Below are 264,970 nucleotides of genomic sequence, written 5' to 3' on the forward strand. Positions count from 1 at the left end.
TCTAAGGAGTGCTAGAAATGTTGAAAAGGCACCCATGCTTTTAGCACTGTCCGCTCCCAGTGCTATAAGACACTCATTTTGATGTTTTTATAGTACTTTTATGGGTGGGCCAAAGCATATGTATTATTCATATTTCAATGGCCAGCTTGCAGCAGTGATGTCACAAGAGTAACTTTGCCAACCTTTGAATTCAACGGCAACACAATCCTTAAAACAAAAACAAAGTACATGTGGCATGAACAGAAAACACAATACTAGAGTGTTTATGCCTCCTCTCATTCATTGGTTAGTTTATGCCATTGGGTATCTTGTATTTACAACACTGCTGGTACCCACTTTGAGTAACAGCAGCTTTACGAGCATGAAAGCACGACTATAAAAAAACTAATAAAGGCTCCTCTGCACACTACTACTAGAGCAATGTTTTTATCCTCTCTGTTTTTTTTCATATCTTTTTCCTTATTTGGTTCTCTGTTAGCATGCATGGCATGGCCACATGATAATCTCCAGGAGAGGGTAACACTAATGCATCTTAAGCAATCCATTGTAACTAAAATAAATTTGTACTTACAGGAACACAGCAGTTTCACTTCCATTTGGTAATCATAACACTATGGCCCAGTTGATGAACTAGCACCCTTAAACACAGATTATAAACCTTATCATGTCTTTATACACAGTTCATTGTTTTCCACGTTTATAGCAGCAGTCATGACCGGTATTTTTTTTTTTACTTTGTTAACAGTATTACTGGTTCCCTGTTTATTTTACTGATTATCTTTGTTTTTTTTTAGCTGTAACATTTAATTATCTGTCGATTCCAAATGGAAGTACAAAAGAAAACAGTGTGGGCAGTGGTAATATTGCTTAGAGAAATGGATTTTAAAACCTTGCTTTAACTGGATAGCCAAAGCAGTAAGGAAACAACAGAAACAATTTAGAGCAGGTTTGCTTGATATTAAAAAGTTATTCTTACTTTTAAAGAAAGAAAATTGCCTACATTTTTCACATTTCAAACACATTTTTGGTTTTAATTTTGCACAATCATATCAGCTCTGTTCCTCTCTCTCTCTCTCTTCTCTCTCTCTCTCTCTCTCTCTCTCTCTCTCTCTCTCTCTCTCTCTCTCTCTCTCTCTCTCTCTCTCTCTCTCTCTCCTGGTTGTCAGCCTCCTCTTTTACAGCCTGACAATTGACGCATGTTGCAGGTATTAACCCTATATTTGACAAAGCAAAAAAAAAGCAATATCAAATATAAAATTTAAACATATATAGACCTGTTGTAAGGGACCCTTTCCTCCGTGTGGGGCAACCCTCTTATTTCTGACACTACATGAAACATTTGCTTTTTGTTTTAATAAGTAAACCACACAAATACAAGTGGAATATCTGTATACCTACTGAAGCTCAGATCAGCTTATTGAACTGAGATGCTTACTGTACAGTGCACAATACAAGCCAGGTTTGCGTGTCCCCTCATAGAAAGGTGTCCTTGTCTCTCTGTTAATGTTCTGATAAGGTTCTGTGTTTGATGCTCAGCACTTCCTCTTCTTCTACTTCTTGAGCCATGCTTTTTTAATAGTTTATTTTAGATTTTGTATTCATTCAAATACAATTATCATTGTACAGCAATCTTCCTTTGTTATTTTATTATGTGCATATGTTTACCACCCGTGCTTTTATTTATCAATATGACCTTTTTTTGCATTTTACATAATTAAAACATATATTGGTAGATATTTTAAGTAGTGTTGGGACAAATATAATATCCAAATATTTGAACGAATATTTTTTGACATGTATTCAGATACAAAAATCAGATGTTCGTATTCACTTTAAAGCATGGCAAATGAAAAAGAGCTCTGTGTGATAAGTGATATATATATATATATATATATATATATATATATATATATATATATATATATATATATATACATATAAACACAGAATGAACACAGCAGCTCCAAATGATCTCTAGGGAAGGCCATCTGGGTCAAAAAAGTGTTGTGCTGCTTTAGAGCGAGTCAGAATCTCATGGGACAGAAAAAAGGCAAGTGCCCAACTTGCTGGAAATGCTGTGTAGTGATTTTTATATAGATTGTATATATTATATATTTTTTGTTGTCACTTTCTGTTATGTTGAATGTAATAAACGAGTAACAACATGAAAATCTTGTGTTTGTCCCAGCACTAATTGTAAGTATTGCTGTTCTACAGACATAAGGCTGTGACAGAGAGCGAATGAGTCTTGGTGTCAGATCTCCCTCTCGACCTGTGAGGGCACGGTGCACGAGGAACAGAGTACCCTTAATGAAATGGCACGACAATTTATTCCGTAGGGTAGATGGAAGTCGGTCATTTCGGAAGGGGGCGGAGCCACGGCACCCGAGCTCAGTGACCCGGACGGTAAGCTGCGTGGCATCCGAGGACTGGAGGAGCGGATGCGCTTGTTAACCTCGGGGTCATGGGCGAGGGTATAAATAGGGGGCATGGCTTGAGTGATCTGTTCCTTTGCATATGGTTAAATTACATAACCGAGAAGGAGCCCGTAATAAAGAAATAAACCGTGAGTGTTTCGTGTCTGTGTCTTAACACTGTGTGTCTTGTGTGTTGTTTTCTCACTAAAGATTACTGAGCACAATCCGGAGCTGCAGCCGCAGGCCAGCGAAAAACCCGGACTTCACCACTCACCTTTTCCACTACAGGAACTGTCTTTTGTTTGCACCATTAGCACTTGAATCACGCACTGTCTTTGTGTTTGTGTTTTGTGTGGGTGTCTGAACGGGACTTTTGGGGTTACGGGTCAAACCCGTGGATTACAAATAGAAGTGATACACGCCGCTGTATCACTGCCAACACTATTATTATTTGCAGGTTTGCCTTAAGGCTCTGGACATTTATTAAATTAAATAAACACCCTTGCACCTGTACCAGCGTTGTCTGTGTGATTATTCTAAAATGCACTCACCTGCACGTCGTTACCACTTTGCCACAAAGGCTAATTGACATTCAAAGCTAGATTGTGTCAATCCAGCTACATATATTCAAGTTCATTTTGAGTCCCGTTTTTCTTGTGAAATGTATTCTTTGCACTGTACATGGAATACAGACAGAACTGGCATGAATACATGGACAATTCTTCTGATATGCAAAAGTAAACCGTAATACCTGTTTCTTTAAATTTCCACTTACACCTGAAGAAGAAATTTTTGAGGTCTTCAAAGCTAGTGATGTTATATCTAGTTAATCTAATAAACAGTATCAAATCAATTCACTATTACCTTGAGTAACATGGCAAAAAAATACATGTGTTTTACTAGGGTTCAAGAATGATCACAGAGTAACAATTTCTGACCTCACGTTGAATGTATGATAATGTTTTCATAGTTTGACTTTCATCATTATTAATTGATACGTAACTACTGCAGCCTGCTGTTTGTTCTGGAGGGACTTGTAAATGGAGCTTCAGTCCTAATGTGTTTTCCTGGTAAAATAAATATTAACATACGTTAATACTAAATAAATATTAGCATACTTTAATGACACCAGAAGAACCACGGGCTGTCAACATCATTACCGACAATGTCAACAAATGAATTTGGAATAAATATTTCACTGTGGTCTTGATACAATAGCACGGTGGTAGTTATACAGTATTTTACCAGTGAGTTCACACAATTCAAATACTCTAGGCATATCAAGCCAATGTTACCACTGTGGTAACCTTTGAGCAATGGCTCATTTCATTGTAACGTCATTATGTTACATCTGTATTGACAATTTGAATCAATTGTTGTTCTTCTTTTTTTAGATCTGCATGTAGAATTCCAGTAAAACAGGAAGCTAGCTATAATAAACGGCTGCCACGCCCTTAGCACCCTAGCCACGAACAAAACTATTTTTCTCACTGTTGTGGTTACATACAGCTTGCTTACTTCCTGCATGCAGTGCTTGGGTTATTGCCTTTCAGACGGCACAATCCTCTGCAGCTGTCAACTTCCCCCACTTCCGACCACAGAGAGAGATTAGTCAGTGTCTTCTTGGAACTTGATTGCAATTAAAGCAGCAGTTCCTGAGCAGTGCTTTGTGTAATCGTAATGGGTCAAATGATAAACTAGGTAAGGGGTCGCCAGTGCCTCACCATTCAGTAGCTTTGCAACAGTTGCTGCTCAGGTTCTGTGAGTGAAAAGAGGCAATCTGAAGTCCTGTTCGGTAAGTGGGTTACAATAGTGAGACAAATAGGGTATTTCAAATTGAGTGGAAAAACAATTCAAATAATTTCAATGCATTTATTAATATTTCATACTCAAGAAAGTGCAGGGACATTAATCGGCAAATGATTGTGTTCAAACATGTTTTATATGCATACAAGAAATATTGTTAATACAATCATATAATCATTGGATACAACCAAAGAAAGACACACAGGTCTAACAGTTATGGCCCAGTGTTAATGCTTGTATTATCACACAGATGTCCGTGGAGTCAGATCAAAGAATTGACTGACGATTCAAACCAAAACATTACATTAAATCCTATGAATAATTTTTATTGCTGTTAGAAACTGATTCAAATTAGTTTGTTGTTTGCGGTGATCTCTTTTCATACTGTGATACATATAACTCCTCTTTGCATCTTTGCACAGAAACCTGCTAACTTTGGCTCTCTGCCCAGACACCAAGATACGAGAAGCTGCAGATACAGAAAAGTCTTGCTTAGCTAGTTACATGTGCTTTAAGCTGTATCAAAATATGAAAATATAAAAACTAACATAGAAGTAAAGAAACTTATTATAATCAAATACAAAATTAATACTTTATGCAGAATGTCATCTCCTACAAAAGTAAGAAGTTTTACTTCTTAACCACAAACTGTGGTTTAATTATTTAATGTAAAAACAACACAGATCTGTGATCATTTTGACTCCTGAACAACTCATTTGGTTACACTTTAATCACATTTTAAACAGCATTCAAAGTGTTGCACCACACCAAGTCATACTCACAGTGCAACGCCTCATTTAACAACATCAGAATAAAACAGATGATAAACAAAATATATTAAATGTCTACCTTCTCTCACCCTTTCCTTTCTCCATTTTTATACACTGCGCCTTGCATTTATTCCTTCTGTTCATCAGTCTGGCTGTCCTTCACGCTTAGAATCTCACTGAGAGAGTGATGGAGGTCATTGTCCACTTGACAACACATGTTAATCCGTATTAGGTCATGCCTGCCATCTTTCACAATGGACAGTGCAGATGCTGTGATGATGTTGTCATGGTAATGGCTACAGTAATGGGACTACATTACTGTAGTTGTAATTTATAGTAAAAGTGTTAAACAGAATTAAACAATGAATGAAAATGACACCAAGGAAGGAGTCCACATCAACAGCACCACCAAGTTTCTTTGCATAGTTGTTTCATAGTGTTAAGTCTGTCAATCTCCAACATTATAAAATGGATACACCCTTTACAGAAAACTACAACCTAACTCCATGGTTTTAATTGAAGTGTAATTAAGGTGTTTTACAGTTCAATGTTTGGCAATGGGACAAGGTTTTCTACTGTGGTTAGATTTTCATGTAAGACAGTCAAGCATTGTCTCTCACCTGAGTAACGGCATGAATGAGTCAACCTCTTCCTCCTTTGTTCTTTTTTCATTTGGCGTGTCAAACTAGTTTACACACCTACATCTGTGTCATGAAACTGAACATCATTTTCAAATGAGGTAGAAGAGTTAGACCTCATCTTTGCTTGTTTTACTTCAGTTAAGAGTTTAATCGCTTTCAAAACCGAAAGGGCATGTACAGGGGCATGTGGCAGGCAGAAACCCAGCATGTGTAGATTGTGTGTTTTTGTTTGGCTTGTATGAATAAAGTCTATATTTTGAGGCCACGTGCTTTACAAGAAGAGCCAGTCCTTTTATTCAAGAGAGATTAGTTTAAGGAGGAGACTGGGAGCAGCTAGGGTTGCCACCCTTCCCCATAATTCCGGAACACTGAGAGACAGAACAGGATTTTTAAGTTGCCTTTAAACTGAAGGAAATCAACACATGAGTGAAGCACTAAACATTTGCAAAAATGATTCTGTTGATTAATTATCTTGAGGCAGCATGACAATACAATAATAGCTTTGAACAAATTAAATAAATAAGTACCATCATCAATATGTATTTATTTTATTAATAGTTTTAAAAATATATATTTTAAAGTTTCTTTATAGTTTCTAATAGTATATCACCTTCTCCCACTCAAATTATTAATACTGACCAGCTGTTCACTATTTCTGACACCAGACAGCGTGAACACCTGATCAGTGTTATTATTTAATTGGGAGAGTCAGTGTAAATTAGGTGTAATAACTGAAATACTCATTTTACAAAATAAAAAAGTATCTTGAATAAACCTACACACATGTTTATTCAAGATGCTTTTTTATTTAGTAAGATTTGTATTATCACAATAATTCGGATAATTAAGAAGCACTATAAATTAGTGTTTAGTGCTCAATTCACGTGTTTATTTCTTTCAGTTTAAGAGCAACTTAAAAACCCTGTCCTGTCCCAAAGTGTTCCGGAATTCTGGGGTCAGGTGGCAGTCCTAGGAGCAGCAGTTTTTAATGTGTTTTTGTTTGGCTGTTTAAACCTTTTATTTGTTTTGACAGTTAATAAACTGCAGTGTTCTGCTTCTGCATCCGCTATCTCTGCCGCTGGCCATTCTTTTTTGAGACACTTTTGAGACAGCATGTTCAAAAAATGAATCTCATTTATTTAAAGTGTGCGATTATGAATTCGAGGATACCACGATAATTAGTAAGAAATAGGATGAGTAGGGTAAACAAAAGCAGGTCTTGGAAGCAAAGATTAATTTACAAGTTTAAAAAGAATGTATTTAGAATTAAAAACAAAACCAAAAAAAACATCAATTTAAAAATAACCTGTCATTGGTAAACTGAGGAATTTTACATTCTTGAAATATAGTTTCTATTATAATTTATGTTATGTCAATGGGTTCTCAAAAAATAGCATATAACAAAATGATGTTATTTGGTTGTGCTCAATATTATTAATTTAAACATACTGTAACATATAAATATATACATAACAATTATGTAATAAGTGTGGAGTAGTGGTTAGGGCATGGACTCTTGACCAGAGGGTTGTGGGTTCAATCCCCAGTGGGGGACACTGCTGTTGTACCCTTGAGCAAGGTACTTTACCTAGATTGCTCCAGTAAAAACCCAACTGTATAAATGGGCAATTGTACGTAAAAATAATGTGATAACTGTATAATGTGAAATAATGTATAATGTGATATCTTGTAACAATTGTAAATTGCCCTGGATAAGGGCATCTGCTAAGAAATGAAAGAAATGAAAAAAAAAAAGCTCAATGGCATCACTTTGCTGTGCTAGTCATTGAGCTCAAATCACCTGTGTTGTCATATTTCATTACTGCTTCTCCACCCCCTTGTTTCCTAGCCCTCTGGACCTTGTAACAGACAAGCCCAGCAATAGAAGATATTACAATTAAGATGCCAACACATATCAGGCTGAGAACCAAGGCTGTGTGACATACAAAGAACGAGAGATTAAGATCTTTCACATGGGTTCCTTGCCGCAAGGAAGGGGAGTCACACACATAGTCGTCTGGCCAGTCTTTGAGAATGCTGGACATCTTCACTAGGCTATCAGTTGTGTCTTTGGAGCTGCAGTCGCAGTGGAAGCTGTTTCTCCCAGCTGTTACGGCCTGTAGCTGTTTCAAGTCTTCAATGTCTCTTTCACTGAAGGTTGTGAGGTCATTTCCATCTATTTGTAAGATCTGTAAATTAGGCATATCATGCAAAGCAGGCAGGACGAGGAGTCCGTTGTTCGACAGGTACAGCTCTCTCAGACCCTGCGGACTGGCACTGAACAACAGAAGGTTGTTATTGCTGAGGTCCAACACTTCAACCTTACTCGGAAGGTAGTTCTGGATTTGCTGTAGCTTTGTGTCAGAAAGGTTGAAAACCCCAAACATCTGATGCCAAGAACAAGCCGACGGAGGAACTGAGAAGTTGTTGTGGCTCAAGTCAAGGTCCACAAGACTGGTCAGGTTTTCAAGACTGTGGCATACATCTTTGTAGGTCTGAAATCGATTGTGGCTAAGCTTGAGGATGGACAGCTTTTTGAAGGCATCAGGGCACTCTGTAAGGTCTATAAAGCCATCGTTCAGTTCATTTTCTGATAGGTCCAGCTCTTCAAGGCTCTTCAGATGGCGGATAAATCGACACTCAAGTTGGGAGACTTGTGACTGGACAAGCACTGCCTTTTTTATTGATGACATTACCCAGCTGTGGAGGTATGAGGAGTTGGGCAGCAAGTAAGAGGAAGGCAGAGACCCATTAACAACTGTCACAGAAGTTAAAAGGGAGGATGGAAGTAGTAGAACTATAGGCTTCTGATTGTCTTCCACAGTGGAGTTAATCAGGACTATCTCTCGGATGTTGGTGTTTGGAAGAACTGAGAGTAAAGGTGATAAAAATACATTGGAAACGGTAACATGTTTGAAAATGATCTTGTTGACAGGCAGCATATTTAGCATGCCAATCATTTGTCTAAAATCATCTTGTCTGCCAAAAGTAGAGAGAAAATCAGAGTTAGGCGAGATTCCCAAGTACCCATTCTGGATTTCAAACACCTCAGCTTGAGCACAAATTAAGAGGCCCATCAGGTCACGTATGTCTTCAGTTTGGCAAGTGCAATGGCTTCCCTCTTCATCGAACATACAGACTCCCTTAACAAAGAGAGTTCTGGAGGCATACAGGAGGAAGAGGACCAGGGTCAGATGTATGATTGGCATACTCGATATCCTGGGGATAGCAAGAGAAAAGAACATTTCTGAATCTTTAGCGTATTTATAAAGTATTTCTAAAAGAACGTTCTTATTTGCAAAGGTGTTTGGCAACAGCACATTCAGTAAGTACATCAGCTTCAGAAAATAATGCAGAAACCATGACAAAAACAAATAAAATCATACATTGTTTCATGTTTTTGGATATAGCTGTGAACACTGTGGCCTGTTGGTTAGAAACATTTTACTTTGTTGTTTGTTTGTTTGTTTTTTTATCCACTGTTGTGTTCGTACATTCATATACAATATAAAATGAATTCCCTTTGTCCAAGGTGACATTTTAAGCAATCACTTCAGAGGCACAATGCCTTATAGTCTTCAATTTCTACTTTTTTGACATGCTTGCTAATGCAGTCGTGTGTTTCAGGAGGCTGTTCTGACTGGAAGTTTTATTGAATAGTGCCAGCAAAAAGGAACCAATTCAGGTCATAAAGCACACTGTATTTATTTATTTATTTATTTATTTATTTATTTATTTACTCATTCATTCAAATTAGTCCACAGTAAATTATGAATATACCAGCTTTTATGACATAGGTAATACTTATTATACAATGGCAGTACATTATGGGCAGAATTCTCAGAAAGTCGTTATGCTGGAAGTAGCTGTAATATTTACCAATGGTTAATTTACCCCTGGTTTGGTATTCTTAGTTGGTTGTTATAGGTATTAGTAAGGTAATATCACGTCCTGTCAGATTTCACTTCCAGCTTTGAACATGGACAAACACTTTGATATGCCAATCAACATATTAAAATAACATACACGTTTTGTTTTGCAGGTTGTACAATGTCTGTCGTGGGTCTGCAGGTTTTAATGTCCATTTGCGGGTCTGACCCACGAAATGCAGGTCACTTGGGTGCTCTGAATTTATGTTTACTTCAGTTCAGCAGGAATTAAATTGAAATCATGTGGTCAATGACTATACTCAGTGGTTCCCAACTGTGGTCCTGGGGACCCCCTGTGTCTGCTGGTTTTCATTCCAACTGAGCTCTCAATTACTTAACTAGACCCTTCATTGAATTTGCTTAATTTTACCCTTTTTTATTGTTTTCAGCTCTTAAACAGTTGCAGAGTTCAAGTTACTTATAAAATGTTATAGCTAACTTAAAATATGCAACTCTTAAGAGCTGAAAACAATTAAAAAGCTAATTACACCGTGTAACAATTTTTTTTTTTTTGGTTCCTGGGTAGTAAGTGTTATTTCCTAATTGCTTATGCCTCAAAAGTATAGAAAATGGCTGTTATTCCCCACAAACTTTGCTTTTGTGACCAGGACAGTGATATTTTGAAATTTACCTATTTTCCAGAACATTCCAGATAGATTCAGTGCTGAGTAAACTTGGAGTAACTTCTAGAACTTTCTAGAACTTTCCAGTAATATAAATAGTAGTATAAATACAGGGGCCTTAAGCCCACCAGTTCAGTTTAGTTCCAGCTGCCTAAGTGGATACATATCTGCATTTTTCTGAGATGGCATCAAGAGGCTGCAAGCATCCGGCAGACGCATTTTGAGACTTCAAAATGGTAGCATTCCTGATGGGTCTCCAAGGCAGTTTTACCAAGTTTCCCTGCTATCTTTGCCTTTGGGACAGCAGGGACACTACCACAGGCGGGACTGGCCACAGCGGACCGAGTTCTCTGTGGGGAGGAACGTCAAGTGGGAGCCACTGGTGGACCCCCAGAAGGTGCTGATGCCACCACTGCACATCAAATTGGGCCTTATGAAACAATTTGTCAGAGCTCTAGATAAGGTGTCGGCAGCCTTCAAGTACCTTCAAGACTTCTTCCCTAAGCTGTCTGAGGCAAAGGTCAAAGCCGGTGTCTTCGTCGGACCACAGATAAAGAAGATCCTGGAGTGCAATGAATTCTCCAAGAAGCTCACTAGTAAGGAGAAAGCGGCTTGGAACAGCTTTGTCGCAGTGGTTCGGGGCTTCCTGGGCAATCACAAGGCCGAAAACTATGTGGAGCTGGTTGAGACTCTGGTGAAGAACTAAGGCACAATGGGCAGTAGGATGTCCCTCAAAGTCCATATCCTTGATGCTCATCTTGATAAATTCAAGGAGAACATGGGAGCGTACTCGGAGGAGCAAGGCGAGCGCTTCCACCAGGATATACTGGACTTTGAACGCCGCTACCAAGGACAGTATAACGAGAACATGATGGGAGACTACATTTGGGGGCTGATTCGTGAAAGTGATTTATAGTATAATCGTAAATCTCGAAAAACTACTCACTTCTAAATCTTTTGTGGTAATTTTTGTATTACTTTAGTATAAATACATGTTAATTTGGATTTATATGTTGTTTTTTTCTGACTTTATGTGAACAAAAAGACACAAATTCGCCCGTTTTCTCATTGGAAATAGGTACATTTCAAAATATCACTGTCCTGGTCACAAAAGCAAAGTTTGTGGGGAATAATAGCCATTTTCTATACTTTTGAGGCATAAGCAATTAGGAAATAACACTTACTACCCAGGAACAAAAATTGTGTTACATAGTGTTATTAACCATGTATTAACCATGATTTTCATAATGCTTGCACATATATTACTAATTATTTCCTACTCTTGCCTGTGTTACCACTACACTGCTTTACTACAGTGAATAAAGGTGGCAGTCCCTGATACCACCATATTTAAATAAAACAAATGAGAAGCACTGGACTTAAACAGCACCGAACCTTATGCATTCAATTGACAATGATCAACTAAGGAATTATTCACATTAAATTGATTCTAATAATCATCTGTTAGTTACAGAAGGAAATATTCTTGGTTATCTTAAATAATAATAATAATAATAATAATAATAATAATAATAATAATAATAATAATAATAATTGTGCACTTAAAAAAAGAATAAACTGAACTACATTCTGTTTCAGAAATAATAACATAATTAAACGCAATGCTCTCACTGGCACGCATCATGTACAGAGCTGTAAAACAGTCTGTCTGTTGAATACTGAAAAGGTCGCTTTGTGTATAATAGGGTTGCGTGTTGCTATTCTTGCTGCGAGGACGAAGCTCTAAAGTTTACTTACAGAGAGGAGGCGTCTCGTCACCAGCTGTTGTAGGAGTGAAGTTGAACGGAAATCACTTGTTTAATGCTTAGCCAAACACTCGGTTCTGCCTCTGCTTCCTGTACAGTTTTGTTTGGGCCGTTTACCAGTATTTCGAAATCTTGTACAATGTCATTTCAATCATTATGTCAGCAAATATGACGTAAATATGCATTCCATGTTCATGGAACATTTTAAAACTATGCAAAATACTGTTCAATAAAGGAGTTACATTTGGTATTTTAAAAATATATATAATTTAGATTTGAGTGTCTTTTGGTACAAACATAGACATTCATTATTCTGATTTGATGGTTAAAGTGTTACATATACAATGCAAGAGTGTAGCATTATACATGTTATCTTAGATCTAAAGAGTGATGCTGTTATCATAGTTAAAAAGGTATACTATCAGTATGTTATTCCCGTCATTGTAACTTAAGCGTCCCTTGAACTGTTCCTCATTATTATTTTGTTTTTCTCAGCAGACGCCCTTATCCAGTGCGATTTATAACTGTTACAGGATATCACATTATTTTTACATACAATTATTTTTTTTATTTTTTTTACACATTATCTTTACATACAATTACCCATTTATATATATTTCCCCCTGGAGCAATCTAGGTAAAGTACCTTGCTCAAGGGTACAGCAGCAGTGTCCCCCACATGGGATTGAACCCACGATCCTCCGGTCAAGAGTCCAGAACCCTAACCACTATTCCACACTGCTGCCCTAATTGAAGGATGAGCGCCCCCCACGGAACTTTACATCCGTTACAGGGGGTCCCGAACAGTTATTTGCGGTTAGAGGTTTGGGTGTCTTGGGATCCTAACTTTCTCAACACCTTTAAACAAACCATTAAAAAAACAACCAAACAAGACGTCAATTCTGTGTTAAATTTACACTATAGTTGCATAATACAAAGAACCCGTTTTTTTGTTTTTTGTTGTTTTAAACTTGGTTTATTGACTTTAATTTTGTTTTAATACACAAGTGGCCTGACCAAATATGTCAGTTAAATCTCCTTTTATTCAATCCGGCAGACAAAATGACCCCCAACAACAGAATCTCTGAGACGAAAGACCTGTATGAGCAAATTCAGCAGAGTTTGTGTTAAACATGTTAAGACCTGAATCATGTTTGTCTATATGCCATCTGGTGGTTATCTGATATTATTGCACATACAGAAAGCTAAACTATAGATCACCTCGTTATAGGTCTTGGAGGCGTGTTACAATCATCCAGGTGTATGCTAAATTCAAATCCTATGGGGGCGCGGACTGTGTCCTGGGCGGGGCGTTAGGTTCAGGGTTTTTTGTTTTAATTTTTTTTTATGTAATTTTATTTTAATTTTTTATTTTTTTTTAATTACAGTACACATCTTAACCTAGCATATACCGTATAACGGCGGATACTTTATCTGGGTTTTATTGGCTATTTTGATTGGATCGGCAATAATGCTTCCACCAATCAGAGGGTTGCATTCAGTAGTCGTATCGATCCCGCTCTCTGTCACACATCATTTTGCAGCATCTTCGTGATGTCAGTTGTTAATCAGCACAATAAAAAGTTACTGCACCTGCTCTGAAACAGTTTGTCATTTTTCGATCACATCTAGTGAATTTTATCCAAATATAAGTGATAAGTTTCTTTTGATGCTCAGTAACGATTTACTGTAAATGAGACTTGTTTAGTAGACATCATTAAGTAAACATTTATCTAAACTCAGACTGATTTTCTTATTAAACGAATCTTTTAATTCTGAAAGAAATCTGGAAACAAGAGGAACTTGTTGATGAAGCTGTGTTTGAGGGCTGCTGTAGAACTCCTACGAGTAACTAAGCTGTACCTTTGGTTAACGGACAGGTTGCTTTTTCTTACTAAACCCACTTTGCATACTTTAGGAGCAAAAGCCTAGTACAGCTGACGTGGCCATAATTAAATATTAAAAACCATTAAAGGAACAGCAGGGAGTGTTATCTAACCGCTGAAAGAGAAAGGCATGCTTTTTTAAAAATGCATTCTGTTTCTGTTTCAGGCTTTTCAGTGGCAGGGTTTCCACGAGGTTTAGAAACTCCAAATTCTCTCTCCGTTGTCGTGAGAATTGGAAGCAGAATTTATCTCCTACAAGAAAACTACACGGAAACCCAAATTACCCTAAAGGTCTACCAACATAGCGTGAGAAAAATGTGATACTTTTAATGGAAACCACGCGAGTGATAACACTATTACATTCTGTTCTCAAAATGACTAGAATATTAAAAAGCCATCCAATAGAAAAAATATTGTTAACAGCAATGACATGTAAACCATGTATACAATTGCTCGATGACACTCGAGAGGCGAGGTCGCAAATTAAAAAGTCTCTTCTTTTAGACTTGACCGCAAAATATTATGTATCAGATTATTCTTACATTTTGTTTTAAAAACGTTTCATTATTTATTAAAACAAGAAACAAACACAACGCGTTTCGAAACATAGGCCTACTCATCAAAGCGTTTCCCGCAAATTCGCAGTTCCCGGCACTTTTTTCTAAATGGAATAGAAACGAAAGTTGAAATGCAATAAGTGACATCGCATATGGTTTATTTTATAGATGCTGTGTATGAGCAAATCGTTCTTGATACATTTTACGTCTTAATGTGGACGTTTGCAGCCTTCAGAAAAATGCTAACACCGGATGTGCGAAACACGCTTGATGAATATAGGCCATAGTGTGTCTTCACTGGTATTTATGTAATTGTGATTTAAATTCTGAGCTTACAAGGAAATTGTATACTGAAAAAAACTACTGTTTTTCTGTAAACACAGCACATTATCAAATACAGGCAATCTGTCTGCAGTTTCAGACTAGCTGTATTTTTAATGAGATTGTCAGGCTGTTGTAAATATTACAAACATGCACTAGGGGGAGCCATATCTTCGTTGGTAAACTATAATTCAAACAAATCCTTTATTGTTTTAACCCCATATGGATTTATAGTTTTACTTAAAATCTTTTAAACTATTGAATTAATATTATGTCGCTGATGTCATAATAGTAATTCAATAGTTTAAAAGGTTTTAAGTTAAAAAAAAAAAAGTTTAAAAAAAACAGAATCCCTGATCTGATTTGAGTTTGTTGTCGTATTCTGTTTTCTTCAGTGTATTACCTTACATGTGGAACCTTTCTGATAGTGTGTGCTCCGGTAATAGCACACCGGCTCACTTAAAACTGCTGGAACTAAATTGGGCTCAACCGACCCCCCAGCCACACATTATAAGACTGCCGTATCATTGAAACAGGGTAAAGAAACTGATCGGAATCATTCATGTGTTCTGCACGTACAGTAGATGCGGCTAGACCAGGTTACATATTTACCTTCTCACCTCATAAACCGGATTTGCTGCTGACTGACACCTGTTGTTGTTAAGTCGGCATTGAGCCGACTGGATGGTATTGTTTATGATGGAAGCTAAGCTCAGGTCACCATTGGAAAGCAGAACTTATTCACAATTATTATTTATTACCTGGTTAAATAAGGGAGTTGATTGATTGATTGGTACTATTTAAACAATGAATAAAGTGTTTTCACTAAAAACAACTTGGAGAAATACTTCAGTTGTAAAGCCATGACATAGGAAAGGTGGAAGACCTTTTGAGTATCATTTGTCAAGACTGTTTTAAGATAACTTCTTTGAATATTTGGAACATCTTTATATACTGTACCTGGTCTTTATAAATTGCTACTGTTGCAACCGGCCAACAAGATGAAACACAGCTTTTGAATTAAGAGCAAACAACACAAAGAAACTGAAATTAAACAAAGCAAACAGGTCAAGTTTGTTTTTCAGATTATCTTATAAATTAGGCCACATTTGACCTCAGTTGACTGTTGTCAGACTGGATATGTAAAGGGTTACAGTAACACTGTATTTCAGAGCTCCAGCCTCCCATCGCTGGCCTGTTCATGTCCTCTGTTACTGTGTGCGGGAGGAAGCTTTCCTTGTTTGCCTACCAGGTGCGGCCTGGACTCTTTGGGACTTTCCAATAGGGCTGCTTCCACATGCCAAAAACAATGAAGTAGAGAGAGCCAGAGCTCTATAGTGCAGTGCCTGTGAGGGAGACATGGAAAATACCAGAAGTGACAAAAAAAAAGTGAATTCACAGAACCCTTCTATACGAGTGAGCACTGCCTACCTGGAATCATGCTATTCTCATACAGAAAATGCAAGAGGAACTCTCAACATGAATAGATGTAGGGAGCACGTATATAAGAGCATTAGACGAAAAAGTCAAGAACAGAAACAGAAAATTCATGTTCATATTTTTAACTGTTGACATGCTTAAGAACTCCTAGTGAGGAAGTGTGAAATTCTGTTTCTTTACATTCTCAGCAAATTATAACATCCCTCAGAACCGCATTGAGGCAAACTACTTCCTTGTTCCATGGTGCTATTCAATAAAACATATGTTCTGAACAAACCACTATGTTAACAAAAACAGCAAACGCTAGCACTAACATTAATTAACCCTTAATTTAAAAATGTTTTTAGAGGGAAATAATGTGGGTGATGTTTGCATTACTAAATAATACACTTTGAAAGACTGCCAGTTATGGGAAGATTTGTTTTTGTTTATTTACTCAGTTTCTAATTTACTTGTGTCTCTTTTTAATTTGGGTGTAGTATTTTTTTAGTCTCAGTTAATAAAACCTAGCAGCTGCCTATTGTAGAAATCTAGTGCAAGCTGCTCCTGAGCTGAGGCACCCTGCTCTGTTTCCAACACGTCAAGCAAGTTCAGGTTTCAAACCTCACACCATTTTGTGTTCTGCTTGTCACCGAGCCTGGTCATTTCCATTGACCTCAGATGCATCAGAAAATTATTTTCGCTGTGAATCAAATATGTAAAGCCGCTAAGAAAATACTGCTAAAAACATCAGATTTGCAGGATCAAGACCTCCTCGGAAGGAAGTGAGAGTAGTGGGTTTAAAAGAGCACAACAGAACACAGTGTTTTTTGTTTTTCTCAGAAAACAAGAACAACACACCTGTACTCTGCTTGAACTACATTCTGAGTTTTAAAAGTCCGGTTGGTAGAAAATGATAATGAAGTTCCGTTCCGTCTCTCCTACCTAGTTGCCCAGCACAACTACATACAGTAGCTGTTACAGAAAACTCACAGATGTTGAACATAAATAATGCCTTGGTGTGTCCTTTGCAATCAAAGACAGCAGCCAGACAACCGTCTTATTAATCCCCTTGTCTGCCAGATCCCTCCATGAGAATGTGGACGTTTATGCAGTAATAGAACCACCTGTATAAAACAGGGTTCAGCTTATAAAGCTGAGCAGTGCAGGAAGCAAGCAGTTCAAATCTATCTTCTACTGGTGTGTTCCATGATATCGTTTTGTCAGCTTTTAATGTGTACTAGTCTTGTTTGTTTACAAACTTTTATTTTTTTCTTTCTGAATGAAAGTGCACAGACCCCTGCTTGAACTGTAAACCTATGTTTGTTTTCCATGTATTCCAGTTTTCCATGTATGAAGGAGTCAGCTGCCCAGGTCTGGGCATTAGTTGGCCAGTTTGAACTTAGACAGATGCGATGATGTTTTTCAATTGTGTTGACATGTTTTGTGAGAAGTAATGGATTCCCCACACACTGTCGAAATTCCAAAGCTGAGTCATAAAAGGTTGAGTCGTAGGGCTGAAATAAATGATGTGCATTAAGTGGGCCGAGCATTAAAATGCGATGTAAACCAAAATCTCCCAAGAGACTATAGGGTTAGTGTTGATGAGGAGAGGGAAAGAGAAGAACGTGAGAGAACAGGCGAGCTGTGGTGTGAAAGGAGGCCCACATGTAACCACTCAATTAGTAAAACCCATTAGTAAAAGTGGAAATTAGGTAGAGCCATAGCTCAGCTGGTTTTGGTCTCTGAAGAAGGTTGTACAGATATGAAGAACCCTCTTATTCCAAGTAAATAAAGAAATAGGTCTTATCAAAACTTCACGGGGTTCAGTGGTTGATTTATAATGTATTTATTGATTTCAAATTGAGAAACCTTATCCACACTAATAAAAAAATGTGTGATCAACACGATTTTCATAATATGATTATCACAGAATATTTGTGTGAAGGACCACAGGCCAATAGCATCATCAATGTGTTAGAACAACCTCCTTTTATTTCAGCCCAGAGCAAATACAATCATTTCAAACAATTCCAGTGCTACATTTCTCATTGCACCATTCTTAATCCATCTAGCTTCTTCCAGGAAAAGTATATTAGATACATAGAAAAAAAACAAACATACAATATATAATTAAAAACGATAGAAAACTTAACTTATTTATTAGGAGGAAGCATAACAGTAATACTTGAACTTCAAGCATGGCTTAATCCATTTGAACTGTTTTAAAAAAGCTAACTGCAGTGAACATTTGTAAATGTTGTACATTTTGTAAAATGTTTAAACTTGCCACACTTTTATTTCAGGGGAACAGGATTCAGATATAAAGCATTCATTGTAGGACACACTATGCACATTTATGTACACACTTGCTAATGCTTTCTGATCAAGCTCCTCAATCGCACACCATATTTCCACTGAAATTTATCTCAGTACATAGCAGAAAGAGTTTACTGGAATTATGTATTTATAAAGATAGCGGAAGTACCAGAGAGTTTTTGGTCATGCAAACCGCATGTATGGCAAGATTCTATATTGCCTAATATGTAAAATGAACAATCCATCACTGCCGTAAAGTAAAGTGTAACATTAAAAACAGAAAATATTTCAAAATAAAAGTATTACTTATCATCTAAATATGCATAAGGTGACCCAACAGGAATGACTTTCCAATTTTGTGGACTGAAGTTCTAGTTCAAATTCCTCAGTTTTCACATCTTTAAAGAACTACATGGTCCTTGTTAAAACAGCTCCTCTCAACAGGGGCCAGATTGCACTGATACTTACAATTTGTAAATATTTAAAGCTTCACATTTGTATCACCTGGGTTATGGTGTATGGTAAATGAGTCAAACACTTTTTCATCAGAACTTTAATTCAATCTTTATTGAGCTGTTACATGGATTTCTAATTTTGAAAAGTCCATCTTGGGTCAGCCACTCCAATAGGGGTCCCTATAATAGCAACTACTACGACTACTGATTGCAATAAAAGAGTTAATTTCTTAAAAACTTAAACTTAATAAAAAGTTAACGGTTAACTTAAAAGAGTTTCCTTTTTTGGTCAGCAATCAACTTCAAAAGCTGTTTATCAAGCTGTGGTTAGCGGGTTTTAATGATTACATCAGCTTGGGAGCGGCTGCTCCCGGCCTCCTGCAGGCTCCGTCTAGTTATCTAGGAAAGAAAAGTACAGTTCATTAAATTATGTAAAAACATACGGAAAATGCATCCTGATTTGAATGTGTACTATTCACATTACAATCCTACTGTCACCAACACCCTTCTGCTTCCACCTACAGATTGTTGTCTGCTCTTAACGAAAGCTAATTGAAAGTAGGAAGCTAACAAGGCACGTACAAGTAGTATCAGCATCCCTGTCAGGAGTCCGCTATCACAATACACAAGTTGTCATCTATGGTTCTCTCTATTTTCACACAAGGGAGATTGTAAAGCAAGCAGTCCAGTTCAGAGAGCTGGAAAGACTGAAAGACTCATGGCAGGATGGTCTTATTAGGTGTGCTGCAGTTCACATGCTTGGGTATAGGAGGCGCAACCAGTGGCCTTTTCCTGACTCTTAATTCTTTATCACTCTTTCCCTCAATCTACTCATTCGTTTCACATTATTAGCTGTCTGTCTGTCTAGATTCTTGTTATCCTTACCCTTATCGATCATCTTCATTGCAGGAAAGCTGGGCATCGCCAACCTGCGCAGGCCTTCAAATTACAAATACACGTGTTACGAAAAGCCAGCAGACTGCAAGCAGTGACTGTTTTAATCCATTAAGTAAGACAGGATAACATTTTAGCTCACATCATGGCATCAGAAGAAATACCTGAATTCTAGGCTGCTTCTGAAGACCATGTATTAAAAATGTAAAGGCTGCACAATGAAACATGAAAAGGTAGGGAAATGTACTTTTAAGACACAAGGACTGCACCTTCTCTGATAGGGAAGAGGGGCCTTATTCTGTGTAAGCATTAGTCATGCACTTAATATAGGGGATTTACTTTCCGTATACCCAGTTCCTCATCTGCTTAGGTGTCATTTGCAGCTGAGTGATTCCCCCAGTCATTCTGTCATTGGATTTGAATAATTGCAAGACAGATTCATTCTGTTTTACACTTTAAACACTCACTGGTATGCACACGCTAGTATTTCGACATGTCTCTGTAAGTTTATTTCCAGGAACTAACCAAAGTTGCAGTCCAGACCACTGCGGGTTCTGGTTCCGGCCAGCTCGTCTCCATTCTTGTCCACACACCAGCAGTATCCGGTGCTGGACCAGCACTGCTTGGGCAGGTAGTTGCCCTCCTCATCACACTGCGGACGGTAAACACCGGGATGAACAGAGGGGGATGAGGCTTCCAGCTGACACTTGGACTGCACGCCAGACTCTGAAACACACATGAAGAACTAGCAATTACTGCCCTGCCTGGAAGGCTGTTTTCTGAACCCTTTGGAGGTACTCACTTATGGTATATTGAACATAATACAATCTGGATCTGTTTTATTTTCTCTGTACAAGATTGTGTTAAGGCATTAACACGTTCCTACATAAAAAATAATATTGTAATTTAAGATATTTGTTCTTGCGATATTTTTTGTTTCTGAGAAAAAGTGACTGCTGTAAATATAAAATTAGAGCTATCACTGTCATATTATCTTGTAAAATAGATCACTGACCTATATGCATTCAAATTAGAGTGTGCCGTCTCATTTTCATTTGTAACGCTCTAATGTGTACTGCATGTATGAGCATCTATACTATCTGAAAAGATACTAACTAATATGCAATTCAAGATTTGTACCTTCCATAGGGGTGGTGGTCTGCACTGGAGCTATGGTGGGCTGAGCTGGTTTCTTTTGGGCCATCTGAAAGATCAGCCAATGACGGAGCCAGGACTCAAAACCCTGCAGGAAGAGAAAGAGTTCAGATAGTTCTTACAACACCACACCTCCCCGAAACAAACAACTGCTCTTCCACTGGTTACCTGCATTAATGTTCATATCTCAACCATGCTGTCTGTTGGAATCAGCGTCATTCACTACTGCTGGGACTGCCTGGTTGGGGGTGAGTGGTAAGGTACTGTGGGCTATGAAAGACATAACTGGCCTTTCATGTCCCAATCACAAGGAGACTCCCCATGTGAGTATAATATAGGCAAAGCATACCTTACACAGGAACCCAATGGAACTTAGGAATGAAGTGTTACGTGATGTGTAAAAAAAAAAAAAACTACCCAGAAATGAATTCCAAAGTATCGGGCTTTGCTTCCTTCCTGAGTACTGATCCGGTGTCAATAAAAGGCACGTGTCTCACCTTCCAATCGGAGCTATTCATCTGTTCCTTCAGGCTTTTCAGGTTGTCCAGCAGAGTCTCGTTGAACTGGGGCAGGGTCTGGTCAGGGTCCTCCTGCTGCAGAGAACAATGAAACAGAGGACCAAGCCAACGATCACACAACTGTAGGAAACTGGAAGCTCACCGTTTTCACTGCAAGACTATTTTGGACAAAGCGACACGTGCTGTTTCATGTTTTATGATGTGGTTTCATTTTCTCAAGAGTAGAAGAAACACATTAGTCAAGGGTGCTCCCATAGTAACAAGAGTTAGCTATCATTTAGTTGACAAATGTCATGTTCCCATGGTTACTAGATTCTTTGAAACACATTTATTTGGTTCCGGATCCATATCTTGTACTTTTTGGATGTTAAACCCAAATGGTTTTGGATAAGTAGACGAAAGAGGATAGATTAGAAAGGGGAAGGCCAAATTGAAGACAAGAAACTGAAAAGAAAGATAACGAATCCCTGAGTGGCGTGGGGTATCGTGTGAAATGTCTGTTTTCTTTACCTGCAGCAGGCCCTTGACTTGCTTCTCCAGGCTCACTGTGGCTGTGTCCTCAAGGGGCTGGGAACAGAGGAAAGGAGGGATGTTAAAAGTCACAAAGTTAAAGCTGTTTTGCTAACATTTTAGGTAGCATTTAACAATGATATGATATGATATGAATAAACTTTTAATTTAATTAAGTGTGGAATATATTATCAGTTGAGGATTTTCCCATTGCAAATACTATAAATGAAAACAATATGCAATTAAATAAAATTAAAAAAAATCAATTCCTGTCACTTAATCAAGAGAAAATCCAATTCACAGCACTAATTCATATTGGCTTTCAAAGGCCACAAGGCTATTGCCATGGAAATGTGCTCATGCTGAAAATGGGGCTGTGTTCTCACCGTCATGGGGATCTTCTTGGGCTTCTCATCAGCAGAGTCGCTGACCAGCATGGGCATGTTGAACATGGGCATACGCAGCTTCTTGGGAGGAGACAGGGCTGAGCAGCAAAGAGAACAATAGTGCTTGGTTGGTGGTGTTTTGGACATTTTGAACAAACCCCGTGGTGATGTATTTTTGCTGCAGTTTCGTCTATGGGATTCCCCTTATCACACAACAACATTTTTTTTATAGTAATAATATTAAACTAGCCATCCCTGAAAGTACATTCTATCTAAGGCTATTTTGTCTTGTATATATATATTTCTATTACACATACAGAATGTCAGTTTTTCCTAGTTTTCAAATAAAGTGTGACTTATCAAGTACCTTACTGTACTGCACTGCTGGCATTAAATACTGTAATGGCTGTAAAAAGGAAACCACCTAAGTCTTGTTATTACAATATTGCTTCCTTTTTATCCTAAAAGTAGGTGTATAACACAGCTGTTTAATGCAGAAATATTGGTGCCATGAATATGTGTCAAGCTCTCAGAAGTGTGTGTGTGCGTGCATGTGCGTGCGTGTGTGTGTGTGTGTGTGTGTGTGTGTGTGTGTGTGTGTGCTATAGAGCTATAAAAATGTAAACACTGAGGAACAGTGAGCACAGAAATGATGGTTTGTACTTTTGCATTTTGCTTTTACCTAAAAAATAATTAATTTAAAGAATAACTAAAAGTTTGCCCTCTACTCTTCCCCAATGTGGAGTTTGTGGGGGTGGAGTTAGGAATCATAAGTTCTAATATAATGGGAGTCAATTCAGTAGCCTCCCTGAGATGGTAAAGTGCCCATGTGTGTGGGATTGTGTGGGACTGGGCACTGAGATGGTAAAGTGCCCGTGTGTGTGGGACTGGGCACTGAGATGGTAAAGTGCCCATGTGTGTGGGACTGGGCACTGAGATGGTAAAGTGCCCGTGTGTGTGGGACTGTGTGGGACTGGGCACTGAGATGGTAAAGTGCCCGTGTGTGTGGGACTGGGCACTGAGATGGTAAAGTGCCCATGTGTGTGTGACTGGGCACTGAGATGGTAAAGTGCCCATGTGTGTGGGACTGTGTGGGACTGGGCACTGAGATGGTAAATTGCCTATGTGTGTGTGACTGGGCACTGAGATGGTAAAGTGCCCATGTGTGTGTGACTGGGCACTGAGATGGTAAAGTGTCCATGTGTGTGGGACTGGGCACTGAGATGGTAAAGTGTCCATGTGTGTGGGACTGGGCACTGAGATGGTAAAGTGCCCATGTGTGTGGGACTGGGCACTGAGATGGTAAAGTGCCCGTGTGTGTGGGACTGTGTGGGACTGGGCACTGAGATGGTAAAGTGCCCATGTGTGTGTGACTGGGCACTGAGATGGTAAAGTGCCCGTGTGTGTGTGACTGGGCACTGAGATGGTAAAGTGCCTGTGTGTGTGGGACTGGGCACAGAGATGGTAAAGTGCCCATGTGTGTGTGACTGGGCACTGAGATGGTAAAGTGCCCATGTGTGTGTGACTGTGTGGGACTGGGCACTGAGATGGTAAAGTGTCCATGTATGTGGGACTGGGCACTGAGATGGTAAAGTGCCCATGTGTGTGTGACTGGGCACTGAGATGGTAAAGTGCCCATGTGTGTGTGACTGGGCACTGAGATGGTAAAGTGCCCATGTGTGTGTGACTGTGTGGGACTGGGCACTGAGATGGTAAAGTGTCCATGTATGTGGGACTGGGCACTGAGATGGTAAAGTGCCTGTGTGTGTGGGACTGGGCACAGAGATGGTAAAGTGCCCATGTGTGTGTGACTGGGCACTGAGATGGTAAAGTGCCCATGTGTGTGTGACTGGGCACTGAGATGGTAAAGTGCCCATGTGTGTGTGACTGTGTGGGACTGGGCACTGAGATGGTAAAGTGTCCATGTATGTGGGACTGGGCACTGAGATGGTAAAGTGCCTGTGTGTGTGGGACTGGGCACAGAGATGGTAAAGTGCCCATGTGTGTGTGACTGGGCACTGAGATGGTAAAGTGCCCATGTGTGTGTGACTGGGCACTGAGATGGTAAAGTGCCCATGTGTGTGTGACTGTGTGGGACTGGGCACTGAGATGGTAAAGTGTCCATGTATGTGGGACTGGGCACTGAGATGGTAAAGTGCCTGTGTGTGTGGGACTGGGCACAGAGATGGTAAAGTGCCCATGTGTGTGTGACTGGGCACTGAGATGGTAAAGTGCCCATGTGTGTGTGACTGTGTGGGACTGGGCACTGAGATGGTAAAGTGTCCATGTATGTGGGACTGGGCACTGAGATGGTAAAGTGCCTGTGTGTGTGGGACTGGGCACAGAGATGGTAAAGTGCCCATGTGTGTGCGTCTGTGTGGGACTGGGCACTCACGAGCATGCTGCTGGTTGTTGAGCTGTTTCTTCAGTATGTCTGTGTGTTCCTGCAGGGAGGAGATCTGTCCCTTCTGCGCCATCACAAAGTAAACAGTGATCGCCTGGCCAGCAATCAGAAGCAGCCCCAGTAAGGTGAATCCACCGATCTTCCAGCCACGATTGGAGGAGTCTCTGCCAGCGACAGACAGGAAGAAACAACCGTTCAGCAGAAGCTTATATAAAAAAACCTAACTATGTAGAAGTATCATCTGTCTACTATGACCATTCTCACAAATTCTCACGTACTGCTACATATATAAAGATAGTATATATCTTAATTAACTATGAATTATAAAAAAAAAACATATATGCGTATGTCACCTGTTGCCAGGCAGATGTTTTTCTGAAGCGTTATGAATCCTTCAGATTGTTATTAATGACAGAAGTGAAAGTAGACAAGAAGGAACTAAAACAAGGAACAGAATACCCCCCCAAACCAGACTTTGGGTCAGGCTAAGATAAATAGGAGGGGGGGGGGGTTGTTTTTTTGTTTGTTTGTTTTTTTAACGAGATTAATTCTCTTCTTCTGCCAATCTCACACCATGTGGTAACCCAACTAACTTTAGTTTAAATTAATTGACACAGTATTTTAATAATGCTATTGTTTGAAGCTGAATTTTTATTCCAAATCAACCTGACATGAATCGTTTCAAAGTGCACCAAATATTAATCCAACATGCAAGAACCCCAAACTGAGCTTTTATTCCAAATCAACCCGACATGAAAGGTTAGACATGAAAAGTTCATGAGATCAAGTTTTTGTTGTTGTTGTTGTTTTTGGTTTTTTGAGTGCTTTTTGACAACGTATGTTCACGACAGAGATATGCCTGTCAATAACGATATCTCTAAAAAAAAATTAATAAATAAATAAATAAAATGTAAATATGCGCTACATTATTATGCAGAAACATTTATGCACTCCGGAAATTTCGCTATTACTGTTGTTTAATTGTACCCCACAATCCTTGTATAGTAAACAAAAAAATGTTTCTAAAAAATCAAACTTGCCAGAAAGAAAAAGCTGCATTTTCATCATAAAAACGTGTCCCTGATACAGTTATATTAGAATTGTTCCTTTAAATAAATGCAGTAACTTAAATATATTGCGCTTTCATAACATACTTATTGTTAAGTTAAAAACAAAAACAGAATAACATTAAAACCAGCAGTCACCTTAGAACCTGTATCAAGAGCGTCAATATATTATGGAAAGTCCACAATCATTCCTACCTAGCAACAACTGCCGTCACACACGTACGGTCATTCCATTTGTCGACACAAACACATAAATTAATTGTAAGAAAGAACAAACATTTTCATAAATAAATAAATAAATAAATAAATAAATAAATAAATAAATAAACAAATAAATAAATAAATAAATAGTACTGGATAATAGTATAAGGCTCATATTATTCATATTATTATTCATATTATTATTATTATTATTATTCATATTATTATTATTATTATTATTATTATTATTATTATTATTATTATTATTATTATTAGCAGCAGCAGTAGTATTAGTAAAGACATTTTGCATACTTTTTTTATTTCATATACTTTAACCTGTTTCTGCTACGTATGAGCAAAGATAACATGAAAATATATACAAATGTGCAATGCATCAACTTGCATGAGCGTGGCGTCAACGTATTGTTCTTTTTTTAAATTGGTATTATTGTCGTATTTATTTGTTTTTACCTTTCACTCCTAATCAGAACGGTGTGCTCTCCCGGTGGGGTAGCTTCGTTCTCCATTAGCTGTTCTTGCGACATTGTCGACTTTGCTATTGATGCTCTTCACTTCTTAAAAAGCTGTCGGTACCAAGGCTGTCTGGAGTATAATGAACTAGACAACCAGCCTGTGCCTTCACTTAAAAGTCACCAGAAAAAGGAAGAACACGCCTTTCTACTCTGCGATAAGAAGTGAAAGCATAATCTAATTTGGAAACCCCCAAATACATAGCTGTGAAGGAGGGGTACCAATCTTTTATTTCACTGTTATTTATATATTGCTATTGGCTGCTACAGAGAAGCATCATCTGTTACCAGAGGGAGACTGTACCTGAAGGCTATCCTGTAGGAGATCGAATTGAATTGGGATGCAATAAACTGACTTTTGAATTAGGTAGGTTCTGTACAGCGCACATAGATACAGGAGTGAGACAACAAATTGCTAACAACTACAATATGCAGCTCAAACTTTTATGTTCGTGCATTGAAATGTATTCTGTATTATAAGAAAGCTGCATCTCTCAACTGTTGTCAGCTTCAGTCATGATGGGCAAGACAGGAGATTAGACAAACTTTGCCAGAGGACTGACAGTTGGCTCTTGGATGGCAGGTGCTTCCCAAAAAAGCGATGCCATTATCTGAGAGATAATACGGCAGGTATTCTATGAGACATTTAGCGGCAGTTGCCATTGATAAAGTCATGTATCATTCCAGATCATACAGCACTTTCCTGGCTGGTCATGTCAAATAAGTGGAAGTATACCTTTAGAGACAAAGATATGGTGGAGGCATATAGTGGAAGATTGTGGAAACCCTTGGCTGTATGAAGGCATCTGGCTGTCCGTCTGTCTAAATGCTTACATTTTAACATGCTGTATATGAAGAGGACCTCTTATCCAATTGTGATGAAACTTTGTTAAGATGTTCTTTAGTAGTAAGTTATTATAAATATCACAATCTGGGGTAAATGACACAGGCATAAGAAATGTCTGTTTATTAATGACAAGCCTCGATTGACTAGCGAGGTGGAGGAGGGGGAGAGGAGGAACATGAATGTCTTTAAGAAGGAAAATAATCCTGTTTATTGCACCATAGTAAACCGTGGTGATAGTGTAAAGATTTCAGGCAATCGGTGTCTTTGAGAATAAATAGTTTTTGCTAAAACTTCCATTATGATTACGAATGGCTAAATGTAGACGTGGCCAGCATTGCACTTTCCCTGACAACAGCTTTGTGTCTGCTGTAACATTCACTGATTGGTTGATTTGCAGTTTCAGATAAGTGACAGTGAAGCATACCCATGTAAGCACGCCCTGCGAGGAATCCTGGGCTCAAAGAAACAAAAATACTGGATATAAAGTTCTTCATGGAAATTAATTCATGTAATGGGCTATTGTAATACAGCAACAACTACAATCACACAAAGTGAAAGGAAAGCCTGTCCAGATTTCTTACCAGTACTGGTGATTTGACTGCAGACCTGTGTTTAATTTGTTTTTTATATGTCATGTTTTAAGGGTTCTCATTCAAAATGTTATGCACTAACTGTGTCTGTCTGTCCAACACACTCTGCAAGGAATGTTCTAGAATCTTCAAACTTTTATCATAACCTCCTCTAGACATTTCAGATTGCAACATGTTTTCTATAATGTTTATAAGGTGATTTTTAGGTAAACACACACAGTATCTCAATGCATTATTAGTTTCTTCTAGCAGCACTTATAACCTCACATCTCAGGCTGGTGTACCATTTGTGGTTCCTGAACTGAACACAGAATTTGAAAAAATAAATTGGCTGTGCTTGCTTTGTTTGTGGTTAGTGTTGTTTGCTTTGCCTCTGCCTTGACCACGTTTAACTTGGTTATACTCTGCATCGGCTGTTCAATTTTATTGTTACTGATTAACACAGTTAATACAGATCCCTCTGCCTTTACTCCATCAATGAATGTATGAAGTAATATTTCCTCATACTCCTTTTCTCAGCTACAAAATAGAAATGACCCAGGATACACTAAAATATTAGGTTTAGCTGTGGTTATCAGTTCAAAGTTGTCACAGTTTTATAAGGTTTGTTGAATTAATTTATATGTTTATCAAGACGACTTTACCAGTTAAAAATGAAAGATGAAAGGGATCTTAAAGAATTGCTTTTTCAGTAACATAATAAACTCTTTTAATATTTAGTAACTACCTTATTGTATGTTGCATTTGAATAAATAGTTTTTACTGAAACCTTGTAGGCCATGTTCTTTAGTCATAAGTTATTAAAAGGATCACAATCTGGGGTATATGGACGCAGGCATAAGAAATGTCTGTTTATTAATGACGAGCCTCGACTGAAGGAAAATAATCCTGTTTATTGCACCACAGTAAACCGTGGTGATAGTGTAAAGATTTCAGGCAATCATTTTCTTTGAGAATAAATAGTCTTTGCTAAAACTTCCATTATGATTATGAATAGCTAAATGTAGACGTTGCCAGCATTGCACTTTCCCTGACAACAGCTTTGTGTCTGCTGTAACATTCACTGATTGGTTGATTTGCAGTTTCAAATAAGTGCCAGTGAAGCATACCCATGTAAGCACGCCCTGCGAGGAATCCTGGGCTCAAAGAAACAAAACATGTAATAGCCTATTGTAATACAGCAACAACCACAATCACACAAAGTGAAAGGAAAGCCTGTCCAGATTTCTTACCAGTACTGGTGATCTGACTGCAGACCTGTGTTTAATTTGTTTTTTATATGTCATGTGTTTTAATGATTCTCGTTCAAAATGTCATGCACTTACTGTGAATTGCTTTTTCAGTAAAATAATAAAAATTTTAATATTTAGTAACTACCTTATTGCATGTTGCATTACAATAAATAGTTTTTACTGAAACCTGGTAGGTCATTAAAAAAAGGAATTGAGATTTTTTTTTTTAGCCGCAGCAGCAAATTCCCCTTTGAATGACTGTTTCTCCTTCTCAATAACCAGACCTGCACTTCATGGAAATCAGGGACATCTCTCTGACATCTGCAGTCATGTGTCTCCTGGCTGTATTGGCATACGATTGGAGGATCTTCACTTCTACTGTGCTGTTGTGAGGAGCTGCTGCAGTGAGGGAGTGTAATTCTAAATTGTGGAGAGAAACGGGGGTTAAATAATTGCAAACTTAATTAATCAAAATGGGCTTTTGTAAAAAGAGACTGATTCAGTTACAGTGGCATGACAACAGATCTGACAGACTTCAATGGAGAGCTGATGGGTGCTTGGTTGGCAGGTGTTTCCACATCCCCATCACTAAACTTACAAGGGATCAGAAAATGCTGAACTTTCAGTGGATCCAAAACATCATCTTGAATTGCTGTTCTGCTCCTCGTTTGTGGAACTCTATTCCGGTTGACATTCGTATTATTTTAAGACTAAATTGAACACATACTTTTTTGAATGTGCCTTTATATAATTAGTTGTAGCAGGGGTGTTATTTGTTTATTTAACAGATGCCTTTATCCAAGGCGACTTACAGAGACTAGGGTGTGTGAACTATGCATCAGCTGCAGAGTCACTTACAATTACATCTCACCCGAAAGACGGAGCACAAGGAGGTTAAGTGACTTGCTCAGGGTCACACAATGAGTCAGTAGCTGAGGTGGGATTTAAACCGGGGACCTCCTGGTTACCAGCCTTTTTCTTTAACCACTGGACCACACAGCCTCCTATGGTGTATTGTACATATGGGCTCTCTTGTTTTATTTTCAATGTTGAATAGCACTCTGGGATGCCATGACATGCAGGGCACTATGTAAAAATAATATTTTAATAGTTAGAGAGACAGTGTTCAGATTATTACGTGTTGAACAATATCTGAATGATATATTTTATTCATAGACAGGCAAACAGAGAGCACCTCCGAGTTTGACCTGTCTCTTCAAGGATCGGAGCACAACTGGAATTCCACAACACACAAAACTCAGTGTGGTTTAGCATACAGTAAAATAGTAATTCTCCTGAACATTGAGGGATCAACACAGCTTACTCACATCCAAGAAAGAACTCTTTAAATACTGGTTTCAAATACAGAACACATAAGTTTGAGAGTTGATCCAAGTCTTCACAGAAGAATAATGCTCTCCTCGACAGCCTGGTTCCCTTCCCTGGATACCACAGATTATGCGGACTTGAACTTTGACTCTGATTCACACAGCCTGGACCTGCACTGAAGATTAAACAGCATGATCTCAGATTTGATGGGCACGTTGATGCAGTGCAGTCACTGAGATTCTTCTGCTTTCCCATGATAGTTGCTGAATAGTTGCATGCAACTCTCACACAGCTTATACAGTTCTAGCGGGTCACATCGCATGACCACATATATTTGCAACCATCAGAGGGCTTTTTCTTATTTTACATTCTCAATTGTTTTGGTCAGTCAGTGGATATGATGCAATAACACAGTACGTGCAGCAAGACTTGGCATTTATATATATATATATATATATATATATATATATATATATATAATAATGGAACCTGGATTTTGCATTACAAGCATTTTCATCTTAACAGTAATTCAATCATTTTGTTTCCAGTTAGCCACCATCCACATCAAGCTAAACACATGCAAACATACTCTTTAGCAGAAATATTATCAGGTTTTGATGAGCCGTATTTTTAGATTTAATCTTGAACTGACAGCAGTACAGGGACTGTCACAGCAAGAAATAACAGGGATCCTGCTATTTATATTCAGCATTTTACACCTCTGTGTAGATTAATCACACAAAAACCCCCAAGTCAGTACAAGACTACAGATGGCTTAGACAGGAGAGGTGCCCTCCACTGATAAGAAACATAAGCAACCAGATCAAATCTCACTTTTGAAACACAGGCTACAATTTTAATACATTTCCAGGGTGTCAACATTTCTCTCTCCAGCTCAGTGCTGGTTATTTCCTGCACTTTTACACCTACATGGCGTTTGTTCAAGGTTTTTGTGATTTGGGCCACTGCGCCACATCAGTTTCGTGTCGCAATCTAATACATATACAGTATCTGCAGACTTGACCTGTCTGAACAAGATAGCGACAGGAGTGGAGGTTTTCTGTGAAGGGCATGTTGGACGCCTTGGTTAATGCAGCCACTGCGTTGAGGGACAAGTCGGTAGCACAGACCCCCACTGTCATGGCCCTTGTGAAGACTCGGAGATGCCTCTGCTTTCCCATGATTGTTGCTGCACAGTTGCACACAGCTTATATATGTCTAGTGGATCACATGGTACGTCACGTTACCACATACATTTACAAACATTAAAGACTGTATGCAAACTTGTAAATGATCAGTGAGCCTGTCCCTCAATCTTTCAGTGAAACAATTCTGATGCAAATCAACCATGTGAAGCCGCATGGTTAAGTGAAATTCAAGTTTCCTGAAGCAGTATCTCAAGTATATTATCACAGTAAATCACACATAGTAGAACACTGTTTAGTGCAGTAACAGGAAACTCAGTGACAAGCATGTTGCTGCATGTCTATAATTATCCACGGTGATAGATTTGTACTGTACCCTATCCTATATTTATTGTGCCATGCATTTATTCATTAAAATTATTTTCAGGTAAGGAACACTAGTTTAAAAGTTGTTCATCCCCATTCTTATTACAAGGAAGAAAGTATTGACAAAAATTATAATCCACAGGCAATAATGAAAACTGTAAAAAAATAAAATAAAAATGTATATAAAATAATATCACACTAATATGCAATAGTGGCAAATGAAGTAGTAATTTAAAGCCAGCTACCCCAATCAGATGCCTGTGTTTAATATTAAACCATTTGATCTTTACTATTTGCTTTTCACCGGATCTCTTAAAAGCGCAGTCTTAGCACAAACCGGCACACAGGATATCTGCATCACTGAAACACAGAACACATATTTAATACAGTATCATGCAGATACAATGCAGTAGTTTATAGGCTGCAAACTTTACAATGTTGTATCCTTTGTGTTCTATGTTAAGACAATATGGCTGTTTTCTTACAGATAAACATGATCATTAAAATATCAAATAAACTCTACAATACTCAGTGGGGATAATGTCAATATGGTATGATGATTCAAGGGTCTGATTGGTTTTTTGTTACATTTCTTTTAAAACTGGTCAAATAAATAAACAGAGAATGCTACTTTTCTAATATGCAGCCATAAAATGTCACTTTTTTTTATTTCACTTCTGCAGCAAAAGGAGTGCTTTTGTACTTCTCCTCTCCCTAGCAACAAATGACTGTTGCAGCATTAGCATTGTATTTGCAGAGAAAAACCACATGTACTGTAGCCAACCTTGAACAATTACTTTTACAGAATAATAAAGGTAGAATTCACATAAGGAGTTTTCCAGAGAATCAATTGTTTCACAGTAGAAAATATTTCATATACATCTTATATCTTATACTGACCATTAATTTATTGGACAAATTCTCCTTTTATAGAATATGCAAAACAAAGTTGGATTAACAGTTAAAGATAATAACACAAATAGTAAGAGGTTAAACTATACATGGCTGAAGTGCATAAATGAAACATCTGAAATTCCTAAAATACTATGATGTATATTAGCACTCAAGTATATTTTTTGTTGGCAGGTTTTAATACTTACTTAAAAATGGTTTGTTGACAACATTTTTTTTTTAATGCTTGCCACGGAACCAACCCCAATAAACCTCCCAACAAAATGAAACATTTTGAATCTATCAGAATGTGCAAGTCTTAGATTCCTCATGAGACACTCAAGTGAAACAAGAAATCTCCATGAGATAAAATAATTGGATATACCAGTAAATTGAACGATGTACACATCCTAAACGCTATACCTTGTGGTAATGCTATTAAAGGTAAATATATTTAAAACAGACCGTGTTCAGATCACTGCATGTGCTTAATATACTTTAAAAATCAAGACAACACCCTAACCACATCTTTCTTCCAAGCTACGCTGCAGACCCACAAACGATGTTAAGATTTTAGCGCCATCTTGTGGCAAGATACAAGACCTTTTAGTATCACTTCGAAGGGATTCATATCTTTGATTGCACTATTTAACACAATTTTTGTTCCTGGGTAGTAAGTGTTATTTCCTAATTGCTTATGTCTCAAAAGTATAGAAAATGGCTATTATTCCCCACAAACTTTGCTTTTGTGACCAGGACAGTGATATTTTGAAATTTACCTATTTCCAATGAGAAAACGGGCGAATTTGTGTCTTTTCGTTCACATAAAGTCAGAAAAAAACAACATATGAATCCAAATTAACATGTATTTATACTAAAGTAATACAAAAATGACTACAAAAGATTTAGAAGTGAGTAGTTTTTCGAGATTTACGATTATACTGTAAATCACTTTCACGAATCAGCCCCCAAATGTAGTCTCCCATCATGTTCTCGTTATACTGTCCTTGGTAGCGGCGTTTAAAGTCCAATATATCCTGGTGGAAGCGCTCGCCTTGCTCCTCCGAGTACGCTCCCATGTTCTTGAATTTATCAAGATGAGCATCAAGGATATGGACTTTGAGGGACATCCTACAGCCCATTGTGCCGTAGTTCTTCACCAGTCTCAACAAGCTCCACATAGTTTTCGGCCTTGTGATTGCCCAGGAAGCCCCGAACCACTGCGACAAAGCTGTTCCAAGCCGCTTTCTCCTTACTAGTGAGCTTCTTGGGGAATTCATTGCACTCCAGGATCTTCTTTATCTGTGGTCCGACGAAGACACCGGCTTTGACCTTTGCCTCAGACAGCTTAGGGAAGAAGTCTTGAAGGCTGCAGACTCCTTATCTAGAGCTCTGACAAATTGTTTCATAAGGCCCAATTTGATGTGCAGTGGTGGCATCAGCACCTTCCTGGGGTCCACCAGTGGCTCCCACTTGACGTTGTTCCTCCCCACAGAGAACTCGGTCTGCTGTGGCCAGTCCCGCCTGTGGTAGTGTCCCTGCTGTCCCAAAGGCAAAGATAGCAGGGAAACTTGGTAAAACCGCCTTGGAGACCCATCAGGAATGCCACCATTTTGAAGTCTCCTATGACCTTGATGCCATCTCAGAAAAATGCAGATATGTATCCACTTAGGCAGCTGGAACTAAACTGAACTGGTGGGCTTAAGGCCCCTGTATTTATACTACTATTTATATTACTGGAAAGTTCTAGAAGTTATTCCAAGTTTACTCAGCACTGAATCTATCTGGAATGTTCTGGAAAATAGGTACATTTCAAAATATCACTGTCCTGGTCACAAAAGCAAAGTTTGTGGGGAATAATAGCCATTTTCTATACTTTTGAGGCATAAGCAATTAGGAAATAACACTTACTACCCAGGAACCAAAAAAAAAAAAAAAAATAATTGTTACATGGTGTAAAAAAGCACTAGTATTTCATAAAATGACTACCTTAGCTTTACACAGCCCATCTGCTGCTACAGAGCCAGTCAGGATTATAGCACTGTGCATTTTCACCTGTCCATAGGAAGTACATCACTGTTCTAAGACATCTCTAAATCGGCTTTTAACACCAGATCATTGCACCTTACTGCGGCGCTTCCAGGCTACTGCTTTTGGGCCTGGTAACCATTCCTAAGCTCACATGACCGACAAATCAAATTGGAAATGGACTTGAAACAGGTTACTCAAGTCCTTGGATCAGATTATAAGAAATCTGATAATCAGACACAAACCAATTCCAAACTGAGAAATGAACACGTCTAGATTTCTGAATGCCATTATGTAGATTTGAATAGGATTCCATGATATTTATATGTACTGACAAAAAGGGAATCTTTTACCAATTGCACCAATCGCATGTGGAGAGGTAAACCCTGGATTGCCAATCTGCAGATTTTAGTTTCCACTCACAGATTCAGATGGGACTCTTTCTTGCTTTTTCCTTATAGGATGCATTTAACTTGTTTTCTTAGTTTGAACCAGGGAGTGAATGTTGTTAAAATAAACATGGATTAAAACCATCAGTTTGGGGGGTTATTGTTTTAGTTCAAAACCTTTGCTATCCGTCTCAAACAATCATATAGACAGCCTTGAAGCTGCTTTTGGGGATTGGATCTGGGGTGGGAATGCCTTCAGAGCTTTTTTGATATATCCCCAGGCAATCTTTGAGCACTTTGAGCACTGGGGCAGCAGTGTGGAGTAGTGGTTAGGGCTCTGGACTCTTGACCGGAGGGTTGTGGGTTCAATCCCCAGTGGGGGACACTGCTATTGTACCCTTGAGCAAGGTACTTTACCTAGATTGCTCCAGTAAAAACCCAACTGTATAAATGGGAATTGTATGTAAAAATAATGTGATATCTGTATAATGTGAAATAATGTATAATGTGATATCTTGTAACAATTGTAAGTCGCCCTGGATAAGGTCGTCTGCTAAGAAATAAATAATAATAATAATAACTTTAAAAGCTGAAACAATTTTCTGCAGGTGTATTTCCAGGTATGTATTGCCTTGCTGTTGACTTCAATTAGAAATATGCTTTCAAGAGCTACTTCGAATGACCAAGATGTCCAACTTCCAGGGTCATCAGGGTAAAAGGGATTATTTTATGAATATGAATCAAAGTGATTAGCAAAGCTCTCCCAAAGAGATTACAAAATAAATCTGAAGACATTAAAAATCTCCTTACTGGCAGCACTTGTCACAACCCCTAGAGACCATGGTTTTATTTAACAAAGCTACAGTAAGAAGTGAATCCCGCTGACTAAAGAAATTTGGCCACCACTTATTACTTAAGCATTCATTCACATTTAGTTATTTTGATCACCAGAATATTGTTCAAAGATAATACAATAAAAAGCAGGGACCAGATGCCAATTTGATTTTTCTTTTTTATTGACAGTAGCAGGAAACGTTTTACAGACGACGTCCGCGACGGCCACCCTTTCTGCGGGTGCTGTCTGATGGGATCGGGGTCACATCCTCTGGAAAAAGAAACACATGCCACTCATTGGTATCTTTTCATACATTAGCTTTCAGGTGCGTACACAGACTTATGACTACAGAACACGCCCAGCAGAAGGAAATGTATTCCAATATGGACTAGATAAGCCCATGCCATAACCAAATTATACTAAAAGGCATGTAGTCATAAATCTAAGGATTACATTTTCTTCTAATGGAATCCATTTCTTCTAAATGGAACCTCTATTGACTTGTCACCTTGTAGATAATGCTGGAGACCAGGATGCATTTCTTATAATCTGCCTCCTATTATTTCTTAATAGTTTGTTTTTTTTTTTTTTTTTTTTTTTTAAATATAATGCAATCTTCTTCATAAATCCTTACCGATACGTCCAATCTTCATACCAGAACGAGCCAGGGCTCTGAGTGCAGACTGCGCACCAGGTCCGGGGGTCTTAGTTCTGAAATAGATAAAACAGAATTTCATGAAGCCCTTAGAATCAACCCAAGAAAACAGTTAAACTGTGCTGGGAGAAAATAGACTTTATCAAAACACATCACACGGTTTTAAAATGACACGTCTGAATTTTAAGCAATCATCACTTTGCTTCCCAAGCACTGAAGGGAGATGTCAATACGTACCCCCATTAATAGCTTTCAGTTATGAAGGGGCTACCAGATTTGCATTAAGCATACATTTACTTTTATAACCCTGAATGATTGAAAACTAAATTATTTTGCAACGCATGCATTAGGAAGACTGAATTTGAGGATACCAACCCTGTCCTACCATACAACCTTGAATCAATTGAACAGACCTCATTCTACACAAATAGTGCTGCTGATGTTAATTACTCAGTCACCACGTGGTTAGATCCAGAGCACACAATTTTATCTGTCACCTTAGTTACAGGTCACCCAAAATAAACTGGTCCCTGAAGGTTACCACATTTGGTCTCTAGGGTTTTCACATCTTTACACAATAGAAGATTCCCAATAAGTGCCCAGATTTCCCCAATAGGGAGTTAGCCTGAAGCAAGGTTTTGTAGTATAAGTTCAATGTCAAAGGGTAGAACGTCTTCATATAGTATCAGTGACATGCACTTTCATCCCTCACAATATGCAGTCTATATGATAGGACAGCGAGCACCACCTAAATGCAACAGGTTAAAATAAATATACTGCCATGCCACAGTATCATATTACAAGTCACTTTTCAAACCCACATCTGTCAGAAAATCTGGAGCATGCAAATACCTTATTCTAAACTGCAGCTTTAAGAAAAATTCTGTTTGCAAGAGGTCAATGCCCAGGTGCTCTCACCTGTTGCCTCCAGTTGCTCGCAGTTTGATGTGCAGGGCAGTGATGCCCAGCTCCTTGCACCTCTGAGCCACATCCTGAGCTGCCAACATAGCAGCGTAAGGAGAGGACTCATCTCTGTCGGCTTTCACCTTCATACCACCAGTCACGCGGCAGATTGTTTCCCTGGAAACAAAACCAGCACACACTTTAGCCTCACCTTTAAAAACACAGTTTTGTCACTCTTGAATGGTTTTGCAGTTTATTAAGTCTGGTATTGATGGGGCAATTTCTCATACCAAATGTACATGCAGACATCATTCAATTAAATAGTAGCAGCATGTGAATACCTGCCATGTAAGCAGGCTATTCCAAACAGTATTCTGGTTTGCTATGCATTGTAATGGAAACCTGTTCATTTTGTTGTGCACAGCTTAATTTTAAATGCAGCAACCCCATTATTTTCCCATCTTCACTGCAAGCCATTTCTCAGCAATACTAAGGCAGACCTATTAGAACCCAGGTTTACACACATGTATGACCACTTCAAGGAACATGGCCGTGTGGAGGTCGTGACTGAAGGTACCAGTCAGATACTTACTTGCCAGACAGGTCAGTGACATGAACGAAGGTATCATTGAAGGAAGCAAAGATGTGGCAGGTTCCGAAAACATTCTCGCCCTCAGCAACCTGAGGTCCCAGGCTGATCACCTGCTCTTCCTTCTTTTCCTTACCCTTACGAGGAGCCATTGCTGGGGACAAACACAGCAAAAATCAGCACCAATGTTAAGACTGAGAGAACTAGTCCATTTCTAGTTAGTGGCACTACTGCATACCGAAAAGTTGCCATCTCAATCACGGTCTATGTTCTTTTTATTTTAGATTTATCAACATGTATAAAGCACTAAGAAATGTAGGGTTCAGGTAACCAATACAAACACAATATAAGGACATTCACAAAAACTAGGAGGTGCTGAATTTATGAATGGTTACACTATTAGAAACCTGCTTGTTTCTCTTCTATATAGGCCCACACAACCACTTGCCTAGATGTTGGTTTTAATGCACTTTGAAAAAGAATTCTATCAAAACTAATTTACACCAAAGCAAACACTCCTAATCATTTAAAACTTAAGTCTCAATAACTCAGACCCCTAGCAGCGAATCTCAACAATGGATCATGAATTTGGTAGATAACACATTGCCTTCATTCACAGACCAAATTCATGTTAACAAGATTGAGGCCTGGCTCAAAGGTTTTACTGTTTTTACAGTAATAGTAGTTCACTGGAAATAAAAACTAGGTACAACGATACCACCCTGACGTTCTAAACACCGTAAATGCTTTATTTATTAATGTACAAAAATACACGCAATTCTAAACCAGCACAGGGGTTATATGCAAGTTATTGTAAATCGTTGTAATCTCAAGCATGAGCATAAACATAGCACGCTGCAGGGCTCAGTACTAATACTACTGGACTAATCATAACAAAATGAGACCAGATAACATTCAGGTGCTGAAATACGGTAGTACTGACATGCAGACATCCTCTACAATAGAAAACAATTGTACTTTATTTAAAAATAAATTGCAACATAACGCGCTGCTGGCACCAAACTTCAATACACCTAAATCCACTCAACACAGCAATAGGCTCCAACAGAGGCCTGTATCTGATTCAAACCAAGTTTCAGATACTTTGTACTATCACCTTTATATCGACCAATTTAATAAATGCTACTTGATACCAGCAGATATGACTTTTTATTTTCATATTATGATCTTCATTTACACATATCTTTTAAGATTACAAAGGATTTGATCGGATTTAATCTGGGAGCGCACGTACCTATGTGTGTTTCTATGCAGAGCCGAAACAGGAAAGGAAGGAAAAATTGAAACCGGGGGAAAGGTCAACATTCTATTCCGGAAATACGTGACGTAGTAACCAATGAAAATGTTTATTTTTAATTTATAATTACTGATTTCTTAATAAAAATTGCATGTAAACGATTTTATACTTCCACATACACGTTTTATATATAAATTCAATAAATGTAATAATATTCCTTCTTAATCGCCCTCACAATGATGGCGTCTCCGTTGCAGCTAAATGAGTGTTTTTTTTTTTGTTTTTTTTAATGTTAGTTTTTGCAACATGGATTGAACAAGAGCCAGGAAACAATGCATGTTGCTTATTTATACTGTGCTCTTTAATATTTATAACAAAATAAATAAGAAAACATCAAGCATAAAACAGCATAACATTTACAAATAAATGTACAGTAGATTATGCGATTCACACGACGTGTGTCATTCATTGGAGTTACGTGTTATACATTAAGACTGATCGCCTAAGAGTTCAAATGAATGGTTTCCTTTTTTCTTCTCTTTACCTTCTTTCATTGTGGGTCCTATTGCCAACAGTGTTATTTGCAGTGCCCATCACTAAATATAAGATTAAACGTTAGCTACAGTAGAAATCACATGGTTTGTAATTTGTAAACATGAAGTAAAATGGATATGTGAAATGGATGTGATTTCACCGAGTCAAAAACTCCAAAGATGCGTATACAGAAAATGCCTAAAATGTCGCACAGCCTCACTATGGCAACCATATTACCTCAGAATTCAATGTCATGGTAACCAACACATTTGGAATGCAGGATTTATGTAACCCTGCAAACACGTAGTCGATACTTCAAATGAGCTCTGAGATATGAGGCCGTGGCAGTCCTGCGGTGTGGCAGCTTTATAAAATAACTGCCACTGAAGGTTTATTCTTTTTACAGTCAGGCATTTTGTTGTCTGGAAACGAGTCACGTCACAAAATATTGGCCCCCCTCCTAGTGGACAGTCTGATGAATTAGCATCTCAGCCCATTAAACTGACTGGAAAGGCAAGGGCTGGACAAACCTCAAACGTCTTAACATTACAACTAAAGAGCAAGCTTTGCAGCCCAGAGGTAAGTACTGTATGTCTAATGCTAATGTAAGTATCAATAACTCATCAGTCAGAGTCATTACAAGTTTAGCAACTTTTTATAATCACATCCTTTTTTATTGAATTGAGCAGTCCCGGGCACAGTTCCAACCATCTCTTCAATTCTTAAATTGAACTTCAGTGTTTAAGGAAGTGAAGAGACACAAATGATACTAATCTAAACTGAATAGGGTCCTGTACTTACAGTATGGAGGGCCATTCCACAGCAGGTGTAACAGCGATAATGCAATAATTCACTGCTTTGAGGCTTAGCTGGAGGTTTAACTGGTTCAAATAAACAATTGAGAATGTGGCTGGACCTGGTCTAGTCTATATGTAAGACAGCAGCAGTATCATAGGTGCTGTGTGTAAGACAATTGAATGCTTGCAAAGATACAGTTGAGTACTTATCCACAAAGCCTTTTTTTATTATTATTAGGGTAACAAGCACACCTGGCAGCCACAGTCCTCCTAGTAGGTAACAATAGCAGAATAGGAACATTCTAGAAATAGAGATGACATAAAACAGACTGCACAGATTAGGGCTAGTGTTAGGCAGATACACCGTTGAAATATATTGGCATCCTCTGGCTTACATGGATATATAAGGGCACCAGAAAACAGCTGATCTTTTATTGAGGAATTTAAGTGCTAAAGAGGACAAATGGGACATCATAAAGAATGCTTCCTCTGAGGGCTGACTAATCTGAGAGTATGGAGATTAACGTCAAAGCAGCTTGCAGTGTGTCACTGCTGATGATGTACAGTACTTAGTGCCATGCAGGCATTCCCTGAGATTAAAATAAAAGGGAAGGGAGCAAATGCTTACAGTGAAGCATGTCGCTTCTCAGAAGTCTCTCCCATAGTGCAGGAGTGTTTAGCAGTTTCATACATGCAGAGATTCTCAGCTGGCTTTTTTTCTAGATGGCTGTGCAGCTGTCCTCTTAGGCAAGAGATAGGAGTCTGTGCTATTCCACAGCTTCACCTATTACCAACCAAACCAACCCTCAATAGCTGGTAGTAAAATGTTGTGTCACGTCTGGTTGTTTGAATCATTAAACCCAGATGTGTTTTGGACTGTGTATAAAAGTATTTGTTAATTAATACCTAACAAATGTTCCCCGCATAAGTCCAATATATCAAAGAGCAAGTGGCTGAAATGGCCTTGTTCTTGTTCTGATGTTTGCAATCACTCTTAGTGGTTCTTACTGCTTGTGACAGGCTGACCGGGGTAAGGAGACTCAGAGTCAGGATGTGCAGGGAAAATAAAAGACTTTTAATTAAACAAAATACACAAAACAAAAGGCACGATGGCCAACCAAAAAAGACAAACACAAAAACAGGCTTTAAACACAAACTATCCAAAAAGAACCTCACAAACACTCACCAACTAACATACCCAACCACTCCCTTTTATACAGGTGCCTGGGCTAATTGGGCAATTCGCACCTCATTAGCCCAAGCACATTCCACACATTCCTCACACAAACTCACTCATATTCACTCTAAACAATACAAAACCACCACAAAATAGGCTGCACCCCATCACACTGCTGTTAATTAAATATTATTTTTTATTTTATTTTGGCTTTGACTAGAAGTCCATGATCTGCTCATCAGTTCTAGTAGCCTGCTATAGACATTTGTAATATAGACTAGATGAGCCACAGAGTATTTTTATTAGTAAGCGTCAGCACCATCTAGTGCACATAAGTGTATTACCAGCAAAACTAAAGGAAACTTGTTTCCATAGTGGCAGACCACTCGATGGACCTGGCTGATCTTCCCTAGGTTCCACATAAACATGGCATGCAACTAGAACTGAAGATCAGCTCCTGAATTCAGTTAAAATCACCTTGACTAAGTTATCAAGAAAACCAAACAATGTATGTGAGGACTGAGCAATGAAAGAATCAAATCAAGGTAGCTCGTCTGACTTTAATTGGGTACTGATGTTAATAAACAGGTACGTATCACAAGAAAAAAAGAAACAAAAAAAACAAAAACAAAACAGGAGCCTGGGAAGCAGCATAACACATTTCACGTTTGAATGGTGATGACACAGGGTATTAACTTTGTATAAATACATTGTAAAGAAGCTCATATTTATACACAAACAAGCCAACTCTTTACTAAAGCATGAAAATAATGAAATGCTAATGCAATTTGAAATGGCAGACTGTACTATATTAAATACATACCAGACTGGTTTGCATATGCAATGAAGATAAACTCATTTCCTTCCATATTTTATTAATTTAAACTTGGTTGTCAGAAGTCGAAACAGTTCGAAACAGTTTGTTAAGTAAATGACATGGAATGCAAGCAAGGGAATTTCTTGTGCTGCTTTTCCTCTTTCCCCTGGGGTGTGCCAAGTGTTAAATTATGTGTGTTATGTTGTTGGAAAGATGCAGCACATCATAAACACAAATGTAAAAGACCATTTTGATTGGGCTTGGGGAAATTTCATAGCTGTTGACAAAAAATAGCATCTGGAGAGAGGCGCTACAGATCATTGCTTCACTGTCACCTGTGCTCACGAGAAACAGAATGAGAGACAGCTGAGAAAAACACATTTTAGAATATTAAATCATGCAATAACAGAAGAAATGTGGAACAATTTCAATTTGATAAACACGTTAGCAAATATGACTAATAAATAAAAAAAGAAATGGGTTCACATCTGTTTATTGAACAAATGGATATTTTCCAGCTACAGTAACAGCTGATTGAACTGGACCATAGGAGTGCCCACCTCTCTCAATGGTCATGTCAAAAGTTGGGCTGATTTCACAAGATACCGGTGGAGATTTAAAGCCAGAGGACCCCCAAAATGCAAGACAAATGTTATTAATTTTGTGATAATCGGAGAACGTGTTTACAGAGTATTTGATGTCCAGGGTTATTATTGTACCTACATTCTGGGGTCTGTTTTAATGATGTTAAGGATCTAAATGTCTGAACAGAAAACGCATTCAAGCGTAATGTTTTTATTACAGAATAACAAAATAGTGATTTTTAAAAGGCATTTCACTCGTCAAACACCACGACAGATTTAATAATGCGGACAGGTTTCGTTTTGTAGCTTTTAAGTCCTTGCCTGACGAGATTCAATTTGAGACTCACATTCTGGATGCCACTGGTAGGTACCAACATAAAACAAATTCAAATAAAAACAAAAACACAGAAGATATTGTTCCATGGGCTCTTTAGTCAGTTCTCAGATGAGTGTCCACAAAAAAGAAAAAAAAGTGGTGTTTTTATTTGTAATTAAAAGCACAAAAGTATGTTACACAATAAAAAATATTAACAATTACAGTCTTATTGTACAGTCCAGGTTATTATTATCAACATCATTATATATATATATATTTTTTAATACTCAACATTAAAAATACAGGACTTTTAAAATATAGAAAACACAGCTGGCAGTGTGCAGTTCACATGGATTATGACCAAAAAAAAGGTGGAAATCTCCTGCCAGACAGAGAAATAAATAGTAATAGAGTATATGAATGTGCATGATCCCACAGGGTGTACCATAACTTTCCAACTAGCATTTGCTGACCCTGCTTCAGCTTAGAACTATACTGTCTGTATGTAATAACTATGATGCAGCAGGTGGGTTTTCTGCATGAACTATTGTTTAATTCACTACACCTCAAATACTCCATTGTATTAAATCAGAGTTAATCTGAAATGTACACCCTGCTGTCCTTTAACCCCTAGAATGCTGTTGCTGTACAGCCCCCCCCCCCCCCCAATAATAGTGAAAACTCGGTTACATAACAGTATTGAGTTAAAGTAATTTACAAAATAAATACAACTGTCATACGCATTTACAATGTTAATTGTCCTGTTCTAACTTTTAAGATGCATTCAAGGATAGCCTGCCAAGCTGCAGGTAGACCTCCCCAACCCCAGCATATTTCAAAGGGTTAAAGCACATTAAAGCAGCACAGCGCCACCAGTTGATGTGTTTAATAATTGAAATGGTTTCACCATGCAGAATCATGAAAACAGCTTTAAAAAAAAAAAATGTATTTCTTTATTTTTAAACCTGAAATAAGCAGCTGTTATAACAAGTGTTGTTCTGTAGTGGTAATACCGTTTTCTCAGACCGTCTGGTCTTTATTTGTTTCACGTCACTGAATTGAGTATTTTTATACATAGTGGATTTTTTCCTTTAGCAAGAACTCTTAATACAAACGGTTTGCATTAAACCCTTTCCTATTGTCACTGCTACTGCAGAAAGCGACTCCTGGTACAGAGTTGTTTGCCACTGCACACAGTGGTCGGCATATACTGTTGAACGCTAAGAAAGCTGTTTTTGTTGGTTGCTTCATCAGCAGTACAAAGCACAAGATGCTGCTTGGAGAAGTCAAAAAGACACTGATTAACGACGGGGAGGGATAATGAGGTATAAATTAGACACTGGATAACAGGAACTTACATACTGCATATAAGAACATGTATTTACAGTGAAGTCTGATAATACAATAAAGGGGTTTAAACATCTCTACCTGGTACAAGACTGCCTGAACAACATTTCGCTGAGAAAGTGATTCTTCCTCTTTCAGCCCACCAAAAGTACAAAATAGAATGTATTAGTAGTAATAGCAGTAGCAGTACAGTAGTTATGCACCATCTGCCATGGAATGTCATTCATTTTCTTAGCACTCTACACATGCTTAAGGCTCTTTGTGCCAAGATTCACTTTTTTGAACTTTGTGTTGCACTGAATCCAATTAAACACACATATTTGTAGAACATGCAGAATGCTTCACAGTTTAAGTATTTGAACAGAGATGGACCACAATGAATTAATCAGGATTACTTATTACAAACTCAGAGCTAGAAAGGAGGTGAGGGGGTAATGCGACTTTAAAAAGAGACAGGCAAGTACATTAGGAAAGTGCTCTTTCAGGTTCTGAGAGATGCACGGCTTTGTTTTCAAGGGTCAGTTTGATCCCATTTTGTTAGGGTGCAAAACACACAGCAATGCTGGGCTGTTAATAAATACATTCCCAGTAGAATCCAACTCTAGTGTGTGTGTGTGTCTATAAAATGTATATATATATATATATATATATATATATATATATATATATATATATATATATATAGGGCACAATCTGCCTCAAATATATATTTGCGTAAAAGCGTACCTCCAAAATAGAAATGCTTTATTTCCAATAAAGCCAAAAGCGAACACAACTGGTTGAAAGTATCTTTTGTAGTACAGTGGGAGAGTCACAGCATTATCCATCACTTAGAGGTTAACACTACAACTGAAATAGTTTTTCCACATTACAACAGATGACTTCACACAAAATATGCTCGCAACATACAGTTAAGTGGATATTTATATTTAGTTGTTTTTGGCAAAACCTTGTCTAGATCCTTGTCGTGCCCCCCATCCCCTGTAGAAATGTGCTGATGTAATTGCAATAACCATATAAAATATCCAATAAACATGGTTTGATTTTAAAAAATAACGGTTTGATTACAATATCCTTGAAACAATGGTTTGATTTTGTCACTTCAATATTAATATTTCATTTTCTTGAGTTAAGCTAAATAATAATATTAATAATAAAGCCCATATTAATAATATGTGGGCTAAACGAACCTGAACAGGTTTACATTCCCACCATCCTGAATTTTCATAATTAGAATTGAAATGTGGTAAGTTAATATAGCGTGTACCATACCTACATTTAATGGAGTTTTGTCAGTACCTAATTATTTAATACAATCTCTTTGTTTTGGTGGGAAGGAAACAAACCCACCCAATAAAGCAAAACCCGCAGTTCAAAGGATGGTACCTAGACTGTCATTAATCTGCTCGTTGCAAAGTGAAGCACAATTGTTTCTCGGAACAGAGAATTAGACGGAAAGGCACAGCACTCTGCAGAGCAATTTCCTCTTAACTGTGGGGAAGCAATGACCTAAATTAGCAGAGCAGAGCTTACCCTGAGTGTGAGGAGACAGAAACCAAGGAAATTTAGCACAGCTAAACACATTTAAATGGCTTTGCAGAAACATTCGGAGGACATCTTGGCAAGAATTACCAAGGTGCCATTTAAATTCCTGGCTTTGGTGCACCACTGTTCACAGCAGTGCACCAAAAACGACCTTGTCACAGAACATTGCGTTCGATAATAATAAAAACAAATTATAATAAAAACTCATTACTTGCCACTGCAAGCTTCAGAATGTGCACCAATCAGAATATCCATTAGTGGATACAAAATGTACTATTAAATGTATTACCATTCACAACCACTGATATATATCGATACATTTAGCAGAAGCAAATGAACGACACATGTAAAGACTGGGGGGCAGGCAATGACAACAGTTTAACCCTTTGTAATCTTAATTAAAGCCACGATTAAGGTACTAGGTCTGTACAAGCATCTGAACTATACTTTTCTCACAGTCAAGTACCAGGTGGTCTGCTAACCAGTATTTGTTTCAAAATAAATTAACCCCACGTTTGGAGGATGTTGTGTAGGCTGAGGTTGTACAGCAATAGTCAACACAGTTATGGCTTGCACTTTGGGATCGTATTGATGCTTCTTGGTAACTATGCACTACAACATGTGACGTTTAAATGCACTGCTCTTGCACAAGGCACTTTCGATCTTGCATGAAACCAGCTAAAGCTTTTTCTTATGCCTGGTACTTAATAGTATGGGTTTCCTTTTGACCTGTCTGTATAACGTCCTTCGGACTCAATCTGCAGTATAAATATCCACCCAACGCAGTTATTAAAACTCAGATACATGACAAAACAAATTAACAGTTACTGTGATGCTTTAAAACTTTGATTAAATTCAGGTCAAGAACAACATATCTTTCAGACTTGCTGTTACTGCAAAAACAGAACAAAAGATCAATTATTGAAATGAATTGAGGAAACAATATACTGTGTATGTGTGTTTCCAAGTAAATACTACCATGGGGACCCCCTTAATACTACACCATGTGGTGGATTATGGCTTTAGCCCTTAGTAATGAATCCTAACCCTTGTGGCACTCACTAAACTTGAGTTCTGAGATTCGATGAACACTTCTGACCTTAAGAAACTCAAGGTTCCGTAAGAGAATCTGAAAGTAAATCTAGGGCTGCTGCTGGGATCCTCTGGCTCTGAAGCAGCATTCCTCATCTTTTATTTTGACCAGTTCACAAACTATACATCCCCACTGAAGCTGCACAGGATAGTTAACTTCCTCAGTTGAAGACCGATACATCGCTGCTTGTATTGTGTGCCCTTTCTGTGGCCACAGAGGAACGACTTCTATATTTGTGTTTCCCTGATCAGGTCTATCACACTCCTTAGACATGATCTCAGGTCGTGTATACCTGGTCGTTCAGACAAACGAGATTGCCTTCTCAATGGACCAGAAAGACAGAAAGCGTGATTAGGGCTTGGGGGGTAATGCTGCGTGATCACAGTACAGCATGATTAATGAAATGGATGACTTAATAGCAATACTGGAACAACATTGAAATTTGCTTTAAAAAAGGTTTAATAATTATAATTTTTTTTTATTCCTCATTGCAAATCTCACATTTGGTGCTAAACGGCAGCATTATATCCAATTGCCACAAATGGCTAACTCACAGCTGTTTGTATATTTCCTCTTTCTCTCCCACTGCTTTGTAGGAGTAACTTGCCTACATTCTTCTATTAGCATTTGAATGCCTGTCCTGTTATTGTAACAATGCATCATTTCACGGGATGTTACAAACATTTAACACTGCTGGCGCATACATGGTAAACACAGTCAGTCAGTCAGCTGGAACTAAAGACATTAACTGCATTGCAACTGAAGTTGCTTAGACTGCTGAATTAAAATCAACCCAGTTTACATTCTCCTCCAATCTCTTTTAGTGGATCAAGCTGGACAAATACAGGCTTGTGTTTTAATAGCCAAATCACATTTTTTCTTTGCAAAGCAGCATTTTGTGGCAAACAGGAAACTAGTTAATGGTGCTTTTGGCCTAACCTTGCCTACCTGCTCTCTTTTGCAATATCTCTGTTCACAAGCATGTCCACATTGTTATTTAATACTGTAGAATAAAACAAACATTTTAAAAACAAATCCCAACCTCTTCTGATTTCATGTCCCGTTGTGCTGCAGTAATTAACTTTTCTAGGTCTGATAAAATAACATTTTTAAAAGGCCAGTTACAAATCTCCATGATGCAGTTACCCAAATACTGTACATTACCTGTATTCCTACTGGCTATGAGAGTTAAAACACATTGATGATGGCTTTAAAAAAAACTAAACAAAAAAAAGGAAGGAAAAACAACAACTGGCACTGACGACATTAACCGGGAATGCACATCCTGGCACTTGTAGTTCTTACTGGCTAGTCTAATATGGCTGGACGTCACTGGCACTCACCGGTAATATTAGTTATACCACTGACTGCAGTATGCAGCGATCAACCAGACTTCAGCCTCAGCTTTACCCTCCTCCTCTGGTCCATTCCTCTTCTAAGGCAGCTGTCATTAGTTACAGCCAATGCTACTTTAGAGCCAGAGCAATAAGGACAGAGGACTACAGCTCTACAACAGTAGAAATGCAGCCAGGTCCACAGTTTGATAACTGATCGCTCGTTTTCTCCTCAAGGTTCTCAATCCAGTTCCTCTCCAAGCTGCTTGCTTTCTTTGAAAAAAAATAAGTATTATTTTTCCTTCTAGTTTCCTCAGTCCTCTGTGTACGTGTATTTCGCAGCTGGCTGTTACCCGTTTCTCTCGATTCTTGCTCCCGTCTCTACTGTCCTCGCTACCTGGTATTCTGCAGCTCCTCTCGCAGCCAGGTGGGCAGAGACTGTCCTGATTTATGCAGCAGCTTTGACAGCTCAATGTTGTGCTCTCTGTAATAGTCTTGCATGAAGGCTCTGGACTGAAAAATGAAAGAAAGAAAATCTAAATATTAAAAAAGGGGCACGCATCTGAATAAGACAACTTTAGTTTAATTGGCTATCCGTAAAACCATTTTATTACCGCTATCAACATACTGTACATTTAGGCTTGTGTTGAACCCGAAACATCCTTGAAGAGAGCTGAACATTATTCTAGTCCAGGCAAAGCTTCTGTAAATGTTAGTATCTCACTTCCCTACACTGTCACCCAGAGAGCCCCTGTCATCACCCCCTCTACACAAAGCACTTTCTGATATTCCATGTAAGGGTAGCCACACCGCATTGTTCATGCAGTGGAGGGTGTTGGTGGTTTTGCTCTACAGAGGGAATAAAGAGCATGTTTAAAACAAGCCTACGTACATCAGAGTCCATTTCAGGGTACTTCCTTCCTTTACTCTTCCCCAGACATTTTGTCTTCCCTCCTTCCACAAGCTGGCACCAGAATCCTTTCTTTGGATCAAACCTAGAATAAATAAATACAGGAATAATTCTGAGACTGAAATACAATCCACATATCAAGATTTCTCAGTCTTACAGCAAGTTTTAAAAGTTACAAGGTAACACTATTTTGGCAGCAGCAGGTTCTGTGGGTTCAAGTACTGAAATCACCAGAACTTTGTGCCCTGAAGGCAAATATTTCCGCCTTTCTTCAGAGATTCTAGAACAACTGCTACTTACGCCAGGATTTTGTGGTAGTTTGTGATGTTTGTTAGAGCTAGAAACTTCTGTACTTTCTCCATGACGAAAGCTGGTTCAGTTCGAAGAAGCTGCCCATCGAGCACCAAGATCTAGAAAGCCAGAAAAGAATCAGAGCAGCACCGTTATGAAAAGAAAGAGGTCATCCACTTGAAAGGGGAAGGAAACGTCACCATTAGAAATAGACCCACAAAGCATTTTCTCAGTGTTAATGCAACAAAACCTAGCAAGTGATTCCGTAATCACAGTAAATCACAGGGGGCAAACTTTACACTAAAGTAAATCCTTACAGTGGGTCTGCCCCTATGTTTTAATGCAGCGAGTTATCTCATTTATATTTTAAGCACGCATTCACACACATGCAGGAGAGACCCACACACCTGGTTCGAATGGTAATATTTGAGCCAGCGTTCAATGTGGGTAGCGTACCAGCCCGGTACCAAGCAGCGGTTCTGTAGGATACGGAGCTTGACTGGGGCATCGGGCCTGGCCGTGATCACCTCGTGAAAAGTATACTTCAGAGCCACAGGGTCATCGTGAGCACGCTGGTGCTGCAAACAAAGCAAAGGCAAGAGTTAGTTTGGGCTGGGGCAGTGCTTTAGCATCAGCCAGGTTAGAAGCAGTGATAGCTGGAGCACAGCCAGTGTGCAAAGCACTTGTTTCAGATTTTGAAAGCAAAAGCAGAGCAAGCCAAAAAAAAAAAAAAAAAAAAAAAGTTTCTTGCTGTGTGTTTCATCACTGACATGTGGGCTCCTGTATGGGTGTGCAGAAAGTACATGTCTTAACTCTTTGATAACCCCTGTCAAAGCAACTAAAGGTAAAACCTAAAACAAAATACTTTATGTATAAACTGCAACCCCACATTGATGATATCATAAAATTGTGATCTAAATAGAAAACAGTGCATTGAAAATGAAACCACTTGTCTGTACTAACTATGCTAGTTTACCATTTTATTTTCATTTTTCTTTCATTTAGGTATTTGTGTTACAGACAAAACACACACACTGTACATTTCTATGACAAACCATTTAAAGCCACCTGCTTACAAGACAAATTTATTAGCGATGGAATGTACTAACACTGACAGCTTCATTACTAACACATTGGTGCAAAGCCAACACGACTCAAGATGCATTGTAGTTTGCACACTCAGTCAAATAAATCAATGGCTAGTTTAAATTGATAGCTCCTAGGCAGGCGGGCGCTGATTGCTATTAAAAACTTGTACTGCAAGGTTTCCTCTGGACAGCACATTCTCTTACCTGGTACCAGGAGTATGCCCGGTCTGCAGGGTTGATGAGAATCGTGAGGATTTTGGCCTTGGGCAAGAGAGCAGCTGCCCGCTTCCCTGCCAGCTCTGAGTCAAAGTAGTTGGCACTTTTTTCAAAGTAGAAATCCGAGCTGGCATTGGAAGGAGTGGGAAAGTACTCCATGTACCTGTGGCAGAAGGAAAGGAATCGAGGACTACAAAATGCAATTCTGCTTTGTTCTTATTTCTGTATGAACCCCTTCAAAACTGCTGACTTGTTAACAAGCATAGGAAAGAGAACTCCAATCAGACAGCAAACAGTAACGTTGTGCACGCACATACTGTATGTACTGCACTATAGTGCCCATATTTAGATATTCAATGTATTTTTGCTGTCTGAATGTACTATTACTATACCACTGAAAACCTAATGAACTTTTAATGGCAATACATATTTCTTAACATCAAAAGTCTTGATCATTAATAGTGGACACCCATTCAGTGTAGCTTTAAGAAAATGTGGTATTGATTTGTACATGTCTGGGGGATAGCTTTAGTTGCTATAACAAAGAGATCTGGTACCATACCAGGTTAATGAAAGTCGGCATTATACCTGTTATGCCTGTACTTCCTTGATCATTTCACCTGGAGAGTGGCTTCAACAGCTTGTTCCCCAGTCAATAAATACCAGCTGCCTCCCCTGCTTACCAACACGCTTCGAGTGCTTTAACAGAGGCTTCTTTCAGGACTGCACATGTGATACTGCATAATGAATGCAGGTGCATGACAGGCAGTTATTTCAATGCTATAACCCCTTTAAACAGGTTTCAATTAGGGTGACACCCAAAGGAGGGGTCTTGAAGATCCCATTTAGTAAGAGTTCTAGAATGCTAAGAGGAGTCACAAGAAAGAGTTTTGAACAGCCATGCTGGAGTCTGCAAGAGGAATAAATCCAGGCTACAATCATGCTGCATTGGCTGTCAAGATCCCGTTCTGTATAAATCAATACACTTAGCACTAACTCAGCCAGGGTCTGACAGTACTTTAATATTCCAGCTAAGCTTAGTGTGACAACAAGGACTTCATCTGAAACTTGACTTTTGCATTGTGCAGATCGTACCAGTCAATCCCCTTGTGATAGTTGTTCCCATTGAAGAACTGGATCTCTTCAAAGGTTTCCTTGCTTGGGTAATTACTGGTTAGGTCCGGGTGCATTCCCAAGAAGAGATATAGTGCTGTTGTACCTTTAAAAAAATGTCAAATATACAACCTTAATGAGGTCAAATAAGCCATGATGAGCACTTCTTTCCAACAGAAAATATTTTTGTCAATCTCAAAATTTCTAAAGTTTTACAACATGCTATACAGTAGTGATGTGGTGCATAAATCATTCTTCTATATGTTAATTTCTGAAGGGGTAATAGTCACTCTTACACAAATCACGTTTGATTTAAGATACTGTCATCAGAATGCTGATCTTGATAAAGCCTTGTTGTGAAATGCCAGTTCGAACACATCCACCGTGTTTTATTTCACGCTAAGATTTTGCACTGCGGAATTGTGGAATTCTATCGCTGGACGGGAGATTGACACACATCTGCTCAGCCATATAAGAGCTCATGACTTCATTCAGTGATTGAAGACATTGCTTGAATTATCTTCACAGGACCACTTCTGGAGCTCTGAATTAAAAAAAGACTGTGGCAGGAATAGAGAGATACCACAAGGGTATTATACTGAACAAAAAGCTAAATAGCAGTAACCACACTAAGACACAGCTTCAGTAGCTTCCTGCTTATTAAACATGTAGCAGCTTATTTAAAACCCAACATCAATGTGCTGCATTTTGACAGTATTTGCTTCTATAAAAGTCTTTTGAAAACCTTGGATTTGTTGGCAGGTCTTGAAACATCGTACCAGCCCGGCTTTCAGAACTTCCCTTTTTATGGTATTCATTGAAATTGCTAAATCTGCTTTGAACTTAAAATCGCACTCATTACAGAATGAATAAGTCACACCCACATCTGTAGGTTTACTGGGAGTGGTTCATGCAACTATAACGAAAGAACTTTTTTATTATTTTGTATTTATTATTTTTTAACATCACTTTCCAGATTATTTCAATAATACACTTAATTGAGGGTAGCTCTGAAAGCCAGAAATGAGTGCAGGGCCTAGTACGAGTTTTAAGGCCCCTGTTGACTGTCATTTGTATACTCCACCTGCCATACTTTATAGTTCTTGGGAAAATGTATTTTTTCACAACATTATTTGAGTGAGTGCTTGAGCACTTTTAAAAGGTTAGTGTCCAATCCCCCCTCCAGGGGGCCCTAGTGGTCCACGTCCAGTGCCGTACCTGTTTTCTGTGGGCCAATGATGAGCAGCTTGGGAAACCTGTCACAAGTCTTCTCTTTCGACCAGATATCTTTGTGCCTTTTGTCTTCGCATGGATCCTGAAAGGGAAAAGCAGAAAATACAAATTCAAGAGAATGCCACCAAGTCATTCCTTTTTACAACAAAGGACCTCACTCACAACAGCTGGGTGTGTGGACAGCTTTTCAAGCCTGGACAATGTGTACTTGTGCTTAAAAATGCTTAGTCATCTTATTCTATTTTAACCCTTTAAAAGAACCAGACTCTCAATTTTAAGGCTGAAATCAGAATATATATATATATATATATATATAACTAATTTGTATTTTTAGCTGTATATTGATATTGTTGTGAACCTAATGCATTGTTCAATGTGAACTTATTAACAAATACAGCTAACTTAAATTTAGGGTTAGGACGTGTTGAAAGTAAATTGTACATATAGTATACCTTCCTGTACAGTGGACCTTGTTTACTGTTTTAAACATTTCACGACTTTTTGATGCGTCAGATAGTAAAACAACAATGAAGCACTGAAAATAATGTTAATACAGCAGCATCCTCAGTGTTTTTGCCAGAAATTGTTTTTCAGCCATTACCCTAATAGATGCATTCACTTTATCTTGTAACATGGTATAGTTTGCATAGCTGAATAATTGTGTATAAACTGCATTTCAGCTATCCGGAGTAAACACTACTAAAGTGCAAATAAATGGGACTGGTGCACAAGACTTGCAGCCAAGTGTAGTGTACATTAATACACTTGCAAACGCTATTTGTTTCAATCCACAGTTCCTCCGATGGGACAAACTAGAAGCTGGAGTCCTGCCGCGAGGACCAGGTTTACAGTATGTTCTAGTTCCCAGGCTGCTTCCCTGAGGGAGGCAACACGAGAGCAGACTGCACCACTTCCCTTCACCAGACAGAGGGTGGAAAATGACAACAGGCTTTACAACGACAAATACAGCAGGGAAAAGGCTCTGCAGTCGTTTATACTGGAGGGCACAAAGCCTGATCATATGCAGGCTCCACAGAAACCCATGATGTATATTGTATTAGTTCATTAAAAAAGTATTATTACAGAACATAATTTACCAGGGGGTGGGCGAGTACAGGCATGAGGCCACAGTATAAAAGATTGACTAGTTCAAGAGGTTGGAATAGCTGCAGACTTCATAGCACCCCCTGATGAGAGAAGCAGGACAGGAACTGCTGCAGGCTCCAATGCTTTCCGAATGGGAGTGGGTGCTTTGGAATAGCCACTTATTGAACCGTGACAGGAGGAGTCTACAGCAGACAAGAACTTCCCCGTCACTCTTCCCCCTGACACCAACGCCATGCTCAAGCTGTTCCGTTGGCAGAGAAAAAAAAAATTCCAGTTTTTTTTTATTGCTCTCACCCCACTTGAGTGTAACCCGCCGTTTACCAGAAACAACATTAATGACTTCAGCAGATTAGGAAAAAAACTATACCCTGGGCGATGGTGAACCTACATTAGCCTTTAAAATCAGCACTAAAATTTAATTTTTGTTAGATGCTAGAAGTGGTGTCTTGTTGCATTGGCGAGTCGTATGTGCAATTTGTTAGAAAGACCATTTAAATTATGTCTTCACTTACTTACCATAGTTAATTTAGCCACTAAAAATCAAAAGAGAAGTTGTAAGCGTATTACAAGAATAGCTGGTTTGTTTTAGGAGTAAAACACCAGACAACACTGGTGAGAAAAAAACAAAAAACAAACTGGCAATTAAAATATTCTTTATCTAGCAAAACATGCATTTTTCAAAACAATTACCAATCCTGTCAGATAACGGTTAGCACTGTGCTCTCAGCAGAGGGGAGTATGACAAATACAACTCACAGGAAGGTCAGGAGAATAATATAACATATGCTCTGTGTGTGTCGTGAGGGACACAGCAGTGTCACAGAGAAACCACTTAGGCATTTTGCCTGGACAGCCAGGCAAGAGGACAGTAGTTGTGCATTTTGAGGTAACACTTCATACAAGGTCTATTTTAATAAACTGGCATACTGGGATTTGTACAAAGGCAAAACAATGAATGTGCAATGGCCATACTCGAATCAAAAGGACTAATTCCATTTACTAAATTACAGTTCTGAGCCTTTTAAGCAAAGCTAATTGTGTAGTGTCATTCTGTATTGCATTTTCAAAAGTAAATCATTAACTAAACTTGTACTCCTCTCTACTATTCAGACTATATACAAAGCAGGCTCCTGCTCTCAACGCTTTACAATTACAATTTGAATGTTTGTATTCATTACTTACTAGACAGATCATTGTTACTGGAACAGCAGGGAATAGTACCAATTAAACCTAAAATGTATAAAACTATTGTGTATTATGACACATTGATCTGAACTAAAGTAGTACTGAATGAGGTATTGAGCTATGTGGAATGGAAATGTAGTTTACAGTATGGTTGATTCTATCTTAGTTCAAAACTAGATGTTGCTTATAATATAGCTGTGCAGATCTGTATTAAAATTGAGTTACTGAGTTACCCCATTGTAGACTATGCAGCAATTGGAGCGTTTAGCAACCATGTTCTAACACTACTTGATACAGCAGTGTGTATTAAAAGAAGTCCTGCTGGGCTCAAGCATGCATATTAAACAAGACCAGGTGAAAACAGCAGCAGTTGTTTCACATATAAAACAATACCACTGGAGAGAAGGCGGTCTCATACTGTGTTCTGATGAGATGTAACAGACTGCCAGTGGCCAATAATACTTGACTGAACCATGTACAAATGTTACAGGTGATCTTATCTGTTTGGTATTTGTTGTTTGCTGTAAATCGTTTGCCAACATTTACGGATGGATTCATGATCCCAGGACCACCTACTGTAGTGCATCAAATTAGGGGCCATCCTGAAGAGACTACAGCAATGCTCCAGTCTTGACGAAGAGCACGGATGGGCAGATAGATATTTTGCAAGCCAGTCACTGCGGTCTTGGCTCTACCTGTTGGTGACTCTCGTCTCGGAAATGGCAATCCATTCAAATTGCTCTTTATTTACAAGGAGTATTAGTGGTCTGTGTAAACCGACTGATTCAGCTTGTAAACTCAATTAATTGCTTTTGGTTTGCTAAACAAACAAAACCAAGCAGTGACTGGTGTAAGGATCCTTGAACTGAGTTAAACAATTAAAGCTATCCATTGATAAAATAATATTATTATCTGTTTATTTAGCAGATGCCTTTATCCAAGGCAACTTACAGAGGCTAGGGTGCATCAGCTGCAGAGTCACTTACAACAACGTCTCACCCTCCTGGTTACAAGCTCTGTGTGTATACGATCAAATCTTAATTTGTTGCTTTTGAAAATCTTGTTATATGCCTTCTAACTAAAGGAAAATCTGCATAGATAAATAAGTTAGCAGTTTTACTTAAATGCATTTAAATTGCTCTTTATTGCAAGGGGTAATCATGGTTCTTGTTAAAAGCCTGACTGAACCACACTGGATACAAATAACTGAAAGCAATTTAAATGATAATGTCAGGGTGACTCATGCTGGCTGCCTTTACCTGCCAGAGCGGATCCCTCTCCTCTGGAAAGATCTGGAAGTACCTCTGTGCCAGCTGGATGGGTGGCAGGGTCTGCAGCTTCAAGTTGGTCCACGACTGGATGAACTTGATGAGGTTCTTGAAGGTGTACAGCCCAAGCCGGTCATTGCCATAGTTTGACAGGTGGGTCATGAAAATACTGATCTAAAAAAAAAAAAAAAAAAAACACACAATGACCATGCATCTCTTTAATTAACAGAGAGCAGGTATTTATAAAGTACAGCAGATGTGACCTTCACAAATACAACAAATGTCACAGTGTCTATTTAGTTGACAGTTAGAAAGCTAGTTAGCTGTACTGATACAGTGGGGCTATTTTATTTTATTTATTTATTTATTTACTGTCTGCTATGTAGGCTATTAGAAAGCAAATTACAATATCTGTGAAGGGCTAATAGAGAAAACACTGCGCTGCCTGTGCAACTAGCAGTGCAATGTGTCTGTAACAAAGAAAAAAGAACACTGGTGACCCAATTGTTGACAGTGAAATCGCTGGTCTGTGTCTATATACATATGAGAATGAATTGCAAAGCGTTTACATGGTTAATTGTGTCTATACTCCTAACAGAAAAGTAACTAAACTGTACACAGTGTACAAAGGGATCAGTGTGTCTATATAAAGTAACAGTGAAAGAGTGGCAGTGGCTCACATGCACATTTTCAAACAGCATCACTATTGCATTAACACCCCCTTTCGACCAGCCTCTTAGCAAGTACAGGAGCCTTAGTCATAATTCATTCTTACCACCACTGACAAGATCAAATCAAAACAGGTAACAGGCAAAAGTTCTGCAAGGTATTTAGGCAGTCGCTTTAAAAAACAAAAAGTGTTATTTTCCGATTAACACACACAGATAATTTCTGTTAACTATATATTAAATGTTTAATACGAGGTGTGCAGTATACTTGGCTTGTAGTATTCTTAATATATAATACTAAAGAGTTTTTGTTAGAGTAGCATAACAAGATGTACACTATATAAGCATATTCTGCTCAATAATGCTTATTATACATAGCGTGCATGTTATATTCAGAACATTACTGCAGTAATTCCTAATGAATTCCAGTATATTGTCCCAAAATAGCAAAATATTCACAAATAATGCCTCTATATATACTTGCAGTATGACAGCTCTTGTATTCCAGTGCTGGCAGTTATCAGCACACTCCCATGCAGTCCCTGTGCCCCCTCCCAGGACCCCAGTGTTACTCACTGGGTTGAGCAGGACAGTGAGGAAGAGTTCCCCTCCGTTGATGATTTTATCAAGCTCCTTGGGACTCCCCGGGTACTCATTATAGAAGATGGTGTGTGTGAACAAGCCGCAGGTCTGCCGTGGGAGAACCTGGAAGGGGAGAATGCAGAGAGGTTAGAGACAGTATCCAAAAAAAATGTTTGCTTGGAGGAACGCTATAACAACATGTGTCATATGTAACTAGACCCTGTTCCTTGTACCAAGCGCAGAATAAAAAAGATCCGCCCTGCAGCACAATGTATTGCACATGAAAACATTTAATTTTTTTTGTCTAATTGCATAGATCTGGAAGTGATTCATTGTAACTATTGACCTTCAAAAAGCGACAGTAACCTTTGAAGCACTGTACTAAATGAAGCACCATACAGGTGCATACAGGTGCATTCTAAATCATGGTCCTAATGACTTGACTCATTACATTTGTATGCCAACATCGTTGCCTTGGGCAATGGATGCAGTATTAATTCCATAAATGCTGGAGACACAAATTAGAGCAGGTTAATGTAGATCACCAAGTAAGAGTTTACATAGGATATGTGGTTTTCATTTACCATTTTCAGGAAAAGCAACTATGACATTCTATGCTTCTTTTCCATAAAGGTCATTGGGAAACAATAGGCTATTGTACATGTTTTAGCAGCACCTCACACATTAAGCTATCAACATTACAGTCATATAATTCAATGAAAGCAACAATGTTAATGCAATATGAACAAAATCCAGGGAGGGTTGTGACACAGCGAATACCTTATGATACAATGCTACCGAGTATACATTTCACTAGATGAACCGTGGCATTTCTTTTTATTGTGGACGTCAGAAATCAATTATTTTACGAGATCAGGGATGTCAGAAATACGAGGATGTTGGAAAGGTCGCAATAGAATAAGCGTGGAGAAGAAAACTTAAGTAGACAGTTTTTTTTTTGTAAGGTAACACCCGTGTCTTCAGATCTGTCTTTAACTCTCAGGGTCTCCCTCTGTTTGACCACTACTGAAACGCACGCACACACACACTGCACCACGCGTGAAGTCATGGCTTGTGAAATAAATCCAATATTTTCAGTTGGGCCATGGTATATTCCCATGAAGGTAACATTATCTGTTACATTATTGCAAATCAGTTGATCATACTGGTTAGACCATATTTCAAGAGATCCTGTGTGGGATTCCCACCTGTTAAACTAGATAATACTGAGGCTTCTTATAAAAACTAGGTCAACTACTGCTGTGTAACCTTGGTAATATTAGTCAACTGAAATAAAACAGGATCAAGGCTAAATGGGTGTTACTTCAGCAACTAGGTTCAGGTGCCAAATTCTATGATTAGAGATTTTTTTTTTTCTCAAAACAGTTTGCTTGGTTAGTACACTTGTGGAGATCAAATTCATGAAAAAAATCTTTTTAAAACAATTATATTATAAAAAAAAAAAACACACAACATCATAAATTACGATACAAGGGTTGGCGAACTCCATGTGAATATCACATTTCCCCACACAGTAATTTGGGGTGGGCAGCTGGTGCTGTACGTAGGTTCATCCAACATTGGGACTAGAGTTACCAGTCCACATTGCTCCTGCAGCAAAGCTGATGAAAGCTGCCAGCTGCATAAACCAGCTGAGACTCGGCATGCCTAATGTGAAAAAAGAGGAGACAAATACAGAGAGCGGTGCACCCTTACACTGATCCCGGAGTGTATGAAGCCCCTTCGATAGCGGGCAGGCTTCAGATGAGGGTACTCCTCTGTGCTGGTCACCTTGATGCCCCACACATTCTTCCAGGCTTCGTACAGCTGAACATGCACAGGGTACACTCCAGAGTGGTGGGGGGCAACTGCATAGCCCATGTTGGTAGGAATGCCATGTTCCTAAAAAAACACAATGTAGCATCACAATAGATACTCTACTTTTCTTAAAAGCAGGATATCATTATGTCTTACAAATCACATGGTACTGCATAGGTCCGAAAGCAACACCCATATTCCCCGCCAAGCAAACTGCATGTACGATAAAATATAATTGATTCAGAAGACATAGGGGGTCTGTTCAATTGATCTTAACACCAAAGGATCTGAATACTGCCACTGTTTGAACGTATTCTATATACAGACACACATACATATATACACACACATATATACATATATATTTTCATAGTACTGCTGCATACAGAAGGTTATAATAAAGGTGATTAAAGGTACAGAAAACTAACTAAAAATTGAAGCGTTTAACAGCTTAGCACAAGGTTACTACTATATACTATAACCCTTACTTACAGTTGCAAATTTTCTGTTGAGCATCATCTGTTCTGCCAGTACAGTTTGGTTGTGGAAAAGATGTGGCTGCATATGGCTCCACATGTGAGGGAACCACCAGAACTCCTCCACGTATGACAGCAACAGGTCATCCCCCTGATCCTCCTCATCTGTACCTTTAAATACATCAGAGAACAAAAACTGCTCATCCCAGCTTCTCCCATTCCACTTGGCACAATCCAATCACTTCTAATCCTTCCATCAATTCTGCTTCGTTCATTAATCAATAAGGGTGTAACGATGCATTGTGTACTGATAAATCATGATACTTCTTATGGCACGGGGGACACAGCAATATCAGGAAGGAGCGATCAGATTTCCATAATGTGTTTACCTTCTACACAGGAACGAAATGACAGGCAAGATTGACTGGAATAATTCTCAGCTCTATGTACTTCTAACGATCTCTGTATCTTATTATACATCATATCGTATCTTGACCTACATATTGTGATACACACAGTGTTGTGAATTTAGATTATTAAATACAGTTTGCATAGACTTCATTACACATTATCCCTTAGGTAATTTGTTTTATTTTAATTTAAAATTACCTGTGTGAAAGAATTTCCCCGAGAATCCCAGATTGAAAGTGAAATTTGGAACATGGGCTCGAAGATCATTCTGAGTCTCCAGCAGAGCCTAGACACCCCGAAGAGACATGCACACCAGGTGTTAATCACTCGAGACACTGCGGCTGCAGATTCACTGCTCAAGGTGTCAGCGCTACTCCAGCAAGACAGGACATTTCAACATTTACACTCGTTTAACCACATTAAAGGGCCAGAACTTTGTTTAAAACATCTGTACAATCTGCAGTATTTTGTTTTCATTGTTAAGTCAGCTGCACATTTAAATTAAAAAATAATAATAAAAAAAATTAATAAAACCGTAAGTGACACAGAACATTTTGAAATCATATGAAAGTATGAAGTTCTGGAGGTAGCATTTGTATGCGTTTTGCAGTTTTTCTTTCATGTTAAAAATCATATGCAGGGCCGCATTCACAAAACTTTAATTCAAACTCTTTCAACACCAAGTAGAAGCTTTGTAAAAAGTCAACCCTACGATAAATCAAATATTTTCATGTCAGTTTTCACAAAACCTGATTAATACTAATCTTGCAGTACTTTACTCAAGCAGCCTAGAGTTATTTTGTCTAATCCTCTTTAGAGGTATGCAGTGTTGAAAGAGTTGAAGGTAGCAAAAGATGCCAACAGCAGCCTACAACCTTTTCATGAATATCAAACTGTTTTTTATTCAATGTATTTATTAAATAACTCATCAAGTTTTGAGAACAAGGCCCACAGTTACTAAAAATCAGTCTTTCAATAACATGAACTTAATTTTACGAAGAGCAGACAATTTAGCACTGAACTGAAAAGCCCATGACCTTGACGTCTTCGACCTTCATGCGCGTGCCCTCCTTGCCTACGAAGATGTCATCGATGTCGACGAGGATGTAGCGGTCGAGGGACAGAGACAGCCTCTTGCCCGTCAGGAAGGACACAGCATCCACGAAGACCAGCTTGTGCAGCCAGAAGTTGAGGTTGTTCCCGAAGAGGACGCGCTGGATGCCGTCGTGGAGGCCCAGGTCCTGCACCACGGAGGTGTGCAGCGCCGCGCTCACACCCAGCTGGGGGATGCTCTCCGCAGACTTGGTTTTGGCCAGCAGTACTGGCTCGTAGGTGGAGTGGTTGGACTGAAAGACGGTCCAGTCGTCACCCGGAAGGATCCCCCGCTCCACCTCGTTGGCCTTGGTGATGTACAGCAGCGGGGACTTGGGGTTCACGCTGCAGTCCTTCAGCCCCAGGTTCGAGTGCAGAAACAGTGGGAAACCTTTCAGCTGGGCACTCAGCAAACTGTTCTCGTTTGCCTTAAATTAAAAAATAATAAAAATCGTGCAACAGTCTAGAATTAAACTTTTACATGCATTCATTCTTGAACAGTTTCTCTCTCTCTCTCAAGGACTAATGAAAACGGACAGTGCACAAGGAGGACCAAATTAATTTGCATATTCAAATACAAAAAACAGTGCTATAAAACACACAGTACTTATTTTTTATTTTTTATAGCAGATCATCTGTCCAGCAGCCAGATTTCTACCAGATGGGCAAATCACAAAGCTTAACCTAAAACTATATGTACTAAAAAAAAACCATTTTAACTGGGGGAAAGAGGGAAACACACTTCAACTCCACCCTGCAGCTGTGTGGATAGTAGGGATGGGTCAGTGCAGTCGAATAAAGACTTCTATTAGCTACTAGTAGAAGTGTCTTTTTTAAATGCCGACGCTTGACAAGTGTTCAGAATCAGTGTTGAACCCTGTGTGTTCATGTGAATGAGATTGGCACATTAAACGTAAGGACCCTAATTAATCATGCAATGCTTGTAACAGCAAAATAGGCAGTCGTGAAACAGCTTCCAGAAGCACCGCACCAGCTAGCTTTAAATTTGTAAACAAATGGATATAGGAAGTGCTAAAAAGGAAGCCTAACTTTAGTAATTTTGAAATTAGAATGCTAATTTAGCTTTATGTTGAATATAAAGACTAGCCTAAAAGTTAAACAGACCACTGCAATGACTGGGAAAACAGCGTGGAAGTAGTTTTTTTTTTTTTTTTTTTTTTAATCTGTGGACTGCAGTACAAACGTAAAACACTGACTTTCTGTGAATGGATGGAGTAACGTCAACATTTGCACTGACCATTAAAAGTACAACCAGGTATGCTCCTTATTTTTAATTATTTACAGGTTATTGAATAACTTGAACAAATAAATCTTGCATTGGCCATTGTTTGTACACTTCTTGAACCCGGCCAGCTCCTCTGAAGCGTGAACTTTAGCGGCTCACGCTTTTTATGCTGTAGTCTGCTGTAGTACACATACGTATTTGCCTTTTATTCTTTATTTCAGGTATTCGAATACACGAAAATGTTGGCCCCCGTGTATTCGAATAGGAAACTATTTGAAATTCCCATCTCTAGTGGACAGCCATTTGGGAGTGGAATCACATGGCAGTCGTATATACAGTAAAGACACAAACAGCTATGCAAACAGGACACTTTTTGTGGAATGAAATGTAATTGCATTTCTAGCAAACTATTCTTTACTGAGCAACCTTCGACAAACTGAATATGGTATTTGAACTTATCGTATTCTGATGTCGAGTTTCAAGAATCCGTATTTTTTTCATCTCTTTTAAAAATACACAAGGAGATGATATCATTTGAAGTATCAATTTTCTATTTTTAAATGTGTGTAGACAAAAAGGGAGCCAACCTACCCATTATCCTTGCAGCACATAATGTTAATCATTTCAACAAATGCCTTCCACATAATCCCAATGAGTATCTACTTGACTTTAGTCTTGTAGTTTCAACTCCATTATTCAAGATCCACTTCAAAATGAAAAGTGAAGGGGGGCTTTAACTGGGCAGAAAGGGGGGGGCTTACAAGCAGCACAGAAAGTGTGGGAAAGAAGGGAAACGGCTGCGTTTAAAATGTTAAAAACACAGTGGTTCTCAGGCAATCGAAAACATTGAATAAAAAAGCATGGCATTTTCAACAGCCTCACTAGTTATTATGTGAATTACTCATGTAATTGTAATTTCAGTACAGATCCTACTGTAGAAATCAGGTATAGAGATGATATATCATGAATGTCCGTGGAGTTCTGGTGTTATTCACCTCATGTACAATGTATGGACAAAAAGCACCTACAGTCACCTACAGTTCTAACCTAAAGTAAATAACTGAATTCAGAGATCAAGCTCTGCAGCTGCTAAGCAACACTGTGTCATTTGCATTTCAACCCTACCATTCCATCGCTGGATTTCAATAAACTCAAGATTCACTCAACAGAATTGAATACAGACATGCTATTCAGTGCTACCTGTAGATCCCTGAACACTAGTGTAGTACACAATGCTACACCATACCTTAAAGAAGCCAATGATTCCAACACCATACTCCACACAGTACTTGTCCAGTAGTTCTCTGTTCCAGGCATCCAGGTTCACGTACTTGAGGATGTTTTCGTATATGATGAGGGCAAATCTGCCTCTGTCTGTGTCTGTGAGGGTAGGCATGTCGCCCTTTCCAGGCGCAATCTCTGTCTGGTATTTAAACCTGCTGGACTCGAGGATAGCCACAATCTCCTGGCCCAGCTGGGAGTACAGGCTCTCCACAAACACCAACACCACAGGATCTGTCCGAGAGGAGTCCACTTGCTTGAGGGTCTTGAGGGGGAGCAAGCGTGATGGGGTCACCTTGGGGTCATCGCAGTCCGGGGCCGGCACGTCTCCGGCTGGCTCCAACTCCCGCTTCACGCCGTACAGGAAGTAGGCGGAGATGAAGACGCTAACCATGCAGAAGGCGAAGAGCAGCAGCAGGCTCATCTGCAGTGTGGGCTGTCGAAAAGCCCGCCGCGCTCTCCCGCACAAATGCATTTTTTTTTTCCTTCGAGAAAGCCACGTCTTTTAAAAAATGAACTCAATAAAAACAACTGTTAAAAATTCGGAAATTCAGCACACCGGGCCTTTTCATGTCACCATTGCAGACAAGTTGTGGGTTTTGCGTCGGAGCACCCAATCATCCGCTTGAGCGGTTTTCGTTTTGTATTTCCCCCCCTAAGTTCTGGATTTCCTTGCAGATTTTGTAGAAGAGTTTGTTGGGTGGTTATTTGCTTGTAGCTGCTGAAGCAAGGTGCAGACTTCAGGAGGAGACACAAACTTGGTGCTATCACTGCAGATCATTGCCTAGGCATTTCCCTACAAACTTCTCGGTGACCTAAAACAAAAGAAGAAATAAATATTGATGAGATCTTTTGGCAGATTGTTTAATTTTAAATTTACATTTTTATTTTTATTTTTTTACTCTCCTTGCTCTACCTACAGCTTTGGTTTTGAAAGAAAGTCAAGAGTTATTAATAAGATGTACAGTACTGCATTTGCAGAAAGACAAAAGGGCACGCAAGGACCTTTTTATTTTATTGTGTTACATGTTCCCATGTGTTGCTACAACTGTTTACAGAAGGTGTGTGTATTGTTTTAATTATTTTTTTTGTTTTGTTACATTTGGACTACTTTTTTCAACTTTTAAATTGCATTCCCTGCCTCAAGATGGCTTCCCATGTACCCGCATGGACCTCTCAGAACTACATTTCCCATCATCCTCTCAGTTACATATGTGAGCAGGAGGATGATGGGAACTGTAGTTCTGAGCTGTCCAGGCAAAGCCATCTGAGGCAGGGAATGCATTTTAAAAGTTTAAAAAAAGAAGTGGTCAAAATGCAAATAAATAAATAAATAAAATACACACACCTTACGTAAACAGTCATAGCAACACATGGGAACATGTAACAATAAAATAAAAAGGTCCTTATGTGCCCTTTAAGGAAATTTTAGCAGAGGATTTGTTCATCAAATGCAGTAGAGTGGGGAGAATGGAAAGAATTTTCAGCACACACATCGGTGTTGCTTCGTTTGGAGGAACACACCTCTATTTTATGAATTGTTTTAAGTTAGGTTTCATAGCACATAATGTGATGTACTAGGTTTTCACATGAAAAAGTCTGGGATCAAACACAGCTTAAAATCACAAGTTAGATACAGACAGCTTTGACCTTCAGTCCACATCACAAATGCACCACATAAAAACATTACACTCTGACAATGTCTTCTTTGTGGATGGGCCAAGACTGGATGGCAGGCTGGGGTGAACTTCAGCTTAGGACTGAGGTGTTCACGGTGCCCCACTAAATGCTCTATACAGATATAAATCCTTGAAACAGTCTGAAGTACATGTCTGCGTTTAGCTATTCAAACCCAACCTACAGTACTACCTACCCGGACAAACATACTTTTTATTAGCTTAACTCCTTGAGAATGAGAACAAATTTCAAACTCATGGTCTTCGATTATTTCAACTGGAATGGTAAATTAGCCCAAGTAATACCAAATCTCCTCCAGATTCCAGACCTTTAAGAACAGTGTACTGTACTCAAGGCCTCGACACACTTGCCTGCAAACCAAGCATGAGATGCATTAGAATGCATATTGCACCATGACTTTAGTGTTGCGTTACCACTTACCATGAGAACTAAATTATGCAAAACCAACCTTATTGTGTGGGAGTGGCAAGCTGCATCTAGCATCACATAGTGACTTCATTAAGGACTATCACAATATGTACAAAACAGCAACTGTAGGCTGTATTTGTACAAAACAGCAACTGGGTCTGGGTTTGTTAGATTGTACAATGTTAAAGTTAGATGTTGAGAAGACATTTTGTTTGAAATATAATTTAATTACTTCAACAGAAGAGTAAAATAAATGAAACGGTATCCTCCTGAATTCTTGTCAGTGGAGTTTGTTACAGCCAATAAGAGGTATCTAATATCCCAAGGAATTGGTGGGGTATAGGGAAAGCGGAAAAAGAGATCAAGTGAAACAAAGCCAGAAGAAACTCTACAGGAGCTTTCAGGATAGAATCTTGGCCGCAACGAACATCCCTGCCTTCTTGGCCCTTTTGTAAGAATCGCCCGCCAAAAATAAGAAAGACGTTGTCACTCTGTAATCATTACTTTAATAGCCCTTTGGTTTTCATGACAATGCTTTGTGAAGTACAGCAGCCTACAGTGCATTACTGAACATCTTCAGGTTATGTTAGATAAAGATAGAAAATAAAACCCCCTTGTCAGACAGCGTGATAAAAAATCGCTGGTAAACAGTGATGCAGCCGACACACAGACAGGCCCCTGCCTGCTATATGGCTAGCCAGGCAGGGATTTAGGCCTAATACTATGCAGTATGGGGATGGTTACAAGCCAATGAGAGGCAAGCATTCACACCGGCCATTGTCTAACATCAAATCCACCTTCTTTAAAAGCACTAATCTGCCCCACATGGAGAACCTGCATGGCCTCCTTGCCCCATGCTATGTGTAAGTGGATTATCGATGTTTCAGCTGAGGAGGCAACTGTCTGTCTATTGCAGGGGAGGGGTTGGGAACAGTGGGTAAGTGTCTGGTGTGTTTGAGATAAGAGACTGGCAGTGCCTCCTGGGGGCTTGTACCCCCAGGCTCCTCAGAGCTAAACACAAGATGATAATGGGCTGGGGCAGTACCAAGGGCCAAGGCTAACAATAGTACTATTTAAAACACTCTGTATTGGCCTGTTGTGACAGACTGTTTGGATGGCAAAATACAAAACACGTTGTAGGCCTATAACTAGGTAAATATTAACACAAGGTTTACAGGAGCAGCCGTTACGCAACTGAGATGCCACATTTTGTTTACAGTTTGGTCACTGCAATGTCACAGGGATAACAGTCGAGTAAAATATGGTAACGGCATTGAAAAATAATGCTAATTAATAACAGTGAAAGTTGTGAAATACTTGTGAAAATACAGTAGTAAAGTGTGTACTATTACAGCAGTGTAGTAGATGTAATAACTTACGACTTGACACTACAGAAACGCTCACTAAAGTGCTTACATTTGTTAATATTGCTGATATTATTTATTTGTTATTTATTATTATGCAAACTTCACAGCAAATCAGACTCGCATTACTAAATTAAAAATAAAACAATATACAGTGATCTCTTACTGTTTCAGTACTTTGTTTAAAAGAAAAAAAAAAAAAAAAAAAACACTTCATATTTTATAGGATGCAAATTAAGAAGCCGAAGAGAGACTGGCACTCCAAATAGGATGCAAATGAAGCACTACCACAGCCAACTGCTCCTCAATGGACTGTGAATTGCTAATCAGCTATAAAGGTTTCCTCGGATTGCTTAGGAAAGATTTGAAGTAATTTGCTCTATGGGTTACAGTCAATCTGGATTATAAAACAGCAGGGTGCCCAAAGCAGCAGGTTCCAGAAAAGCAATCTTTTCTCCTCTTCCTTTTACTGAAAGTACAAAGCTCTAATATCTTCCAGAAGGCAGTACTCGTTTTTTTGTTTGGCTGCAATGTATGTATTCATTAATTTGAAAACGCCCGAATGTTTATATTCCAATTCTATATGAGATCACTGCTGGGAATCTCTTTTTGGTTTTTTAAGCATTTTAAAAACTGGCACAGCTACAAACTCTTTGCTTTCATTTTCTAATTCTCTTTATTAACGAAAGACAGAAAACAGCTCAACACTCCAGTCTCGTTCTTAGCAGATGACTGCTAAACTCTAAAGCTGCACTTTCACAATTGGGGCATGGGTTATTTTTTTAATTCTTTGCACATTATTTGTTGAACTTTTTTTTTTTTTTTAGTTCAGGCAGTTACTGTACAAAATGGAATTTCACCATTGTGTAGGCACAGGCTGATCCATACAGCGCCCTCAAAGGCCATCATTAAAATGGTTAGGTTCACACAGCTTGAAGGGAATGGTATTCTAGAAATGTAGCATCCCCTGAACATGCTGATGACTTCTATCAAGTCAAATCATAAGACGTGTTGGGTCAGAGCCAAGGCAAATACATACATACATACATACATACATACATATACAGTATATTATATTATTTATTTCTTAGGAGGCACCCTTACCCAGGGCGACTTACAGTTGTATACAAAAAATACATATCAAGAATTACAGTACAATTAAAAGCAAGATACAAAATACAATGACTTCAGAACGATTTGATATCAGGGCAGTTCAAGAGCAGATAACAGTGTTGATAGTTACATCTGGGATGGATGGATGGATGGATGGGCTTCAGTGAGTTAGAGGAAAATAATTCCATCTAGGGTTTATGTGACGTCATAAACTACGAGACCGTTAGGTCGAGTTTATAAACTGTCACAGAAACCAGAGATGGTATTATTTTCCTTTAACTCACTGAAGCACATCTATTATTTTTTATAATACATGGATATTATCTGTGATTAAAATAAATAAATAAATAAATGGGTGTTAAGGTTCAAATTGCAAGTGAATTTAATGAATAATAACAAATTAATATTAAAGAATCTTAAATATAATTTTCTTTTTGATATTTCAGGAACGGTGAATTAAACTGGGTAGATAATGAACTGCAAAAAATAACGTATTTTTATGGAAAAGGTGTTTCAATGGGGTATGCTTTTTATTTTATATTTTAGTCGCTGTCGAAGATTATTTGTCACGTTCGCTTGGTTGGTGCTGCCGTTGGTGGAGGATTATTGTAAATCTTCACAGAGACAGATTTGTTAAAATTGCCAAAAAACCACGAATTGTGGGTGTTGTCGAGTCAAATATGGGTCAAGTATAATCTTCTAGACAAATATACCACTTTGACGTCACCACTGCAGTATTATGCCTTTTTTTTGAATGGCAAATCTAGCCAATTCTCTCATATTACTGAATTACAAATGGTACATTGAAATTTCGTTCTGTTTGATATTTTATTTTAAAACACTGAAACTCAAAATCAATTATTGTAAGGTGACATTGGTTTTATGTTGGGAAATATTTTTAAGAAAAATAAAAAACTGAAATATCTTGCTTGGATAAGTATTCAACCCCTGTGCTGTGGAAGCTCCCAGTTTACACCGATGAAAGAAATTGCCCTAACGAGGACACAATTACCTTATCATTGGCCTCCACCTGTGAACCATTAAAGTTGCTGTCACATTTTTCTGGATAAAAACCCCACTGTTGAAGGATCATTGGTCAGGCTGTGAATCTGAAGGAAAATGAAGACCAAAGAGCATTCTACAGAAGTTAGAGATAAAGTAATACAAATGCATAGATTAGGGAAAGGGTACAAAATAATATCCAAGTGTTTCGATATCCCAGTGAGCACAGTTAGGTCAATAAATCAGGAAGTGGAAGCTGCATCACACCACCCAGGCACTGCCAAGAAAAGGCGTCCCTCAAAACTCAGCGCTCAAACAAGGAGGAGACTTGTGAGAGAAGCCACAGAGAGGCCAACAATAACTTTGAAGGAGCTACAGAGTTCAGTGGCTGGGAGTGGAGTAATGGTGCACCAGTCAACCATATCAAGAGCTCTGCATAACACTGGCCTGTATGGGAGGGTGGCAAGAAAAGAAGCCGTTACTCAAAAAGTACCATCTGAAAGCACGTCTGGAGTTTGCCAGAAAGCATGAGAGTGACCCAGCTGCGATGTGGGAAAAGGTTTTGTGGTCAGATGAGACCAAGATAGAGCTTTTTGGCCAAAACTCAAAGTGCTATGTGTGGCGCAAACCTAACACTGCCCATGCCTCAAGACACACCATCCCTACAGTGAAGTATGGTGGTGGCAGCATCATCCTGTGGGGATGCTTCTCATCAGCAGGGACTGGGCATCTTGTTAAAATTGAAGAATGGATGGAGCAAAATACAGGGAAACACTGCAAGAGAACCTGCTTCAGTCCGCTAAAAAACTGAAGCTTGGAAGGAAATTCACCTTTCAGCAGGACAATGATCCCAAGCACAAGACCAAAGCAACATTGGAGTGGCTCAAGAACAAAAAGGTGAATGTCCTACAGTGGCCCAAAGTCCTGATCTCAATCCCATTGAGAATCTGTGGCACTATTTGAAAATTGCAGTCCACAAGCGTCGTCCAACCAACCCGAACAACCTGGAGCAAATCTGCCAAGAATGGGCCAAAATCACTCCGACACTGTGTGCAAAGCTGGTACATACTTACCCCAAAAGACTTAAAGCTGTTATTGCAGCGAAAGGTGGCTCTACCAAATATTAATGTGTGGGGGTTGAATACTTATGCAAGCAAGATATTTCAGTTTTTTATTTTTCTTAAAAATATTGCCCAACATAAAACCAATGTCACCTTACAATAACTGATTTTGAGTTTCAGTGTTTTAAAATAAAATATCAAACAGACCGAAATGTCAATGTACCATTTGTAATTCAGTAATATGCGAGAATTGGTCAGGGGTCTGAATACTTTTGCAAGGCACTGTATATCCATATACATATACATATACATATACATTATATATATCTATATATATATATATATATATATATAGATATTAGAGAGAGAGGTAGATATCTATCTGTGATTCATACATTATCCCCATCAAAATTCCACCAACTGCTCCTTGAGCATAAAGAACACAAGCATATCCATTATTTATACAGATACAGCACTGTAGCATTTAGTTTTATTAGATCTCATTAGATTAGGCATAATATGACTCAGACAAAACTGATTTATTTGTGCGAGTGTGGGCTTTTTACTGTATTACTGCCAGTGTTACAGGCTAATAATGTTTCTATTTTGAGAGTAAAAAAAAAAAAGACTGTGGGCCGCGCTGTAAAACTAGAGGGACTAAGGAAGTCCACTCCAGTTTTAAAAGGTCAGGTTCTTTTCCTACTTAGAGCCCACTGTTTGTAACATCAGAGTTTTATTTTTGGCCTACAGGGACTCTATAGTGTTCAAAGTATTTCAAAGCTATGACATTTGGTTAAAACTGAGGTTAGCAGTTTTACACGTGGTGCCTCTTATAAATCAACACTTTAACCCTTGTAGAGTGAAAGTGTACAGTACATTACAAGCTGCAATTTAGAGTACTGTAATGCCACGCTCTCCTCCCTCCCCCCCCCCCCTTTATGTACCATGGACTTTACTTTTATTATTATATTGACTACTGGTATAATTTTAAGCTACTAAAACAAAAAGCATGGCTTTTGAGTACCATGGCTTTTGAGTGTTACAGAAAGCCACACAAAGGCCCATATTCCATTACAGAGATGAGCAGTGAGAAATGAGATTGACAGGGGTTTAGTATCACCCTGCCCACCACTTAAGAGTGTTTTTTTATTTTTATTTTTTTTATTACTCTTATGATCGCTGGTAATAAGGAAGTAACGTCATCACCCCCACCACAAATGGAAAAGACAACAGTTTATCTGTTGATTATCTGGAATATAAATGCATTTGTCTGTGTGTGATGTAATGGCCAATCAATGCCTGTTTTCTATCATATTGTCTACTAATACCTATAAAAGGAACTAACAAATGGTCAGATGAAATGAACACATTAACACTGATAAAAAATAGGAACAGCTGATTTACAAAAAAAACCCCCAAAAAAACAAACATTTAAAACACAAGTAGACTTGACAGACACCAAAAAGTCTAATCTGTTGGAAAGCAAATTGGAGGCCATGCATTTGTAGTTATTGTCTTAATGATTAAAAACAAAGCAAAACAACTCCCTTCTATAAAATGATAAAAAGATTTGCACCAGCATAAAGATATAGTTTTCTGTTTAATTACCTCCCACATTTACAGCAGACTCGGGCTCAATTACGATTGTAATTGGGCAATTCCGAATGAATTGCAATTTCAATGCAGGCTAATTGTAATTGTCGTTGAATTTTGGCACACCTGTGTAATTGTAATTACCATATAATTGATCGATTACAGTTCAATTACGCATTTATTTGTCATTCGATCATTATTCTTATATTTTCAACCACTTTTGGTAATCCCATTTGTTTGAAAACTATTATATTAAATATTTGACCACAATATTTGGTGACTCACACCCATAAAACCTATTTCGCTCCAGAAATGTTGGCGACCTTTTGCAATATACGAAGTATGTATTGTTAGTGGAATTTGATTTCGTGCCAAAAATGTTTGCGTTTTTTTTTCCCCTCATATGAAACACGCATAATAAAAAGGCTAGCAAATATTTACGGCTTTACAGACGTATATTTCTGTTTTTGTACCTAAAATTATTGCTTGGTTATTTAGAATAAATAGAGTAAGCATGTTTGTGTATGTGGTTGTTACTTCATTTTCCATTCAGAAGATTTCCATTCCCCTCCTCGTTGATTTCTCTTGGTTCAGCATTCCTCCTTACTTTCACCATGAGCTAGATTCCTGCCACACTGGTTTATTCAACATGACTTATTGATCCACCCTTCAGTTAGAACACATATTTACCACTCCTCTAGAATGGGTTGACTGGATGTTGTCATGGAACAAAATAATGCAGATATTTTTCGGTTTTACACCATTAATAGGAATTTGTATTGTTCTTGCCAATTATATTACAGTCTAAGGTACAAGATAAAAGCTAGGTCAATACTTTTTTTTAAACCATAGCTTCTGCTTATTAATCCAACCACAAAATGACCTGAATTTTACCACCCACCCCCTCTCAATTAAACAATTTTTGGATTCTTTCAGAAGCGGATATCTCTTGCATTCCGTTCAGTTTAGACAGAGGCTGAACTATCTTTTCATTTTCTTTGATTTCTTCAGAGGAAGCTGTGCTACCTCTAGTAGCTGCTTGGGTTGATAAGCGGGATCTACAATAGCTCCTGTTTCACAAAGTCAAGTGTAAAGCCAGGCCTCTTGAAGAGTCTCATTACAGATTACAGAAGCCTCTAGACTTTCATACTCCAGCCAACCACTCATTTAGAAACCTTGGTTCTTATCTCTGTTTTTCAAAACTTCCACATCCAACACCAACGTCTCCGTCTCTCCCCCACACTTTCATCTTCCTTTAGCTTTCAATACACTGAACCTTACCTAAAGCAGCAGAGCCACAACATGTGGCATATTCTGGATCAACTGTCTGCACTACAGAGAGTTAAGACTTGTGTATGAAGTCTGAATTTAATCAGCACAGCAGCACTGCGATTCTAACGGTGCTGAAGCATTGGTTCCCCCAAACAGCATGGAACCATTACATAAATACTTACATGTGAAACTACACAAGAACTGGTATTTCAGATTAGATATCATTATTGTTAGGGATGTGCTTTTGGTACATTTTTATGAAGGTTTAAATGCTATGCAGGTGTCAGCGTTTAAACCATATCTATACACACACACACACACACTCTTTATATTACATTATGATGTATATTGAAGGCCCTGGTTAGTATTTTCCCAAGCTAAGAACTCCTAAATAAACAAATAATGTTTTAACATTGCAAAGACTTAACTACAAAAAAAAACACACACACGTACACACCACAGCATATAATTAAACTCGATTCAAATTTTTGATCAATTAATTTATGGGCATTAGTTGATTAAGTGGTACATTAAGCGGTAGATTCATCTGTGCACATTTTTAATTAAGGTAACGATCTTATAATATAATAATAATATATTTATTTTTATATAGCGCCTTTCATAGTGGACCACCATCACAAAGCGCTTTTCAGAGGTAGGCTGTGAACTGTGCATTATATGCAGAGTCACTTACAACAGGACATTGATTTAACATCTCATCCACAGGTTGGAGCACAAGGAGGTTAAGTGACTTGTTCAAGGTCACACAGTGAGAGTCAGTCAGTGGCAGAGGTGGGATTTGAACCAGTGACCTTCTGGTTACAAGCCCCGGACTTTAACCACTGGATCATAATTTGGTCTTTATAAACGCATTTGTATTATTATTTTATCTTAGTAAATGTCTATCTTTGTATTTGTACTGCACTAGTGGCATGCCCCTTTGCTGGCCCTGTGGGCACAAAGTGAGAAACTAAACTAAAACTTTTATTTTATATCAAATTATATTCAAAAGAACAAAGCCAAACCAATAATAATTAATTTACATGTTACAGAATCTATCAAATGCACAGATTCCAATACATTGTTATATTAACTACTGTTCTGGGATCGGTGCCACAAACAGGAAATCAATTTTTTCTTTTTTTTCTTTTTTTTTTTTTTAAATATCCCCTTCTGCTGACAAATTATAGATATCAAGGATATATATATATATATATATATATATATAGTGTTAAACAAATAATTTCTGTAAAAGTGTACTGGTAAATTAAAGTCTATACATAATTTACCACTTAAGCGTTCTCTGAATTAATATTGAAAAAAAAACTTCCTTTTAAAATCCTGTTATACGCATTCACAGTCGCCATCTAGAGTGTTCTGTTTATTATGGATGTTTGCCTTTTACCCCATCCACAGTAATTCTCAATGTTTTCATTTCAAACGATGATGCATTGAACTTGTGTTTTTGTGGTACGGCAATTCTGTTTGGCACAATTATTTACATACCATGGTTCTTTCGTCCAGTTCCTGAAAATAATTCCAAACGTGGCTTTTCCTCATTCATTTGTTTAGAGATGCAATTTTATTATTATTATATATTTCTTAGCAGATGCCCTTATCCAGGGCCCACTACAGTATGAACCATGCCCACTACAGTATGAACACCACAGCAGTTGGAGATGCGACAGACTGCTGTATATGATGAGAAATTACTAAAACTAATACATTAAAAAGTATGCGTTTAGTGAAATTTGTCACGTGACCGGTTATACGGCTAGCATATTATTCAACGTTTAAACACTTCTTTAGAGTGGATACGTTTAAATGTTTAAAATTCCCATCCCAATTCCTAATTATTACTATTATTATATAATTAAAATTATTATATAATATTATTATTATTATGCTTATAAAAAAACTAACTGTAACTGGAACTATTTAATGCTAAATACTTCTTAAGTATTCATAGTTGTAGACGTTGCAGGTAATGAGCTGTTGTGCTGATTCGTTGGTGTTGCTGTGGTTTGACAGTGTGGGGATAGGTAGAAGTACAGTAGTCTAATTTTGTGATTTTTTCAGGGACCACCTGGAATCATCTCTCAGACCCCAAGAGGGAAACCTCTTGCCTGCAGTATAGCATCGAGAGTTACAGCAAAAGAATCAACCTCGTCTTCAGCAGTGCAGATTACAGCAAGCAACCTTTATTATTATTATTTATTTATTTCTTAGCAGACGCCCTTATCCAGGGCGACTTACAATCGTAAGCAAATACATTTCAAGTGTTACAATACAAGTAATACAATAAGAGCAAGAAATACAATAACTTTTTTTCAAGCAAAGTACAAGTGTGACAAACCACAATTCAATAATACAGCAGATAATAGTGATAGTTACATCAGGATATGATTAAATAGTGATAGTTACATCAGGATATGATTAAATACAAAGTACTACAGGTTAAACGCTTGGCAGATTACAGTATTCTGAAGTACAGGATTAAATGCAGTAAAATAGGGGGCAGAGAAGAGCAAAATAAAGCACATTTACATGAAGGGTGATAGTGGCCCAGGATACAAACAGAGGAGTTCTACAGGTGCTGTTTGAAGAGGTGAGTCTTAAGGAGGCACCGGAATGTGGTCAGGGACTGGGCAGTCCTGACATCTGTAGGAAGGTCATTCCACCACTGCGGAGCAAGGGTGGAGAAGGAGCGGGCTCTGGAGGCAGGGGAGCGTAGCGGAGGTAGAGCTAGTCTTCTAGTGCAGGCGGAGCGGAGAGGTCGAGTGGGGGTGTAGGGAGAGATGAGGGTCTGGAGGTAGCTGGGTGCAGTCTGGTCAAGGCATCTGTAGGCTAGTACAAGAGTCTTGAACTGGATGCGAGCGGTGATCGGGAGCCAGTGGAGCGAGCGGAGTAGTGGAGTAGCGTGGGCGAAGTGAGGCAGAGAGAACACCAGGCGGGCAGCAGAGTTCTGGATGAGCTGGAGCGGACGGGTGGCGGACGCAGGGAGGCCAGTCAGGAGGGAGTTGCAGTAGTCTAGGCAGGAGAGTACCAGGGCCTGGACCAGGAGCTGAGTAGCATAGTTGGTGAGGAAGGGTCGGATTCTTCGGATGTTGCTCAGGAAGAATCGGCAAGTGCGTGCCAGAGTGGAGATGTGCTGGGAATAAGAGAGGCAGGGGTCCAGGGTGACTCCAAGGTTCTTAGCGGAGGAAGAGGGAGAGAGTGTGGTGGATTCCAGAGGAACAGAGATAGAGAGATCAGAGGAGGGGGAGGAGGAGGGAAAGAAAAGGAGGTCAGATTTAGAGAGGTTGAGTTTGAGATGATGCGAGTGCATCCAGGAGGAAATAGCAGACAGACAGGTAGAGATACGGGAGGAGATGGTGGAGTCAGAGGTGGGGAAGGAGAGGAAAATCTGAGCATCATCAGCATAGAAATGGTATGAGAAACCATAGGAGGCGATGAGGGGGCCCAGGGAGCGGGTGTAGAGAGAGAACAGGAGAGAGGACCCAAGACTGACCCTTGGGGGACTCCAGTTAAGAGAGGGTGAGGTGTGGAGGTTGCTCCACGCCAGGTTCTGGTAAGTGCGGTTGGAGAGGTAGGAGGAGAACCAGGCCAGAGCAGTGCCAGAGATCCCCAGGTCAGCAAGAGATGATAGTAGAATAGAGTGACCAACAGTGTCAAAGGCAGCAGAGAGGTCGAGGAGAATTAGGACAGAGGAGAGAGAGGCAGCTCGGGCACACTTAAGTGAGTTGGTGACAGACAGGACGAAAATGCCCCAGGTCTGTAAATCTGAAAAGTGTGGCAAATCTGTGAATAATACTGGTTAAAATTCTTCAACCAATATAGTTTGCTCATAGATCTTTGATCACAGCAAGGAAACAAAGTGAAACAAACGCAAAACCCTATGAAACAGTATGCACAAACTTCAAGGGACAGCACAGAACAAACAATCTGCACCTCTTTTGTTCTAAGGAGACTACCATAGTTTTACTGCTGTAAACCAGTTTAAAAAAAAAAAAAAACAAGACCCTTGAGTATTGTGCCATTAATTTACTGTAGAAGAGTCACATAATGAAGACCTACTGTACAGTACTGCCCTCCCCACACACACAGAATTGTATGCGCAATAAAAATGCAATGTAATTAATGTTCAAATATTTACATGTTGGGTTAAAATATCTTTCATTCTGAACTTCTGCATTTGTTTTGTTTTCACCTATCAATATGTAGTCTAATATAAAGTCTCGATAGGTGTTTTAGGGGGAATAGAAAGCCTGTTCACATACAAAAAGCAGTTTAACAATGAGGGAGACCGCTCTAAGCCATCTCTCTCGCAAGATATAGTACTGAATGTCTCTTGCAAAAGATTTATACATGCTCAGCAATACAGTACACAATCCATATCTTTCACAACACACATTGTGAAAAAGAGCCCCAAACCAATGCGAGGACAGGGTGATAAATATCACATTCCCTCATCCTTCGGTATGTAGTGTAGGCATTGTATTGTCTGTGTATAGAATTGAATTTATCCTTTGGGCACAAGAAACACGAAGCGAGCTGGAACAATATGTCCAGACAGCGTCGAGGGACTTGGGTAAGATTATACTATGTATTAATTCAGGGTAAGCAGTTTCCATCACATACCTCATCTGGAAATGCAATATCTGGGGTCTGGAAATGTGTGAATTACATATTAGTACGACTGACGAGAGGTCATTATAAATCCCAGGGTTTGTCAAGTGGGCACACCTGCAATCCCCCTTCTCACCTCTCCCCTCTTTAAAATAATACACTGCACAGCTGAGCAACAGAGCAGCAACCCCCTTTACTGAATGACTGCAGAAAGAGTAGAATTTCAACAAGAGCCAGGGCCGCTGCTCGGGTAGACAGGCTTCAGATCAAGCTGTGACACATCAGCAGCTCCAAGTCTAATCAGATTTACAGTATCTAATCAGCCCAGTGTGGAGGGGATTTAACCCTCTCAGCCCCAGATATCTGTCATATGCAGCAATGTGATCCAGCAGGCAATTAGTAACTTCTGTATATCACCACATCAATCCAAAACAGAAAACAGAAACTGAAAGATTACTGGAAAATGTATTTTGGGATTCTGTAATTGACAGGGTTTTGCACTGAACTCTCGCAATGAAAAACAGACAGTACCGTTATATAGAGAGCTCATTTGAAGCTCTCTATTACAATAATGTAATTCAGTCAGCTATACTGCGGAAACAGAATTCCACTCTTTTAAATGTCATTATTGCATTATTTTACATTTTACCATTTTTTATTATTATTATTTTCTAAAGCTACAGTAATAAATCTGAAAAGTTTCTGAAAAATGGTTCCCCCCCCCCCCATTAGAAACAGCTGCAAGTGCCTCCTTTGAAAATGGAGTTGAAATTGCCATGGAAGAAACTGAATGGTGAATGAAATGCTGTAGACTGCGAGGGAACTGCAGGATACGGCTGTGGAGACGAAGAACAGGGTTAAATCAGAATAAAGAATGACATCTAACTACTACTAACTAACTAACTACTCTGACACACATTTCGTTGGAATAAATGGGGTGTTTCACATAGCTAATGTTGCAGCGAATATCTTTGTACTGTAAGTGGCAATGGACGATATGAATGGTTCAGATAACTCAGGGTTTCTTGGTTTTTAATTAAAGTCAAATGGCCACCTTCCTACAGCGAATATATGCTGGTTCTTAGGATCATGCTAAATATTCTCACCTCTGCCTAAAAAAAAAAAAAAAAATCTCTTCACAGAACCATTTGACTGACTGAATAAAACTGAACATATCAAATGTACTGATATAAATGCATTTTTGTGGCCAAAGAAAAAAAAGGGGGCAGATGCTTAAAACACAAAATGTGTGAGATGTGTATACTTATAATGCTGGGACTGACTGCCAAGCATTAAGAACCATACTCTTCCAATTTAGAGTTATATTACATTGCCCGAGGTGCTTACATTTTATAATGGTTTCACGGCTGTCAAATGCTAAAAAGCATGCACAGCAACACACAGGCAAGACCCTCTTCTAAACCGCCCACTGGATTCACAATATCTTTAGTATTATTTTAAGTTAGATTTCAAGCCATGTAAAAACAGGGTGTTTACATAGAACGGCATGTGTGCGTCTTCAGCTCTTTCAGTCTGCTGTATATATTATTCACCTACACCAACACTTTGATTTCAAGGTTATCAGTTCACAATTCTGGCTGGCATTTGCTGCAGCTACAGTACTTTACATGATTTATGCAGGATCCTTTATAGAACCGACAGGAGAGCCACCAAACTATACTGTTCTTCTCCGCTTCAATTGAAAATGACTCATTCGTTTGAATGCCACGAGTAGAATGGGACCGTCAGTTACAGACCAGGCTATACAGCAACTCCTGAAAACTTAACTGACCCGAAAGTAAAACTCATTGGGGCTTTTTAAAAGCAAGTTTCCAAGTTTCAGGATACTGCTATTAGGATATTCTAGTGTTTGTAATAGGTCATTATAATAGACCCCACACCATCACAAGAAAAGATCCCCAATTTGAATCTCTGCATGCATAACAACTTTGCCTCAATCCTGGGACCCAATTAGCACTTTGTATGGTACAATTAGATTGACTAATCTTTACAACAGTCCTGAAGGTGATCATTTTATTGGAGAACAGCAGCTGTACTATTAGATTATAGTGACTGTGGCCTTTACAGTAGCTGCTCCCCTATATAAAGTGCACATGTTTAAAGGAGGGTCATTTAATAGCATCATTTCACCCACAGCAGGCTACTACTGTGTCATTTGAAATGGTAAGTGTACTAAAAGCAGTAATGGACAAGATTTGTATTAAACAATTTCAGGAGAGCTACATGGCCATCTGCATATTTCTCCCAGGCCAGGGTTATGTTTTTCTAGTCTCTGCAGACTGGCAGCACAGCAGTATAATTTTCACATCTGGATGTGAAGAGCACACAATCTCAATCTCAAAGTGCTTCTTCAAGATGCTACAGTACGTAGGTCTAATTCACAGGCTCCAGCCCCAACAGGCACTTAAAGATATTGACTCCTGTGCTTATTTCACTCAGGTGTGTCAGTCCGACGTTACACATCGCTAAGATTTGGAGAGTATATTCGAATCCGCAACTGGGAAAGAAAATGTTTTGATTCATTTATAAAAATGAAAAAAATAAGAAAAGAAGAAAAAAGAAAGTGCCAAGCTCTAGCTCAATAATACTTTTTTTTAGCTTCTTGAAACAATATCAATAATAAATGAAAAGTCTTGAATTACAATCCCTCCCACCGCCCCCTACACCAAAAATATATAGGAGGAACAGACCACAGTCTGCTGGTCAATAACTGTCATTAGGCTATAAAATATTAAAACGCACTCTTCACATTGTTTCTTTTGACCTCAGGCTTTGTAGAGTGCCTTGGGAGAAGTACTTCAGATTTCATAGATCTGGCTAAGCCGCTGAGTAGGGCGATGACTAGCCATCTGACCCTTTTGAATCCATATGCAGACCAACTGACCATGTCACAGTGCAACGATTCCAGTGTTAGGAGATTGCTCTACTATAGGGACACTGCAGTACACACAGTAATACCATATTTAAAGCCCAGAGTATCTATTCATGTGCACTGGAAAGCAGCGCAGATTTAAAACTATCTGAGATGTGGAGGTGATTACAGTGTGCTGATTAAGAGGCCCTCAGAGTGTCCTGCCTTTAAATGAATAATGTGGCTTTCACACTGTACTTCAGCTGGTTTGGAGACGAGGAAAGCATTAAACTAGACAAACAGGTGCCTTAAAATATATTAATGATTACTGCACAGTATATTGAAAAAGTTATTTCCATATGAAATAGAATACATTCACATCAGAAGCATGGCTAATAATACAGTAGGAGAAAAACAGACAAGTCTGCATTAAATTAGCTTAATTCAATCATGCATTATTCAATATAAAAAGACAAGAGGTTAAGATGATTATACATGTCTCTGACCAAACCCTACTGTACCATCAGACATGACTAAAGTTTTCATAGGTATAAAAAGCAACAGATGTAACACTGGCCACAAACAATGGTAATATGAGCAAGAAACTCCTTAGGATGATAAAATGTATTCCTCCCTTATCCTTCAAAACCGAATCATGGGGCTCTTTGGAAGAAAAAAAAGTACTGTACCAAAACTGTTCTATCACATTACGTAATGCAAAATGTAATAAACCTTGCCACAAAATGTGCTGCAGCACTTCAATTATAGGCTACTGTTGTAGTTGACCAAATTCCAGCCTAATGCCTTGTGCAGGGTTACTTCATTGTATTCTAGAAGTACTGCATTAGAAGGTTGTGTTCAAGCAGTGAGACGGTCTGTTGTATTTAAACTACAGTATCTGTCATTAAATAGTGTGTGAATGAAAGAATGTGTGTCTTTGCTATATTCGTAAAGCAACGGAAGAAAGATGCATGTGGAATAATTAAAGGTATAGCAGTTATTCATATCTGAATAGCAGATGGTTGATTCCGTGCACAATTTCTCATAACCAGCTGCATTGTTTGCTGAACCATTGAGGGGGTTAATACAGAGCCACGATGAAAGACCGTGGTTTGCTGTAACCCATCATTTTAACTCCTAACCAAATATTTTTCAAAGCACTCTAGCATATATTTCTCTCTCATATTTGTATTACAAAAAAAACAAATTCCTAGACAGCTTCCAATACATAAACATATATCTTATACATATTTTAACTTTGAACAGAAAAAGAATCTCCCTACCTAGAAATCTGGAACAGGCTACAGCAGGCCAACATTTTTTGTTTTTTGTTAAGGGTGGCTCCTACAGTATTACGCTTACTCTAGGCCTAATGACCAGGTTTCTTAATCTTACAATATGCATCAACTTTTCTTTTTTGATATATAACAGCCTTCATGATAACATACTGCTTCATTGACAAAGCTTTAAAAACAATACTGTACTGCATCAAAGAGGGGCCCCTACAGTACTGAACATAACTACTGTATATACATTGCATTGCTTTAAAGTAAACTGGACTCGCATACCCTAAAACTTAGAGACTCAATCGAGGACCAGTAAGGAAGTATAGGAAATAAGAACTCAAGCTGGCTTTATGAGGTGTATAAAGTAAACGCTAGGGATTCAGAAGGGCTGCAATCAATTCCGGAAGTGATCCGACTCCAGATGGTTTGCAAATGCTTCAGTTTGCAAAATAGCATATGAAACGAAATACCATCCCATATTTCTGCATGGCTGACAGTAAAGTTGTGGTCTACAAAACAAAGCCAGGAGAAAAAAGAAATCTCATACCATACTGTGCGTGAAGCAGTTAGTAATCTGAAAGGACATAAAATACTATTGAATTCAAACTGATCTTTAGGAGAGAATTAAACATGGCAGTAATGTGATCGTAGTTGTATTTTTCATGAAGGTTCTCATCTTGTCAGCATTCCATACTTCGACATGCTTACTTACTTAATGTGATTTACCACCTCCATCATTTCTCCTACTGGAAATTCTGCCGCTCCCATCCAGACATGCAAAAACAACTTCTCATTATTCTCTGGAAATGTCTGCTGGGTCTGACCAATTTTAAGGGCAACAAAATGACCACCTGTCCTCTTATCTGATCTTAACAGATGGTATTCTCAATGTCATAAACCATAAATAGAAAAATAACACTATGTAACACAATTTTTGTTCCTGGGTAGTAAGTGTTATTTCCTAATTGCTTATGCCTCAAAAGTATAGAAAATGGCTATTATTCCCCACAAACTTTGTTTTTGTGACCAGGACAGTGATATTTTGAAATTTACCTATTTCCAATAAGAAAACAGGCGAATTTGTGTCTTTTCGTTCACATAAAGTCCGAAAAAAACAACATATGAATCCAAATTAACATGTATTTATACTAAAGTAATACAAAAATGACTACAAAAGATTTAGAAGTGAGTAGTTTTTTGAGATTTACGATTATACTGTAAATCACTTTCACGAATCAGCCCCCAAATGTAGTCTCCCATCATGTCCCCGTTATACTGTCCTTCATTGACAGCTCATCCAGGAGCCTCAAAGCCGTGCTGCTCCATAATGGTAACAAGTACCCGTCTCTTCCCCTGGCTCACTCGGTGCACCTCAAAGAGGATTACAACAGCATCAAGACCTTGCTGGACGCCTTGAAGTATGATGAGTACGGCTGGGACCCCCGGAAGGTGCTGATGCCACCACTGCACATCAAATTGGGCCTTATGAAACAATTTGTCAGAGCTCTAGATAAGGAGTCGGCAGCCTTCAAGTACCTTCAAGACTTCTTCCCTAAGCTGTCTGAGCCAAAGGTCAAAGCTGGTGTCTTCGTCGGACCACAGATAAAGAAGATCCTGGAGTGCAATTAATTACCCAAGAAGCTCACTAGTAAGGAGAAAGCGGCTTGGAACAGCTTTGTCGGAGTGGTTCGGGGCTTCCTGGGCAATCACAAGGCCGAAAACTATGTGGAGCTGGTTGAGACTCTGGTGAAGAACTACGGCACAATGGGCTGTAGGATGTCCCTCAAAGTCCATATCCTTGATGCTCATCTTGATAAATTCAAGGAGAACATGGGAGTGTACTCGGAGGAGCAAGGCGAGCGCTTCCACCAGGATATACTGGACTTTGAACGCTGCTACCAAGGACAGTATAACGAGAACATGATGGGAGACTACATTTGGGGGCTGATTCGTGAAATTGATTTACAGTATAATCGTAAATCTCTAAAAACTACTCACTTCTAAATCTTTTGTAGTCATTTTTGTATTACTTTAGTATAAATACATGTTAATTTGGATTCATATGTTGTTTTTTTCTGACTATGTGAACGAAAAGACACAAATTCGCCCGTTTTCTCACTGGAAATAGGTACATTTCAAAATATCACTGTCCTGGTCACAAAAGCAAAGTTTGTGGGGAATAATAGCCATTTTCTATACTTTTGAGGCATAATGAATTAGGAAATAACACTTACTACCCAGGAACCAAAAAAAAAAAAAAAAATTTGTTACACGGTGTAATCACAACCCCCACATCTTGTATCTTTATCTTGGGGGGGGGGGGGGGGGGGGGGAATGCTTGGACAGACCTCACAAATACACAGCAATGTATCAGAATACACAAATTACTTTTACAGGCAAAACATGAATAATTTAATTGGTTGCCAGAAGAATCAGCACTATTAACCCCTCCAGGACTGCATCTGCTTTTTCATGCATTCCAAGGAAAAAACACTTCAGGTTAATAATACATGGGATTAAGCAGTAATCATTCCCAGGATTTGCATTTCACATTACCTTACATACTCCAGTGATCCTTCTAACGACAGCTAATGGAATAAGAAGGGACTGAAGCAGCAGCTGTACAGTATGTTTCCACATGGTCCCTTCACGCCTTCCCATGGCCTTTTCAGGGGAAACTGACTTTAAATAATCACAGATGAAGCAGCCTGTCTCATGCGATCTGCCTTCATTATATATTCGAGGCTAGCAGCAGTTTACTCAACAAGTTAAGGCATTGCACTCTACTATATAGAAGGCCAATAACATAATAACTTTTGCAAGTGCACTCACAGTTGACTCCAGAATTGGCTTTAGAAGTAGAACAATGGTCCTTGGATGTGTGTGCGCACCTGCAGCAACAATAAGCGACCTCATATTAACCCGGACTGCCAAAATGCATCCAATGTATTCAAGTTGAATGTATGTATTCAATGTATGCAAATTTGATTTTTTTTTTTTTCAAAATAAGTGGGATTAGGCAGAAAACTAGAACCATTAGGGTCAATTGATTAAACTCCCCCAATCCCAAATGTTAACCCTCCCAAGAAATTGAGGGCCTGGGGCAAATAAAAAAAGAAGTCTAATGCAATGTAGTACTGGCAATACTGAAGTAGTCATTAGCTTAAATTTGAGTCAATGGATCAGATCCCTTGGCACGGGATTTCAATGTAATTTTATCCCATCAGCAAATAGGCTTAATGCTGTGCCACAACATTGGTCTAAAGTCTTAAGTTTAAAGTCCTTCACAAGTAAATACAGGCTGAGAGCGGTTAAGTACGTCTACAGTATCAGCACCTGTTTCCATCAGAGAGCTGGGACAGTATCATACCGACCACATCTTAAATTTTACATTACAGAACCAGTTTCGGGCTGCCTCCAGCTTCACCAAGGGTAGAGAATATGTACTGTATACTATACCCAACTTCAATACACATTTGAATCTTAGACTGGAGATAACAGTCATACCAGATGTCACCACCTCCCTACCCCAAATTTCTCAGTGGATATCCTTTAACAGAAGGGGTTAATCCCTACCTTTGGTTTTGCAATATCCTCAGTACAGTACAATGCACAGCTCAGTTTGAATATGCTTCATCATTAAAAACACTAAATCTCCCCTAAGGAAACTAAAATGGAGTATGACTGTATTTATTATTTTATAAATGCCTGTGCATAATGCAAGAATATGCCAAGGTTGTGCACCTTCCTCGCAGTTCCCCAGAACCTCAGTTTTGAAACTAAATACAATTTGACAGATCACTGTGCAGAGAAGTGAAGCATCTATACCTTCAAGTTTTAACAAGTTACAAATTCCTGTGTGAGAGGGTGTGTGTGTAGGTATTAAACAGGCCAAGCCCACCAGACCATTCACACTACAGTACATACACATCTGGCACCTTGGTAACACTTTCCTAAACCGTGAAAAGGTTTTTACTATACACGACTTAACACTGGGCTGTAAATAAAAAATAAAAAGTCACAGGAATTGATTGCTGGTCTTGAACACAGACTAGATGAAATGTCCAGATACTGTAGGCCACTTGCTGTTCAGTACAAGGTTTGATGTTTTATTTTTATTTGCAAAAAATCTTCAAAAATTAGGTAGGGATCCCATTTCAATGTTTGATGTCAATCGTTCTGAAAAATGCAGTATAAATCCACTTTCTAGGCAGCTTTATATTTTTAAAAGGGGGTGGGAGTGACTAACAAGTGTATGTACAGTACAACATACTGTATTGTGTTATTAGATTTCACTTGACATTGTATAAATTACCTTACTTAACCACTTAAATAATTACAAATTCTAGAATGGGCTTGACCATCTTAACCAGGACAACGGGGAGTTGTTTAAATGTTAATGAATGAAGGTTTTGAACTGACTGAACTGAATACTGCACAGCTCACAGCTCGTCCTCTCCATAGAAATAAACGGGCCCTAAAAGCTTTAATAAGTAATTGAAAGATTTTATTGAAAAATAAATGTTTGATATTCATGAAACTTCAAAAACAAAAGCATTTGTGAAGAGGGCACAGTGCATCAATGTGGCAGTCTGGCTCCAGCATGGGATTTTCACAATTCTGCCTGGAGATGCCACTGAACCCTAGTGTTGACAATGTAATAGAACGCAAATGGGATGGACAATTGGGGAAATCTATATAGTAGCTGAATAAGCAATAAAGGTTCAAGGACGTGCAATGAGAGCTATTCAAATATGAAGCAGACATTTCATTCAATTCTCAGTAACAGTTCAGTCGTCCTGGTACAAACACAAAGAACAAATAAACACAAAACAAACATACGTGCATGGCTACCGTATGCCTTCGACAAACAATTACTAATCACTGTCAACTGGAGCATTATTCTCTAGCTTGTGCTGAAGTACAAGTCAGAAACACATTGTTTAGATCCAAATCCTGCATACTTAAATATTTAAGAAGGTATTATACAAATTGTAGCATGAAAATCATCCTTGTCACTGGAGGACCGTTATACTGTCCCAGTTACTCCTAGTCCTGATTAGTACTATGTATGGATAAACAATTCCTCTTTTTACATACTGTATATTGCAATTTGTAATATTGCACATTTCCAATCAGATCCCAAACATACCATAGATGATGTTTGGGATCTGATGATGTTTACTGTATTAAAACAACTCACATGATGCACCTGAAAATATATTTTACAGCATGAAACAAAAAACAAAAAAATCTCAAACAATACACGATTGTCTGAGGTCACATTTAATCAATCCATAGTCAGTGCAGCTCTATGACACTTTCTACTTTTTGACCCGGCTTAGTGTTAATGTAAATATATATACAGTCAGCACTCAGAAATCCGTTACCCAGATACACGTCAGTCACCTTTCACGGCCGTTGTATTAAGAATAAAATCAATCCCCATTATATAATAAATTAATACACTTACCCAGTCACATGCGATTTCCGACTGCAATCAGCTTTCTGATACAAAGCCTATCACTTCAATGTTTACAATGTATTTGTTTATCCGTCACAGTCTGTTTTTTTTTTTTTTTCTCACATGCCAAATCAATCTGTCTATTGTGCAGTTACACAGCGCTTACTCTAATTTCACATGACAAAATGCAGCAAAAACAAAGCCAACAAGACCAGCTACGGTAATGTAAAAAAAATGAATCATTAAACAGTTTTAGATACTGTGATGCATTTTTTTTTAAATCTGTGATCTTTAGTTGCTTTTGTGCATTTTCATTTGCAAATGAACTGTGAAATTAGGGCCTTATCGAGCACTAGCCTATATTCTGCAATTCTGAATACTGACTTTGGATACTGTTAACTCAGGAAACTGGTGTTGTTTTTATTAATCTTTTGCTAAATTACATTGTCTTTTTGTTTTACACAGTTCTGTGCATGGGTAACATTTTGATTTCATTTTGCTGTTGGGTCGTTAACGGGGAATTTTACACACTGCTACAATAAGAACCAGATTTAAAAGTATGTATTATAGTCCACGTGTCGTCTCTTTTGGTAAGTGATATTTTCAGAATCATATCGTTCTGAATTAAAATACTTCTGTTAAAAATATAGTACTGTACCAACAAAACCAACTACAGTACATCAAAATGGAAGCAAACTTCTTTTAAAACACAGTCCTTTCAGCTATGTATTTTTGACATTATCTTTTTTGTGTTCCCTGAAAAACAGACAAGGGTTGGAACGGGACGAAATGAAATAATCAGATCTAGGGTTGGAACAATAATCGATTATCGTGATATTATCGATAATGTTTTTGCATCGATAATTGTATTGCGTTGAAAAATAATTACACCGTGTAACAAATTTTTTTTTTTTTTTGGTTCCTGGGTAGTAAGTGTTATTTCCTAATTGCTTATGCCTCAAAAGTATAGAAAATGGCTATTATTCCCCACAAACTTTGCTTTTGTGACCAGGACAGTGATATTTTGAAATGTACCTATTTCCAATGAGAAGACGGGCGAATTTGTGTCTTTTCGTTCACATAAAGTCAGAAAAAAACAACATATGAATCCAAATTAACATGTATTTATACTAAAGTAATACAAAAATGACTACAAAAGATTTAGAAGTGAGTAGTTTTTCGAGATTTACGATTATACTGTAAATCACTTTCACGAATCAGCCCCCAAATGTAGTCTCCCATCATGTCCCCGTTATACTGTCCTTCATTGACAGCTCATCCAGGAGCCTCAAAGCCGTGCTGCTCCATAATGGTAACAAGTACCCGTCTCTTCCCCTGGCTCACTCGGTGCACCTCAAAGAGGATTACAACAGCATCAAGACCTTGCTGGACGCCTTGAAGTATGATGAGTGTGGCTGGGACCACCGGAAGGTGCTGATGCTACCACTGCACATCAAATTGGGCCTTATGAAACAATTTGTCAGAGCTCTAGATAAGGAGTCGGCAAGTACCTTCAAGACCTCTTCCCTAAGCTGTCTGAGGCAAAGGTCAAAGCCGGTGTCTTCGTCGGACCACAGATAAAGAAGATCCTGGAGTGCAATGAATTCTCCAAGAAGCTCACTAGTAAGGAGAAAGCGGCTTGGAACAGCTTTGTCGCAGTGGTTCGGGGCTTCCTGGGCAATCACAAGGCCGAAAACTATGTGGAGCTGGTTGAGACTCTGGTGAAGAACTATGGCACAATGGGCTGTAGGATGTCCCTCAAAGTCCATATCCTTGATGCTCATCTTGATAAATTCAAGGAGAACATGGGAGCGTACTCGGAGGAGCAAGGCGAGCGCTTCCACCAGGATATACTGGACTTTGAACGCCGCTACCAAGGACAGTATAACGAGAACATGATGGGAGACTACATTTGGGGGCTGATTCGTGAAAGTGATCTACAGTATAATCGTAAATCTCGAAAAACTACTCACTTCTAAATCTTTTGTAGTCATTTTTGTATTACTTTAGTATAAATACATGTTAATTTGGATTCATATGTTGTTTTTTTCTGACTTTATGTGAACGAAAAGACACAAATTCGCCCGTCTTCTCATTGGAAATAGGTACATTTCAAAATATCACTGTCCTGGTCACAAAAGCAAAGTTTGTGGGGAATAATAGCCATTTTCTATACTTTTGAGGTATAAACAATTAGGAAATAACACTTACTACCCAGGAACAAAAATTGTGTTACATAGTGTTATCGATAATCATTTTATCGTCCGTTATCCACTATGATATGCTTGTCTGTAACAGTAACTCTGCATTGAAGCAGGAAGACAGGACTTAACTGTCTGCGTGAGACGCAACACATGATCTGTGCACGCTGTGTAGTGGGAAGTTGTAACATGTGATGTAAGATTCACCAAGTAAAGGCAAACGTTTGAGCTAATGGCGATGGCAACTGCAGAAACTACCAAACCTTCCGAAAAGATTTTAAAAAATAAAAGAAACAGCATCAGTCCAGTGTGCAAGTTTTTTTGGAGTGACAGAAAGTGATCCGCAAGGTAATAAGCCCGTCTGTAGGCAGTGTGGAAAAGCTGATATTTTTTAAATCACAATTTATAATTTTTTTTTTTTTTTTTAAACACTTTTTTTAATAAGTAGCCTATATTTCAAAAGTTGAAAAGCTACCAAACAAACATTTGGTTATATTATTTGTGCTTTTTTGTAACCAACCACTGTTTCATAACTTTTATTAAAGATGCTGGTCTTTTTGAAAATGGTCTAGTTTTATTTCTTCTAAACTCGTAGAGGCAGTTGTCATATTGCTCAAGTATATATAGCTTTAAATTTGATAAATTCCAAGACATTTTACATATGTTATTTTTTCAGCCGATAATCATGATTATCGTGATAATTTACAGCTGATAATTGATAACTGAAAATGTCATTATCGTCCAATCTTAATCAGATCTGCGTCACACTTAACAGTCATTTTATAGGATCGGATATGTGGGTGCTGACTGTACATACTATGAACAACCATAGTTCAGACAGAAATTACTTCATAGTATTTTTTATTATTATTTTTACAATGTTAAAGGGACATCTTATGTGGACACACGCATATTCTTTTCAGTTGTTAGTATGTTTAACTATGCACAACAGTGTTTTTAGTTATTGGATCTTCTGTTAAAAAAAAAAAAAAGCAAAAAACTAATGTTTGTTCTTTATTTTGCATCATTGATAAATGCCTACATGATCACTTAATAAGAAATTGGGTTGCAGATATTTTATATTAGGTTTGTTTTAGTCTGCACTGCAGCAGCTTACTAAAGCTTGGTTGCCAGCAAGCAAGAACTGCAACAGCAAGTGCAAAAGGTTTTAAAAGTTGAGTTTGCAATCTGTGCCACACATCATAAATGATTAGCAATTATCTGTCTTGGAGTAGCAATCTCAGCAATAACGCTGGGTTGGATTGAATGGTAAAGCATAGAAATTCGCTCTGGAGGCTTTTGCAAGAAAGAGCTATACAGCATGCTATGTAAAGCAAAGAGCTGGTTGTTGGTTTTGGTCAATGCCATTTTAAAATCTGCGTTTAGATTTAGAATTAACTGCTGATTTTTCATCTGGCAGCTCATGCAGAAGGCTATGTGTTTGGGGGGGAGAATTACATTACAGTACATGCTCGGAATTCACCCCAAGCCATCTTTAGATATCTTTGATGAATTGTCTAAAGTTAATTAATCTGAGATCCATCAACAAATAACATGAGATAATTGAACCTGAAGAACCAGAGTAATGAAGTCAGGTTCAGCACTACAGGAAGTGCACAAACTCTCAGTGACACTGGGAAAGTACTATATGTTTGCAGTTGAAGAGCAAAATGAAAGGCAAGGTATAGAAAAAAACAAATAAAGATCCACCTCGTAGGAAAGCGCAGAATAATTGATTAACGGTAGAACGAATAATTACACTTTACAGTAAGATCTCCACAATTTTAATTAGTAAGATTACACCACAAATTCTCAGAAATTTTCCTTCAAGCATATCTGTACCTCAAATCCCTTCCCCCCTCAATAATATAAAATCAGAAGTTTTCTAAGGTTTTGCAACAGATAACAATTTTAAGCTTTATTACTTTTACTTCAGGGTGGTCCCGAGCTTAGACAAAAACAGTATACCCTGCTTTTAAGCTGCTTCACAAATCGCTGTACAGTATTTCCTTTAGAAACACCATCCTAAATATAATGTTTGGCACTATTCTAAAATAGATGCAGCAAAGTTTGCTAGAAACTTACTTTATCAAACTCAGTTACAAGCATGCAAAAATGCACACTCACTCACACCAATTGCATGTTACTGTACTATGTTGTACTATGTTCTTTTTTTATTATGTGTTAAAGTATACTTTTTTGCAAGTTTTACATGTCCATTCTGGAATTAAGCTTCAATTAAATGTAATTAACATACTGTAGCTCTCCAATCAATAAAAGTTCCAAAGCATGAATTAGGATTCTTTATTGTAATGTAGGACACATATTAGAATAAAAGGACTTAAATATATCAAGTAACATGGTTTATGTTCATCATCATCAGTAATTAGAAGCATTACTCACATTCAGCATTAAGCATGCCGTTAGAAACATGTTTACAGACAGTTCAGTGCAGTATTTCAACACACGGACACTTAATTGAGCAAGGAACCAAATACACATTGAATTTCAATGCACAGTATCATTTCCCAGTCAACAGCCTCTGTCAAGTTACGTTGAGCAAACTAGAAAACATGTTTTTGGAAATACTTGCAGGGATGAGTGCAAATACAGTCAGTAAAAAATGGTATTTGTGAAAGAAAAAAAAGAAATATCTGAAATAAGATTCAACTTTGTGCAAACATATATACTAGCGATAAGAAACGCTGCCTAATGGTTCCAGTGGAATGTCTTGTCAATTTACTTTTAGTATTCTACATATTCTCATTGAGTCTGTTATAGTTTGGATGATCTCCATGGGTGTAGGCCTATTTCATATGACAATGCGTGACAATTCTGCTATCGACATTAAACTACTGTAATTGCTAATTGCAAAATGTAAAATAATTACAATGTATTAGATTTGCCAAAAGATATACTGTAAAAGCACTGAGATCAGAGACTTGTACATTGCATTGTAATGACTTTAGTTCCGCCACTACCACTGTACATAATGACTGCAGTATTTCATATTTGGTATTACTGGGATGGCACTATAGTCTTGGGGGCACAATTTTGTCTACACAAAAAACATTAAACAGTACTGTTTAAACTTTAAAACGTTCAGAAAAAAAAAAACACAAAACACTAGACACCATCTTGCACAATGAAAAACTAAAACCAGCCCATACGATTAATCTCTACATTGCTCCACATTAGTAAGCACCATTACATTACATAATAGTCCAACATTACCATTCAAGCAAAAATAAAGCCTACTTATAGAATTTAGTGGTTGATGTCTCATGGTACAGGTTAAATATTTGTCAAATCAGGCTATGTGTTTAGTTTACAGAAGTATCTAAATCAAAATGGTAATTCATTTAAACATACTGATTGTAATACATAATAAATACAAAAAAAATAATCCACCTCGAAGGCCCTAGTTATACAAAACCGGCAGAAATATAAAGCTGGGCTGCCTCTTGTGTGAAGGCTGTGAAATACTTCCTCAAACAAAGCCCCAGAATGCCGTCCTGTGACTCCTGTCTGCTTTGTTGGAGCTGAAGGCTAGTATCAGTGCTAACAGTAGTACTGTTAATTCCCCTGGCTCTACACCAGCCCGAGCTCAGGCACTGGGCCTCTTTGAAAAGGGGCATGCATGCCCATGGGATGAGAACAAAAAAAAAGAATTTTATATACTCCAATGACCACAATTCAAATTAGCTTTTAACTAGCTCTGTAAAGAAGTCTATGCATTTGACGCTACCTTTGTTTAGCTGTTGCTAGAGGAATATTTTGTCAGGCTGAGGCAGAATATGATGAATGGGACCCTCTCTGACCTTGCCTCACTGCCTCAGGGTCCTACATTTTTACATGGTGTTAGAATGGGTTTTATATAGGAACTCAGCAAAACAACACGCACCAATTGAAAAAAAACCTTTACGAGCCCCCTTGGAAATCCTGCTCGTCAGTCTACCACCTGAATGCCCTGGAGGGGTTCAAATGAATACAGTGAAATAGGGGGTTTCTGCTTCTCTCTTTGTGATCCTTCCCGACATTGGCTTTGATGTGCAAAGGCTCTTTCTCACAGTATAAGAGCTGGGGGTGGAATTATTTAATGTCAGCATTTCAGATTCCATAACTTACGCTTATAGGGCAAGTAACAACATTATTAGCTTCCAATACTAAAGTGCCAAAAACAAACAGCTTTGAACTATAATAATATATAACTTACTTTGTATTTGTCTTCCAGATAGGGTAGTATTGTTTCCACGACAGGCTTCAAACTGTCTGGCTGTCCATTCAAGAAGATCTGAAGCCATCAACTTGAAAAATGAAACTTTCAAACTGAATAATCTCACAGTACAAAGCCACCACTTTTTTTCCCCACACTATCTGACTTGCACATCAAAAAATCTAAAGCAGCGAAATACAGCACTCAGACAATAGCATGGCCTAACCGTGAATGAAACAAACTTGATCATTATCGAATAGCGAACTAACAAGTAAAACCACTGTAATAGGACCGACACATTTCGTCACTAGAGATGGGAAGAAAAGTGGGACAATGTTGAATAGAAAAAAAAAAAAATGAAAGACTTGTAAATTCGCAAAGCAAACTCTCTACACAAAAAACATGACTGCTTTTATAATATTATTCCTTGTGGTTTTAAATAATCATGATTCGAGTTTTTTTTTTTTTGTATTATTATTATTATTATTATTGACACAAATGCGTTCAATAACTTGGGCATCCAAGTAATTTGGGGTCTGGAAGACTGCACTGTACATTAGGTCATCATGATAGTCTAGCTGCCGAGATAAATAATACTTTACATGTCTAAGAAGTAATTCAGTGGGGAGGTTACGACATCAGAGAGTGGTTTGTGGATGTGTTCCAAACCCTGAAATTAAAATGACTGCCTTGTATCATGTCAAGGAATTCATGGTTTCTGTGTTCATCTTCAATTTTTGTGAAGAATCTGCTAATACATCCCATGTTTAGTTAGTAGTGCTTTTTTTGAGTTAACAAGCAGTGTCTGGGGGCAGTGGGTGAAACCGTGGATGTATTCTTTTTGAAGTCGGGAGATGATGACACTAGGAACACATGATTTTGTGTGTCTGTGCACTGCGCTCTTCAAAGCAATACCAGTATTGTGACAAGAAGAATACCAAGGTTTCATTTCACTGAAATGCACTGCGTGAAATAAAGTACAGCACAGGTAGTGAACGAGAACACTTAATGAAAAAGTCTGTTCTCTAGAACAGAGATACAGTAGAGGTTTCATGCCATGAACGATGAGGAATGACTAAAGAACTTCCGAAGACACACAGAGTGAGTTTATAAAAAGGTAATTCCTCATGGGTGGCAATAAAACTGAATGAACACAACATACTAGATTCTGAACTAACCTATTTCTACCACACAAGCTTATTTTGGCTTTCTAATGTATTCAATATTATTTTTGAAAGGACTATTGTTTTTTGTACCACTTTGTCCAGTAAAGATTTAGAACCTATTTCCATGCCAGTAGTAGAAGAAGAAGAATTTAAGTTGAAACATTAAGCTGGGCCATGTGGTAGTTGGTTTGACTTTGCTTGCAAGACCTTTAGTATAAACAATACTTTAATGCAATGGATTATACATCAACTCTGTGGGAGGATGTCCCTTTTGAGACTGCACTCATGGCATACTGTACATAATGTCAAATCAACCCACTTTTTTTTTTAAATGACCTCCTGAGTAATGTTGCCAAAGCTATGGTACATGAGTTCTTCAAAGCCCAGCTTGAAATTTTCAAGGAACGAACTCAAGCATGTGGTATTTTTTGAATAAATATAATAAAAAGTACATTGCCAAAATGAGAAGATCAGCCAGAAAAATTGTGAACAGGGTTTCAATATCTCTGAGGTATCATCAAGTGTAAGCGAAGGACAGCCCATTTACACAAATGTGTGTTTTTTCTGGGACCCTGTCTGTAGATTTGTCATGACAACTGAAATACCTATACCCTTTTATAAGAAATGATACACTTATTAGCAGTGGGAATTGTTCTAGTTGGACTCCTGAGCTACAGCAGAAACCTGGTACTCAATTTAGTAATTTGATCCTACTTGTGGTTATTCTACAGCAGGGGTCAGAAACCTATATGGCTCAGGAGACATATCAGTCTCCTTCAAAAGACCAACAATGGCTCTAATACAGTAGTCATCCAAACACAGGGAGATAAATATATATGTATGGTCATTCTAATAATATCTTTCAACAAGCAGAATGCCCACGTACAGTGCTTTGTAATGTGTTAATACCTGTAGTAGCCTATTTTCTGGATATTTTTCCAATTGCTCATTATGGTGAAGTGAAAAATATATTTGATAAAACGGTAGGTTTTAATTGGATGATACGCTTGCCCCTCAACATACCAGATTTCACAATGCTTGGCTCATTTGACAGTACATCTGTTACCGTTCATTTCAAACAAGTAAATATTTTCTATATTGAAAATGTACTTTTCCCTGCAGCTCCCTTAAAAGAACTAAGGTTCAGTACAGCTCTCTCAACAAATGGGGGGAAAAAAAAAAAAGAAATACTTGAAAACCAAAGTTCAAAAGTGTACAGAAAAGTAGTTTCAATTCTATAAAATCTGAGATCTGTACAGTAATGGTGTTTTTCAAATGCTTTTAGAATCTCACCACCACCCACGGATGCACATCCAACATTCAAAAAACAAGTACAAGATCAGTGCTGAAGTCCTTTTTTTCAGACGCTGGTGAACGTAAAATATTTGAAATCAGAATCAATTTAAAAAGATTTAAAAGTCTTAACAGAGAGAGAAAATCTGATGTCTACTGCATTTTTTTTTTTTTTACATCAGTAAATGCTTTGTGGATCTGGCAGTAACAGAGGAGCAGTTTGTGGTGGCAGCAGCCGTCCGCAATCTGGGCACAAGCAGAACACTGCATTGTTACAGGGCCTGGGATGCAATAGTGCGCCACACTAGCTGCGGCAGGTCATCCATCTTCTTAGCATTTAGTATAAACAGTGACAAGGGGATGGGTGGAGTGGGGGGTCTGGTAATGGCACCCAGAAAAGGCAGCATTATGGAGCACTCTTTGTTGGCACTACAGATCAGAAAAGTAACAGTGTTGTTTCGTTTACTCAAGGGCAAGGCTGTGACGGGTTCCCTGAACTGGTACATGTAGATTTCACAATGCTTTCTTTCTTGGTTGCCAAAAGGCCTGAACACTGATGCATTTAGTCCGATAAGAGTTCTTCTCCGTGATCGCAATGGAACAGTGCCGAGCTAGTGCCCTGCGAGTTGATAAAAGGAATGGGCTCCGACAAACATCTCCACATTGTCCCCCACAAATCTAAGTAACAAGAGAGTGCTCTGAAATAGTGCAGAAGCTAGGCTGTTTAAGAACACTATGTCTTGGCGCTCTGTTAACCCCAAAAGAGGGCTGTGGCACCAACTACATCAGGAAAGGACAGCAGACTCACTGTTGACACAAGGTGCTGTACAGAAGATGACCAGGCAGCTGCATACAGTAAGCAGGATACGGCCATTGAAAGATATTCAATACTGGAATCAAGCAGTGTACAGCAAGGATGATATGATGGAACCAAACCAATTCAGTGCTCTGCATTGGCACTAGGCAGCAACAGGACAGTCAGTGCTGGCTCAACATTCGGTTTGTAATAGGATATCGCTGGTCCCCAGATACATGCATTGCTGGAAATCTACTGCATAGTACATTAGGAACAGGACCTGACCCAGTTTTCGATTGTTCTGTGTTGGTGAAAGAATGTAACAGCTTCCCTATAGGGTCTCCTCTATACACTGGGACAAGGGACATATAGTGTGCTGGCAGTGACAGGTTGCTCAATATTGGCAGTACTGTAGGATCTGCAGTAAACAGGCCATTGTGTTGGCTCTAGACCTACAGCACAGTATGTAGTGACAGGGTGCTTCATACTGTACTGTAGCTCTTTTTTCCATGAAAGTGATAGATTAGAGCACAAACAAATCCATTACAGCTAGATTTGAAAAGTTTGTTTACAAATCATTTAAGGGCTCCAATTCACAATACCCTGTAATTCCCTTTCGGCTCCAAACACACGTTTCATTGGAACTACCCTCAACTCCAGGGTTTTGGATACACCACATTATTATTGTTTTTTCTTTAATTTGGAGGGATGAGTACGTGTTATTGCAGTACAAATAGAGCGGAGAAAGGGACTAAAATAAAAGCTGACAAATGCTGAATGATAATCCACAAAGGATCAAAGAATCTGGTAAACAGGTACTGTAAACGAAGAAGTACACCTTGCACGACAATACAGTGAATGCAATAGATTGTGCGTAGACACACACACACACACACACACACACACACACACACACACGGGTACCGAGCGCCTCTTTCTAAAGCTTTTTGCATTGGAATTCCAGCTCTGCCAGGCCAGTTAGGATTTAAACTCAAGCCAGTGATGCAGAAAATTTCACAATCTTGATCACGCATAGCAGCAGTGAGGAGAGCATTGTTTCTGCTCTGCTCAGTGACAGGGAGAGTGGCTGGAAAACAAGCACTCAGTGCCGGGTACATGCTGTAGGCCTGGGAACAGGCAGAGACAGGCAGGAGACGTGTGAAAGCAAGCATACACCTGGAAGAGACTTTTCCTACAGATCAGCTGTAATTGGGTTGACATTTTGTTCACGGTTCAGAAGATGTATACAACCTCATAAGAATTTTTTTTTTTAGGTCCTCAAAATCTCTTTGTCCCACAGTTAGAGCATTGCTGGTAAAATCCCTTGTCACTTGCCACTGTGGTTTATACCTACATAATGCTGCTTTGTATGTTTTCTCTAGTAGGAATACACTTTTAAAAAATTTTTTGTTTGTTTGTTTAATCCACATATGAGCCAGAATGCATTTCTCTTACAGTAGGAATATCTCCATGCAGTGTGCTCCCATTGTACTTTAAACATCCTTTTTTTCTCTCCAACTACAATACCCATTATTATTTTTTGCAGCATTTATTACGCAAATGTGTTACAGTGCCCGATACAGTACATGTTTACATCCCTCTAATAATGCAGTGCTTGAATTATCTTTACTGTCCTGAGCTAGCCCCTGTGCTTCTTGTCAAGGTGCTCCACTGTATTTTATCAGATTTAAAGGCTTAAGTAGGACCTGTTAATGCCAAACTTTGACGTTCCCACTTCACTGTTTAAATGCGTCAAGGTATTAAGCTCAGCACTATTTCCTAATTAGCTAGTACTTAAAACAAGCTTAAACTGCAGTACATCATTCTGACCCATAGATACAGAAGATTAATAAAATAAACGTTTCACAAGACATAACCGCCACCGGCAAAACCAGTGATCAGACAGCAATGCAAAAAGCTCAAACTTCTCCAGTGAAAGCCTTCAATTCAGCCCAAATGATTAAAGTGATGCACACATTGCATGCCAACTGCTGTCAAAGGTTCTTAATGCAATCACATTCCTGCACCATGTCTTCTTCACGATGCAAGAAAAAGAAAAGCTCGCAGGACCCTGCCAAACTGCTTTTGTATTTCTGCAGAATTTCAAGAGCTCTGTGCCAGTGTTTAATTGAGTTTCTGCAAAAAAAAACAAACAGGAGCTACAGTGTACAAGTCACTAAAAAAGTATCTTTATTTGCATACCAAGCTGTTAATTTGCTACAGAACACATACAAAAAAAAAAATTATTTGATAATTTTATTAATCGTAGTTGGTCAGGTTTACCAAGGTCTTCTCTGAAGAACATTGGGCATGTTTTTTGTAGAAGGAAAATCCTTATACCTTTGTTAATTTATACCTTACTTTAGGAACCAGCTGATAAATCCCCCCTCTATAGGGCTATACTGTATTATTATTATTATTATTATTATTATTATTTATTTCTTAGCAGATGCCCTTATCCAGGGCGACTTACAATTGTTCCAACATATCACATTATTTTTACATACAATTACCCATTTATACAGTTGGTTTTTTACTGGAGCAATCTAGGTAAAGTACCTTGCTCAAGGGTACAGCAGCAGTGTCCCCAACCTGGGATTGAACCTACGACCCCCCGGTCAAGAGTCCAGAGCCCTAACCACTACTCCACACTGATGCCCTGTACAGTGCCATGCATTGATTGACTGGTTGTGTAACCTCTGTACTGTAGGGCTATACTGAAATCCTGTAACACATCAGGCAATACAACATCTTATCTGACAGATAAAAGAGAGGCACAAGAAAACAGACTAATCTTTCGCGGACAAAATTTTAAAGGGGGAGACTGCAACATGCAACTACAAACATTATTATTTATTTTGCAAAACTTCCAGCATTTAACAGCACCCAATAAAACAGCCTACCGATTTTCTTTAGCAATTGCTGACAATAAAGTAATTAGACATTTTCTTTACACAGTCAATTCTATCAAATATACAATCTCACATTAGTGCTGTAAATGGTAGACACAGATTGCAAAGGCTTATGTTACGTTTCTTTTAAATATCATAAATAATTTAAACACAGGCTTAACAGAGCATTCAAAGTAGCAGTTGAATAACATGCAATGCTTCAATCAAACTGTAAAGCAGCCAGGCAGCACTATTAAGTTAGCATAACTACGCGATGACCTGATTCAAGCATTCAAAATTCTAAAAGGTATTGACAATGTCGACCCAGGGGTCACAAATAGAGATTGGATAAAGGGGCATTTACTTTTTTACACAGAAAATTGTGAGGGTCTGGAACCAACTCCCCAGTAATGTTGTTGAAGCTGACAACCTGGGATCCTTCAGGAAGCTGCTTGATGAGATTATGGGATCAATAAACTACTAACAACCAAACAAGCAAGATGGGCCGAATGGCCTCCTCTCGTTTGTAAACTTTCTTATGTTCTTATGTTCTAATTGTATGTGCAAACTATTAGCCAGAGATGTATGAAACCGAGTGGCACAATGTAATATCATTTAGATATTACATGTTATATCATATAGCCAAGGTTCAACATTTCTTCAAACCTTTTTACCTCTTTTTTTAATTCAGATTATTCTGGAAGTATCGCCGCTTCACTTCCCCACAGATGAATGAAGCTTTCTGCTTGTCTTGTTAAAGCTCTTACAGTATCTATCCTCTTACCACCTAGTCAATGGTATTGATTTAAGATTCACAAGGCACTCCAATTCAGAAGAACTATATGAATAATTGACTACAGTGCACATTGTTTATGTAATCCATAGCTTTAACAACCCCCCCTCCACCCTCCTCCTGTTCGTTCAACCAAGCATCTTCATGAGAGCTAGCTGTGCAGAATACTAGTACAAAAAACAATCCCAAAATGGTAACAATATACAAATGTTTTGAGGAATAGCCTTTTCAATGTCATTTTAGAACATCAACAACATCTTCTGTTCTAAACATTTATTTGTAGGGGCTCCCGAGTGGCGTTTCAGGTAAAGGCGCTCCGCGTGGAGTGTAGGATTCCAAGTTATTCCACAGCCAACCATGGACAGGAGCTCCCAGGGGGCGGCGCACAATTGGCCAAGCGTCGCACGGGGGGGGGGGGGGGGGGGTTTAGGTCGGCCAGGGTGTCCTCGGCTCACCACGCACCAGCGACTCCTGTAGTCTGGCTGGGCGCCTGCGGGCTTGCCTGTAAGCTGCCCAAGAGCTGCGTTGTCCTCTGACGCTGTAGCTTTTGGGTGGCTGCATGGTGAGTCTGCAGTGTAAAAAAAAGCGGTCGGCTGACGGCACATGCTTCGGAGGACAGCGTGTGCTCGTCTTCGCCCTCCCGAGTCAGCGCAGGGGTGGTAGTGGTGAGCCGAGCTTCAAAATAATAATTGGCCATTCCAAATTGGGAGAAAATAATAAAAATAATTGGCAACGACTAAATTAAAAGAAAAAAAATAAAAACCCTTGGCCTAGTAAAATATAATACTTTGCCTAGCACAAAAGGCCGGCACACACAATACCACATTCATCCAATCCGACTTTGTATTATACTACAAAATAGAGTAGCTCATTGAATTGTAATGAACATATTGAAGAAATGCAGAGCTTAAAAAATAAATTGTGAAGATGGACAAAGAAAACTTGAAGACACCAACATGCAGCAGGCCTTCTGAAAAAGGGCTGGCACTGAGACTGAGATTTTTGTAAAATGTCACTATCATGGCATGAAGGTCATAAAGGGCAAGGCAATGTTGCCTTCGTTGTTAGGGGGCAGAAAGGCAACATGTAAATCCAATCCAAGGAAATTTCATACAAGCAACAAAAAATAAATAAGCAGAGAACCTATTATGTTGATGAAATGCTAATTCAAACAAACAAAAATCAATGTTTTCTTGGTGATTCACACACTAATCGTTACAAAAATAAAAAAGGTCACACTTCCATTTGAAAAATAAAATGGTGTAAAAATATCCAATTTAAAAACAAACTTTCATAGTGAAAAAATACAAAAGGCAAAAAATAAATATTCACCGCGTTAACAAGAGCTAACTATAGCGCTTGTCTGTGTTCTGTAATTAAAGCTTTTTTTAAAACCCTTTATGCCATGTGTTTCATAATTTAGTGTCAGCACATTCAGCTGGATTTCATATAAAAAAAAAAAGATGTCTGCTGGTGAAGCGAACGTTTAATCAGTGCATTGTTTAAATGCTAAAAATAGTATTCTTTCAGAAATTGAGATTTTCACTGAGAATTGGATATTATTATTACTGCACAGCACTGGTTCTAATTCAAGGAAATCGTGAAATCCATACTCGCCATAAAATAAAAACAGAATTAGTGATACAACATCATATATAAGCGATGTCAGTGAAGGGAACGTTAAAGACAGATTTTCAGGCAAAGTGGCTGAAGATTTACCCTTGGCATAAAAATAGAATTTTCATCAGGCAGTGGAGAGTGCTCTGCATCACAATGATGAACAGCTGGATGTACATAATGTTAGATTTTTACATTTGAGAAACTTTATATAGTTTCACAGTTCTGGGAATTTACAGTTGCAAAGGATTTACAGTTGTGTTATGGTGCATTGCTGTTTTAAAGCATACACATTCTAACCGCTTCTGTGAAAGCGCACGTTTTACTAATTCAAAATCAGAACTATGCAAGGTAGTGAGAAGGTATTACACAAAAATAAATGAAAACAAAAAATCAATCCACTTCTCTATATCGTGTTTCGTTCACTACTGTTATCTCTCCTACTCGTTTCATAACGCAGGGAGCTGCTACTTGAACCATGTCATACACAGCTACTTGCTGGTTATTTTTTGGTGTAAGGATTTGAGCAAAACTAGTAATTATCTACCTATTTGTGTGTTCATTTCCAGCGTTGATGTTTTGGGGGGAATAACAAAGAATTACAAAAAAGCAACGGTCATTGAAATGTCTAAAATTAGCAATGTATATACACTGAAGACATGGAAGAAGTCAGAATGTGTATTACACCGTTGCATTTTAAAGTATTGCAATAGAATCAGATCTCCTTATACCACATATAATCATAGAATATGTGATTATGTGTAATGTGGTATACGTTATGTGTTTTTTTTTTGTTTGTTTGTTTTTTTACTAAGCTATAAATTAAAATAGTAAACTGCCAGTGAACACGTGTGATTTAAAATTCATTGAGGCGCTGTCATATTAAGCTTAGTCTAACAGCGTCCCTCCCTCGTTTGCCCGTCATTAACCAATAGTGTACGTCTTTCTCGTGGCTTAGTGCTGGGAGGTGCACAGTAAAAAAAAATGTCAACAATAATACATTACGATTAAGATAAGGCGTCATTTTCTCGCAGGACGAGATTAGACAGAATTCAATTGAATTGTGACAGAACGGGCCAGCTGACGTGAACAAGCTTGCGAATGGGTTGTAGATAGGGCGTCTGATTTTTGAGTGAATTTTTTTTCCAAATTCGGGTGAATGCTTTTTAAAAAAAATCGGGTAGAATTATTTAATGAAAAAAATCAACAGTATAAATCCTAAACGTATGTATATTTCCACACATTGGGGTATGCAAACTTTTGACGACACCTCTCTCTCTCTTTCTCACACAGACACTGTATGGAGGCATTTCTCCGTTCCAATTAGTTTTATTTTGTAGTGCAGTAGCAAGTATAATTGCACACAGAACATACGGGAAAACTAAACAACTTTACTCCATGCTGTTTTACAAAGAGAAACGGTCGACTGTTACATCTAAATGCTCTTGGCTTAAACACACTCATAAAACAAATAACTGGGAAGAAAAGTGTGCAAAAAAAGCAAAACCCTTAAAGCTATATTGCTGTTATTTTGAAAGATCTAATATTATATAATATATATATATATTATATAATATATATATATATTACATTTTTCAATTATATATATATATATATATATATATATATATATATATATTAGCTCAAAGAGCCAGCTGCCCAACGTTTTGATATGTTGTACATATCTTTCTCAAGGAAGCCTGTGTTTGAATCAAAACATTGGAGGTATTTATAGGTTTTTGACAGCATGACAACTACTTGTTATTGTTTACATTCAAATCCATGATTTATTCTTACATGATGTAATGGTGTTCTATATTTTGTGACATCATTTTTACTTCTATCTTTGAATCTGTATTAATTCTAATTAACACTACTTTATATAAACTTATATTTTTATTATATCATGCAATGCTGGCTCTGAGGATCAGTCTAGATTTGGCCTCCCCAGCGCATCAACATGCACAACTTTTGAATGAATTTTGTTTATTTATTTAAATGTTATATATTTATTGAAGTTAATTAGTTCATTCTTTTCTGTTGAGTCCCGCTGGCATAATCATGTTCAGTCTATTTATCCATTTACTTTCTTTTATTCTTTTATATGTCGCATTTATGTCATGTCCCTGACTGGTGAAGTGCTGTACTATTGGTTCATTCATTTTTTTATTTCTAATTAATGAAAGGTGGTTCTGAATTCTTTTTATAAAGTAGTTCCAGTCTCTCCAACATATTTGATTTCATCACATTTTTCACAGGCTATTCCATAAACAACATTGCTATTTTTACAGTAGGTATTAGTTTTTAGTGGATATGTGGTGTTCTTATGTTTAATTATATTTTTACGTTTGTCTATGTATTTACACACTTTACATTTACTGGTGCACATGTTCGTAGAACCTATTTTGTCAATTATTCTTTTATGTTTACTGTGAACTAAAATATCACCTAAATTAGCTTCTCTTTTGAATGCTACAACTGGGGCCTTAAGAAATACTTTTTTTTAATTTTTCTGAATTATGTAGAATCCGCAAGTGTTTCCAAACTATCTTAGAAATATTGGGCAAAAGTTTAGAGTAAGTCATTATTAATGGGACTCTTTTGACCTTTTTATCTCTATTTTTATAATCTAGTAGATCATCTCTTTTTAGTTTATCCACTTTTCTTAACTCCATCTCTATAATTCTTTCTTTGTATCCTCTTTTTTTAAGATTTGTTTTTAATACATTTCTTTGTTTTACATAGTCACTTTCTTTAGAGTATATTCTTCGTATTCTTATTCCTAGACCCTTTGGGATTGCCCTTTTAGTGTGTATCGGATGTGCAGAGGACATGTGTAAATACTGGTGCATGTCAGTAGGTTTACAGAAGAGGTCAGTCTCAATTGAACCTTCTTCACGTTTTACTATGGTATCTAAAAATTCTATTTCTTTCCTTGTCCATCGAAGGTCCACCTTAATATTACTGTGTATTTCATTTGCCATTTTATGAAACTGGAAAAGAGACTCTTCTCCGTGTGTCCAAACCCCAAAAATATCATCTACAAACCAAATGTATTCAAAAGGTTCTCTTTCCGATTTTCTAAGTAATTGTTCTTTCCATTTCCCCATGTATGTAGAGATGATCTACTAGATTATAAAAATAGAGATAAAAAGGTCAAAAGAGTCCCATTAATAATGACTTACTCTAAACTTTTGCCCAATATTTCTAAGATAGTTTGGAAACACTTGCGGATTCTACATAATTCAGAAAAATTAAAAAAAGTATTTCTTAAGGCCCCAGTTGTAGCATTCAAAAGAGAAGCTAATTTAGGTGATATTTTAGTTCACAGTAAACATAAAAGAATAATTGACAAAATAGGTTCTACGAACATATGCACTAGTAGATGTAAAGTGTGTAAATACATAGACAAACGTAAAAATATAATTAAACATAAGAACACCACATATCCACTAAAAACTAATACCTACTGTAAAAATAGCAATGTTGTTTATGGAATAGCCTGTGAAAAATGTGATGAAATCAAATATGTTGGAGAGACTGGAACTACTTTATATAAAATAATTCAGAACCACCTTTCATTAATTAGAAATAAAAAAATGAATGAACCAATAGTACAGCACTTCATCAGTCAGGGACATGACATAAATGATGTAAAGTTTGTAGTATCAGAACAGCTCAAATTAGACAATGCGACATATAGAAGAATAAAAGAAAGTAAATGGATAAATAGACTGAACACGATTATGCCAGCGGGACTCAACAGAAAAGAATGAACTAATTAACTTCAATAAATATATAACATTTAAATAAATAAACAAAATTCATTCAAAAGTTCTGCATGCTGATGCGCTGGGGAGGCCAAATCTAGACTGATCCTCAAAGCCAGCATTGCATGATATAATAAAAATATAGGTTTATATAAAGTAGTGTTAGAATTAATACAATTAATACAGATTCAAAGATAGAAGTAAAAATGATGTCACAATATATAGAACACCATTACATCATGCAAGAATAAATCATGAATTTGAATGTAAACAAAGTAGTTGTCATGCCGTCAAAAACCTATAAATACCTTCAATGTTTGGATTCAAACACAGGCTCCCTTGAGAAAGATATGTACAACATATTGAAACATTGGGCAGCTGGCTCTTTGAGCTAAATATATATATATATATTATAAATAGGTAAATCAGCTTACCATCATCAGCGCCAGTTCAGCTCTGTTGCATTTTAATCACAGACAACTGCCCATGCGTTTATTCATATACAGTATGTGCCTATTCGGGGAGTTTTACGGTTTAACCCAAATGCAGAAAAAAAGCATTCAGGGGTAGAAATCGGATTAAATCATGTAAAACCTGAAAATCAGACGCCCTAGTTGTAGATCAGATGTGCTGGTGCTGACAGACACCTGCAGCAATGACGGACGGGCATATAGGCAACTTTTGCTGCAAGGTTTTTTTTTGTTTGTTTGTTTGTTTGTTTGTTTGTTTGTTTCACAATCATAAATGCCATCCTGCTGTCCTTCACAGTTCAGGCATAGAAGTGTTTAATACATTTTTTTAAAACTAGGTTCCTACATTATTAGTAGGTGAGAGACCACTAAAAACAAGGAAGAGACACAACACTTCATTCACATAATGTAGCTCTCAGGAGAGAGACTTGGTTATTATTCTATTGAAATGATTTACAGCAATTATTCCTACTTCCCCCTCCCCAATTTCTTTCCTATAAATGCATTTACTGTTTACAACAAAGTTCTCCACACCACAATATATTGAATGACATCTGTTTGATACACATTTCTTCCATTTAGATAAGAGGCTTCAATTACAGGTTGATGCATATCACAAGTGTGGAGCAAAAATAGAAATCCTTCCCATGTAATACTGCTAGTTTACTGCAAAGTTGCACGCATGCAGCAGCTTGTATATTTACTTATGATATATGAATTTATTACTCCCAAGGCATTATAATCTAGAACATGCAATTAATCACAGGTGTGACAAGATAAGCTCACAGTAAAGCCTGAAGACCCTTACCTGCTATGCAACGTGTCTTATCTGTCACCCAGCAACATGTACTGGAATGGTCCCAAGTGAACAAGCAGCTCAAAGGTCAAGACGATTGGAAAACTGCAGAAGAGCCATTTGCCTCTCTACCCCTGGCATAATGCAGCAATTCCACTTCTCTGGGCTGAGTTTCCAGTTCATATGGAAACTAAAGCTTGGGCATTCAATTTCTCATGTTCAATTGCATCCCACGGAATCAACATATCCATCACAGATACAAAAGAACAAAATAACTTAGCATTAGAATGTATTTGGATTGGGAGTTCATTTTGGTTCAATCCTTACCTAAGACTGGCTTACCCTGGATGGAAATTTTGGGACTCCGAGACACCAAAGTAATGCTACACCTTTTGCACATTGGGGGTGGCACAGTCACTAGTCACGACTGTCTATCTATTCCCTGGATCCAAATCCAACTAAGTCGGAGGTGAAGTGAGTTTGTAGCTATTAGCGACTTCAGTGGACATAAATTCAGTGTCTGCAAAGCTGAGGGAACATAAGCCACTTTGAGGCTTGGAGAATGGCACACCAGGGGAGACTTGGGGTCTCCAGGAACCAGGTTCCAAGCCACTGTTCCTGAAAAAGTGGCTTTGTGAATGGAGAGTCATGCTTGGCGACTGGACGGCACTGGGCAGCAAGTAGCATTATACCAGACTTGTCTTGATCGCTAAGATCCACAAACATATATTTTCATTTCTATAACACTACAAAATGGATTCTGAGGTACTGTAAGAGTCTGTGAGCTCTGTAAACAAAAGAAGCTAAACATGCAAAGTGCCTTTAACCCTGTGACAGGGATTACCCCTACACAAACCCCTACACAGCTCAGCAGCATACGCACAGACAGCCTGCTTCTATGCAAGCACCTATTTGATTTATGTGTAGTTTTCTTGTGATTCAGAGGCTTGTACCCTTCATGTCAGGGAAGTCTTATCTTTTACTAATGAGTCACTGCTGTGAACCACTATTTCAGCTGATGTGCATTCTGTAGATTAAAACATGCGATACAAAAAAAAAAAAACCTCTTCATGTCCCGCAATTTGTCATCACATTAGTACACTATTTACATCAAGATGAGACATAAATAGCAATGATCTCAAATATGTAATGTTGCATGTTTGCCAACCATTTACCACTTCTACTGAAGCTAAAACTTTGCTGTTTGTTTTGTTTTCAAGTGTAAACATAATAAACTGATTTTGTTTAATCTTGCTGAGGTGTCACAAATGTCTTGCAATATAACAGGTGGTTTAGTCAATGTCTCAAGACAAACAAATAACACTAAAAACAAGGTGTCTGACTGGTCGGTCCCAAGTGTTACAACTAGCTCCACTTTTCAATGCTCTTAAACTTTGTGGTTATCGTCAGCATTAACGTTTACAGACCGCTTAAATAAAACTACCACTATCTTTGCAGTACATGCAGAAAACTTCAGCATAGTTACTGGCATGTGAAATGTATAAATTAAGCAGATTACTTAATAGTTTCTTACTGTGTTTTGTTTTGTGTGTGTGTTGTTTCTTTTTTCTTGGAAATGTTGTGTTCACGATTTTCAACTGTTTTGCAATAATATCAACAGCAACGGTGATACCACTATTATAATAATTATGTTTTGCAAAATGCACCGATTTCCCCCCACTAACCTCGTATGAACAAGTAACTAAGCACGCCTTTTAAAATGCTCGCACCACATTAAACCACAGCTGGCATCCTTGTATTCCACGAGAATAGCCGTATAGCAAAATCACGTTCTGAGCCAATCAGTGGGTCTTTCGACAGTTTTCAGCGTAAGAAACCCCGCAATACTTCCAGATGTGGGTAGCACTAAGCAGGGGAGTAACCACTCTAATTCCAGGCTTCTGTTTCTCTCCGGGAATCTGTCAGGCCAAGCTGTTTCTCGCCCCTCTCTCTCATGCAGACACACCAAAACGGACTCCGTCAGAGAGAAAGCATTCAGTCTCCCGCATACCGAGAGTCCTTTCCGAACAAAACATTCGCGTGCACTTAAAAATGTATTACTCACCCCTTCCCCAGTTCTTTTTAAATCCGTTTTAAATACAGCCGTCGCCTAAGAGAGACTTCAGAATCAAAGAGGGGTCTTCCCTTGCTTTTTGAAAGAGACAAACGGAGCAGGCTATAGCAGCTCCCGGTTTTCTGTTGCAGGCAGTCTGGTTGGGAGTAATGTGAGATCCCTTTCTGCTGCAGAGAGCGGGGAAGGAAAAGCACAACACTCGCTAGAGGGCAACAGGATCACCAGGCAGCGGAACTAAATTAACCCTTTCAGTACTCTTCATGCAAGCCAGCGAGTTGCGTTTCTTTTTCTAAACATTGCCTCATTCCTTAAGATCTTTTCACATTTTTGAAAAAAACTCGCTTACTAAATGGAAGAGAGGCGGTTGATTGTTTTCTGAACGGCAGTGCGTGGACAATACTTACGGTAAAGTATACAGTGCACGAAACAACTCTGTGCTTTTGACTCACTGGTTCATGACTTCAACATAGCGCAGTGGTATTCCTTAAATTACCACCCCAGGGGTTTTTCTCCTACCCCGATAGACCCTGCACACATAAATCTCTTTGCAACACAAATTGGCACCAGCCTCTTACTGCATCGCATTGTGTACAAACTGCACTAGTCAGTAAATTTTGCCCTGCGTCAGAATTCTCTCGTTTGTTTGTGTTCCTTATTCTAAGTGACAAACTATATCAGTGGGGAAGCGACACAATGTATTACTCCCCACTGAATGAGTTGCTTGTTCCTGCTAAAAAGTGCGTGAAAGAAAACAACATACATGACCTAGCTAAAGGCATAATCCTCTTAAACGGAATAATGATCTATTCACCCAAATACTGTACTATAGTGTAATGCCAGGAAACATTCTTCAGTTCATTTAACTATAAGACACACTGCACCCCCAGAGCCTGACTCGTGTCATATTTCAAAATAGAATCGCAAATTCTGAGATATGGCCACAGTGGAATTAATTCAAACATTAAAATATTTGAAAATGTGTCTTTGGTAGTAGTGTCTTTTAGTAATACTATATGCATACAGTGTCACTTGGAGAGCAGCTCTTTATTTTATAATTGTTAGAAGAGGTTGAATGAATAGTTGTTCAATATTGTATGTCATACTAAAGGTCACCTTAAATGTGTAGCTTGCAGGAGAGACGAGTCATTTTTATTTTTTTATATTGAAAAAAGCTTTTACAGTGCTTGCAATATTTATTTTCATGGGCCATCGAAATACTTACATATAGTTATAAAAAATAGCTAAAAGTAAGGTTTCAAATGTGTACTGCTACTGTTCTAGTAATCTGACTTTCCATCCTCAAATGCTACAATATCATGTCTATATAGCTTTTTTCAAGATGCAACCTTCAAATGATTAATGATATACATATAAACGCCCAGCTAATTCAACAAACAAAGGAAACTATAGCCGCCAGTTTGCTGCATATGTTCTAAGTGCATTCACTCTGTAAATTTGATCAATTAAATTAAAACAGAGCTGTGTGGAGTGGCTTAAGATGATAGGCTTTTCTGTTCACAAATGAAAGAAATCTGCTGTCATACAGATCCAAACCTGAACCAGCCAGTGGGCAGGATTAACCTTCATCAAATATGAATCCTGTTTTTGCACAATACATTTTTATGTGTAGCCTTTGCAAGTTCTTTGTCATGTGTGGATTAATGTGTTGGACTAAAGTAATGAATTGCTTTTCAAGAAACATTCATTATAGTAAGGCAAACCTGGAGATGACCTTTTGTATTATAATTGTTTTTATTTGCTGCACAGTACATTTAAATGTCATTTTCTTTTTTATGATACACTTTCCTGACATGCATTTTTCAATGGTAATATAATCCCTTTGGCATCCAGTTGGAATACAATATGAATTTATCGATTTAAACTCTTCTGGTTTGTGGTGCTTGGGATGAGAAGCCCTATTTTACTGTTTTAGCTGATTCTGATGACTTTCTTACTAAATATCTTGCTGTACTTTAGTAGGTAATTGTCCACTTTTCAAATATATCAAAGGATTTCAAAGAGCAAGCTGTTTCACAAGGGCAGTAGTATCTCAAAATCCAACTTCAACTGCTGACAATGACTGTGGGTGATAAATGTATTGCTTGTTAACTCAGACCTCTTCTTTATTTAATAGCTAAACGCCCATTGAATAGAGAATTGTCCATCATCATAAAACATAGTACTTTATAAGCAATTCCAAAAGTACAGTGGCAACCCAAAAGCTATCCATTTACTACCAATGCAGAATGGGTGGAGTTATTTTACTCTGAAACATTTCTTCAATGGTGACTGTATAAGACTGGTGCAACATTCAACGCTAGCTGATGGAGGTGCTAGAGAAAGCAATCCCCATGGAGCAATCAAACTTGGCAGGTGGTGGCATCAAACAATGGAAAACAAGATTCAAAGACTACTGTACCACCCAGATAAGAAGGTCCTTGTGCTAACACCTTCTGTTCTATCGCATTGACTGCCCTTATATGGGCACCATTTCTCTGGAGGAGAGTATAATGCTGACTAAATGGCATCAATTCCATAATCTCTTCTATTGTTTGAATAAGATAACCCCAGTGTGATTTACTAGAAACCTGTCAATGGCTCATCACTTGTTCAAGTACTGCATGCTGCTGGGGGTCAAAGCCAAGGCTCTTACTAGAGAATTACATTTTAGTGTAAAATTGAACATGATTGTGGGTCACTGCTACTTTAGACTGACTGTATGTTTGTTTATTTAGGGAACACCTATTGATCTAACCATGGTGTATGCTGTATTAATGTTTATTGATTATTTTTAAAAAAAAATATTAATACAAACATATGAGAAGTGTTGAGCCCATAATGCCTCCTCCTTTCTTAGCACACCCCCTACTAAGGGGAGCTAATTATTTAGGACATCATATAATTGTTTTTATACTGTTACAAGTGTTTTACATGTTACTACTTCACCTGGCATCTTATGGATGTATACTCTCTGTGTAGAAAAACACTTCCTACCTTCTGTTCTGAACTTACTCAGCTTCCATTCATGTATTGATATTGGAATTTCTGGAATTGGAATTTCACTGTAGCGCTCATATTCTTCCGCACAATACTGCTTAACTTTCCCAGTAGAAATCTGTCTGAACCTGCCAGAAGATAACTAATCAACAATTCCACAAATACTTATAGTCAAAAACAGGAGGCCACCTTCCTTAATAAATATGGATTAAACTTTTCTCCCTTTTAGTTTGTTGCTAGGGTAGTCAAACTGGGACACCACATTTTCCTACCTGACTGAGTCCTAATTGTAAAAAGGTTATCTGAGGTAATGATAGGTGAACCTCCTTTCCCACGACTGTAAAGTTAGACACAGGGTTTGGCTTTAAGACTAAGGATATCCTATTTCCTAATACTTGGTTGTAAAGACTGCCTTGTTTTAAAGCTGGGGTATACTTGCTTTCCATGAGTGTGGCTTTTTTGTTGGTATAGGCAGTGATTTGTTTTAAAGGTAATTAACTGATTTATATTATACCTACAGTTATATGGTTTGTTCTCCTGGTTTGATGTCCCAAATGGTTACTTATGTATTTACATATTTAAGATCACTCTCAATTCCATATGTTTTTTGTTAAATATTATCAAATACATAAATGTAAAAAATAATAATAATAATTAAAAAAAAGGGTGGGGGAATAGGTTCTCCTTTGTTTACATATAGCTTTACTACTCTGAGTAAAGCAAAGTTTACATATGGAATTCATACTGTCCATTTAAACATAATTGTGGAACAATTTGTATATACAAACTTTTACTACGACTGTATATGCTTTCACCACCACCATTTCCACTCTGGGGCCAGACCTGCCCACTATTCTTTAACATGACCTTTTTTTTTTTTTTAATTGGTTGTATATAATGGAATACACTAAATGATGGGAGCTCCACTTAAATAACACTTTAGCTGCATCCCTTAACCATAGTGGCACATTTCTACAGTAATCCTGGTCTTTATTTCAGTGGATTACTCTACTTACCCACACTGTCTCCACCCTTAGCATATGCACATGGTGCAACTACTCTTTTCAGTCCACACTTCTGTGTACTATTGTTTGTTCTCTTGATGTGCATACTCTGTAGACAAACCCCATATCTGTTCTTCAGTGATGCTAATCCTTCATCTCTCAAAGGTTTTCTCAGTTGATCCATTCTGCAACCTGATTTCTGGATTTCCTTTTAAAATAAAGTTATAACCTGACAGATTCTTTAATAATACCAACATAAACCAATGAATGAGTGTAACCTTTAATACAAATTTAAAAAATGCATTAAAGGCAAGTATACTCATACAAAAAACAGTTTCTAGTGTTGTTTTATTTGCTATCAGCATGCTGAAGTACACCAGATGCTATTAATTGTGTTCTGCTGATGGAATTTAGAACTGCTGCAGTCTTTCATTCCTTGAATAGACCCCTCTATCTTTACATGGCATAATATTTATTACCATGCCTAATTGGGTTAATCTGGTGGCCAGTGGCTTTTTGCAGTTCCTTAAAAGTACTATTGTAATTGTAAACTGTCATTTCCCTACTCATTACACCACATCATTGTGCATTTAATTTTTTGGTATGATTTTACATGGTAAAATGCAGTCATCATTTATAAGGGATTTAAAGACATTTGAAAAATCAAGTAGAATTGCCTAGTTACTGAATATTTACATGCAGCCAGGTGAAGGCTGAAGGCTGGTCAAGTGTAATCATTACCGGGGTTACCAGGTGATGCTGCATGATTACTTAATTGATATGATGCGTGTGTAGAATTTTAATAACGAAACAAAGAAGTGTTTGAACAGAACCATGATACATAAATTGTGTGCAATGCAACTGTGATGCAGGTTTCACCCAGGGCTGTAGTGCAAATGTATGGCTTTATTACACATTTAGCAGTTGAGGGTATATTTACATGGTTTGAATTGGATTTCTGTTGTTGCTGCACAATAAATGAAAGTGTTGTGATTGGCTGAAACAACCTTAGGCGTTGTTCCTTTCTTGGTTAATTAGCTAGGCTAATATTTACACCAGCTGGGTCATCTGGTTTTCGTTTCAACAGAGCTAACAGTTACTTAATTGCACCAATTATTGGCTTAATTAGTCAAGATGGACAGGTGTTCCAGATCTTTAGCTATTGATGACAGACACCTATGAAAGTTGAGGATTTGGGGCTCTCCAGGACAGGGTTGGAGAACCCAGGCGCTAGACTATAAAAAACAGCACAGATTTACAGAAACTAGATCTAATTAGGGAGACACCAACTCATTGACTGTATATATTTTTTTTCTTAAAACAACAAAATGAGCATTCTAGACTTTTTAACAGCCATGTCAGAGTGAAAGCCAGCACAACCAGCTGGTATAACTATCAGGAATATCAATCTCAATGTGTAGGAAGAGTTTGAATGTTTAGTATACCATTATGTGCCTTTTATACAACACCTATACACTACACATGTATCACAACCAATATGTCAAGGAATTGAACCTGCTCAATGTGGTTATCCTTCAACAGAACACCTTCTGGAAGATAAATACAAAAAAAAGTTATTTTGAAGGGTAAAGAAACAGTAAAAAAAAAAAAAAAGACAGTAAACTCAAACAGGCAAGTGGAACAAAAGACTTCATTACCTCCAGTATGCACAGATGCAAGCAAGCAGGGCGTTCACGCCCAATCAATCCAGACAGAAAGAGATATCGAGAGCACGCAAGCCACAGGAGGTTAAAACAAGTTATAAAATGGGTCTTAAATACTCTATCCTGATTGGTCAAAACAGGTAACATGGGGGTGTGAATATTACAGTATATTCCCATGGGTTGAAACTTTTTTTCAAAAGGGGTCGAATCACTTGTAGATATCCACAGGCCACTAGAATTTAAAAGAAAAAAAAAACACGAGCCATATTTAAATTGATATTAATAAACATGACTAACCACATTTGATATATATTTTGGAAAAAAAACAAAAAACATTAGCCATATTTAAATTCGCAATAAAGATGACTGACGAGGTATATCAGTTTTGATCTATTGGAAAACCAAACTCTAGATGAGATTTTGGATGAGTGAATCAGACACCAACACTTATTCAAGTGGTGAAAAAAAAAGTAATACTGCTAGTATCGAACTTACCGAAGCTTCTAGAAATAGAAAAAGAAAAGAAAAAAAATACACAAGTCCACTGTGCATTGGGTGTCCTTTTTATGCCACTGTCCGAGTATTTCAAAATGCTTTGTTGGCACTGTGAAACGGTACCGCAAATCTGGCATGGATACCTCCTGTCACAACTCCCGGATCACAAAAATAATAATAATAATCTTCCCCAACACTGTCACCTGACACTACCGCAGGTCTTGTGAGAAAGGTTTGTTTTGATGTGCAACTAAACATGGCCAGACGTGGCAAAGAAGGTCAGCGTGATTGTCCTGCTGCACTTCCTCAGACAACAAGGACAACAATGAATCAAACACCATGTTGCTCGAAATCGCTTGCTGCAGCTCCACCTACTGTTCAGAATGAACTTCTAAAAAAAGGGCCTGTAAATAATAATAATAATACATTTTTATGCATTTTTGTTTTTATTTTTTTTAAGTTTTAAGGGACTATTTTTTTAGGTCAAAGGCAGAAGGATATTTAATAAAAATAACTTTTTTGTTAATTAAAAGATGTTTTTACGTTTGTTTTTTTTTAATTTTATTTAGTTGACCCATTTTATAAGCACAATAAGGCACTTCAGGGTGTGGGATATACTCCAATATCCACACGCCCCGGGCGGTTACACACTCAGCTTCGCCTCTTGACTTATAAAGCACCCGGGCCGTGTGGATATTGGAGTATATCCCACACCCTGCTGTGCCTTATTGCTTACATTTACAGTACTTAAAAGAACAAGGAGCCAGCTACTGTCTCGAGTTGAAAAGAAATGGCCAAGTTAAACTGTATGGATGTATGGATAAGAAGGCCCAGCTTGGTTTTGTTTAACATGGCGATTTTCATAAATGAGAACATAGATCTTTTACTCATGTGAAATGCTTACCATAGCACACTGGGGTTTTTTTTAATAATGATTACGGTTGTCATATGCTTTTACCTTGATTTGAATCTGAATATGAATTAAACCTTGCTATATGACTCCCACAATCGTTGTAAACTTTTATAAGGGGTGCTTGGACCCCTCTATCTTCTATTCAGAAATTCAGGCGACAAGTAAACAACACATTATTTTGTTGGAAGTAATTTATTGGCAAATGTCCTGGTTAAAAACACCAGAATTGTGTCATATTGTGACAACAAAAATAGTCCAGTAATAAACACCATACACACTATAGATTCATTTCAATGATTGGAATTGTCTTGAATTTCTCAAAAAATCAAGCTTTATATTAGGTAACCTTGGGGCATTTTAAAGCATTTTTGACTGTTATCTGATCATTGTTCCGTGATAATGTATAAAGTCTTACAACAGTATATGACTGCCCCTATGCAGATCACACTGCCTTTCTGTTACTTTGTTCAGTGACTTCCGCTGCTAGAGAGCGACCGAGCGAGAGTGTTTTTGTGTTCTGCTGGTGGATGCTGGGATACAGGCGGGTCTATTGACTTGTTTCCGGTGTATTGTGGGAGACGTGTTTGCAAGATGGCGACGTCGTTGGGAGCTAACACTTACAATAGGCAAAACTGGGAAGACGCGGTATGGTTAAATATCAAAGTTATTCAAATATACCAATTACATACATTAAACCTGGGACCATTTGCAGTAGAATTACTGTAAATACAAGGCGACGCTATGATCTTTGGATTAATATTCTGTTCATCTGTTATAAAATTTGCGCATGGATGCCTCAGGCTTCACGCATTTTTTAAATGTAACAGTTCCGCGAATAAACAATATAGTCCAGAAATTAAAACCTTTTTATGAATGACACATTTCGATGGAGAGTAGACTTTTATTACTGGCAGAAAGTGTGTGTTATTTCTGATAAGGTGTTTTTACTGTACAGTACCAGTAGTAAACATAGATCGTGGTTGGAAAAATGTGGGGCCTACTTGTTTATCATTGGCGTTACGTACTGTACTGCTAACTTATAAAAGCATAAATGTGTTAAATAGTGGACTGTTGCTTTATTATTGTTTTATTTAAATATTGTTTTGTCAAAATAAATTACCATACAAATCAATTGTACTATACGTAACAAGACTAAAAAAACAACTAAACGCTGTTTTTTTTTTTACTTAAATACGTGTCTAGTTGGATTTACTTTTTATGAAATGTATATACATCTGTTTAACACTTAAGTTGTAAAGTAAGTGAACGAATCCAGTGGCTATTAAAGTAACGAATTTAAATAAGTACATGCATTCATTGAGCTTATTAATAGTTTTATGACTTGCACTTAGGCACACTTGGTTTTAAATAATGTGGTTAATAATATATGCCATACATTTATTAAACAAATTATAATATCCACGAAACCCTCAGTAGATTATTTCGCCTAACTAGTCATTCTCTTTATAGGACTTCCCCATTCTTTGCCAAACATGCCTAGGAGAAAATCCCTATATCCGCATGGTAAGTTATTACGTTTTTTTTTTTTTTTTAACGGAACAAATAGTAAGCAAGATACCTTTAGTTTCCAGAAAAGTCGTCTCAGTTAACAATGTTTTAACTTATTTGTTCTCTACTCAATATACTCAGTAAGCTGATCACACTGAGTTGTCTGACTAACCAGTGATGCATTTTGAATGAGTCTGAATGTACTGTGTAGATATTTACCAAGTCTGTTTTTCCTGAAGTCCATGCATTCTAAAGCAGGTTCAGTATATGAGATCACCAGAAAAGCACAATATATGTTAGTCTGTGTCCAAAGATTAAACTACTTAAAAGTAGTCATTTGATGTTGGGCAATAGGAAGTTTTAATATCATAGTGAAGTTGATGTATTGATTGCAATATGTTGTTTTTTTTATAGACGAAAGAGAAATATGGCAAGGAGTGCAAGGTAAGACTTTCAGTTTATTATAAAGTGGTCTACATAGCTTCTTGGTAAAACTGGGCATTATCAAGTATTAGATAAGTCAACCAACTGTTGTCACTTGCCTAGCATTATACATTACATGATGTACAGTTGTTTTGTTAATAGCACTTAAAAATTCAACACTGCAGACCCCAAAGAGGTTAAAAAAAAAAAAACTCAACACAACAAACCAGTGCTGGTCTTTAGTATGCCCTTATATCATTTTTGTAATAGTTAATTCCATAATAAGATGCAAAATCTATTTAATTGGTTATAGTATGGTTGTCTTTGTAGCTCACAGAGTTCAGATGTGTCATAAGTCTTTCCGTAACTGACAGTATCACCACTATATTGCTTATTATAAATCATCTAGTAAATACATTTAACTGTTAAAGTAAAGTCATTTTTATCTGACACATTTCTCAATTTTCAGTGTACTTAACAATTATATTTTCAGTTTCACTCCTATCACATCATTGCCCCAAATTGTTGTTTTAGTTTCAAATAAATTCTGTGTTAACCCCCCCCCCCATACAGATCTGTGCCAGACCTTTTACAGTGTTTCGCTGGTGCCCAGGGGTGCGGATGCGCTTCAAAAAAACAGAAGTGTGTCAGACATGCAGCAAACTGAAGAACGTGTGTCAGACCTGTCTGTTGGATCTGGAATATGGCAAGTTGCTACTAAACCCCTTCAACTGTTTAACCTGGAAATTAGTACTGTTAGTACGTTTCAGTATTATTTATCACCCCAGTTTGTACTTCTTAATGTAACAGTTCCTGTGATTGACTGTTTGTTATTCGTACTCTTCTTATGAACTCTTCTTTGTCTTTCTCCAGGTTTGCCAATCCAGGTTCGTGACACAAGTCTGTCCATCAAAGACGACATGCCGAAATCGGATGTCAATAAAGAGTTTTACACTCAGAACATGGAAAGAGAGGTAATTTTTCTATGAAATAAGCATTTAAAATGTTTAGTTTTGGCTTTGTACCATTGTTAAAGAAATTGGAATATGAGCTTTTATTTTCTTTGAACTTATATAGTTTTAGACTTAACTGCAATCGTAGTTAAGACCAATAACGGTCTATATACTTGCACCTTTTCGTAATACATATTTCAGGATTAGATAATTCATTCAATTTAAAGTAAGACCATATTGACTGTAAATTGTACATATTTTACTACACTATGTGAGGAATGACCTCAATGTTTCACTTTTTTTTATATACATAAGCCTGCAGCTTTGTTATATTTGTTGTTGACAATCTAGATTGGTATAGATTCATTCCCCAATCTGTTTCCTGTGCTCTTCAGATTCAGAACTCTGATGGGACAAGGGCGGTTGGGTTACTGGGGAAGGCACCGAGCTCCAGTGACATGCTGCTGAAACTGGCAAGGACCACCCCTTACTACAAACGTAATCGACCCCACATCTGCTCCTTCTGGGTGAAAGGAGAGTGTAAGAGAGGAGAAGAGTGTCCCTACAGGTAGGAAGACATAACTTACTAACATTGCAGTACCCAGGGCTAGAAATCATAATTAGGAAATGATTACATCACAGTGGTCACGACTTTCACATACATTTTGCCATTTAGTTTCCACTTGGCGTGAAAAAAGGAAATGAGTAGTACAGGTCTTTTGAATTGGCAGCAGTACAAAGTTAGAGGTTAACAAATGTCAAAAAAGGTGAATACTTACACAGAGCTATAAAAAAAAAAGTGGTGAAATTAAGTTCTAAGCAAGTAGCAGAGCAATATCCCAAACAATTTCATGAAAGTGGAGGGAGCAGCTTTATTTAACCCTTTGCGGTCCTATGTCGGACCTGGTCCGACATTGCAATTATTCCTATCTGGTCCAATGTCGGACTCTGTCCGACATCATCAAAAAGATGCAAAAAACAGGTTTCTAGTCGTTTTTTCTCCGGAAAAAGCAGAGAAAACCATTCAATGGCCAAGTGGGAGCGACAGGAGCCGAGACAAGCCAAAAAAAAAAGGGCGTATCTCATGAATAGTCATACTTGCCCCTGGCATCAGATAACGGCGGCCATAAGGAAACAAGCTGGCTGTGACTGCATCAGCGCTCAGAGAATATCACAGACATTTGCAGAGCTTTTTTCAGTTATAGTAATAAAATAATGACTTGGATCGCATTATTGAGGCGTTTGGTGATAAAAACGAGTGATCAGGAGATGATTGATCGGTATGTAGGTCTATTATTATTATTATTATTATTATTTATTTCTTAGCATATGTGAAAGCTATAGCGAATGAAAGGGTGGGGCGGGGCTGGAGATGCCTAGTGAGTGCTTTGTTGATATCATGGTATTTAATTTATTTGGTATTTTGTATTTTAAAATTTAAAATGGTTTTAATTTATCAAGACAATCAGACTTGAACAGAACACCCTAAAGTTGTACACCGTTTTTATACAACAACAGTATTAAGATCTGTTATTTGCTCAAAATGACGTGGTGGTGCAGTTTACTAAAACATTTTGGCGTAAAAAATTTAATAAATACTTTTGTTTAGCTGATGGTAAACAGAATTAGGAAATGGTCGGTCTTATTGCTTAAAACACAAGGCGCTTGGAGAAGGCGTTTCTCTAGAAGCTGCGTGTGACATCAGAAAGACACCAGCCAAGAGCAGCCGGCGCAGCAAGCTCTGGGTAACAGAACGCAACCATTGACACGTGTATTCTGTGTCGACAGTTTCCTTCAAAACCATTATCAAAGTACAGTATCAGTTCACAAAAAGATCTTCACCAGACACTTTGCTAACGCTGCAAGTATCATCACTTGATTCAGAAGAAGTCTGTTTGCAGTTGAAAAATGTTAACTGTTATATAAGTAATTACGATAATTGCGGTGCAGAATAAAAGGAACGGTATCAATACCGTAATGTACCTGAACCGCGTTAAACCGAAAAACCGATATACTGACCCATCCCTACTTTGAGCTTGTAAGATGGGCTCCTCTTACAGGGTTGAGGAAAACGCTTGTGATTTTACATATATAAATTAGTGTAAAAAAGGCTTTTTTTTTTTTTCTTCTGCAATTCTCAAGGCACAATTTAGGGGAATAAAATTCCTGCAACTACCCTCGCAAAATTTGCATCTCTTTTGAAAGTCTTGTGCAAAGAGAAATAAAGTTGAACCTTGAAAACTTGTAACACTGTTTTTAACTTTTAGGCATGAGAAGCCAACAGACCCAGATGACCCCCTGGCAGACCAGAATATTAAAGACCGTTATTATGGGATCAATGACCCTGTGGCAGACAAGCTTCTTAAACGAGCCTCAACCATGCCACGTCTAGACCCGCCTGAAGACAAATCCATCTCAACCTTGTATGTGGGCGGGCTGGGAGACACTGTTACAGAGACCGAGCTCAGGTGAGGATCAGGGCAGTACACTTCAGTTGTTTTTGATTTCAAGAACACACGTGTTTACATTTACAGACAAATGAATTAATTAGAAGCTTGAGCTCCAGAAAACAAGTGTTTTTAAAAAAGTCAATTTAAACCTGTGTTGGAGTCTTTTGTGGTACCTAATTGAATATGGTCTTGTTTTACAGGAATCACTTTTACCAGTTTGGAGAGATTCGCACCACAACAATAGTGCAGAGGCAGCAATGTGCATTTATTCAGTTTGCTACAAGACAAGCGGCTGAACTTGCTGCTGAAAAATCCTTCAACAAATTGATTATCAATGGCCGCAGGCTCACAGTCAAGTGGGGCAGGTGAGAGATCCAGCAGAATTTGAAAGCTGAGTGTATTTGAAAGCATTTGTTACCAAATAAGAGTGCTGTTAAAGCCCACAGATGGTCTTTATTTATATAGTGTGTTTCATGCATAGCGAGTGCTGTATTTATCTTTCATTTTCAAATGAATCTCTAAACAGAGCCCTGTCTACATCAGTAAGGGGCTTCTATGTTGTGAACATAGCAGCTGCAGTTAGTGAATGAAAGCAATGCAGAAATTGCTTTTCTGATTTGTTTTCTTCTACCAGATGTTAAGCTCCCTGAATTGACCTAATCTTTGTTGGGAACCTTGTCGAAAATGAGAGTTGCATTTTAAGTGTGAAGGTCTTCCTGTTTCATTCCCTTGGCTATGGAGAGATTACGCTTCAGAATTTTAAATCAAAGGCTTTGAACTAATAAGCTGCAGGATTACTGTCTCAATTTTAAGAAGCTGTAATTCAGTAGACTGTGTAAATTTAATCAAACCTAGTATCTTTAGGGGCTAAACCTAAAAATGATTGCCAAAAAAGATGAATGTTCATATTTATCTTTTTATATTTTCATTGAAACTAGTTTATGCTTGCAAATTAGCTCTCCCGTGTAAAAGCTGAATATTAATTGACGTTGGTATGTAACGCTGTCAAAGTAAATCTGTTTCCCTGCTTCTTTTAGTGCTGCTAGAGTTATTCTTGAAAATATAATTGTTAATTTCAGTCAGTTTCTTCCAGTTTCTTAAGCTGCTTCAAAATAACTTACTTGCTCAGCAGCCTCCTGTGCTGTTGCTGCAGTTACCAAGTTACTACACTAGAGGGCAACCACACATCTAAAGCCTGAAATGTAATCAAAATGTGAACATGCTGCTTCTGCATACAAATAGTGAAGTGTTTTTTGATGCAGTGTACCATTTCTTTTGTTTAATATAAGTCCCTGTCTTCCCTGTGTATCAGGTCCCAGGCAGCGAGAGGAAAGGAGAAAGAAAAGGATGGCGTCACAGAGGCTGGCATGAGATTGGAGCCAGTACCAGGTCTTCCAGGAAGTAAGAGTTGTTTAAAATTACTGTTTGTCTTTCATAGGCAGGCCCACATAGAGCCCGCAAACCAGATGTATTTTAGCAGACACAGGATCATGCTCATTTACATACTAATAAGACATGAAATGACTGACGGGATGAGCTAGTATGTTGCAATAGCAAGGAACATAAGGGCAGTGCTACTTAGTTGATGGCAAAATGCAACCAGTTATGCCAATTTATGCTTCTATGCAAATAGTCAGTCCCAAAAGGTTCTATTATCTGTAAATGTATCATTCTCAAAGTCCACTGTTTTTTTGTTTGTTTTTTCAATTTCATTTAACATTTATTTTATCCTCCCCACAGCCCTGCCCCCTCCCCCTGTTGCAGAGGAAGAGGCTCCAGCAAATTACTTCAACCTTGGTCCAAATCCATCTCCATCAGTGATGAACATCGCCCTGCCACCCCCACCAGGCATTGCACCCCCTCCTCCTCCAGGTAATAACTACAGTGATGTCCGTACTTGCATTTTTAGTGACATGTTGAGGAAAGCTCCTCTGATTTATTAAACTTGACTGATTTTGTTAAATATTCATATTTTGTGTAATATGGTATTATCTCTACTTATGTGTGATTGGCTAGGCTTTAAAAGCCTGTATCTTTGGGAATGTGGTAGTGGGCAGACAAATTAAATGTAAAATAAAAATGAGTGCTGCATATAAGAAACAAACACAAGTTTAAATTAAGTATAAAGTAGAACATTTAAAATCAGTTTTGGGTAACACTGTCCACTAATTGCATGTGTGGATACTGTGTAAATACAAAAACAACTTCATCATGGTTTCTAAACTTCTTTCCCTCTACAGGTTTTGGACCTGCCATGTTCCACTCAATGGGCCCACCCCCACCTCCCCCTCAGTTCATGAGAGCCCCAGGTCCCATCCACTACCCTTCCCAGGATCCCCAGCGAATGGGCGCCCATGCCAACAGACATGGGAATTCCTAACCTCCCTGTTTCTGTCTTTGTCCTTTTTAAAGTTTTTGCTATCCCTTTAATTATCCTGGTAATGTAAAGACTGCTTGATCAACGTCAAACTGCACAATTGAAGATGTATTCATGCTACTGTAAAGAACATTTGCAAGTAAAATACCTGAACTTCCTCTAAGCTACCGTAGTTTCACTGGGACAGTTCATTTTTAAATTATAATGTACCAATACTGTGATTTGTGGAGAGGGGAGGGCTGGGTACACTTTAACCATCTTTCAGATGAAGCCCATGTTAACTAAAGATACTTAATTTTTTATTGTATTAGTTTAATGTTACATGTGTAAATGACCAGAAGAGTCATTTTTATAGCGTGACAATTTCAAGTAATTTCTTTTCTAGAACATTAAACAAGCATCAAGCTTTTCCTCTTGTCAAGACCCTTTTTAATGTTAATAGTGATGTCTTATCATTTTTATCTAAAAGAATAGTGTTGCGTTCAGATGCTGGAGTACATTTGTTCTGGGGAAAAAAAATAAATAGTTTCCCATTCTCGACTACCCTCTCCCGTATATTTTAAAACAAAACCTAATTAAATGGCGTTTATATTTTGAATGGTCTGGCTCATGAGGGTTGTAAAGAGTAAGATAGGGAGGCAGTGCTTTTCTGTGTGATGACTCTGATTTGTAGATCGTAGTCCCTGGGTTTACAGCTCAGCAGACTCTGGAGAAAAGCAGACCCCCCAGCCTCTAGGTGCACGGTTGAAGTTGGGTCTGTTTAGGATACGAGCCAGGCTTAAGCTGGGCTCAGTCTGTGCATGGGAGAGCTCGAAGCCTGGCAAAGGAAATGTCCTCTCGTATCCTGCTGTTCCTCCAAAAGGCAAAGGCGCTCTGGAAAACATGGATCAGAATTTTTAAATATCCATTCTTAAACTGTTTGGAATCTGGAATTCTATAGAATAACTACATAGTTAATGTTAGGAAATTGCCACCACAGAACTTTTTGTTTTAATATCTGGAACACTGTTTTTTTAAAAATATATTAAAAAAAAAACTAAATTGCTTTTCTTTTGCCTTTATTTTTATAAAATTTGTTGGTTGTGTTATTTATGGAAGGGCTGAGATTCCACCACTCCATGAATATTACATGTCTGTGCACTTTTACATTGAACTCTAATTCTTTAACTTCAGGTTACAGACCTAACCCTAACCCAGCCCCTGCATTTGTGTACCTGGAAAGACACTTTCCATGTCACAGAAATGAGCACTGAGTTAGTATAGAACAGCTTTAGTTTAGTGAATTCGTTTTTTTTTGTGTTAAGTTCACTTTCCAGTGGTTCTTAAACATTGTGTTTTTATACAGTGCCTTGCGAAAGTAAAACTGTATTTTTTTGTGAAGAATCAACAAGTGGGACACAATCATGAAGTGGAATGAAATTTATTGGATATTTCAAACTTTTTTAACAAATAAAAAACTGAAAAATTGGGCGTGCAAAATTATTCAGCCCCTTTACTTTCAGTGCAGCAAACTCTCTCCAGAAGTTCAGTGAGGATCTCTGAATGATCCAATGTTGACCTAAATGACTAATGATGATAAATAGAATCCACCTGTGTGTAATCAAGTCTCTGTATAAATGCACCTGCACTGTGATAGTCTCAGAGGTCCGTTTAAAGCGCAGAGAGCATCATGAAGAACAAGGAACACACCAGGCAGGTCCGAGATACTGTTGTGGAGAAGTTTAAAGCCGGATTTGGATACAAAAAGATTTCCCAAGCTTTAAACATCCCAAGGAGCACTGTGCAAGCGATAATATTGAAATGGAAGGAGTATCAGACCACTGCAAATCTACCAAGACCTGGCCGTCCCTCTAAACTTTCAGCTCATACAAGGAGAAGACTGATCAGAGATGCAGCCAAGAGGCCCATGATCACTCTGGATGAACTGCAGAGATCTACAGCTGAGGTGGGAGACTCTGTCCATAGGACAACAATCAGTCGTATACTGCACAAATCTGGCCTTTATGGAAGAGTGGCAAGAAGAAAGCCATTTCTTAAAGATATCCATAAAAAGTGTCGTTTACAGTTTGCCACAAGCCACCTGGGAGACACACCAAACATGTGGAAGAAGGTGCTCTGGTCAGATGAAACCAAAATCGAACTTCTTGGCAACAATGCAAAACGTTATGTTTGGCGTAAAAGCAACACAGCTCATCACCCTGAACACACCATCCCCACTGTCAAACATGGTGGTGGCAGCATCATGGTTTGGGCCTGCTTTTCTTCAGCAGGGACAGGGAAGATGGTTAAAATTGATGGGAAGATGGATGGAGCCAAATACAGGACCATTCTGGAAGAAAACCTGATGGAGTCTGCAAAAGACCTGAGACTGGGACGGAGATTTGTCTTCCAACAAGACAATGATCCAAAACATAAAGCAAAATCTACAATGGAATGGTTCACAAATAAACATATCCAGGTGTTAGAATGGCCAAGTCAAAGTCCAGACCTGAATCCAATCGAGAATCTGTGGAAAGAACTGAAAACTGCTGTTCACAAATGCTCTCCATCCAACCTCACTGAGCTCGAGCTGTTTTGCAAGGAGGAATGGGCAAAAATTTCAGTCTCTCGATGTGCAAAACTGATAGAGACATACCCCAAGCGACTTACAGCTGTAATCGCAGCATTAGGATTAACTTAAGGGGGGTGAATAATTTTGCACGCCCAATTTTTCAGTTTTTTATTTGTTAAAAAAGTTTGAAATATCCAATAAATTTCGTTCCACTTCATGATTGTGTCCCACTTGTTGTTGATTCTTCACAAAAAATTACAGTTTCATATCTTTATGTTTGAAGCCTGAAATGTGGCAAAAGGTCGCAAAGTTCAAGGGGGCCGAATACTTTCGCAAGGCACTGTATATATATTGTAACACAGCCACTTTGTCACGTTGGTTTGTCCCTATAAAAACGTAGACCCGACACAAACTTGAGGGTTTAGCGCTTTTTACGCACACTTGTAATAATCCAAAAATGAACAAAAACAAAATAACACCTAGCAGTACTTGAGCACTAACTAAGCATACAGGAACACCCTAACTGTAAACAGGACAGCTAAGCTGTTTACCTGTTAACAAACACACACTGTTTTACACACTAGCACGGTAACACACAGTTCCTTTCATCTGACTGCTCGGCAGCAGGTACACCTTCCTGCTTCCTTCTACTCAGCAGTCCGGAACATATATATATATATATTGTATTGAACCAACTTTTGTGTTATTTACTTTATGCTGTCTACGTTATTCAGTATCTTGTAAACTCACACAGCCTGGAGGAGCTGAGAGGTTGGCAGCGTTGGACAGTGTCAGATTTCTGCTCTGAGGTTTAAATAAAATCTGGCCCCTCTGAATGTCGAGATCAAGTTTCAGAAACATGAGGTCTGAATGGGGAATCTCAATACAGGCAATGAGAAGTCAAGAAGCAAGTGTTCCACAGAAATTATAAAAAGTACCACACTTAGGCAAAGAAGTTTAACAGTCAACTGAATTTAATGCTGAATTAAGGTATCCTAGGGGTAAAAGCAGTGATGTTACTGCACAACCCGTTCACTGTTTCAGAGTGGATCTATTCACTCACTCATTCTAAACAAGGATATTATTACATGAAACCTAATAAAAGTGAAAACAGGTTAAGATCCAGTTTCTGGTGCATGGGGCATTTTGTCATAAACAGCATAATGAATTCAAGTGGTATAGCATTGGTGCAGTCATATTTTTCAATGCCTTGCCTATGGTGAATTGCCAATCACTATCTTGAAAGAAATGCAATTGCAAAAGGAAAAAGATTAGGAAATGTTGATTTTTGAATAAATTTCCTTCTAATGTATTTGCAACTACTTTTGAAACTTTTTACACATTGTAATTTCTATAACCAACCAACCACCTTCTAATAAAGACTGACCAGCTTTGAAATACAATAATGAGAGAAGTAACCTATGGATGTCCAAGCAGTTAAAAAGTCACAAGCACAACCTGTTGTGAACTCTGCTATTTTAATGTGGATGGGGCTGTTGGCTGGAGCCACCAGAACTCATTTATCATTAGACCCTCGTGGCAGTGAATCATGTCCTTGTAGGCAATGAGAGGGACACTCGGGAGTGTCTTACCTGTTAAAGCACCTGAACTGTGGTTTTGTGGGAGGCTCAGGGAGCTGTTGGTTCAGGGAATGCAGGAGCTCCTCCATGTCAGTAAGGGACTCCCTCCAAGGTGACTGGTAGGATTTTGGGATGACTGTGATGTTAAACTTCTCATGTGGCATTTCCTTCAGGGGTCCAGAGTACCCTAATGACACACATAAAGTGAAACCTGTTAAATGATTTAAAAGGCTTGAATTCCATCACATACACACAGTTAAGGGAAAGTGGATACATTCAGGTCGCTGGGGTTCGTTCACAGAGTCACAAAGATTCCTGCCAGTGTAATAGCTACACAACATTAATGAAGGTCAGGTTAAAACACCTGACCCAAGAGCAATACCTTACTTGAAAACCATCAACAAACTGGCTTGTTCTCAGTGGTTACACACATAACAAAATGTGCGGTTAAAAGTTCAGAGGTTGAGAAGGGTCAGATGTTCCTATCTAGGAAATTCCTAGATGGTCCCCTGTGGTTACACATCCCAGGTTAGTTCAGCTTTGAACCAGATCTTCCCTATTAGGCCTATGGTCCTGAGAAAGCTTCTCAGTAAAGTGTTGAGCATTCCAGTAGAAGTGCTTTTTTATTTATAAAAACAGACAACTCTAAATCTGGGATCTGAGCCCTCATTAGAAAGCATATTGCCTGGTTACCTGGTGCAATGGAGTTTGGATTTCCACTTTTTTTAGCTGCCTTTTTCTTCAGTGTTGAGAGGAAATCACCTTTGCCAGGTGGCCCGATGTAGATCTCTGTTCTGAAATTCTCTTTCCCGCTGTCTGACAATGGCTGAGTGCCATTCTTAACCTTGTGCAAAACAGGGCATTTACATATAAGAAATCAGTTACTTTAACAAGATCATTGGGCTGGATATTCCTCTTGCTCTCAATAGTTTGTGTTGAAAAGTGAAAGCATTGTAAAGCCCACAGAGGTATGGTAAAGCACATTAAAAACATGATGGTAAACTACTAAATGCACAGAGAAAAGCATGGAAAAATTACAGTGCACGTTTTACTGTAGGAAACTTTTAGGGGCTGCCACAGTTATGGCAGTGACATCATTGTACTTTCACAGATAATTTGCAGAAATTCCGTATTACCAGAGCCCATGACCCACACCCCAAGTCTAACTTTAGGATGACAAACTAATCTGTTGCACCATTGATGGCAAAGACTAATTGAAACAACAGCCCTACTAAATCTCTTGATTTAAGGCTGGTTCTGTAGATCATGATTAGCACTAATCTTGGACTGCCTTAGTTTATGTAAGATAGTCCATCATTAGTGTTAATCAGGGCCAAGGTTTTTAGAAAAGGGAGGTTAGTGAGTTGTGCACAAGAGTAAGTGGGTATTTTAGATGTTCATTGATTTAAAATACCTTCCACAAAAACTATGTTGTGCTCACATAACCTCCCATTTCAATAAACCTTAATGTGTGTCTGTAAATCAGCTGTTAGTGTTTAAAGATATAGATATGCTCTACAGAACAGTGGGTAGATGCCTTGGTCAAATGCCTGTTTTGTTTTTCTTACTATTTTATCTCTTTTATTTCCTGAATTTATATGACTGTATCATGGCTGAGTGATTGGTGTGCAGTATTATACAAATATAATATTTTGTTAAACTCAATAGGGAAAGTTTTGAAAACTGGTGCTACTCACAGTGAGAGGCCCCTCTTTCATGTTCTCCAGAGTGAACCTGTCGACCCGTTTCTGCCTCTCGTGAAACATCCTCGACCCCTTATTGGAAAGCAAGGCCAGCTCCTCCATCATCACATCCCTGGGGACACTGATCTTCTTCCCCAGGTTCAAGTGGTCTAAAACAAAGAAGACACAGTGCCTCATTTTTAAACTCTGAGTTAGTTTCTTGTATTACTGTATGTAACTAAATTTAAAGACTACATTTACAATTTACAGACGTGCTCAAATTTGTTGGTACCCTTACAGCTCATTGAAATAATGCTTCATTCCTCCTGAAAAGTGATGAAATTAAAAGCTATTTTATCATGTATACTTGCATGCCTTTGGTATGTCATAGAATAAAGCAAAGAAGCTGTGAAAAGAGATGAATTATTGTTTATACCACAAAGATATTCTAAAATGGCCTGGACACATTTGTTGGTACCCCTTAGAAAAGATAATAAATAATTGGATTATAGTGATGTTTCAAACTAATTAGTTTCTTAGTATCACACATGTCTCCAATCTTGTAATCAGTCATTCAGCCTATTTAAATGGAGAAAAGTAGTCACTGTGCTGTTTGGTATCATTGTGTGCACCACACTGAACATGGACCAGAGAAAGCAAAGGAGAGAGTTGTCTGAGGAGATCAGAAAGAAAATAATAGACAAGCATGGTAAAGGTAAAGGCTACAAGACCATCTCCAAGCAGCTTGATGTTCCTGTGACAACAGTTGCAAATATTATTAAGAAGTTTAAGGTCCATGCAACTGTAGCCAACCTCCCTGGGCGCGGCCGCAAGAGGAAAATTGACACCAGAGTGAACAGAAGGATAGTGCGAATGGTAGAAAAAGAACCAAGGATAACTGCCAAAGAGATACAAGCTGAACTCCAAGGTGAAGATACGTCAGTTTCTGATCGCACCATCCGTCGCTTTTTGAGCGAAAGTGGGCTCCATGGAAGAAGACCCAGGAAGACTCCACTTTTGACAGAAAAACATAAAAAAGCCAGACTGGAATTTGCTGAAATGCATATTGACAAGCCACAATCTTTCTGGGAGAATGTCCTTTGGACAGATGAGTCAAAACTGGAGCTTTTTGGCAAGTCACATCAGCTCTATGTTCACAGCTTTCAATGAAGCTTTCAAAGAAAAGAACACCATACCTACAGTGAAACATGGAGGAGGCTCGGTTATGTTTTGGGGCTGCTTTGCTGCGCCTGGCACAGGGTGCCTTGAATCTGGGCAGGGCACAATGAAATCTCAAGACTATCAAGGCATTCTGGAGCGAAACGTACTGCCCAGTGTCAGAAAGCTCTGTCTCAGTCGCAGGTCATGGGTCCTCCAACAGGATAATGACCAAAAACACACAGCTAAAAGCACCCAAGAATGGATAAGAACAAAACATTGGACTATTCTGAAGTGGCCTTCTATGAGTCCTGATCTGAATCCTATCGAACATCTATGGAAAGAGCTGAAACTTGCAGTCTGGAGAAGGCACCAATCAAACCTGAGACAGCTGGAGCAGTTTGCTCAGGAAGAGTGGGCCAAACTACCTGTTAACAGGTGCAGAAGTCTCATTGAGAGCTACAGAAAACGTTTGATTGCAGTGATTGCCTCTAAAGGTTGTGCAACAAAATATTAGGTTAGCGGTCCCATCATTTTTGTCCATGCCATTTTCATTTGTTTTCTTATTTACAATATTATGTTGAATAAAAAATCAAAAGCAAAGTCTGATTTCTATTAAATATGGAATAAACAATGGTGGATGCCAATTACTTTTGTCAGTTTCAAGTTATTTCAGAGAAAATTGTGCATTCTTCATTTTTTGTGGAGGGGTACCAACAAATTTGAGCACGACTGTATGAATTGGTGGATATTCCCTATTAATTACACAGTAACACATTGCTACCAGTTTAAGGGAACAAGATGTCTCTTAAAGGGACAATGTATAATGTGACATCCCTACAGCACTATAAACCTGCTATGGATTAAGCCAACCCAACAATACTGCACTTTTACTCTGATAGAGATAGCTACTTTCAACACTAATGCACATAGCCACTGTGCCAGATTTGTGTGTGAATGGTTTTAAGAGCATGACAGGGGCTTCAGCCATCTTCCATGGCCATGACAACCCCAGATCTCAATCCAATGCAGCATATTTGAGATGAAATTGAAGTGCATTTGTCACAACGATCCTCTGCCTACCTCTCTCCACCAACTGCTTGCAATATTAATGACTGAATAGATTAACATGCCTCGGGACACCTTCCAGCACCTTGAGGAGTATATGGTAATAATAACAAATAAGCCAAGTTCATAAAAATTGACCCTCTAAGACCAGGGCCCTCTAAGACTTTAAAGAGCGTTGACTGGGAAACGTGATCTTGATTATAACAGGTGGAGCTGCAGAGCCTGTTTGATGGCTCAGTGGATTTATCTCATCTTTGCCATACTGCGATTGTAAGTTTACTGCCAAGCACATCAGGCAGTGTGGACAGCTGCACACACAGTCGCCAAAATAATTCTGGAAAAGCAGCAACGTGGAGGGCTTCCAGAATTATTTTGGAAATGGCAGTATGAACCGCTGACTCTTTGTTTTTGAGGTAAAATAGGCAATTTACCCATTGACTTAAAGTACAAGTGCGCTTAGGACCTATAGTCAGCTGTAGTTTTGAAAGTTATACAGTAATTTCCGCTCTTAGATCCTGATTTTTTCACAAAGCATAAAAATGTTGCCAAATTTTTACCACATCATTTTTTCTTAGAACCTGATCTACACTGTTATACAGGTGACTCCATAGTAGTACAGTATAATAAACTAATTTATTATAGAGGATTTATTGCAGGTTGTAAAAAAGACACTTTTAACAGGCCCTCACAAACATCATAACAGCATGTGTGTGTGTGTGTGTTTGTTTGTGGGAGAGTGGTTGCATTGGAAACAGGCTTATAAATAGACATTATGTTAGCGTACTCTGTAAAGGGCTGCAAGTCTGGATTGCAGATGGAAATATATTTATATTGGACACATGGCATCAACAGTCCAATATAAATATGGACAGCAGTGTGGCGTAGTGGTTAGGGCTCTGGACTCTTGACTGGAGGGTTGGGGGTTCAATCCCTGGTAGGGGACACTGTTGCTGTACCCTTGAGCAAGATACTTTACCTAAATTACTACAGTAAAAACCCAATTGTATAAATGGGTAATTGTATGTAAAATTAATGTGATATCTTGTAACAATTGTATGTTGCCCTGGATAAGGGCGTCTGCTAAGAAATAAATAATAATAATATAAAACATGTGTCAGAGTCACACTTTGATGAGCTAAGTCACCTACAATCCAATGAAATATCTGAGTCAAAATGGAAATGCACACATCTAACAAGTCATAACATTGCGTACTTAAATCATATTCATTTATATATTATACACCTCTGTGAGAGCCACTTCTAGGTACTAAATATCAAAGGAGGCTGTGCTTAATAATTAAAAACTGCCAGCTAAAATTGCACAACACATTATTAAACCATTCTTGATAAGCACTTTTTTTAGTTTAATAAATTACAGTTTATAAGTGTGATTAACATTATATACAGTTACCTACACTTGTAAACCAAACAGAGACAAACTATGACATCAATGACTTAATTACTAATGATACAAGATGACTCCCTTAGCATATTTCACCAGTACTGGCTTATTGCAAGATACCTACCTCCCTCAATCTCTTTATGAACTGCTTGAGCCCTTTCCTTCCTCTCCTTGACCAGATCTGAGTAAGATGTTGGCATCATATTCATTCCTTAAGTTTCCTCCTGTGAAAGACAAAAACAGAGGTACTGGAGTATTATGTCTGGCTACTAGGGGTTGATGTGAATCTCTACCCCACGAGGATAGGCCGCAGCTGGATTGTATTAGAGCATGTTACAGCACCAGGGGATTCCCCTGGACCTCACTGACCACCTTCACCTCCCCAGTGCTGTGAACTGATGAAGTCCAGCTGCTGCTTATTCTAGTGGGCTCTGGCTTGATCCAACTCAACTCTTCGTCTTCCTTTCTTTAAAAGAAATAGCAAAGTTTTGTTTTGTGTTTTTTAGATTCTAGAAAACATGGGATTTGGTGTTCATGAAAAGTTATTTATGAAATTGATTATGATATAAATGTAATTTATTTTCACATAGTAATTAATGAGGTAATTTCCAGTAATTGTCTCTGATGATTATGTTAAGGTTAAGGCTAATGATACTGACAAATAATATGAAGAAAATACAAAATGACTTCATAAAATGTAATAATATGAAATTGTATCTTATAAAATGGCAATTCACGGTAATTGTTGCTCAGTTAATATGAAGCTCTGTCCAATATAATAATATAGTTGGATTCTTCTCTAGCTTTGATATAAAGGCTGGTTCAAACTGTGACTACAGGGAGATGAGAAATCGAAGTGACAGTGCTTGCAAACTCTCTTTACCATGGTTTTAAATAAATAGAATTCAGTCTTGTTTGCAGTCATTTTGTATGGCTTGTAGTTCTGTTGCTCCAATATTAAGTTACTATCATTTTCCTCTATATCTGTCTTTACCTGGCAGTGAGCTTACTTTGAGTTTGGTTTGGGTTTCAAATCATGTGCAATGTGACCTTTCTACATTGTATCTGTCGATATGTAGGTGGGTCTAGCAGAGCTCCTTTTGCTTTAGAAACAGGGTTCAATATCAGGTTCATGTTAAATTAAACCTTATTCGTAATTAAAGTCTGTTATCTGTAGCTAGATGTTCTAATCTTTTACTTTTCCAGACTTTTTCATTAAAATTATGAGGAATCCTTAAGCAGGTCATATTAGGCTCTGTTTTTCAGTAGAAGCAAATGAAACAAACTAATTAGAAAGATCCTATTATAGAAATGAAACACATCCCCCTGCCCCCCCAGAGAATGCTGTTCTTATTTTCTTACAGCATTGTTCCTTCAGAACACTTAAACAGCATATAAACCCAATCTTAATAAGTCCCTGGAATCAGGAAATGAGCAGCTGAATTTGTTACACAATAGGCAAGGGAATCTCAACTTTGGTTTATGAAGCATTCCCTCCAGAAATCTCTGAAATGCAGCTTTAGGTTTTGACCTTGTCTCTGTAAGACACAAGCCTCACTGAAGTTAAAGATAGGTTTTCTAATACTTTCCAAATAGTCTTCAACCATTCTTACAGATTTATAACTAAAGACTGTTTAATCTTCCAACTGACCAATTTAAATTTGGTACGTCATGAAAGTCATCACACGACTGACAGAACTTTGTATTCATTCAAAGATGGCTAGACAATGATTTTGCTGTCTTCTTCAAAGCCCTGTCAAAAACTAGAGGCCCAGCCCTAATTCTGTGAACTTTGTAGCTCTGAAAAATCATTTGGGGAAATAAGCTAGAGTCCATCAACAAACACTGGAATTGTAGAGCGTGTTTAATTGGACTCAATAACTGTTTATAGAATACGTTAATTTGTCTTACAGTCCAATTAACGTACCGACCGGCAATCACTTACCTGCTCCAGTAGGTGAAAAAGTGAAAAAGCTGTTAAAAAGAATCTTCGAGTTACAGTGCTTCTTAACACTTGTCTGCTGTTGTCCCTCCCTGCCAGTAGCCCTTCTCAGGGAACAGCTGGGCAAGCTGAAAGTCTTGGACATCTCCACATGACATCATAAACCGAATTTAGCTGAGCCAGAGTTGGCTTGGAAATGTGAACACTGTTGGAGTTTTAAGTCAGTCTGGCTGCATCATCTTAATGATAAGAATACGATCTGGGTAGATTACACTGTGGGTTGCCAAGGAGCAGCTGGGTTTGACTATTCTCGTTAAAACCAGGGACATCACAGGTGTACCAATTTTGGACACTGAGCCAGGTTTAACTCCAGTTCTATTGCCTTAATGAAAAGTTTTGTGACCACTGGGAGCTGGACTGAGAGAAACAGAATTAATTTCACATAGGTTCCTAACAACCACCAAACTAAAAAATAGAACTGTTTCACAAATGACCATTTCAAATGGGCAATGCTTGAACTGCAAACATAAAAAAGCAGCACTACGTCATGTTAATTCCGTGTCCCATGGAAACAGACAATCACAGCTTCGGATATAAAAGTATTGCAGTAGTCCACCTTTCATTTTTTTCTTTTCTTTTAATATATTTTAATTGGACCAGCTTGGGTGTCATTATGTCTACTCCAGCTTTCGGGATAACATACGTCCCTTGATCAGGTAAAAATAGGTTGTAAACATGGGTCCTTTGTAAACATATGTAGACAACTTATCAACATCCATTTCCTCCGGTGGGACATATGTATTATTATTTATTTTTGTTTATCCTTTATCCAAGGCGACTTACAGAGACTAGTGTGTGTGAACTATGCATCAGCTGCAGAGTCACTTACAACTACGTCTCACCCAAAAGACAGAGCACAAGGAGGTTAAGTGACTTGCTGAGGGTCACGCAATGAGTCAGTGGCTGAGGTGGGATTTGAACCGGGGACCTCGTGGTTACAAGCCTGTTTCTTTAACCACTGGACCACACAGCCTCCTTATGTAATAAACTTGGAAAAACTTTGGTCCAATAGAAAGTTATTAAAAAGGTAAGCAGGGATATAAAGGTCTGCCGACAAACAGGCCATTGTGTTATCGTCTAATTAGCTCCTCTGAACTGTAAAAACACCTGTTCACTACACCTACATGTCATTAGAGGTCGCCCTAGAACAGGAACATAAGGCAACCACTGTGTTTTCTGATTAAATCCCCCTCTAAGCTTTTCATAAAGAATTGAAATACTTGTCCTGCTGACAATCCCCTTATCCAAAAAGTAGTCAATGTGTCATGGGCATCCTGACTGGATGACACCCCCCTAAAATAGCATGAGAGAAGCAGATTTCTGTGAGGGGAGGCACTAATTCCACTCTCCAGCTATTACATCCAGAGGTAACTGACAAATACATTTCACATGTACAAAAAGAGCCAATACTGTTCAAAAATATTAGTAAACAGAAAACAACACCAGCAGTGTTTCAAGGTAAATGTCTGCCAGTTTGCCAACACTCTAGCACTGGCAATAATGGCTTAGTAGGCATTTCCATTAGCCTACAGATACACTCCTGTCGGCTCTAAAATGATAACACGAAGGTGAAAAGAATGATCTGTAAAATATCCGTAAAAACGTGTCTCTCACTTAAAGGTGTTGAACCTCATACTTAGACATAGAGCTGTATTCAATTTATGTATTTTTGAGATATTTATAAAGGTTGTTATTGGTTCATTCTTATACTCTTTCACAAAGGGCCCTTTTTCTACCAGTTTATAAAAATCAAAATTTAAATAAAGGCAACTAACCTTTTACATTTCTGTTTGCGTTGCATTGCTTTGTGAGCTGCAACTTGAAGCTATAACCTCCTACTGTTGCAGGTAAAAGCAAGAGGAAGCTTGAACACAAATCCACGAAAGCTAGCTCTGAAGGTCTGCTTTCTGACAATAGAAATCACCTGAGGCAAAACCATGGTGGTAAACAGACACCATTGAATTCAGTTTCAGCAGTAGATCCCTAATCAGAGCGCATTACTGTCTGATATTTGACTACATTGGAAAAGTAAGAGCCCAAGCTGTGCACTTTCAAATGTTATGTACATCTGTTAATATAAAGTGGGTCATGATTGTGGGACACTGTAGGTTCAATGTCAGATTAGGTTCGGTTACAAGATTTACTGGCATTGTTATAGAATATATTCTCCTTAAAATGCAGTTTTATGCTTTAAAAACAATTAGTCATATTCATTTGAAACACCCATAGCAATCCATGTAAACCACTGGATTATTTGCCATATTTGCTATAAAATGGAATGTGCAGCAGGTTGGTCTTTCAGCTGCTGTACTTAAATAAGCACTTTGGGCAGGCATCTGTTTGCAGTCTGTTTGTGTCATGAGGTGCTATAACTGACCACTGTTTCACATGTGAAGAGGCACCAGGTACTGACAGGTGCTTATCAACATGCGGGTGTGTATAAATGAGGTCACTGTCAAAACCTTGCTGTTTTAGTTACCATGTATTGTCCAACTTGCTGTTTAGAAATCAGTCAACCGAGATATCCCTAAGACAACTACCCCAGAGTCTGCTGCAGGTATTTTTTTTTTTACTTACATGTTGGTTTCTAATTATAAATAGCTTTGATATATAGCGTATTTTAAATAACTTTCATTGCTTGTATAAAGCGATTTAGTTGATATGGTATAGTATTTATTGTGGAAGGAATTATTTCTGTAATACATGAGTGACCAGTGATTTTGTTAGAAAATGTTTTGTGAAATCTCAGTAGTTTAGCAACGCATATTTTTGTCTGTTATGCTGAACTGTTAGTGTTACCGAGGGCAGGTTATCTGTCGTCCTCTGAAAAAGGCACCAGGGCGTCTGCTACTCCGCGAGTATCTATTGTACGCACAGACTGAACACATTTACGTGCTTTTCTAGCACCGTTTTCGCTGGATTCCCTGAAATATCTTTGGTTTAAATATTTCATTAACCTAATTTTAACAACTGTTAATGCAAGTACGCGTTTCCCTTTCTCTAAAAGTAGCAACCATGACGCTATTAACTATAGCAAAATAACAACACATCCTAATATTACTTTGTGCTCGAAAGGTAATTTAATTTAAAAAGTAAAATAAACTTTTAACCGTTTTTTGTTGTTATTCTTTGTTTGTTTTTTAATAAATTAAAAATAGCATATTCCCAAGCTAGACGTTGAAACCTATTTCAACATAGTGGAGGTCCAGACAGCAAAAACGAAACATGAACCTGAAGCTACGGTTATTAAGGGTGACTTTTTATTTTATTTTTATTTATTTATTTATTTATTTATTTATTTATTTATTTATTTTAACAATTTACTGACATAGTACTAAATAACATATAAACTGATATGATCTCACAGGTTGTATAGTATTAAAACTAATATTATGTAAGTACATGCAGACGTTAAATAATAGTATTGGATAAAGGAACGTGTCTGCCAAATAAACAAACAAACAAACACTTAAATAAATAAATAAATAAATAAATAGATAAATAAATAAATAAATAACGCAATATCTCACTAGCACAGCACAAATTCACAAATCAGGCGAAACTGTGTCATGCATGGCTGATGTAGGAAACAAAACCCGATTCTATTTTGGATTAGGCCTGGCCGAAGTAGCAAGTTATTTTATGAAGCCTGTGAAATCAAGAACGGGGTGTCTAACGCGAGTACGTGGAGATTTGGGACTGACAAATACTGGCACTGGTTTTGTGGTAATAATGTTCTCGTGAAAACGGAAACATTTAGCATAAGTATTACGTTATAACGTAATAATTGTCTCCTTAAAACGGAAATACATACATTGCTCTACAGTTACATGGTTCCGTAGACTGCAGCTTAAAATTGTCTATGAAGATCCAGCTATCAAACCCACATGTACCACCCGATGCTATTTTCTAGCAAGGTAAAATGAATGGCGCGTTCTTGTGACATTTAATCTTTGACTTGCACTGTTGAAGCGCTTCCATGTTATGCATTAGCCATACTTTTTTTAAAAATGCAACTAAAAATGTTTTGTTTTGTTTTTTCACACGAAGTGCAATGCGTTACCTTTCAAATTACTGAAAAATCAGATTACAGGAACACCTTATCTCCCCCAACACTGCTGACAGGAAGCTGTTAAAAGTTTAAGATGAAACACAAGAAGTCCTCCTAAAATGGTGTGTGACAATAATATTTTTAATGTAATCAGTCTTACATGTAAAACACAGAACACTGCATTTATTAGGCATTTATTAGGCATTCTACTCAACATGTGTTCATTTTTACATTTGAGAACCAGCCCCTGTGCCTCTATAATCTTAATGGGGCTCTGTGTAATTAGATGGCTGCAAAGTTCCCCTCTAGAAAAGAAAGCAATGTGTTTGTTTGAATGCTTGAAGGGAACTCCATTCTGTTCACGCAGTCTCTGGCAGCCGCTTTGATGATGTACGGATTGCTTTGTGAGAGTCTGCACGATTTTATCAAGGAGTCGTATGGAGACGATGTGTGGAAGCTGGTCCGGGAGAGAGCAGACGTCAGACTGCATTCCTTTGTGACCCACCAGGTAATCCTCCGCTTCATGAGTGTACTGCTTCATCACCAGTTCTGCTGGTAATAAAGAGTTCATAATAAAGTCATTAATCATCAATTAAAAAAAAAAAAAGATTCCCTGACCATTACGGTTAGATGGTCTCACACAAGGAATGTGTCATTTTAGATTTTTGTTTATTAAAATGAAAATATCTTGTATATCTTGCTTCAAGGGGCTGCTCCATAGCGGCATTCTTTTTTTTCTCAGAAAGCTGAAATACATGCTGTAAACGTATAGCCTTATCTCTTTTGCACGCTTTCAAGTTTTCTCATTTAACCAGGATGAAAATCCATTCTGATCTACATCTGCTCCCAGGAGGGCCCTGAAAGACAGCAGCGAGCAGCAGCACACAATCACACTCTGTTCTCTATAGAACTGGGATGGGTCCCAGATACTGTTTGGGAAAGAAATTATACAAGCTCAGTTTATTTGGCCATGGGAAAATGTACATTTCGACGGCATGATCATTTCCATCTTGACATCTTATTATTCCAAAAAGTAACATAAAATTATCCTTCATACAGCAGAGCACAGACTAGTAATGACATCAGTATCGCATGTAATATCAGTTGCATATCTTGGTGGTCTTGCTGGCTCATTTTTGAGGATCACTGGTTTAGATAAGCAGTGGCTGGTTTACCAGATCCTTTTATTGGAAGGAGAATGAAGCGAGATTCAGTGCAGGAGTTATGTAAGGATAAGGATGGAGTTCTTGCAGGAATAACCCAAGCACATTCCAAAGACTTACCTTGCAGTTTGACTGGCCTGCGCGCGTAGCACAGGCTCACCTCCTCCTTCTCCCAGCGAGGTGCAGCTGCTGATACATGCCCGGTCCTCTTCCCCTGCAGGTGTACAGTGAGAGTGTCATTCCCCGCATCGCCAAGGCAGCCAGCGGAGTCACCGGCACCCCATACAATGAGCTGATGAACTCCTGGGGGGTCTACTTCTTAGGGTTTGTTGGGAAGTACGGATATGACAGAATATTAAAGGTGGGTACATATAATCTGTAAGGAAACATGTCCCACTGCATATTAATAATCTTTTTATATTTGAATGATATGAATAAAGTTGCCTAGGGTATATCAACGCCTAAATAAAGTTGCTCAGGGCATATAAACACGATGCTGAATGTACGAGCTGAGGCTTCAAACACACAGCATTACAGCTGCTTATAGTCAATTAACCATGCGCTATGCACATAGGGGCTTCAGCTTGTTATTGTGTCCCTCATTGCTTGTGCTGTGCCAGTACCAGCAACCTGGATAAGCCACAGGATGTACATAATATGCAGAGACAACCAACATTATACCAGCTCTGTAAATCTGAGCTTTACCATTCACTGGATGTCCTTTTGTTACACTTTGGTCTGATTTTACCATGGTACAATTCAGTAAACCTTCAATGAAGCAGCCCCTCTTTGTTGTAGGTGCTGGGTCGTCACGTCCGAGACTTTGTCAACGGACTGGATAACCTGCATGAGTATCTGCGCTTCAGCTACCCCAAAGTGCAGCCTCCTACCTTCTTCTGCCAGGAGGAGTCTGCTACAGGAGTCACTCTGCACTACAGGTACCTGAGCTCACACTCCTCTCTGTGCTTTACAAAGTGCAGCCTCCTACCTTCTTCTGCCAGGAGGAGTCTGCTACAGGAGTCATTCTGCACTACAGGTACCTGAGCTCACACTCCTCCGTGCTTTACAAAGTGCAGCCCCCACCTTCTTCTGCTACTGGAGAGTTTTTTTCAGTTTTTTCAGTGATGAGTTCATAACCCCATCCCTGCCAAATTTCACAAAAACTTCCAAATTTAACTAAACTACAAAAATACAAAACCAAATAAACACACTGGATTTCAGGGTTTTAAAATAGGTGTTTAAGGAGCAAAACTGTAGTTTAAAATATATTATATTACTGGCATAAATATTTATTGAGCTTGAATATAGTTCAGTCTTGAATTAAGCATTTTCATTACATGGCTGTGTATTTGGTGCCGGTGGGCGAGTGCACAAATATTTCAAATATAATTTAGTTTAGTTTTTTTCTAGATACATGTATATATTATATATGCCCTCTGACACATTTTGCTCCAAATTACACCTGTGGTGTAGAGATGATGGAAGATGCAATAGCCTAATTTTAATTTTTTTCTATTTGTTTTTCTTTAAGGGATCACCTGGGATTTGCTCACAAGTGATCCCCAGCCTTACTGAAATTGTATTTACTGTAAACAAGTGAATGGATGAAGCTGATCTTTTCCTATGTCTCCTGTCCTGTCTGCAGGAGCAAGCGGAAGGGCTATCTGCATTATGCTATGGGTCAGCTGCGACAGATGGGGAAGCAGTTCTACGACACAGACATCCATGTGGAGGTTCTGTCTGAGCAGCTGGTGGGGGACTATTCTCACGTCACCATGAGGTAGAGCAGAGATCTCAGGGAACAGCAAAGCAAATGTACACCTGCAGAGAATAGCAACTAGAATGCATTCTATTTCAAATAAATCATGCCATCTCTCTGTAAACTTCATCCAGAATTATAAAATTAATTGTAGGGTATGTAACTTGTAAAACTATTTGACAAAACTCCCTCCACTTTCTATAGCAGTATGGCAACATGAGCAGATTCTCTCAGTAGAGCTCCATTGTAACACTAGGGGGGAGTGTTTATCAGGCCTGAATCTCTTGATAACCGTAAGCTTTTCCAAGAGGTATGATTACATTCAGTACTGTATAGAAACTCACCCACCTTTTCACAGCCCGCTTTCTTCTGGAGTTAGAAATATAGATCTGTTTTCTCATGCCGATGTCCATCCTGCTAACTTGTTGCAGGTTAAACTTTGATAACTCTGCGTATCGTTACATCCAGAAGGAGGATGAGGAGGAACATGAGATCTTGCCCATCACCAGTGATTTCTTCTTCGATGTCTTTCCATTCAACGTCGTCTTCCGCCAGGTAACTGTCAGCTTTTCTAAAATTAATTCTACAGCTATGGCAAAACGTTTTTCGCCTACAATTTTAGGATTGAGACACAAAAAAACAAAAAAAAAAAAAAAAAAAAAACATAATAGTAGTACAGTATTTCATGTTAGATTTCTAAATGTCACATTTTTAAATTTTTGTCAGTTTTTCATTATTCAGCAGGTTTCATTCGACTTTATGAAGCAAAATTAGTGAATTCTATCGGGAGATGCAAAACGTTTGGCAATAGCTCTACCTGCTTCAACTTTTATACCAGTGCAGCAAACATGGAATAAACACCCCATGTGGTTGTGGAGAGTAACTGGGAATGCATGTCCCAGACACCCCTTTAGCAGGTAGTGCAGTCTGGAAGTGCACCCATTAAACTTGCACCTGGGGTGGGTTTAACAGACAAGCATAACAGCCATGGCGTGTTTCAGTGACCACATACCAGTACATGGAGTCACACAAGATTTTTTTTTTTCCAGTGTCATCTAGGAAAGCTGCTGTTTTATTGACAGAGATACAAAAGGACACTTGATTCACAGTAGATCATCACTAAACCCAGCTGCCACAATGTTATTGACACTGATCTAAGCAATGCTAAAAGAGAGGCAACTGCAACTCAAGAGCTGCTCTTGACCATAGGGCAAGACACCTTATCATAGACGCCTTCATAACAGGAATAAAACACTGGATTTGCAATGTGGACCACTCAGAATGATGGCCAACCTCAGAAAAGGCTAAGAGAAATCTACATCACATAGAAATCTACATCTAGGGATATTACACAACTATGTTACATGATGTACAGTACAGTATGGAATTGTCAATATTTTTACAGCCTTCATTTGGGTGGTATCCTCTGTAAAAGCAAACCTTTCAAAAGTATATTATATCCATATAAGGCTTCATATACTGAACAGCATTGTAAAGTACCCCTGATAACAAGATGGTTTGGTCTTTGCACTGGAGCTTCATAAATGTGCCCCAATGTCCTCCAGATTAATCACAAGCATTCCTGATCCTCTCCCACTCAGCCTAGGCTTCACTGAAGATTGGACCAAATAACTCAGAGGTGTTGTAATGGCCACTAAGTGGCCGCTAAGACCACAAAACTCATTTCAGGAAGTCATTTAGAGATGTGTTAAAATGCACAGGAAGTTATTTTGAGATATCTCAAAATGAATAAGAAATCATTTAGATATATCCTATAATGAATAATATCTCCAAATGAAGCGGAGATAACACATTCAAGGTACCTCTAAATAATTTAAAGATCTTTTAATGGTTTGCTTTTTGTGATTTTGTTCTTAAACCTTATTTGGCCACACATTTCAGCACTTTTCTGAGCAATGCTAGATGGACAGCTCCATTGAGCAAAGGAGATCTGTAGAGGAGATTCTAGACCTCAGACTGACCCGAGTGTTCCTTCTGTCTCCTTTGTATAGTAACCCATAGTCTTAACGTGCTAATTGATGATGGTTTGTGCTCCAGGAATTAAGCCTTTCCTACCTCTCTGTAAGACAGAGCATGCTGGAATTTCATAGTGAATAATTATAAGGGCGTTATAAGGGAGAGTATCTTTAAGGACAGGGGATCATTAACTCATATGAAACAGTTATAACCAGTAACGAGTGTCCTTGCGGTTTTAGGACATGGTGGTGCATAACATTGGCTCAGGACTGGCCACAGTTTTCCCTGATTTGGATGGAAAGAAAATTAATGATGCTTTTCTACTGGCACGCCCCCTGGCGGAGTTCACCTGGAATATGGTTTGTAAATCTCTTCCATTCTCCAAAGGAAATGGCAGTTAACTAGTTCAGCTCTACTTCTGAATGCATCAGTGAATTTGAGCATGTTGAACCCCTTTTGTTATCTAGTCGTCCCTATCCAAAATGCTTTAACATAACATATACCAAGCTTTACTTTTTTAAATAGCTGATGAGTTCAAGCTTTGTGAACAGGGCCTATTAAAAATGTCAGAAGGAAATCTTTAAAAGTGTGTTATTGATTTACGTTCCAAACCCTGAATCAAAATCACAGCCTGTATTTTATTTTAATTCTGTTACTCATTTCCACAGTTTTGGTGTACAATGTAATGACGGTTACTCTGGGCTTTTCACTGATTTCAGATTAATTCACACCCCAACAATTTATTCGAGATCATGTCTAAGGAGCCAGTGAAGAGAGAGCGGAACCTTCAGAATCGTGTGCAAAGTAATTAGCTTCTTTATAGAAGAAATGCTGCTTTTTGATTATATTTCAGATGTCAATTTAGATTAATGTCTGTGGACCACATCCTTCTATTGTTATTATTATTAATTACTTAGTAATGAAAGGTGGTGCATGATGGGGATGCTAAAGGGCTCATCATTGCGAATTAGCTTATGGAGTTTTTAGCTAGACATAAGACGATGGGTCACATTTACTATGCTTTTTTCTGCAGTCCACTTTCATGTGTTTTATTGATCAATAAATAAAAAGCGCTAGACATAAACAACTGTAAATGTTAATACGAGTGCTACTAAAACATTTTGATGGGTAACTACAATGCAACAACAGGCTCTAGTCACGGAAATTCATAAGCGATTTAAATAAAGTTTTTTTTTTCAAAGTCTGTTTTTATGAAAATCCAGTTTGGTATTCCTGAAACTGTTTGTTTGTGTTTTCATTAGCAACAGTACAGAACAGTTCCATAAATATTTTTTTAATTACACAGTTTTTATACACGTTTGTGCATTTACAATGTAAATCATAACATGTTAGCACACATGCAATTGCACTGTAATTAACGTGTAGTTAGAGACACTAAAGTGTTGCGTTTTTTTTTGTTTTCATGTTGAAGTGTAGCAAGCTGCCACTGGAGCAAAGGCGTAATAAATCCAAGCCAATGCTACTTAGAGTAGTAACACAGTGGTTTTGTAATGGCCAAACATATTTCAGGAAGTCATTTAGAGATGCATTGAAATGCACAGGAAGTTATTTTGAGATATCTCAAAATGAACAAGAAATCATTTAGTGGTATCTTATAATTGATAATATTTCCAAATTAAGTGCATTAAAGGTATCTCAAAATGCTAATTCTAAAATATCTCTTAATGGTTTGCCTGCTTAACATAAAAACGTAATTTCAAAAGATCTGTAAATGAATGTTAGATATCTTTAATTGATTTGTAGAGATCTCTAAATTGATTTTAGATATCTTCAAATTTACTAATAAGATATATGCTATTTATTTAAAGATACCTGTCAATAATTTTGAGACATCTTAAATAAAACATATCTTGAAATATAATCTGAGATATCTCTACATGATAATTTGACTTGGCATACGAACAAGCTGCATGCGTCTCAATTCATTTCTAATACATTAATAAATACAAATAAATAAATCACATTAACTCTATTTATTGCATGAACTTATTTCATTGAATTGAATGGGTCCTTTGATTGAATTCCTATTTCAGACTCTGATTACGAGAATGCAAACCGCACTGCTGACGTGGATGTGGAGCTCATGGCATTTCAGTCCATCATTGGTGATGATTATAAAGGTATTGTCACATCCTGAATCTCTCCACTGTGTTAGTAGGGGATTAGCTAAAGATGCTATTTTATAACATGAGATTCACATCCGTAACCCTTTCAAAACACCGGTCAATAACATAAAGTGATTATACCCAACAAAATAATTCAATACTTCTGATGAGCACTTCTAGTCATTATTTAGGTCTAAAATGGGTTTCAAATCAGCACATTTTAGACCTAATAAGCACATCTTTTTGACCTCTAATGGCATTGGTTTAGTAGCCATGCATATAAGTTTAGTAGTCTCAGATTGTACCTTGGGACCATTGATCAATACGTCATGACTGGCACTGAGCACCTTTGCAGAGAGCCTCAGTCTACCTGTATATGGGAACCGAAACTAAACTGGCTGTAGGTTAAGTGGGCACTGTGCTTGTGTTGCTGCCAATCCAGTATTCCCAATATCAGAGTCCCAGCTCTGGCAGCACTGGTCAGTAGAGCTGCTCAAACAGATGAATCAGTTCTTCAGTCTTAGCTCTTCACAGCAAGCAGGTGCTGACACCCAAGAGACTGGGCTAATGTACCATGCCACTTGAACACATAAAGCAGCAGAAGCAAATTGATTGTGCAGCCAATTTGCACTGAAGGAGAGCAGCAAACAGCACAAACCATTTCCATTTGCAATCTGTGTGTTACTGTAAGGCAATCTGAGATTAGTGCTGCTCAGGGTCTGTGGGACCATTCATTAACGCCCTGGTTGACTGGGGTCTATCTAGTTTCTGTAAAGGCTGTGTATATACCAGCTTGGTATACAATGTAGAAAACAAAAGCTGGAAATGTAACTCTGTATAATAGGCCACCAGAAATAGTGTTTCACAAGGTCAAACATTCCCCAAAACAATAAAATAAATAAATGAATGTGAACCAAAGCAAGTAATACAAAATGTAGCTTTTTCTTAGATCCTCAGTCAGGACAAACAGCACTTCTTTACAAGGGCATGAACTCCTTTGTTTTGTGAAGTTGTCAGTTAATCCCTTGGACAGGAAAACCAATGGGCTTCCTTTTGCTGAGTGTTTTGTGTTTTGTAATACACTTCTTAGATGGGAACAGTGCAAACGCAACGGAGAGTTGGGGAGATGGGAGCCGTTGCCTGAAGCTGAAAGGACAGATGAGATACATGCCTGAGTGGGAGTCCATCATCTTCCTGGGCACACCTGTGTAAGACACACTGCTAAGAGGATAGTTTATACAGTGTTGGCCTGTCTACATTTTACAGACATTTGAACAGTTTTTACCATGGTTGGTTACTCTTTAGATTAAGTGCGTGAATAGCAATGTAATTACTCTGTAATAACTTTGTTATTACATAGTAGTTACCACATTCATTATAATTAACCATTTTAGGCAAATTGACATTTGTTTTGTTCGCCGTCTCCCTGTATAGAATGGAAAGCCTGAGTGCCATGTTTAAGACCGGGCTGTACATCAATGATCTGAGCATGCACGACTCCAGTCGAGATTTAGTGCTAGCGGGGACACAGCAGTCTGAGGAGCTAAAGCGAGCATTGATACAGGTACGATATCATCTTTAAAACATGGAAGATTCAACAGCACCAAAACTGAGTGTTGTACTAAAAAGCTAATGAAAAGCAGGATACTGCAATATATTTCAGTCTGACAGTCATGAAATTCAGTGTATGTACAATAAATGATGCTCTGTTGGTTTAGGAACAGAAAAAGTCGAGTAAACTGGAGGAAAGCATGAAGATGCTGGACTATGAGATGAAGAAGACGGATGACCTACTCTACAGGATGATCCCCAAGCCAGTTGCTAAGCGACTGCGGAAAGGGGAACCAGCTGTACACACGTGTGAGGTATGCCAGAGCTTCCGCCCAATAACCAGAGACTGCTTAACAACACAGCAAGCCTACTATCGGCTGGTTTCACTGACCCTTATCTTGCACAACATAATGTAACCAATAGTAAGGTTGTCCAAGGAAAAATATGTAAGTCAATTCTGAGTAAAACAGAATAAATGCAAATGATTGCCAATGGAAATGCAGTGTATCTACATTGGCAATACAATGGTTTTGAATTATGGGGCACAAGGGTAGCTGCAGGTAGCTATTTTGACATACTAATGGTATAATTTCATTAACCACCACATCAGGACAAGCAGGTGTCCTGTGAAGCAGCAGCAGTAGTTAGCGTTATTATCCTGTCAGTTGCACAAGGAGTGTGTTTAAGTTGCTAACTCCCCTGCTCTTTGCTTCCCCAGGTGTTCCCGGATGTGACCATCCTCTTCAGTGATGTGGTGGGCTTCACTCGCATCTGCAGTCACATCACACCCTTGCAGGTGGTCTCCATGCTCAACACAATGTACACCCTGTTCGACACCCTCAGTGAGAAGCACCGGGTTTTCAAGGTACAGTTTGTGCTCTGCCTTGTACAGGCGACCCTTCACTGCTGGGACCTCACAAAGTTCACCATGGTCATTGTAATTCCCCATGCTTTAGCTGTGCTTTCCTAGAGCTGGTTTTCATCATTCATTATCACACAACACTCAGCGATTTGCCATTCTTAATGATCCATGACTGCCATAGTTTCTTGCACACTCTTTGTTAAGCCCAGCCCAAGTTGTTATTTCACTTATAATTATACAAACACAAGTTTACGGTTTCAAAGCAGTGGGTTCAACAGACTGAATTGTGTGTCTTCAGGTGGAGACTATCGGAGATGCGTACATGGTGGTGGCTGGAGCTCCAGATAAGACCAAGTACCACGCCCACAACATCTGCGACATGGCACTGGACATGGTCCGTTCCATTGACCACCTCAAAGACCCCTCCACAGGAAACAACATCCAGATCCGAGTCGGTGTGTGCAGACCTTTCACTACAGGACTCCTCTGCTGTGTCTAGCTACACTGCTTTAGATCGGATACTATACCTATGATACTGCCTAGCTGTTATTGGGCCGAACCCACAGTGCTACTGAACCCACCCTGAGTGTGTTTCTTCTTTTTGTTGTGGGCTGAAGTATGTCTTTCCTTTGTCAACTGTGTTTAGGGATCCATTCTGGCATGGTGGTGGCGGGTGTGGTGGGTCACAAGATGCCTCGTTATGGACTCTACGGGGACACTGTGCACACTGCCTCTGCCATGGAGAGCAATGGGAAGGTGCACAGATATTGCATTTCTTTTACTTTGTTGCTGCTTTGTCTGTAGGAGGCACAACCGAGGGTCGCACTGTGGCCACATTGCAGAGCAGGATTTTCAAATAGGGTGTTTCAGTGTGCTGGTTAAACATTGCAGCTGTGCTCTTTTTTAAGAGAAGAATGAAAAAAACCAAAAGTGGCTTTTAGTTTAAGCTTAATAAGACACCTCCTAATCTTACAATTGTGGCTCACAGTAACCTAGAGTAGCTCAAACTGCTGTGCAGTGGGATTCTTTTATTATTCATTGCTATGGTACCTGCTATACAGTATTGTGTACAGTATGTGGTGTCTCCTTGGAAACGGCTGAAGAGGTGATGGATTTGTCTCAATGTGTTTCTTCCAGGAAAAATATGTACTGTATAATTGAATCAATAGTATCCAGTGACCTAATCAACAGCGTGTAAGGCATTACGAGTCCATTTCACGTTCTTTTGTGCTTCTCTTGCTACAGGAAATGCATATTCAACTAAGCGGGGCCACCTACGAGCACCTTAAAGGAAGCCATTTTATATTTGAGCGCAGAGGAACCATCACGATTAAGGTGACAAGTCCCATGTATTTATCTGTGACCCTGGACATGTGAAGAAAATATAAAAACAATTGCTTTAAGTCAAGCAGCCCATGGGCAGGAGCTGTTAGGAAGGTATTTTTGTACCTTCATTTTGTTTTAAAATGGTGATACTGTTAGGATTTAAATCAATATGATATCCAGAAGAAATCGATGCTATACTGTAATATTTCAGTTTAGTTTTAAAGGCGCTTTCAGTGAACCATTTACATCTGATTGGTTCTGTCTGGCTCTGCATGGGCGCTCTGTTAGGTTTTTCAAGCATATTACAGGGAGGAGCAATTAAGTTAATGAGCTTCTAACGTATACCCCCAGTGCAAGCTTTAAAGTCTTTATTAATCAGGAATTTAAACAGGAACACATTAATGCTATATTCTAACAAACATGTACTGTGACATAACCTGCTAAGCATGGCAATAATATAGGAAAAGTGCACACTGATTACTTCAAACACAGCCCTGAACTCATATGATGAGTATGATTAAAATGCAACACACCTTGTGGCAGACTAAATATATGGTCATATAAAAATCAAGTAGGTTTAGGAACCTCATACCTTTAATCCTCCAATCATGAAGCTGGATTGCAGGCCACTGCTATTCAGAGAAAATGTCTAGCTTTAAAAACTGAAATCAATCCTAAAAAAATCCTGTAAAATAAATATTTAAAATGATTCAAATGATAACAAAGGGTCCCTGAGTGGCTGGTACCTGGTAAAGGCATGGTCGTGTGGTGTGCTGGGTGGATCATACAGTTAGGGGTCTAGTTTCCCTTGGGGATTCCAGGGGGAGCATGGCATTAGCTTTGGCAGGCAACACGGTCAGGGACTCCTACTGGGAATGTGCCTGGTGAGCTCCTGGTGGACAGGGCTGGCCTTTGTTCTCCAACATCTGCTCTCGAGTTCCTGGTTTTGAAAAGCTTAGTCATGGGATTTTAAGACGCCCACTGACCTTCAGTTCTCCTGAGCTGTAGGGAACGTAATTGGACAATGTAATTGGGGGTAAAATATTAAAAATTAAACGTAATAAAAAAGACAACAAAGCTACTAGTTTCAGGCACTACTTTGATAGTTGACCTTGTCTGTATGGTAGCACCCACGCTGTACTTTCCAACGTGTTCAACTAGCGTATTACGTATTTTCAGTTATTACAGTATACACAATTTGAGGATAGCAAAAGCTATTATCAAGTCTGCAGTAATGGTATTCTTGTATATTGCTTCAGTAAAATGAAAGGGTTAATACAAGAACATCAAAACAATGGAACTATTAAAAATATGATGCAGAGCCCTACTTTTGAACTACCCATTTCAAAGACATTGACAGACTACAGACGGCTGATATTTTATTTACCATCAAACATCAATCAGGAGTAATGCTCTTCAAAGCCTTTTGACCCATGCTGTTTCTGTTGTCTACACAAGAAGTCAGACAGTCTTTCTTTTCCAGGCCAGACCAGATCTAGTTTTGCCATTTTTGAGGCCAAGTCTGTAAAAATAAGATCTGCTCAGTGTTAAATGTTTGATAATTTTCTTTTAGGCAAGTGGCCAGTTAAGTAAGCAGCTATTTTACCCTGTTCTTACCACCCATTACAGCGCACGTTGTTGTGAAATTGTATAGCAGCCAATCATTAAAGAAGTGCCTGTTACAATACCAAGGTCCTGACTGTCTAACAGTCTGTGGAGATGTGTGCTGGTTGCTTTTTACCAGTACTGGCTCAGGGTCCAGTATTACATAAACCACTGCTTGCATTTAGGAGGGATTGAATAGTGCTTGCTTTTGAAGGTAAATTGCCTTACAGGTACAAAATGTTGCCCCCCCCCCCCCCCCCCCCTCCATCAACTTGATGAATCCATTGTCATTGTAATAATCTGTCATACCAAGGAGTTAATATTTCAATTCCTTGTGAAACGCACCACCACACCCCCTCATTACAACAGCACACTGTCTGTTATTGGCACATCCCATGAGTGGGATGTGCATCACCATCAGATTACTGAGCAATTATTTGCATCTCTTCTTTCTAGAAGTTTTAGAACTATTCTGTTTTCTTTGACATTTTAGATTAATAGGAGTAGTTGCTGTTGGCAGAAAAAGCTGACCGGGTTCTTTCTTGTGTTGGCATCACGTTCATGCTGGCAGGGTGATGTTAGTAGTGCTCTGGACTCAGTTAAAGTTGGTTGCCACACTGAAGACTGCCTGGGAATGACGGTTGCTCATTCTCAGTTTGAAGCCCGTAGTCTGGTAGTAATACACTACCGGATCCAGGCAACTGTTGAAACTAGCCGCTGCTAAGGCAATCCGGTACGATATGCAAAATGTATGCATGGTTTCACTGTCATTGGGGTTCTTGAGAAGGCTGAGGTAGTCAACAATCTGGATGGTGTGGTAAGGAAGAAAGCAGACAGTCAGTACAGTCATCACAATCAAAATGGTCCTTGTGGACTTCTTCTTAATGTTCAGAGTGGCGGGACTCTCTCCAAGCAGGGTGCGTAACTTGCAGATCATCAGGGAGTAGCAGGTAATCAGTATGAAGTAGGGCACAACAAAGCCAACGAAAGAAGCAAACATGCTGATGATCCCAATCCGATCGGCAAATTCGCTGCCAGAGAAGTTCTCCATGCATGCAGTTTTGTTGTTTTGGAATGCATTGGTCAGTTTTCCAGTGCAGGTCAAACCAAGGATGATAATAATAATCCCAGCCCAGATACAACAGGAGAGAATGATTTTGTATGTTGACTTTCCCAGCTGGATGTTTCTGACTGGATGGACAACACTGATGTAACGCTCCAGGGAAATGCAGGTCAGGATCAGTGGGCTGCCATAAATGTTGGAGAAGTAGAGAGACATGGAGATTTTGCAAAGCACTTCACCAAAGATCCAGTCATTCCCCTTTGCATGGTAAACAATTAGCAATGGCAAGGACAGGGCAAACAGCAGGTCCATGGCCGCTAGGCTTACCATAAAGGGGTTTTGATAGACGGTGGTGTATTTTTTGGTGAGCAAGTTCCACAAGTAAAAAATGTTTTCCATCAAACCCAGGCAGCAAACAATGCTGTACACAACTGGTAACAGAATGAACTGGAAACTGGTAATTGAAGCACATTCCATCTTATTATCTAAATCTAATTTATCAGTAGAATTCAACTCTGTGTTGGCCATGTGTCCGGAAGGTCTTTGGAAATTAGATGTTATATCTCAGCAGTCTGGTTTACAGAATCAATTAAATGTTTTTCAGAGACGGAATGGCTGTGTCGACAAACCTAGAACAGGCAGAATACCAAAAGAATAGTTTATTAGCACAGCTGAAAACAAAAATGACACTAAACAATATGCGATAAGAAGCAAAACGTGCATGCACATACGAAGGGTGCTCATAATCGTGTTTATATTTTTCAAATATACATTTTATCTGATTAAAGCCAAATGCAATCCAAAAGGTATATATTACTTAAGAAGCTTGGAGTCTATGACAAAAGTTTGGAGAAGCTTTCTGAAAATTCAAGGTAGTTATTGCATTCACCAAGCATGCCAGCAATAGTCCCAGCCCAGATACAGCAGGAGAGAATGGTTATATTCTCAATGGGTAGATAGATGGACATGATCATTGACTAAAGGTCCTCATTTTGATTGAGGATCCTAAGAAAACAGTAACCAAGCTCTTTAGCTTACAGGTTTATGTTCAAAACTTTATGTTCAAAACATGTGTTTGTGACTTTACTAAATGCTAACATTTGTATTTTATCTTTCTGATTTTATCTAGAAAATAACCCATGCTTTTGTATTATTTTTCAACAAAACAGTTAGCAACTGTTCTGCAAAAATTAAATATAAATATTAAAGACCTGTTCTCACCTGTGCAGCTTATCCTCTGCTTACTGCGTTCTTTCAAAATACTAATACAGAAACAATGAGCCTGTCTGTTTAGTTTATAAGCAGAAGACATAAATAAATACAGCATTACCAACATTGATTTGCATGTTGCTATTTTGCATTGTTCTCAATTGTAGGTAACATCCATTCACTATATATGTCTCAATGTGCCATCATGAAATAAAAACATAACAAACATGTTTTGATTTTAAGACATATTACACTTGGTTAAGGAAATCTCAGTTTGCAAGTCATGCTTTTAGACTGTTCCTGGAGAGTAAAATAGCCCCCACCCTTTCAGGGCCATCTTTCCTGTCAGAAGCCAACCAGCTGCTCTTCCCAATGACTGACATTCTTTGCAGCCTGTAAGACGCTTCTGGGTTGAAACCAAATCTTATGTTTTTAAGTGAAAATACTTGAAGAGATTGAGTTCTGCGAGCCTGCAATCCTATCCAGGGCTGAGAGAGTCCCAAATGAAATTGATTTGATCTTGATCTGCTGCTGATGGAAATCGACAAGTATGATTTCAAATCTCTTTCAAGTCAATCGTAGTGTCAGGTGGAAATGTGAGAGGAAAAAGAGGTTGGAGACTTATTTTTTTATGTTTATTTTATTGTTTTTTAGATACATGTGTTTAAATAGAGGGCTTTCAAACAAACTGGACTATCACTGTCTGCTTTCTAATTATTACATAGTGTGTACACCAACTATGACAGAATGTAGTAAAGTGAATTCTGTTTTACTGTGTAACTGCACATGAAACTGGATACTGTCATCTCCCTTACTCTAGGGTAATGTGGAAATTGAGACCTACTGGCTAAAGGGTAAGAGGGACAAAGATGGCAATGCCCAGGCAGCCTGCCCGCAGTTTGAGGCGCAGACCATCAGCAAGACCACCATCTCTCCCCCAGCCTCCCCGATCCATGAGAATAAGCTGGTGAGTTCTCCCTGCTTCCCTTTATTCCTCTTGTCTCAGCACGTTGAGTTTAGTTTGCTCATCTTTCATAATAATTCATTAAAGAACACTATTTTTGTATATTATTTACAGTGGATAGAGGTATCTTTAGGGGGCCAGAAAGGACATTGGAAAATAGTCAACCAGTAATTCTTTACAGTACAGTGTTTTGCAGAATCAATCAGAAGAAAGCCATCCTGATGTTCTTCTGCAACTGTTCTTCATACACCTCTAGTTTGAAGTTCTTTGTAAACACAGTACCTTAATATCCACATGCCCTACTGTTAAGTCATCAGTTATTTTAGGAGTCAGAGAACAACAGTGGCTGCCTTAATCATTCATTCCTTTCTTCTTCTAGAATTTCCCTTCGGTGGTTGGAGACGATGAAGATGATGTTAAATCTCTTCACTCGCAGCGTATAAAGATAGAGGCAGCTGGGAACTCCTTGGAAGAATCCTTGGAGGAGAGCGGTTTGGAGGAGCAGCCAGTCAGTAAGGTAAGAGGGGCTCTGTCAGCTCATTTAACAGAATGTAGAACGAACCCCTTGTGCAATTATTCTAAAACTTTTTGGGTATAATTTCAAACCATTACTGTGGAAAGTGTATGAGTGAGTCGTAAGAGTATGGTTTGAATCCTGGTTATGCTGAGTTGCCGATCTTAGAGAGTGCTGCACTGAGAGGAAAAACTGTTTGGTGTATTTCAACTCAGACAGCAACTAGCCAGGCTGTGGCCTCCCCAGACTGGGTCCTTGCCTCTGGGGTTCAGTAACCCTGCAACCTGTATGTCTTAGGTACAATGGGGAGAAAGAAATGATTGTTTCTACAGTGGAAATTATGGTCGTCTGTTCATCTTTAGTTCTCCTGATTTGTTAGCAGATTGCAGCGGTGAGGCAACATTCAAATTGGGTAGAAAAGGGGGTCACCTGGTAGAAGCACAGCCACGTAGTGTACAGGGTGAGTCATACAGCGCAGGTTCACATCCTGGCTGTGCGAAGTCGCTGGTCTTCGCTGGGGATGCCGAAGGGAGCGTCACATTGGCTCTGGCACTTCCGTCGGTTAGGGAATGAAAACCGGCAGGGACTGTTTCTCCTCATCACGCTACAGTGAACCCTGCTGGCCAGGTGCCCAGTGAGCTCACTGTCCTCCAGAGGTCGGTAGCTTACTTACATCCTAACTCGAGTTCCTGGGTGTGAAAGAGGAAGCTGGCTCAGTCGTGGGATCGGAGGACGCCCACTGAACCTTCGGATCTCCTGAGCTGGGTGGGGAATTGCTGCCGTGAGGGGAAAAAATTATTGGACATTCGAAATTGGGGAGAAAAATAGGGGGTAAAATAATTGGCCACACTTAATTAACATAAATAAATAAATAAATAAATAAAAATGGGTAGAAAAAGAATTAAAAAAAAATTAGTGGTCTTTTTTTACATTTTGTATACCCTTCTTGGCCAACTGTTTTCAGTTTGTGTAATAGTTGTGCTATACTTTTACGGAGAACTACAGTATATTTGTTAGACAAATGAGCCATGGCTAATGAAACTTGCAGTACATTTTTGGTACGTAAATGTAATACAAATATAAAACACTGTATATGTGCAACGGTATGTTTCCCAATGCTACATGTTTTCTTCTTTCTGTAGTCTCATTTTAAAGACTGTCACATGGATAACGGTTTGCAGGATGCCAGCGATGTGCTGGACCCTCCTGAGTTCAATGGGAACGACTCCATGATCAAATCTCCCACCTGTTCTACAGAGAAGAGTGTCACGTGCTCCCTCTGCTGATTACAAGCCTCCACGCCAGCAGCAAGCGCAGAAGCGCTTCCTCTTTCAAGAGAAAAGAGCTTTGTAAATGACACTGGAATGTTGTTGTTGTTGTTGTTTGTTTTTCACATTTCCTTTATCTTTTTATATGTGCGTCATTCACAGTGGTTCTGAGTTTTGATGCTCAAGAGCATAGAGCTAAAACGCTAACGTGGTTGAAAGGTCACAGCCTTGCATGGCTTGCTTGACTGAGGAAAACAAAGACAATGGGAAAGTTACCTGTTCAAATTCTGTAAATAAATTATTCTGAAATGTTGTTTTTGTACTCTTCTTTTGTAAATGCATCAGATATATTTCATTCAAACAACTTATGGATTTTAACCAGGAAAATACTCTTCATACATAAATACATACGTACATACTATAACCCCACATTAATTTATGAAAAGGAAATATAGTACCGTTCAAAAGTCAGCTGCAAAGTGAAGAAGCATGGCATTTTGTTTATGTATTAAAATAGCATCCAGTTTTCTACTCCCCCAAAGCTAGAAAATCTTAACTGGATTGGCATGCATATATATATATATATATATATATATATATATATATATATATATATATATATATATATATATATATATATATATATATATATATATTATAATCTTTATTTTTTATTTACCATAATTTTTGGAGTATATAAGTCTATTTTACACATTTTAGGAGATTTCTGTCCATTATATAATGATTGCACAATATATACGAGGTGCACAGTACACTTGGATCACATATGTTGTTGAAGCTGACACCCTGGGATCCTTCAAGAAGCTGCTTGATGAGATTCTGGGATCATTAAGCTACTAACAACCAAACGAGCAAGATGGGCTGAATGGCCTCCTCTCGTTTGTAAACTTTCTTATGTTCTTATGTTCTTATATTCAATAGTAGTATACTGGGGTATTTTTACACACAAGGTTGCAAAGTCATGCACACTGTCCACAGTGTGGTACACAGGACATAAGTTACATTATATCAATTGTGGTATGTATTTTATTTCTTTATTTTTCGTCCTTAAATGACTGGTAGCCCAATTTAAGTACTGCACTACATCTGTATAATGCAATCTACAAGGAATACAAATTACTATTGACTGAGAATGCAAGCAACAGATTAACAATACGCCTTTTATTAACTACAACCTAGCTTTACTCTGTCCCAACAATGCAAAGCAGAAGAGAATAGGGTCCTCAAGCGGTGTCATCACTAGGCTCTCAATACAAGTCATTCCTGGAATGTAATTGTATCAGCTCGGCTAGATCTCAGCACAAGCAGCAGTCTGTAACAGCACAAGTGTGCCAATGCAGACATAGGATGGTAATATAAAGGTTAGAATTAAGTAGTGTTTTTTTTTATTTATTAATTTATTCGTAAGTCCTTAACCTGTTTTCTGTGTAACTGAAATTAAAGAAACAGAAAGCTACTTTCAGTTTTTTTTAAATATATTAACCTTTATTTAGTCTTTTACCAAAATATTAAAACTCTTGGCGCTTTTTCATGGTTCCTTTCAACATTCCTTCACAGAGATGCATGTAATACAGTTTTGTACCACTGGTAGATCTGAATTTAAGGCATTTCGGTCTCTGAATTAAAGCTGATAAAAATCTTGATACAGTAAGTAAAAGTTATTTGTTCTATATGTTAATACCAGCTTTAAGATGGCCTCAGATCCAGGATTGTATAATGAATGATGCCATTACATTAGGGTGCTTTGCATAATCTTTCATTCTATTGTTTTCTGTACTTTCTGTTTTGCATTTACTGCTCAGAGAAGGTTGTTACACAAGCATGACACAAGCCAGACCTAACACAAAGTTTCCTCACAGCTGCCTCAGTCCCATTTTGAACAAAAATATGATTATTATTTTACACATTTCATGTACTGTTTCGCTGACTTTCGAAATGTTTGGGTTTATTTAGAGCTGAATTAAGAGCATGTTGTTCTTGTGTTATGAATGGGTTGTAATATAACTGTTATATTATAACACGATTCAATGTATATGTTAACCCAATATGTAGGGCCAGCACTACCCCAGCAGGAGGCGCTAGTGTCTAATAAATATCCAGGGCAAGATTAGTGTTACCAAATTAACTCCTGAAAGCAATCTGACCTGCCCTTAGCAGGACAAGCCAGTAGCCAGGCTATGGTACTGGGAACAGGCCACATCCAGAAACATATTAATAGATTTTAAATTTACCTCAAAATGATTAATAAGCAGGTTCTTTGAAATAGAGGAAGTTTGTTGGTTTGATCAACAAAAATGGAGAGGAGACAAGAATACATGTCAAGGTCTTTTATTATGCAGATACTTAGTGACAGAATAACAGTATCCTAAATATCAAATACACGGTTTAAATCTTAATCTAAATGAAGTAATGCAATCAATACACAGCCCTTTAATTGGCAAGACTTAAACAACCGTAATGCAATCAATAGATACATCACAGGCTTATTCGGGTAAGTCCACAAAGTCACCCAAGGTTCCTTACTGCAGAGATAGTCAACAGCCTATATCAAGACCAAGTGGCAGATTACATGTACATTTTGTGCACCGCATTAGCTAAGGTGGGATGAATGTTGGTATTAAAACCAAAATTCCCAATGCTGCCCAATTGCTTCGCATTAAAACTACATAAAAACACATTCATTCAAGCGTTGTGGAATCCAAAATAACATATAAACAAAATATAAAATGGGCATTATATTATACCAAAATACACCAAACATAGCTAGACTATACAAGTGTAAACTGTACAAAATGTTAAAGAAAATCCATGGATAGATGCTGGGTGTAATATTTTGTACCAACATTCAGAACAGCTACACACCTCCAAGTCTGGAGGATTACTGGTGACTGGACTGCTTGGATCTCACAGCTAGCTAGGGATCTGTACCTTGCTGCTGTCTGGTTCAGAAAGGGCTTCCTGGGATGGACAACAGGGCGTTCTCACTTTGAAGACCACAACCTGGAAATGATACACTATAGGGTTAAGGCAGCTGTTGAAATTGACTATGAACATGGCTATTTCGGCAAGAAATATTCTAATTATAGATATTGTGTGGAATGGAAGCAACTTGACAGCACAATTTTCACAATCACAACGTTCCTCATAGACTTCTCTTTAGCCTTAAGAGTAGCTGGACTCTCTCAAAGCAGATTGCTTATCTTTTTTGCCATTAGAATATAACAGATGATCATTACCAGGAAGGAAAAAAGGAAACCCAGGAAGAAACCAATACAATGAATTTCCCCAAGACGCAAATCCCATTCACTTGAAGAGAAGGTGCCACATTATGTTTTGTGTGAATGTATGGTTAGCTCTCCAAAAAGCAGTGCACAAATTGAAATCCCAGCCCAGATTACACAAAATAGAGAAACAAGAAAATATTTAGCATTACCCTTGTAATGTTCATTTGTGCAGTAAAGTCCATTAGAAACTCCACATAAAGGAGCATTTGGGAACAGCATTTGCATTTAAAAAATACATAATGGTATCATTCATCATAGCAAAAGGAAGTAAACAAAGGGCCTTTTAATACCTATTTTGCCTATCATGTTTATTTCCTCATCTATCTCTAACCCAATCATGGAACTATGGAGGATTTCAGAGAGATTTTCTGGCGACTAAAATCTGTAATCCTGTTCTATCACACTGCAGTGAGGCCTAAAACCAAGGTTCTTTCAAGGTACAATATAGAAAGCGAGGCCTTTGATTTAGGTCTCATTTTAATTAACTTAATACACTTAAAGCACTGCCTGTAGACGAGAGTTTTATCCTGAATTTTGTGTAGGTAAAATTTATTTTGGAGCCATGAGGAGGTAATTTAACTTTCTGATGATACTCACTGTGTTGGAGAAATTTTAGTTTAATTCTATTACCAATTGCAACATTTCCTAAACAGAAAGCGTATTCGTTTTACAAACTGTGTGATTTCCTACATACAGTAATTCCATTGACATCCAGTGTCATGGGGTCTTGGCTGTAGGATTCTCAGTTCTGGTGGTGGGGTCTGGAGTCTCTCTCTGTACTTTGGTGTCATTGACTGGCTCAGCAAAGTCATCCTGGGAAGTACTGCAAGGCATCCTCCATTTGAATCCCATCAGCTGGTATTTGAATAATTCTCTGAATAAAACACAAGTATTGTACAAACCAAATATCTTTCTATCAATAAAACTGTGCATGTTACTGGGCCAGATTCTTAAAGCTTTTTATTACAGGCCGTATATTAATAAAATATATTCCGAGACGATAGGGCCCGGGCAATGGCACTAGCTACAATCCGGTATAAAAAAATCTATACTCTCTGTTATAAGATATGAAAAAATCACAATGGAAATTTTGGTTTTCCAAGATCTCCATGACAACAAAGGATGTACCTTAAATGTGAAATTTGGAGCATCATTTGTGAGAAACCATTGACAGTAATAACAGTAATTAATAACAGTACTTGGCCCCTCTGATTAGGGATATGGCCACGGATTATGGGGCGTTTGTAACTGGGAGGTCAGTTCTGGTAGCATGCTTGTGGCTCTCTCTCTGTTCCCTGTTGGCTGCTTCATCAGTTTCATCCTGGGAATGGCAGCAGTGACTCATCCAATTGAAGCCCTCAGCCTGGTGGTAATACACTATAGGGTTCAAGCAGCTGTTGAAACTCGTTACTGCTTCCATTATCGAATATGCTGTACAGAAACGGTTGTAGGAGCTATTTAACTTCTGCAGTATCAATGCGGTTCTGATAATATTAATAGTGTGAAAAGGAAGAAAACAGATGGTCAGCACAGTGATCACTATCAAAATGGTCCTCATGGATTTCTTTTTGATGTTGAGAGTAGCTGGGTTCTCTCCGAGCAGGTTGCTCAGCTTCCTGGCAATCACAGTGTAGCAGATAATCAGTATTAAGAAAGGAACAAAGAAACCAAAGCATGAACCTACAATGCTCATGATCCCTATGCGATGAATCCATTCGACTTGAGAGAAACTCTCCCCACAAGCGGTTCTGTCTTTATTTAACTGGTTGGTCAGTTTTCCAGAACAAGTTAAACTGACACAAGCTGTTAAAACCACTACCCAGATGAAACAGGAGAGAGCGATTCTGAAGGCTTGTCTATGCAGCTGGAGAGTCCTGGTTGGTGGGACTAAGGCAATGTAACGCTCTATGGAAATGCAGGTCAGGATCAACGGGCAGCCAAAAATGTTGGAGATGTAAAGGGAGAGGAAGACTTTGCAAAAAACCTCCCCAAAGATCCAGTTGCTGCCCTTTGCATGGTAAATAACTTTGAATGCCAAACAGAAGGCAAACTGCAGGTCCATGGCAGCCAGGCTTATCATGAAGGGGTTACGGAAGATGGTGGTATTCTTATTGGTGAGTAAGGTCCAGAGAGAAAAGCTGTTTCCAGTCAAACCCAGGAAACAAATAATGCTGTAAACCACTGGTCTCAGAATGTACTGGACACTGTGGTATGGAGGAATACATTCGAAGGTCACATTTAAAACAGAATTGTGCACTTCATTTCCAAGGGGTGTATTGCCTGCCATTTGTTGAAGAGCCAGTGTAAAAATGCCTGTAAAATCAGAACACACATTAGAATCTGCTCAGTATTTACTTTGTACTTCAAAATAGTTCCATAACCATACATATCAACTGTAAGACTTGGTACAATAGAACATTCCAACTCATTTTACACTGTCTTTCTTTAACAAAACTACAGAAACCTAGTTTCCACTGTCAGTAGGGTATGTTGCTGAACCAAATACCCAAATACTGATATTTTGTTGTTAATATGGAAACGAGGAGCCTTATAACTTCTAAGCATTTTCAGTAGTATTGTTGGCTAGGTGTAATAAATAGTTACATTGTATTACTTTTGAGTTTTATTGTATGATTTATGTGTTTAACCCAATAAAATATTGAATTCCTTACATTGACGTTGGTGTAAACAGAAATCAAACTTAGTAAAAAATAAATAAAAGCAATACCCAAGGGTTACATAACTAATAAAATAAGATTGTTAGGGTGTTTACTTACAATCTTTGTTGTTTTTATTCCTGGTAGATCCACCGAGAGTGAAAGGAGTCTAGTAAGTTCTGTAGCCTGTAGAATATTTGCATTGTACATCCTTAATAGAGACAATGAGATAACATCAGAAACTCACTGACTGGTGATGATGCGAGCTGCTTTGGATAGCTGCTGTTATCATTCTAATGACGTGCATTCTATCTGCTCTCCTCTTCTTTTTGATTTTACTGTTTAGAATGTGATGCTCAGGAAAGGCGGGGCCATTTATAAATGGCCAGATCAGGTATGACAAAAACTCTTCAAATGGCGCATTAGCGTCATGAAAGCAGCCATCAAGAATGCTTCATATAAACATTTTTTGTTGATCAAGTGATCCAGACAGCGTTGGTCTGAAATGTTCAGTTATTATTATGTGTTACTGCAGAGTTTCATTCTATTGTTTTAATGTGCCCTAAAATGCACATGTACTCTATTTGTCTATATTCTTTTCGGAAGTATTTGCACTTGGATGGCTTAACTGCCTGTCAGTGTGATGCACTAGTACATAAGTGCATTGGAAACTATCACATAATTGCATAACCACGAAGACATGACAATGGAAGGATCTGCACAAAATCTTTCACATGCTAATGACTCCTCTTAAAACAAATACAGATTTAAAAAAAAATAAATGTGTTGTTTTGGGTTTGTATATTCTCACTTTGGGTGTAAAACCACAGGAGCATGAAAAAAAATAGGTAGGTTCAGGTCTTAGTCTGTAGTCTCTGTGTTTGGTTTACAAACTGGGACTCTGGTGTAAGTAAACTGGAATTAGTGGTTGTTTAAAAGTGAGGTCAAAATACAGCTCATGAGAAGAATCACAATTAATACTTACTGGTGCTGTAATTGTAGGACATGTTATGTACTGGAAACAAAGCAGAAGAATAAAAAAATGATGGCTTCACATGTACCTGCATGGACCTCTCAGAACTACATTTCCCATCATCCTCCTGCTCACATATGTAACAGAGATGGATTTACCAGTGAACAGGAGGATAATGGGAAATGTAGTTCTGAGAGGTCCATGCAGATACATGTGAAGCCATCTTGAGGCAGGGAATGCAATTTAAAAGTTTAAAAAAGTGGTTAAAATGTAAAAAAAATACACACACCTTACATAAACAGTTGTAGCAACAGTACTGTTATTTTCGATTAGGAAACAAAGGAATGTCTTCTTATTCAGGAGCTAGAGCTTAAAATGACTATGAGACTGGCTGGCAGAGAACTTGTACAGTAGAAGCGCCCACACAGGAAGTGAGAAGTCAACGACACAGGGCTCCTGGCTACTGTAAAAAAAAAGTGAAGATGTGAAGTTGAAGTTGAAGTTCCATAATGGAATACTATGAGGGACTAAATTCAAAGGGTGGAAAATCCTCATTCTGCATATAATCCTGAGGACTTGCAAGACTTGTGACATACAGTACATTAATTCACACTGTTTAAAAGCAAAACCTTTAATACTAATATAATAAGCAGACGTCCAGACAAAATACAGTGAACAGTTACAGTACGTCAAGTGTGAAGCTGCACAAAGCCAGTTTTTTTAAGCCAACACTAACAATTACTGGTAAGATAACAATTACAGTGCTGCCAATATACCATTGGTGCCCGCAGCCATAGGCACGTTATACACTGTGCGTACCTTTGGTTTGCAAAACTTCATCTTCATAAGTGTGGACTCGCATATATCTTGTGCGATGGGTTGATGTGAAACAGACATTAAGCTTATAGAATCGTACTGTTTATTTAGGGGTAATAATGAGCAAACGGAAGCAGATAGGTTTGGTTGAAGCTTCAAAAAAGAGCAAAAATCTCTCTTCTGATGATCCAGAATGTCAGAGGGAACAAAATCAGTAAAAGCACCGAACCGTCTCTGTCTGGCAAATACGTCGGCGGCTTCGAATGTTAGTACAGCACTACTGCATGATCTGAATTCTGCTCTTCCAGGACTGAGCACGGGAAGCGCACATTTAAAGTTCCATTTCTATTTTAATTTTGTCTTATATTAAATGTAATAATACATTTCCTAATCATTAACACATAAGTGTGTTATTATTATTATAATCAGCAGTAGTGTTTACAGCACTATATATTATATTAGAACCCCTGGAGCTTACAGTCTTATTATGTACACTGTATTATTATAAGGGTTATTATGTAAGGTAACAAATAAAGTACACCAAAGTGTGCAATAAAAATCCTGTCATTTTATCTCGGGTTTCTGGTGACATGGATACTCCACCTTCAGTCTCGTCATTTATCTTGCCACGAGAGTTTATTCCTTATATTATTATTATTGTTATTGAAGTTTTTTGGCTATCACTGTAGTTGCTGTTCTGTCTCGATGGCAGCGTGCTGTGTTTATTTATTTTTAGAAACGGAAACAGTGATGCAATTTAATTCCAGTTTTCTAATGTGACAGTGTAGGTGCTGTGAAACTCAGGAAAGAACAAACATGCAGCACTCTGATTGGCTGAAACACTTTACAGCATGGTGATAGAGTTGTTATTGGCACGATAAGGGATGTTGGTGTGGTTCAGTTGTGCGTACCATGTGAAAGATTACTGGGGGCGCTCCTGAATATACTGTATACACGATATAACATTGAGTCCTGTAGTTCTACCAGCTTTTATAATAGGCACACCCAAGCACGTCCTGGTGTAAGGCTGTACTGTAAACTGTGTCTCACAGAAAAATGATACCAGGTTTCCAGTAAATGATATGTGGTAATATCCCAGGACCATGTGATTTTGTACAGTGTCATGACCTATCACCGACGGTGATGGTTGCCAATGAGGTCTGTTCCAGTCTAGGACTTCATCCCAGTCAAGTCCTAAATTAGTTCACTAACCCTGAGTCTGTTCAGTTAACAAGTGTAGGGCCTGATTGGAAAAAACACCTGGACTGCCTCTTGATGGCTAGAGTTGGGAACCACTGACCTACGGTGTACACAGAAATAAAAGTCCTCCCACAAGATGAATAGTGTTCAAATGGAGTTGACCACAGAGGGCGAGGAGCTTCTTCTGAAGGTGGCGTCCTCACGATCCAACTTGCCCCTGCTGTCCTTGGGCACAGATGCTGTGGTGCAGTGGAAACAGAAGGCGTAGAAGAACGCCACCAGCAGGAGAAAGCAGACGATGCAGAAGATGATGACGATCAAAATGGTGTGGACTCTCATGTGAGACTCCTCGAAGGTGTAGCCCAGAAAACCGGTGGGAGTGGGAGGCTGTGCGGTCCCCATGCTGACAGCTGGGCTGGTGCTCATGAAGAGGATTCAGGAAGGATAAGCTTCTTTTTAACACTGTTGCAGTGCAAGATAGAAATACAATTCTCACGAATCACCTGCAAAATAAATCGATGCTATTTTACATTCTGATACTAAAGCGCACATTATAAGAGTAGCATGCATTAAATAAGACAAGGACAGCCAGACACCACAAGTTTTCATAATTTGTATTATAAGCAGGCCCAGAGCCCACCTAAGACACCCAGGAAAGTTATTTGATTTTGGATGCATTTTAAATTTAAAATGCAGTAGAAATACATTCAGCGTCACGCCTGACTCATTAAATTAGCAGGAGCCAGACATGGTTGAGTGTTGCTTTACTGAAGAGACACAGATCATGCTGTTAATGTAAAGCACTCGAATCCTGGAAACACCTTTGCTTCCGTACTGTTTATATGGGTTTGAGTCAGGCTCTTTTATTTTTTTAACAGGATTTCAAGAATGAAGTGCTTTGTTATATTCCAACCAATTTTATGAAAAGCAATTTGGAAGGAATCTGGTGTTGACTCTTGGTAAACATTCTTTACCCACTTAATATAGGGAAATCAAAAGCTGCTAATTCATTGCATTATATTGAAGGTAGATGAAGCAATGCATTCATGGCAATTATGCAAAAACGAGATATATAGGCTGTCTATGACTATTGTCTAAAGATCCAGTCGCAGATTAGGTTATGTAATGTATAAGCAGATACACATTAGGCAATTCCCTAGTTTGATACTGGAACGAGGTTGGTCTGGTATAATACTGGAATCCTTATACAGACAACTGTGTTAAACAAAGTGGCTTTGCTTCGTTCAATAGAAATCCGGTATATTTGGAGTCCTATGCAGTGTTGGTAAATGGCATCAAAAGGCTTCCTTTAAAGCCAAGTCACATTCTGTAGCTCTCTGCAGCGCAGTGACAAAGCCTGGTAAATGTACACAATTTAAAGCTGTACTCAAAACCAAGAAATGGTACAGTGCACAAGCCTTACTAAAAACTAAAAACAAAGCTGTGATAGAAACAGTTTTTCTTTCTACATAACAAAAAAAAGAAAACCAGACAAAAAACAAGCTTTCAAACTGTAAGCTGACCAAACAGCCTATTGCTTTGCCTTTTTCTCTTGCATCATTACCGATATAGCAAGAGCTACTTGAAAAAAGGTTAGCAGCTCAGACTAAGGTCGTAGTTTGTGGAGCTTACCTTGTCTCTGCAGGGCAGAGCATCCTCTTGTTCCCTCACTGCTTCCAGTTTATGAAATGAACACAGTCGGTATCAGCATTGCTTTATCAGTTCTATAATAGGAGTGGCCTACTGGCCTCAAAAGGCACGGTTGCCATGACAACTGATAGCAGGAGACAGGGAACAGCCAAGCTGATCATGTGACAAGAACTCTGATTGACATCAATTGAGTGTGGAAAAAACAGATGTGTTGAAAATAATGTTAGTAATACTAACATGTTTCACCAGCCTGTCAACATTTCCCTGTGAGGACACTGCACTTTCAGTGCTCACCAAGCACCAAGGCTTTCATCAGGTATCTCTTCATATCAACAATGTTGGACCTGCTCTTCAAGCTGATAAGGGGCCTTGTGTATACTCATTGTTCTTCCAACACCTTGTTCATATGTTGATGTAAGTCTGTGTCTTGTTTCCTTGAGCTTGTATTAAGAGCTTTCTTCACCAAACAACATGGTAATCTATTGCAATACCGTGGTACCATCTCAGTGTAAGGTTTAGAGTCGGCAATTTGTAAGGTTTCCATTAAGTTAGGTCCTATAAAGGTAGTCACGGTAGTGTCCCTCCATCCTTTATTTAATTTGACTGGGGTGACCCACTATTCCAGTGGTGATTGTTTGAAATATGGAAATCAGTGAGCAAGGCAGTTTGAACTGAGCATGCAGACCTGAACTATATCAAACAATTATTTAAGTAACATAGGCGGTGTTTACATGCACAAGTCATGACAGTTTTCCTTCGACGTGTTTGCTGTACTTTTCAGGAAATGCGATGCTTTAGGAGGAAAAAAACGTCGTACCAATGCAGATTACTCAATTTATAGTCATTTAGGGGAGGGGATATTTAAATGCCCGTGTCTGCTTACTAAGTAGGAAAAGAATGACTCTGAATATCGTGAAGGGAGCTTCATGCGTTGCCATGAAGATAAAAACATTTAACAAGAGAAATGAATTCACGTGTTGCCGCGCACATTCTGAATTACGCCGCACATTAGCTACTTGTTTGTCTAGTTACCTTTCCAACACACACACACACACACACACACACACGCACACGCACACGCACACGCACACACAATTATGTAAAATCTAATTTCTACTATGTGCAAGTTTTACTACTTAGAATTTATATTTGTGTGAGTTTGGGGAACATCTAAAAGTTAAATGTCATTAACACTGGAACTGCCTTTTATAATACATGTATTTATTTTGAATATAACCTACAATATTCTATTTTGCCTTTCTGTAGTAGATTACGTGAGATTAAGTCAGAAGAACTGGATCGTGGCTGCTGAAATCTTGTGAGCCACAAGCATGATTCATCCTCCAGTTTACATGGGTTTTTACAGCTATTTTTATCACGAGAAAGCAATTGACCCTGCTGTTAAAGTCGTGCTGCCAAAAGGACATCCTGTTGCTGTTTCACGATGTATTCGCATGACAACGTCACACAATCATGACTGTAGAGTCGATTTTCATGTGCATGTAAACCAAGCCATACAGTACATCATCCACTGCGCTGTGATTTAAAAATGGTCTGTATCTTGAAAAAGATCTATAGCCACAACATGGACTTGTATAGTATGTGTGACGTAAGTACAGACAGGTAGATTCCTCCAAATGTACTAAACATGTAAGTGTAACATACAAAATACTTTCATAGGATGTGCGACAGCATTTCAATTTTTCACATTTCTTCAAACTGACTTTGAATTTGTTTGTATATTTTTTTCCCCCTGTAGTTACCGAGTGAGATGCTCAGCACAACGTGGTCTGCACATATGCCCTTTTCTCCTGGACAAACCAACCGAACGGGGTACCTGGAGTCGCTCCCTTCCGTCTGTGAATAAAATGACCCGTTCCACTCGATTCGAGTCACGGGCCAGTTGTACCGCTGCTTTTCTTTGGGGAAGTCTTCCAGCAACTTGTCCAACAGTCGAAACATCTTTCTGCAACACCAATAAACACAGTTCCGATTTAGTAACGACTAAAATTATTTTAACATTCTGACATCAATAAACATGAGGATGCAATATATCTATATTTATACATTTATTTATTAATCATTCACAGCTGCCACCATTGAAAAAAATGTCACTGCCATGTTTTTGTGCTCCAAATAGCGACTTCGCTGTAGTGTAGCAGGCAGGTCGGACCGTACGGTACTTCAAATGACTGTTACAGCAACTTTCAATTACAGTACTTGAATGTGAGTCAACCCGTTTCCTGTTACAGTACTTACGTTTCTTCGGGATGAGTCGCCGATTACTACTGTAAAATCAATGCAATACTAATTAATGCTCAGCAAAGGTGTTTTGACTTTGTAATACTGTATCATATGAGCAGTACATCGTTGGTGGATGTTGGGTATCGTCTGTGCACATCATCAGGATCAGCAGTGTATGAAACTGTTCTCTAATTCGTGCTTTACTAATCAAAACACCTGCTGCTTTCTAGGAGTCTTTGAGTTGAACTATCTTCCCTAAATATATTATTACCCTAGTGCCCCACGTCACGAGGTTAGACTAAGATCTTTGTACAAAGAGTACAGTATATTCCAGATTTACTAATCTGTACTGACCTCTAGCGGGGAGTCATGGGAGTTACATTGTTAATTTCAATTTTGTCTCATTCTGCTCTGTAAAAAGCAAAACTGGGAGAACTTGGTTTGTTGTTCTGTAATTTATGAATACAGTAACAGCAATAGCCAAAATCTGAAACACTTTCAATCAGGGATAGATTATTAAATTCTATAAAAATCATACTTCAATTTTGAACACCCTTGTGTTTGTGCTAATCCAACATACATCAGGGTTTTATTTTCACAAACTTGTAAAATAACCACCTTTATAAAATGGCTTGGCTAAATTAAGTGCTGTGATTGGCTGAACAAGATCACATGACCGTGAGGTAATAATTGTCTTATAGAGCGGCTATGACATCATAGACCAACTTACAAACAGTGTTTCTGTAGGTAAAAATGTCAACATACAACTGAAATCAGTCTGCTTTCAATTCACAAATGTTATTTCATCTCTAAAAATGTTACTAGTATAAATGGCAATGTAATTGTAGCATTCTCGGTTCCCGCAGACAGGCGCATCACACAGGGCGAGGCAATCCACACACAGGCGGCGGCGGGCGCGATATTTTGTTCCTTAAAAAAGCCAGTTTGTGTAATTATTTAATTGTTTAATATAATATATTTTCAAAAGTCGAAATAACCCATGTGTGCGGCAAGACAATTCCTACCACACTTCCTGGGTGGTTGGTTTACTGCAGACCCTTTCAGCAAGGAGTCAATCTGAGGGTCTCCTGTTAGGGCAAGCTTTCTATGAAGACCTTTTAATCTATTGCTTTGTGGGTTGTAATAGAGGGAATCCACTGTATATGATTCTATATAGAATGTATTTCAGTGAAAGGCATCCATCATGTTTTTCATTGAATGTACACAGTTTAGTTTAGTGTTTCATTTAGTTTATTGAAGCAATCCCCATATCCTCAAGTATTTTCAGAAAATGCTTTTTTTTTAAATACAGCCGATTGCATGCTGGGCCATTGTTTAATATAATAAAACACAGAGTACACTGTATAACAGTATTGTGTTCTAGAAGTTATATTTTAATATAATTCATAACTGGTTGTCCGTCAACCTCACCCACTTCCCCCATGCCCCCCGTAGCCCAATTTAATTTCATTAAGAAGATTGCTGCCGCATATTAAATATCAGCCCAGATGTTTTCATGTAAAATATTATCAGTATAATATACTTTTTTTAAACATTTCTGGATTGTTTCCGTGCTATGAAGGAGATTGAATATATCATCCATAGCTTTCTACTGGCACAAGTAGCTGCAGAATGCATGTTTGTCAAAAGCCTGCAAGCATTTCTATCAACAGCTAAAACTCATTTTAGGGAGGGGTCATAGCCCTGCTTAGCAATAAAGGTTGGGTGCAGACATATGAGGTATGGAATAATGTTGTAAGTTCAACTACAGTATTACAACTTATGTTTTTCATTTATTAAGGTAATTTAAGGAATATAATTTTCTTTTACGGGATCACAAGGACAATTTTGTGTAGGTTTTTTTCTTTTTTTTAAATTAGGCACCAAGAGCTTATCAAAAAATGATTTGGAGTTACTCTGTGCAAAAAACAAACAAAATGATATATAGGGTATATTGTTGACGTTTTTAAATTATTCAATTATGCAAATAAATAAACACAAATAAATAAAATCACAGGCGCTTCTAAAATATGTATAACGATTAGTTACAATAAAAACGTCAAATTAATAACATTGTTTATAACCGTTAAGCGCTATGATTTTTTTTCCTTCGTATTTTGTGATTAGTGACTGTGTGCAGCGCGCGTATTATTTCTTAAATCTTTAATCCACGACGATGTCATAATAGACACCATGGCAACGCGATAAACCTAAACAAACACAAACGCACAGTAAATTAAATGTAAATCGTACACATTTCTACAACTGAGAGCTGCGTAATCCTACCAGGTAAATTTGAAATACATTTAAAAAAAATGTCAGTGTAATAATATACAGATTTTGTTCGCTAATATGTTTGTTTTTGAATAGAAACAGAAACCTACAAAACTTCACAAAAAGATGGGAGACTGGAAAGATTACATTGGCACCATTCTCAAGGAAAAGAATGTGGAAGATGCTGCCATCGTTGGATATTCCGATAACAAATCGGTGTGGGCATCCAAACCCGGCGGGCTCCTGGCTGCCGTTACCCCGCAAGAGGTTGAGGTGCTGGTGGGGAAAGATCGGGCAAGCTTCCTGAACACTGGCATTACCATTGGGGGGAAAAAAACATCAGTTATAAGAGACAATCTCTTGAAAGATGATGATGCTGCCTTGGATGCCAGGATCAAAGGAGGCGACGGAATGTCACTAGCTGTAGGAAAGACGGAGAAAGCTCTGGTATTTCTCATGGGTAAGAAGGGCGTCCACGGAGGGGTACTCAACAAGAAAGTTCACGAAATGGTCAAGTACCTCAAATCGAAAGGCAGCTAAGAATATTTGGGGAGACCTACTGTAAAGCAAAAATACAACGTCCCTTCTGCGTTATCCAGTCTCTTGAATTATTATTATTATTATTATTATTATTATTATTATTATTATTATTATTATTATTATTATTATTATTATTATTAAATGTCGAGTTTCTTTCTTTACTTATGTATTGAAAAAAAAGTTAGCTAACACTATTGAGAAAAACATTCAGCAGTGGTAAAAAGAGCAAAAGTTAAACGCTAAGAAATGTGTTATGATTTTGATTATTATCATTTATGATTATTTTGTCTGCTCGCAGCTGTGTAGGACAGGTTAGATTGGACAACAAAAAGGACATATTTGGTGAACGGCAGAGGTTTCTGACCAGCGCATCAAGGGCCATACAACTTGATAATCACGTTTACTGCGTGCGTTTGTATAAATTAAGGCGATTATATGATCTGCCTTCAACAAAACGTCACTATAAAAATCGCATCGATTCTTTGGAGCGAGGTCTTTTAAAAGGAGTTCTACAGAAAATATTCTTCAAAATGTACCCATTCAGTTGTGTAGAAGCGAGCGTTTGCATTGGGTAATGTATGAAACAGTGTAAACAAGTTAACAACAAACACAACAGATTTACTTCCTCGGATACAAGTCAGTAGTCTCCGAATAACCGCATGGAGCAAAACAACACAAAATGACACAAACTATAACAAATAAACATGTGCTACTTGCAGACTTCTAGAATTGCTTATTTGCATAGACTGAATTCACTCTTAACGCAAACATCTGGAGAACTTAAATATTACAGGATTTTCAGAAAACCGACACTGTACAGCAGTTTAATAACCAAAGTACGCCGCACTTAATTTAATGGAGTTTTTATTTGTCACGTGCACTCCATTTACTGGGGATCACGTGTATCTACAATATATTGTCAGAGCTATACAGTATTTAATTATGCCTTGCTTTAACTAAATGTCAATTTTGAACAATTGAATTTGATTATGTGCAGATGTTTTCCACCGAAGTGCCGTGGCCATGATACAGTAATGTGTTTAATAGCGTCCCCTGACTATAAAGAATAATAATTTATGCAGCCACATAAAAAATGCAGGTCGGTTGCTTCGGACATTATCCAGTACATGAAAGGGACGTCCAAAATCTTGATCATGAACAAAAAGCTAAAGGTGTTTTTACTTTTCTGTCCACAAGATGGTGCAATAAAGCAAATAATTGCAACTTAATTGCATTTCCGGCTGAAAAAAAGAGAACTTCCAGTACAAAAACAAGCTTCATCACAATTGGTCCCATCGGTACATACATAATGTAACACAGGACGCACGGACAAGGTAACTTCACATACCCCCAGATTCAGGTAATGACTTGAGCTACAAATGTCTTGAGCAACTGGACAAACAGTTTTCAAGTTATGTGTAAAAACGTCAATTAACATAGGATGGAGAGACAGACTGACAGACAGACACACAAAGTGCCTCAATATACCCCCAGACTCTTAACTGCATGTGCTCTTCAATAATATAAGACAGCCAGCTTTTTTTATTCACTGTGAAATGCGGCAACAAAAATACATTCTGTTGTGAAGCATACTGCATATCATTTAAAACAGAAATGTATGGCATAAACAAGATATGTCATGAAAGACCATGACACGACAAACGGTATTAATGTCAGGCGGTGTGCGTGCTGAACGATAAGGCTTGTTTGTTATCGGCGTGTCTGTATGTCATGCTTTAGATTTCCACTGCAGCTTTAAAATTTGAAACAAAACAGCAAACAAATAGGGCAGCGTTCCTCCCTTGTGGCTCTTTCAATCACTCCCAGACCATGATGTTGTCCTTAATTATTGAATTGAGCTGTCCAGAGGCTTGTGCAACCAGATCTAATTGTTGTATTGAACCTAGTTGTTCAATTAGGTAATAAAGGACCAGGATGGAACAAAATCCTGGATTGGAATACATTGAATGAGCCGCAAGTGAGGAGCATTGTTAGGAGGGAACTACATCTTTAAATCACATTGGCAAACAAAAAGTGTGACTATATTACTGCTTTAGTGGGTTAGAACTTGATGGCCCCCCTTAATTGGATTATCCTGATCTCAGGGTTTTTGTTTCTCAGGTGTACTCTTTTCACAGAAGTTTGTCAGGGATAAACAACAGCTTTAATTGATGGGCATGAAAGTCGTTTATATAGACAAAGGTTTCAGTGGTTAACATATTACTTTTTCCATTTATTAAAAGAACACCATTAACCTCTGTAAACGTGCCATCCACTAATTATAGACCATAATCGGTTTTAACTGGGGAAAAAAACAGAGGCGTTTTAATGAGCAATGAGTCTGTATTTCAAGCATAATAAACCTGAATTGGATATCCTTACAGTATCGGCATGCCTTTCTGTCAGGCCTACCATCTTGTGATATATCATTATATTCCATTCCATTGCTTCATACATTAATAATGTTTTCTTCTTTTTCTTTCCAGTTGTCTTGAAGTCTTTGGTCTCTTTAACCCCTGTTATTATTTGCAGCTGTGAATTCGTTGCCTGATTTCATTTATTTACCAAGGTTATGTGGCTTGAATATTGTCTTTTTAAACCAATAATTTGTTTCATACTCAAATACATTTTTCAGTAGGATTTAGATTGGATCGAATCAGCCAACCAAGTTGTCAATAGAGGATACACATTGAACATTCATGGAATACTGTAGTTAAATTGTCTACGTCCATTGTGAAATAGCCACAGCACTCTGTGAATGTTCAGGGGGTATTCTGTGTGTTTAACCCTAAATTAAACAGCTGAATTGTGAGAGTCACTTTCCTTTGATAAAACTCAGCACCTGCTTAGCAATGCAGAATAGTTCATAATGCAGCTTGGGTTTTAATTGATGGTAAGATTTGCAAAACAAAATCCGCTCCAGAGCGTTGAATAGCAATACCAATTCAACCCTACATACTGTACAGTATCTCAACACTTTTCTAATAAATTACATTTATTGATAGACCACCATAGATTTTACAGTGTTTGCCAGTACCCTAAATACAGCACAGAAAGGTAGTGTCTCATCACAAGAAACCCATTATAAATTTCAGGTACCAGCAATGGTAGTCCTAGCACTGCTTTCCTGCACACCACACACACCACACACAATACCAACAATGGTAATATCATGTGTGGACAAATGCAATTTAAAATACAGTGTGAAAAACACAGCTGAACCAAACAAGAGGCTGAGCTCTGCCCCCACTGCTGTATAAGGGAGGAACCTCCCTAACACACCCTTGTATGCTTTTCCGCTATCTTTTCTCTTAACCCATATAAAACTATTCACAGAACAGGTGATAGAAACTGGATGAGTGAGAAGCATTGAACACCTAACTAAACATAAACATGGAATGTCAATTAAGACACAATACATGCTTTTGGATAACAAACATAATACAACTTCTTCATATCCAGAAATCACAAATAAGTTTCTTTTAATTTGACCTGTTTATAAAATTACTTTAGCAGGCCTGTCGTTAATTGAAATAAATGCAACCATTGTGTTGTGAGGTCAAAGGAAACCGTGCAGTAGATCCTCATGGTCAAAGGTGGCACTTTTGCAAATGGATTAATTGTAATTCAGAACAGAAATGCGGCACAAAGGTATTGATTAATCAAAGGTATTGGATCCTAAACAAAAGCAGTGCCTACAAACAAGAAACTACAATTGTTTTTGAAGTAGGAACATCGTCTCCATGGAAACAGCATGTCATAGGCTCCATCCTAACAAATGTATTGCCTGACCAAATACATCTATACATCTAAGAGCTGTCAAGGACCACCACTTGTTTATAATGCTACATAGTTTGACAACTGTGCCAAAGGTTAGGAAACAAAATGCTACAGAAAACCATTTGTGCATGTGTGTTATTTGAGACTACATTGATTAAAGGTTATCTTCATCAGTAGCAGGTGGGTTGGAGATCAGTACAGTTTTCCACACAGAGTGAGTTGCATTTATATGAACTGAATTGCTCAAGACGACAAGTTGATTGCAAAATGGAATCAATGTATTTCAACCATGCTGCATTGTGATGCTGTCTGATTTGTTTTTCATCGATCAAAGCTGTCAGGTGAAGATGTGAAGCTCGTATTACCATCGTTCTATCTTCCACATATTGGGAATTATTTTCCATCATCATTTTTGTATGATTAAGCCATTTCCCTAAATAAAAGAATTCCAGAATTTAAATTAACCATTACTGTTGCCGTTTTAGTTTCCTCTCCAGTATTATAAAAGACAGATTGAAATCGCAGCGTTTCAGATTATTAAATAGAAAAAAGACCACGGAAACATCTATGAAACCAGTATAATGGTCTTCTGCTTTTGTGCTTACCCTTATAAAAGTTTCCCAAAGTAAAAGCATAGCAACGTGTAATAAAGCATAGTGAAAGCACAGTCAAGCATAGGTAATCATTGTAAAGCCCAGACAGATATGGCAAATCATATTTTAAAACATAGCAAACCATGCTAAACATATAGTAAAAAAAACAAAAAGAAAACACAAAAAACATCTTTAGTAATAATTGTCTGGAGAGGATATTTGCCATTAACTGATGGAAATGTTTCAGACAGACTGTGTCCTGTTTCACACTCACTGGAGGAGATATGAAATCATATTTATTTTTTAATTAAATCACACTCTAAGGAATGTATTGTAGCCATTTGTCAGCTTAACGTTACAATACAAATATTACACATACTGAACGAAATAAAGAAATAGCAAATGTTGGCTTGAACAAACAGATACACTGAAGACACATTGTCAACAAATATGCTGATACAGTATTTCAGAACACAACAACAAATATCTCAAAGCACAGTCAGAAATAACAGTATATATTTAAATATAATACTATAAATAAGACATGCCATGCGACAGGACACCTACCTGGGCTCCGTCCTTGACAACGCAAAGCATGTGGCACTAGAGAATGCTTTTGAAACTAGATTTAAAAGTTGTCTCAGAGTGTCTAATATATTTGAACAGAGAATTTCACATTTTGGGTTTATGGCTTAAAACACACTCTTGCCTTGGGATGCAGTCTAACTCTAAGAAGTTAGAAACCTATTACAATCCAGAATTGGAATATAAACAGATGAGCAAGATCACAGCTCAGATCTTTCATTCACCAATCAGGAAGCTCCTCTTTGAAGGGCACAGAACATTCTGACAGATATGTGGTGTTAAAAAAAATGAAACAGAAGGAATGCAAAACATTGGCAATGGAAATATATCTTTAAATTAGGAATTTGAAATGTTTTAAATAACAACAAAAGCATGATTTACCAGTTTCTAACCTCAATAAAGCCCGTATTAATGGGGCATTATCTTGGTAGTTGACATTGTGTGAATAGTAAACCTTTTACCTTCCCAACATGGTCAAATACGAGATGTCCTCTAACAAGGGTTATATTGCTGAAGTATAAATCTTGTAGAAGGATAGCTCTCTGATTGGGTCATTTACACCGTTTTAACAGTTGATAAAGATATTATAACTTTTGTAAATAAAGTGGTAAATGTGTACCTTGAATGAAAATATTACCATATTATACTAATCAAATGTGGAAGCTCCAGTTTCCTCACCAGCCCTAGGTGGAACTGTTGAAAAGACTAACAAACAGAATGCAGAGGATCAGTCAACGTTGATGGGTCAGTATAGCACCATTACAACACACTGCTCAACCTTGACAGGCGCTTTAATATTTAATTAGGCCTCCATCACTCCCATCTGTCAGTGCCAGTGACAGCTAATCATTAGATATGTTATATAAAAAAAGAAATTACGATAACTTACATTTTAATAACATTGAATTAATATACACACCCTATTATTTTGGTAACAAAACTTGCTTTATTCATCCAATCATTCAATCACATTAATGAAACTCTTTAAATCCTAAATATTAATATGTATTGTATTTGAAATATTGAACTGTATTAACAACACACAAATAGAAATGTTAACTAAACTCACAAAAAGAGGGATTTCATTTGGGCTTAGTTCACAGCCACTGGTTTGGTTCAAGCACAAGGAAATAAGGGACAGGTCTATTGCCCTACAGTGTAACTTAAGCCTCTGGTGATAAAGTATTTAGTTATTATGCATGCAGGTTGTGACACTTCTTGCCTTATTGAATCGAATATGCATAAGTTTGCATCTATCTGTTCAGTACGCTGAGATGTTCATTCGTGATACTATAAAAATCAAATGCTGTATTGTCACAAGAGAGACAAGCTCAAGTCAGCGCTGTCGCCGATTTCAGGTAATCACACCAATTGGTCATTAATCGAAGATAGATACGGCTTGGGTAAACTGATGTCATGGAACAAAAATAACCTGAACCATTGATTTTCCCCAAAAATGAATTCCATGGAACTGTAAATGAAGTTGATTCCAGCTTGTAAAGAGGAGATGTGAAAACAGCACAGGGAAGCACGATGCTCCGGTTCCTCTGCTTAAATCAATTCCTTATCACTGGCGACATGGAAAGCTCTGCTTAATTTCTTAATTCTAGAATACTGATTGAAACCAGCAGGTTAATGGCTTGTAATTGCAAACAGCGTGTTCCACTTTTACACAATTTACAATGGCTGCAAGTGTGAACGCAGACTGATTCAGGCTCCTTGTGGTTCAGCCTTTGACACGCCAGTCATTGAGCTTGTTAATAAATTTGTTTCAGGCACGTCACATGGTTAACCCATGGCCTTCCATCCGTAGCCCCCTTACACATTAAAAACAACAGTTGTTTAAGCAAGCAGCACCTATGTAAAAAAAACAAGGGTAGGGATATGTTGACTTTTGCATGTGGATCGCTAATTTTGTGCCGTGTGTCAGCAGTTGGAACAAGCCAATTAGCTTTAGATGTAAGTTATACATTTTTCAACTTTCTACATTGCCCTAATCTACAGCCACACTTAAATCACTGTAACATATCGATGTTATGCACAAACCGTCCCATAAACACATGACATAGGCCCGGACCAAATCAAAACTTTGACAACCCGCTAATCGCACTTAACAAAACTGTATTTAATAGTGTTTTCTTTTTTTTGTATCTCATTTCTTCTACTCATAAAAAGAAAACGCTATTACATACAGTTTTGTTAATATTGGTATGATATTGAAACTAGACTACATTTTACAGACTGGTAAATGGTAAAGTATCATGAGGAAGGTAAAATGACTACCTCTGCAGTTGAAGAAAAGATTCAGTGCAGCAGTTTATGTTTGGAAACAATAAGCACAGCATCGCGGTGTTGTAATTTCACACAGTGTATGATATAAATTGCAATCAGTACCACTCAGCAGAGGATTTAACTTTTCGTTTATAGCGTAGACATGGACAGTGCTGGGGCTTTAAGACGCTTAACCTTTAAAGGTTAATTGCTGTTGAAAGTGACCTCGCTTTAAGGTAGGTCACCTCGACAGCAGGCCTTTTAAGTGACATACTGCAAAGCCACAAGGAAGTTCACTTGGTAATGGCAGTGGAAGAATGTTGATTGATTAGTTTCTTATGAGATGGAACCCGGTGTTAATCTTATTTAGCATAAGAGGGGATACATGGAATAAATCTGTCTGTCTGTATGTCTTGAGAACACAAGAAGTCCACATTCTGTAACTCACTCATTATAGCATACTTAACCCTGATACTAACACCTCATTTATTTACCTAATGACATACTGTAGGTCTTAAATACCCCTTGTCAATTAGTTATTCCATTATTAATAGTCATTTTCTTATTCTGTTCCATTTTGTACATACTCTTGAAATATGTTAAGGTTATCAACTTTTCCGTCACACTGATCGCTCTAATTTTGAATTTGCAGTCGTGTCGAGGGATGCTTGTTACTAACATACTTGTTTAAGATGGTTTTCCAGTTTTAATGCATTGTCCAAAAAAGACATTACATTGTTATTGGGAAGCATGGAGCTGATCTGTTGGCATGTTGTTATCTAGAGGCAGATGCTCCAGGATCATCCCAGCTTCCAGAAGTCTCTACACATAATCCTAACCTTCAATCACAATTTGTATTGTACCCCCAAACCTTTCAATTAAATCTCACCTTAAAGTCATTCATGCAAAATTGCTATTCTTTGTCTTTGGACAGATGCATTTCAAAGTGTGGATTTAGCACTGGATTAAATCGACAACCTGTGATTTTTGCCTCCCTCCCCCTCTGAGATTGTGCAGTTCACATTCAATGTTGTTTGCGGTTGCATAACAGCAAAAAATGATGCACAATACACCTGAGCACTCAGAGGAAACATGGTATGGAGTCGTAGTTAATCTAAAAGCTATCATATTTCATTTCAGAAGAATCTCTCAATCACAGGCTTGAAGTACGCTTCAAAGTTAAAAGCTGTTTACTCGCGGTAAAAACAAGGACTCCAGCAGTGTTAGAGAACTAGTAAGAGAGCCCTTCAAATAATGTTGTTTCCCACGCTTTGCAAATCTTGCAAATGGCACACAGCTTTGATAACAGACAACACTGGATTTCGATTTTATTATTTGAGGCATTTTAATTCATTTTCAAGCAAGTCGATCACAAAAGAATGAAACTTTATTAAACTAGGAAAACAGGCTAATAAAATGTAAAAAAAGAAAAGGCAATGAAAATCATGGAGTTCTGTAGGTATTCCACGAATGTAAAATAACCCCAGCACTCTTTGAACATTGAAGGAGTACTCTGTTTATATAACAAGAACGATGTATTGAAAACAATCATATTTAAACAACTGAAATTGGAGAATGACATTCCTGAGATCAATCTCCTGATCTGTTTAGCAGCACCAGATAGATTCCAAAATGAGATCTGGGGAAAAAAAAATCTGTTGCTGTGAAAAAGCCAAATACCACTGAAGTTTAGCTCTTCAAACGTTATTTAGAACTCTGCTCTATTGTCACCCCATCCTCTTATTCAGAGACCCAAACAATATTGATATCCTAAACTGTTTTAGACTTGCTATGCTCTGGCAGTGAATAGGGAATTGAAGAAGGGAGGTAGCTATACTATATAGAAACAAATAATATTAGCATTGCAAATCCCTTTAATTTGCAGACCTAATCTTAAAACAACATGCATCAAGATCACCACAGCTTAACAGACACAATATTTATACTGAAGAACCAGCAAGACAAACAGATATTAAACTGAGACAGTCCTTTTAACTGAGCTAGTCAAAGCAGAGGACAATTAAAACTGACAAAAACAAACCGTAAACCTCCAGACGTAAGACATGAAGGATTACTCGGTAGGTACTGTACAGTGAAGTAAAGCCTTCCCCTTAGAAACTAAGTTTGAATTATGACAAGTGTACTTTTTTGAACCTATGGTTTCTAGAAACACTTGTTCAAGAAAAAAAAAATATTTGCTAAGATGTGGACATTATGCAACCAGTCTGAATATGTTGGAAAAACTCAAAACAATCTGTGTTAGATAATACTGCAACGTTTTAAACCCAGTAGCACTGCAGCATTAACATCCTTTGCATGAGCAGAACCCAAAGCTGTATTGTTGCATCAACGGAAAACACCAAAATACACATTGAGCAGAAATAAAGAACATTGCTCCCAAAACGGGCCATATGTATAATAAAAGGAAAAAAACAAACCTAATTTAGCAAATCAACATCTAATAACCTGAATTGTGTAGTCCACTGTTTTCCATGGTGTTCCTGCACTGGACCAACTGAGGTCAAACACCAATACGGTCACTTAAGTTACAAACTGAATGGATAGCATAAGCAAATAGTAATAATGTACTTGTGCATGTACTACAGGTGAATTGAGCATGATTGTGGATTGAAGGACTCAGCCTTCGGTCTTGTCCCACAATCCACCAGTCTATCCACAATTCCCTGGTTAATTACATATCTGCATACATTATTACTTAATTCCAAAATCCATTGTGTTTTTTGCTGGTAATGCTGTAGTTCAAATGACTATGCCTGATACAGTCTGGGAAGAATGATGAAGCTGTTCTACTCCAGGCTATGTAAATCTTTACACATGTTTTAATTATTCTTTTTTATTATTATTTATTAAAAGATCAAATTAACAGGATTTTACAAAAAAACTTTTTTTTTTTTTTAAGTTTACAGATTCAGAATCTTGTTTACAGGATTCCCCTGCTGGGGGCTGAACAATGAACACATGACAATTAAAAACAGTTCATTTCAAGATGAAGAACAGCTGTCATTATTAAGATAGTGACTGCAGTTCCCGTCTTGCTATTGTTGGCTTGTTTTGTGTTTTCCAGGGTTACTCCATATTCATGGGGCTGTTACTGGCTCACAGAGCGACTGCCTGAGATGTGTTATTGAGCAGTTAAAGAAACAGACTTACCAGGAGGAAACAATCAACCACCAGCAGATTGTCTGGATGGGAGCCTGATTACTCTGATTGTCTATGCTGTCTAAGCAGATAAACACTTCAGTCCTGATTGTTAGTCTGATAGTCTTGGCAGGTGGGCCAAATTTATTAAGGTCTTTAAACCAAAAAGTAATTTTCTCTTTTTTTTTGTAAAACTTTTCCAATACTGGATACAATTTTACAAAGTTAGGTACAAACTTCACCTTCAAAACACTTTAATGATCTCATGTACTGTATGCATTTTTACGCTATATTTCAAAATGGGATGTAGTGCCGCAACAGAACGCACTGGACCTTTTCTTAAGAGCTGCCATTCCACATGCTGTGGTTCAAAGGTCATAGCCACCCACTTTTTTTAAAGGTACCAAATCCTGTGGTATGATATCTATTTCCTTGGCAGGGGAAATGTAAGTTCCTTACATGCCGGTTTTTATCAGCTGCTTCCCAGGGTTTCTGTCAAAGGGGAGATTACGATTTCCTTCTCTTGACTAACGGTATAAATATTAAAGCCACGGTGCTGGTGCATTCCAGGCCCCCTGTCTGTCACAATGACGAACTTGTTTTGATGCAGCAGAGCAGGAAGGCGAGAGGCACGGAGCTCTGCTTAATGATCTGACATCACACATTGATCACAGCAGCCAGCAGAGGAGATCACTGTATCCTGAGCCCCTGAGAAACATGAGGGAGGACTCCAGCTCTCAACTCACATAAATCATCTCGCCTGGTGCTGCCCAAGACATGAGCAGGGGGTGAGAAGTTATCATTTGTGTTCTTCCATTCTTTATGTAGGTCTCTCATGTATCATTTTGAAATATTCATTAAAAAAGAAATAGGTTAAAGAATGCATGTCTTTCAGGTGGTTCCTAGAGAGTAACATGTTTTCACCATCTTTAACACTGTCTTTCTTGTCCTTAAATAACCATTTACTTCCCTAACGGACAACATGTTTTTCAGCTAGTGCCCTGCTTTGACCCTGAGGACAAGGTAAAATGACCTAGGAAATGCAACTCTAACAAACTACAGGAGAGTAAAGCATGCAAATTGAAAGTTTTCTTCAACCTAACATGATACCTGCTTGTAGTTCCTTGTTCTGGTAAATAAAACTATCTCCATGGTTACAAGTAGTGGCCTGGACTATGACCCCCCAGGGATGTTGTATTGTTTTTTGCAATCAGTTTGACATTTATACCGTGTAAGATGTAGAAAACACAGAGAAATGGATACTAAACATTAAATGGTATTAAGGTAGTATAACTATAGATGCTACTGGAAACCAACAGAGGTCTTTTGTGTCATTTACTGGAAAGAGGAAGACCAAAAGAGACTGCTCCTAGGGTTACCACAAGACTCCATGCACACCAGGTAAGTTTGGCAGTTTATGCTTTTCAACTCACATTATAATACATTCTGGTATATTTTAACTATCTCAGGTACCTTTCACAGCAGGACTACACTTACCAGAATGCATTGCGGTGTATATTTTCTTTTAAAATGAATCAGCAGTGGGTGTGTAGTGGGAAAAGCCTGTTCCACAGACAGTGGTAGTCCACGTCTGATTGGGTGATTTTTGATTTTATGTCTTAACTTCTTTTTTTTGATTTTTTTTTAAAAAAGCTGGCCAGGAAAAGATTCAAGATGTTCCTCTTTGTGTGTTAGACTCGCCCTGGTTGGAGCGGACGGTTGCAGAGAATCAACTGCGCGATTAAGCGATTGTACGCGCTGAGTTCGAAAGCACCCGTTTGCGAGATGTTGTGCATTTTGGGTATCCATAGCGGTGAGATGTCTGTAGCAGACAGCCCTTTTTCTGGGAACTCGGTTTTGAAAGAAAGCTCCGCTGCCATCCCTGACTCTAAGGGCAAGCCTTTATTTCACTTTTATGTTGAGCACTGTTTGTTTAGTTTTTTATGTCTGTGTGTGAACCTCCTATCTTGTCTAGTGCTGTGTGCATGTGTCTGAGTACCAGAAAGAAATGAAACAAGGTATTCTTGCTCTAAAGGACTTGCTGCTATATTAAACTATGTAACAGTGTAATGCCTGAGAAAGAAGGACTGAACCATTGAAACAATGTATCGAATTGAAGTATTTGGCTGAAACATTGTAACTAACAGACAGCACTAAGTTTGTGCAATATGAGAATTGAAACAGAATTGTGTTTTAAATAAATGTGATTATTTTATATCCCTGGCATTTTTTTGTGTGTTTTGTGTTGTACTTGGTCAAGACCTTATCCTTTGGCCCAAATAAAATAACATGTTGCTAACAACCTAAAATCTTTAACTTAATCTGAAGGTAGTGCCTTAGACCACTACCATAAATTATATTTTAAACCCAGCCTAGCCCTCGCTACAAATGCAACTATAATGAGTTTCTGGTTTTCAAGCGGTCACCTACTGGATGAGATCCAGCTGCTACCAAGGGAAAACTGTTTACTTCACAAGGTCAGAGCATATTTCACAGGAGCCTGATTGCTGACACCCATTCCTCTCGGCCCTGTAATGTACCTAAACCTTTTTCACACTGGGAGCCAAATCGTTTTCTATTTTCTTTGGACAAAATCCCCAGAGTGTTGTAGTCGGCACCTGCTTATTAAAACACTGTATATCAATGTTTAGCAAATGGTGTAGAGATATCCTCCTGCTATATACACAGTGAGAGTCATACAGTAAATACCTGCAGATTTTATATGTTCACCATTAGCTTACAAGGCAACAGTTATCTTGTGAAAACCCAAACATGGCATACTACACCTATAACACTAGCATACAAACATGGTTCAGATTACCGTAGGCAAACCCTGTCACATTATCATTGGTTTCAATTTGAATGGCCTTTAGACCAACTCAGCTACAACCAAACAGTTGAAACATTTCACAGGGAACTAGAGAATTCCTATTTCTTTCACTTCATTATTGTACTTATGAAGCGATTTAATAAAAGTATTATTAATGGAAGTACATTTTAATGTATCCATATTATTATATACCTGAAATCTCTCCTCAGGCATGTTTATTTACAAGAGTCCTTCTTTGTGTTGCTTCCCTCAGTGTTTATTTTAAAGAGAAACCCTTTTCTATCATTAATCATTATGCTGTACACACCAGCTTACAGGCACACTCTGCGGTTGAGAAGAGAATGTTCTTTTTTACAGAAATGTGAGAATGTGTCACCGCAGAGTCAAGCTCTCAGTATTAAGAGGTTGTGAGTATGCGGTCCGTTACTGTCCTTCTGGCAAGTGTTTGAACTGACCAGCATCTCTGTAAAAACTCCCACCAGCTGTAACTGTATAAACTGAGCATGATGCTGTATGCTTGGTGTTAATTTAAAAAGGCGAGACTGACTGTAAATGCTGCTTTTACATTTGACTTTTTTTTTGTTGTTGAAGTAGCTCAAAGGGTTACAGGACCCCCTGCATAGTTCACAAGAAACACATAACTTAACCATTGCTGTATCCAATGTTATCCCTCTCTCAATCGCAGCAGTGTATATTTTCAACATAATCCCGGTTGTTTTGATATTTTTATTCACACATTCACCAGAGAAAGACATTTTTTCTTCTAATAAATATCGCAGTGTATCCAGTTCATGCTCCCTCCTGCAACAATGCTGGTGCACTGACTGGAATGAGTGGTGTATTGTGGGAACAGAAAAAAATTGCAGTAAGGAGGATGATCTGGATGTATTCCACTGTTGAGTTAATAAAAAAAAAATTCATTAGAGTCGGCAACGTATTGAAACATTATATAATGCTGCAATATGGACGACATGGAATGCATCAAAGGTTTCATGTGCACACCGCAGGGTGTTCTTTTATACTTTGAAATATACACAATACTAGCTGTAGAGCTCTTTATGCCATACTTCTGGCACATCATTTTCTGGATTTGTTCAGCACTGCAATAACATTTAAAACGGTTACCAAATTAATATGCAGCCAATGCACTTGTTTGTATCTGCAAGAAAAGCCTCTGCATTAGCGTATCAATCTGCCTTATTAAAAGCCTCTTGTCTGGAGTGTTTTATGCAACACTGAAAAATGTTGTTTTTCGCTTCACCTGCTTGCATTAACAGTGCATTTCACCCCCCGTTTGACAGAACACATTTATACCTGAGTCACTACCCAAATCAATTACAGTCAAACCTATGGATAACAGCTCCAGGGGCTGTCAATGGTGCTTATGGAGAGAGCTTGTTATATTTCTGCATTTCTACTAAATCTAGGAGCTGGTATCAGAATTTAACAGATTTTACAGCCAGATTCTGTAGTCTCTGCATTCTGTCATCTGCTGCAACTACCATTTTGTTTTTTCCCCGCAATATAGAAAATATACTATATTTTATATTAACGATTACTGTAAAAATGGCCCCATATTATACTTGTAAAGTCGTAGATTTTGTTGGGGTAGATCAGTATTTTCACATGCCTGACTGGGCCAAAGTTTGGGTGTAAAATGGTAAATACTGACCTACAGTTTTTGTAAAACCTGGGCATTTTTCAGTAAATATCAGTAAAAACTGAAAACATGATTACAAAACATCTTTTGAAAAGATTGTTTAAATTAAAGGTGATCTGAAAAATAAAATCAATCAGAATGGTTTTGTAACTGCATGGAACACAAGGGTTTAAGTTGAGCCACATCATGATGGTTCTACACCACTCAAAGACGATAAACTCTGCTGACCACCAGAGCTGCGTACCAGTAGCAAATAAGTGCGCACACAGGGTCTATTTTAACAGTGTAATATCTAAATACAACTGGCCTGAAATTTCTAAACCTGTTTTTTTTTCACAAACCTCATTTCGCTGCATTATTATTATTATTATTATTATTATTATTATTATTATTATTATTATTATTATTAAAATAGGTCAAACACATCATCAATCCAGTAAATCTGAGCGGATGTAATAGGTATTTTCACTGCTGCAATCATTATTTTCAGTTGGTTTAATTCTCAGGCACAGGTTTACATCAATTGAATTATTTGCATACACAGGTTTATTAACTAAATGTAATACACTGTTGTTGTTATACTATTTAGTACATGCACTTAGAACACAATTCAGTGATTGTGATGATGGTACTCCATACATTAACATGTTATTTTCCATAGCCTATAAGTTTGCCGTAAGTACGTGAATTTAAATAATCATAAGTGTAAGAATAATGTACTCTACCTACAATGTTGCCACGAAATCCGCGTGTTCAGATTTCTTTTACGTACTCTTATGAACTGCTCAGCATACACTCTTATCTCAGGGGAGACATTAGGAGGACAGAGGTGTTATTACTCCTAGTGGGATATAGTTCGTGCTCTGGACCCGCAGTATATCCAGATGACTAATATAGAACTCAAGAAATTGACAGACTCATGTATTTAAAGTTTTTTACGAATCGGAGTATGATCAGTACTCGTTCGGTTTATTAACGGTTAAATATTGGATAGAGTAGCTACAGGCTACGCCGTATCCCCAGCTGAAAGACACACTGGGCAGTCCAGTGTCTTAACAGATATCAACGTTAACACTTTAATAAATGTATATATGTGTTAATCAAGGCCGACAAGCAGGCCAAGAACACGTCATCTAAAGTACCCATTGGTCTATTTCAGCACATTCAACAAAACTCCCTCTTATTTCTAAAACATAGCGTGAGTCCCTTATGGCAATACATGCAATACATGTGAGATATAATAATAATATTAATTGCTTAATGCTTACCCTTTAATATAAATCGTAAAAGGATATGGCTGTCTTCACCAGGCAAATGAAACTGAATTCAATCAGCTCAATTGTGTAGGTTTGCAAAAGATGGACCACCTTGCCCTGTCTGGGATGAGTGTGGTACTCCATTGAAATTACTCTGGAGTTAAATAGATTTTTCGTCTCATTGGAATACATGGGACGCCTCAATTAAATCCAATCATTAATCAGGTGGGACAGTTCTTATCCATTTTACAAATAATAGTTTTCAAAAGATCCAGACTAACTTTTCAGAATTAATAGGTGTCATGTACTCAATAAATTCAAAACTTCACATTTGTTTCAACTCTTATGATCTCATTTCTTTGCTTTCCTCCGAGCCCCTCCTTTATCTGAAATCTTAAGTGAACTAAGGTTCCCAGGATCTTGGTTTATAATATAATATAAAAACACTACTGCATGCAAAACACTAATTTTATATGTGTTATATATGAGAGATGTTCTTAATATGTGACATCATCTTCTAAGTGATTATATTATGCTAAATTAAAGGTATGTGTTTCTTTTAACTTCATATTGTTTCATCATTTTGTTAATGAGTCAGTTTTGATTCCATATACCATTGAGTATTTGACACAAGTTTGTCTCATACAATATTCAAGTCATTTAGTTTCACTAAGTTTAAGTGGTAATAGTTTTCATTACAATTATTTATCCATTAAGAGATGCACTGACCAGGCTCTGACCTGTACCTCTCTGGGAATATGTTACTGCTAGCAGTTTCCACAGTCTCTTGTTTTTTCCAAGGTCAGAGTCTGTGCAAACACTTTTTAGATTTATGGCCTATAAAGGTCTGTTAAGCCATAATTTTTGCATATTATTTCAAGATATATTCTTATCTGTGCTAAACCACTAATTCCATAAACCTTACCACTCCATCTCTATGAGGCTTGCAGCTCTGCTGAAGTGGAACCCAAGGACATTCCTTCTTTCTAGATAAGAAGAGAGGCCCTGGTTTCACTGTAGCAATTTCAAATCACCACATTATAAGGAATCCATCTACCATCATTAGACAATAGTATAGTGGATTAATAACAAGGTACATTATAGTATATTATTACAAACTTAACACAAAAACATAACACAACGCCTTTTAACTTCTATACTTCAATGGATATCATAATGTCTAGAAGTCTTATTGTTCAATAGAAAGAAGAATAAACTTGTACCATTTTCCCATTTAAGCAAATCGAATACTGCTCCAGGTTTTAATCTTCTTATCACTACAGCAAGGTCGTGAACAAGCAATAATACTTGTCAGTTTTAAATAATATGTTTTCTCATTATAGCAAATACTTAAAACATATTATTAATCTTATGAAATAACTGTTATGAACTATAAACAGTGTCAATTAGCACTGAACCTGTTTCATTATAAGATAATCTTTCAGTTAATTTACCTCTGTTTATCAATTGCTATAATATTATTTAAATCCAAATATAGGCCAGTATAACTGCATTCAACTAGGCTTGACCCTTCTCGTTGTTCATACAAAATCCAGCCGAAACAGGATTTTTTCTCAAGACCTCTGGATTGTTAGTTAATCTTTTGGTCATAAAGAGTCTTTTCTTATCTTGTGTTTTTCTTGACATAAATTTGTAGATTAATGTTCACTTTTAGCCGGAATGGTGCTTTTTATCAAGCGTCATGCTTTCTGAAGATAAGATATACTTGTGGTAAATCGTTCATTATATATATTTTCTTGGGATTCTCAGACCACTAAGTACTTAATTGAATACATGTGTAATTCCATACAAGAGAGGACAGGCCCCTTTATCCAAAGTTTAGCATCACAGGTGTGAGATGCCATCTTCCTCACTTCGTACCTACAAGATACTTGGACACGCTTAGCTGGGACACCTTCTACACATTCCAATTTACCTAGATGAGCCAATTTCACTAAATGACCTCCTTCACAATTTATGCGTTCAATCCTCTTAATATCCTTTGGATCTACATTTAGATGAGAGAAAGAAATTCCTTCAGAATCATTACATTCAAACAATATTCTACAGTGTTTAGCTAAATGACTACAAGCTGGACAAAGTTTGGGCCCAGTCACTGATGTCTTGCTTTGGCACATATTACATGCACACATAACAAGGATTATGTTTCAATTTGTGTGTCAGGGTTAATTCTGCACCATGTACAATAGTTCTGGATCTGTACACATTGTTACTATACATTCCCTTCTGTTCGCACAGAGTCACTTTGCGAGGTACGCCTTCCATCCAGAACACTGAAGGAGGCCAAAACTCACTGTTATTCATATTTTCTGGTATCCAATTACTGTTCTGCCTCACATCATCAGTTGGCAGACACAATACAACTGAATCTGATTCAATTGATGAACCAACAGCTGTAGCTACTGAGATCCTCCATGCAAAAGGAGTCAATATTTTACTGACCAGCCTAGCTGATTCAGCGTTACTTGCGACAATGTACTGTAGTTCATGTATTTTGAAGTGTATCAGATTCATGTAAGGGCGTAGGCAACAATCACTTAAATTTTACAGTGAAAGGACTTTAACATTAGGCAACAAAAGAAGCTCTTCAGTATGCAGTATAGTCTCTTGAACCAGTGAAACCAGTACTACCAAGTCTTAAACCAGTCCTGGTCATTGCTGGAATTTCTAATCAGGGAATAATAGCATAATTACTTTATCTACACATTTCTATTGGCACTTACAACAGCACTGTAGTTTAGATTTAATTCCATATGGATATAAATGATACAATATAATATCAAATATTCTTGATCTGTGTCCATGACCACATGTAGAACATCAAATGAAATGGTCACCATTGAGTTTGTGGCCCATTTACTGTATTTTTGGAAATGGTTAAATGAAAATCAGCAGAACTATCAATTGTCAAATATAATGACCATTGATGTTTAGAAACCCGGACATTTCCACAGAATTCTGCAGAAAGCAATATCAATTCTGTATCCTGTCGATTTTCGACATATATCTCTATAGGGGACTTGTATGAAGGCATCTTGTGAAATGACCGCTGCATCAGGAGTGAGAGCGGGTACTGTATCTGAAGACCTGTTCTACTGACCTTGAGGATAAAATCATGAAACCAAGCTCTAGCCCTAAAAAGGCAATTCCACAAGCAATATCCACAAGCGATAACCAGTGTAGGGCAGATCATTGCACAGGTTGGATCAAGTGCTTTGCACCCTCCTGGTGGAATCCCATTTAGATGAAAACATTTTTGAAACAGACAATTGATCCCTCATATGGTTTTCACGCCACTTACTACTAGAGCATATCCCAAGTAGTCTTCCTCCCACTGTCAAAATAATTGGTTCCACTTCAGCAGGAATCACAGACTAAGGTATTATATGGACTGCCACTATTTCCCCTCTATTTGAAATTAATTGAGTTGATCTTAAACATGAGATATTGTGATACAGATTTATTTTTGCTAAAAGTTCTGTTTTTAATTTGAGAATGAATAACATGCAAGTTAATATGTAAAGTTGCTCAAATTCAGTTTGGTCTGGGTCTGCTGCTGATGGAAATGAACAGGACTGATTTAAATGGCTTTTGGTCCAATTGGCTTTAGAAGCTTTCAAACAGGACAGCCATAGCAATGAAGGGCCAATCTAGAAATCTCTGTCCTTCCATCACAACCCTGGGGGACAAAGCATATCTAGCATTTACCCCATTAAGAGCGAATAGTGTTGTGTGAAAGACAAGAGGACACTGCAGCATTAGTAGAATAAAAAAAAACACACACAAGAAGCTTTAGTGTGTAGTGTGTGTTTGTGTGTATATGTGTGGGGGAGGTCTTGTAGATTGTACAAGATTGTGTTACACTATCTACTGGATGTTTCACAGAGATGTTTCTCAGGGCTTTTTTTCAATTGATTACTATTTAAAGATCAATTTACTGACAGGAAAGCTGAAGCTATCATGAAACAGCTAACAAATACATTCACATCTGTTGTTAAAATGACAAAAACTAAAAGCATGGTAAAGCACCATGCCAAGGTCGCTTCATTTTGAAAGTGTTTCCAGTACAGTGTATCAAAATAAAAACAAACTCGCTTTGATTGCCTGGGCTTCAGCTGATCTTGTGGATGGTATTAATAACCTCCTCATAACAAAGAATGCCTTGCTTGAGCAAATCTTCCACTTCATCATTTCTGTAATACGCGTTTAAAACCTACAGTGTATTCCACAGAGTACAGGGGGTGAAGAAACACAGGCGTTGGACTTGCCCAACTATAGTCATATAGTTTTATGATGCAAACGTCCATTCTCAGGAGACTTCCCTGATCTTGCAGGTTACAACATTAGGTCACCAAAATGGTTCTGGGAATTACAGCCTAGACAGCAGAGCACAGCTGAATACAATTCCCAGACTGCTTGACCAAAGTGCCCCTGCTCTGATCTAGAGAATCAACAATTATCCTTTGATGAACAAATAGGACCAGCGAGTGAATTATTCTGTTATTCAGCACTAAAGCACACCAGCAACACCGCCGTAGAATAATAAAAAGCCTTTTACACCACTAACATGATGAGGACAATAACAAAGGCAATTCCGCAGTCAAACATGATCAAGCACTGCTGCACGTGAAGAGCTGCAAATCCACCCAGAAAGAAATCCAGCCTGACCCTACTTCAAGAAGCATTTCCATGGTAATTACAACATTAACATTAATTGTGGCGTGACCATTTGGAGGAAAGATTATACCATTATGTCGCAGAGCATGCAGCTTTACCAGTACATATCCCATTGCAAGGTAATAAATATAAATTTCAAATTTGCTGTTAAATTTCAGACTTGCTGTTACATTATTTAGGGTCTCTGTTTTTGTTAAACAAGCAAAGGTACATGAAGGCATGCCTAACCCTAACCACAAAACAGGTGCTAATTTAACACAGTGGTAAATGCTTTGTGAATATGGTTAACAAAAGGCTAAACTATGTAGCAGACAACAATTATTTTCATGTCGAGTGTGGTTATGGGCTACTGCAGTTTCGGGAATCTTAAAATAAATGAAATAAACATTGGTAGTATTGAGATCTTTCTGAAAGGGTTCAAATGCAGCTTTGGCATTTGCTGTATTCTGGTGTTCCAACACACTCCTGAACATGAACACACTCTGTATGAATGTCTATTTGAATAATGCAGGGGTTGAAGTGTTACGAACATTGTCTTTTAAACCTCTAAAGCCTCCTGCCTATCTCTTGACAGGTTGAGTTTTCATTTTTATTCAATGTATTACCTCTAATGGGCAAATATTGACAACAGCTCTGAAATAAAGGCCAGTCTAGGGCAGCTAGAGAAGGTTTTATCTTTTATTGAATAGACAGAAAGTCTGAACACATTCCTCACGAGAGATGAGCTGCTCGCCAGATCAATGAATTTAAATCCTTTGATTAATATCAGATTTACTCCAAAAGAAAGCTTGAAGGTCTCAGAGCATAAAGTAATTGCCAGTTACCGGCAAATTCAGAACTTATGCACTTGTGTAATTGATCAGCTTCAGCTAAAGGGTTGAGTTAAAATAGCACACAGTTTAACGATAGTAAATACTGTACTGTACTTATATAGTTCTGTCTTTGCTGGTCAAACTAAATGAATCTGAAAACACAGCTGTCAGTACCTACGTTTTATATTCAATTGTGATACTTCTTTCAAAGCTGCAAGGCAATGACAATTTAATTATACTCTTTATATAGTTTGAAATGCGTCATGTAAACCTCCCGGTATAGAAGAGAAGTATAAAATTAATTAACAAGTCCACTCTTCAAATGAAGCGGTGAAGTTGGCCTTTCACTTTTGAAATGCTATACAGAAAATGTCGTGGAATATATTATGAACTCATTTTAATTATTTGAATTGGGCTTATTGTAATAGCAGCTGTTACTACCAGTAGGATGCTTACTGGCACTGAAGTAGAATTCTTAATATAACGAACCATTTCCCTTTCTTTAAACTCAAGGCCAAATACATATTTTTCTTTCTTCATACCAGTAAAGGGGAAGTAATTTGTACTTGTTCTAATCACTCTATTTTTAAACTTTAGACACACACACAAAAAAACACTCAACTGTTACCAAGATAAATATTACATGGTAAAGAATATAAAAACAAACATTTTTTTTATAATCAGTTACATAAGGTAGCGTAGCAGCTTTTCAGGAACACTGTAAAGTTGGAAAAGATCAGACAGGAGACTGTAGCTTTGGTCCATAACGGCAATTCTTTGATGAATACAGTGCTCACAACACACATGGCAACTTTTCCTACGCTCTGTCCGGAGGTGCTCTCAGGCAACGTCACAGCTTTGAGTGGACTTGTTTTGTTGATTGTATACTCCTCTTCTGCACCGGGAGAAGGTACACATGACGCATTTCAAATTACCGCGTATGAAGAGTATAATTACATTGTCATCGCCTCGCAGCTTTGAAAGAAGTATCACAGTTGAATATAAAACGTAGGTACTGACAGCTGAGTTTTCACATTTCATTAAATGTTATGCTATTTAACTCTACCCTTTAGAGCCAAATTATGATATTATGATTTAATATGTCAAAGGACGCCAATAAAAATACAACAATGTAAAATAATTTCTCTATCCGACGCGCCAATGTTACTCTGTGCACGCAAGAGCAGCAAGCTGTCGTTGCTGCAAACAAAGCGGGCCACAACGGCTCAGCCTCAATATCCCAACTGGACTCGCCGTTACAATGCGACTACTAGGTTACTTTACCTCCCTATCAACGTGTCAGAAGGATCATTTGCCATTCATTTCTATGAAAATGACATGCGATCTAATTAAGTGCTAATAATATTGATGTGAACGGATCATACTCTTTCCCACAGTAAAAGTATACTGAAAGCATGGTAAAGCATTTGCTCCAAACATATACAGTACATCTTTAATTATTGTATAAGAACCTGTTGCTGAGCATCTCAGCCTTCATAAATTTTAACTTTACGTTTATATATATATATAATGTAAAACAATTAAAATATCAAATCAATACGGTTATACAATATATTGCACATTACAGTATTACTTTATTATTATAATTGTGCTGGAGACACCATTTGTCCTCTAGAATGCCAAATATTGCTAGGAGACACTATTTGGCACAACACCTGACTAATCCATAGCATTCTATAATAATTATGACTATTAATTATTGAACTCTTCCCTCTGCCTTGTAAAGCGCTATATTTCTTGAAATGCACCATAAACGTATTTCTTATTTCAGAAACCTGGATCCCACACAGACACCTAGATACCCCTTTCGTTACTTATTTTCTAATATATAAGTGACAACCTTGTATATCAGCTTGTTTATGCCATATATATATATATATATATATATATATATATATATATATATATATATATATATAATTTATGTTAATGCATTTATTTTTTGTTTAAAATAAAACATCTATCATGCATTACTTACAAGCAATCATGCTATAATAATAATAAGAAGAAGAAGAAGAAGAAGAAGAAGAAGAAGAAGAAGAAGAAGAAGAAGAAGAAGATTAAAAAGATTGTCCTGTGTGTGACATTTTAAATAAATAGACACATAATACATGAATGTATTCAAAGGCGCTTTTTCGCCAAGCTTCCCACACTGTCTCTTTAAGTAACTCCCTCAAGCATCCTCTGCTTTAAACTTGTTCAGTTTTGCTATGGGTTGGTCTTTGGGATGATGTCACCCCACTACTTCTAACTGGGAAGGCTGTAAATAGCTGAGAGCCACAGTTAACGTTATGTGATCCGATGTGAAAACGCTGCCCCATGTTCTTTCGTGTTTTTACTTTTAAATAACAGGATGCGCATGGAATACAACACAGAAAACAAAACTACAAGATGAAAGCGTCCTAATGGAAAAACTCGGAGGCAAAACAGCGATTGACAAAACAATCACCGGGCTCTTGGAGGAACATCACATAGAACAGAACGATAGCGTGACCTTTTCAATTTCAAAACTTGTGGAAAAAATAATATTGTGTATGCATATGGTGTTTTCTGAAGCAGTGTATGTGAGGAGTACTGTGTTGTAATTGGAAGATTTTAAACTTGTGAAAGCCTGGAAAACTGACCCACCTTATTCTGCATTCCCACTTTACAGTATAATAAATCAGGCGGTGGAGATTCGAATGATGTAACGAGCCGAACTAAAGGTCTTGGACTGTTAATGGGCATAACTGTTTATTTACAAGCACCCTCCTAACTGATTGCAATTTCAGGTTGGGAAATTTGGAGCTGCATGAAGAACCAAAGCGGTGCTGAAAATGATACTGGGATGGATCTAGCCCAGGCGCTTAGCGTGCTTAACAGTTCGCACGATGCCAATGACACAGAAACCCCACAAATACCACCACACTCTCCTGCTGCTGCCGCTTTTATCATCCTGGTGGTCATCGTAATTATCATCCTGACCATTGTTGGCAACGTGCTTGTGGTGGTTGCAGTGTCCACGAGCCGAGCTCTCAGGGCGCCCCAGAACCTCTTTCTTGTTTCTCTCGCGTCTGCTGACATTTTGGTGGCCACTTTGGTTATCCCGTTCTCCCTGGCTAACGAGGTGATGGGCTACTGGTACTTCGGTAGCACCTGGTGTGGCTTCTACCTGGCTTTGGATGTACTCTTCTGCACTTCATCCATTGTGCACCTGTGCGCCATCAGCCTGGATAGATACTGGTCAGTGACCAAAGCGGTGCGCTACAACCTCAAAAGGACTCCTAAAAGGATCAAATGTATGATTGCCATAGTCTGGGTTATATCGGCGGTCATCTCTTTCCCACCACTGATCATTAAAAAAGAAACAAAAAAACACGACTCTGAATGCCTCCTCAACGGGGAAACATGGTATATATTATCCTCCTGTATAGTATCTTTCTTTGCCCCCTGCGTAATTATGATTTTAGTTTACTGTAAGATCTACAAGGTGGCAAAGCAGAGGTCTTCGACTGTTTTTGTCGCCAAGAACGGATTGGAAAGACAGCCTTCCCAGTCCGAAACCTGTTTCGTGCCCAAGGATAAGTTTGAGAACGAAAGCCCCAGTAGCCAAAGCTCGGGCAGCAATCAGAGGCAGGAAGAGCTCGAGGACATCGACCTCGAGGAGAGCACGTCAGAAAATAAGCCCAGTAAGAACTCTCGGTTTTCTAAGAAGAGAAAGGTGGAAGGGTCGAGTTGCTGTGCCAAGCAAAACTGTCGATTGTCCTGGGCTTCAAACCGAGCCTCTCAGCTCTTCGTTGAGCAAAAGAGGAGACATAACTCTGTTTCAAAGAACAAGGTGGCACAGTTACGGGAGAAAAGATTCACTTTTGTGTTAGCTGTCGTAATGGGGGTGTTTGTGCTTTGCTGGTTCCCATTTTTCTTCACGTACAGTTTGCAGGCAATCTGTGGGGATAAGTGCAATATTCCCAAAACCCTTTTTGATCTCTTCTTTTGGATTGGCTACTGTAACAGTTCCGTAAACCCTATTATTTATACCATTTTCAACAGGGATTTTCGCAAAGCTTTTAAGAAAATCATATGTGTAACTGCCAAACTTAATTAGGGGGGGATTGTACCGTGTTTCAAATAAGACCTCTAGAGCTTGTTTAAAGTGATTTGTCGTTATTGCTGTTTATTTAAGTTTGCTGAAGTTCAATAAATGTGTTATCTATTTTTTTTTAAAATAGTTGTGTTTTAAAATAACAGTAAGAAGTATTTGTTATATATTTGTAAACGCTCTATCTATAATCCCGTGAGAGACAAACTATTTTTGTTTTGTGTTTTTTTGGGTTGAAAAGGGGATGATGAAATGATTGATAGTATTATTTTAAACCACTTAATAGAACACATTGATTCAATTGCTTAAATATGTATATGTAACCAGCGGGATGTTTACACCAATGTTGACATGCATTCCAGCCCATTACGTTCTAAAATGTGCCAGTCTGCGTTTTTTACGCACGGTCTTATTCTACACATTGAAAAACATGTGTTAATAATAAACAAACTACACCGAAGTCCCAGGCCCTTCACAAATCTGGCAGGATGTATATACTGCAAAAATAAATATTTAAGAATTAAACGCAATCTAAGCCAATCGGTGTCATTGTTTCTATACATTACTCTACAGAGACGCACTTTGGTATCGTTTGCATTTCTCTGAGCAAAGCAGAGGTTCGGTCACCTGCAGATTTGATCGCCATCATTAGGTAATGAATTGATTAGCACCGACAAGGATGTCAAATTATTCAATTCTGTATTTCAGAGTACAGGTGGAACAAATCAGCAAGGCTCTAGATTTCAAATTGGACACCCCTGTTTACCTAAAAAAGAAATACATGGATAAGATATTTTTATAATGAGTTGTAAAATATGATGTAGTGTTGCACTCATCGACATCTCTCTCACTCGCAAAATCCACTCTCAAGTCACAGCCTGTACAATGTATGATTGAGGAGACCTGGTTATGTTACAGTCTTTTAAATGCGTTGTTGGAAAAGGGTAAGAATACAAACTAAAATATGTTTGCAAAACACACGACTGCTTTAGAAAGTCAATATAACTAAAAGGGTTAAGCTACTATAATCTAGGTAGTAGGTTATTGGATGCAGACCGAGGGTTCAAGGGTGTGTGTGAATGTGCAACGTCAAACGTGGAACGTCAAATTTTGCTACTTCGTCAAAATTTGCTACCAGTAGCAAAATATGACAAGTATAAGCAACATATTTTGCTTTCTTGTCAAAATGTCATACCTGTACCAAAATGTCATCTGTAGCAAAATAATGTAATGTAATTAACATAACTATTTCAATATCAACAACATGACACGTAGTATGGGAACTCACACCAAGCAAATAGCTGTATTATTATTATTATTATTATTATTATTATTATTATTATTATTATTATTATTATTATTATTATTATTAGTCATTTAGTAGACACTTTTATCCAAAGAGTAGGCAGTGAACTACGCCTCAACAATTGCTGCGCGGTTTTAGATCTCATCTGAAGGACGGATCACAGACCTATTGAAAAACTCACATAACATACAGTAGCAACAGTACGTACAGGCTTTTCTAACAATAATACGTACCGCTGCTGTTAACTTTCGTTAACAGCAGCGGTACGTATTCAATATAAAACAAATTAGTTACATGTGGAATAAAATGTAAGTTTACAAAACATGTATTTCATATCCAGAGTTTATGATGGACGTCCTCAGTCTGCAAGGAAAATAACATCTGGGCATGTGCAGTGCAAGTGTAAAATAGTCTGGGCATGCGCAGTGTGCAAAGTAGGAACATTTGATAGATAAATTGACGTGACACCGGTACTTAGAAGGACCCTTAGAAAATATGGTTTACATAATTCTAAAAGTGCCTAAACATTTACATAAATGGTACTCTGGATTCTGGGTTTAAGAAATAAACACGAAGTCTTAACCAACAGGTTATAAACATTTTGTATTAATTACATATTTTAAACTGTAATGTTTATCTTGGCAACTTGTGTGTTTTGCGTGCGTCTGAGTATAGTCTTAAACAATTCAAATACACTTTGAAATATGTATGTTTAGTTCTTAAACATTTAGTTTTACACTGCAACTTCTGCTAAGTATTATAAACAATAGACGATAATGCAAATATTTCCAGTTAATTGCGGTTTTAATTCATTGTTAGTGTTATCAAGCTACAGTTTTTAATTGCTTCCTGTGCACCCTTTGTCTACCACAGTGAAAAGCTTTAGTCAGCCGTTGCCATGAAATTAATAATCTCGGAGCAGTGAAAAGACAAGTTTATATATCTGCAAACTACACACTCTCGGCCAGCGGTATTCAATAACTCCATACATTTATTTTCTTAATTGTTGTTTTTTGCTGGTAAACTTTCCTCCACTATTAGTGAAAACGCTCACTCAGCACCCAGACCAGAGACCATAGCTCTGTTGGCACACAGAATTCACAGCAACCATGGCAACCAGCACAACATCAACCTGTCTGAGCGATGCTGCAGCACCTTCTTATAGGCTTAGCTCGCCCCTTATGCAAATAGATTACCAGGCTTCGGACACATCCCATTGGCCCTCAGCTGCACATTAGGACCAATGGACACAGACAGACAAACAACAACCAATGAGGACGCACAGATAACAACCAGTGAGAGCAGACCAGGGCAGACAAACAAACAGCAAGTCACATGGTATGGGAATACACAGACAAAAGGTAAATGGCGGAATACAGCAGGGAGGGAATAACACACACACAGCATGCATGGGAATACGGTACATAAGCACAAATGCACAGATCACTGCATTGCCCCCACCTTAGTCTCTTTTTGTCCCCGAAATGTCCGCAGGGCGCAATGCAGCACATGGCCATAATCGACCACCTCCCCCACTGAAACACAACCCCACTCCCCTCGTGTCCTGTTTTCCCCCTCTGGATTGTGGTGGGTGGGTTGGCAGACGGTGCTGTGAGGAAGGTGATCTCCGCTCCTCCTGCCGGGGTGATCCTGGGTCTTTGGTCAGGGGTCCCTGTTTAACCCCTCTGATGACCCCTGGGCTTCTGTAAGAGGGTGCCCGTTTAACCCCTCTGGTATTATTATTATTATTATTTATTTCTTAGCAGACACCCTTATCCAGGGCGACTTACAATTGTTACAACATATCACATTATACATTATACAGATATTACATTATTTTTTACATACAATTACCCATTTATACAGTTGGTTTTTTACTGGAGCAATCTAGGTAAAGTACCTTGCTCAAGAGTACAGCAGCAGTGTCCCCCACTGGGGATTGAACCCACAACCCTCCGGCCAAGAGTCCAGAGCCCTAACCACTACTCCACACTGCTGCCCCTGGTAACCCCTGGGCTTCCGTAAGGGGGTGCCCGTTTAACCCTCTTTCTACCCCCTAAGCCAGAGTGACTTTTGTCCCGTCTGGGCGCCCTTTACAGGAGCCCTTGAAAGGGCTGGCGCTTGTAGTGGCGGCACCTCTCTCTCTGGCAGTCGGGCGGACAGCACCTCTCTTTCCGACACTGGAGATGGCACCAGCTCCCTGGCTTGCCCCTGGGAATGGACGTCCCTCATCCACTTTCGTTTCCGGCAGGCAGTACCTCCTCTTCCTCCTCTGTCATACTTTTCAGTTACACATTCTGAAAAAAGGTGCTAGCTGTTTGAGGACACACATGGTCAAATCCATGGTTCCTATAATATGTTCCATTGATTCTACTGCAGTAAATGCACAGTGCTCACTCAAATAAATCATTTCCCCAAAGAATAAGAGGGAACTTGGGTAGGCCTGAAGGGCTTTCATTCACCCCTCTTTTCTGACAAGACCAGACCTATCCATGCACGTTAAACATATGGGTATATAACATGAGAATATTAAACACATACCTAAGTTTAGGCTATATTTTGGGGTCTACTCAATTGATCTCATTTTTTTTTTTGATGATGGCTAAAATTTGTATGACTTGATTGAGAACTTATTGGCCAGGTCTCAATTGTAAAATAGATTATTCATTTAAATAGTATCTATTAATGCCATGTTAAATACTTTGTTTTACCAGTTTCATTTACCTTTTTTAATGATGTTTGCAACCATTCTGAGCTGTTTCATTTGATTTATTTCTATAACCCGGGAAGTGCTTTGAACGGCTTCTTTATTTGAACTTGACTGGAATTCTAATACCTTGCACTTCCTCATTCCGGTAATGCTGTCTCCATGGCTACCGGTATCGTCCCTTGAACTATTAGTGATGTCGCTCTAAAAATACAAAACAACCAGATTATGCCAAGTACTTCCATATCTGATCATACAAGTATGACCGGGCAATTAATTTAATTGTTATGAGAACACTAATTAAATTGATGCATTACACAAATAACCCAGCAGTAAACATGCAGAGGCTCCATTTTCAAATAACAATAATGGATAAACTAAAGCAATGCTCACTGGTAGCAATGGAGACAACATTACCAGAATGAGGAAGTCAATTAATGGAATTAGAAATAAAAATGTATAACTTTAGTAAGGGAGGAAGGACTGCCCCCACACTCATTACATCATCTACTAACCAATCAGGAGATTTAAAATAACACTTACCATGTCACTATTCTCAAATTCTGTGTGGGTATGTTTCTGAACTACTGAAATAAATTCTGGCAGCTTCAAACAGGAGGTGATCTTTTCAAGTGATACAAAAAATCAACAAAACTGAATATTTGAGCAATGGCATTTATAACGATTGCAAATATCACAAACAAAAAGGTACTGAAAACATAAAATAAAGAATATTAAAATGTCTTTTGAGTTACTTTCTCATTAACGGATCATTCTGAATGAATGAAAACAGATAAATGCGCTGGCATGGACGTGAACTCCAGAGATGTTCTGCACAGTGGATTAACAAAGAACCAAAAAAATAAATGATGTTGCCATGACAGACATGACCATTTGTACGTCACTTGTGCATTTTCAAGTAAGACACATTGGTCTTCACTCCAAAACATTAAACTCCTTCTTTCAGCTAAGCCTGTCATTCTATCAAGCCCACCTTGCTCTACAGACAGCTACTTATGGGGGTTATTTTAGCCATATAATCCACTCTTTGATAATGCAAAACTAATAAGCTTCAGGTTTATGCCCACAATCCTGAAAGCACCAGTTGAAATACTAACTGCAGCAATTTAAGCTTTTAAAGCTGCCAGAGTAATATTTTGCTTAGAAAACAAACACAAAAAATTAACATTTCAGAACTGCCTGGGCATTAGCATTTCAGTTGTAGCCCTGCCAACTTTGGTAACTTGCGATCAGTAAGTCTTGAAGTGCGACTGAACAGGCTGTAGGGTTTAAAACACAACACATAAACCTGTTCCTGCTTCCTCTGAACCCTGCAGTGAGCAGGGAAGACAGACGAACCAATCAAAATGTTGAACTTTGGGAGAGGAGTCGGGAACCAATGAAATGTTTCTGATTGAACAGGTTGGATTTTAGAAGCCGATGTTATGAAGTCAGAAGATTTTGAGGGGAAGACCCAAAGCATAACTAATGTGAAACTAAAATAGCTAGTCAAAACTGACTTATGACCAGAGATATGTTAATAAAAATATAAAAAAAAAACACAGTTATGTTGGAAAAGATGTTGCAAGAATATGTACACAAAGCAGGAGACCAGGGAAAGTAATGCATTGTGCTTAAACCCTGTTCAGTAACACTTTAAGGCATGGACACACATGAGCATTACCACACGCTACCAGGCGGCATTTTGCCCTGCATATTGTACCCATGTATTTCTATGACTTGAACACACTCAAGATTAAATACCACTGCGGTATAACACCCAAGCGGCAAAATATTGCTTCCCTGAAGATTCAGTACATACTGTACTCAGACTATTGTAGATCATCATTGAGAATGCTTATCTATGCACCTGCACGTTTTACTGGAGAAGCTCTACCCTGGCACTTCTAAGAACCTCAGTTACCTCTTGTTCTGACTCCTGCAATGTATCTCCCCACTGCATCTCTGAGAAAGAAAGGTGGAAGGTCCTTTACCATTAGGCCTATGTTGGACAATGTTTTTGTCTGTAGACCAACCATGCATGGCTTCTGTGAATTTTAAAATGACTGAATACGACTTGTACTGTGCCTATAGATGATATTGGAAGAATTTAACTAAAATATACATTTCCTGTTAAATGATTATTGTGTGGATAATTGGAGTACAGTACTCATGCATTAAGAAATAATTATTTAGTTCTTGCGTGTCAAGAAAACCCCCTACAGTAATCACAGCTGTTCTTATGAGACGTGCTGTATAAATATTATAGTAACAATTGTTAGATTTCAATTTGAATAGCCAATCCTGGGGACTCTCTAAGAGTGACTTCACCCTCAGTGAATATTTATTCCTAGTTCATTTTCTAAATAAAATCAACAATGGACCTGCAACTACACAGTAAAGTGCAGCTGCAATTTATCACAGACAGTGTTCTGCCAAAGGCTAGTTAAGAATTATAAGTACTAAGCAAATGCCACCTTGCTCCAGCATATATAGCTACTTACTAACAGATTGTTTAATCTTTTGTAGCCATAGGGATATTAAATTGGTATAATCTGCTGCTGCAAATACTTGATACATCAAATAAACAGATACATCAAAATACCTTGTCAGGGTTTGAGTGATGTGGAAAGAAGTGAATGTCCAATCAGGAGGTATATTTAAAATAAAAAGGTCAATTTTTAATAATTACAATCCAACCACCTATACCATCAATGGTATTGGGGGTTAAAAACAGCAGGTTTACAATCCCAAACAAAAAGGTATAAAAATAAACAGCAATGCTGTAATCCACACATGCACGGGATGATGGGTGTGTACGGGAAGGTGCTCTGGTGGTCTTAACAGCTTGCAGTGGGGTGGCAGTGCAGGTACCTCCAGGTGTACGTGCTGGCTGGTCAGCTTCAGCTCCCGTAGTCATCTCCGTGTGCCAACAACAAAACAAAACACACAGTACTCCAGCTGCATTCACGTTTCAGCGTAAGGGGCCGTACTCATGTAGCTGCGTCCCCTTGCACTGCCAAACTCCTCCCCATGACCAGCATGGTGCTACACTCTCTCCAATCGCCGTGCACACCACAGCTGATCACCATGGAGTTGTTTAGCAGTCCTGCAGTTACGCCCTTTCACCAACATGGCCAAATTTCAGTTCCATCCTACCATCGAGTTGGCCTATCCCTGTGAAGGCGTACCACCACTCTTACTTGACGCCCTTCCTGGTCGGGAGTTGCAGCTCAGATTCCTTCTCTCCCATTCGCATACCTGTATGTATAATTTTTATAGTAGTGGTCTTGAGGGGGTCCCCCCCACAGAACTACATGACTAATGTGTTTGGTCCCTGTAGTTCAGGTACTAGTTTCTGTCTGTACTGTGAACGCATTCACCACAAGCTGGGTGTGTTTGTTGGGGCTCTTGCTTAATTAATCCCTGTGGTTTGTTTTGTGTTATTGTGTTGTTTTAGGTTTCATTATCGTGTAGAACCCACACCAGGGTCGGGTTTAGGACCTAATGCCATTGGTAGCTGGGCTATGACATTGGTCGTTAGGGGGTGGAGTTAGGAGAGGGTAAATTCAGAGCCAATGGGAGAATGGACTGAAGAGGATCAACATACGCAAAATAAAGACTCAAATTAGTTCTGGTCTGGGGCTCTTTTATACTAGTTGAGTTGCTTTGAGAACTGGTTCTCCGGTAGATTCAAACTTTCCTTGCCGGTGGCTCAAAAGTCATTTTTTCTGCGTGTGTTACAGGCCCAGTTCTGTTTCGTGACATTACATAACTATGATTTGAAGAAATTTCAGGGAAAACATTTTCAGCCAAGTGCTACTGGGGTAAGCACCTAAGTCCTCTGTTAAAAATCTCAGCTGCAAAGGAATCGGGCTTGCATTCAGAATGCATAAAAAACAAGCACTCCAGAGTGATTTATCTGGCCCACCCTGACAGCAAGGTTTACGTGGTGTCGGAGTGGTTCACCAAGATTAAGTTAATGTGTTTTTAATTAAAGCAGCTGGATAAAGGGTCAATAGCTCTTGCAAAGATAACACAGTCAAGTACTCAGAGGGAATGAACCATATTAAATATACCAAGAACAGCACTGTGACACTATCCCTAAACCAGTTGAAGTTACAAGGACTTTTTTTATATGCGTGATGTTTCCAAGATATTTCAAATCAACAGAAATAACAACTGACTCAGGCTGCCTGACAGCAGATTTACTCTGCCTGCCATCTTTACTCTGACAGAATTGTGCTTTGTCATCAAAAATGAGCTGCATCAACTAAAAAAAGACATTTGATAAGCCCGTGACGCTGTAGTGCCCCAAAATCCTAATCGGTTTAATAAGAAAAAAAAAGAATCCTTGGTGTCTGTTATAGTTTTCCAAAGTTTAGCTTTTCATGCATTTTCCATCGTTGAGCAGCTGGTGTACATTTGAATCCAGCCTGAATGGCAGTTGACATGCCAGCACCATATCTGACTGAAACTTTCATGTGTATGAAATTCAATAGCATTGAAATATGAACGCAGTAACACACAATAGGGTGCTCAAATATGGTCCACTATCCACACGCCTAGGTGTGTTGTTTAGCAGGAGGCAAAGCCAAGGTGTGCGGATATTGGACTATATTTGAACACCTGAGATTGTGTTATTGCGTTTATTAAATGGCACCCCAACCCTTCTCGACCCCTCTCCTCCCAGAGCGAATTGGTTGTCAAGGGAATCAGTCAAAGTTCCAAGCTGTGCTGGTATGGCTACATACCTGCACCGTTTGGAACACTTCAGCCAATGAGATTACTCCTTCTAATCTTGTTGTTTTATACATTTCATTATCACAAGAGGCAACATGACAAAAATGTAGTAAGACTTGATTATAACATTCAGAAGTACAAAAACACTCAATAGTGGTACATTTAGAAATACCAAAATAAAATTTTAAAATTCAGTGACCAACATTTGTAGAAATACTCCAACTGCTGCCCAGGCTTACTGAATACAGCCAGCATCTTGGAGACATTGTGTGATATATATCCGAAAATACATATATACATAGATATTAAAACAATCCCATACAAATCTAAGTACAGACACAGAATATTATGGAGAACAGGAATGGACATACAGTGATGTAAGGTCTCCAGGGAAATTTAAGCACCAGGAATCCAGATGAAGGAAATAAGTACACATTAAATATTAAACAGAGTTATACTGTGGCGTGTGAGATCAATGAATTATGAAAGAAAAATAAATGACTGCTGAATCAGGGAACTGTGTTTGCACATCAAACCTTTATTAAGCATGCTGGTATTTTCCACCAGGGCTGAGTTATTAGCCCACTTAACTACATACAATACAAATACAGTTAAATTAGGTGCACAGGTTTATACATTTTAGGGTGCTAGTTTAGATTATTGAGATTTTCCCAACAATCAAGCCTCAAAGTGCACCGAGGAGAGGGATCAGTTCAGTATCCATACTCCATCCACCACGAGTCTTTAATTACAGCAACTCCTTTTTTTGAAAGGAGTAAAATTCACATTAATGTTACAAAATGAAAAAAAAACACCTTGAGACTGCTTAAGAGAACCTGGCTTATATTACTTAGTTGTTTGGTTCTAGTTTTTAAAATATGAGTATTATTATTATTATTATTATTATTATTATTATTATTATTATTATTATTATTATTATTATTATTATTATTTATTTATTTCTTAGCAGACATCCTTACCCAGGGCGACTTACAGTCATAAACAAAAAATAAATTTCAAGAATCACAGTACAAGTATTAATACAATTAAGAGCAAGATAAAATACAATGACTTCAGTTCTAATAAGTACATGTATATGACAAAATACAATTCAATATCTGAGCAGATAACAGTGTCAGTGACAGTTACATCAGGATACGATTAAATGCAAAATACTACAGATTGAATAACACTTGTGGCAGATTACAGTACAGTACTCTATAAAGTACAGGATTAAATGGAGTGAAATAGGGAGCAGATAAGTGCAAGTGCATTAAGAAAGAGTCATAAAGTGTCCAGATGGAAAAGAGGAGTTTCTACAGGTGCTGTTTGAAGAGGTGAGTCTTGAGGAGGCACCGGAAAGTGGTCAGGGACTGGGCAGTCCTGACATCTGTAGGAAGGTCATTCCACCACTGCGGGGCGAGGGTGGAGAAGGAGCGGGCTCTGGAGGCAGGGAAGCGTAGAGGCCAGTCTTCTAGTTCAGGAGGAGCGGAGAGGTCGAGTGGGTGTGTAGGGAGAGATGAGGGCCTGGAGGTAGCTGGGTGCAGTCTGGTCAAGGCATCTGTAGGCGAGTACAAGTATGTTTACCTTCCTATTATTTCCCTACTACAGCATATTATGATGTTTTCAATCATTCTTCGTGGGTCTGTGTGCTTTTGCTTCAATATTGTGTCCTTGTATTTGTTCTTTAATTCTGCCTTTAACTGGTTTTGAGCTAGCTTGGTAAGTCTCATGCGACATGCTGTGATTGTAACAGGAGTGACCAGGTTCTTAGTTTAGTTTATTCACTTTGTGCCCACAGGGCCTGCACAGGTGCCACTTACAACACATTGATAACTCAAGACAGCATATACTTTCACTGATTACTTCATCTAAGCAGTATTTGACCACAGGTCAAAGGACAGTGCTTCCAAAGTCCATGTTATTATCTTTTAGGGTTTCACTTTGCTGGGCTCAAATCTGTCCCCATGGCCACATCAGAAATCAATACATTGAGGATTGTCTTGGTACTTGAAGACCTGTCCTGGAAAATAATAATTTCTAAATACAAACATGTTGGTTTGTTTAAAACTGTTTAAGTTCACAATTCTCTCATAACAATACATTTCGAAGTATGAAAATCTGGAAGTCATTATTGTAACACCACTACCATTCCAAATGAAAGATATTTCCAAAGGAATTGTAACTTTTGACTTTCAAATGCCGTAATGACGCTGATTTGAGTGTGTTTGCATTTACCAGGACATTTTTTATAATACTAAGATGCTGGCTGTCGTAGGCATGGATATATCCAGGGTTTTAAATCAGCAAGCCACAGTTCATCTCAACATCAACATGCAAGATTACCTTCAACAATAATCTAGAAATACAACCATAAATGCCCTGTGTGTTGACATCTGCAATGTAAACACTGCATATGATGAGATGGTATGTAAAGATATTCCCCCCACACTGTCTGACCTCTGTAACCCTTGTTGCCAATAAATAAATCCTCCATATATACTAAATATATTGGATGCCGCTATGGGGGAGGGGTGGGGGACAGCCCCAATAACCAGGGAGTATTTGGTTTATTAACACCCACACATTATGTAGCCCTACTGAACTGCCTGCAGGTTGTATGGTGCACTGAAGCTCTATGAAATCTTTCTGAGCCTCCCCAGCCTTTTTGCTGATTTAAACTGTGAAAGACAGGATCCATACCTAAAAACCTACATGCCCAACCTAAAGTGACTGCAAATCAATTCAATAAAAGAATGTAAAACAGAGTCTATATTAGCAGGGGAACCTTCCCAATTAAATAATGGGAGAGTGTGCATTCAGGCTAGTTTGTAAATCCTCATAGTGTCCACGAAGGAAAGAAAGGCTTTTGTAGTTGTCATGATGCCTTTTAGAGCCTGTTTGTCAGTGTTGAGAAATATCCCTTGAATAGTTTTAGACCTTACCAGTTTAGTTGAAATAAAAGCTGTCATTATGACTTGCACGTAGCTGGTGTCCAAAGCCCAAGGATTGTTTTAGCTTTCTTTTATTAGATTTTAATTTGAAAGTAAAGGTGTTGCAGAGGTAATGAAACTTGAATTAATGTAATAATTATCGATCACAACTCTACAAAAGCCAACATTTCCATACAACAAGTTTAACTTACAGCAGCTAAAGGGCATTCAATGAAAGTTAGTTGATTTACAGACTCATCAAGTGTAAGACCTAGACTTGGTAGCGCAACAATAAAAAAAAGCAATCTACTTTATGTGCACAGCTTGTCAGTTTCTATTAAAAGTAATTCCTCCATTGTATCCCATGGAGGCCAAAATGCCCTACAGAACTTCATTAAGCTGCAAGTCTTTCCATTGAAAGTGTAAGTTGTCATGTACTACTGGACTTTAACCCCTAGCTTTAACTGAGAGCGGTCCAAACGGACTAAAAGAGCCATACTGGTGACCAGGGAGTATCTATAGTCATAAAAACAAATAAGATACTGCTTCAGTTTTTTTGTTTTCTTAAACATGTTTAATTAAGCACATGAGCATTTTGACTTTCCATGCTTCCAGCAAAGGCAAGCAATTGTCTTTTCAAACTTATTTACAGGGTATGTATGTTATTTTTATGAATAAAATACAGTTTTCATTTAGTAGCTAACAGTCTAGAACAGTTTCATGAATATACAGTATATGTGAAAAAAAAGACTTTTTGAAATATTTATGTCTTGTTCAGTGTTGGAGTTTCCTTTTATTTTTGGTCCAGCTCAGCATGTTTGTTGCTTGTCACAATACGCTGCACACATCTGTGGGCTTGATCTGTCATGAACCGCTTGTGACGTTGCCATGGCAGGAACACCTGGGAGACTGTCTAGATGGACAATTTGGTCAATGTAGCCACTGAGGTGAGGGAGAGCCAGTTGGACGGATTGCCCACTATCATGTCCTTTGTGAAATCACAGACATCCGGATGCTTTCTGCTGTAGGTGATTTTTTATATTTAAATGCTTTCGCCTGCTTTACAGTATACAATTATATGTGAGACAAGGACTGACTGTATAGAATACATGACCAGATCTCCCTGCTCTAGTGCATTTTATAGTCTACAATGCATGTGTAAGTTTCATGCCTCAATCAAACACAAATGGGTCTGCTCTAAACAGTACTAATACTGCAGTGCCTCCTAGACTAACAGTCGGATAACCCTGATCTAACCCCTTTGTCTCCCAACACATTCACATGGGTCGGGGTCTTTCTAAAGGAAAGTTTCCTCCTTAGCCCTTCGTTCTAGGTAATGTAAAACAAAGGTTTTGTTTTGAAAATGGCCAGGGTCACATTAACCTTCACCCCAGGGATAATGGGAAACCCAGATCTTAGGAACTGTGTAACAATTACTCCCAGATATAGAAGAGGGATTTCAGCTGCATTCTGAAAACAGGAAGGGAAATGATTCAATTATTTTTCACCCCAGGGGAAAGTTTAAAAATGAGTGTGTAGCAAGCCAGGATGTGCATTTTTACTTATTTTTTTGCAAGAATAGTTAAAGCTTCCGGTTAACGGTGGCGCATTTAATTGTGTTAATGTTTGTATGAGCGAATGTGAGTGTGTGTAGCTGCTGGACAGAGGGATATAAATAGAAAAGACCACATGAATTTGCCTGGTTATCAGATGCAGGCCCTGTCAGGTTGTTGACCTCCCAAAGGAGAGACATGGCTGCACTGACTCCAATCCAGCGCTGCGTGTGGAAGGAATCCACTTTGGTACCCATTCCTCCCCCTTTATCACAGCAATATGGAAAAGAAAAGCAAAACGACCAATGCAGCCTTTACCTTTTCTTCCTCTTTTCATTAATGTTGAAATAAATAAAGAGGAAGTGGCATAATTTGAAATATTTATATGTTTATGAGGGTCTTCTATCCCAGAACGTAGTTTTCCGATTCAGAGCATGACACCCCGGCACTTTTAATAGAGACAAAGGAAAGAAACAACCATAGAACAATAGGTCTGGTTCCCTATTCAATGCCAGAAGGCTGCATTGCAGACTGTATGACCAGTGCTTGCCTGCTTTCAGTCAAAAACTCTTCAAACTCATGCCTGGCTGGCTCCAGTATAAACCCTCGGCTGTCACTCCCCCTTGACCCACGTCATACTGTAGGCTTAGCATCCTGTAGCATTCAAGCCTAAAAAGCAATAATAAATATTAGAAATGCCTATTTTTATTATTATTATTTTTAAATTTGGAATCACCAATTATTTTTTCTTGTTTTCTCCCCAATTATTTTTTTATTTCAACCCGGCTCACCGCCGCCATCCCCGTGCTGACTCGGGAGAGACGAAGACGGACACACGCGTCCTCCGAAACGTGTGCCATCAGCCATCCGCTTCTTTTCACTTTACAGGCCCGCCACCTCAGAGCTACATTGTCGGAGGACCACGCAGCTCTGAGCAACTTACATGCAGGCCCACAGGCTCCCAGCCAGTCTACAGGAGTCGCTGGTGCGCGGTGAGCCAAAGACACCCTGGCCGACCTAGGCCCTCCCCACCCGGGCGGCACTTGGCCAATTGTGCACCGCCCCCTGAGAACTCCCGTCCATGGTCAGCACTGGAATAGCTTGGACAAACTGCCGATCTCCAGGATATAGGGCGCATCCTGGAAATATCTATTTTCAAACCATGATGTGTCGAGAAACAAATACAGCCCAGCCAATTGCCCCTAAAATTAGCCATAGCATTCTATCGGGTCTACCTTTTGTTTCGCTGCAGTATGTTTTTTCTTTTATGGAAGAGGATATAATTATTATACATTAAATGTTGTATATAAACTAAAATATTATATTCCAAAACATCTATATTTTTTAAATCTGTTCAATACTCTTTGGAGGGTATAAAATACAAGGAGGGGGGGTTGACAACGTTGCAGGGTGTGTGACCCCTCAGTATGTAAATCACATCAGTCTGGCTGGCCCTCTCCAAAACCTGAAAAAGATGAAAGCATGAATCATAATCTCACTGTCAGTCTGAAACAGCAATTTTGCTGGTGACTTGCAGTATCACAGCAGCAAAAGAAAGAAAATGAAGCCTTAAAAACTGCACTTCTGAGGGTGCAGATTGCCAATAGAGGATTGATGGTGCTCAAGTAGCAATTCAGCACTGTAGCAGCTGTCTACCTGCCTGCTGGCACCACACTCCTTAGTGATAAAGAGGTTTGGCTCAATCTTGCAATCTTTCTGTAGTCATAGAATTCCTCAACTTCTTTAAATCTTTACTGAAATGTATGGGAACAAGCGGCAAGCTCTTTATCAGCAAAGACATTTTGCTTTTTATCTGCTAATAGGCTGTCAATTGAAGGCACTTGTCCCAGGGGTCTAAAATGGCCATTTAGGAAACCTGGATGTAAAGTATTACTGTACCAGTTATAATAAGATGAGCCCCAGGGAGACACATCTGTGTAGATGAATGAATGTATTACTTGTGTTAGTGCTCTATTGAGCTTCAGGGGTAGCGTTTTGGCAGCTATTTGTTTGCTTTTTTATTACACTGCCAGCAATGTCAAGTAAGTTGGAGGAATATAAACGTCACATCATCATGTCATATCATGTTTTTACCAAGGGATTCTGCAATAATGTGCAGTAAAGCACAGTGAAAGCCTGGTAAAGCTTAGGAATAACTGGAAAAGCTAAATAATAATAATAATAATAATAATAATAATAATAATAATAATAATAATAATAATAATAATAATAATAAAACATATTTAAGCACAGTAATTGCACAAGAATGAAAATATATAACTGATCAACAATTTCAATAACAAATAAAAATAAATCCACCTGAAGTCAACAGAATCCTCTGCGAAGGCATTAGCCAATACACGTGTCTACTTTTTAGAAAAGCATTAAAAAAATGCAAATTTACTTGGCCTGTACCATTTGATTCTCTTTACTGAAAAGCAACCTTATAAGGGTGCTTTTATTTTGTCCAATGCAGCATGTCTAAGTTTTAAGTTTTGGTTGCGGTCTCATTTTCCTTGGCTCTTATTTCTAATTACCGACTCGCATGCGAGGGCTGAAACATGTTTGTGCAAAGAGAAAGAGCAGAGAACGGAATGTGACTGCTAGCACCAGAGGTGGATAGAAATGATTGCAAACACTTGTTTCAGCTGGGTCAGTTAGCGTTGGCCATGAATTAATAATGTTTCCTCATATGCTGTGCAGATCCTTTTTCTTTTTCTTTTTTACATATTAAAGGTGGTTAAACCCATGTTAAAAATATCAGTGTGTTAAATGTCCCTGTAAAAAAAACTACTAGAATAACAAAACCAGTATTTTAAGTGAAGATGAGTCACGTCCTGCAGTATTAGCAGAAGCAGACCTTTTTTGTAAGTGGAAAACGATGTTAGCTAAAACTTACTTTGGTGAATGTAAACTATAAAACACAGAGCCCAAGAATTTCAGTGAAAAATTGAATTAAGCTTGTGAGACACAGCAGTTTAATCAATCATTAACTAATGTGCTATGCTGGCTTAAAAAGACCATTTTTTTTGTGAACAACATAGCCTGTGTTTCCACTTTTCAGATGCAGAACCTAAGCAACAGATGTTTCCATACTACAGTACTGGAGGCCCATCCTGTCGAGTGCCTGACCAATAAAGATTGCTCAGTGAGACAATCTCTATCCAGACCATTTTCCTCCCAAACCCACAGGAACACCAAGTCATTTGAATTACACATGTTAAGTGAAAAACAATATATATATTGTTATGTATATTGAGGGACATAGCAGAAATTGTTAGGGATCTGTTTACCAACAAGTGTGTGGGAACTTTACAAACTGCTTAGTGTGCTTGTCTTTGGATAGGTAGGTATGAGGTGGTCACCATCTTTGGGATAAGCCTAAAAATAGGACAGTCTGAACATCTGCTAGTTTGTTGGTTGAAAAGGCTTTAGGTGGTAAGTAAAAACAGATGCTCAATTACATAGTTCTGAGATATGACAAGGCAGGACATAAACCCACAGAGACCCAGCATGTGAAACTTTGCATATGGAACCGGGCATGGGGATGACTAGTCAGGCAGACCTGAACTGTCAAATGGGAATTATGGCAGGTGGTGCATACTGTGCAAAGCTTGCTTTCCTCTGGTGGACTGTGAAGTATTTTCAGACTGCTTACCATGAGATGTATTGTCTTGTTACATTTCAAATAAATGCATTTGAGGATGCAGCATTACCCCCCCCCCCCCCCCCAAAAAAAAAAACCTACATTAAATTCATATCTCAACAAATATGCAACAATCGAATCTATGAAAAATATTTATCCATCTATCCATATTCACCCAGTAAAAAATGCTCAGGGAACATCCAGACACAAAGTGAACACTTACTGAAAGTATTTAAGCTACCTGTTCTTGGTGCATCCACACCTCCAGGAGCATCACAAACTGACAAAGTCAGGTCAGCTCCAGTGAAGCTGTGTACGGCACAATAAAAGAAGAAACACCAGACTAGGCTTCAACGTACACATTCACTTCATCCCGTTTTCTACCCTAAATCCTGTGATCACTTTAAGGAATGGACAAGCTTTTCATTGTTTAATATCCAAGGGCTTTGAAGAATGACTAACAAGCAAACCTGTCACTTTGCTAAGCAGCAGTGTGGGTCTCAACTACAAAAACGCATTCATTTCCCAAGGACAATGTCTTGCAACATCAAGTACAGGGAATATCCCCTCCCGCAGGGCCATTTTTAATACGTTTATCAGACACTAGCTTCACTCCTTAATGAAATCCTTGAATTGTGACAAGGTTAAGATTGCCTAACATGCCCTGGCTGCCCGTATAGCACTTAAATAACTCCTGACTCAATTAATCATGGGGTAATACATGCATATGCATTGATGATCATTAAAAGGACAGGATCAGATGCCTCATTATTGATTTCTAATTTCGTATCTAAGAGCAATGGAGCACGACCAGGTTTGATGAACAAATGCAATACTGTATGTCCCTGTATACCTCCAGTACCATTGTGTTTTTGGGAGGAAGGAAGGGACAGGAGAGATATACATGTGGTTGGCTATCTGAGGGTATTGCAGTAAACACCACTGCCTTGCTTTTTCTTATCCAAAGGAATGACTGATAGTAGTTCCTCATGATATATATATATATAGGAGTAACACACAAACATGCGTTGTTATTGGTTTCTTGAATTACGTCTACAGAAGCTCGAGAAGTCTTTTTTTATCCCAGTACATCTTTCCTGAAAACAAAACCCAATGAACTGAACAATGACAGTGCAAGAAAGATAATGAAAACTGTAACTTTATTGCAGTTTTCACTGTTTTTGGCATGTTGAAGTACATGCCGTCTTGAGTTGCCAGTGCTGAAAGTAAGTGGCTTAAGGGCACATTTGTTGAATTTTTATTTTATATTTATGAGCTGTAGAAAAAGAAAACAGTTACCCGTGTACTAACAGAGTTATCAGAAAACGTTTCTAAATATATATGAGTTGTGCATGTCTGTAATATGTTTTTTAACACACACCAGGGTACACAAGTATGAACCAGCAGTCCAGTAGGCAGACCGTTGCTAAAAGGATGCTCAGTAGCACAAAAGCAAAAATAGCCCAAAACAGAAAAGAAAAAGCACAGAAACGTTTTGTGTAAAGAAAGGTTTCCAGGGGAACAGACACCATGTTTGCTCCAGAATGGCTGGATGATTTGGCAAAGTCTCTGAAAGTTGTTGCACAATTAAAATGCTTTACGATGTTTCAGTCAATGAGTCAGCTCAAAACAAACACGTTCCCTGAAAGGGTGATGATTTATTAACATGTTTTGGCAAAAATATACATTGAAAACGTTGTTGCCAAACAAAGATATGGCTTGCACAATACTTTCACATATCTGCCATGGTTCACTTGCTAGAACTGGCAGGTTAACAATCTGTTTGATCAACTAATATGAGTTTCTTCAGCGATATTTGACCGCCTCTCACTCGCTAGATGCACATTCAGTCTCACTGAATGATCAAAAATTAGAATCATGTTTGGAACCCCAGTGATTTGGACACAGCAAGCAAGTTTCCGGTATCAAAAGCATATTCATAGTGTTAGCTGTTTCATAAGGCAAAGTATCAAATCTGTTAACTTTGACTGTGTAGAGTATTTAAAAATGTACAGCCTAAATATCAGTACTGTGCATTAGAAATGTAATGGGTTTCTCACTTACAGTATCGCCTACTACCACTAATGACTTCAACTGGAAGGACTCAACTACCATTCCTTGTGAATAATCGAGTTTTCACAAGAGTGTTCTACATGTTTCAGGTTCTATTATTTTGTACAACTCCAGCATATGTTCCAATGCAATTCAATGGACTTTACCTATTCTAAAGGACTTGTGTGTCACATCTGAGGCAGTGGTGTATATGAAAAGAAGCAGAGTGGAACCAATTGGGTTCTGTAGGCTTTGTCAACAGTGTGCAGTGTAGATTAATGCCTAGGATTAATGGATTTACAAACTTTGTTTCAGTGAATTGCAAATTAACTGCATTGCTCATTGTTTTTCACCCCTACAGCACTTTACAGTTTACGCTGTGAATATTTATTTATCGTACGTTTCAGCAAAGAAGCAAGGCCTCTTTTGGAACCTTTTTTTAGGTATGAGTTAATTTTGTGACTTTTGCAGTATTTTGAAACCTGTCATCATTTTTACACAAAGACAAGCATCAGAGAAATATTAATAAGTAATTATGTCAGACCTGTGTTCTAGTAACACAACGAATTTGTGAAAATCAGCCAATAAATTGTATATTTTATTTAAGCATGTAATGATAGCCAACTGACTAATATAATTGTACTGAAAAAGGTCAACACAAAGCAAATTTGCACATAAACTAAACAAGAGGACAGCCAGGAAATGACCACTGCATTAAGATTGCTTAGCAACCAGGACTCTACTATATTTACCATGTAGTTACTTGTGAAAGGTAAATAACGTGTTGGGGATAAATCACTGCCTTGTAAAATGGTTTATGAGTCCATATCATTTAGGTCAATGAGCTTTTTGAAGGTTATCACCATGGCTTAGCTACATGTTGAAAGAATGGATTAACACTACAGACCTACAAGTTCCATGGGAGAATCTATCAAGTTAATGGACAATGACATTCGCATAAAAGACATGTGCAATAAAGTTTCACAATGCAAACTAGACAAGATTGATGTTGAGCTGTTTGTTAAAAGCTTTACAAGAGACTAACACAATTGGTAAAGACTTAATTGAGCTTCACGGCCATAAAAACAAATACAGCACAATCCTAGTCACACAACCATTATATAGAATACACTTATATAACAAACAATACAATCTAATTGTTTAGAGCCTAGAGACTCGAATTGAGTTTGAAGTATTTTCAAGGTAATTACAGGATCTTTTAAAATTCTTGATACTTTGCAATGTGATACATTTCGTTTGAAGATAATTTCAAGGTCGGAAGAAACATAACCAAATGAACTGAAGGTGCGTTTGTTATTTAGGACTTCAGATAATTTATAGATATGAATATGTAAGGGATCATAATAGATTGTAGCAAACAAGCAGTTGGTATAGTAACACTGTAGGGCTAAAGACAAACGCAAACCAATGCATGCCTCCTGGTCACCAAGGCAGTCAAACCAACAAACGTGTCGAAATCTGAATGATAAACAAACAACTTTGCATTGAAAACAAGTATCTCAGTAACATACATTCCCACCACAACTTACAACATGCTGTGATGATAACATGCATATGTACACTGTGTAAAAATGAGTGTGAACGACTGTACACAAACCACAACTGCATGCTTTACTGTTTGTTTCTAAAACTATACAATATATTAAACTACAGTGTGTTCCACGTGCACTCCACAGATAGTTTAATGTAAGCAGTTTCCTCAAACAGAGTCCATGTGTTCACCAGCAACTTCAGTTGAAAGGCCCCAGAGATGGATAGTGGCTGCCACAAAGTCATCCAACACCTAGATAACCTAGATAAATAATATGAGCTTCATTTTCCTTTTCTAAGCTTGTTTCAAGAGCTTTCAACAACAAACAAAAAAAGAAATAGGTCACTGGAAATTAGGATAAATGTGAAATATGTACAGTATGCCTCCCTATATCTCTGGTGGTGAAGAGAGTGTTGAGGAGAAACAATACAGGACAGTATCATATGTGGTGTGGGTAGGGTCTCTCCCCTGAATACTTTCATTGTAAGGTGTAGTGCCCTCCCCTAAATACTTTCATTGTAAGGTGTAGTGCCCCATACAGCACTAAATATTTTTGTATCCACTTACAGTACAATAATTGTTACCTTATAAACTCACATTGACAATATCTGCTCTATTGGTGGGTCCTGCAAAATATCTGCAATGTATAAAAAGTCATAATAATAATTGCTTCCTGAACTTGACAAGCACATTAATAAGCTTATCCTGCTACAAGAAGGGTGTGTGCTGAATCCCTACAGAATAAAATACATAAAGGAAATATGAACACACAACAATGTAGACTGGCCAACATAGTCCAAGCTATGGTAAACAGTCACCAAGGCATTATGTTATGAACGGGATAGTGGAAAACTGGAACTTGAAAGTACCAGGAATTGCTCAACCAAGAACAAATGTAACTACAAAAAAAAACATTCCTCTGAGTCTTGTATGAAACATATTTGCAGGATAATCAGGAATGAAAAGGCTGAGTGCACAGTGTAAATGATGTGCAGAAACAAAAATACAATGCTGCATGGCTTTAATTTACAAACGGGAAAGAGTCACGCTGCCTACAATTCTGACAAGAACGGCAAATTAACCTGCTTCAAAGGGGAAGGAGCAAGCACTGTAATGCAAAACTAGGCTATGCATTCAGCTATATATGTACCACTCTGGTAGCTGTTTAAACACACATAGCTACCTCTGAACATTTTGTTTTCTCCAACTTTGCACACTAAAAGTTTAAAAGTTCTTTATGTATGGTACAATACATTGTTTTTTAAAAAGAAAATACATGTTTGCTACAAAAGGCATTTCTTTAAAAACTGAACACACAGTAATGGCTAGACAGGCACAACGATTTTTTTTAAATGCAGTTATAACCACTTTAAGATAATGGCTGTACTTTGCATACCTCCCAAAGGATCCACTGCCACCCACATGTGAATGCACGCACAGTCGTCTTCAAATAAAGGATTTGCAAAGTTTACACAAATTTTTCTTGGAAAAAAGATTGAAATTAGTATTAATGGTATAACAGCCACACGCTTCTTCTTTCTTTGAATTGTTCTATGGAACAGTTAAGTGAATAATTACAAACTTCAGTTTCTAACTTTTGCAAGAATGTCACTTACTGTATTTAACATTTCAAGAGCTGAAAAAAGAAAGTACTGGATTGTCCTATCTACACAATCTCATCAAACTCCAAAGTCAGATAGATTTGTTAAAAGTCTATTTGTGGCTTTTATGTAGGTTATTGAATAATAAAATAAACTACATAAAAAATATAATAATAATAATAATAATAATAATAATAATAATAATAATAATAATAATAATAATAATAATAATAATAATAAAATTGCTTTTTGGCAAGCTTCTTTGTTCAGTGCAAAATTTTGAAAAAATGTTAAAAAGTCTGAAAATGGCAGTACTTTTTTAAACCTGTTTGGCTACCACAGCCACTGCCTCCATGCTTCTGGTTTTCAGGCAGGAAATCTATAGCATCCTTAATACAAGTGCCTAGTGCATGTAATTGGTCAATCTACAAGCCAATTACCAGCAAGTTCCCATTAACCTATAAGGTACATAAACGTTCTTGGCAAACTCAGTCCTGCCGTGCTTTCGAATTACCACCTCAACCTCCCCAACCATCACCAGCTCACTCCCAGATTCGTCCTGAGGGGGGCAGTATACGATGCTCCTCTGCCTAATATTTTTCACTGGGATGAACACATCGCATTGATTTATTATTTTATTATTTGTTTTTTAACAGGTGGCACCAGGATGCTCCAAAGGATGAGGCTGTGCTCCAAGTATTTTTACCATACTTATTTTTCTTCAACCATTGTTTGGGTTCAATGTTTTTGGAAATCTGTAAGATTTTGCATTATAATATAGGTGGTTATTTAACGCAAGATTGTCCTGACTGAAATGAAGCTAATCACCTCACCCTCCCTCCGTCCTTGCGACTGTGTGGTTTGTGATTACATTTAATTAGCTCAGAACCTGCCTCCTGCAATAATACAATACAGGGATTAACTGACTGAGCTGTACTCAGTGATATGCAGTAGGCTGCTGGTTATTCCATGATCCAGTAAGATGTCTCTGTCAACTAAATCTGTTTTATAAATGGTTAAGTTGTCCTGGTGCTGAGATGTAATACCACCACCCCCAACGGTGTCCACTCTGCTTCTACACTTTCACAATCCAGTGGCATGGGTCACACGAATAAAAGAGCAAGCAGTTTCTTAGGTCCTCACAGCGATATCGAATTCTGTTCTGACAAACACTAAGGTTACTATCCAGGATTTAGCAGGGTTTCTTGTTTCAATTATTCCAGACATCCATAGTTACCGTTACTGATTGTGCTCTAGGGTTCATAACAAAGCACATTGCTGTTTGTTGCTGCCTGATATGCCTTTAATATCTTGTTGAACATAATTCTCAGAAATTAGGCTTTTGACATCTCAAAGGTTATCTCTTTGTATTTTTAAACACAAATTATGAAGAACAATTACCCTGAATGAGAAAGCAAATACAGTCACATAGTAGCTATTAGATAATATTCCATTTTGTTAATCTTCTATAACTGCTTTAAGTTCTGACTCTACATATTGTCTTGCACTCACTTCTTGCTCTCACGTTCAGGTCAGAGTGATGCCCGTACAATATCTGCCACCACACAGCAGTCAAGCCGAGTGGGCGAATGTTTCCAGAGCTGCTAGCTCTGCTCTTGCACATCAGTAGACCAGTCTACTGATTTACCCCTTCAAATTTTCTTCCAGCCAGAAGGCATTTCTACTTAATCTGGGAGCACAACTGTTTTTAGTTCGTTATTGTTTAGTAATGTGCTTGCGGGGCTGTAGTTAAATAGCCTAGGAAGCAACCATTATTCATTTTCTAAAACAGCAATATAGTGCCATTTGATTTCTCGTCAAAAGAACCTGCAATGCGATATACCTTTAACCCTTTCCATACCAGAATTGCAGAAATCATTAAACTCGTTGTATTGCTGTTGTAGACAGGGATAGAGGCATCTGGGATTTAAAGAGTTAAAGTACTTTTTTTTCACCACGTGTCTTGAATCTTACTATATGTAGGCCTACTTATGCAATTATCCTGATTTTAAGGTGCATTTTCCTACTTTGCATTTTTCAAAGTCAGCATTTTTTTTAAACAACTTCAGTCGTCTGCATGCTCATTAGCATTCAGTGATGTGATAAATATTAAAAGATTAGATCGAAATAAATATATAAATACAAAATTGGATGCAAAGTAGGAAGAATCCTGTCATATTTTCTCAGCTGGACCTCTTTGAATAGTCACCCATTCGTACAACCCTAATTACTTTAGCCTGTAACCTTTTCTTAGTAAAGAACTGAAGTATCAACACTTTATTGAAAATTATGAAACTTTAGTAAAGGCAGTACTAAGTAAACTGTCATGAGAACTGAGTTTTGAGTTTTGGATGCAGTTTTCTACACTGAAGAATTTTTTTAGCTCTATTTTTCTACACCTAATTATTTACACAGTTATTCGCCTGTTTCTATTATGTATTCTCTCCTCTTTGATGATACTTCACCCATCACTGGAAACTATGAGGGAACGTTAGCCTTTCTTTTACCACATTGGCAACTTGCCAACCCCTGCTAAGCACCAGCAACTGAGAAGACACCGTCAGATAAACACATTTTATTTAGTCCCATTATAAAAAAAAAAAATAGCAAAAGTCAACACAATTACATATTGTGTATTTTAATCTTGACAAGACCAAATTTATCATTCAGGTAACAGAGCACACTCCAAATGGATATCGGATTGCATATTTATAAATAAACTCTTGACTTTGAGTTTTATTAGCTTATATGTACTGTACCAAGTGATTTACGCACTAAAAGGAATAATTCATCAAAAAAGGAATGAAAAGGAGAGACAGTGTATTCTGATTTGTTATGATCCAAAGTGAACCTGAAAGAATAGTAATGTCATAACTTATAAAGAATGATTACTTTGTTCTGCCAGTTACATACAGGTCCCCTGACTTGTAGTTTGGCAAATTTGCAATTTAAGTTTATATGGGGAAATCTCTGAAGAGCCAGAGATTTGCTGTTGTTAATAGGACTTTTAAATAAATAACTTGTTATTTAATTATCTTTCTAACTGACCTAGACTGTGGGGCCACAAAAGTTACATTGAAACTTAAAAGAACAAGATTTATCCTGTATATGTTAGACGGTCAAAAGGCATGTTCAAAACAGCAGGTTTGACAGATTTCTAATAGATTATATGAAATATTCATGGAATATACCATTTTAAAATAACATTTAAATTATACATTTGAACATTAACTTTTAATATTTCTTTTAATTTTATTGTGCTCAGTTATTTTGCTCCACGATGTTCTACCAAATTCAGAATGTCCAATTTAAGCTCCCTCACCATAGTGAGTTCTCACGACTAAGCCAAAAGCCTCTTTACAGTTTTGACATAATCTGCCCCAGTTATGGTATCCCAGGGCTAGTGGGAATGCTCACGAAGATATCCTGGGGAACCATTGCATGAAAGCTAACTGCCTCCCCCTGAACTCCTTATGATTTATTTAAGCTTCAATGCTTGTTCAAATGTTAGTGTAATGTACAGCTCCGTGGATAAACAAGAAGCCCTGCCAGCTCCAATGGATTATCTCTGTCTTCAAGGGGGATTTGTTTATTTAAAGACTTTGAAATGGATGCATATTTTTATGTACTTAGAAAATGAAATGGAGATGACCTTAAGCCCAGGAAGCTTAAGATATCAAAAGCAGGAAATGTGTTCATCGTAAACAAAATGTCTTTCGCATGTGCTTTGGGACACAAGTTCCACTGGAGATTTTTGCTTTGGTAATTTCTGTCCTGGTTCCCACATCTTTCAGAGGCACAGTTACACAGGGGTAGAATTCCATATTCCCTATGGGTACAAATGTGTCACCCTCATACATCTCTTTGTACACAAAGGAAAGTAGTGTAAGACTCAAGACCACTGGAATATATACTGTACATCCTCACCAACATCCCTCTGAATTAGTTAGGTTTAATTTCTACAAAATAGACTTGAAACCTCTAACATTAACCTTAGAGCCTTGCTTCTGCTTGCTAGGCAGTATTAAAGAAGATTAATCGATAAAAAATAAGGAAAAACCTATGTTCTTCAGTTCAGTCTCTTACAGATTCTCTACAGGTATAGGCCAAAGGTGTTGCTTCACACTGTAGAATTAACTAATTTTGTTTCATAAAGTTGAATGAAACCTGATGAATAAATATTGCATTACATACCGCTTTGTAGTTTTCCATATTCTTAATGAAAAACTGACAACAATGGAAAAATGTGACATTTCGAAATGATGGCTAGTTCCCATAACATAAATATTCTGCAAGTGATTTGAGTGCCTTTGCCTATCTTTCTGTCACAACGCCTGTTTTCTTTGAGCAAAATGAAGGTTAAGATTTCTTGTAGTGTGGTTAGGATCACATCAGGGCTCAAGAAAGATACCGATTTATATTTTATATTTACCTTAGGGAAAGGTTAAATTACTTTTTATCATTAATAAAGAATCAGAGACAGACTGGGCATCAAGAGAAGAACCTAAAAGTCACATGACACAGCAAGGTTATTGCATAGGACTTTCCTCTAATGAGACCATACAACCATTGGTTGAGGGCCAAGGGATCTTCATTTCAAATCCTCAATTCAAATGCCTATTGGATAAAGTCACATGGCCTTTGTGCTTCCCTCAATTAGTTTTGGATGGCAAGGCTTCAAAAATAAATATATTTAAGGGCTTAAGTATTGTATAAATAAATATAACAGTAAAAGTATTTTGGACAAAGTAACTATTTATTGCAATAACATACTAGTTATGCTTTTCTGAGCAGTTTTACTGTAAGGACAGATATTGTATCTCTCATTTGCATGATACAGCTGTATGCATAGAAGAACATGGGGTAAAAATTCAATACACCACATGCATTTTCTGGGTATCTTGCTCCCATATTAGATCAGTACAGGCCACCAAAACAGACTAATTAAAGAATGTTGAGAAACATTTATTGAATAAATAAATAAAATAGTGTATTAAATAAATACAATTAAATACATAAACAAATTATTTGAAGTTAACCCCCCTACACACTAGTGCTGCACGAAGCGATGATTCAATTATTCAGACTGAGCCTTCCACTGAAATCAGGTGCTGACAATCAGGTGAGGGTCATTGGTGTGGATTGGGCTAATTTACCATTCAAAATGAAACAAGTGAAGAGACAGCTGCTTGGCTATGTGATGATGGCTGCTTTTCTTAGACTCTGTGGAGAACAGCAATCATCACATCTCCAAGCAGCTCTCTTCAGTGGTTTCCATTGAAATGGTAAATTAACTCAATCAACACCAATGACCCTCACCTGTGGAGAGCTTATCCGGATAATCAAATAATCTTTGTGCAGCTCTACTACTACTACACACACACACACACACGCACACACACACACATGCGCGCGCGCACGCACACACGCGCACACACGCACGCACACACGCACACGCTCACACACACACACATGCACACACACATGCTCACACACGCACACACACACGCACGCGCACGTATGCACACACACGCACACACACACACGCACGCACACACGCACACGCACACACACACACGCACACACGCACACACTCACACACGCACACACACATGATCACACATGCACACGCACACGCACACACACACACACTCACACACACGCACACGCGCACACGCACACACATGCTCACACACACGCACGCACACACACACACACACATGCACACACACACACACACACGCACACACACACGCACGCACACACACACACGCACACACACACGCACACACACACACACACATGCACACACACGCACACACACGCACACACACACACACGCACACACACACACGCACGCACACACACACACACGCACGCACACACACACGCACACACACACACATGCACACACACACACGCACGCACACACACGCACACACACACGCACACACACACACACATGCACACACACGCACACACGCACACACACAGTCCATCTCCCTCAATATGTGCTGGAGTGGCAAAAAGGAAACCATTTCTCATCAAGTTTTAATAAAGCCCTGGGAACGCTATTTTAGGATTTAGAAAATACTTGGCATTTGATACACCGTGCCCAAATATCAAATATCATATCATATCAAAATAAACAGAACAAAAGTATGCTTCCAAGGATATACTGGCTGTGAGATTTATGCTGGGAATGCGTCATGTCAAAGACATCCTTGTTTCCTGATATTTCACACAGTGTAGAATACTCCTCCTTTGTGTCACTGAGGCAAGTTTTCATGTCTCATTCCTGCCAATTGCCTCATAGTCAAAACATCAAAGTATTCAGAAACTCCTGAGCTGTGTTGTAGGTATTTCTGAGGTTCACAGGAGTACAAAGTAAATGTTTGTCTTTTTTGTGTCTGTAAGCAAGCCAATATCACTGCCCACAGGGAAGAGCTCATACACTGTACTTTATCAAGGTTTTCCTGGATAAAATAACCTTTTCTCAATACAATTTGCTGACTCCAGATCTGTATTTTTCTGATGTACTTTGCACAACATGGGCAATGATCCTTACACTATCAGCTATATTACATTAAGACTACTACTACGACTACTACTACTATTACTATTACTACTACTACTACTAATAATAATAATAATAATTATTATTATTATTATTAAACACATAAATGTATAAATAATGAAAAAATAAATACTGTACCTTGGCTATTAGTCATCGTTTCTGTTAATTTCTTTTGTGTTTGGGGTAGCTACTATATTTTTTGTAACCCCGCTACTTACTCTTTAAAATGATATTATGGTTTCTGACCCCAGTCGGTGAAATAAGATCAGGTTAAAAGCTCTCTAACTATGAATGCAGACACTCCCGGCTCTTTTGCATAGTGGTTAAGATGCTCGCTTGCGGTGAGCAGGCTCGCCGATTCCACAATTACACTGACTACCATAGCAATTCAGAATTAGTGACTGCAACAGGGGATTTGTTACATGTGTGGATCGCCACTGGATAATAGTCAGACACCCAAATCAGTCAGATTTTAGACTTTAAATATCTGCTGCTGTGCTAGTATACTGCTCAAAAGGGGACAGAAAAGTATAAAGTTGTTACATTTACAGTGTACATTATACAGGTGAAACATGTGCAACATCCAGCAGAGCTAAAACAAGAGAAGGTATGACACCCATTTTCATATATTTGTGATTTGATTGACAAGCATGCCAAAACCTTGGTCCTAATTGCTTTAAAGGGAAATGTATTTTCCGGGAGAATGGAAATCTAAATATAACTGTGCCAATGGTCAAGTAGACTTTACCCCTTTGTTTTTCAGATGCAAATATACAATTATACTGTATGTCAATCCATTGCACCCAAGCCAAATTGTTTCATATCAGCTAGATAGCATGAAACTATGAAAGCCCATTCTAGTTTTCAGTTTGTCCTTTGACACCTGGAAAAGCTTTTTGAAAGGAAATGATGCTTCTTTTTATTTGATCTCAAGTTTGTCATAGTAAGAGGCTTGGAAAAAACAAATACATGTGGGAAAGCTGAAATTAAATCAGCATGAAGCCTCTGTAAGAAAATGAAGGGACATCAATCAGCATTAGCACCAGTGTTGAAACGTACATTACTTGCAAACCTCATCATGTTATTCTCACTCCCTAATGTTGCTAAAAATAAATCTCAGATGCCTACCAGGAAGGGCAGGAGACACATGTACCAATATTTTCTTTTTAGAAAAAGAGGCTATAGCTGATGAGATCATTTCACACAAACAGAGCCACCACTGTCTTGGTATATATTTAAAAATGAGAAATAGAAAATCTGCTTGGTGAAAAAAAAGCTGAATACATGAATCCATAAATCTCCTAGCGAAGAGAAAGACAGGGCACATTTATGGTATTCAGCTTTTTTTTCCCACCAAGCAGATTTTCAGATTTAAAACCATATGAAATGTAATTAAAGCTAACAAACTAATTCTATATAGCTTACCGGTTTTGCAATTTTGAAACAAACAGATGTTATAGCAAGCATATATTTTCATGTTAAACTTAATGTCTGATACTACTTTTACACCTTATTCCCAGGGATATTTGTTTCACTTGCACTTCCTACGTCAATTCGCCTCAGTGGGGTATTTTGGATCGAAGCATGTTACGGGCTGAAAGCATGTCAGTCAATAGGGGAGGCAGCCAGCTGATTGACAGAAAAGAATCCACGAAAGGGGTGGGGACAATTTAAAACATTTAAAACATTTAAAACATATGTGTTTGTTACAAAACTGCATTTATGGAATTATTTTATTAGCTGCAATCAATTTAAGGTTGGTACTGTGCTAGAAAAAATGATGCTTTGTTTATACAGTACCCTTACTGTGTATTCCTGTTAAACTGCAATGTTTCCACTGAACTGTATATCAACCAGAAGGGCATTCTGTGACAAACATTGTTTTATGTGTTAAAAACTGATTCTTTGTGTTTGATTATAAATACAAGTGTGCTTAAAAGGCCCTTAGATTCAGACGCCAGAACTTGCTTGTGTTGCTGTATTTAAACTTGGCTCTAGAACTTGCTTGTGTTGCTGCATTTAAACTTGGCTCTAGAACGTGCGTGTGTTGCTGCATTTAAACTTGGCTCTGCCAACCCACCACCTAACCAGTCCAAGGACTCAATGGCTGATCAGTTTACCCCAAGAACATTAGCAGGGAGGAAGAGTGAGTATTTGTGCTTGATGCCGACAGTGACACAGTCGTTCTTGTAATTTGCTCTGTGAAATTCAGATTCCAAAAATGAAAATGAAAGTTGATATTGAGAAACCTGTCTGATTTAACATACTTCAGTTCTGAGATTAAACAAAATTGCTTCTTGCTAAGCAAAGTAATCAAATTGAGTCTCTGATTTATATGTTGAATTGAGTGGTGTTCTGGAAAAGTAATTTCCTTTAGATGAATCCTTCCTATTACCAACCAAACACAATTCTCTGAAAACTAATGCGTGTGATATATCAAGTTTTTTTCCCAGATAAAACCTCAATTGTGCACCGCAGGTGGGAGATTCCAAGATTAAAGCTCATTGGATTTGATTTTAATCATAATGGGATTCACCAAGCTTTTTCAATTAAGTCTCTGACTAAAATGAATACCAAGATACAGCAAATTGAATGAAATCTGGTCCAATGAAGTTCAAAATTGAAATGCAAGTATTCCAATGAAAAACACCCCAGATAATAAGTTCCATTGAATTCTGATATGGTGAATGACCCATACAAAGGAAGGAATGCAAGGCTTTGTGATAAGAGAGCTCTGGGGTTGCTTCTCTGCCTTGCTTTCATGAAAACAGTCAGATCATTGACATACCCAGTTGCCTCATGAGCAATGTGTGGTCTATAACCATGGTTCCCTTTAATACACATCAATAATGGTAAATGACCTATGGGCATACAAATTACCCTTTTCAATTCTCTTGATTTTTTTTCTTTCATAAACATTATGCCTGGAACTGGAACCAATCACAGAGAGATATTACACAATTCAAAAGCTGGTTATTCCAATAATATACCAGCTTTAATCAAAAGTGACTAATTAAAATGTGGTCGTTTCATTCTGTGCCACTCTTGTCTTGTCAAGACAAATGTGATACGGATTTTGGCATATCTTTTCATGAACTGAACCTTCTTAATTTAAGGATTCCATTTTGGTTTTACCTTTGTTGGCATCATTCTGAGGGATTCCGAGTCCTGTTACTCCAATGGTCCACTTCATACAATGGGTTTTAACATGATTTTATAACTCAGTTCACTGCCTGCTTTGGACGTGACGGCTCAGTCTTTCATTTTCTAATTTAAAAACTGTATTGCTATTCTCTGACCTTGTAACTCCATGCTATGGTAAAATTAAAGCAGGTGAATCCAATTGTGTATAAAAAGTCAAATCACATGACATTGTGGAATGAGGACAAAAAGCTGGGCAGGCACTTACAACAGTGAACAGAACTCTAATGGTTGCTGTGGCAGGATAGCGTCAGAAATGAGACTAAGAGGCAGGAAGCTGCAGTGAAAGTGCTGTTGTGAATGTTTATTTACAAAACAATAATAAACAAAGCAAATAAACAGAGGCCAAAATAAAAGGTTCAAACAAAACAACATACACGCAGTGCCTGGACTGGACTGGACTGGACTGGACTGGACTGGACTGGACTGGATCCCACTCCTTCCAAACTGCTGCAACAAACACAGGCTTTATCCTCCCTATATACAAGTGGCCATTCCCCAATTAGCACTCAATTGCCTAGTTAGGGAATTTGCACATTCCCGACGCAGTTGTTGGCAAGGGATGGATTTAACCCCATACCTGCCAAACTTACATTCAAAATGAATACATTTCTATTTACCACAAAACACCTGCCACAGTTATTAAAGAACCGTAAGGAAGATTATTCTGAAGATTTTATCATTCATTAATTAATGTGGCATTTGCAAGTTATTTGCCCTTTAAAATGTAAATCCTGAAGAACACTGCCAACTTGTTTTAAATATATGCAGAGTCTGATGGCAAAGAGACAGACCTTTGACATTAGTTAATCCGCAGAAGCTCTATTAATATGTGCATTGTGCTAGGTCAGCACATTTGAGGATGATGTGTTGATGTTCCTGTCAGTGGCATGTTCACCCATATGACCAAGGTAATCCCTTAAGCACTGATCTCAATGCACAGCAAATACCATCAGAGCAAAGGTGAGCCTGAACTGTGAATTGAGGAAAAGAAAAAAAAAATTGCAGACATGATTAGTGCTGTGAAGGCTTTCAGATCAAAGTTGGATTATTGGGTGCAACAGATGCAGAAGAAAAAAATCCAGCATTTTCTGTTGTGCAAGAAACATTTGAGGGAAATGAAGCCGCTGAACTTTTGGACCCCAGTAAATACTGTCATTTCTTGACCAGATTGAGGCAAAAATTTTATGACTGATTTTATGATTTTCAGCAGCTGTAACCTTGTATAATGTTTGCTTCGAATCCCTTTATGGATGTGGATGTAAGTGACATTTCTGAACAAGTGGGGTCATTGTTTAATCTGGATTGTGTTGAACTGGAAATGGAGATTCTTAATCTTCAAAATGATATTCAGTTGAAAGCAAGATACCCAGTGTCTGACTTCTGAACTTTAGTGGACAAGGACAAGTACAGAAATCTCTGCACAGCAGCAGTGAAAGTGGCATCCTTATTTGATTCCACTTATCCATGTGACGCTGCCTTTTCAGACATGAACTTTATCAAATCAAAATTTCGAACCTGCCTGAGTGACGAGCATCTGAATGACTCCATCAGGGTTGTGCTTTCTAATTACAAACCAGATTTTGCTGGGTTGGTATACAGCATACTGAAATCTAGGTAAAAATAAAATATTTCTTTATTTTTAGCTTGGAGTTCTTTGAGGAGTGGCTCACAAATGTTTTTGCAAATCAGAAATAGCTCTTCACAGTAAAAAGGTTGGAGACCCCTGACCTACTCTCTGTAAATCGCCTTAGATTAAGCTGTCTGCTAAATAATATAAAAAATAAAAAATGTAACAAAAATATTTATTAAAAAAAAGAAAAGCCAGGCAAAGTGTGATAAAGCAGAAACAGGTGACAGCCAAGAACAGGGATGATAAATTGGAGTATATCTACAAGGGATTATCTATACATGCTTTATCTTTTGCCTAAAATTCATATTTAGATCAATTGCGAAAGTAATGATAAATTAAGGTAATTTCAAAGAGACAGTTACGGCTGAACCAAACTATAAAAGTTGGGTATGAGTTTGGAGTGTAGTCTCAGAATTTACAGCACTCTCTAAGATGAGGAATTGTGAGAAGAATTTAAAAGAACAATGAAATGAAAAACTAGGAGAGTTTTCATGATTCGACTTCCGTGTTAGAGATCCATGCTATGGTTTTAAGTAATTGTGGCAAGCCAGTGATAAACAAGTCTGAAGCAGCAAGTCCTGAAAAGGCTCTTTGGGCATACTATGCTTTTGAGAGCTTCCTTTCAGATGAGAATGAACTACGAAACTGTTTTCCCCATATCAGCTCACTAGACTTAGAATTGGCCATAGAGCTTGAATATAGAGCTTGCTGATGTATTCTCAGCTGTCAGATAAAAAAACTAGTACTGGTACTGAAACTTGTTCTAATCACATATTTCATTAAGAAGAGACCAGTGAAGGTTATGGATGGGGCATTGCTTGATTAAACATGGAACGAGACAGTAATGGAAAAGACACTATGTTCTGTAAGCTTTAAATGGCAGTAACATCACCGCATTTACAAATGTAGCTATGCAGCGTACAAATACTTAACTACTGGGGCGCAGCAAAGCAATCCACAAAGAGATTAAACATCCATCTGCTTTCATAATGTCATAATGCACAATCATTGATGTACAGCCATGCCTTGACATTAATGTAATGGTGATGATGACATTTCACCCCAATAGTTAATTAAATGTCCCTTTAAATACAAATTCAAATACATTATCTGATAGATGTGAGCAAGCTGAGATTTATCATTAACTGTTAACCGTATTCACTTATTTTTATTAAATAGTTTTTGCATATTTATTTATTTATTTATTTTTACTTGAACAAGACAATCAAGTACATGCCACTGCAAATACAGAAATGGGGAAGGTAGAGGGAATTTATTTACAGTTTTGGTTGGTGAATTTGTTGGGGGCTGTACTTCTTAAAACTAGGCGAGTTGCCAGTTAACAATAAAAATCGTCAAATGGGGAATGGGGAACAGGGGTCTATGAGATGGGAATTTTGACAATAGGTGATAATCAAAAATGAAAACGTTGTTTCACCTTTAATGGAACCACCATACTTCCATATTTGGCTAATTTTAAGGTAATTTTCCTGACTTTGCATCTATTTTTGTAATGTGAACACCATCTTTAGCCATCGTTAATGTTAACCATATCTCATAATGCTAAACAACACAATGATGGTGCTCTGTGGCACGGTAGTCACTGTCAAAGCAAAGTAAGGAATTTGAATTTGAAGATTGCCTCACAAAAACAGAAGACATAGAACTCTGAATGCATCCACACTTTTAATCTTTCCTGAGAAGGTTGGAAGAACAGTATTAGCCTGTCTTTCTTATCTATTATCTTTAATCCATCATTTACTATTACACAGACATCCTCACTGTGTGGCATGTTCTTTATTGCGTGGCCTTCTACTCTATAATGGATATTTATCATTCTCTAAATGAGTTGCTGAACTCCATACATTTTACTGTAGAGCTGTAGACTACTTTGAATGTAATGATGTTTAGTGCTTAATATAAAGAACAATGACCCACAATCTAACAACATTTGCAAAACTGAAAATCTTTAAAAGGCAATTATCTGATGATTTTGTCACATCAGTTTAATGGCAAGGATCATCAAGGTGATCAGATCGAACAGAAGTCATGTGCACACCAATAAACATTTGCAAGAATCCAAATATTAATTAGAAATCTCAGAACTTTTCATCCACCAATCAGCATTGCAGGAAAGGACCACACTATTATTGACTGTAGAACTTTCGGATAGAACGTCTATAGGGCCTGTTTACTGGTTTATACAGTCATCACAATAAAACCTGAATAGTCAGGCATTACCTTGGTAGTTGACCTTTTTTGTGTGGCAGTGCCCACGCCTTCCAAGTCAACTATAGACTTCAATGCCCTCTAATAAGGGCTCTATTGCAGTCTCAGTTCTTCAATCTTTTGAAGTACTCTACTGTCCTTGAGCTAAATAACACAAATAATAATAATAATTAAAAAAAACAGTTCACGTTTCTTCCTCAGAATCTACTTTCCCATGAATCATTCTTATTGCACTTTGCCCATGGAACAGCGAACACCCTGTCATTTGAAGCTTTTTCTTTTTTAACCTGATCTTATTCAACTGAAAGGAACCCCACACTCATATTCTGAATGGATCAGAAGAACTGAAATATGTTAGCCTGAATTTTACAACAGGGTTCAAAGATAACAATGATTAGAACCAGTCCAACTTGGCAGCTACCAGGCCCAGTTTCGAGATCTTATTAGCAGCTGTATCAACAGGAAGATATTCTTTCGCATTTCCTGCAAAGGACCATGATATGATGTTGCTTTTTTTTAGCTAACGCCTCATTGCACCCTTGTGCTAAGCTGATCCTCGGTAAATTGAAGTGACCTTCTTGTCAAACAATCTGGCATGCTACTGTAAATCAAACTGCTGTTCCTACCCTGAACAGAACGTAATCACATGCATAAGCTGCAGGTCAGATCTGGAGCAAACAAAGCTGCAGGTCAAACCCTACAGGACTATAGATAGAAATATAATGAGCAAAGAAATACAAGTTTACAGAGGTTAATATACAGGATGGGCCACCCGGGAGCCCCCTTTGGAAACATTGACAATAACAAAATGGTACGGTTTGTAATGCACTTCATTATTTTTAAAACGAATTCACGATAAGATATTAGATGACAAATATGATTTGATAAAGAATGGATTTTAGTCCAAGACCTTTAGGTTCTTGTTTGAGGTGCTTGGAGAGGTTAAAAGGTTACGTTTAGGTCTTTCTCATGTGAATGTGGAAGTAAAAACCCACTCAAATAACATGACAAAGTGATGCCTCACGCTGCAGGTTGATCTGTGCTCAGTGTTATGGTTGGGGTTTCTGTACTGGAATGTTTGTGTTTTCTTTAAGACAGATACAGTGTTTTTCCATTCAGGAGGCTGTACATTTCATTGGCAGTTATACATGTCATCTACCTTTGTTTAGTGTGTTAGTGTTTGTGCTATACTGAGAGGACAGTGAATTGACATGTCATGTTTAACATGAAACTGAAACACAACCTATTGACTTGTTTTCCTGAAAATACTACTTTATTAACATTACTGGGTCTTTATCTAGCAGAAAGAAAGATGTCATATGACTCAAATAAAAATAATGTCCTTGTACCAAAGTCGAATAGAATTTTGGGTACCGTATTTTTATCTTCAAAAAAATGCAAATTGCCAACAGAATGATATCCATCACAATCATTGACAAGATATTCCATGTTCCAAAAAGCTCTCTGCTGGGACAAACGTACACCTAAAGAGTAGGAATCAATATCGCTTGATTCAGCATAGAATAAAATTCAATTTCAATTGAAATTGTAAAATATACATATACATACATGATATTCTGTCATGTCTTCTGAAAGTGTTTACATGATTTTTGAAATCTGAGCAGTAAACATATAAATGACTTTTGCTGATCACGAAATATGCTCTCGTCTTCCAGTCTATGAATAAGCCGTTCAATCAAGCTCTGATCCCACTCTGATCCTGCTCTGAAGCAAGACTGAAGTTGAATCAGATTTTGAGCCAAGAATGAGCTCAGGATCAGCACTGATCTGTTTAGTACAACCCAATACGTCACAGGAGCAGGATCAGAGCCTGGATCCCTTCAGTACAACTGACCCCAGGGGATTGATCGGACATCGCATGGCAGTGCTGTGCGTCAGTGCAATAGCGAGTCATTGCACAAGCTCCTCCCTCCTTGCTCGAGGTAAGCAAACCAATGCAGGGTCTAGCGTTGCCAAAATATTTATAGGTATTCTAACACATTTTTTTTGTTAATCCGACTGGTCAAAAACTTTGGCGACCCACCTGAGCATGGCTTGCGACCCACTGCTGAGTCCAGACCCACAGTTGGAAAACCCTGGTTCAGACAACTAAATTAATTTAAATGTCTATAATTTGTTTTCTAGTAAAGTCTAGAGGAATGTGGGGTGGGTGGTTTATTGGGGAGGGGGGGGGGGGCATCTTAGAGTGGGAGGACAGTATTGTATGTCATATAAATATTCTTAAAAAAAGGGGGAAATAATAATGCTTGCAATCAATTTCTTGCAATGTCCATTAAATCCTGAGGCAGGAACAAAACCTGTGGTGTTATTAGTCCAATGTATAAGTGCTCCCTGCTGAAACTATTGATTTTGATCTAAAACAAATGGTTTTGATCTTGACTTGATCAGGATATACCAAGTCTATTTCAGGAATTAAAGTCAATCATCTGAAATTAAATTGGAATTAAAGCTTTATATACTGGAGATACTTGATGGAGTGACTGATGTAGATACATATAGCTGGCTATACACATGTTTACTGCTCTTTAATAAAAGGTAGAGACTTTGCTTAAACATCAGTGTTGCTCCATTACAATTCTTTCTATCCAGAAGCAATTTGTAACATATAGTCAGTCACCTAATAACCATTGACGTCTTACATGAGAACCACTAGCTGCGTTTTATGTTGTCCCTGAGGTATTTTTAATTTAAAAGCAGTTTATGGAAAAATAAATGATGGCAGAACAACGATTTCTGGCACAACGTCATGGAAAATTGCACTTGCCTAATTCACAACTGCACATTATAAAAACCACAAATAGCCAACAAGGGCAATAATAAAATGCATGAAAAGAAACAGAGTCTCCTGTGGAAATAATATCTTATTATATAATTACTTTCTGGTACACAGTTTCTAAAAAATGTGAAAAATGTGCTTGTTTGAAAACTGATTAAGGCTACCATAGATGGTCAGGCAATCAGTCCAGGAGCATTTAATGTAAATAGCTGTCATACAAATGCACTATAAAACAGTGACTTGCATATTCCATTTAAGTTCTGAGGTGAAACGTCAGTTTTATTGTACTAGTTTTCCATTACACGAGAGTAAGTGTTAAAACTTCATGCTGATATTGGACTCAGCTCTCGCCAAGATAAGCACCAACTAAGACATAGCTTCTTTTACTGTAAACTAATGTGATCCATCTGCGCTTCCTTCCATCTGGTGATGTAGATATCCTTCTGCCTGGTGTTGATGGCTGAAGTGTAATGCTGGCTCCAGGGATCAGCCTGTTTTGACTCCCTGGCACATCAGCACACACAACTGCTGCGATGCTGGCTCCGGGGATCAACACATTTTAAAAAGGCTCGACAGTGATTCTGGCATCCCAGCATCACCCCCCTCCGTCCTCCACTCAAATTATAGTTTTACCTCAGACTGTATAATCAGAGTGGTTGAAGTTTAAATACATAAATTACCAAGTTTCTCTGTCAAAATAATGTATTTTAACTCCCTCTACTTTCATATATATATATATATATGTTATATACTGTATATAGTTATCAGATTGTGGTCAATATTTTGTTTGAACAAAGTACTGTTGTTTAGCATTATGCGATGCGGTAAGTGTAAATTATGATATTACACATGGGGGAAAAAAAGAATGTGACAAGAGACAAGTTTGTTTCCACACATACTGTATTTTTAAGGGCAGTTCCATTAAAGGTGAAACATCCATTGTAAATATTTCATTTTTCCCTGCTGTGTGTAGGCATAACAAAATGCAGGAGAATGTCAGCCCTTTGTCGAGAAATCAAAGGAAACTGTACCCAAGTGAATGTACTTTTAAAATCAAGGGATCTGAACAGCATGCATTGATATGGGTTTGGGTTCAAGCCATAACCCTAGCTTTTCAACCTGCTATTTTAAAATACACTATCATCATCACTCTCCCCCCACTCCAGGTCCAACGTTTTGAAAACTGTGTTAGCGGTTGATAATTCCACATCTGTATTACCTGCGGCATTGTGATGATGTTGCACTGGTTCAGTGGTAAAGGAATTAAATGCTCCAGCATGCTGAAAATCTAAATGCAAAAGAATCTGCCATTAAACAGTAAGAAAAGGATTCCAGACAACACCCAGTTTTACCATTGTGTTTTATTTCCATTGTGGACTCTACAATGGCCTTCAACATAATATAACCAAATATTTATTATATACACAGTACATAAATTGTGGTCCAAATAACAAATCAATTCAAATAAACAAATTGTGAGAAGAAAAGAAAAAGCAATTAAATAAAACACTCAAGAAATCATCATCATCATCATCATCATCATCATCATAATAATAAATAAATAATAATATACACACACTTTTGTCACCCGTGACACTTTGATCACATTCAGGTGATTTCTTTGTTACAGCCATTTACTTGAGTGGTACATCTACTTGTGATGCCAGAGGTGGGGGCAATATCAGTGTGTTTTTAGTAAGGCGATGTCCCCACTCATGCCTTATGCAATATCTCAATACACTGATTTTAATCCAATAGTAAGTGTATTTCTGTTTTTAATCTTAATGGGACCTTGATGTTTGATGAGATCACCGTTTTATTTTTAAATGTCCATTTCCTTAACTAGTCATATTTGCTTTGCTTTAAAGCTGTGTAGCTAGAGACTGCCAGCCAAGGGTTGTCTGTATAAATGTAATTTATAGACAGTGCTAATGGAATAAGAATGTCTGTTTGGAATCAGAGCTGTCCTTATCTTTGCAAAGGTGTACACCACTTTCTGTAAGCAGAACAGCAGTGTTTAAACAATGGGAAGGCAAAAACAAATCCATTATCTAACAGTTAGGTATTACATGAATAAATCAGTGTTCACTTAGTACTTCAATTTTAATGATAAGTAGTACAGTATGTAGTACCCTTTTCAGATCCAATCTCTTCATATGTTTAAATGTTTTAATTCAATTCACACATTCTTTGTCTTTCGACATTATTTAGCAAGCTGCAAACACATTAAGCAAGGTGTATAAAATCATATTGTGAGTCACTGCAGTTGCTCACATCCTAGCATTTTATAAACATACTGTATTACATTGCGAATGTGTCCCATAGTATGTGCAGTAATATGAGCGCGAGGCTCAGGTAGTGAATTCACAGAGCTTGGCAAGATAAATTAGTTTCCCACAAAATCACATTTAAAATAAAGTTTGCAAAGCTTTGGTGAAATGGTAAGTGACATTTTTGAATGCATTAAAGCATTCAAGCCTCTTGGAGATGCAGGGCTATATGTGGAATGAATAGTGATGTCAAAACATAAATAAAACAGTTTCACACACCCACGTGAACATTCCCAGCTCCTGTTGGAAACATCATAATTTAATTATACCACAAGCTATAAAACGCAAAGGCTTAATCCAAACAAATACCACCATTTCTTTAAAAATATCAATACAAATAAACAGTTATAATTCAGATGGGAGTTTATAACTGAACAAAACAAGCCAGACTAGAGAGATTTTCCGCCTGGTACTCGACTTTGTCGAGAAGGTATGAGGCAAAATAACGTCAACTACCAAGGTACAGTTAAAGCCAGTTGATCAGTTTTATTGTAAACCCCTAAACAGTGCCTTTGTTCTGAGACCATCTACCATGTGCTACTGCCCTTTAATGAAGATTGTTGATTGGTGGATGGAAGTTCTGAGATGTCACATGACTACTCTATTTTACGCATATCCATCTGATTGTCAATCTTTACATGGTATACTTCACCACACATTAGCCTTGTATTGATGTTATGGTTGTAAATATTTGTAAGCTTTCAGGTACTGTATGATTATTTCAAGATGAGGGCCCTTTTCTATACACGTGCGCTGGGTTCCGTAAAACAAACTTCATGGATCTCCTTGAGTGATGTCTTGTTTTACCCTGTGTTTGTGGAGTGTTTCTGAAGTTATGTGTACTTATATTATTATTCTTACTCCACACTGTTTTGTGTGTCTATATTCTTTTACACTTTTGTGCTTCAATACAAAAAGCATGTTCCACTAAGTAATTAAATCATTCTGACAGACAAACCAAAGACGTTTGGTTTGAGTTTCTAGTTTCTTGAGTTTTTCCTGCAAACAAATGCAACCTTCTTCCTCTGAGTATCCTTAAGGGTCCCTGTGAAATATAAGATACCCACGCATTTCAGTGGATATTAGCCTTCTCTTGGGTATAAAGAAAAAGATTGTGGTGGGCTATTAAATCTTATTGCTTCAATATGTTTGCTATTTTTATTTGGTTGCTGATATTTCCCCCTGTTGATATTTGATACCAAGGGTAAATAAATATTTTCACTCGCTGTTTATTAGTCATAAGGGAGTGTGTAACCTGGAGAGCTGAATTAGAATGTTTTTTTTTCTATAACCGCTGGTGTTTGAGGTTTTTGCCACATGTAGTTTTGTGATTCACATATACTGTAAACCTTTTCATGTCTGCAGCCTTATATTTTTAAGCAATTTATTTAAACATGACATGCCATATATTTGACGATGAAGCACAAAGAGCAAAACTGTTGTAAACAGTGTAATACAACTGCAGTGAACACTGATTGAGTGATGATACCTTTAAGAGAATAAGCATGTTGACAGCCCTCCTTGGTAAACACACCGAGGGGATGTGAGCAGCATGAGCAGCATGGCAGTGGATGATATTTTATAATTTACAGTTTTTTTGCTAATAATAAAATCATTATGTTGCTGTACTATATTCTACAATCTCTGTCTAGATTGTGACGACTCGTGTAACCTGCTTGAGGAATGGAACACACATAACAGGGCCTTTAATCTAATCAATTGATTTAAATGGTGATGCATTTCAGTGCTGTTCAGATGATTACAATTTGGGCCAATGTGCTATGAACCAACATGTTTAACAGTATCCATTGTTCTCACGTGTGTACTGTTGTGTCTAAATGCAGGCTGGCTAGATTCCTCTTCAGCTTTTCAGGTGATTTAGGTGCTTTGGATCTAAACCGAGGTCGGATGTTCTTGTACATTGCCTGGCAGAACAGTGCATGTTTGGTACACTCAGCTGCCTCCTCCTGACAACTGCAAGCCTGGGCGGCCATCCTGCGGCTGCAAGTCACAACATCATTAAAATTATTGTGTTATATTACAGACATTTCCATTAGTTTCAATTCATTTTGTATTCCGCAACCAAGATATGAAAGGGACTGGGACTGTGTTTAAAACAGGGGTTCCCAGAGTTTTGTTCAAGGAGGGCCGCTTAGCAGGTGGAATGTTGGGTGGTGGGCCGCATAATACAATGCACCTACAGACGTGCTCAAATTTGTTGGTACCCCTCCACAAAAAACGAAGAATGCACACTTTTCTCTGAAATAACTTGAAACTGACAAAAGTCATTGGCATCCACCATTGTTTATTCCATATTTAATAGAAATCAGTCTTTGCTTTTGATTGTTTATTCAACATAATATTGTAAATAATAAAACAAATGAAAATGGCATGGACAAAAATGATGGGACCGCTAACCTAATATTTTGTTGCACAACCTTTAGAGGCAATCACTGCAATCAAACATTTTCTGTGGCTCTCAATGAGACTTCTGCACCTGTTAACAGGTAGTTTGGCTCACTCTTCCTGAGCAAACTGCTCCAGCTGTCTCAGGTTTGATGGGTGCCTTCTCCAGACTGCAAGTTTCAGCTCTTTCCATAGATGTTCGATAGGATTCAGATCAGGACTCATAGAAGGCCACTTCAGAATAGTTCAATGTTTTGATCTTATCCATTCTTGGGTGCTTTTAGCTGTGTGTTTTGGGTCATTATCCTGTTGGAGGACTGTCACAAAGATGGCCGGAGTGGGTGGCGTCAGACCAGAAGCAGGAAATAAACAGACAGAGATGTGTGGTTTGGTGAAGCTGAGCGAATGCTTTCGCTCAGCATTTAATAAACACAACAGAAAATAAAAGGTTTGAAACAACAAAACACAGCACACGGCACTTGAGGCCAAAATAAATAGACGAACAAAACGGACTAGACAGTGCACAGACAGACGAACAAAACACGGTGAGCAGATTTTAACTATTATTCTTTACACAAATACCTCCGTCTCCATTCCCGTTCTCCACTCACCGAACACCCAACCCTGAGTGAAAGAAACGTGCATCTATATATACTGTTCAATTACTAATTAATTACTCACTTGAATCCCAGCAGGTGAATTACTTAAGTGTACTCCCGTGACCACATATTACATTTAACCAGCACGTGAAGTGATTTGTGCTCTCCTCGTGCCTAAATACAAATCTACACTTTTTAAAAACACGTGAAACACAGACCTGTTTATATCCCGTGTACCAATGACTATACACCAACATTAACACACGCAACATACAACACATAACACACAAATGCACACAGGGGCGGGGCGCATTGCCACATATACCCCCCCCTTGTGCGCAGCACACATGGCCTCAACGGCCACCTCCCCCCTTAAATATCCAGCAGTCCAGGACAAAGTCTCGGGCTGGGAAGGGAGGCTTCAGTGGGCCCATGGCTGGCCATGCTGTCAGCACCCCTGCCGGTAGTGGCACGGCTGACAGCCTGCTGGTCCACGCCTGCAGCGAAATTGCTGCGGGGGATGCTGGTCTCCTGACCTCTCCCCCGATCTCCGGCAGCGAAACTGCTGCAGTGGGAGCAGGTCTCCTGACCTCCCCCACGATCTCCGGCAGCGAAACTGCTGCAGTGGGAGCAGGTCTCCAGACCTCCTCCCCCTTCTTCGTGGCCGACAGCTCCCCTTTCTGGGGCTCCAGCCACCGTACTCCCTGTCGTGGAGGTACGGGAGGCAGAGAAAGCTCCTGCTGTTCTGCTTCTGGCAGTGGCGGAGGCAGAGGCAGCTCCTGCTCCTCTGCTCCTGGAAGTGGCAGAGGCAGCTCCTGCTCCTCTGCTCCTGGCAGTGGTGGTGGCGGAGGCAGAGGCAGCTCCTGCTGCTCTGCTCCTGGTGGTGGTGGAGGCAGAGGCAGCTCCTGCTCCTCTGCTCCTGGAAGTGGCAGAGGCAGCTCCTGCTCCTCTGCTCCTGGTGGTGGTGGTGGCGGAGGCAGAGGCAGCTCCTGCTGCTCTGCTCCTGCCGGTGAAGATGGTGGAGGCAGAGGCAGCTCCTGCTGCTCTGCTCCTGGCGGTGGTGGTGGCGGAGGCAGAGGCAGCTCCTGCTGCTCTGCTCCTGGCAGTGGTGGAGGCAGAGGCAGCTCCTGCTCCTCTGCTCCTAGTGGAGGAAGCGGTGGAGGTGGCGGAGGCAGAGGCAGCTCCTGCTGCTCTGCTCCTTGCGGTGGAGGCAGAGGCCATGGGGCTGATGCTGGCCACTCAGAGGGAGGCTGTGGCGGTGCTGGCTATTTGCTATTTGTATTTATACTTTATTGGCTAGTTTCACAGACCCAGATTAGCACTAATCTTGGTTTACCTTACCTAAATTAACATTGGGTAGTCCAGCACTAGTACTAATCAGAGTGAAACCAGTCATTTATGTGTATGTTTATGGGGACATCCTAAAACAGTTACTGTAGCTTAATGTGCTTAAATGGAAAACAAATGCTTACAGACTTTGCCAATATCAGGCTTAACACTTCCCAATACTATCCTAAAATAAGTCGTGGTTTTCATTAACATTATAACGTTAAACCCTAAAAATAACCTGGTAATGTGAACTGCTCAGTGGGAAAAGCGATTAATGTGCAAAATGAAGTTATTCATTATGTTTACCGCAATTTAGTGACATCTGTTGGGATTCCTTATTTAAAAAAAAAATGCATACACGTTTTCAAATAATTAAAGATAAAATGCCGTTTTTAATTTCAGTTATCTGAATTTATTATAAACCAGTGCCAAAATAAATAAACACAGAACACTGTATATCACAATCAAGGCGACTCTCCCCATTTTTACCTGTGCAGTTTAATTACAAAAGTATAATTTATTTTAGGATAGTATTATAGCTTGCAAAGTTTGAAAGCATTTGTTTTGTATTTCAGCACATTAAGCCACGTTAAGCGATTTTCACATTACACACAGTTCACATTATTAAGTTCAAAGTTATTTTTAGGGCTTAACGTGATCATTATAGTGTGTATGTTAATGAAACCCACGACTAATTAGTGTTATTAGATTTTAAGAAACTTACCTAGTTTCTCAACTCCCCTCCCCCCTGGTTGCACGTGTCTCTTGTTGTCATGTTCTTAAAGCTACAGTAGCGCCGCGCTGCAATGTGCGCTGCTTATACCGATATTGAGCAGAAAATTAACTTGTAATGGCCCAGGTCTTTTCTTTCCAAGAAAATACAGACAAATCTTAGAAATGTTTGACAAGGGCCGCAAAAAGTGCCATCTTTGGGAACCCCTGGATTAAAATGATCAATCCCTCATGATTGGTTTTAGCAGACTAAATTCCATTGCAATACTAATCAATCTATACAACTGCTCCATTTATATCTGCTACTTATTAATACATAAAATAGACTCTCTGATCACAGTTTTATTTACTGTTTTTGTATAACAATGTGCTCTGATATTATTTTTTTAAACATTATTATTTCATTTAAATGAATACATTTGCAACAGCATTGAAACACATTGAGATAATAAAACAAAAAAGATATAACAACATGTCATTTACTGTCAGGATCCTGTGCAGTAAGAGACTTACAATTGGTGAGATCAGAGAAAGCCCATTAACATTCAATTCTCTGTTGTGGAGAGTTGCTGCATTAAGGGAATATAATTGGAAATTATGTTAGGGAGAAATGTACAATAATTGGACACAAACACGCACATAAAATATAATTAAATAGGATTGCACTTAGCAAGAATAGTCAATTCCTTTCTGTTCATTACTCCTAATGCCCCCCCCCGCCCCCCCGTCCCCATTGGTGTGTCTGATTAAGTTTTAATGGCTACGTATGTGTAGATACATTACTGTGTTGTAGGCAGCATATAAATTAAGGATGAGGGCATTAAGCTTTATTAGCATTATATACAAATATACAAGTATTGAAAAAAGATGGATGGGTTGATGCTGGCAGAAAAATGTTTTTCATTCAACAGGAAATAATAAGAGCACCGCTACCTGTAATATAGACTGACTTACATTTCAGGCACATATTAATGGCCTGTATCTATTCGTAATCTATGTTCATATGGATTCTTAAAAAAAAAAATACCCATTAACCAAGATCAGCTAAAAAGATGATAATTCACAACTATTGCTGTAACCCAAAACACACTGAAGGGCCAGGGGACACATCAGCTGCCAAAACAGCCATCATCAATTTGTGTTTGAATGTTTCACCAGCTCTACTGGATGTACCGGGGTCCCCCAAGTTCCTTCAGTTGGAATTTGATTGATGGCAAAATCAAGAATTATCTACTGCATGCCAATAGGTCAGAGAACTTTCTATAAGGGCACTGCTTGAATGCATTACACTTTCAACTAATACTTTCTTCAACACCATGACCCCCCCCCCCCCCCCCCCAGTAACCTTTCTCACCTCGCAAATACATGACACTCGTTAGGCATATATAAAAATATAATTGGAAATTCATTACATTCTGAACATATTTCTATTGGTCAAGTTTTAGTATGGTGAAAAAGTCACGTGGCCTTCATTCAAATAACCTCTAATTTCTGCTTTGGAATGTCTTTGTCTTAATATGTTTTATGTGGATCTCCCTTAATCACCCTAAATATTTTTCAATGGTGCATGCTTAATGTTGTGTAAATAAGCCATTAATCATACTGAATTGGCAAGGCTAAAACAGGAAATACCATAAAAACACATTATTCCAAAAAACGTTTTATCATTATTTGACCATTAATTTTAGCACTGAACAGTATTTGTACCATTGGAAGCCATGAAAATGAGTAAGAGTAATAAGCTTTGTACTTAAAAAAAAACTCATTATAACCATTATGGCTACTTGTTCGCACTCGTTACTCGGCACAACCCGACCAGCGACATACGCAGAGACAAGAAAATGAACAATCCATAGGATCCACCATCTCACAGTTAGCCCTTAAATAAAGTGGCTGTCACACTAATGGGGGAGACCATTTATTTAGCAATCAGTAACTGTGTAAAGCAACAAACTGTTCATGTCCCCCTTGTTCCTGGGGCTTAATATACAGCTTTGCATCACCTAGAATTTTAGGATTGAGATATAATTTAAAGAAAAAAACTATATAGACATAATTTAGATATTTTATTAAACATCATGTAATCAAATAAACTACTGAATGTTATCACAAGTGTACCGGAAGCAAAAATAGTAGTACAGTATTTCATGTTAGATTTTGAAATGTCACATTTTTAAATTTGTCAGTTTTCCACTAAGTATACAGAAAACTACAAAGTAGTATGTAATTCAATATGTTAACGTAACATTATTCATCAGGTTTCATTCGAAATTTGTTAATTCTGTAGGTTGATGCAAAACTTTTGGCCATAACGGTATATACTGTATACACAAAAGCATCTACCCTTACCATAAACACTAGATGTTAAACACCATTATTAATATTGCAACAGAGATCTTTTAAGGATTTGTGTAAGATTATATATGATAAAGATCAGAAATATTTATACTTTGCAAGGATGTGGTTTGAAACCCCAGGAGCATTCTGTGTTGAATTTCTTTGCAGAGGCAAGTTTGTTGAAACAACAACAAGGACCCTCTAGACAGGGCAGCAGGTCATGTAAAAATATGTGCTGAATTATATAACGGAACAAGAGTGTGGAAAGATCATTTACTTTGTACTGGGGTACAATAAAATAACATTTTCACGAGTTGTTCTGACCTTTTTAATTTTCAGGCTCACTTTGAGCTAATTTTTTTTTTTAATTTGTAGTCTGCATTTGTTTTTTTTATCATTTTCTCCCAATTTAGAATAGCCAATTATTTTTAGGCTCAGCTCACCGCTACCACCCCCGCGCTGACTCGGGAGGACGAAGACGAACACGTGCTGTCCTCCGAAGCGTATGCTGTCAGCTGACTGCTTCTTTTCACACTACAGACCCACCATGCAGCCGCCTCAGAGCTACAGCATCGGAGGACAATGCAGCTCTGGGCATCTTACAGGTAAAAAAAAATTATTAAAAAAATCATAAAAAAAAAAAAAAGCTGAAGACCTGCGCTTTCTACTTTCATAATCTCAGATTCATACAGAGGCATTAGAAGAAGTATTATGCAGGTTGTATTAAAAATGATAAGCTAATGAAGTGGCTCACACGAACTGAGAGCAAGCACAGATTTAAAGCAAAGGCTTTTCTTTTTCAACTAATTAAATGCCATGTTTGTTTTATCAGAGCAGATACCCTTGTTATAAGTTTTATTAAATGGCCTACTTTAGCATTGTTACACAAGTGATTTCCTGTATTATAACAATGATATGCAGTGCTTACAATAACAGGGGGCTTTCTGAAAACAGCTTCTCCTTCCTATTTTAAAAATGACAAAAATAAAAGAATGAAAAAATCTAGTTACAGTACTACTGAACCTAAGCAACAGATTTGACCCTGGATGTAGCCCAGGATGTACAGACCCAGCCTAGGAAATCTCTGTCTTGATTTTTGGGGCTCCGTACCAGAAAAGTTTCACTATCAGGAGCTTAAATGCCAATTTGCTCTATATGGGCCTCCTGCAACAATTCTCAACTCAGCACTACCAGGATTCGATCCAGAGAGCACCTGATCATGTGACTTGCCCTGCATGAGCTCCTCAATACACATGCTTTAAGTTAGTGGGACAAAAGTATGCATTTGTCAGTTTTATTGTGGGTTTTTTTCCCCTTTCCTTTCTTAAACACAGCACTTAAATCAAAGTTAATTACTGTGAAATAATCATTTTACTTAAATATAGAATAAACTACCCGACAACAGTGAGTTGAGCCTGCCAAATTATTCAAAACATGTGCAGCGAATGATAAATGAGATGAAAGTTGAATGCAGAGTACTGTAGTTTAAAAAAAAAAAAAAAAAAATTGCAAATCACCACCTCTAAGGCAGGCACATAGAAATATCATAATTATATAACATATATTTAAAAATATGTTTATCTTGAATAAATTCTGCTATTGGAAAATCATTTTCAAGTAACAATGCAACAGCTCAATTAAAATTATGTTTCCTCTTGGCCCAGGGGCCTGCATGTGGATCTGCCCACACATAAAATCGGAGATCTGGCAGCTGGTGAACAGAGACTGGGTGGCAAGCTCTGAGGAGGGGCTGTGGAGGACAGAACATTTACCTGCTGCCACTTATCTTAAACTGTCACGGAGAATGGCTGTTTAATTTAGTTTATTCAGATACAGGTACATGCGCATTTGAAACACAGTGACCCAATATCTGACATCAACAAAAACAATAACATGAACATCTTTGTATATCTTTGTAAATATAAACAGAAGAAATGTTCACGGTACACTTTCTGATCTTGTCTTGTACAGAACCCTTCGATCTTAATACTGCACCACCAGTTCTGACTCCCTCTGAAATGAGACAATGGGCATGTTGCTGCTGTGATGGCAGGAATACCCACTACACTCTGACAGCAATGGTCTATTAAGAAGAAGTAAAGGAACTGAATTGCGAGTGGTTATGTTTACCAGTGTTTCACTGCATATTGTACATAGAGGAAAATCTGGAGAAATCTATTTTACGATAATCTAAACATATACAATACCAAATATCCTTATTTTTTTTAAAAAAGAACTAGAGCAGACATGTCTTTATTCACTGATCCTCATCATAGGATTATGATATTATTATAAAATGCATAATTGACTACATGACATTACAGCTATCAGGTAAATAATTCAATTTTTGGAAAGCATTTTCAGCTGAAATAGGTAAAAACACTAAAATAAGAATCATATTACTTCTTCTGTTAATGGAAAAAATGGGGTTTGGCTGGTGGAGAACAGAGATCAACCCTGCTTTTTATCCACTCTGAATGTGCTCTGTTCCCTGCTTTTTATCCACTCTGAATGTGTTCTGTGCCTGGCCAGTATGGTTCGCAGTTGCGCAATGAGGAGAAGCAATCCCTGCTGGTTTCCCATCCCTCACCCCGGGAGCATCTGAGCCAATGTGACGCCCCCCTCGGGGTCCCCAGGGAAGTTCCGCCTCTTTGCACAGCCTGGATGCGAACTGGCGCCGTCCAAGCTGTGTGACTCATCCTGCGCTCCCCGCGGCAGTGCTTTAACTGGATGAGCCACTCAGGGACCCTAATACATGTGTCGATTTTAATTATGCAGTATATCAATATAAGGCTTTGTTTGCTTATTTCTTTCTTGCTTTGGCCTCCTACGGGACACTACCCTATGTATATTTCTGGGATCCTCTTAAGATTTATAGCCCTCATTATATCATGGTTCACACATCATTTTACAGTCCACTGACATGGGAAGAAGAGTCCATTTTCTGAGCTCATGAACCTCATAAAAACAGCTATTGCCTGCCAATTTGCCAGTAAAAAATCCTACATTTCCCTTAAACGCATTGTGTATGTCCCCTGAGTCCTGCTTCCAAGACTATCAAGTGATGTCTTTCTCCAGTGCAGTGTCCCACAATCTCATTCAGTTTCATACAAACCTTTTGAAAGTTTACTGTGGTATATCACGGTAAAGAATAGTGAGGTTTAGTATTGTAAAGCAAAGTAAAAGTTTAGTAAAAGATATTAACCCGAGGGGAATTCCAGTGATGATCAGCACTGGTGTACGCTGGTCAGAGCAGGTAATTTACTGGGTTTCAGCTGGTCGGGCTGGTTCAGGAGACTTGGTACTAGATGAGAAGCTGATTAACAAAAAAACAGGTCCATTAGAATGTTCTTTATCAAGTTCTTTATCAAAATGACCCACAAAAGGTAAAATCTGAGTTTGGTCAGCAAATATTACAACAGAGAATAGGCAATAACCAAGAAACATCTATAGAAGAATAGAATAATGCAACCCATGAAAGGAATACAATAATGCAATTCACCTGTTCTAAAATAAATGGGTATGAATGGGTATGGCTGCAACAGAAATAGAGGTAACACACTTTGATGAGAACCCTATTCCTCATATATGTTCTGTACATGCATATAACAGACTGAGACAGTTATTGTTTTGGAACCAGTAGTTCTTGTGGATTTTATAGCAAAATTATCTCTTTTTTTTGTTGGACTCCGATCTAATTACATTTTCTGTCAGTGTCTGTCTGTATGTGTGTAAGCATGCACTATGTACTGTATGTATGTATGCATGTATATATGTATTTGTGTATGTGTGTGTATTGTAAAATTAATTTCCATCAGACTTTCTTAGCATAAATTTAACTACGAATATTTTATTTCAAGCCCTACTCCACTGCAACTACATTTTATACAGCATGGTCCCTTGTGTCATATAATCATTTCAGACTAAAAATACAATTACGCCATGGACCGTATGCATTGTAAGTTTCAATCCAGTTACCTATCCACCAAGCTGCTCACACTGTGCTGAGGAATCCACATCTAAAAATAGAAATAAGTCAGTTTCAAATAAAGCTGCAACCACTTTTGACAATGGTAGTTGCATGCCTGTCATGTGAATGACACAGCGATGCCCTGTTGTCACAACTGCAGCCCACACATGATGGGAACCTCAGGATGGTTCAGACTCCCTTTCAAGCTGCAGGGAAATCTGAAACTATTTATCCCAAACAAGGACAGCATGCGTTTTCTTATGGAGGCCCCTTTCATAAACAGGCCCCATGATTCAGTTTGTTTACAGTACAACCGGATGCAAGCAATAATAAAGAAGTCAATACAATGGAGTTTTTGGTTTTCATGGTGATGAATCCATCCCAACATGTGTTGTTGATTGTCCTTTATAAGTGTCCTATCTCAGGTCTTGAGAAATGCAATGTCAGACAAAACGGGTGAGTTGAAAAGGTTATTATGCAATAACTAGAGCTGGTTATGTGTACGAGGAAATAAACCGACTCCCGTGTGAATAAACTCCTGAGACCTTATCGATGTTATTCACAATTTCTGACTTGGCTGGAATTTAATGCTTTGGGTTTCAAGTAAAAATATGTGAACACAATACAATGTTGTATTTAATATTTTAAATAAAGTATTTTTTTTTCAAACAAGAATAGTGCAATATCAAATCAAAGTATGGATAAAGTATGATGATGATGATGATGATGATTATCAAATTCTATAGACTGCTATTTTGAAAGTGCAGGTCTGTGTCAGTTTCACCGACATGGTAAACTGGCCATTTTAAAGTACAGGTTACTCTCAGTTTACTTCAGTGCCTGGAAGCTGAGCTATGCAGAGGTTTAAGTTTATGGCAGTATATACCTATTCTTTATAGAGTTGTTATATCATTGACTTGGAAGCCTTATAGAAGTAAGTAGGGTAGTCAATTCCAATGTCGTATAATTATGAAACAACTACATACTTTATAAAATGTACTGAGACAATTATACTATTATCCTGTTATACATATTCCAAGATACCTGGTATAAGTGACTGGAGGATGTATTCAAAACAGAAATGGCATTCTTCTTGCATGACTGAGTCACCTACCGGTCCCCATCCCATTTTAGTTGCTGTAAAAGAAAACTGTGCACATCAGTACTGTTCTTAAACACATACCCGTCGCCCAGAGTTTATATTAGGTGCTGATGAACAAAGTTATATATGCAATTACTCCAAATTATATAACCGTCTCAGTAAGCCTCCTTACAGCCCCCCAGATTCATCACAAGATTGTTTTGAGTTTTTAGCTACTTTGACTTTTTCTGCATCTAATTTAGTCTTCCTTCTTTTCCTTCTTGCTTTTCAAGAGCTCTGTTTGACAGAGCATTTCCTGCTTGGATGTCATGTGAAGCACATGAAACTCCAACACTGCCAATGTATCTAATTCTGGATGTGTATGTTACAGACACAGTATGAATGTCATGACTTTAAAGAAGTTATGAATCCCGTTACCAATCCACTCCTTTGGGATGAACGGCATGCTGTTGATTTACAGACCAGTTTCATTTCCCATGGGTCCCATGAGAATCAGGCAGTAAGTCTTGTGTTCAAACCAGGATCACTAGCCTAAATGTACTGCTGCCCTTCTTAGCATTTACAGCATTACACTGTTATATCAAAAATGAAAGGAGTATGGTAGGATCAAAAATAACACACAAGAGACAAATAGTAAAGCAAGGGCTGTAATACATAGGGAAGGGCTTCATGCCTGCCTTGCACAAAAGTGATTTGAAGTGTTACAGAAGCCCCAGCAGTGTTTGTAAGAAACACGTTATATTATCTTTACTTTATCCTGTGTTGTCCATATTGCACCAGTATATTTACTATTTGTAGCCGGCGTATTATTTTTGATGCTATTGTGGCAAGTTTTACAATATGAAGAGATAATATAATAGTCTAATTATACCAGAATGGAAACACCGCTTAACGCGTACAGGGGCAATTACCCAACTGTGACAGGCTCTTTTCTTTGGCACTGGAATGGGCTTAGTAACAACTCATGCAAGGGAAACAGGACAGCTGAATGGGCTGATTTGAATAATTTATTACAGGCCGTTAACAACTCTAAATATACAAAGCACTGTCATAAAAATATTGAATAAAATCAGATAGTATAAAAATGGAAGCTTTGCATATTAAAAGAAAATACAATAACAATGTTTGAAACCAAAAATAAATATACAGAGCACTATCAATCTTTAGCTTGATAGTATAAAATAAACGGGAGCTTTGTGTATTAAAATAAAATAAATAAAACAATAGATGCAAAAATAAACAATACAGGATACACAGATCAATAAGTATTAAAAAAAAAAACAAAGAACCAAATAATACTGAAATTCTAAAAACTAAATTAAATGGCAACACAGAGTTAAACAATATAAAACCCACGGTCTTATACTAAAACACACAGTAAAGATGATAATCACACTACCAGGTAATATTAAATCCAGTCTCATTTAAACTGTACATACAATCTTTCTACCATACACAGGAGTAAGCCAAAGCGGTGAGGTTAAAGTCCAGATTCCAGATTCAAGCCACTTTGGCATGATCATCTTTGGCAAGATTGGTGACTGGTGCAACGCTGTCATTCTGGTAGCGTGATTCAGTGCTGTACCCTTAAAATAAAACAGACAGCAGCTGCATCAGTATCTATGTAGCACTGTTAGCTGCATCTACAAATCCGACTTTTAAACCCACCCCATGATCGATCAACAGGTGAATCTCGTTAATTAATAGATATGCTTGTTAGGGAAGGGGGAGGAATGGCTGTGACAAACAGTGCAAACTACTTTAATTTACCAAACGTGCAAATTATATCAATCAAATCAACAAACAAGTGCACAACTTGAATTTCACATTCATCCCTTCAGTTTGGGAAGCTGGCAGGTGTAGGGATTCAATTAACTTTTTTAACTTTATAGACTCATTTCAAAATGGAGGTTACACCAGAAGCACATTAAATATGGAGACACAGTTAATTTATGAATGTCATGCAGCTAAAAACTTCTTCTCTTGACGTGACTTGAATACTACTTCATCATCTTCTACATCACTGCATGGATAAATAATGGGCTGATGCATGTTTTATTAAATTAGAATGCTGATACAATCAAAACAATCTGGAAGCAACTACTTATGTTATAGATAATAAACTTCAGGCACTGCAAATTAATTGAAGTTCACAAAACTAGGGAACAGCTCTGATAAAGAATTCGATTTATTAAGTAAAGTGGGAGCCACTCTTCACAAATGGTGGGATCAAACTAATGAGATAACCAATGAGGGAGCTATATACATAATGTGCCCCAGTGTACGTAATAGTGAACATTGTTTTCCATTGTTTATTACTGTTTCCTAAGAAGCCTGAGAAGAAGAAATAATAATAATAATAATAATAATAATAATAATAATGATAATAATGATAGCCAGTACACAAGACAACTATGTAGACACCTTTAAAAACTTTAAAAGTTTTCAAAAATAAATTGTAAGTGCTTTTAAACTGGAAACAAAGTGTTGATCTTTGAAGGCTCAGACACCAGTAAGTTAGGCACTTCCTTCTGGTTAGTGCATCTGTAGTTATATGATTAGCTTAGAATCATCCAAAAGTAGAAGCACCAATATATCTATAGTTATGGAGTAGCCTTGCAGATTTGTGCTGGATATCTTAAAGAGGAACTTGAATTCTGAGAGACAATTGTATCTGACAAGAACATGACAGTAAGGCGGGGTGGATTTAGTGGATAAACAAGTTTTTTTTTTTTTGTGAATCATTATTGCTCACAGATGCTACCCTTCTGTGTCCTCACATTCTTGTTCAAGAGGTTACGGGAAGATATACAGTCGACATTGAAAACATGCGATTCAGAGGAAAAGCAGCCACTGGTTAATAGGCACAAGGCTCCTGGGGAGTTCCAGCGCTTGTAAAGGGAAGAAATGGCAGAAATGCAAAATGCTCTTGGTGAGATGTACGATCATACATTTTAAGTAGGATTTACTGGAACTATTTAGTGGCTCTGTGTCCTTTAATGCTTTCAAATCTATATTAGTACTAAACCTGATGAAAAGACGGATCTATAGCATATTGAGGCTGTGAGTACAAATAGCCAACCTATTGTTCAGTTGATGAGGTTTAGACAACATTGAGCCAGTGATCAATAACAGAATAATCATTTGTACCCTTACTGCAAATCTAGTTCCGGCCAGTTCAGAACACAATCCAATAGAAATAGTCATCAATTCCACATACTGCACAACAATTACACTGTCATGCTCAGGATTTTTAAAACAAGCCCTTTTCATCAACGGTATGTTTAAATAGGGATGGAAATATGTTGCTGTCTAATAAAAAGCTTTATTAATCTGCATAAATTACACTAACAATGTTTCAAGAAATACAATATTTTTTTAAAACATACAGTCCATATTAAAAACCCATAGTGGTACTCTAATTTAATAATGTCAAGTAACTCTTTAAGCATTTAGCATCTCAGGCTGAATGCTGATGTTCAGACCAAAAAAAACTGTTCAATAACTGTCACTTTCCTACTGCGTGAGAGCAGTGAGTCAACAATGAAACTGTTATTATTGTTCTAAGAAAAGAAAGAACCTAGTCTGTAATATTTATGGTGGAGGAGAAGCGAAGAATTGACTTGTCACATTGGCCTTTCTAATAATTGTTCTTACAGAGTCAGTGTGCATTAACTCAGTTTGATTGATCTGAAACTTCTGAGTAATTACCACACTTTATCATGATGGGAAAATTGGGTTTAGTTTAGTTAGAAATGCATTTATGAGTCATGGTTATGTTTTAACAGTTAATATAGTTATAAAGGAGAAACAAATGAATTTAGACTTTCAGCTGGACTTTCTTCAACTGTGAATTGTTGTAAGGCAGCAAAGTCTGAAATACCAGCCAATTTTAGTGTGGGCGATTCCAGTAGAAAAGAGTTAATCTGATCAAAACTAGGGAACAACTTTTTAAAAGTGTGTTCCAGGCAGTCTCCAGCAATGTATTACTGCAAGAGTGAGGTAAGAAAACAGAAAAAAATCTCTCACCAGATAAAACTTGCACGTCCATAACTTCAAAATGCTCAAAAAAACTTTTGTCAAGTAGACAAACATTTAAGTCAGCAGATGTAGCTCCCTTTAGTTATTAAATGAAATCAACCAATCGCTGTTAAGGATTTGTATAAAATCTAGCCCATCTTGTGATTCACCAATATATAATCTAAGCTTGGGAAATTTAAGGACAGATGATCAATAATCGATGCATCGATTAATTGTTGCACCCATATTGTATTGTGGTGATGAAAAAAGCAATCACTTACAGCAACATGCTGTTTAAAGTCTCAGAGGCCGTCTGTAAGTGCTGATTATATGCAGGGGAAAAAAATGTACGTTTAAAATGTTTGGTTCTTGGTTGAAACAAACACCTGGACCGCCTGGACCGTTGTGGGTTACAAACATGGCTGTAATTAGCTATGAGGACACTGGGGTCGTGTCCTCAGTTGTTTTTTTGCATCAGTCCTGATGGTTATGTAAAAAATCTGGTAAAGTACAAAAGTGGTAATCTTCTGTGTTGGTTTGCCATGTAACATAGATTTAGAGGTTGAATAGTAAATACCAAGCAGTCCTATAAATACTGCCAGCTATAGCAAACCTAAGTTTGACCTCGTAGAATGTCAGCTCTGGTTACAACGCTACAACGTTACAAATATTAGAATATAAATATGCACAAAAGACAGATTGGGGTTTTTAAAGAAACAAAAAACAGATTAAAAAAAACAGAATTACAAAACATGAAATAGACAGCATCGTTATGGAAAAACATTTTGCCTTTAGCCAATCAGGAGAGAGACTGTGAGCATGAGTCATCAATCTTGTGACTATGCAAGACGGTGACCTCTACAGAAGATGACATGGTTTGGAATCCTGCCACAATCAATCGTTTTATTGAGATGTACGCTGATGCATGTAGTGCCATTTCAGGTTATTCGCGGTCCTACATGCCTCAGCAGATTCTGTGTTCGAATCCACACAAACAAAATTGCGATAACTTAAGTGTAGCTCATTTAAAAGATATGACATGCTCCTCTCTCCTCATGATTAGGGATACACTCCACTGTCCATACGACTCTGTTCCTATGCGTTCCCTCCAAAGTTTAAGTGCAATTATAAGTGCAGCACAGCTCAGTGCAATAAGGCTTTCCTCCACTTTTGGAGCGTGCAGCAGGAATCATCACATGCTGTTTAAAAAAAATGTCCAACAATGTTTCCTGACATTTTTTGAAGAAACATGTTTCTTTTTGTATGCAGGGCTTAAGGCTTGAAAAATCATCAACATATTGAGTGCATAAATCAGGATGACCGTACTTGTTAAATAAATGTTAAACTTGTATCAACACATCATATTAAAATGGTACTCATCATTAACACTCCAACAACTGGAATACAATTATTCAACATTAAAATGAAGTATGAGTATAGAGATTATCTTTAAGATAGTTATTTATAAGCCCTGCATATATATATATATATATATATATATATATATATATATATATATATATATATATATATATATATATATATATCCCATGCAGACTAATAAATCATCTGACTGGGTCCATATTTTATTAAAACAGCGTTGTATGATCCAATCAGCGTGAGCTGCATCTCAATAAGATTCATACTATAAATGTTATGGGTAAACTGTTTATTGCCAAAAGTGCATCAGACTCAATATAAAATTCACAACTAGTGTCTTAGATTATCAATCAATTGTCAACTATTTATGGCAGATCAACGACATAGTCTTAAAAAATGTTTGTTACGATTAGAAGCATTTCTACTTAAACAAAGCTTCTTCGCTATTTAATGCTGACATTTTCTAGCATTCCTTACAAGACAATATTAGCGGATCCACTTCTTTCATGGGAGGTGTGATGCACAATCTTTACTATGTAATACAATTCATATAGACAATCTTCTGTATTGATCTAAGGTTCACATTTAAATGCATTGTGGATTACTATGTTTAAGGAAAAACAGGATAAAAGGTACAGTTGCTGTTGCACAGTTTAGGGTAACTAAAGCTGAAAGTCAATCATTTAAGAGCTCAGGTCAATACAAATGTCTCCCAGACATATAGATTACATTAGCTATCCAGACGGGAAGTGGAAGTCTTTGTAGATGACTGAATGATTTTATTTTGTCCTTGTTGAGTAAATTGATGTATACTGTCTAGATAACAGCAACAACAAAAACGTTGTACATGCAGAATTTACTTTGGTCAGGTATCCAGCTATTGCTAAGTATATTGTCTGATTACTGATTAAATAATAGAATATTTCTGAAGCAGATTCTGCAGGGGAATTTTTAACACAGTGGTGTAGAGGTTTAAAGACTACACAGTAATGATGAAGGCTCCCATTTTTAAATAAAGGGACACAATTAATGTTTTGCTTTATTAAATAAAGTCACTATGCCAAGCTGTCTAGTCCGTATTGTAGCGTCAGAGTGGGTCATAATATCATTCTGTGTATGAAATTCACAGAACTGAAATATACAGAGGGGGATCCTAAGCCATTCTCATAATTATTCTGTGAAATAAGTATAAAGTATGAGGGGTTTAGATACAGCCCTTTGCAATAAATAAATACATAAATAAATAATTAAGCTTTTTGCAAAGCACAGAAAGATTTTCTTTTCATCCTTTGTAATTTTGTTATCTTTGTGTTTGGCCATTGAATAGCTGATTGCTTTAGGACTAGACTTTTCTGTCCCTTAGCAATAAGATGGACTTACTGCACCGGTGCATCGATCACGGGTACCTACCAAGGACAAAAAGTCATGTTTCAACACCAACATTTATTAAACTATCATAGCTGAGAATTCGTGCCAGAGGTCTCCTGTATTATTGCTGCAGGCTAGCTACAGCACCAGACTTGGCAAACACCTATAAAGTTGACTTAAATCTCTTAACCCTAAATCATTGAGATGTGTTTTATAACATGTGGGAAAAAAAACTGTTGGTTCCATGAATTTGTTCAAAATGACAAATACAGGGCTTAACATCAGCTTGCTGCAAGATTTACAGAACAAAGTTCCAGAAAGTTACAAAAGTGCCCTAGTGGATTAGCATCTACTGAGAAATGTGTTGATCTCGTGTGGACTACCTCTATACTGGAGCCTTGCACTGTCCCTGCAGAATTCGGATTCAGGTATTTTTTATTATTATTATTATTATTATTATTATCATTATTATTAGAATATTATATAGTGGAAAATGTGGGCGAGTAGGGTAGCCTAATGTAGATTTACTACCAGTATTTTGACACATGTTCTGTACTAAACATTTTGATTGGATTTAAGTGCTGGATCTTAGCTCTGTTCGTATACTACCATCAGGATCAGAACTGTTGAAGCTGCACTTTTGGAGCGTGCAGCAGGAATCATCACATGCTGTTTAAAAAAAATGTCCAACAATGTTTCCTGACATTTTCTGAAGAAACATGTTTCTTTTTGTATGCAGGGCTTAAGCTCGAAAAATCATCAACATATTGAGTGCATGAATCAGGATGACCGTACTTGTTAAATAAATGTTAAACTTGTATCAACACATCATATTAAAATGGTATTCATCATTAACACTCCAACAACAGGAATACAATTATTCAACATTAAAATGAAGTATGAGTATAGAGATTATCTTTAAGCTAGTTATTTATAAGCCCTGCATATATATATATATATATATATATATATATATATATATATATATATATATATATATATATATATATAATATTTGTATGTGTAAAACATAGAGAATAATGCATGGGGTAGTGTGTGATATGAGAATTTAATGCCCACCCGAGGGGTAGGATGTCGGGTAAACCCCGAGGGTTGGGCATTAGATTCTCATGTATCACACACTACCCCATGCAGCATTTATTATAATCTCTGGTGAGCAATTTTTTTTCCAGCTGAAAAGTGAGCGAGAGAAGACACCAGCTATGTGGAATTCCTCTCAGTCTGATGGCTAGTGCTCTGTTACTGTTGCCCTGTATTACGAGCCCATTGAAAAAAATGCTCACCAGTTATTATAAGTTCATAATAAATATATACGCAGTCAAAAAATGGTTAGCAAACAATACATGGATAGTAGCGAAGTAGCGTTATCTTATGAAATGTTGAGATTATATATTTTTTTTTTGTAACACCATGTCCTGGTTTTTGTTTTCTTTTAGTTGCTTATTTATTTTATATATATATATATATATATATATATATATATATATATATATATTTGGTGGCCAAATGAGACAGGCTGCACTTGCTGTTCAACACAACCTAAAATCTTTGTGAAGCTGCAAAGTCATTGCGTAAGGGCAAATTAGAACACAGACAGAAACATTTAAAATAGACCCTCGCACATTTTCATATTAGGTCAATTATATTAATATTAGGTCATTTGCATTTGGAAGGAGAATTGCTGTCCTTAACAGAAAATTACACGGAAACCCAAATTAGATGAGACTTATTTTTATTTTTCCCATCGAAACCCTGCCACTGACACCATTAGACCAAAACATAATTCCAGAAATAGCTGGAAAAGCTATCCAAAACTAATTATGTGAGGAAGGAGAAAGCAAGATTGCCCTGAAGATCTGAAGAGCATGATTGAGTCAGATGTAGCGATGTGACCTGGCTTCATGTGTCTATATTGCCAAGTAGACCTGAGTTCAGAGACCTAATGTAATTACAATCTACATTTTAAATCTGCATGATGGAAATACAATGAGACGAAGATCAATGGACTTTCTCTAAAGGGATCTTCAGCCTCATCCCTCCTTTACACCCTCTTGATACTCTTTTACTCTATGAGCTAAACAGACACACTCCTGCTGATTCCTACAGCAGCAGGGGGGTCCACATTAGAGCGGCAAGCGCCATTGAAGCTCAGAGAAGTAAAACAAAAATGTAAGCACATAAAACCAGTGCTTACATATACAGAGAGTCCTCATAACATCTTGCACTATGAGCTCTTTCATGTTCTTAATGTTAGGAACAGAGTTTCACTGTATACAAGGTTAGATAAATATACTGTAGAATATAGCAAAGAATGGATTGTGGTTGCTGCTGGAAAAGTTTACCATAGTAGAAGCATAGCAAAGTATAATAAAGCATAGTGAAAGCATGGCAAAACATAGGTAAGCACTGTAAAGGATAGTGAGGTATCATGAAGTGTAAAAGGGTGGACATATTAATAAATCTGGCCAACAAGGGGCAGCAGTGTGGAGTAGTGGTCAGGGCTCTGGACTCTTGAACGGAGGGTCGTGGGTTCAGTCCCAGATAGGGGGGGACAATGCTGCTGTACCCTTGAGCAAGGTACTTTACCTAGATTGCTCCAGTAAAAACCCAACTGTATGAATGGGTAATTGTATGTAAAAATAGTGTGATATCTTGTAACAATTGTAAGTCGCCCTGGATAAGGGCGTCTGCTAAGAAATAATAATAATAATAACAAGGGTAAACTATGGAAAATGCATTGCATAACCGTGGGAAAAGCAAGGTAAGACTGAAAACATACAGTGGTAAACCTTTATAAGGGAAGTGTAAACAACAATTTATTAAAAATATGAGGACCCTAAAAAAGGTGAGCTGGAATTTTCAATATAAACCATTTAATAAATACCATTCAACTGCATTCATTTACTTGGATTTCTACTAATGGCACACCATCAGTTACAGTTGGGACTTTAACACTCTTCCTGCAAAATGTAAATGACAGGAACTGATTTGTCTGGCATGTCAGACAAGCATGACAGAGTTTCAAGTGACAGTGCAGGACACTCATTATAATTAGTATCCATTGCCTGTTCATTTTCTTTTCAGATTTGCTAATCTACACAAGCCTTATGCACTGAGATGCAAAATTGAATTTCCAAACATGTTAGGTCTCCTATCATTGTAACTTGGTGAAGTGAAGAATGCTAGCGTTAGCTAAGCCAGCAATAGGTTTAACTTGTACTTGGTTGGAAATCTACAATAACCAAGGTTACTACCCTTTCTTATCTTCACCATAGTACTAGAAGCACCTAGGTGTATTAATTCATTCAAAACTAACCCATCACACACAAATACAGCTCTACAAAGTCAGTCTATTGAATCCTAGACTAAGTAAAGAAAAGAATATTGAAAATCTAAGTCAACTACATATGAATAGCAGACTGGACTTATCTACTATTGTGTTGCCTACCCCTTGCTAATCTAATTCTCCAAACAAAATTACAGGTGCTACCATGTTTATGCAGCTCCCTAAACTATGGGTTAAAATGAAACAAACACACTAAACACTGTACTCATGTGCAATTTTCAAGAATCTGTTGATCATGTGCACAGTTGGCAACTGTAGGTAAAGGGTTCCCTCAATACTGCGCTGCAATTCTGCTAATGGCTTATTATCCATTCTAATGGCTCCTTTGCTGTCGTTGTCCCATAGTACAGAACCATTGCATTGCGAACAGACACCATTCACAAGGGTTACCTAAAGCACAGATCCCTCATGCACTTATCTTGAACCATGCATTCTTGTTGTTTAAATTGCAAATAACAAAAATAATAAATTGGTTTAGTGATATTCCATACTCCTACCATGTTCTCCTTTAAAAACCATTATTACCATTATATAAATAATTTGGGACCATATTTGAACACCCTGGAATGTGTCTTTGAGCTTATTGAATGGCACCTGCATCCAACCTCCCCCTACCAGAAGGAATTGGTTGTTAAAGGATAATGAGGCACAGCAGTTCTAAAAGTTCCAAGGTGCTCCATGCAGTGTATTTGAAAATAAAGATTTGATGAATGCCTGCTTGACATTTATGTTAATGTTGTTGTTTTGTGCCAGTATTATTTAGTGCAAGTAACTGTACCACCTGCTATTTTAGAGAAATCGAATATTTACAAAACATTGGTATGCAAGTAGTCTGCTATTCCTATGTAGCTGTTACTATTAATTAAGGAGAAATTCAGGGTTCATAAATATTCAGCCACTGTTTGAGACATCTTGCATTCTTTTGTATCTTTAATTAGGGTGAGCTATCTGAACCCGACACACAAGAGACCTGCAACTCTAAAGACGTATTACAATGTGACCACACACACACTTCCTGGGAGTCAGTATACAGTCTTCATTATGGCAGGCATACATTCAGATGCATGTGTGTTTACATGCATGCTTACAGAACAACAGCAGCAAAAATATGCCTGTCGCTCACCATTTTATATGTCATTTTTATTCATTTAAAAAATGTGAACTTTTGAAAAAACATATATGCATTATAAATGATGGCATAGATAGGAAACATGGTACTGCATGCAGTGACCAATGGAGATACACAACTATTGTGTTATTTTCTCTCAAGAACTAAACTGCTTTGAAATCCAAACCTTGACAAAAACAGTAAATACTGTACATATAAAACACTTTCCTACAAAATCTTAATAAACATGGCTATGTTCTTGTGGCTGAAGGTGTTTTAAAGAGCGAAGGCAGTAAATTCTGCAAATTCTGGGAACTGG

General features: G+C 38.1%; 10 protein-coding genes and 1 long non-coding RNA gene across 16 annotated transcripts; 5 read left to right on the plus strand and 6 right to left on the minus strand.

Annotated features, from left to right (window-relative positions):
• Nucleotides 1-6,354: 6,354 nt before the first annotated feature.
• LOC131699621 (toll-like receptor 2) lies at nt 6,355-12,013 on the minus strand. Its single transcript, XM_058996749.1, has 2 exons — nt 11,945-12,013; nt 6,355-8,853 (listed from the first exon to the last, which is right to left on the minus strand). Exon 2 carries the CDS (start codon nt 8,841-8,843, stop codon nt 7,401-7,403), a length of 1,443 nt encoding a protein of 480 aa, XP_058852732.1. The 5' UTR covers nt 8,844-8,853; nt 11,945-12,013; the 3' UTR covers nt 6,355-7,400.
• A 6,095-nt stretch (nt 12,014-18,108) lies between these two features.
• Nucleotides 18,109-26,742, minus strand: LOC117413310 (HLA class II histocompatibility antigen gamma chain-like). The gene is made up of 9 exons (XM_034022298.3): nt 26,516-26,742; nt 24,768-24,940; nt 22,373-22,470; nt 21,987-22,043; nt 21,456-21,551; nt 20,944-21,046; nt 20,329-20,529; nt 19,795-19,848; nt 18,109-19,308 (listed from the first exon to the last, which is right to left on the minus strand). The coding sequence occupies exons 1-9, from the start codon at nt 26,587-26,589 to the stop codon at nt 19,301-19,303; spliced, it is 864 nt and encodes a 287-aa protein (XP_033878189.3). The 5' UTR covers nt 26,590-26,742; the 3' UTR covers nt 18,109-19,300.
• Nucleotides 26,743-36,385: 9,643 nt separating this feature from the next.
• LOC117431329 (small ribosomal subunit protein uS11) lies at nt 36,386-39,714 on the minus strand. The gene is made up of 5 exons (XM_034052140.3): nt 39,629-39,714; nt 38,377-38,527; nt 37,800-37,961; nt 36,861-36,937; nt 36,386-36,496 (listed from the first exon to the last, which is right to left on the minus strand). The coding sequence occupies exons 2-5, from the start codon at nt 38,523-38,525 to the stop codon at nt 36,429-36,431; spliced, it is 456 nt and encodes a 151-aa protein (XP_033908031.3). The 5' UTR covers nt 38,526-38,527; nt 39,629-39,714; the 3' UTR covers nt 36,386-36,428.
• Nucleotides 39,715-42,679: 2,965 nt separating this feature from the next.
• On the minus strand, nt 42,680-117,477 carry LOC117973736 (bifunctional heparan sulfate N-deacetylase/N-sulfotransferase 1). Of its 3 annotated transcripts, XM_058996751.1 has the most exons (16): nt 117,166-117,477; nt 116,665-116,902; nt 65,126-65,975; nt 62,579-63,061; nt 61,740-61,827; nt 61,147-61,301; nt 60,553-60,738; nt 58,831-58,959; nt 57,578-57,760; nt 54,012-54,108; nt 52,776-52,899; nt 51,669-51,843; nt 50,784-50,954; nt 50,386-50,495; nt 50,068-50,170; nt 42,680-49,688 (listed from the first exon to the last, which is right to left on the minus strand). In XM_058996751.1, exons 3-16 carry the CDS (start codon nt 65,633-65,635, stop codon nt 49,569-49,571), a joined length of 2,634 nt encoding a protein of 877 aa, XP_058852734.1. In that variant the 5' UTR covers nt 65,636-65,975; nt 116,665-116,902; nt 117,166-117,477; the 3' UTR covers nt 42,680-49,568. The 3 variants fall into 3 exon arrangements, with proteins under 3 accessions (XP_058852734.1, XP_058852735.1, XP_058852733.1); XM_058996752.1 differs by lacking the exons at nt 116,665-116,902; nt 117,166-117,477 and adding an exon at nt 111,410-111,497; XM_058996750.1 differs by lacking the exons at nt 116,665-116,902; nt 117,166-117,477 and adding an exon at nt 110,997-111,278.
• A 1,026-nt stretch (nt 117,478-118,503) lies between these two features.
• Nucleotides 118,504-126,199, plus strand: LOC117412951 (pre-mRNA-splicing factor RBM22). Its single transcript, XM_034021608.3, has 11 exons — nt 118,504-118,723; nt 119,549-119,602; nt 120,002-120,031; nt 120,584-120,716; nt 120,884-120,984; nt 121,359-121,531; nt 123,231-123,431; nt 123,614-123,778; nt 124,726-124,814; nt 125,154-125,285; nt 125,654-126,199. Exons 1-11 carry the CDS (start codon nt 118,670-118,672, stop codon nt 125,791-125,793), a joined length of 1,272 nt encoding a protein of 423 aa, XP_033877499.1. The 5' UTR covers nt 118,504-118,669; the 3' UTR covers nt 125,794-126,199.
• On the minus strand, nt 126,197-137,317 carry LOC117412952 (myozenin-2-like). Its single transcript, XM_034021609.3, has 6 exons — nt 137,177-137,317; nt 135,356-135,455; nt 131,619-131,773; nt 130,615-130,765; nt 129,934-130,108; nt 126,197-126,663 (listed from the first exon to the last, which is right to left on the minus strand). The coding sequence occupies exons 2-6, from the start codon at nt 135,438-135,440 to the stop codon at nt 126,480-126,482; spliced, it is 750 nt and encodes a 249-aa protein (XP_033877500.2). The 5' UTR covers nt 135,441-135,455; nt 137,177-137,317; the 3' UTR covers nt 126,197-126,479.
• Nucleotides 137,318-139,641: 2,324 nt separating this feature from the next.
• LOC117431061 (soluble guanylate cyclase 88E-like) lies at nt 139,642-158,984 on the plus strand. 2 transcript variants are annotated; one of them, XM_058996753.1, is made up of 20 exons: nt 139,642-139,790; nt 141,652-141,792; nt 142,668-142,808; nt 143,246-143,385; nt 144,093-144,227; nt 144,638-144,761; nt 146,423-146,542; nt 146,903-146,987; nt 148,238-148,324; nt 149,400-149,517; nt 149,744-149,873; nt 150,028-150,174; nt 150,579-150,725; nt 151,021-151,177; nt 151,369-151,478; nt 151,968-152,057; nt 156,746-156,892; nt 157,269-157,406; nt 157,783-157,863; nt 158,546-158,650. In XM_058996753.1, exons 1-19 carry the CDS (start codon nt 139,677-139,679, stop codon nt 157,837-157,839), a joined length of 2,328 nt encoding a protein of 775 aa, XP_058852736.1. In that variant the 5' UTR covers nt 139,642-139,676; the 3' UTR covers nt 157,840-157,863; nt 158,546-158,650. The 2 variants fall into 2 exon arrangements, with proteins under 2 accessions (XP_058852736.1, XP_033907555.2); XM_034051664.3 differs by lacking the exon at nt 157,783-157,863 and having other exon boundaries at nt 158,546-158,984.
• A 2,039-nt stretch (nt 158,985-161,023) lies between these two features.
• On the minus strand, nt 161,024-173,602 carry LOC131699622 (lysophosphatidic acid receptor 6-like). Of its 2 annotated transcripts, XM_058996755.1 has the most exons (6): nt 171,532-173,602; nt 171,036-171,238; nt 166,426-168,125; nt 165,896-166,069; nt 164,754-164,844; nt 161,024-164,289 (listed from the first exon to the last, which is right to left on the minus strand). In XM_058996755.1, the coding sequence occupies exon 6, from the start codon at nt 164,261-164,263 to the stop codon at nt 163,208-163,210; it is 1,056 nt and encodes a 351-aa protein (XP_058852738.1). In that variant the 5' UTR covers nt 164,264-164,289; nt 164,754-164,844; nt 165,896-166,069; nt 166,426-168,125; nt 171,036-171,238; nt 171,532-173,602; the 3' UTR covers nt 161,024-163,207. The 2 variants fall into 2 exon arrangements, with proteins under 2 accessions (XP_058852738.1, XP_058852737.1); XM_058996754.1 differs by lacking the exons at nt 171,036-171,238; nt 171,532-173,602 and adding an exon at nt 169,255-171,015.
• A 109-nt stretch (nt 173,603-173,711) lies between these two features.
• Nucleotides 173,712-174,383, plus strand: LOC117412937 (profilin-3-like). Its single transcript, XM_034021579.3, has 2 exons — nt 173,712-173,805; nt 173,887-174,383. The coding sequence occupies exon 2, from the start codon at nt 173,917-173,919 to the stop codon at nt 174,328-174,330; it is 414 nt and encodes a 137-aa protein (XP_033877470.1). The 5' UTR covers nt 173,712-173,805; nt 173,887-173,916; the 3' UTR covers nt 174,331-174,383.
• Nucleotides 174,384-185,275: 10,892 nt separating this feature from the next.
• Nucleotides 185,276-186,935, plus strand: LOC131699689 (uncharacterized). Of its 2 annotated transcripts, XR_009308263.1 has the most exons (3): nt 185,276-185,506; nt 185,712-186,119; nt 186,372-186,935. It is a non-coding gene; the product is annotated as an uncharacterized LOC131699689 (long non-coding RNA). The 2 variants fall into 2 exon arrangements; XR_009308262.1 differs by lacking the exon at nt 185,276-185,506 and having other exon boundaries at nt 185,513-186,119.
• Nucleotides 186,936-198,235: 11,300 nt separating this feature from the next.
• Nucleotides 198,236-200,630, plus strand: LOC117413076 (alpha-2Db adrenergic receptor-like). The gene has a single exon (XM_034021817.3). It carries the CDS (start codon nt 198,787-198,789, stop codon nt 200,077-200,079), a length of 1,293 nt encoding a protein of 430 aa, XP_033877708.3. The 5' UTR covers nt 198,236-198,786; the 3' UTR covers nt 200,080-200,630.
• The last annotated feature ends 64,340 nt before the right edge of the window (nt 200,631-264,970 follow it).

This window comes from Acipenser ruthenus, chromosome 23 (genome assembly GCF_902713425.1).
Source record: "Acipenser ruthenus chromosome 23, fAciRut3.2 maternal haplotype, whole genome shotgun sequence".
NCBI lineage: Eukaryota > Metazoa > Chordata > Actinopteri > Acipenseriformes > Acipenseridae > Acipenser > Acipenser ruthenus.

Bases quoted from the DNA above. Each gene is read 5' to 3' on its own strand.
- LOC131699621 (XM_058996749.1), bottom strand. From the start codon at position 8,843: ATGCCAATCATACATCTGACCCTGGTCCTCTTCCTCCTGTATGCCTCC.
- LOC117413310 (XM_034022298.3), bottom strand. From the start codon at position 26,589: ATGTCGCAAGAACAGCTAATGGAGAACGAAGCTACCCCACCGGGAGAG. The intron at 22,471-24,767 runs GTGAGTGCCCAG...TTTGCTGCTCAG, and splicing joins CAACAACCAGCAGCATGCTC to CCCTGTCTCCTCCCAAGAAG. The intron at 21,552-21,986 runs GTAAAGAAAACA...TGTTCTCTGCAG, and splicing joins AAGTCAAGGGCCTGCTGCAG to CAGGAGGACCCTGACCAGAC.
- LOC117431329 (XM_034052140.3), bottom strand. From the start codon at position 38,525: ATGGCTCCTCGTAAGGGTAAGGAAAAGAAGGAAGAGCAGGTGATCAGC. The intron at 37,962-38,376 runs GTAAGTATCTGA...TTTTGTTTCCAG, and splicing joins GTCACTGACCTGTCTGGCAA to GGAAACAATCTGCCGCGTGA. The intron at 36,938-37,799 runs GTGAGAGCACCT...TATCTATTTCAG, and splicing joins CGAGCAACTGGAGGCAACAG to AACTAAGACCCCCGGACCTG.
- LOC117973736 (XM_058996751.1), bottom strand. From the start codon at position 65,635: ATGCATTTGTGCGGGAGAGCGCGGCGGGCTTTTCGACAGCCCACACTG. The intron at 61,302-61,739 runs GTAATTTTAAAT...ATGTATTTAAAG, and splicing joins GGGGAAATTCTTTCACACAG to GTACAGATGAGGAGGATCAG. The intron at 54,109-57,577 runs GTAAAGGCAGCC...TTTCCCTTTCAG, and splicing joins AGAGGGATCCGCTCTGGCAG to GATCCATGCGAAGACAAAAG.
- LOC117412951 (XM_034021608.3), top strand. From the start codon at position 118,670: ATGGCGACGTCGTTGGGAGCTAACACTTACAATAGGCAAAACTGGGAA. The intron at 120,032-120,583 runs GTAAGACTTTCA...CCCCCCATACAG, and splicing joins AATATGGCAAGGAGTGCAAG to ATCTGTGCCAGACCTTTTAC. The intron at 125,286-125,653 runs GTAATAACTACA...TTCCCTCTACAG, and splicing joins TGCACCCCCTCCTCCTCCAG to GTTTTGGACCTGCCATGTTC.
- LOC117412952 (XM_034021609.3), bottom strand. From the start codon at position 135,440: ATGAATATGATGCCAACATCTTACTCAGATCTGGTCAAGGAGAGGAAG. The intron at 131,774-135,355 runs GTAGGTATCTTG...TCTTTGTTTTAG, and splicing joins TCATAAAGAGATTGAGGGAG to ACCACTTGAACCTGGGGAAG. The intron at 130,109-130,614 runs GTAACCAGGCAA...GTGTGTCATTAG, and splicing joins TCCAAACTCCATTGCACCAG to GGTACTCTGGACCCCTGAAG.
- LOC117431061 (XM_034051664.3), top strand. From the start codon at position 139,677: ATGAGGTCACTGTCAAAACCTTGCTGTTTTAGTTACCATGTATTGTCC. The intron at 139,791-141,651 runs GTATTTTTTTTT...CTGTTCACGCAG, and splicing joins TACCCCAGAGTCTGCTGCAG to TCTCTGGCAGCCGCTTTGAT. The intron at 150,175-150,578 runs GTATGCCAGAGC...TTGCTTCCCCAG, and splicing joins CAGCTGTACACACGTGTGAG to GTGTTCCCGGATGTGACCAT.
- LOC131699622 (XM_058996755.1), bottom strand. From the start codon at position 164,263: ATGGCAGGCAATACACCCCTTGGAAATGAAGTGCACAATTCTGTTTTA.
- LOC117412937 (XM_034021579.3), top strand. From the start codon at position 173,917: ATGGGAGACTGGAAAGATTACATTGGCACCATTCTCAAGGAAAAGAAT.
- LOC117413076 (XM_034021817.3), top strand. From the start codon at position 198,787: ATGAAGAACCAAAGCGGTGCTGAAAATGATACTGGGATGGATCTAGCC.